We start from the raw sequence: 283,221 nt of genomic DNA, 5'->3' as shown, positions 1-283,221 counted from the left end.
TGTCCCCAGCCCGCCAACTCCCAAGACTGCTTGCTACCTTAAACCCCGAGCTTAACGGGGCATCCTTGCTTGGGAACCCCGGTACCGACTTCTTTCCACCCCTCGTCTGCCCTTCTGACCGAAGTCGGGTGGAAACCCGCAGGAGACCCGGAAGGTTTCGATCAGACTTTATGGCTCCGCAGGCCCGTGAAGCCTCTGCAAAGGCGCGCGCGGTAGATATACCCCGCTTTCGAGGAGGAGGAGGAGGAGGAGGAGGAGGAGGCCCCGGCCTGGGCGCCCTTGATCCTCTGAGATCCGGAGACCCTGCCAGGGGCGGCTTCCTGCCCAGCACAAGCCAGCAAATATACTAATGGGGTCCTGGCAGAGTCCCCTCTCCAGGGGTGCTTGGCAATGGGGACTCCTAAACCCTTGGGTCTAGGCAAGGTGCCGTGGAGATGTCATGCTGGAGGAGACACCGGGGCGGGTGGGAGCAACCCCCTGTTTGGCAAGACTCGCCCCTGGATCTGAGTGAGAGGCTGACTCCACCCCCCACCCCCCCAGGCATCTGGGGTGGCAGCGGGCCCCATGCTTTCTGGGCCTACTTGCAGACAGACGCCTGAGGGTCCCCTAGGGGTGGCTTCCTCCCACCCCAGTGGCCTCTAAAATAGGGGTTCCTCGCATTCCTCTTCCTGGGTTTTCATAGCAGACTCCCCCGCTGTCCCGAGCAGTCAGATGTCTAGTCCCAGTTCTAGATGGATGACAGTAGAGCCCAGACCCCTTTTTGTTCCAGTTCTCAGGGTGCCTCATAAGGGACCGGTTAAGGGAGAGAGAACACCAAGGTGGAGTTGGGGAGATGGAGCCCCTGACGAGCCAAGTTCTTGATCAGGCCCAGTGCACTTAGGAAGTTTTGCAGCAGCCAGACCTCGGAGGTTGGGGTGCAGCTGGCTCCTCCCTCTGGCACCTGTGGGCCTCATCCTACTTTTCCCCTCCCCTATTGAGTTCCCGAGCACCCTGGGGGGGGGATGTCACCGTCCCACCCACACCCCGAAAGGTCTCACTGATCAGGGCGCGTGACTCCAGCCATGCCAGAGGCAGCAGCACCCTGTCGTCCAGTTCTGGGTAAAGCGGGAGGGTGCAGCAGGCAGCCCCATGCCCAGGACAATACCCTGCCGGGTGTGGGAGCCGGGTCCTGCCTGCTTCTTCTGTGGTGGTGGGGGGTGCCCTCTGGTGGCTCTTTAGGAGATGGCACCTGAGAGCTTGGGGCGCAGGGGCACCGAGCTGCAAAAGATGGGCGGGCTTTGGGTGGGAGCTTTCTGGTGCCCCTCAGACCGCCCTCTGCGGGCTGTTGAACGTATTCAAGTCTGGATGCCTCTGAGGAGAAGGGCGCCTTTGTATTTGTGATCAGCCGCTGCCAGACAGCGCTGCACCCACGGCTGGGCCGGGAGGGGCCAACGCCTGTGAATAAAGCCGAGAAGAGGCCCCGGGCCCCCTGGAAGGACACCCGGGATGTGCCTCCTCACTGCCTAGTGGGCCTTGTCTTGTTATTCCGTTTCTTGAATGGTTAATGCCCCGTAGCAAAGTGTGCAACCCCAGGGAAGGTTCTGGAGAGTGGCAGCATCCTGATGGCCCTTCCCGTATCCAGCTGGGTAGCCATGGGGAAGTGGACAATTTTCACACAGCCAAGATCAGGCCCCAGTTCTCACACCCTGCGGCTTTCACTCACCACGTGCCTTGGAGAATGTTGCATCCACTGCCTGGCTCTGCAGGTTCTCACCCTCACGTCCCCCCTCCACCCATATTTCATTCACAAATAATTGTATCCCTCAGCCAGGCCTGGCACCATGGTGGATGCTGTGTGACTGTGTCTTGGGAGCACCAAGCAGTCGAGGTATCTGGTTGCCCATGGCTGCTTAGGAGTCTGCTTGAGAGCCCCCTTCATCCCGTTGCTGGCACCACACAGCAGGGCAGGTTGAGATTTTCATTGCAAATATGCCCACACCTGAAGGCTGGCATGCTGGGACCGAGGATGGCCATGGATAAGTAAAGACCTTGGGGAGCAAGGCCAAAGGTGACAGGTGGAAGCAGGGACATGGAGTGTAGGGTTTGCCTGTGTGCCCCCTTCTTGGAGCCTAAACCTCCCCCTGTCCTGACCTTAGCTCTCACGGGAACCTGCACTCTTTCTGGGCCCAGGAAGGAGTTATCCTTATGCCCATGACTGTACTCTGAACTGTAGCTTATTCACTGTGGACCCAAACCGAGGTGGCCAGGCAACGGTTAAACACAGACCATGCCAGACCTGCTGTTACAGGCATTCTCCTGCAGCAGGAGAATGGTATTAAGGCCAGCATGGACTATAGAGGGAGACTCTGTCTGAAAGTGCAAAGCTAGGGACGTAGCTTAGTTGCTTGCCTAGCATCCACAGAACACCGGCTTCCAGCCCCAGCACCACCAAATAAACCAGGCGTGTTAGCACACACCCGTAATTGCCCGTAATTGGAAGCACAGGGAAAAGGATACGGTGTTTAAGGTCATCTTTGGCTACATAGCAAGTTCAAGGCCAGCCTGAGCAACCTGAGAGTGTCTACAACAAAACAAAACAAACAACAACAACAAAGGACCAGTGCTGGGCATGGTGATGTGCGTGCCTTTAATGATGTAATCCTAGCACTCAGGAGGCAGAGGCAGATCTTAGAGTTCAAGACCAGCCTGGTCTACGTAGGGAGTTCCAGGCCATCCAGGGCTACCTAGTGAGACACTGTCTCAGGAAAATAAGAGGATGAAGCTGGGGTCAGTCTTGTACTGTTGTTATTACTTTTCTGTTTCTGTGAGAAGTCCCCATGACCAAGGCCACTTAGAAATGGAAGTATTGAATTGGGCACAGTTCCAGAGGGGTAGAGTTCATGATGGCAGGGGTGAAGCCGCACTTGTAGGAAGAGCTGAGAGCTCACATCTCAGGTAGCAAAGAACTCAAGCACACACACACACACACACACACACACACACACACACACACACGAGTAGGAAACAAGTCTCACTACTTGGTGTCCACTACTTGGTGCTTCGTTTCTGTTTGAGACAGGGTCTATGTAGCCATGGCTGGCCTGGAACTCACAGAGATCTGCTTGCCTCTGCCTCCTGAATGCTGGGATCAAGGTTGTGTGCCACCATACCTGGCCACATGGTGGATATCTAATGTGGGGACCTTTTATCTAGATCTGGGCTGGGTCCCAAGCTGCTGCTCACCTGCTCTGGGACCCAACAGATCATAGGGCCTCAGTTTTCTCTCTTGTCAAATGGGCCCATAGGAGCAGGCTGTACTTTTGGGGAAGCTAGAGCACTTCAGAAGGCTTGTGGGGCATTCTCCAGTGAGGACCCTGTTGGGGACTTCCCAGAGTGTGTCAGATGGTGCCAAATGCACTGTAAACACCAGGGCCGGCACATGAAGGGTCAGACATAGATGCTGGACACCAGGCTCGCAGCAAAGGTGGGTAGTTATGTGGTGGGCATACAGCCCAGCATCCCCTCTTAGCTCCAAGTCCTACTCTGTCCCTGTGCCCAGACCCGTCACCCCTCAGTGTCCATCTCCGTCCTGGGTACTAGTGCCTAGCCACTTCCTGCACCCAAGCCTTCGAGCCTGCTCTTCCCACAATGAATACACTCCCCGGGGCTCCTCACCTGGACAAGCCCGTGTCTACCCAGAACAACTTCCCCGAGTGTCCATCTGGCTGTGCCCTCTGTCACACCCCTCCCTTCCCTTACAGCAGTTACAGGATAACCCAGAAGCTAGACAGCTCCAGCCTCAGCTCTGCACTCGTGTGCTGTGTGTCTAGGGTTGGTGCCCCGACCTCTCTGTGCTTCTCTTCCCTTATTTGTAAAATGGGGTCACAGCGGAGCCCACTTCATCCTGCCGACTTGTGTGACTTACAGAGTGTGCCCACTGTGCTCAAAGGAAGTTGCAGAAGAAGAAAAACCAGTGCCTACCATCCTCCCCACATCCTGGGGGCTGTGTGGAGCTTTGCCAGTATTTACAAGCGTTCAGTGGCCCTTCGCTCAGGATCACTGGAACAGCTGCCATCAGGATGAAGGCGGCCTGAGGGGATATGTGCATGGTCTCCGTTCACCATCCCCTCCATACTTCTGCCCAGATCTGCCCCAGTCTACTTAGTACCCTTCACAGCCAGCCCTTGGCACAATCAGGAAGACCCGGGCATGGGATCACTCCAGCTACCTGCTGGGACCTCTCTTTATTAAAAGGGCCATGCAGGGGCCGGAGAGAGGTTCACTCAGTAAAGTGCTTGCCAAGCAAGCAGGAGGACCAGAGATCAGCCCCTAGAAGCCTCTAAAGAAAGCTGGTCATGGGGCTAGAGAGGTGGCCCAGAAGTTAAGAGCATGTATGTAAGACCCGAGTTTGATTCCCAATACCTACATCAGGTGGTTCACAACTGCCCTGAACTATAGCTCTGGGGGATCAGATGCCTTTGGCTTCCTTATGCTCCTGTACTCACATACAAGTACCCACACACAGATATATATATATAGCTTGGCTTGGAGGAACATACTTGGCTTTCTGTTTGGTGGTTTGGTTGGTTGATTGGTTGATTGATTTCTCAAGCCAGGGTTTCTCTGTGTAACCCTGGCTGTCCTAGAACTCACTCTTTAGACCACTGGCCTGAAGTTCACCAAAGAGGCAAGACTGTCTCTGGCTAGCATCTCCAAGAATCTCCTGTTTCTACCTCCCCAGTGCCAAGATTACGAGTATGTTCCATAGGCGGGCAGTGGTGGAACATGCTTTTAATCCCAGCACTTGGGAGGCAGAAGCGGGTGATCTTTGAGTTCGAGGCCAGTGAGAGACCCTGTTACACAGGAGCTGGACAGTGCTCCTGGAGGGTAATAAGCAAACTTGACCTCTGACTTCTACATACATACATACTCACTAATAAATGAGCCATGTATCCCACGTGCTGTGTAACTGTGCACAGCTTCCTCAACTCCTCTGGGGTCTTAGTTTCCTCTCCAGTCAGTCGGGGAAGAGGGGTCCCCACTGGTCTTGCCCTTACAAGGGCCTGAGGGGTCTTATATGGAAGGAAGATGGTAAGTGTGAGGAGTGAGTGGCCAAAGGTGGCACTGCCTATGGGTTACAGCTCCTACAGTTATCATATGTAATATGAATGAGGTCTATCATTATCATATATCAGGAGCTGGCCCTGCTCCTGACACTCACTGGAAGGACAAGAGTCTGGATTCGGCTTCTGGGCCTCAGTTTCCCTGCCCGTGAGATGGGGCTGGCCGCATCTGTTTGTCTCCAGCTGGTGGGTCCAATTACAAAGGGATGAGGGGTGGTCGGCAGCTTCATAATAGTCCAAGCTTTGCAGGCTCCTGGGGCCACCGTGGCAGCTGACCAAGGCTGTGGGCAGAGCTGCCCAGGTTCCGTGAGACGGTTGGGTAAGTCAGCACCCGGGTTGGGGTGGCGCCTGGACGCTCTATAAATTTGCCAAAATCATCTGAAGGATTGTAACGCTGTGCATATTATGCCTCGTTAAAGCTGTACAAGATACACATTGTGTCAAATGGTGATAAATGCAACAGTGAGATGGGAGAGGGGAGGGGGCCAGCGCTAACAGACTGCGTGTTTACATCTGTGCAGGAATCCCAGACTGCCCAGCCCGCCTGACTACTGGTCTGCAGTAACGGTCCAGTTCCCCGGACTGGGCTGGGAGGAGGGGGTGTCTGCCCTTGGGGGTGGGACTCCTCTTCTCCTGGCCCCGCCCCCCTCCCCAGTGGCCTTCTGGAAGGTTCACCCTGAGCCTCACAGCACCCGCCTGCTGCAGCCTCCGTTGCCCTGGAGACAGCGGTCTGTCTCCGTGGCGACAGTGGAAGGAGGACCAGGCAGGCGAGCAGGAAGCTGTCCGCCCAGGACAGGGTGTGTGGTCCCGGCTCTATCGGTATTAGGGGACAGGGGAGAGGAAGCCCGGAAGTCTTATCTCTAGCCACCCTGCTGCAGACATTGAGGTGGGGAGGGGCTTGTACACCTGCAGGGGTCAGAGCAGGTCAGGTCGGGTGATGAGGGCTGCCTCCAGGGTTCGCTAGCTTGCAAGGTACCAGTCAAGGCTGCCTTTCCTGCAGAAATCTTGTCCTCTAGGTGGCTTTTGTCAGCCTAGGCAGCCTCCAAGTCCCCTAGGCTAACTGCCATCTCAGTGGCCCGTTATCCTTATTTGACATTTATCAGCCACTAGTCCCAGACAATAAAGTGAAGCTCTTGAGTGTTTGGGGTTCACCCGCCTGGAGGTGGATGAGTTGGCTGCCTAAGGCTTCCACACACCCATACTCTGCTGACGTATGGATTTGGTCGGTTGGCTGCCTCTTGTGTGTGTCCACGTAAGGCCAGCGCTGACAGTCACCCACTTCCCCAAAGCCAAAGCCCACTGTTGTTAGCGCTGGACTCAGCGCTGTGGAGAAGGGTCTTGGTTGGATACCAGGAAGGGGCTACCAGCATGCTGAGGCTTGAGCTTTCTCTTGGTGGGGGCAGAGCATTTGAGATTGCAGGTGCAATGCTGCCAACCCCAATTATGTCCTGCTCTAGACAGGCAACAACTACCATCCCAGCATAGGGTCAAGGATGACACCCTCACAGAGGACCTCAAACTCCCCATTCCCCATTCATGTGCACACTCAGGAGAGGGACCCATTCTCCCTGAAGTGTTCCATGTACGGGCTGAGGAAGTTCCAGGGGACTTCCTGCAGGATGGAGAGGCAGCCACGGGGCCCTGTGTCTGAGCTATGAAAACGTGTGTGTGTGTGTGTGTGTGTGTGTGTGTGTGTGTGTGTGTGTGTGTTCTGACACTTGAAAACAACTAAAATGTTATAATAGGTTTGGAGAGGAGAGGTCAAAACAAGGTTTCACCAAGGTGTCCTCAGACAGAACCCCAAATGGGGGAGAAGACAGATCTGGGCCTGCACCAGGGGCATGACTCTCACTTCCCAGGATGCTTTGGGGATGTTGCCCTGTCCTTGAAGGTCCTGCTGTTCAGCCTTAGAAATGGGTCTCTGGCATCCACACACACACTAACAGGTTGCAGGGAGGTTTGGGGCGGGATGAATTTTAAACCAATAAAACCCCAGCAAGGATATGTGTTATCCAGAGAGGAGACCTGGCAGGCACACTGCAAATGTATGCAAATTACATCATCCAGGCTAGACCTCTTATCCTGGGTAGCTTACCCCTGATTGAGCCTGGGTGGCATCGTTGGGACCTGGAGGGCCAGGGAAGGACATGAATGGGGTAATATATTTTTTTAAGTGTCCATCAAAACAGAAGTAGGTTACTGAGCATGATGGCACACAACTTCAATGCCTGCCAGCCCTGGGGGAGCAAAGAAAGGCGTGTCTCTGTGAGTTCAGGGCCATCCTGGTCTACATAACAAATTCCAGGGGCACTAACTAAAAAGGGGGCGGACAAGCTGCTGGAGAGATGGCTCAGTGGTTAAGTGCCCTTGTTCCTATTGCAGAAGACCTGAGTTCAATTTCCAGGACCCACATGGGGGTTTGCAACCACCCATAGCTCCAGTCCTGGGGAGTCTGATGCCCTCTTCTGACCTCTGTGGGCAACAAACATGCGTGTGGCTACATATGTACATGCAGACGAAACACTGTCACACAAAATAAAACGTACAATTCAAATTTAGAATTAATTCTCTTTTAAAAAAATAATAAAAGAGTCGTCTTGCCCTAGATGGGCTCCCTGCACCCACATTGGGCAGCTCACAACTGCCTGGTAACTCCAGCTTCAAGAGGATCTAGTGGTTCTGGTATCTGAGGTCACCTGTATACATGTGCAGACACACAGGCACATAGTTTAACTTTTATGTTGTCTTTTTTTGGTCAGGGTCTCTCTGTGTCGCCCTGGCTGTCTTGGAACTCTGTGTAAACCAGGCTAGCCTCAGACTTTCAGAGATTTGTCTGCCTCTGCCTTCCAAGTGCTAGAATTAAAAGTGTGCAGTGCCACACATGGATAATTACACATAAAAAAAGAAAAGAAAAGAAAAAATATGTAAGGAGAGTGCTTGCCTAGAATACACAAAGCCCTGGGCTCAATCCTGAGCACCACACAAAATAGGCATGGTAGTACCTGCCTGTAATCCCAGCCCTTGGGCAGTGGAAGCAGGAGGATCAGAAGTTCAAGGTCATCTTTGGCTGCCAGGTGAGTCTGAAGCCAGACTGAACTACATGAGACCCCGTCTCAAAAGAGAGGTGTAGCTGGGTGTGGTGGCAGGTGCATTTAACCCCAGCGCTTGGAAGGCAGAAGCAGGCCGATCTCTGGGATTTTGAGACCAACCTGATCTATAGAGCCAGCCAAGACTATACAGTAAGACTCTATTTCAAAATGGGGTGTGTGTGTGTGTGTGTGTGTGTGTGTGTTGATGAGACAGAAGGAAACTAGTCTGCAGGTTTGGACACCTTGTTTGGGCCCTTTTTGAAAAAGAGGGTGGTTTTGGCTCGGAGCATCCTGCCCTCTAGGACCTCTGAATCAGCTGGAGCCAGCCAGCTGCATGCCTCAGGCAGGGTCATTGTCACAATTGGCATGTGGACTGCAGCACCATCTAGTGGTTGCTGGCGGACATTGGTCCTGCACATGCTCACCGGGTCTCCGGCTTTGCGTTTATTCACTGCTTATAACTCGATTTAAGGACAGGGATGGGGGGGGGGGTGGCTAAGAGGTGGCCAGGGCTCAAGAGGCATTTCCCCTGTAACAGTCATGAGCTTGGCCAGCTCCTCCTCAGGTGGGCTCTAACCACCAACCTCTCTGTTCTGTGTCCCCAGGAGTGGCTGAGCAGGTTTGGCTACCTGCCTCCTGCAGACCCAGCAACAGGACAGCTGCAGACCCAGGAGGAACTGTCCAAGGCTATTACTGCCATGCAGCAGTTTGGCGGCCTGGAGACCACCGGCATCCTCGGTCAGTTTTCCAGGGGGTACCAGGAGGCTCCTTGGTTCCATCAGGGCTGTGCTAGCCTGGCCATACCCATCCTAGCTACTCAGGGCCCTGCAATTAGCCACTGAGGACTCAGACTGGCCAGAGCCATGAACTTGAATGTTGCCTTAACCTGGTGGGGGCTAGGTGGGGCTTGAGCACATCTAGCCTGGAGGCCATTGGCCCTGAGGGGGACCTGGGGTCTTCTCTGGGGAGGTGGAAACAGGTCTACCTGCTCACCTGTGTCTACCTTGCAGATGAAGCTACTCTGGCCCTGATGAAGACCCCTCGCTGCTCTCTTCCGGACCTGCCCCCTGGGGCCCAAGCAAGAAGGAAGAGACAGACTCCACCACCAACCAAATGGAGCAAGAGGAACCTTTCTTGGAGGTATGTGGCTAGGGTGGGGCTCCCCAGGATAGTGTCTCTCTGTCCTTCTGCCATCCCTGGGGCCAGACCAGCTCAGAGAGGATCCCACCAGGGTGTAGACTGTGGATAGAGGGTGGAGCAAGCACTGAGATTCTGCCCGCCCATGCCATCTGCAAAGCTTGCATTTGCATATTACCCCTGGACTCATCTGCATTCAGCTCCTGGGGACCAGAAAAAGGCAGACAATAAGGGAACACTCCTGCCAAGGGGAGGCAACAGGTCACCCCAGAGGGAGGTCCAGAAAGGCCTCAGGGACCTCTGGCCTCCACTCTGACCCTGACCCTAGGGTCCGGACATTCCCGCGGGACTCACCCCTGGGCCGGGATACTGTGCGTGCACTCATGTACTACGCCCTCAAAGTCTGGAGTGACATCACACCCTTGAACTTCCACGAGGTAGCGGGCAACACTGCTGACATCCAGATCGACTTCTCCAAGGCCGACCACAATGACGGCTACCCCTTTGATGGCCCCGGTGGCACAGTGGCCCATGCATTCTTCCCCGGTGACCACCACGCGGCAGGGGACACCCACTTTGATGATGACGAGGCATGGACCTTCCGTTCCTCAGGTGTGTGTGTCGGGGGGCGGGGGAGACCTGGGCCTGGGCAGCCCCTGTGGGCCCTACAGACCCTACAATAACACCCTGAACCTATGAAAAATAGATACAGCTGTGGTCCCCAGAACGAGTCCCAGTGTCGGCATAAACAGTTCAGTCCTTCTGCACTCCTGAGGTAGCCACCAACTGTTGGGCCATCTTGTGATACTGATCCACCAAGTGTCTGCAGCCAGCTCGGCAAACCAGCTAGTCCCCTGCCCAGCTCACAGGAACCCAGACCTCTCATGTAGGTAGGGTCTTTGGCGGTTGACAACTACTGTAGTTGAACCTGGCAAATCCTGCCAATCCTGGGATGTCTCCACTCTGGACCAGCCTTAAAAGGGCTGACTTCCATCCCACGAAAGTGTAAGAGACCCCTGAGAAACCTTCCTGCCACACAGGGCCTCCATTGGAGCCCAGCATGGTCTCAGCAGACCTGCAGCACTCATGGGGCTAGTTGGGGCCCCCAACACAGCCAGGATGCAGTCACCCTCTGAGCACCGGCTCTCTATTCCAGCCCCATCCTTAGCGAGGGGGTCCTGTCCCGCCCTGCTCATGAAGCTCCTGTGTCTTTAGATGCCCATGGGATGGACCTCTTTGCAGTGGCTGTACATGAGTTCGGTCACGCCATTGGTCTGAGCCATGTTGCTGCCCCAAGCTCCATCATGCAGCCGTACTACCAGGGCCCCGTGGGTGACCCGCTACGCTATGGGCTTCCCTACGAGGACAGGGTGCGTGTCTGGCAGTTATACGGTGAGTGTCCCCAAAGCCCAGTATGGACCACACGGAGGGTGGGGCTAGGAACAGATACCCCAGGTAGTTTTAAGCTCTGCTCATGGCTGTGCCTTCTTAGTTTAGAACCCTGTGGGCATGATGTCTGCTGGGAAAGGAACAGTGGAGAGAGGGGATGAGCCCAGGGCGTGGGACACAGGCCTCCGTTTTCTAGGCTGATCCTCCTGGTGCTTAGAGCCCTGCTGATTTCACATCTGTCCCTCAAAGGTTTGAAGAGGCTTGGCAGCAAGCAGTAAAGGTGGCCTCAGGCCTACAAAGCACTGGGCATGTGCTAAATGAACCATCTAATCACATAACTCTAAAGGAGAAAGTATCCTCGAGTGCACCCAGGTCAGGCAGCTTGTCCTGGATAGCTCATAAAAATAAAAGAATAGCCGGGTGGTGGTGGTGCACGCCTTTAATCCCAGCACTCGGGAGGCAGAGGCAGGCAGATCTCTATTAGTTCAAGGCCAGCCTGGGCTACAGAGTAAGATCCAGGAAAGGTGCAAAGCTACACAGAAAAACCATGACAGGGAAAAGAAAAAAAAAAGAAAGAATCAAGAAGAAGCAGTTTGCCCAGGATAGCCCGTAAGAGTTATGAAGATATCTCTGTACGACTAAAAGTCAGGCACTTTGCCCAGAATAGCCCACAGCACCAAGAAGCAGGTAGCTTGCCAGGGTAGATCCACGAGCATGAGAGGCAGGTAGCCTGCCTAGCATAGCCCCACAGGAGTATAAACAGCCAAACCAGGAACAGAATCTGGTCCAGGACATATCAGGAAATAAATAGAGGCATCTGTGCCCTGTGTCCATCCAGGAGAGGATGCCTTGGGGGAGGTGATGTTTGGTACACAGAAACATTCTCCTCCCCCAGTAGAGCCTGCCTGCTCCCAGCCTGCTCCCAGCCTCCAGTTCACTTTGTACTTCCCCAGCCTGTTGCTCCGTGCCTCACCTCCCCACCCCTACCCCATCTGTGTGATGGTGGTGGTGGTGGTTTTATTTTTCAGATTTCCTCTGTGTATGTGTGTGTGTGTGTGTATGCACTATATGCACACGGGTGCCCACAATGGTCAGAGGAAGGCAATAGATCCTCTGGAACTAGAGTTCCAGGCAGTTTGCTGGGAACCAAACCTCGGTCCTTTGCAAGAGTAGCAAGCGCCCTTAACCACTGAGCTACCTCTCCAGCCCCATGTGTTACTCCTTTTCATGTGTGAGAACTTCTTGCCTGCCTGTATGTATGTGTACCACATGAGTGCCTGATGCCCATGGATGACAGAAGAGGGCTTTGGATCCCTTGGAACTAGAGTTAATGGACAGTCATGAGATGCTGTGTGTGAGTGCTGGGAACCGAACCCAGGTCCTCTGCAAGAGCAGCTGGTGCTCCTGTAGCTCCGCTGAGCCATCTCTCCAGCCCGAGTGCTATTTCTAATGCAGTAAAATCCCCCATCTCCAAAGGTGCACACGTGTTTGTCACAGCCAGAGTTGTACAGGGAATCACAACTCTCACTACCCTGAACTAACCCCCAAGGGGCTGTCTCTCTGAGGATTGCCCAAGGTGAGACATTTTGGAGGAAGGAGAGCCATACAGAGTGAGGCCTTCTGGGGTTAGCGGGTCTTTCCCCAAATACGGCTCTTCAAGCTTTCTCCCTCACAGGAGTCAGGCCTGGTTCCTTTCTATGGCTGAATGAGTCCAGCATTGAGCACTGGGTCGCTTCCCTGTCAGCTTCTTGCGACCAGCACTATGGACACTGGGGCAGAATTCTTGTGGATCACCTGGCTTCTGTGTTTCAGGGGTGTCCACCCAGAGCGTAGTTGTGAGGGACTGACGCACTGGACAAGCCCTTGGGCATAACATAGTTCACAGGCAAGCTGCAGTGGTCTGCCCCACCTGGACACCCCTCAACTGAATGAGTGAAGCCGGGGTCCTCCAGCTTCACAGCCCACGCTCCATGCTCAGGGCCCCAGGATAGGCTGGTATGACTAAGGTCCTGGGTTGAACACAGTCTCTCTATCTCCACAGGTGTGCGGGAGTCCGTGTCCCCTACTGCACAGCTGGATACTCCAGAGCCCGAGGAACCACCCCTCCTGCCGGAGCCCCCCAACAATCGATCTAGCACCCCGTAAGCCATGTCCCTTGTCACTAAACTTTGCCCAGCCTGTCCTAATCCAATGCTGTCTTTTCCAAGTAGCCCAGGATCCTGAGGAAGGTATTGCTGTACGTGCTGGCTGGGCCTGGGAGATACTTTCTTCTCTTAAACATCCCAGTAAGAAATAGAAAGAGGAAAGGACCCCTTACCTCACGGAGCTACAATGAATCTCAATTTCCTCTCCTATAGCCTGGTTTGCAAAGCCCAGGACCTTGGGGACTAAGAGATCTTGCAAACAGGTGGCTTGTTTGGGGTATGGAGGACTTGGCATCTTATTTTTGTGTCAGTCTCTCTGCAGAGCTGACTGAGAGCTGAGTTTATCCAGTTCCCAGGGCTTGGGCTCTCGGTACCACAGCAGGGTTCCTTAAAAAGGCACTGTGTTGAAAGTTACCACAGTGCACAACCTTCAGTTACTCAGCCTCCCTTTCTGTTCCCTGACCCCCACCCCCTGACCCCTTTGCTGTTCCCACGTACATTTGGGCTTCTGGTTTTTGTCTCTGTGGTGGAAGGTTCTACTCCTGGCTTAGCCTTGAACTGTAATTTTTCTGACTCAGCCTCCAAGTGCTGGGATTATAGGTGTGATAAGATCAACTCACCATTTTTTCCTATCTGTTGAGTGAGTGTGTGTGTGTGTGTGTTTCTTGTGTTGGAGATTGAACCCAGGGCCTTATGCCTGCAAGGCAAGTGTACTGAGCTATATCCCAAACCCTGTATTATTTTGTTGATACTTTTTGGTTTGGTTTTTGAGATAAGATCTCAAGATGGTTTCACACCCTCGGTGTAGCTAAGGATGAAGACAACCTTGAACCTCTCCTTCTCTGTTTTCCAAGTTCAGGGATTACAGGCATGTACCACCAGCCCAGATTTATGCAGTGCTGGGAATCAAATCTTGGACCTTAAGCATGCTAGGCAAATACTCTACCACCTGAGCTACATCCCCAGCCTGCATGTGTGTGTGTGCATACATGTGCATGCACGTGTACAAGCTCACATGCACACATACATACGTATGTATATTTGGTGTGAGCACAGTGTATGTGGAGGTCATAGGACAGCTTGTAGGAACAGGTTCTCTCCTTCCACCATAATGATTCAAGATTGATCTCTGGTAATCAGCCTTGACAGCAAGTACTTTTAAAGAACGGAGCCACCTCCTCACTGACCCCATGTTGATTCTTTTCAAATAGGGTCTTTCAATGTAACCCTGGCTGGCCTGGGACTTGCTATATAGCATAGGCCAGCCTCAAGCTCATGAATGTCCTGCCTCTGCCTCCCGAGTGCTGGTATTCAGGCATGGGCTGAAACAAAGCCACACGCTTGGCTTGGTTTTGTTGGTTTTTTTCCTTTTTTTTTTTTTTAAGAGATAATCAAACCCGGGACATTCTATAACTGAGCCACATCCCTGCAAGAATCATTTTTCTCCTACCAACCCCTCCCACCCTGTTCTCTAGGTCACATGTGTGTGACCCCCTGCCAGAGGCTTCCGCATAATGACAAAGGGTGAGTGTCCTCATGCATATGCACATTGGTGTGTGTATGGCCCCTGCAGGTGGTTTGCTGGGAAACTCACTGCAGCAGACCCCTTTCAGCAAATGTACCACACTGTCCCCAGGTCTCCATCACACTGTGCTGTCACTGACCGCTGGCTCTTACCCACAGCTCTGCTCTCAATCCCCTTTGTGTAGGGTAGTGCTCTGGGGTCCTGTGCTTGCACAGTTAGCACTGTGGTAGACAGGACCCACGTTTAGTCTCTAGAGTGTGATGCTGGCGAACACTCACACCCCAACTCCTACCTGTGGGGCTGTATATGCTGAGACCCTTATCTCCTTGAGAAGCCCAGAAGCTGTTTTTTTCCATTTATTTTCAAGATTTTTAAAAGTGATGTGTGTCTGTATGTATATGTGCATGGTCCTGGGGTGCCTATAGAGGCCAGAGTCATTGGATGACCCTGGAGCTGGAGTTACAAGCAGTTCTGAGCTACCTGATGTGAGTGCTAGGAACTGACCTGGGTCTTAACCACTGAGCTGTTTCTCCAGCTCCTTTCTAATTAAAGACAAGGTCTTCCTGTGGAGCTGCATCAGCCAACTCGAGAGTCTCCTCTCCCCCAGCAGTCTTAGGAACTTTAGGAAGGGGCCTGTGAATCTTGTAAGTTTCAGGACCTTCCTGAAACTTAGGAGTTGTGTTTCCCTTTTAAATCGTTAGGATTATCCCTCCTGGGAATGTTTTTCATTCCTAGGCAATTGAAACCCAACACTTAAGTTCACCAGAAAATGGTGATCCTCCTGAGTACAGGATTGTAAGCTGTGGTGTGGCCACAAACCTGACTCAAGCTCACTTTTTTTTTTGTCATTATTGGTTTGTTTTGGGGTGCTACAGTTGTCTGGTGTTTTAGGTTTGGGGGAGTTGGCTTTGGTGTTTTGAGCCAGTCTCAGAAAGCCTAGGCTAGCCTCAGATTCATGATGTAGCTTAGAGCCTTATTGGGCCCCCACTCTAACTGACCTTTCTTGCCTGGTGGGCTCTGCCTACCATGTGGACACAGGGTTGTTGTGGGTCCTTCCAGGTCCCAGAAGGACGTGCCTCACAGGTGCACTGCGCACTTTGATGCTGTGGCCCAGATCCGAGGTGAAGCGTTCTTCTTCAAAGGTAACTAACCCTGGGGCCCTGTGGAATGGAAGGACAGATCCCCATCGCCACCCCAGGCTCCAGCAGCCACCTTCCCTGTTATCACCCAGGCAAGTACTTCTGGCGACTGACCCGGGACCGGCACTTGGTGTCCCTGCAGCCCGCTCAAATGCATCGCTTCTGGCGGGGCCTGCCACTGCACCTGGACAGCGTGGACGCCGTGTATGAGCGTACCAGCGACCACAAGATTGTCTTCTTCAAAGGTGAGTGAACTTCGCCTGTGGGCCACAGCTTGCTCTGGCCTCCCTCTGTGCCGTTTGACCTGCCCACCAGTCTGAAAGAGCAGGGGTACTCTTTGGATGTGTATTGAGGCTCATCCTGTAGGGGGCGCTGTAGATACACACAGTAAGCAAAATAAGCGGGGGGGGGGGGGGGGGGGTGGGGTGGGATGTGAAAAGCTCCTACACAGAGGAAGGAGTATATTCAAAGAAGCATTCAAGGTGATGGGAGAGAACAGACCATGGTCCAGGCCAGGTTTGCAGCCAGTGTGAAGACCCCCAAGGCAGAAACAGCCCCTCTGAGTGCAGAAAACTAAGAGTCCCCGTGGCTGCTGGGGCCTCAGGCCATGAAATGCAAGGGAATATGAAGCCATAGTCCCTAGCAGCAGCCTCTGTCTAGGCCACCCTACCATGTCCCTAACTCTAAAGAAAGGCTCCTAGACCTTCACTGCTGGCCTTAGACGAGATATGTCTCTTGCATCCACATCTATCCCACAGGAAGAGAAAAGGGCCCCAGGCCAGGAAGTGCTATAATCTCAGCACTCAGGAAGCTGAGGCAGGAGGATTGCTGCAAACTCCCAGCCAGCCTGGGTTACATACTGAGGCTGTCTCCCAAAAATCAGGTGGCTGGGGGACCATGGATGTCATTTCACTGGCTAAATACTTGTTTCATGGGCACAAAGCCCTGGGTGTGTGCCCCAGCATTGCATGTTATCGGGTGTATTAATCCCAACACTTGGGGAGTTAGAGGCAGGAGGATTGTAAATTCAAGGTCATCCTTAGCCATGTAGCAAGTTGGAGGCCAGCCTAAGTTATGAAGGAGGAAGCTAGAGAGGGAAGGTGGGCATGTATGAAGTGTGAGCCTCCTGGGCCCACGCACAGGTCCGAGTGGAATGCTTCCTTTCTTAACTATGGGACAGAAACCTAGGATTAAGGTGAGCGAATGGCTGGCCCTCAGCTCGGAAGTGCCACCATCCTTAATTGGGTCACTCGCCCAGCTCAGGTCTCTATGAGGACACTGAGCCTCTGGCCTCAGGTATTAGTCACGTGGTACCCCTTAGTCAGGGAAGATGGGTGCTGGCACTCAGCTCACTTTCTATTTAGTGCGAGATCCCAGCCTCAGAGACCATGCTGCCCACATTCCAGGTGTGTCTTCCGACCTCAACCCAATCTAAAATATCCCTCAACGGCCTGCCTGGAGGCTTGATGCTATCCACGTGCAGTCCAGTTGACAATGTTAACCAGTGTGCCTTTTCTTTTTCCCTGGACAGGGTCTCGCTGTGTAGCTCTGGCTGGCCTAGAACTCACTATGTCCCCAGGGTGGTTTTTTATTCCCCCCCCTCTGGAACTTTCTCAATTGCTTCTAAGCACTGGCCCCTGAGCCAATGAGGCCACAGTGATGGTACCTTCATCTAGTCCATAGACACCCTCTTGCATCACCAGGGTCCCAGCCAGGCTCTCCCTTGCATGGTGGTGTCTTTGGTCCCCACCTGGGTCCCAGCCAGGATCTCCCTTGCACGGTGTCGTCTTTGGTCTCCAATCTAGAACATTCCCTCGGGCCTTCTCAGTATCTACCACCCCAGGTTTCACCCCTCGTGTGTCCTGTGTTTCCCATGGATCAGGTGTCCGACCCATCCCGTTTGGTGGTCTGGACATACCATCTCCTCACCCCACCCTGTAGTTACCAGGAAGCCCTGGTAACAGCCCAGAGTCACCTGAGCATCTTGCCCTGGGTTCACCCCACACACGAGTACCCCTGGATGGAGCCTCAGCTCCCAGCTGGCACATTTATCCTTGTTCCACTGGTTCTTCAGTGTCTTGGTTCATAAAGTCTCACAGAAAGACCTGCATCTCACTTGCAATTAGGCCTCAGACTGAATGCCCTTTTGCTGTTCCCTGCCATAAGGTGGCCATACCTGGCTTGGGGATGTGACTCAGTTGTTAAGGCACCTGATTAGTAGGTATGAAAGCCTGGGTTCAATCCCTAGGAATCCCTAAACAAGGCATGGTGGTACATGCCTTTAATCCTAGCATTCAGGTAACAGAGGCAGGAGGACCAGAAGTTAAAGGTCATCCCTTGGGCTACAGAGTGAGTTTGGGATCAGCCCAGGTCTCAAAAACGGGGAGGGGAGATGTTCCGACCACTCACACATAATAGTCACAGAGCAGGGTTCCATGCCTCTGAGTGACTGCCAGAATAGGATCTGAGTCTCAGACCCACACCAAGCATATAGTAGGTGCTCAGTAAATTCAGACAGGGCTCCTCCTCGACTTGTTGACATGGGATCACTACGTTGTACTGCCACTTGGGTGAAGATGGGGGGACCCTGGGAAAAGTCAAGACCGTGTGAGCCTTTGCCGCAGCCCATGGCTGTTTCTCTCACCACCAGGAGACAGATACTGGGTGTTTAAGGACAACAACGTAGAGGAAGGGTACCCGCGACCCGTCTCCGACTTCAGCCTGCCGCCTGGTGGCATCGACGCTGTCTTCTCCTGGGCTCACAATGACAGGACTTATTTCTTTAAGGACCAGCTGTACTGGCGTTATGATGACCACACACGGCGCATGGACCCGGGCTACCCTGCCCAGGGCCCCCTGTGGAGGGGTGTCCCCAGCATGCTGGATGACGCCATGCGATGGTCTGATGGTGAGTGCCAGGCAGGGGACAATGCTGTCCAGCATGTTTCCTGGACTGTAGATAAGGGTTGGTGATAGGACATGGGGGAGGGATTTCCTGCACCACCGTATACCCCACACTTAGCCTGTCTGTACCCCACTTGTGGCTCCCCCAACCCCAATACCAAAAGAGAGGCACAGAGAACTGATGTTGTGCAAGGGAGAGTGGAGGTTGAGGGTCCATTCCTGTGTCCCAGAGCCTCCTTCAGCTGCCTAAATTAGGCTCATGCTTCTGACAGGCATGGCCCAGACCTCTCTAAGATGTCCCACCCACCCACTTCCAGCTCTGTACTCAACCATTGTTCCATGTAGAGCCTCCCCGTGGTTGAGACACCAGCTCAGCCACCTTCCTCTTCCCTCTACAGGGGCATCCTATTTCTTCCGAGGTCAGGAGTACTGGAAGGTGCTGGATGGTGAGCTGGAGGCAGCACCTGGGTACCCACAGTCTACAGCCCGGGACTGGCTGGTATGTGATGAGCCGCTGGTGGACACAGAGGATGTAGGGCCCGGCCCCCAGGGCCGCAGCGGAGCCCAGGACAGCCTGGCAGTATGCTCCTGCACATCAGATGCACCCAAGTCTACACCATTGTCTCAACTGCTGTTGCCGCCGCTGCTGTGGGGCCTGTGGACCTCAGTCTCCGCCAGGGCATCCTGAGGGCAGTGCTGGCCTTGCGGATCAAGGAGCTGAGGAGGGCAGGGACACACTGGCCAGTAGTCAGCAGGACTTGTGTTCTTCCTTCCTTTCACCAACCCCAGGGGTGCTGTGGCCTCTGCCGGAGTGGCTTCCTACTGGGAAGGGATGTCCTGCCAGTGGCATCCACACACCCTTCCCACCCGGAGCAGCCATAGGCTGTGCCCCGTCCTCTTCTGTGCACCACGCTGCTTCATCACACCTTACTGGGCTGCTCAAGCCTGGCCGTCACAACCCCGGGGATGCCTTGTCTGCGCCTGAGCAGCTGTTATGACGTCTGCACGTGGGCCGGTGGGGACAGCGGGAGGGTCCTCAGAGTGTCCGTAGGGGGCCACTGTCCCCGTTTCACAAGTGAGAGAGTTAATGGCCCAATGGGGAACATGGCGGGGAAGGGGTGCCTACCCAGCAGTCCGATGCCACTGCCAATTGCAGCAGCTAGCACCGTGTCTGCTGGTACAGAGGACCAGTCACACTCAGGATCTACCCCACAGGTATACAGATGCTGGCCAGGAGCACTCGCCTCTCCTCAACTCAGACGAGCTATTCGGAAGTGGAGGCTATGTCCTGTTATGTCTCTGTGGCCAGGAGAGAATTGTGGGTCTCCCCGGGGCGATGTTGCTTGGAGGTGTACCTGTAAAGACATCTTTCATCTGTTAGCGCCCTTGCTTCAGCAAGATGTCCCTTACGGTTCTGGGCTGACCCCCTGCAGCTTAGGTTCATAGCTGCCTCATCCTCAGCTGTGGAGGGGCTTCTAACACCTGGAATAAAAGTGGGGGTTCAGTTAAGGGGTGGTTGACTTGTCCCAGGCCCTGAGTAGGGAAATGGTAATATTTGGGATGAAGAACCCAGGGTGACTGTAAAGGGGCAGCTGCAGGGATACTCAGCATGGCCTGGTTAATAGTAGCATCCTTTGGGGCCATGACGATGTCGCCTCCTGGCCCACCCTGGGCTTGGAGGAGCTATGGAAGAATTGCTGCTCTGAGTGGCAGACCTTTGTAGTCCAGAAAGAGCCTCTGAGCAAGGACCAAGGAGTGATCAGCTACCAGAGCTGAAGGTTCTGGGACTGGATGGGCCTGAGGGATAGAAAATACCCAAGGGCAGAGCTCCCCATGTAGGCTTGGATGTATAGTAGGCAGCTTCTGTCATTGGACATATGATCACACCCCCCTCCCCAACTGGTCCCATCTCAGGTAAGGCGGCTTCTGCACACCCCAGGTCACACACTTCACATACATGGCACTGGTGCCGCTCCCTCCCAACCCAGGTTCAAGCGTTGTCAGGATGAGGGAGCAGCCCAGGCCAGCACCCAGCCAGGCGCCCTGTCCCACACCCACCCGTTAAGCTACACAGGACAGAATAGAGGTCTGAGGTATCATGGGGGTCACCCCACTCTGCCCTATGTCAAAGCACGTTCCTATGATATCCGCCCACCTGCAGGATACAGCCGTCCCGTCCAGTAGCAAGGAGAGCCCTAAAGAGTCTTTGTTACAGCATCAAAAGCCCGGCCTGCAGGCTGGAGCTGTCTAGATGCTGGTGTCTCACTCACTTGAAAGACCCAAACTCTTAATAAAATTTTTCTACACTGGACAGGTGGACAGCTTGGTCGTGGAGCACAAGGCTTTGGGCTTGCTCTCCAGTACAAAAAAAGCAACTTGTTTATACCTCTGGTCTTGAGCGGAAACCATCAGTGGGCATGGAGTTTTCTGAACCACCCCTGCCTGCCTCCCTCCACTGCCTCAGCCAGGGGTCTCCCAGGGAGGTGCCAATGTACCAGCTCCTGTGCAGTGTGCGGCAGCTGGACCCCTGTGTTTTATGATTTGATGAACACCCCTATAAAGAGGCTGGGGGGGGGAATAAGAGTATCTACTCCACCCCCAGGCTGTTGGATATGATGCAGCCTCTAGACTCGCACTGTTCTTATAGAACATGATGACTCCTGAGGGCCATCAAACTTTTGAGACTCCCTCGCTGGTTCCATTGGTGCCAGTCACACTCACTCTGGGCAAGGAGCCAACCCAGTTTCCCAGTCAGTTGAATCCCAGCCAGGCACTGCTACCCAGTACCCAACCCTATATGTCTGGTCAACCTACATGAGCTTCCTCAGGCCACATCCAGCTCTTGTCCCGCAGCAACATTCAGTATGATACTACATGGCATCCTTTTCTAGACAAATCACTGTTAAACAAAAACCACACACTTCACTTGTAATTCTGATTTGTGTGGTCTGTGAGTCCTGGGCCAAACTGACCCTCTTCACTCAAGTGGATGGCCAGTCTGTGGCCATGTGACCCTGGAAGGTCTGAGGACTCTTACCATCCAATGAGGGCCCAGAACCCAACAAGGGTAGTCATGGGCTTTGGGGCCTTACGATCAAACATCTGCTCCGTGCATGGGAAGAAGTTCAAGGCACCCCCTGTATGACTTCAAGGGCCAGATCACAACCAATCCAACTCCCATTTTATAATCAAACAAGGTGTAAGCAACCATCTGCCCAGGCTGTTTCCTGTTGCTCCTACTTGGGAGCCCAGTCAGGGCCACCCCAGTGATACATCCACTCATGGCCAAAAGGAGACACAGTGAGCCCTTCAATGCACCACCCTGGGCTGGCAAGATGGTTCAGTGTGTAAAATGTCTGCCACCAAGGCTGAGGACTTGAGTTCAGAACCCACATGGTAGAAGGAGAGAACAAACTCCCCCCATGCTGACCTGGGGCCCTTCGTATGTGCCCCATGGCGCACATGGCCTGTACCCACACATAATGACATGTAATTTTTCTGTCAAAATGTACCATCCTGCAGGGCACAGTGGTGCACACCCAGCACTTAGAAACAGGCAGGTGGATTCTGGGCCAACATGGTCTACATAGTTCCAGGCCTGCTGAGTCTATAATGTAAGACCGTGTCTTTAAAAAACAAAACAAGGGCTGGAGAGATGGCTCAGAGGTTAAGAGCACTAGCTGTTCTTCCAGAGGTCCTGAGTTCAATTCCCAGCAACCACATGGTGGCTCACAACCATCAATAATGAGATCTAGTGCCCTCTTCTGGCCTGCAGGCATACATGCAGGCAGACCACTGTATACATAATAAATCAATCAATCTTTAAAAAAACAAAACAACAACCAAAAAACAAAACAAAAAATCCAGCACCACCCTGGGGCCATGTTTCACTAAATACTCCCGGAATTACCACCTTGGGTCAATATGCCAACCTGAATTTGGGAGGGCACAATTTAGTCCTTAAATTTCAGGAAGGTGGGCCATGGTGCCAAGCAAATGAATCAGAGGTAAGACCAGAGCCACATTTCCTGGGTCACCCTCCAAAACAGCCACAGTTACAGCTTACACACTTAGGCACTGTCCAGTCACACTCACCAGAATCCTGGAGCTACTTCCTATTCCAGATGAGAGAACTGGGAGGTAAGGAGTAGGAAGTTTGTAAGCCTGAGTGGACTGACAGTGGGTAACAGCGGGAAGCCTGACCTGCAGGCCAGGGTCACACTGACACTCACTCCCTGCTACCCAGGCCCCAGGCAGGTGAGATCTTGAGAAAAAACACTATGCTGGGCTCCCGAGGCCATGTTTGTACCAAATTACAGGCTTTCTGAAGGACAGGCAAGGAAGTGCTCGCCCTCAGGCCTGGGTGAAATTGTTCCAAGATCATCAGAGTTGAGCAAGTTCATCAGACTCATAGTGCTTCTTTCCAAGGCTGGTAAGGGCTGTCTGGAGCAGTCGTGACTGGAGCGAGTCTTCAGCTTCGGTTGTGGTGGCCCACAGCTGCTGCTCAGGTGTTTGCACAGTGGACCCAGTAGCCAAGAACAGCTGACTGAGGGCATGTGTGGTGACTGCCCATTAGGGACCTCTGCTAAACACCAGGACAGGGCTTGTTAGTGTCTATTGTGAGAATTTGCTAAGTTACAACTGCCCACACTCCTTTTAAGGTCCTAACAAACCCAAGTTTGTTCCTTCAAAGATCTCCCTTGGGAACCAGTAAGTCTATTGGGCTTATTTATAGAATGTGGGTAGGAGTATGAGTGACCCCAAAACAGCTCTCTGGAAGGTCCATGCCCAATGTGGATTTAACCCTCAGCTCCGACTCTTCTCTAGCCTATGCGCTCTAGCCCTTCCCTGAGACCCAGGAGCTACATGATGCAAATAGTTAGGAAGAATGGGTGGATACTCCAGCCAGGCTCTAGTGGCCTCCCACCCACTCTGTCTAGGAGGGCATATTCACAGTCCACATGGCCAGCTGTGATGGTCTTCTGCAAGCAGACCCAGGTGGTCTTAAGATGGAGGTTCTGTTCAGAGGTACAGTGCCCGCTCTGACAATTTGTTGGATTGAGGGGATAGGGTTCATGTCCTCTCTCTCTCTCTCTCTCTCTCTCTCTCTCTCTCTCTCTCTCTCACACACACACACACACACACACACACACACACACACACACACAATCATAATCACACCATTCTCTTTTAAAAAAAAGTAAAGAAAAACTGCCCCCCCCTGCCCAGACCAAGCAAGGCCATTGCTATGGGACGACAAAGCCTGGAGAGAACACATTTTCCTTCTGTCCAACACTGACCAAGAAGACTTTAAAACAACTTTTGCTAAGTCCCTTTTAGAATGATTAAAGACAGCTACTAAAAAGATTTTCATTGTCACCCAGATATTAGATATTAGAAAAAAGTTACAAAGGCTAAAAAAAATTAAAGGTATAAGTAGGTCCCAGTTGCCAGAGGTAGCTCAAAGGTGTTTAATAGAGAACTGATTGAGAGACAAGACCTTTTTCATAAACTGAAAGCTTCTCTGATGATGAGACACAGACTTAAGATACCCAGCAAAATTTTGCCCTCTGTCAGAAGAATATCTCTTAGCAGAAAATCCTGTCCCCAATCAAAAGATGCAGTTGGATTCTCTCTCAGGTTAACAACAAAGATTACTGGGGTTATAAGCTGAAACCAAGCCCCCAAGACTGGCCCAACCCCAAGTTACTATAGTTATTCAAACTCACCATTTCAGCTACCCCCATCCGGATTAAATGATACCCAATGACCCTGGAAAAAAAGGGAAATTACAGTCTAGATTGCCTGGCTTAGAGGCCCTGAAATACACCTCTCCTGTCTGTGAAGAAGCCTGGGACCTCTGAGTCTCATGAATCTGACAAACAGGTGTACACTGTCACTGATCTGAAAGATGTGTTCTTCAGTCTCCCACAAACAAATGTGAGTCAACCCATCTTTGCTTTTAAATGGATAGACCCAGAGGGAGGTTACAGTGGGCAATTTATACAGACCAGGTTGCCCCAAGGATTTAAAAATTCTCCAAACTGTTGGATGAGACACTAATTGCTGACCTCCTGCCCTTCCATTGGAAGTTTCCCAACACCACACTCTTCAAATATGTAAATAACCTCCTCCTAGCCTCTAAACCTAAAATAAATTATAAAGGGGCCACTTGGGGATTGCTACAAAAATTGCAGGCCTTGAGCTACATAATATTGGCTAAGAAAGCCCATCTTTGTACAGCGGAGGCTTACCTATCTTGGCTACCAGCTGAGTGGAGGTAAAAGGAGCCTTCCTCCGAGTAGGATTGCAGCCATCCTTCAGATCCCAACTCCAAAGACTGGGAGACAGGTTCAAGAGCTCCTAGATGTGCTGCCTCTGGATAGCAGAATTTGCAGAAATAGCAAGGCCCCTCTCTATACACTAGCACCCAAAGTCTGACAAAGGGGAGCACTGAGCCCCAAATCTGGACTGAGACTACACAAAAGACTTCTGCAAGTTTTAAAAACAGCTCTGACTTCAGCTCTAACCCTAGTATTTACAGACGTCTCAATACCTTCTCATCCATTTGTCCACGAAACAAAAGACATTACAAAAGGGGTTCTATCCAAACCGTTGGGGTCATGAAAACACCCCGTGACATACCTGTCCAAATGACTGGACCCCGTAGCCACAAAATGGCCTACCTGTCTACCTAAGAGCTGTGGCAGCTACTGCTAATAAAAAATAAACAAGGTAACTCTGGGTCAGGGTCTTATACTGTCAGCACCCCACACTGTTGAGACCCCCTCCTCAGGAACACCAAAGTACTGGCTGTCTAAAGCCTGTGTGACCCAGTACCAGGCCCTACTCCTTTACCACCCTTGAGTCCTGTTTGAGAACCCACCACCATCAATCCTGCTACCCTTTCACTTGATGATGGCCCACGGGTGCTCATCTATGACTGCTGTGAGATAAAAGCTAAAACCAGGTACGGGGGAGCTACAGTCGTTACTTTAACTGGAATGATTTGGGCCCAAGCCAGGGACCTCAGCCCAGACAGCAAAGATAATCAACGTGCCCCAGCTCTCAGATGGGGATAAGGAAAGTCGACCACCATATACATGAACAGTCACTGTCCTTTTATTACCATCCATGTCCATGGTTATGATTATAGAGAAAGAGGGCTTCTCATAACTGAGGAAAAGGATATTATTATCGTGGCCATCCACAAGGGATATGTGGGTTCCCCTATGACTTGCTCTCCTCCACTGCTGAGGACATCCAAAAGATGACTCCCCTGAGATAAGAAGTAAGGGGGCCACTGACCTCGCCTGCCTGATAAATGGCCCTCAGGCCAGTGAGTTCTACTGATACTCTGAGGACACACCCTGACCTGGTGCTGACCGAGACTCCATGGTACAGCCAAGAGGAAATAGAGGATATAAAAAGAAGGAACAGACAGCTTGAACCCACAGGTTAGTGAAGAACACCAGAAGGAAAGATCATCCTCTTAGAAATAACTGTCAGGACTCGGGTAACTGACCTTCACCAGGCTACTCATCTGGGGTCCACAAAACCTTCTGAGGTTCTCAGACCAAGTTATGTTGTCCCTGGACTGGACAGACTGGCATGGGATGTCTCAGCCAGTTGCTGGGTCTATGCTCAAGTAAATCCAAATAAAGAGCCCTTACCCAGGGATTCCAAATGAGAGACAACCCCCGGGCAAACTCTGGGAAAACCGATTTCACTGAGGTCTAGCCTGCCGGGGGAGGATAGAAGTACTTGACGTCTTTTATAGATACCTTTTCCAGGTGGGTAGAAACATTGCCCACCCAGACTGAAACTGCTCAAATAATAGCTTAGATGATCCTCCAGGATCTGGTCCCTTGATGTGGCCTCCCCTAGCAATGGGGTCTTGCAATGGCCCAGCTTTCATAACCAAAACCTCTCAATTAATGATAGAATCTTTAGGGATAGATTGGGAACTTCATTGTGCATATAGACTTCAGAGTTCTTAGCAGGCAAAAAACAAACACACACACACACAAACAAAACAAAACCGACATTAAAAGAAACCACAACAAAATCTCCCCAGGGTCCAGGGAAGGGTAGCTAGACCTCCTCCCTTTGCTTTGGGCCTGTTGCACCCCATACAGGGAGGATTTTTTTTTTTTTTTTTTTTTTTTTTTTTTTTTTTTGTGGAGCTGAGGATCGAACCCAGGGCCTTGCACTTGCTAGGCAAGCGCTCTACCACTGAGCTAAATCCCCAACCCATGGGAGGGATTTTTACCCTCTGCAAGATTATGTTCCAAAGACCTCCTCCACAGCTTCACCAGCTCAGAGACCCGCAGTTGGCAAAACTGTTTAACAATTTCTTTCATTTCAAGTCACTGCAGGCCCTACAGCCCTCCACAAAGGCTGTTTGTTCATCAGACTGTATGAGAGACCCAACTCACCGCCGAGTGTCCAAGTTCAGTGGTACTGTCTGGATCAAGCAGGTGGCCAAAGAGGCACTGACACCAACTTGGAAAGGACCCTATATGGTGATTACAGCTGTGAAGGCAGCTGGAATTATACCACAGATCCACTACACCCAGGTCAAGAAAGTGGAAGCCATGAATGGTAATGCCAACTGACTATCTCCAGACTATGGACCTATTAAGGTTTCCTCCGGCCCCAGGCCCTTCCACTCTCAGCCCCTCTACCTCCTCCTAAGTCTTCAGTTTGGGATGAATATAGTGTCATGGCCCAACCCTCACTACCCTCAGGTGTAGACCTGGGAATCAAGGAAGACTGACTCAGAGAAGCTAGTGTGGTTACAGACCTGTAACCCACACTCATCTTGACCTTTGCTCACTGATGCCCACTTTAAATATCTAGTTGGATTGGAGAAAGGAAAGCTGTGGGAGTTTATCTTTCCAGAGAGGAATACAGAGTTTACAATTCTATGCATACCCCATGACTTGGCCCCCTAAGTGGCCAAGAACAAAGGAGTTTCCATTGCAAAAACTGAGATTGTAAGACAGGCTTCCTGAAAACACACAGATAAATATAGAGAAAGCCCCCTCCCAAGAAATACAGAATAGGAAAATTAAAAATCTGGAAATTCACTAAGATTGATTCCAGTTTTTAGACAATAGGGAAAACCTGGGCTATCAGGGAGACCCCATGCCACAGGAAGGGACCCTGGGGATAGAGTTAACCATGCACAGCCAGAAATCAGCAAGGATTACTAGTTATGCTTAGACACCCCACCCCAACCCCCGCCATCGCTTCCTCCATACTACATAGGGATAGGAGCTAACCAGACTGTCAGCCCATTGACTGACAATACTCATTGTCATTGGGAGCAGCCCAGATTAACATTGGAGGACTTACTCAGGGGCCGGAACTTGCCTAATATCGAAAACCTTCATCCTAGGCACTTCCCCTTATTCTGATGCTCACTGTTTTGCCTTATGGGTTAATTCATCTGGATAACAGCAATATTACCAGAGCCCCTGAGACTCCGTGCAGGTAAATCCCTCCCTGTATGTAGTGGGCCTGTTCTAATGTTTTTAACTAAATGTGCCTCTTCCAATGCTCTCCAAACTAAGTAGACGGGTCAATCAGGACTTAGAGGTATTAAAAGTTTCAATTTCTGAATTAAAACAACAGAGCCTCTTGCAGAAGTGGTCTACAAAATTGGAGAGGCTTAGCCTTACTTCTCATGAGATAAAGGGAGTTATGTATGGCTTTAGGAAAAAAACTGTTGTTTCTGTGTGAATTGATCAGGAGTAATTAGAGAAAATCTTGTCATGGTTAGGGAAAACCTCAAAAAGAGACATAAATCAAAGAATTGATACCAGTCTCTGCCCCCCCACCTCCCCCCCACCCCCCACACACTATTGGCTAACTACTCTGCTATCAGCACTGACTGGATCTCCAATTCTCATTCTGATTGGAACAGCAGGGCCCTGCATCTTAAACTATATGGCCAGTTATGCATCAGCTCAGTAAAATTAATGGTCCTTAGGACCAACCACATATCTTTGGAGCAGGATGAGTCCTTGATTTGACTCATTCACTAAGACCAGTGGAGAATGGAACAGGGCCCCAGACCTTAGTAGGCTCCAGGACCTTAGCACAAGGGACTCCATGATGGAAGTACCATCCAGGTCATACAACTCAGCATGTGGACAGCACCACCTGCAAAAACAAAAACAAGACCTAATCCATCAAAGTCCATCGTTCAGGGACAGTCTCTAAATGACTAACCTTGCTTTTTGGTTTCTGTAGTTCCATTTCTGGCTAACTGTTCTTGTTGACTAAAGTATATCAGCCCAGGACATGTTTTTTGTTTGTTTGCGTGTTTGTGTGTGTGTGTGTGTGTGTGTGTGTGCGTGTGCGCGCGCGCACACTTAAAACTCACTCCGAGAAAGGCTCAATGCTATACTGGGATCCTAAATACTCAATGTAGTCACTGGTCAGCTAATCAAGACTTTCTATAGGCTTAAATCTGTGTCTGAACAGTCTTCTCTGGTAGATACCCCACAACATGGCCATCTGGTGTCTTCTCAGTGCCTTCTAATACAGACCCATAGGCTGTGTTCGAAAAGCACCCAATTCAACTGGCCCCATGTTCCCCAAATCCTAGCAAGCCAACATCATGCTGTTCCTGCTCCAGAGGTTGAATCCCTGCAGGGCTGGCTGAGGCTCTGCTATGTCCTTGTATTAGCAGTCAAAGGGCATGTGAACATCTGAACCCCATCCCACTAAGGTAGAGAAGAGCCTGAGAGGGGACCCCAGAAGCCAGAGCCTGGAAGCCATGGGTACTATTGCTCCTGACCACACGCAGCTCCAGCGATTGAACAGGCAGCGTCGGCCACACACACTCAGGTTGGAAAGCTAGGGAAGACTGTGGGTGTGCTCTATAGATGAGGAAAACATTTCAACAAGGAGAATAGTTGCTATTATTGTTGGACAGGAAGCAGGGGCTACTCTGGGTGACTCCCATGGAGGATGAAGGTCACAAAAGGTGACCAGGCCATGCCCAATGTCCTAATGCACACAAGTGTGGCTGATATGACTGCCCTGAGTGTTCTAAACATGATACAAGACAGGGGACTTTTGCTCTTGTCCCCAGAGACTGGAATCAGCGCCCCCACTTCCCCCAGACTCTTACAAATTCATAGCTTCCATCCCAGGCACAGTGCATCCCCGGGGAATTGTGTTTATGTTTTGTGTTGGTGTTTTAGAGGGGTCTCACTTTGTAGCCCAGGCTGGCCAGATGACCTTGATATCTCCCTATCTTCCTTCTTCTAACCCCTAACTCAGCAGTTCTCAACTCATGGGTTGCAACCCCCTCTTTGGAGTCAAATGACCCATCCACAGTGTTCACCTAAGACCATTGGAAAACAGATATCTACATTACACTTCGTAAGAGCAGCAAAATTATAGTTATGAAGTTGCAACGAAAATAATTTTATGGTTGGGGGGGTGGTCACCACAACATGAGGAACTGTATTAAAGGGTTGCAGCATTAGGAAGGTTGAGAACCGCTGGTCTAAGTAACAGGATCTCTGATGTACATTTCCATGCCCTGTTTATGCTGTGCTGGGTAGGAATGGAGCCCAGGGCTTCACGACTATTAGCAAGCACCATTCCAACTGAACTACACCCCCAGCATTTCAGAGTTATTTTCTACTGGAGGCAGGATCCAAATCACTGACTGATTACTGCTGGTAAAGAGTGAAGATGGGGGCCAGGAGAGCCTCATTGTGAGCCCAGGTGGGGACTTTGAGGGTTATCATTCTGATCTGGTCCTGAATTCTGGGAAGGTCAAGTCACCAACTGTCTCAGCCTGGTGACTCCTCTTTAATCTTATCATGTTCTGTACCGGAGCTTGGTGCAAGGCAGCAGCGGCCCCAGCCTTTTGTCGTGGGACAGTTTGGGGAATCGAAAGGACTCTGACTGCGGAGCTGTGGATGTGCTTTTTCCCACAGTGTGGTGACACATACCTATAATCCCAGTATTTGGGAGTTAGAGGCTGGAGGACCAATTGTTTAAGGACAGGGACTAGAGAGACGATTAAAGAGAACGTATTGCTCTTGCAGAGGACCAGAGTTCAGTTCCTAGCAGGCAGAAGTCGATCCACAGACACTCGCTGCCAATGCCGCATCCCATCAGCACCCGTTAAAGAAGAGAACTGAGACACAGTCTACTCTTTTGTTGTGGGCGGCTTTTACGGTGCTGGGGATTAAACACAAGGCCTGGCCTGTTAGATCAGGATTGATGTGGAAATAAAAGAGGAAACCGACCTCTAGAAGATCAGATGGTCCTTTAATCAGAACAATTGAAGGGTGCCATTCTCTCTGCAGGAACAGAGAAAGGAGAACCCGTGTGCCCAGGCACAGGGAGCTGGGGGCTTTACAGGGCGGGAGCGGGAGCTTCTCCAGGAGAGGAAGGTTTTCTCAGTAGATGTATTCTTTATAGTTTCAAGGACGAATGAGGTCAGCAGATGCCCTCACTCCTGTGTTGGCTTTCTTGAAAGGCAGGTGTTCTTATTAGGCTGAGTCAGGAGTTCCTCAGATCCTCTGAGGCTCCCTGTTTTAGGTCATTAACCCTTCATGGCCTGTGAAGGAAAGCCTTTCATTGCTGAGCTACATCCCAGCTAAACTACACTCCTGTTGCCTTGGAGATGGTTTTTTTGTTTGTTTGTTTGTTTGTTTGTTTGTTGTTAAGTTGGAGTCTCACTAAGTGGCCCCACTTAGTCTGGCATGCTCTATGTAGACCAGACTAGCCCGAGCAGGGTGCAGGCAGCCAAGCATGGTGGTTTAAACCTGTAATGCTAGCACTCAGGAGGCAGAGCAGGAGAAAGAACACAGTAGTGCTCAGGATAGCCTGGACTACATAGAGCATTCCAGGCCAAGTGCGGACACTTAGTGAGATTCCAGCTTTAGGGGGAAAAACAGCATCTCCAAGGCAGCCGGAGTATAGTTTACACCATGCCTGCAGGATGTGACTGTCCGTCCCATCAGCTGGAGATGGCTTGTACATATGTCAGGCTGAGTCCATCAGAAAGATCATAGGCCAGCGACACCTGTGACAGCAGCAGGCTCACGGGCCAGCTTCGGGCCCACCAAGGAGCTGCTGATGTCCATAGATGGCAGCCTCTTGGGGCCAGAAGATACAGGTAGTGCTGGGACCCCTTAAACCCTCTCCCAGTCTCCCTCCAGGCCACGGTATGCCACACTCTTGGGTGGGAAGCTGCTCACAGAGCACTCTCTTCCACTTGGCTGGTAGGAACTCCCATCCTGCTGGACTGCTGCCCAATGTAAGCTTTGCCAGAAGTCTCCTAAGTCCCTTCCCTAAGTCCCTTCCCTGTCTGAGTGTCGTGCTCTTTGATGGAGGTGAATTTAGGTGAGAGAAAGTAAGCGAGTCAGAACATAGCATATACTGGACCAACCACTCTCTCCAGTTCCCAAGCATCTCATTTCTCCCAGGAAACCCATGACCACTTCTCTGTCACCAACTAGTCGTAGATCACAGAGGCTGCCAATGTAGAGGGGATTGACCACACCTTATATTATATCCAGTACCTTTCTATAATCTGACAATCTAGCATGTGTCTGTCCCGAGACCAAGTAGGTCAATAAAATTAACTTCCAAAATTCTTGCCTTATATCCTGTGTAGTACCACTACTAATTGTGCTGGCTAGTTTTATGTGAACTTGACACAAGCTAGAGTCAATGGAGAGGAGGGAGCCTCAATTGAGAAACTGTCTCCATAGATCTGGCTGTAGGCAAGCCTAGAGGGCATTTTCTTTCTTTCTTTCTTTCTTTCTTCCTTTCTTTCTTTCTTTCTTTCTTTCTTTCTTTCTTTCTTTCTTTCTTTCTTTCAAGTTTTATTTATTTATTATGTATACAGAAGAGGGCACCAGATCTCATTACAGATGGTTGTGAGCCACCATGCGGGTGCTGGGAATTGAACTCAGGACCTCTGGAAGAGCAGTCAGTGCTCTTAACCTTTGAGCCATCTCTCCAGCCCAAGGGGGCATTTTCTTGATTGGTGATCAATGGGGGAGGACCCAACCCATTCTGGGTGGTGCCACTCCCTGGGCTGGTGGTCCTGGATGCTATAAGAAACAGGCTGAGGGCTTAGAGTCCCCTGCCTTCTAGGCCCAGACAACCTAACTAAACTCAGTTCTCAGATATCCCTCACTCTCTGAAGTCTCTAAATATAAGGGATTTCCTCTGTTCTGGCCACTGTTAGATCTCCTATCCAGCTTCACACACATACCCGCCAACCACCACTACTGTGAGCAGCTGTCATTATTAAAGGACCCGATTGCCCAAAATCCATCTCAATGCCTATCTACAGAACCTGGAACAAATCTTTGTTGTTTAAAATTGTCAGGTCCTTTTCTCTCTCTAGGAATCATGCATAAGATCCAACACCAGCCAAGCACTGTAAGAGGCACATTCTTGGCCAGAATACCAGAAGCAGGACATGGGCTCACAAAAACTCTTTGCTTGTGGTTTCGTTTTGAGGCAGGGTATCCTATCACTCTCTGCCTCATGTGTGCTGTTCAAGATGTGACTCTCAGCTGTTTCTGTTGACATGCCTGATGTTTGCTGCCATGCCGCCACTCCAGCATCACAGATTCTAACCGTCTGGAAATGTCAGTCCAGTGTAAGCTTGTTCTTGCATAAGCTGTCTCAGCCAGAGTGCTTTATATCACTGCAACAGAAGAGTAATTAATACGATGTGGAAATGTGACGTCATGATGCTCAGTTGTCACATCACAGTGCAGCCTTCTGCCACTGCCGTAGTATGTGTCCTCACAAAGATCCATTATGCCATCACAGTACTCCATTGTGACATCAGACTACTGTATTGTGATGTCACAGTACACACTTGTATCATTACAGTATGAGTTATGATATTACAGTGTCCGATTTTGACATCACAACATCCCATTCTGACAGCATAATTCTCCACTGTGACACTGCAAACACCTAAGATGACATCGAAGGGCCCCATTGTATCATTGACAGTCCTCCATTGTGACATAACCATGCTCTCTTGTGTGCGATGTCACAAAAGACAATTTTGATCAATCAATGCTCCATTATTGAATCACAATGCTCCAATGTGCCATCACGTTGATTTGTGATATATTACTCATGCCATCAGAACATGAATTATGACATTACAATTCTCCATTTTTATATCAATTGTGATATCACAGTGCTCCATGGTTACATCACAGTGCTCCATGGTTACATCACAGTGCTCCATGGTTACATCACAGTGCTCCATGGTTACATCACAGTGCTCCATTGGGTCATCACAACATATTTGTGACATCACAATGCATGACTGTGACATCACAATGCACCATTGTGACATCATAATACTTCATTATGCCAATACAATGTGGCATATTAAGAGATATTAAAATGCTCAAAATGTCTCTATTTTGTCATCTCATTGCCCACTGGAACATCACAATGATCAGTTCTGATATCAAAAAGATGAATGGTTGTCTCAGTCAGGGTTACTATTGCTGTGATGAAACACCATGACCCAAAGTAAGTTGATGAGGAAAGGGCTTATTTGCCTTACACTTCCAAATCACTGTTCACCATAAAAGAATGTCAGGACAGGAACTCAAACGTATCAATGGACTCAGTTCACCTATAAAAAGACACAGCTAACAGAATTGATATGAAAACAGGATCCATTCCTCTGCTGCATACAAGAAACTTCCCTTAACTTCAGACAGACATTACTTACTTCAGAATAAAAGGTTGGGAAAGATGGACCTAAGAAACAAGCTGGTGTAGCTATCCTAATATCTAACAAAACAAACATCAGGGGCTGGAGAGATGGCTCAGAGGTCCTGAGTTCAATTCCCAGCAACCACATGGTGGCTGACAACCATCTGTAATGAGATCTGGTGCCCTCTTCTGGCCTGTAGGGATATGTGCAGACAGAACACTGTATACATAATAATAAATAAATAAATCTTAAAAAAGACTTCAAGCTAAAATTAATCAAAAGAGATCGAGAAGGACATTTCATATTCATCACAGGAAAAATTCATCAAGATGAAGTCTCAATTCTCAACATTTATGCCCCAAATACAAGTCACCTACATTTGTAAAAGAAACATTACTATAGCTTAAATCACACATCAAACACCACACACTAATAGTAGGAGACTTCAACACCCCACTCTTACCAATGGACAGGTCTGCCATACAGAAACTTAACAGAGAACTAAGGGAACTAACAGATATTATGACTCAAATGGACTTAACAGACATCTACAGAACATTTCACCCAAACACAAAAGAATATATCTTCTTTTCAGCATCTCATAGAATCTTCTCTAGAATTGACCACAAAGCAAATCTTAACAGATACAAAAAAAATTGGAATAACCACCTGTATTTTATCAGATCACCATGGCTTAAAGTTAGAATTCAACACCAACACAAACCACAGAAAGCTTACAAACTCATGCAAACTGAACAACACTCAACTGAATCACCACTGGGTCAAGGAAGAAAGAAAGAAAGAAATTAAGGACTTCCTAGAATTCCATGAAAATGATGCACAACGTACCCAAACTTATGGGACACTATGAAAGCAGTGCTAAGAGCATAGCACTAAGTGCCCACATAAAGAAGTTTGAGAAATCTCACACTAGTGACCTAACATCACACCTGAAAGCTCTAGAACAAGAAGACGCAAACTCACCCAGGAGGAATAGATGCCAAGAAATAAACTGAGGGCTGAAATCAATAAAATAGAAACAAAGAACAATACAAAGAATCAATGAAACAAAGAGTTGGTTCTTCAAGAAAAAAATCAACAAGATAGACAAACACAGTTTGGGATACATAGAAAGACTTTGGGGTTTTATTTTTTTGGCAGGGGTTAGTCTCTAAAGGCATCCCATTGTTCTCTCCAGCCATCTGCTTTGGGATGGTGGGAAACAAGGTGAGAATAACGGGTTCTGTGACCATGCCAGTTGACGGTGCACACAAAACCATGTGTAAACCAAACCTCCCTCCCTCTCTTCCTCTGTCATCTGAGCTTGAAGAATTCACAAGCCCCACGGACTCTAGACCGACAGCTGGGGAGCCTGCATGGGACCGACCTAAGCTTTCTGCATGTGCATGACAGTTGCGTAGCTTGGTCTGTGTGTGGGGCCCCTAGCAGTGGGACCAGGATCTGTCTCTGGCACATGAGCTGGCTTTTTGGAACCTATTCCCTATGGTGGGATGCCTCGCTCAGCCTTGATAGAGGGGGAAGAGCTTGGTCCTGCCTCAACTTGATGTGCCATGCTTTGTTGACTCCATGGGAGGAGTAGATAAGAGGAGAGTAGAAAAGAGATGGGAGGAGAGGAGGAAGGGGAAACTGTGGTTGGTATGTTAAATAAATTTTTAAAATTTAATTAAAAAAAAAAGCCAGCCTCAGCCAGGCCTGGTAGCACATGCCTTTAATGCCAACACTCTGAATTTGATTGAGGCCAACCTGATCTGCAGAGCCATATGGGATCACAACCCACCACTTAAGACTGAGTGTCACTCACACAATCAGCATATCTCACCTGAGTGACAAAAAAAACAAAAACAAAACAAAAAAAAAAAACTGCCCTCAAAATGATCTTTCTCTAATTCCAGTTGCTTGAAAAGGGACGGGGGAGTGGCAGGATCCTAGGCTCAAAGTCAGCCTGAGAAACTTGGAGACACCTCGTCTAGCTTTTGGGGGGAGTGAGGGAAGGGGTTCAAGACAGGGCTTCTCTGTGTAGCCCTGGCTGTCCTGGAACTCGCTCTGTAGACCAGGCTGGCTTCAAACTCAGATCTGCCTGCCTCTGCCTTCTCGGTGCTGGGATTAAAGGCGTGCGCCACCGCTGCTGAGTGAGACCTTATCTTAACAACAACAAGCATGCCGTTTAACTGCAGCCTGAATATATCTTTCTGAGAGATAATGCTCCATGTTATTTCTGTCTTCAGAGGCATGGGCTTCTTCCCGTCGGTTCACAACACACATCTCATACATGTTATCTCCCTACAGGTGTCTTTCAGCAGCCCCTCCCCAATCTTCTCAGATTTCCCCACCTCTTCGCCAATTCCTGATCCGAGCTCTCCTCTTCCTGGGCCTGCTCCTGACTTCCTCCCATTTATCTTTCAGGTCTGAGTTTCTGGACAGCCAGCACTATACAGAGAAACCCTGTCTGGAAAAACCAGGGGGGGGGGGGGGGGAGCCAGTCTTTTAAAATTCAAAGTCTCTTAACTGTGGGCTCCTGTCAAATCAAAAATAAATACTTTCTTACTTCAAGAGGGAAGGGACCACGGCACAGTCATAATCAAAAGCAAACCCAGAAAGTGTAAATAACTTAATATTCAGTATCTGGGGTTCATTCACCATCTTCTGGATTCCTCCTCGGGGCTCGGGTCACTTCTCCAGGTCTGCCCTCTGCAGCACACACAGCTTGTCTTCTAGGCTCAGGCAGGCTCCATCCATACTGTTGCTGTTCTGAGTGGTCGTCCCATGGTACTGGCATCTCCAAGATGCTGAGGTCTCTGCTGCAACTGGGCTGCACTTTCACCCATAGCCTCTCCTGGGCTCTCTTCATGGGGCCAAGCCTCAACTTCACTGCACTGACCCCTTCAGTCCTGGGCCTTCAACTGCCACTGAGGCTGCACCTTCACCAATGGCCTCTCCTGACCTCTCACAGTGGCGAGCCTCAGCTGCTCTCCATGACCGCTGCATGCCTTCAAAACCAGCACCACCTGGGTGACTCTCACACATTACCAAGTTCAACTGCCCGAGTGAGGTACCCTTGGCCGCCTCTGGGACACAGCTTCTGTGTGCTCTCAGGAAACACTTTCCAGAAGATTTCACTTCAATGATACTCGGCTCTTTTTAATCACCACTAATTTCTCAGCCCCAGCTGACCAGCATCAATTACCCCAGCAAAACAAAGGTTTTACTTTAGTGGTTCTGGTCTCTTGTTTATCACAGCCGATTCTTCAGTTCCAGCTGACTAGACACCACAGATTCTTCACATAAATGGCTCAGTAGAACCTTTACTTCCCTCTGAAACTTCACAAGCCAGGTCTCCATCCTCTGCATTGTTCTCCACAGTCTTACCTTCCAATGTCCTACAGAACAGCTCACCATTGAACACTCAATGGCTTTTCTAGTCCAAAGTTCCAAAGTCCTCCCACAATCCCCCTGCCAAAACAACATGGTCAGGTCTGTCACAGCAATACCCCACTACCCTGGTGCCAATTTGTCACAGTTAGGGTTTCTATTTCTGTGATGAAACACCATGACCAAAAGCAAGTTGGGGAGGAAAGGGTTTATTGACTTACATTTTATATTGCTGTTCATCATCAAAGAAAGTCAGGACAGGAACTTAAGCAGAGCAGAAACCTGGAGGCAGGAGCTGATGCAGAGGCCACAGAGAGGTGCTGCCTACTGGCTTGCTTCTCACAGATTGCTCAGCCTGCTTTCTTATAGGACCTAGGACCACCAGCTTGTGATGGCACCACCCACAATGCACTAGCCCCTCCCCTATCAATCACTAATTAAGAAAATGCCCTGCAGGCCTGCCTATAGCCCAATCTTATTGAGGCATTTTCTCAAATAAGGCTCCCTCCTCTCCAGTGACTCTAGTTTGTGTCAAGTTGATATAAAACTAGGCAGCATAGTGGTCAGACATAAAATGCTACATTATTCTACCACAATACTCCATCATGCCATCACTATGCTCCATTATATCAATGCTCCATTATATCAACACACCATCATGGTAACACACTATTGCACTGTGTACTGGCTGGTTTTATGTCAATTGACACGTGCTAAAATCATCAGAGAGAAGGGAGCCTCAACTGAGAATCTGCCTCTGCTTCAGCTCCTGCCTCCTGGTTCCTGCTGTTCAAGTTGCTGTCCTGACTTCCTTTGATGATGACCTGTGATGTGGAAGCAGAAGCAGAATACACCCTTTCCTTCCTAAAGTCGCTTTGGTCATGGTGTTTCATCACAGCAATGGTAACCTTAACTAAGACACACCGCGACCCTCCAGGGACCAATTGTGCTACCCCAAGGCTCCATTTTGCCACCACAATGCTGTTTATGATGTCATGGTGATGGACTTTGACATCACTTAGCTGCAGTGTCCTTAATAATGTTCCATTAGGCCATGGCAGTATTCTTCGGCCATCACAATACTCCCTTGTGCCGTGGTAATGCTGAACTGTGACAGCCAAAGGCTTCATTATGTCATCTTAGTGCTAAGTGATTCCAGATCAATGCTCCTTTGTGCTCATAGTGACATGATACTGTTCCACTGTTCCATCACAGTGCTGAAGTTTGACGTGATAATCCTATATTATGTCTTCACAAACCTGAATTTGGGCATCTGAGCTGCAACCTATCACTGTCTCTGCCATATGTCATCACCAGGCTGTAACGTTAAGTTGTTCGAAGCTCCATTGTGACATCCAGGGCTGGATTTTGACACCGCAATAGTCAGTTGTGCTAACCTGATGCAGAATTGTGGCTTCACAATGCCACATTGTGCCATCATGGTGCTCTGCTGTGTCAGTTCACTGCTGAATTTCAATGACACAACGTTGAATTGTAAATGTCACGCTGCTGTATTTGATCACGATGCCTCGCTGTGCCATGGAAATGCCCTTTGTGCCATCATATAGGTAGCTCACTTGTGAGAGAACAAGAACACAACTTAGAGGCACCCCCACACCAGCCAGAATAGCACCCCATCTCCAGTAAACTCCATTGCAGCTTGAACACCACCCCCTTACTGTGGCTAACCATTTCAACGTCCCAAAGCTAATTTCCTTAAGTCAACACTGCTAATACCATCCCTGCACATCTTATTGAATTATTAACACTGCCTGCCTGAACTGGACCTCAACCCTTTTGACAATCTTCTCCCCAGCCCTGATAAAAACCCCAGCCTGAAAGAGAACCCTTCTCAGGCTTCCAAAGCAAACCTGTGTTCACAGTCCAGCGGCCTTTCCTCCTCCACTCTGTGCTATCACAATGCTGTTTTGTGATGTGATGGCGATGAAGTACTCCGCTGTGACGCACCTGCTGCCTCAGGGCAAGACATGACGATGTTGCACCATGACATCATCGTCCTGAATTGTGGCTTCACATTGCTCTATGTTATGAAAAACATTGGAATTTGACATCACAGTGTTGCTAGACTGTGACATTACACTATTCCCTTGTGCCATTACTAGAGTTTGTTTCCATAACAAAGCTGAATCATGTCATCACAATATTCAGCTTTTGTCATGACAAAGCTGAACTATAACCAAAGCTCTGAATTGTGACACCACAGTGATGCAGTGTGCCATTACAAAGACTCCTGTGACACTACAATGTTCCCCTGCGACATCACCATGTTGACTTACGACCTCACAGTGTTGCATTGTGGCAGGACAATTTTCCATTGTGATATCAAATTTTCCACTGTTACAATGTCCCACTGTCATATGCTGAGCTCTGGCATCACAATGCTCCATTGGTGGTGTGACATAATGCCAAATTTTAATATCACAATGCTCCTCTGTGGCATGACAAATTCTCTTTGTGATGTCACAGAACTGAAATGGGGAAACAATACTCTACCATGCGTGAGAAAGTTCCACTGTGTCATTACAACGCACCGATGTCGGATTGCCATGATCAGTTAGCGCCACATTGTTGCCATGAAGGTGCTGATTACAATTGCTTGTTTTCTGTCCTTGTTTGGTGTTGTCTTTATTTGTCTTGTTTTGTTTGAAGGAATGTGGGAGACCGGGGAACTTTGGATTAGAAAAGTAGATGAACACTGTATGAAGAACCTAATAACTGTTTTAGCAGGAGCCTGGGAGACAGAAGTACTGAGAATAATGCAAACAGTGGAGATCCAGCCTGTGACATTGCAGGGGGAACAAGGACTCTATTAACAGTTGGGCTGGTGGCCATTTATATGACATCTTGGCAAAGAATCTGACCACTCTGTCCAGGCCCTGGTAATCCACGAGGCCACATTAGAGAGGAATGGCCTAATTCCTTTTGCAGAGAAAATTTCAAGAGAACATGAGGAGGAGTCTGTGGTAGGGTCATTACTGATGACTCTTATGCAAATCTACAGTGAAAAAGAGCAAGGGGGGGCAAAGTAAACACAAAATGTGCAGCTTGCATAGGAAAGGGGCAGGAGGGAGCTTTAGAATACAGTGAAGCCATGTGACGCAAGAGGCAGCCATCATTAAGGAGATATAGTAGTTTGAATGAATATGGCCCCATTGGCTCATAGGGAGTGGCATTATCGAGATGTGTGGCCTTGTTGGAGGAAGTGTGTCACTGGGGGGTAGGCTTTGAGGTTTCAGATGCTCAAGCTAGGCCCAATAGCTCCCTGTCTCTTCCTGCTGCCTGTGGATCCAGATGCAGAACTCTCAGCTCCTTATCCAGCACTGTATCTGCCTGCATGCCACCATGCTTCCTGCCATGATGACAATGGACTAAACCTCTGAACTGTAAGCCAAACCCCCAATTAACTATTTCCCTTTATGAGTTGACATGGTCATGGTGTCTCTTCACAACAATAAAACACAAAGATGGGACATTAGGACCATTAGAGAGAAATGGCCTGCTCTGCAGCAGACAGATAGGAAGAGGGCCCTCCAGGATACCACCTAATCTGTGAAAGGGAAGGACCCAAGGAGTTTTCTGACCCTAGAAAGCATAGAAAAGCTGCTGCACTTGTAGTGAAAGTGGTGAAGAGTCCATCCCAAGCTAGTAAGTGGCTGAACTTGACAATGTCATCCATGTGGTACTGCTTTTGGAGACTGGCGAGGCAACATTCAGAAAATATCTCTTACATCCTTAAAGACTGGCACTTTTTCTGAACCTCACAGCCAGAGTTAATAATACACCTTGAAGTCACTCAAGACGGTGAGCCTTCTGTGCACTCCAACTGTTTGTTCAACCTGCCTTAAAGAGAAAAAAATGTAACAATCAGCCCTACCTGCCTTGGATTTCCCATATAATCAACTGTTACAATACAAGCTAAATGCATAGCTGTAATTTTAAGTGATGTACTCTTCAAAGCCCCGACACAGATGATGTGGGTGTGTCATTTGCCGAAAGCAGCAAACAGCAATAGAAAGCCACTTCCTAGAATCTACTAGAAAGGTTGAGAGCAATCATTTATGCAGATTCGTGGAACTCAATGAAGGCACTGATGCCAAGGCCATGGAGGGGAGCCACCTACTGGCTTACATCCCCCATGACTACTTGTTCAGCCTGCTTTCTTTTTTGGTTTTTGATATTGTTGTTGTTTTTCAAGACAAGGTTTCTCTGTGTAGCCCTGACTGTCCTGGAACTCTCTCTGTAGACCAGGCTGGCCTTGAACTCAACCTGCCTTCTTATAGCACCCAAGACCACCATCCCAAGGGTGGCGATGCCCAGTGTGCTAGCTCCTCCCATGTCAATCATCAATCAAGAAAACATACACAGGCCAATCTGGTTGGGGGCATTTTCTAAACTGAGGTTCCCTCTCCCGAGGTGACTCCAGCTTGCATCAAGTTGACACGGACTAGTCAATGCAACTCTAACCCTTCAACTGTTCTTAAAGCTTCTCCAGCCGGGCAGTGGTGGCACACGCCTTTAATCCCGGCACTAGGGAGGCAGAGCCAGGTGGATCTTTGTGAGTTCGAGGCCAACCTGGTCTACAGAGCGAGATCCAGGACAGGCACCAAAGCTACACAGAGAAACCCTGTCTCGAAACCCCCCCCCCAAAAAAAGCTCTATACCCCCAGGGAAGACCCCGCCCACCAAGCAAGTACCACTCCGTACCACCTTCAAGAAGACTGCCATCCTGGAATTTCCCCCACTGACAGCTACTGCCCTGGGTGTCTCACCTTAGTTACATGTCTCACCACCCTCAGCGATGTCCATCTCCTACCACTACCCCCACAAGCCCTGTAGAGGCAGACCACCATGTCAAAATTTTCTCTACACACACAAACACACACACACACACACACACACACACACACACACACACACACACACACTTCACTCTGGTTGTCTCACTCTTCCTATCAGGCATAACACATAACTCTTCTCCAAAGCATCCTTGGTTTTGTCTTATTCTGCCAGCTACACCAAGTGTTGCTAAAATTCCTTCCCAGAGGGAGGATGTAAACACCTATCTCATCTCATAAAGACCCAACAACGAGAGGTATCATTCCACCCAAAGTCACTCTGGAGAACCAGAGTTTATTGGGCTTACTTACAGAGAGAGCATAGTTAAGGGGTTACTTATGGTGTGGGTGTTTCTCCCGACCCAAAAGGCTGTGCCAGAAAGTCTTTACCCAGAAGTTACGATGACCTTCCCACAGCAACATAGATGAATCTCCTCCTCCATTCTTCCCTGGTCTATATGCCCAAGGCCTTCCCGAGGAATTATTGCAATTAGGGCAAAACTGCATACAACAGATGGTATGGAGTGCTGTAAAGTCAGATGAGGGTCCCATGAGCACCCTTCTCCTGTGAGGGAATCAGTCAACAAACCCAGCTGCGATGATCCTTTGCAAGCAGGCACAGCTGAACTCCTGAAGTTCTGGTTGTTGGCTCAGAGAACAGTCACAACCAACAAATGGTCACAGAAACAAAGTCATAAACTTCAATTTATGTGTCTTTTATGACTAAGAGAAGTAGAACCAGGAAGTAACTATTCTAAACAAAGAACCATGAAGTGTTTAAATAAGTTCCATTTAGATAAAATGGACTTTATTCTCACCCACCCACTCCCCAAAACACAAGGTTTCTACCTTGCCATAAATGATCAACTCCCTTAAAATTATTTTTGGTTTCTATAATTTCCTTTTATTCTTAATTATTATCCATGAACATATGGTATTTCTGTAGTCTTACTCCTAAAGTTTATCATTAGATTGTGATTTGTATGTTGTACTCAACACAAATGAATACCAACATTTCTATGTTCTTTGTATAACTAAGGGGTGATGTGTGGATAAAAAACATATGATAAAAAAATTATAAATAACTTAATATTCAGAAAGCTAGAACAATTTATTATACTTTCACATCCCTCATAATTTCTAGGTAAGTGCAAAAAGGATGGATTAAAATATCATATACAAAAAAAATCTTCAAATCTATACATCTATTTGAAGAATAAAGACACTGAGAATAAGAATTATCAGTCATACACCTTTCGCAGCCTTGGTGCAGGAAGGAGGGGCCTGAACCCGCCTCAACTGAATGCACCAGGCTCTGCTGACTCCCCATGGGAGACCTTGCCTTGGAGGAGGTGGGAGGGGAGGTGGGTTGGGAGACAAGGCTGGGGGAGGGCAGGAGGAGGGAGAAGAGGGGGATCTGTGGTTGGTATATAAAATGAATAGAAATTTTAATAAAATAAAATAAAAAAGAATTAGCAGTCATTCACTATTCCTCAACAAAATATTACTAAGAGCTGTTATGTTCGTAACAGTAAGGTCAATAAGATATTACTGTACATAAGAGTAGATCAGTATGGTGATCTACTCTCTGTAACAAAATAACATGTGAAGCAATACACATCAGAGACAACAAGAACCATCTACTACTCCATGTGTGTACTAAAATAAAGTTTATACAGAATATACAGTTTTTCAAAATCCATTATTTGCTCTCTGGAGAAAAGAGTTTAAAACTTCTCAGAAAGCAGTCTTACTCTTCTGCTAAGATGGCATGAGGCCGAGCCTTGCACAGATTTTATCAGTGAAGTTATTTAGTATATTTGAATGTATAACAAATTCCATCTTTTCGAAGATGAGTTCAAATAACTCTGACACATGTGATATATTTCTTTCCACTTCAATAATGATAAGCAGAAGTTCAAAATTTCACCACAATCTAGATATTCATAAGATTTCTCTTCTGTGCTAGTTCAAGATTTATTGAGGTATGGGCTGTCTTTTTAGATTTGAGGTATTAGTGAAAGCTTTGTTAAATTGGTTATTTTATGAGGGGATTTACAGTATAGTATTAGACTCTTCTGAGGGTGACACATAGGACAGTGCTCTTTCCAACATGAATTTGTTACTGTCCAATAAGGAAGAGCTGTGGTCAAGGGCCAGGCCACATTAGCACATCTGTAAGCTGCTCTCCACTGTGGATCGTTTAGTGTGGAATAACTGCTACACACCTGTTAAAGGTCTCCCCACACTCCTCACACTTGTCGTGTCTTCCTCATGTACGAGCCTTCTGGTGTAACATTTCAGCAGTTGTTAAAGTCTTGGACTGCATGTCTAGGGTTTTTCTCCTTTGTGAAATACCTAGTGACAAATATGTTGCTATTGAGGCTTTGCCAAATTCTACACACTGCTGGGTTTCACCAGCAAATGAGTTTCCTGGTGCCGCCTCAGGCTGGAAGAAGTAATGAAGGCTTTGCTGCACTCTTTACACCGATAGGGTTTCTCTCTGGTATGAATTCTCTGGTGCTGATTAAGCTGTGAGGAAAAGTAATAGGCTTTGCCACACTCTTTACATTTGTAAAACTTATCTCCAGTATGAATTCTCTGGTGTTTTTTAAGGTATGAAGGACAGTTAAATGCTTTGCCACACTCTTTACACACATAGGGTTTTTCTACAATATGGATTCTCTGATGCTTATTAAGATATGAAGAACAGTTGAAGGCTTTGCCGCATTCTTTACATATGTAGGGTTTCTCTCCGGTATGAATTCTCTGATGTCGGTTAAGCTGTGAAGAAAAGTAATAGGCTTTGCCACATTCTTTACATTTATAGAGTCTGTCTCCAAAATGAATTCTCTGATGTTTAGAAAGATAGGAAGAACAATTAAAGGCTTTGCCACACTCTTTACATACATAGGGTTTCTCTCCAGTATGGATTCTCTGATGCTTAGTAAGGTATGAAGTACAGTTGAAGGCTTTACCACATTCCTTACATATATAGGGTTTCTCTCCACTATGAATTCTCTGGTGTCGAATCAGCTGCGAAGAACACTTAAAGGGTTTACCACACTCTTTACATCTATAGGGCATCTCTTCAAAATGGATTTTCATATGCTGGATCAAATACGAGGAACAGTAAAAGGCTCGGCCACACTCATGGCATTTGTAGGGTCTCTCTCCTGTGTGAATGATCTGGTGTCGAGTGAGGGTTGAGCTACTGTTGAAGGCTTTGCCACACTCTTCACACTGGTAAGGCTTTGCTCCCGTATGGAGTATTTGGTGTCGAGTCAGGTTTGAGTGGTATTTGAAGGTTTTGCCACACTCTTTACATATGTAAGGTTCCTCTCCAGTGTGGATTCTCTGGTGTCGAATCAGCTGTGAGGAGAGTCTAAAGGGTTTACCACACTCTTTGCATCTATAGGGCATCTCTTCAAAATGGATTTTCATATGCTGGATCAAGAATGAGGAACAGTAAAAGGCTCGGCCACACTCATGACATTTGTAGGGTTTCTCCCCCGTGTGAATGATCTGGTGTCGAGTGAGGGTTGAGCTGTTGTTGAAGGCTTTGCCACACTCTTCACACTGGTAGGGCTTTGCCCCAGTGTGAACAACTTGGTGTCGAGTCAGGGTTGACTGATGTGTGAAGGCTTTCCCACACTCTTTACATTGATAGGGTTTCTCTCCGGTGTGAATTACTTGGTGTTGAGTAAGAGATGACTGTTTACTAAAGGCCTTGCCACACTCTTTACACTGGTATGGTTTCTCTCCTTTATGAATTATCTGGTGTTGACTCAAGGAGTGACTTCTCTTGAAGGCTTTACCACACTCCTGACATTTGTAGGGTTTTGCTTCAGTATGAATGACCTCATGCTGAGTCAGGGTGGAATTATATTTAAAGGCTTTCCCACAGTCTTTACATTTGTAGGGTTCCTCTCCAGTGTGAACTATTTGGTGTTGGGTAAGTACAGAATGTGTAGTAAAGGCTTTGCCACATTCTTTACACTTGTAGGGTTTCTCTCTCTTATGAGTCATCTGGTGTTGTGTGAGGTTTCTACTTCTCTTGAAGGCTTTCCCACACTCTTGACATTTATAGGGTCTTGCAGCAGTATGGATTATGTGGTGCTGGTGGAGGATTGAGCGGTATTTAAAGGCTTTCCCACAATCTTTACATCTGTAGGGCAAATCTCCTTTATGTACCCTGTGACACCCATCAGAAGCTGAATCATCAGTCAACGCTTTGTCACAGTCTTCCTGTTTGTATGGCTTCTCTTCAGTATGCACACACTGATGGATGTGTTTGGTGTGTTGATCAAAGGCCTTTGCAGAGTCATTACAGTCACAGAGATTTTCTGGGGAGAAAAGAAGACATACAATTTTAACCATGGCTGAAGCTATGAATTTCCTTACACCAACAACATTTTCTCTCCAATATGTTATTTCCCAGCCTCGTTAATGATCTTCCTATTTTCAATACACATATATTGGAGTCTCTAAGTACCTGTACCTGGATTTGGACGTGGAAAAGAATTGATGGGTGATTAACTGAGTGCAGGAGCTCACACCTGTAAACTCAGCATGTAGGAGAAAGATCATGGTAAGTTCAAAGTGAGCATGGGCTCCATACCAAGTGCCAGGATAGCCTGTGCTACACAGTGAAACCTTGTCTCAAAATAAACAAGCAACAACAACAATCTACCACCAACAACAAATTACTACATCCATGAAAGCTGTGTATTTTGGTGCAGAGAAAACAAATTTGCCAGGGACAAAATAATGAGTCCTTCGAAAAGACAATCACACTTTAAAAATGTGTTCTTCGTTCTTAAGTCTCTTTTCTAAAGGAATATTTGGTTCAAAGCTCAGGCCAGCTACATTTCAACTGTTCAGGTTCTTAATTAAAGCATGGGACAGATGTAATTTAAGAATCCCCTAAATTTCATTTAAAAGGAAAGTTGTTTCCAACCATGATATGGACATTTAATCATACAGTTTCTTAACAGTGATTTTTTTTTCCTAAGATGCTGTAGGTCATTGATCTCAGTCAGCAATGGGTTTTCTGTTGAGCGTAGTTGCCACATACTGACTGTAAAAGGCTTTCCAGCCTTCACATTCACTGATATTTGTAGAGCTCCTCGCCTTTGTGAACTCTCTGGTGTCAATTAAGAGTTGAACTATTATTGAAGCCTTTGCCACATTTTTGACATCTGGAGGGTTTTGCTCTAGTGTGAAAAATTTGGTGTCTGGTAGGGTTGGTTGATATTTGAAGGCTTGCTACATTCCTATCTTACTTTAATGCAAATTGTCAAGGTCATAATTTCTGCATCTTCTCCCTATCATATTTTGTAATAACTGGGGTTTTTTTCCTGCTCTTGTGAAGAGTCTAGGGTGTAATGGGAAGAAACACCCTGCAAGAAATCAAAATAACAGATCACCTCAGCAACTGCACTAAGGTGAATTATTTCTGAATCTAACCTCAATTCCAAGCCACACAGACATGTCCTCCAGACAGCAGAACAGCAAACAGAAAAAACTCTCCATCTCCCCACAGGTATGCACTGCACAGCCTGTTACCTTCCTCGTCAATCACAGCTCTTTTCTGAAAACAGCACTCTCCTGACACCCCAAAACAAAACAACTTCCCACATCATTCTGCTCTCTTGGAGAGAAAAAGAAGAGAAGAAGTGAATACATTTTTCAAGTGTCTGAAGGTTCCCTGATAGGTCATTTCAGCATATCCTGCTCCACAGTGCGGGAGATAACAGGTATACTTTGGACAGTATGTCAGGATGGGCGGACTTCACCTACCCGTGAATAATCATTACAGTATCCACAAGATGCTGTTACTTCAGACAGTCAACCAGAGAAGAGGAGACAATAGAATCTTTTTTTAAAAGATTTTGGGGGGGGGGGGGTTGGGGATTTAGCTCAGTGGTAGAGTGCTTGCCTAGCAAGCACAGGGCCCTGGGTTCGATCCTCAGAAAAAAAAAATTTTTTTTGTTTTTTTGTTTTTTCGAGACAGGGTTTCTCTGTGTAGCTTTGCGCCTGTCCTGGAACTCGATTTGGAGACGAGGCTGGCCTCAAACTCACAGAGATCCACCTGCCTCTGCCTCCTCAGTGCTGGGATTAAAGACGTGTGCCACCACCACCCGGCAAGATTTTTTCTTTTTTTTCTTTAATGTATGCATGTGTTTGTGTAGAGGTATGTGCAAATTGAGTGTAGTGCCCTGGATTATGGGAAGTTATGAGCCACCCAACGTGAAGATTGGGAACCAAATTTGGGTCCTCTGTAAAAGTAGGACTCACTCTCAACCAGACTTCCCTCCAGCCCAAGCCCAAGGAGTCCTAAGCAGAAATAAGAGCAAGTGTTTCTAACAGAAAAGATAAAAATGAAACCCTACAGAGAACATAAAACAAAAATCTATTTGAATGACTCTAATGGACTCTACATAGTTCAATGGGGTATTATCTGATGGTCCCAGTCCACAGAAATAGGAACAGCTGATAGGATTCACATTACCATTGTTTTAATTTGTTATTTGTACACTTAAAGGTTATGCATCTGGGGCTGGAGAGATGGCTCAACAGTTTCAAGCATGCATAGCTCTTCCAGAGGACCCGGGTTCAGTTCTCAGCACCCACGTGGCAGGCAGGTAGCTCACAACAATCTGTAAGTCCAGCTCCAGAGGCTCCTGAAAAATCATCTCCATTGAAACAGGGCTTCCCAATCCACATCTGAAAACATGGCTTCTTTCTGTGTCATTCCCGCCTACCTGGGTACATGGTTCCTGACTCTTGTCTCTTCACATTCCAAGGCGCCTTTCTCTGCTCCAGCAATGAGACCAGGTAAGGTTTCCATACAGCAAGACCTGTTTAATTACAAAATAGAAAACCATGTTCGATTAAGAGTCTTATAATAACATTTCTTGCTGAGAGAAAAGATATAAAAGGAGTTTTGAGGAAATTACTTCTCTGATTATCCCCTGTCATATATATACATTAGAGTATGTCTGCCAGGTGGTGGAGGTGTACACCTTTGATCCTAGCACTTGGGAGGCAAAGGCAGGCAAATCTCTGAGTTCAAGGCCAGCCTGGTCTACAGAGTGAGTTCCAGGATAGCCAGGGCTACACAGAAAAAAGAAAGAAAGAAAAAAGAAAAAAGAAAAAAGAAAAAAAGAATATGTGTGAGGGATTTTCAACTTGGAGATGCTAAGCTTCACTTGTACACATGACCAACTCAAAGCAAATGGACCCTAATATACAGCCACCATGCTTCATGCCAGCAAGTTTCCGATGTTACCACTGATCTATGGCACTGGTTCTCAACCTTCCTAATGCTGCGACCCTTTAATACAGTTCCTCATGTGGTGGTGACCCCTCCCCCACCATAAAACTATTTTGTTGCTACTTCCTACCTGTAATTTTGCTGCTGTTATGAATTGGAATGCAAATGTCTGCTATGCAGGGTGTCTGATCTGCGACCCCTGTTGCGGTGTGTGTGTGTGTGTGTGTGTGTGTGTGTGTGTGTGTGTGTGTCAAGACCCACAGGTTGAGAACCATTGATCTAGAGTGAAGACAAAACACTTCCTCGAGAAAGGAGATTCCAACATAAACACAATTAAAATGATTTTCTCTAGACCATCAAGCCCCTAAGTATTTCTCTTATGCGTAGGAATGTCAACTGCCTTCAATAAACCAGAAGCCCCTGAGACAAGCCTACAGAGAAGGGAAATCAGATGCCGAGGAGTTAAGAATTCTGTAGGGCCGGGCGGTGGTGGCACATGCCTTTAATCCCAGCACTTGGGAGGCAGAGGCAGGCGGATCTCTGTGAATTCGAGGCCAGCCTGGTCTACAAAGAGAGTTCCAGGACAGGTGCAAAGCTACACAGAGAAACCCTGCCTCGAAAAAAACAAAACAAAAAAACCCAAACAAAAAAACCCAAACAAACAAACAAAAAAAGAATTCTGTAGGGGAGAGATCTTCACCTAGGGAGACAAAATTCCTGTAATTCTCCAGCATCACATCCCTATACAAATTCCAGCAAGCAGGGTCTGGGTAGTCCCACTCCTCTGGGGAGAAATCAATGGACACATCCTCGAATGTCAACCGCTCCTGAAACACAAGTTGATAGCACAAAGGACTGAACAGAGAGATGACAAACGACCCCATCGCAAGATGGGCTAAGGAACTGAACAGACTTCTCCAAAGAGGAACTCCAAATGGCCAATAAATACTTTTAAAATGGTTCCATGTCCTTAGCCATGAAGGAGATGCAAATTTAATACTTTGAGACTCTGTCTCACCACAGAATGGGTATCATCAAGAAAACAGATGATAATGAGCACATGGAGAAAGGACCTAGTCACTGTCGGGGGGAGTGTAAACTGCTACAGCCACTATGGAAGTCAGTGTGGAGGTTTCTCAAACAGCTACAAACAGACCACCACATGTCCCAGTATAAACACAGAGGGCGCCATATTCTATTACGGAGATACTTACTTGCTCATCTATGGCCATGGCTCTCTATCCTAACAGCTAGGAAACGGAATCAGCCTAGATGTCCATCAACTGAAGAGTGGACAATGAAAATGGCATGCATATACACAGTGGTATTTCATTCAGCTGTAAGGAAAAATGAAATTTGCACGGAGATAGATGGAATGGGGACCAATTATACTGAGGTCCAGAAAGATAAATGCCACATGTGCTCTCTAGTATACTATCCTAGCTTTGAATTTTTAGATCTGTACACTTCGCTTGGGGTGCTTGTGGAGGTCAGAAAGCTAGACAGGGGCCACTGAAAGGGGTGAGGCCTTAAGAGAGAACATGTACAACACACGTGACATGAAAATGTACAGGGACAACTCCTTCCCCAGCAAACTGGGTCCTTCCACATCAATCATCAATCAAGAAAATGGCCCACATGCTCCCCTATGGGCCAATCTGATGGTGGCATTTTCTTAACTGAGGTTCCCTCTTCTCTGACGACCCTAGTTTGTGACACATGGACAAAACCAAAACCACAACCACCTAACCAGAGCACCATGTTCTGATTAACGAGTGATACTGTTAGAGCCAGAGAAAAAGCTCAGTGGTTAGTGCTCCCTACAGAGGGTAAAGGCACTTTTGGCCATGCTTAACAATTGGAGTTCCATCCTCTGGACCCGCAAGGAAGAAAGAGAGAACCAGCTCCCACAAGTGGTCCTCCGACCTCCATAAGCATGCTGAAGTACACACACACACAACCCCAGTGTACACACCAACGCGCACACACATGTGCACACACACACAAACAGATACAAATGAAAGGTAATTTAAAAACTTTAAACTTTAGGACAAAAGACTCTAAAATTTATATAGAAAAGCAAATACACAGAATAGTCAACACAATGCTGAAAAGTAAGATCACCAGATGGACACTGGGTAACTTTAGTGGATTCGGCAGAGGAGTGACGTTGAGTTCCAGGCTGTAGTAAAAAGGGATGAGTACACACACCCTGGGGCTGTCTCCATCAGAAGCCATGGATTGAGACAGGAGTGAACAAATCTGAGTATCCAGCAAATGCTGCTCATTCATTTTCAGTATTTTTTCTTGAGAGAAGTTCCCATACCTCACAACCACCCCAGAGAAACTTGGAGAAGGCCCAAGAGATGCCAGTAGAAATCATTTGGATCGCATCCTTTTTTTTTTTTTTTTTTTAAGATTTATTTATTATACATACAGTATTCTGCCTGCACATAACCCTGCAGGCCAGAAGAGGGCACCAGATCTCATTACAGATGGTTGTGAGCCACCATGTGGTTGCGGGGACTTGAACTCAGGACCTTTGGAAGAGCAGTCGGTGCTCTTAACCACTGAGCCATCTCTCCAGCCCTGGATCATATCTTAATAGCATTAAAAGCCATCTCTTCTTCCTGCCACCCACAATGACATATTGGCAGCTGCACACCGATTTGGGGCACACCTTCAGTGTTTACGCTCACCTGAAGTTGAGGCTACTGGTGACCCAAGCATAACATAGCTGACTCATTATACCTGATGAGAAAACCTTTACCCTGGGAAAACGCAAAAAGTGAAGCAATGAAAGCCCATTTTTAGTACACAGATGTCACCATAAGTCCTTGTTATAGAGCAATTTCCTTTTCTACCATAGTGTTGAGTAACCGCATAAACAGAATGCACTTAAATGTAAATTCCTAGGTCACATCACAGAAACTAGAGAACTCCGTGACAGCTGTAGTATTTACAGTTCAGAGCTAGCAATGGTTGTAAGAACAGAAACTGCGTGCTAAGAATTCATACAAGTCAAAACAGAGAACTTAAGGAAAGGAGATGGCTCAGTGGGTAAACACTTGCTGCAGAGCATGCATGGAATCTCCAGGTGGACCTAAGGGTCGCCTTTAATCCTAGCACTCGGGAGGCAGAACCAGGCGGATCTCTGTGAGTTCGAGATCCAGGACAAGGACCAAAACTACATGGAGAAATCCTGTCTCAAAAAAAACAAAGAAAAAAGAAAAAGAAAAAAAAAGAAACCCTGACTAAGACATCCCCCTTGAGGCTATATCAGGGTTAGGGAGAAATCCCAGGAATCCACAGGATGCCCAGCAATAGTGGAGAGGGTGCCTGAACTGGCCTTCTCCTGCAGTCAGATTGGTGACTACCCTAATTGTCATCAGAGAGCCTTTACCCAGTAACTGATGGAAGCAGATGCAGAGACCCACAGCCAAGCACTAGACCGAGATCTGGGAGTCCAGTTGAAGAGAGGGAGGAGGGATTGTATGTGACATGGAGGTCAAGGTCATGATAGGGGAACCCACAGAGACAATGATCTGAGCTCATGGGAGCACATGGACTCTGGACCAACAGTTAGGGAAGCTGCAAGGGACCGACTTAGGCCCTCTGCATATTTGTGACAGTTGTGTAGCTTGGTCTCTTTGTAAGCCTCTGAGTGATTATTTTATAAGCGTCTACAGGACCACGGGTTAGAGAGATTTGTCTGGATGGTGGGGAGGGGGGGCTGGGTGGGACTGGAGAAACTTACACCTACATGCTGGGTTCAAGAAAGAGCCTCTGTGTTAATGTGTAAGACGGAAAACCACTGAGGAAGACCTGAAGCCAGCATTTGGCCTCTACATACATGTGCTCATATGTGCATGCACACCCACACATGAACACAACCGTGCACTCACACACGTGAGTATGCATACACAGTGCATGCACACAAAAATAAAAAATAAAAATCAAAGAAGGAAATGAAGACTTCCGAGTGCATCCATTTCAAAACTTAAAACACAGATAAGAATCAGAAATTCCGTGTTTTTTAAGGATATGAAAAGTGAAAAGATGCTCAAATTCTATCAAAAGATGAGAAGCATAGCCTATGGCACGTGCCTGTGATGCCAGGGCTCAGGAGGGTCAAGAAAGAGGACTGTGACTTCGGGGCCAGCCTATGCTACAAAGCATAAATAGGCAGGACAGGATAATAAAACTCTACCTCGACACATCGAAAATGAATAAAACATGAGTTAAGTCTGCACTTCGATATTGTTTCCACTTCACAGAGTAACTTTGGGGCCAGGGATGTAGCTCAGTGAAAGAGCACCTGCCTCATATGCCCAAGGTTCAACCCCCACTACTACGGAAAACAATTTTTAGAAGTCCTCACTTTACAAGATGATAGTTTAAGAAGCAATGGGCAATCATAACCACACTAGAGTCCTCACCATCAAATTATAGATGGCTTTTTGTGTTTCACCTCTGCAGAGTCACCCAGTACAAGATGACAGGAAGTACTGTGGGAAAACATCTAGCTAAGCACACACTTTTCTTGTTATTATTCTATACCAGTGCAGAAAAACTAGTAGTTATGTAGTATTTCTATATAGCAAGTATTGTGAGAAATCTAAAAGTATACTGGAGGATTCTGTAGACTATCTGCAGATGGTGGGTACCAAAAGATTAGGTGAGTCTCTACCATTACTACTTCAACTATCAATTTGCTGACCAATGCAAATCACATTAGTTTAGCGGGTTCCCTGATTCTCAACTGCTCATGAGACAGTGTTTTTTAGGAAAATAAGCCAGAACATTAGAAGGACCACGAACTGTCCACTTAAGGACCTTAACACATTGTATTAGTTATGGTTCCCTAGAAGAACAGAACCAGTAGGGTGAATATTGAAAAGGGAATATCTATTCACAGGGGGGTACAGGACACTTCCAAACACGATAGGCTACTACTGGTGCCCTTGGTTCCCTGCTGCTGAAGACACTGTGTACTTCAGTGCTGTGGGCCACAAAAGATAGATGAAGCAGGAATTCAGCTGATTCTGACAAGGCTGTACCTGGAGGAGTTAAGCACTCTTCCAGAGGATGAGGCCAAGGCTCAAGGAGTCTTGGTGATACTAGCTTTTGATTATTAGCTGTTTCTTGCTAAATTTCTCGTGTGCTATTGTAGCTTTTCCATCATTCCTTGGGCACAATTTCCCCTATGCAATTAAAGTATTTGTATAACTTTCTCCAATTGGGCTAACAACAGGCACAGACAAAAATCCCTAATTTCTGGCCTTTCTGTAATTATTGTCATTAGCAGCATCCGGCCGGGACCATCCCCAGAAGGACGAAAGTATCTCATCTGAGATACCTCACAGACTCGCTAAGAACAGACTTAAACATCCAGACTACCTGTTTGAGAAGGCCTGGCGGATGTGCTAATTAACTTTAACTTTCTCCTTTCCAAAGTCTCATCTCTAGCTTTAGATCCACCCTTAACAATGAACTCCGAACTAAAGGGTTCCTACTGACAGGTGCTTCTACTGCGATAGAAGTTGCCTAAGTTGCCTAAGTTGCCTAGCAACCGAGCACGCGCACAAACACACACACACACACACACACACTCACACACTCACACTCACACACTCACACTCACACACACGCCACCAGAAACAGCGGCATGCAGAGATAGCTTGGAGAGATAAGGGCCAAAGGGATAAAAGGCAGTTTTATTTTCAGAGACGGGTTGGAGAAGAAAAAAGAGAATGGAAGAACTAGATGGGTAAGAACTGCAGGCGAGTGGACTGAGATGGGGAAGAACTAGATTGGAAGTGAACTGGATTACAGGAGAATTAGATTGGAGGGCTAGAAGAGAAGACTAGAGGAATGGGATGGAAGACGAGGAAGAGCCAGATGGGGCAACATTATATAAAGGAATTGAGATAGCACTCAGAGGGAACAGCAGAAAGAGACAAAGAGGATCAGGCAAGAAAGGAGCAATTTATGAGAGCAGAAAAGAGGCTGTGAAGAGAGGGAACTGACTCAGAAGAATAAAGTGAATGGACTAAAGAATTTCGTGTACGTAGATTTATTAGAGCATCCCTCACATTAATCCACTACTGGTAGCCTCACTTCTGGAACTCTGGGTGAAGGCTATTGAGGGGCTGAACCCCAATAAATTTCGATACTTCAGATACAGCACCCAGAGGATCAGACCCAAAAGATCCCACCCTGGGGACTAGCTTTTATGGTACCAGAAGAAGCCACACAAGTTTCCAAAGGAGAGAATCAACCAATAGTGCTATGATGCCTATGGACGATACCAACAACCAGGATAGCATAACACATGCAAGAATTGGAAGTAACTAACAACTCTCTTCACTGGATTTAATGTTTGCTAACCAAGAAGGAAATCATGCCTGGTACTGGAAACCTAGCCAACTCCCCAGAGCTAGTGAGATCACGGGTCTTGGAGGAGAACCTACGACTGTCACTTTACAAGGCCAGAATAGTTTCTAACCCCATTCTAAATACGCATTCCTATACTCACAGATAAATGTAGTTCTCACCGCTCATCAAAGAAAATTCTCTTTGCAACAGATGGAGACCATTAGAGAAAAGCACCCAACCGATCAAAATGCAGAAAACAACTAACCGTATCAGCTACAACTGATACACCTACAACACAACCCCTACACCTGAAGCTCAGTGAACATCCACGGGGTGGAGGGGTAAGTACCAGAGGGGCTGGATGTCTGGTGTCAGATTGTGTCTCCTAGAAATGTCAGGGAAGCTATGCCCAGGAAGCTTCAACAACACAGTTCCTAAACACAACCTGAACAAGGACCACACCAACAGACATACTAATGTGGAAAGGCAAAATCTCACGGGCCCCAACCCAAGACAAAGACCTACAGGCCAGTACAGATTGCTGAGAACTGGAGGGAACAGTCTTCCCCTAGGAAGAACCTATTTTATAGGGAATTTATTAGATTGGCTTATACAATGTATTAGTTAAGGTTACTATTGCTATGATGAAACACCATGACCAAAAGCAAGTTGGGAAGGAAAGGGTTTATTTGGCTTACACTTCCACATCACTGTTCATCATCAAAGGAAGTCAGGACATGAACTCAAACAGGGCAGGATCCTGGAGGCAGGAGCTGATGCAAAGGCCACAGAGGGGTGCTGCCTACCGGCTTGCTTCTAGTAGCTCACTCAGCCTGCTTTCTTTTAGCACCCAGGACCCACCAGCCCAGGGGTGGCCCCACTCACAATAGCCTGGGCTCTTCCATATCAATCACTAATTAAGAAAATGTTCTGCAGGCTTGGCTACAGCCAGATCTACTGGAGGCAGCTTCTCAAATGAAGTTCCCCCCACTCCAACAACTCTATCTTGTGTCAAGTTGACATAAAACTAGCCAGCACATGCAATACAATCTGGGTTAGTGTGACAATGGTTTTCTTCACACGGGAATGACTGACCAGTTTGCAAGGCTGGATACCTCTGTAGTCCTAACCTCATGCTGAAAGCCTAGAGGGTCCCTGGAGATCCACTGAACTTTAGTCCATGTCGGAAGTCCAAAATAGTATCAGCAAAAGAATGTAGCAGCAGCAGCAGTAACAGCAACAAAAGCAGCAACAGGATAGATGAATTTACCAGCAAGACTGTAAGAGCAAAGGCAAAGCTTTCCTCTAGGGCTTCCTTTTAATTGATCTGCCAATGGAAGGTAACACCCACATGAAGAGTCTTCCCACCTCAGACAACCTAACTAAGAAAATCCCTCACAACTATCAATCTTAATTGATTCTAGATCCAGTTAAATTCAGCCAAGGCTAAACATCACACATATGGACCATTTTCAAATCATGACAGCTGACAATTCCTGAATATCTATAGCATGAGAGGTTAAATTTCATGAAAAAAAAGAAAACATTGGTAAAGAGTAAAAAATATGTTTCTCTTCATGCTTAGGATAAAAGACCTGCCATGCAAAGGGTACCCAAAATAGAACTCAGAGTAATCAAATCTCAACTTCACACTGCACACAGAAATTGGCTGATGTATTTGTTGAAACATGGTCTTGCAAAGTAACTGAGGTGGCCTGGTTTTCCCTGTGCAGCCCAAGCTGGCCGTAAACTCAATCCCTCATGCAGCACCCCAACTGCCAGAAATACAGGCATGTACAACTACATGCAAATGTGACCAATTATTTCAAAGAACATGTGGCAGTATAATTTACCAGGGGATCAGTAAGTCAAGGAAGATAAATACTACAAAAAGAGGAAGTTTCGGGTCTTTTGGGTTTTCGTTGGAATAGGGCATTCTTAACCTTCATGGAATTATACTCAAGTAGGCACTTAAATGGGTACTAGCCTCATCCTAGATGTGAGGATGTTCAACATTACAGTTTTTCTGAAGTAGTCACAAAACATAATAGAGACCTAGTCTACAAATGGGCCCAGAGAAGGCAGTATATATTTTTGCAAAGAAGAGAATTCTGAAACTCACAACATGGGTGATATGTCTACAATGGGTGCCTACTGCCCTGATGTCAGACATGGAAAACACACACACACACACACACACACACACACACACACACACACACACACACAACCACTGAGTGTCCCAAATTTTCCATGCCTCGTTTAAGGGATTATATATGAACTTCCAAGCTTTGGGAACAAAGGAGGTAAAAAAAATCTCCCTAGACCTCAGGCAAGGAGTAACTGTAAATATATGTGTAAGCACATCCATGGAGTAGTCATAAAGTAGAAAAGGGGGTTTTAAAAAAAACAAATAAACGGGTCCCTGTACAGTCCTAGAAACCGTTTCTAGAATATGCTTCCAGGAGCTACATAAAAGCATGGATTCTAATTTATTTAAAACAGCAATTTAACACAGGGCTGGGCACAGCCTTTAGAAGGGCTGTCACCAAAAAGATAACCCAGCCCTCAAGTGACATCAGCAAAAACAAGGAAACTTCAAGGCCAGCCTGAACTACAAGAAGAGAAGTCTGTCACTAGAAAGAAAAAGGCAGGAAAGAAGAACATAAACACAGGGGGTGGGGTGTAAATGTAAACTATTGGAGATGACAAATTGACTATCAGAATCTTTTTTTTTAAATGTGAAAGCTTTTCAAAAAAAATTAAAATTGTTTTACTGTATGACCCAAAATACACAGACTAAGTATACCAGGATGAGGACACAGTTATAGTACAGTAGCCAATATGTGTAAACAAAATGCAGTGTCTTAATATAAAATATACCAAAGGCTCCCACCACAGGCCTTGGCATCCAGCTGTTCCTCTTAAAGGCTGCGTGCTCACAGATCCACCCTCGAACAGAATCCAGGGACTCCCCCTTTATTATAGAACTCCTATCCTGAGACGGGGCAGCTGGGAGCACCAAGTATCAGCACTTGATGCCAGGAAGCATTGAAATGCAGTGTTGTTGTTGTTGTTGTTGTTGTTGTTGTTGTTGTTTTTAAGTACATTTGGAGGATGAAACGAAGACACACCACCTCTGAAAGATACCATGATAAAGTGTCCGTGGGATGAGGGAAGTGTGACATGAAAAGTTTTACCAGGACTCTAATAACTATCCTGTGCTTTCAGCTCCGGCGCAACGTTCACGAACACAAAACAAGTCCTTTCAAATTTGCCACCTGATGTGCATGCGGGGAGGGGGGCCGGGGGGGAGAAAAAATAAATAAAAAGCACGGAGTCTGTTTGAAATCTGCACGGGGACAGTTTAATGTGAAGACAGGAAGCTGGCGTGGGAAAGTCTTAGGAACTGACTGTCCTGAATGGATGCTGCCCATACATTAGGATGCTCAGAACGGGGCTCGGGGACCCCAGCCCAGAGCTCCTGTCAGTCAGGACCCGCACACAGGGAGTCGGGTTGTCCCCCAAGATCCCGCCATCGGGCTGCCAAGCCTGTGCCCCCTCTGTGAGCCGACAGAGCCGCCCCAGAAGGAACCGACCAGCGACTCGTCGCTGACCCCGAACCGCTGCAGCTACTGCGCAGCCCTCGCTACTAGGAGGCCGGGCCCCGACTCACCGTGTCCGGATTCCGGAACGAATTGTTTCCGCGGTGTCCCGTTCCGGGGGAGTCCGGGTTCCCGGGTCTTCGGGTTCCGCAGTGTCCCGTTCCGGGGTCTCTGGGTTCCTGGTCTGGAGACACGTTCTGAGGTGTCTGGGAGTCCTCGTGTGACGTCCAAGTGATGAGGCCACAGGCTGGCCGGCGACAGCGAGACCGGAAGTGCAAATTAGAAATAGATCCCACCTTGGCAGCGCCCCACACAAAGCCCGCCAAGGCTGAAGCCCATCTCAGGGGCAGTTCTCAGCCTAGTGGCCCTGAATGGAGAATGCTTCCGGGCTCCCTGCATCCCTGATAGACAGTGCAAGTTACCACTTCCAGGCTGAGGAAGGACAAAAGGACAGGTTTTTGCTGCACAGATTTGTATTTTAAAGATTTATTTTATTTTTAAATATTTTGGGCACTTCTCTGAGAATTTCGTACAATGTGTTTTGACCAACTTCTGTATATTTTGCATTCCCTTATAGTTACTTCAAGTCCCTATTAAATATTTGCAAATTGTAATTTTCATTTCTGGCCTTGTGGTAAGCAACTGGCATGTCAATTTCCACTTTGTTCTGGAAAGAATACTCTGATGAATACAGAATCTTTTTTTTTTTTTTGAATACAGAATCTTATATTGACATTCTTTTTTTTCTGAATTTAAAAATGTAAGTTTTTTGTTGTTTGCTTGTTTATTTTTCAAAACAGGATTTCTCTGTGTATCACTAGATGTAAAACTCACTCTGTAGACTAGGCTGGTCTCGAACTCAGAGCCTGCCTCAACCTCCCCAGAGTGCTGGGATTTAAGGCATATGCCACCACACCCGGCTTCATTTTTTAATTTCTATTTTTGATTACATATTTCTGTAACTGAGATCATACTTTCCTATGTATGTATTAATTTTGCTTCTTAATTTTCAGTTAATCTTTGGATCTTACTAGTTTGACTATCATGTGTGTCTTAGAGTTATTATTGCTGTAATAAACATGATCAAAGCAACTTGGGAGTATATTTTGCTTAGGCTTCCATATCACTGTTCATCATGGAAAGAAGTCAGGACAGGAACTCAAACAGGACAGGAACCTGGAGGGAGGAAATGATGCAGAAGCTATGGAGAAGTGCTGCTTACTGGCTTGCTAAGCCTGGTTTCTTATAAGAATCCAGGACTGTTACCCAGAGTGGGCTGGGCCCTCCCCCATTAATCACTAATTAAGAAAATGTCCCAGGCTGGAGAGATGGCTCAATGGTTAGGAGTACCAACTGCTCTTCCAGAGGTCCTGAGTTCAATTCCCAGCAACCATATGGTGGCTCACAACCATCTGTAATGAAATCTGGTGCCCTTGTCTGGCAAACAGGGATACAAGCAGGCAGAACACTATATACATAATAAATAAATAATCTCAAAAAAAAAAAAAAGCCATTCCTTAATTGAAGTTCACACTTCCAAATTGACTGCAAATTGTGTCAAGTTGACAACATAAGCTAACTAGGACACTAATTGTCTATTGCTGTGATAAAACATCATGACCAAGGCATCTTATGGAAGTAAGAATTTATTTGGGACTTACAGTTACAGAAGGATAGAAATCCATCACTATCATGGCAGTGGTCATGGTAGGAGTCAGGCAGGCATGATGCAGGAGCAGCAGCTGAGAGCTCACATCCTAGTGCACAAACATGGAGCAGAAACACACCGGGAAATGGCCCAGTCCTTTTGAAACCTCAAAGCCTGTCACCCCAATGACACCTTCCTCAAACAAGACCACATTTCTGAAATCTTTCCCCAAACAGCCGCCAACTAGAGACCCAAGTATTCAAAAGCCAGAGACTGACGGAAGACATTTCATTCAAACCACCACAGTCATGGTGTTTTACCACAGCAACAGAAAGTAACAGACGGTGGGTGGTACCAGGAGTGGGGTGCTGCTGGGAAGAAACGGGCCGTGTTGTTTTGTGGAGGACTTGACATTTTGGAGTAGAAACGTGGATGAACACTGTAAGCAGAGCTTAATGGACCATCCCAGTAGGAGACAGGAAGGTAGTAGTGATGAGGCCTATGTGGACTGTAGAGGCTGGGGTCGAAAGGTTTCACGGGGGAATGAAGCAACTGAGCTTACAATCTTGCAAAGGATGTCGCTGTTTTCTGCCCTGGTCCTAAGGATTTGCTGAGTTCAATAAAAAAGCAATGGACCAATTTCTTTGGTGGAGATTTCAAGACAGTCTAATACAAGACAGTGTAATAATGATCCTTTTAAATAGTTATTGGTGATCACTCTTATGCAGGTCTATATTGAAAAATAGCAGCTGGGAGTTTTTAGATGAAATAAACACTTTCCTCCCCAAGTTCCTTCTAGTCATGGAGTTTTATGATATCAATAGACACCTAACTAAAAACTTTTTTGTTTTGTTTTGTTTTTTTGAGACAGGGTTTCTCTGTGTAGCTTTGCGCCTTTCCTGGAACTCACTCTGCAGACCAGGCTGGCCTCAAACTCACAGAGATCCACCTGGCTCTGCCTCCCAAGTGCTGGGATTAAAGGCGTGCGCCACCACCACCCAGCTAGAAAACTTTTATACCTAGGATCTGGGAGTCTAAGCTCAGGTCCTCGTACATGCAAACACAAGCCCTTTACCCACTGGGTCATCGTCACAGCCTCATGTCTCAGTCTTGATCAGAGCCAAGGGCTTGCCGTAGTTTCACTGGGGATGCTGGCACCACAGCAGGTACAGTGAAGATGGTCATGTTGGATTTCAAGATAAAAGCCAAAGTCAGGCCACACAAGGAAACACAGGTTAGAACATAAGAAACACCTCACATTAGTTATAAGTTTGAGTTTTAATTTCTATTTTTTATTAGCATATTGAAGGTGTACAATGTGTGTGCATGGCTGTCTATGCCAAGATGTGTGTGCATGCGTAGGTCAGATGACAACCTTCCAGGTGATTCTGTCCTTACACTTTTACATAGGTTCTGGAAATCAAACTCGGGTTACACCTCTAGCTCCTGAGCAAATGTGTTGTTCCTTGAACTTATTCTTGGTCTTTACATCTTTTACCAAGGTGAGACTTTTCCATAACCCTCACAGTCCCCTATGCAACCAGTGTAAAAGATTGCAGGCCAAAGGCCAAGAAGCCCTGGTGTCATGTCTTGAGTATTTCAGTTCAAAGGACTGTTTCCCAAAGTTCTTAAGGAAGAAATTACAGGGTACTAGTGCACTCCTAAAAGATCTTATTTCCTAGGCCATGGGTCACAAAAGCATAAATTATATGACCGCACTGGAGGAAAAAAATTAAGGTTGTTTTTGTTTTTATTTTTGGTGGTGTTATTTTACAGGTAGGCATTGTTCTTTCAGTATGTTATGCACATCTTTCATCTGAAAAAAAATATATACTAGGTGTGGAGGTTATTCACTCAACCCCGGGCCCTTTCCAGGTGTCGTCAATGAAAAGAGCTATGGGATTGGCTTAGCACCTGTCAGAGCAAGAGAGCCAGCTGTAGCAGCGTGTGTGGCAGGATGGAGGACAGCCCTGCTCCCCTCGCAGCTTGAGCCAAGGCAAGCTGCTGCTTGTGGAGAGACTGGCAGGTAGGAAGCTCTGTAGTGGCCCTGCAGTGGTGGCCACACTGTGGGGTGAGGCTGAATGGCTTGTGGAAAATGGCTGTGGATAGTGTAGGGCTAGATGAGGTAGGTCTCTGACACAGTCTACTGTACCTAGTGCTGAGAGGCGACAAAGGAGGCCGCTGGGGACTGACTTTGTGACTAATCTAGCCAATTGGTTAGCACTGGCTGGAGACCAATAGAGGAAGATACACTCAACCTTTGGCACCCACATACACATGCAGGAGTACACACACACACACCAAACACACACACACACACATGCAGGAATGCACACACACACACACACACACACACACACACACACACACACATATGCAGGAGTGCACACACTCACACACACACACCAAACACACCAAACACACACACACATGCGGGAGTGCACACACACACACACACACATGCAGGAGTGCACACACACACATGTGCAGGAGTGAACACACACACATATGCAGGAGTGCACACACACCAAACACACACACACACACACCAAACACACACACACACACACACACACACACACACACCAAACACACACACACACATGCAGGAGTACACACACACACACCAAACACACACACAAATTGGTGGTGTTGACCATTTTTTCATGTATATATTTTTTTATATTAGTTCTTTATGCATTTGTGTTTATGCATTGTGTGTGTGTCTACGAAGTGTGAGTATATATAGTGTGTTTGGTGTGTGTGTGTGTGTGTGTGTGTGTGTGTGTGTGTGTGTGTGTTTGGTGTGTGTGTGTGTGTGTGTGCCAGATACAGACACAGACAGACAGAGACAGGGACCATTGTTAGTATTTAGGCGCTAGAAACACATCCCGAACACGACAAGACCACGGGAGAGTTTTATTAAAGTGGATAGAGGTGACAGGCCTGGGTGAAACACACGTGGGTGGGGAGAGAAGGGGGAGGGAGGAGGAGGAGGAGAGAGACTGAGAGCCTGAGAGCGAGTCCTGCAAGGTGGCGCTGGCTTTTTAAAGGTTGGGCCGCGCATGCGTACAGGGACTCCTGTGTGTACTCCACGCATGCGCGTAGATTACATGTAATTATCTATCATTCCCGACTCTCATGTTTTAAAAAAGAAAAAAAATGTGGATAGATGGGTATGGGACGCCGTTTCTCTCAAAGACTGCTTCAGGCTGAATGATGGACGTTGATTGGTTTTGGGGGGAAGATGGGGAAGCCGTCTCCTGAAGTTCTGGGATGAAATCCTGTAGCTGTGTCCATCCTCCATGGTGTGGCTGATCCTAGGATGAGATCCTGCAGCTGTCCGTCCTCCATGGTGTGGCTGGGAACCTTTTATCTGACAAAACACTGGTGACATAAAAAGCTTACCGCCTGGATATTTTGACCGAGTCACGACACCAATGTTAGTATTTAGGCGCTAGAAACACGTCCTGAACACGACAAGACCACGGGAGAGTTTTATTAAAGTGGATAGAGGTGACAGGCCTGGGTGAAACACACGTGGGTGGGGAGAGAAGAGGGGGGGGGGGTTGGAGGAGAGAGACTGAGAGCCTGAGAGAGAGTCCTGCAAGGTGGCGCCAGCTTTTTAAAGGTTGGGCCGCGCATGCGTACAGGGACTCCTGTGTGTACTCCACGCATGCGCGTAGATTACATGTAATTATCTATCAACCATGTCTATACATAGCCCTTGGCATCTTGGAATGCCATGTAAACCAGGCCATCCTCCATCTCATAGAGATCTGCTGGTCTTTGCCCCTGGGGTGTTAGGGTTAAAGATATGACAACGTACCCAACACATTTTAAAAAATTATTCTTCACAAAATAGAAAGTAGAACAGCTGTTTCCTCGGTGAAGAGTGGAAGACAAGGGATTGATGGTCAGAGGGCTTGATAGTTACACTTAGAGAAGAAAAATACTTTCTCCTGCTCTCTTGCATCAGTGGTTCTCAACCTTCCTAATGCTGCAACCCTTTAATACAGTTCCTTATTGTCACGAGCCACAGCAGAAATACAAAGTAGGAATTCAGCTTATATGGCAAAGCTATACCTGGAAAAAAATCAAGGAATTCTTTCCAGAGGAGAAAGCCAAATCTCAGGGAGTATTTGGTGTTATTCGGCTTTTAATGTATCAGCGGTTTCCTGCTATCAATTTCATATGTGCTCATAACTTCCCCAAGAACTTTTAACAGTGTATTTATCTGAAATACTCCTCAAGCATCCTAGACCATAACAGCAAACAGTCTCCTGAATTAAGGTAAACACCCTTCCAGAGACACTGCCTGACCCTAAATGCATAGCTTTGTTTCTTGTGCAAATGAAGCTCAGACCCTCCATCCTCTCACAGGCCAAGAGGCATTCAAGAGCAACTGACTCAGAACAAAAGGGTTTTTGTATCTAGGTGCAGTGAAGCCTTTGAGGCAAGATTCAGAGCAGAGTTGCTTGGCTCAGGGAGAAAGCAGCATGGAGAGTTTTTCAGATTGTAGGTGGATGGAGTCAGAGCAGGAGAGCAGGAGAGAAAAAGGACCAAATGAATGGAGAATCAGAGGACGAAGATGAGGTCGAGAGCAAAAGAGTCTAGGACTAGGAGGAAGGAAAGGGACAGGGAGGAGCTGAACGGGAGAACAAAACTGGAGCTGTATAGATAGAATTTTGTCTTAGAGGAATAAAGTGGACCGGCATAAGAGCACCATGTACTTAGATTCTTTTCCCTCAGATTATACACACACACACACACACACACACACACACACACACACACACACACTGCTGTTCGTAGCATCTTCCCCAGGACTCTGGGAGAAATCTCCTCCGGGCAGGCCCCGAAGGAAATTTCGATACGTTATGTTTTGGTGACCCCCAACCATAAATTATTTCACTGCTACATCATAAATATAATTTTGCTAATGTTATGAATCGGATATGCAGCCTGATATGAATGTAATGTAAAAGTCTGATATGCAATCCCCAAAGGGGTCACAACCCACAGGATGAGAGCCTTTGTCTTAGATGACAGCACGACACAGGTAATGCTACCTTCCCGAACTAACTAGAAGACGTTCTCAATAGTCTTAGGATGAGAAATGAGAAAGGTTTATGCAAAACGTAGGGTAACTATACATTTGATTACAAGGTTTATACATTTTAAAACTTCAAGCCACACCTCATACATAACGATTATCGTGGGTCTGTAACAAATATTTTGAACGTAGAACTCCCAGAACCCCAAAATACAACTGTACCTAGAAACTCATAAGTGTGCATCAGGACAGGAAGTTCCTATGTGAGATGGAAACGGAAGAGGAAAAGTAAAAACCATCAAACTATGACAGAGAATTATACTGTGCATATGTAGCTCAAGGTGAAACCAAGAGTCTATGAGACAAGGTGAATAACTAAAAATAACTACCCACAGCACACAAACACCATAGACATACACATACAAATACCCCATATATACACACTTCATAGACACACACACCACACAATACATAAACAATAATGCATAAAGACCTAATATCAAAAAATACACATGAACAAAGGTCAACACCACCAATTATGAGGAAATCACAATAAAATAACACCCTACTGAGAATGGAATGGCTAATATAAAAATGCAAATACATAGCCAGGCAGTGGTGGCACATGCCTTTAATTCCAGCACTTGAGAGGCAGTGCTGGAATTTTCTAAAAAAGATTTTTATGTGCATTGGTGTTTATGTCTATATGTATCTTAGAGTGCCAGATCCCTAAGAACTGGAGTTACAGTTATGAGCTGCTATGTGGGTTCTGGAAATTGAATCCAAGTCCTTTGGAAGAACAGCCATGCTCTTAACCACTGAGCCATCTCTCCAGCCCTCCCACCAAAAACAAACAAACAAACAAAAAACTTTGGAGTGTCCACACTGAGGCCTTATACAGGCACACTCACTCCACATTACCATACATTCACTTTCAGCAGTACATGAAAAAGAACATACTTTCTGTTTTGTTTTTGAGGTAGTCTTATTCTACAGTGCAGAGCATACTTGAGCCTGCCTAGGCTGGCCCACCTCAGTTTCCAAAGTCTGGGATTAGGGTATAAAACACTACACCCAGCAACAAACTCACTGTAGTAAAGAGTATTGTGTACTGCTTCTGGGGCATCTGTTACACTCTATTACTGTTCTGTGTCCTTGATTGCTTCACATGAATGTCAGAACCCTGTAAGGATGTCTCACTAGCTGTCATCTGAGGAAACTGGGTCAGCACATTTCACGTCACTTATGTAATTGAAAGAAAGAATTATTATGTTATTGTTAAGGAAAAATGATGGCTGGTATGATGGTGCCACCAACCAGCCCCCAAATCATGACACAGAAACTTAGATTATTAGTTATGAATGCTCAGCCTTAGAATATGCTTGTTTCTGGCTAGCCTTTTCTCTTAAACTTTAATTAACCTGTTTCTCTTCATCTACATTTACCTTGAGGCTTTTTTTCATTCTTTCTGAATGTCCTACCCTGTGTCTGGCTGCTGGCTGCCTGGCTGGCCTCAGGCATCTCTCTTCTTCACTCTCAAACCCAGATTTCGCCTGCTACTTATTCTCTCTTCCTGCCAGCCCCGCCTAGCCCTCTACTGTCTAGCTATTGACTAATCAGCTTTTTATTAGAGCAATCAGGTGTCTTAGGCAGGCAAGGTGCAACAGCAACACATCTTTACATCATTAAATAAATGCAGCATATACAAAAGTAACACACCTTGATAGAATTAAACAAATGCAGCATAAAAAAATAGCAGACCTTTACACGGTTAAAGTAATATTCCACAGCATAAACAAATGTAACACATCTTTGCCTAGTTAAAATTATATTCCACAACATTTCCCTTTTTATCTAAACAAAAGAGTTTTAACTTTAACATAGTAAGACTATTTACAATAAGAACAGTTATCAAGTAAGAATTACATTTACAATATTCAGTCCATTCGCCGCACTTGGCAAATTCAGAGAAAATAAGCCATTATTAATCCTATCTTAGTGAGTCCAAAATTTTGTACCTAATTTACCTTCTAACATAACTAATGAAAACTATAACTATCTAGTCTTCAACTCCATCAAAGACTCCAGAGTAAACAGAAAGTGCAGTGCAAGCCACTTTCAAAACTACAGAAATTAGGTTGGTAGCGCACACCTTTAGTCCCAGCACTCGGGAGGCAGAGACAGGCGGATCTTTGTGAGTTCGAAGCCAGCCTGGTCTACAGACCAAGATCTAGAACAGGCACCAAAACTATACAGAGAAGCCTTGTCTAAAAAAAAAAAAAAAAAAAAAAAAAAAAAAAAAAAAAAAACCTACAGAAATAACAGACATCTGCCTGGACAGTCACCCAAGGTTCCTCTGCAATGTTGAGGCATCCATCTTTGGCCTAGAAGTCTAGAACATATGGCAGAATTTTAAGGACTGCCCCACCTAGTCTTGGCAAAGTTTGACAATTGTTTTCCCATGTGTCCTGCAGAACGTCTGGCAGGCTGTCTATGAAGTGGGAAATTTGAAGGACTCTTCTGTCTTATCCTAGCAAAGGCCAACAGTCTTTTTCCTTTGTGTCCTGCTTGACCAGTTTGTACAGTCAAGGCAAGAGCAGTTCCTTGCCCAAATGGCTAGCTTTGCCACATTGGAAGCAAACTCTATATGGAGGTTCTTTGATGCCCATCATCTTCTCTGAGGTAAATTGGTGCTGCCAGGAACAGATGTGTCTCACTGTCATAAAAAGCCTCAGATTATTAAACATCTTAATGTCATAGTCTATAGGTCTTTGAAGTGTTTGAAGACAGTCTATCTATCTAAAATACATCTCTGTAGTATCTTGAAAACATGTCTAGGGCTGGAGAGATGGCTCAGAGGTTAAGAGCGCCGACTGCTCTTCCAAAGGTCTTGAGTTCAATTCCCAGCACCCACATGGTGGCTCACAACCATTTGTAATGAGATCTGGCACCCTCTTCTGTATACATAATAAATAAATCTTTTAGAAAAAAAAAAGAAAAGAAAACATATCTAACATAACTACAAGTTTGAGTGTTATAGATGACTAACTACTAATCCTCATTCCTTTTTATTTTTTTATTTTTATTTTTATTTTTTGTCTTTTTCAAGACAGGGCTTCTCTGTATAGTTTTGGTGCCTGTCCTAGATCTTGGTCTGTAGACTAAGCTGGCCTGGAACTCAGAGATCTGCCTGGCTCTGCCTCCCGGAGTGCTGGGATTAAAGGCGTGCAGTATATCTGCAGCCAGTATTTTCAAGAGTTCTCCCCCAGTCAAACCTGATCTCTATCAACCTTGAATGAGTTCACAGCCTTTTGTTAACCACTGCCCCAAAGCAGTACATTATATGACTTCCATTTTAAAGTGAAGGCATTGCTAAAGTATTTGATCTGATTTAATTCAGCAGTCCCTGTTACAGTCCCGTGACTCTCAGCAGCTGTCATTCACTCATCTGCATTCAAAACATTCAAACACAACACAACACCATACAGGATCCAGACTCCCTGTGTAATTTTTTTTTTTTTTTTTTTTTTTTTGGAGCTGAGGATCGAACCCAGGGCCTGGCATTTGCTAGGCAAGTGCTCTACTGCTGAGCTAAATCCCCAACCCTGTATTTTTCGTCTTCACATGACATATCCTTTTTATATGACTTTACTCTTTCGTTAAAGACTTTATTACTTTTAAACTATTTTTTCTATGACTGTCTATATTTACTTTCTTAAGCCTATACACAATTTTAAAAACACTGTAACCTGTTTAGAGGTTTTTTTCCATCTGAATCTGCTTTACTGCATATCTCCATCCTTTTCTGACCACGCTGGGAATCTCTGCTGGCTGGCTCCACCATGCTCAGGTCGTGAAACCGAGTATTACACCCGTGGGCCTGGCTGAGAGCTGCATCTTTAGAACCAGGAACTTCATTCAATCACCCCAGCTCTAAGAATTGGATGCCCACACTGTGGCACGTGTTTTTACTTAGCTCACTCTTTCTAATTAGTGTGCTAGCTGCTCAAGGGCTCGGTGTATAGCAGAGCCTCTTAAAGGAGCTGTATTTGTTTCTCTCTCTCTCTCTTTTTCCCTCAGCATTCTCAGTTCCTACGTGGAACACCAAATACAGCAATCTTTTTCTCTTTTGGGCCGCCAACCAGCTCCTAAATCATGATACAGAGACTTAGATTATTAGTTATGAATGTTTGGCCTTAGCTTATGCTTGTTTCTGGCTAACAGTTTTCTTTACCTTAAATTAATCTGTTTCTTTTCATCTACTGTTAGGGACCAAGATTTCAGGAACCAAACATGAACCACAGAAAGTACTAGCTAGGCCAGAGAACAAGTCATAAGCCCACTGCCCTTCTCCAGAGCAGTAACACCTGGATACTAACCTGAGGCTCCCAAAGACAAGAACATTCCACAGTCAGGTGCCATGGCAACCGAATGTAAAGAGCATTCCATGGTCAGGTAGCCTAGCAACAGAACAAATGGCCCCTGACCAGTGACCTTAACAGACTTCTTGCAGTTACACAACCTGCACGTCTCCCACGTTCTGCACCTCTTCCACGTCCCTTCCCCTTCCCTCCTTCCTGCCCCCTCCCCTCTTATGCTATATAAGCCATGCGGAGAGAAATAAAGATTGGCAGTTTGAACAGAATCTTGTCTTGCTGTCCGTCTTTTGTGTCTTGCCTTGTGTTTTGCCTTGGTGCTTTTTAATCTTTCTTTCTGTATATCCTAATCTGTCTGCTAGCTGGCGGTTGCCTGGCTGACCCTAGGTGTCTCCTTCTCTTTCTACCTCATTGTCTCCTCTCTTCTTGTCTCTCAAGCCTAGATTTCTCCTCCTACTTATTCTCTCTGCCCACCAGCTCTACCTATCTCTCTCCTGCCTAGCTACTGGCTGGTCAGCTTTTTATTAGAGCAATCAGGTGCCTTAGACAGGCAAAGCAATACATCTTTACATAGTTAAACAAATACAGCATAAACAAATGTAACATACCTTTACATCATTAACAAAGGCAGCATAAACAAATGTAACACCTTTGCCTAGTTAAAATAATATTCTACAACATCTCTATGTATGTTCACTATGATATAGCATCTTAGATTAATTTCTAATATAAAATTTAATTAAGCCTTTTCAAATATAGTAAGAGTTATATAAACAAAGTCATAAACTTCATGAGACAAATCATACATTATGTCTTCTATGAGTAACAGGTAAATCAAGACTAATTAATAACAGGAAATTCTGAACCAAGAACTTTGTCATTTTGAAGAAATATGCTCAGTCAAAACAAAGTGAAAAATCTGCCCTCACACTATGTGAGAATTCTAGGTAGCTATAATTTATCAACTCCTTTAAAACTAACAATTTGTTAATTTTATGAAGAATTCTATAATTCTCTTCACAGTCATTATTCAAAGAGATCCATCTACACTTCTCCTAAAATTTACTGATAGATCTTAATAGTTGGATACCTGAGTCTGTATAAATGGATGGCAAATATTTATGTGTGCTTTGAGACCAAGAAGGTGATATGGGGTGGGGAGGGTCTGGTAAAATTTTATAAATAACAATTCAAGATTCAGAATACTATGACACATTATTATACTCTTATAACCCTCATAATTTCTGGATAATTATTAAAAGGAATGAATAAAAGTTATTCATATAAGAAAAGTCTCATGGCTGGAGAAATGGTTCAGTGGTTAAGAGCACTGACTGCTCTTCAAGAGGACCTGGGTTCAATTCCCAGTACCCACATGGCAGCTCACACCTGTCTGTAACTCCAGTTCCAGGGCTTCTAACACATAAACATACATGCAGGTAAAACAATGAATATAAAATAAAAATAAATTACATTTTGCCAAGTGGTGGTGGTGCACACCTTTAATCCCAGCACTTGGGAGGAAGAGGAAGGCAGATCTCTGTGAGTTCGAGCCCAGCCTGGTCTACTGAGTGACAGCCAAGGCTACAGAGAAACCCTGTCTCAAAAAAAGGGGGCTCTTCCAAATTCATTAATACATGATGGCACTGGGGAAATGGATTATGAGACATTCAATATTTCTCAACACTATATTAAGTAGGATCTGCCACCTGTACTCTTGAACACAGTGGTTCAATGACTATGACAGAATGACATGTCATTCAATATATACCAGTGATAAAACAGTAAGAATCTCTATCTGTTTACCAAAACAAACTTCACATACAATCTATACGACATCCCAAAATCCATTATGTGATCTATGAAGAAAACAGATCAATAATTCACAGGAAGCAGTTCGGTGATTTATTGGAAGGACCTGAGAGTTGGGTCTTGTGCAGTTTTAAACAGTGTGAGGCTATTTAGTAAATGAAAATTGGTAATATTTGCATCCACTCTTTACCTTGGTCAAGTTTCCCTCACGTGAGTCCTTTGGTGACGAGTGAAATTTGAGCAATTGTTAAAGGCTTTCCCGCACTGTTTGCATCTGTAGGGCTTTTCTCCGGTATGAATCCTCTGGTGTCGGCAAAGGGTTGAGCTGTCCTTAAAAGCTCTGTTGCACTCGGTACACTGGTAGGGTTTATCTCGAGTGTGAATCGCCTGGTGCCGATGGAGGTGTGAAGAACAAGAAAAGGCTTTGTCGCAGTCTCTGCACCGATAGGGTTTCTCTCCAGTATGAATCCTCTGGTGCTGAATAAGGTGCGAAGAGCAGCTACAAACCTTGCCACACTCCTGACATTTGTAGAGGCTGTCTCCGGCATGCATTCTCTGGTGCTGATTAAAGTATGAGGAACAGTGATAACCTTTGCCGCAGTCCTTGCATCTGTAGGGCTTCTCCACAGTGTGGCTTACCCGGTGTGCACTAAGCTGCGAAGCAGAGCTGAAGCCTACACCACATACCTTACACCTATAGGGTTTCTCTCCAATATGAACGCTCCGATGTTGGTTAAGGTGTGAAGAGCGGCTGAAAGCTTTGCCACACTCATGACATGTGTACAGCTTCTCTCTAGAGTGAATTCTCAGGTGCCGGTTAAGGTGTGAAATAAAGCTAAAGGTTCTGTCACATTCTGGACATCTGTATGCACTCCCTCCCGAATGCATTTTCTGGTGTCGGTTGAAGTAGGCCGAGCAGTGGAAGGTTTTCTCGCATACATTACATTTGTAGGGTTTCTCTTCTTTATGAATGATCTGGTGTCGGGTAAGGGTTGACCTATTATTAAAGGCTTTGCCACATTCATGACATTTGTAGGGTTTCTCTCCTGTATGAATGATCAGGTGTCGGGTAAGGGTTGAACGATAATAAAAACCTTTGCCACATTCGTGGCATTTGTAGGGTTTCTCTCCTGTATGAATGATCTGGTGTTGGTTAAAGTATGAAGAACAGTGAAAGGCTTTGCCGCATACTTTACATTTGTAGGGTTTCTCTTCAGCATGAATCATCTGGTGTCGGGTAAGGGTTGAAGTATTATTGAAGGCTCGGCCGCATTCTGGACAAGTGTAGGGTTTCTCTCCCGTGTGAATGATCTGGTGTCGAGTGAGGTTTGAACTGTTATTGAAGGCTTTGCCACATTCTGGACATTGGTAAAACTTTTCTCTTTTAGGAGTCCTCTGTCTTGGATTAGAAGTTATGTTATCAGTAACAGCTTTGTCACATTCTTGATAGTTGTGAGGTTTCTCTTGAGTGTGTAGACTTGGGTGGGTAGCACGTTCTGAGTGCTGAATGAAGCCTTTCCCAGACTGGTTATATTTGTAGAGGTTCTCTGGAAAAAAGAGTACACTGATGTTGACTAGGATTTGGACCATGATTCCAGTTGTGAATATTCTTGTACTAACAAGTTTTTCTCATCAATGCCTTGATAGTTACCTGGGATAGGACACTCCTGGATGACTTTCCTATTTTCATTTCACATGAACAAAACTTTCACAATGTCCTGATTTGCATTTTGGTTAGGGAAAAATGGAGGGTTAAACTGAGTGTGGTGGCCCACACCTATAATACTGGGGCTTCACGCCTTATTCAGCACCAGAGGCAAGAAAAATGAGTTCAAGGCTAGCCTGAAATACACAGACAATTCTGGAGCAGCCTAGTCTACAGAGTGAGACCCTATTTTAAAGGGGGGCTTCCTATAGTTATTCAGTGTGTACTTTCGGCACAAGGAAAGCTCATTTGCTAATGCAGAATAATGACTCTTTCAAAAGAATCCGATCACATTTAGAAATCTGTGAGTGTGTGTGTGTGTGTGTGTGTGTGTGTGTGTGTGTGTGTGAAAGAGAGAAAGAGAGACAGAGACAGAGATGTATGCCCTTACATGTGTACAGAAAAGCCAGAGAAAGACCTGGGAGACCTTCTCTTCACTCTCTGCCTTCTTGATTCAAGACTGTCTCTCCCACACTGGAGCTTACGGCTTGTGTCTAAGCTGGCATCCAGCAAGCCCCAGTGATCCTCCCATCTCTGCCCCTCTGAATGCTGCGATGACAGAGGCTTATGGGGAGGTGCCTGACTGTTCCATGACAGCTGAGATCCAGAGTCCATCACTCAGACTTGGGCAGCAAGTGCTCTTCACTGAACTGTCACTCCAGCCCCTCCTCTTCGTTTTTAAAAACGATTTATTTATCTTTATTTCGTGTGCATCCATGTTTTACCTGCATGTACATCTATGTGAAGGTGTCAAAGCCCCTGAAACCGGAAATACAAGCATCGATGAGCCACCATGTGGCTGCTGGGAATTGAACCCGGGTCCTCTGGAAGAGCAGTCCGTGCTCTCAACCACTGAGCCATCTCTCCAGCCGCCCAACTCATCGTTTTCAAATTTTCTTTTCTATAGAAATGTTTGAATAAATGTTTAATGCAGTACTATACTTAAAATTGCTGAAGGTATTAATTAAAGCCTGAAATAGGCTCCTTTTAACCAATTCCCAAATATTCTTGGAAAAATGTATTTCAGAGCATACATTTATTTACATAAGCCGATTGCTCCTTAATAATTGCCATAAACTGAGTTATTTTCTGGACTGCCCTGTGTAGTAAAGCTCTGTTGGCAGTGAAGTGGTTATTATGGACAGTTATCACACTTTTTTTTTAATTTATTTTATTATGTATACATTGTTCTGCCTACATGTATGCCTGTGGGTCAGAAGAGGGCGCCAGATCTCATTACAGATGCTTGTGAGCCACCATGTGGTTGCTGGGAATCAAACTCAGGACCCCTGGAAGAACAACCAGTGTTCTTAACCTCTGAGCCATCTCTCCAGCCCCTATCACACTGTTATTTCCAGTATACCAAGCTCTCTGATCTTCACATTCACCCACACATGCCCATTCTCTCCTTAATGTAAACTGTCAAGGTTACAATCTCCATACCTTCCCCTAATGACCTTTTGGAAGGAATAGTTTTTACCCTGCACTCAAGCTAGGAGAATAGTAAACAGAAGTCCACTCCTGTTCTTTTCCCACAGGGATATAAGACTAACCAAGAGACCATTACTTTGTAAATAATTATCCTTGTGATGATCATTGTAAAAACTCCGAAAACTATTTGGAATTTCAGGAAACCCCAAGTAAACTTACAAAGTTACAGACTTTTTTTTTTTTTTTTTTTTTTTTTTTGGTTTTTCGAGACAGGGTTTCTCTGTGTAGCTTTGCGCCTTTCCTGGAACTCACTCTTTAGACCAGGCTGGCCTCAAACTCACAGAGATCCACCTGACTCTGCCACAAACTTAACAAAACTTACAAGAAAGAAGGGAGGGAGAGAGGGAGGAAGGGACGGAGGGAGGGAGGGAGGAGGAAGAGGAGGAGGAGGAGGTTGAGGAACCAAAGATCATAATCTGAGCTCCTCCCCCAATCCAATACGATTTTCTGTGATAATGATAAGAATAATAATTTAAGAGATTTTAAATCTTCCAACATCATTCTTACTTCTTGGGAAAGAAAAAAAAAAAAAAAAAAGAACACATTGTCATAGTTCTGAAATTCTTTGGGGCTATCTGGGAACTGGTTTCGGTATGCGCTGCCACACCATATAGAGCATGACTAGAGGGGCCGGAGAGATGGCTCAGCAGTTAAGAGCACTGGCTACTCTTCCGGAGGACCTGAGTTCAATTCCCAGCAACCACAAGAAATTTAAAAAAGGAAGGAAGGAAGGAAGGAAGGAAGGAAGAAAGAAAGAAAGGAAGAAAGAGAGGGAGGGAGGGAGGGAGGGAGGAAGGAAGGAAGGAAGGAAGGAAGGAAGGAAGGAAGGAAGAAAGGAAGGAAGGAAGAAAGGAAGGAAGAAAGAAAGGAAGAAAGAGAGGGAGGGAGGGAGGAAGGAAGGAAGGAAGGAAGGAAGGAGGGAAGGAAGGAAGGAAGGAAGGAAGGAGGGAAGGAAGGAAGGAAGGAAGACAACTACATATTTCAGATCACATCTCAGCAAAGGCGACACAAAAGCTAAGTAAGCCGGGGGGTGGTGGTGGCGCATGCCTTTAATCGCAGCACTCGGGAGGCAGAGGCAGGTGGATCTCTGTGAGTTCAAGGCCAGCCTGGTCTACAGAGATCCAGGACAGGCTCCAGAACTACACAGAGAAACCCTGTCTGGAAAAACAAAACAAAACAAAAAACTAAATGATTATTACAATATCAAAGAGATGTCAGTAGCTTAGTCAACAGGAGTAGAAGAGCTTATAAAAATCTTAAGAAACATGTTCAAGGGGGCTGGAGAGATGGCTCAGCAGTTAAGAGCACTGGCTGCTCTTCCAGAGGACTCAGATATAATTCCCAGTACCCACATGGGAGCTCACAACTGTTTGTAACCTCCATTCCAGGGCATCTGACACCCTCACACAGACATACACACAGGCAAAACACTAATACACATAAAATAAAAATAAGCTTTAAAAAGAGAAACATGTTCAAACTTTTCCAACAGGGAAAATAAAAATCTAAGCCCATAGAAAGCATATAACAAAAGCATATCTGAGGGCTCAAATGAACCCTAGCAGAGATGATGGGTGTACACATTACCCAAATGATCCTAATCCACAGGATAGAGAAAGCATATAGATTTTAAATTTGAATTGTTATTTGTCGCTAAAATGAATGTACTTTACCATGTGCATCATGAGATTTTGAAATACGTGCCATCATTTGTGTACTTCACACACTTTATATATCTTCTGTTGGTATTTCACAAGAACACAGCATGTCAATTAGACCCAGCTTGCCGTCCATTAGCTCTTCTGCACTTGCTATGTTCAGACAAGTAAGATCTTGTTGTGTCCGGACAATGGTTTCCAACCCCTCTCCCAAAGTCAACACAACCCTTAGACACAATTGTGTTCTCTCTGTAGCTGAGATTAGATTTAGAGTCCCCAGATGAATGAGATTGTGGAGAAGTCGAATATCTGATTCTGGTTATTTTAGATATCATAAAACTCTGACTGTTAGCCGGGTGGTGGTGGTGGTGCACGGCTAATCCCAACACTGGGGAGGCAGAGGCAGGGGGATCTCTGTGAGTTGAAGGCCAGCCTGGGCTACACAGTGAGTTCCAGGACAGCCAGGACTACACAGAGAAATGCTGTTTGGAAAAATCCAATTAAAAAACAAACAAACAAAAAAACAACCCTCTGAATGTTTTCTCACATTGCACCAAATGACATTTTGTCTTTTGATGGCTATATGTGCTTCCACCTTCTGAAGGGAAACTTTGATTTGATCTGGATCATGACTTTGACAATGTCACCCTAAACATGGCAGTGAAAATTTCTCTTCAGTGTGTGATTTAATTTTCTTTGGCTATAAATCCTGTAGTAAGATAGTCAGATTAAATTCAGATTAAATGATAGTTCCATTTTTATTCACTTATTTATTTCATTTCCTGTAGTACTTGCTAATGTTAAGCAAGTGTAATCAAATAGAGCTATATCCTTAGCAAAGTCTCTCTCTCTCTCTCTCTCTCTCTCTCTCTCTCTCTCTCTCTCTCTCTCTCAGACTCAGACACACACACACACACACACACACACACACACACACTCACATTCTCACAAACAGAGAATATTTATGGAATTAAATAAAAGTTTATGCAGCCTTTTTGGAACTGTTGCAAGAATAGACTTTTGAATTTCATGTATTATTAACTTATGTTGTCCTTTTTTTGTTTTTTTGTTTTTAGAGACAGAGTTTCTCTGTGTAGTTTTGGTGCCTGTTCTGGATCTCGCTCTGTAGACCAGGCTAGTCTCAAACTCACAGAGATCCGCCTGGCTCTGCCTCCAATGTGCTGGGATTAAAGGCGTGCACCGCCACCGCCCAGCAACTTATGTTGTCCTAATGTATACAGTATTAAAAAACTGCCAGCCAATGATAATAAACAACTTAAAAACTAAATTTATTATCAGATAGTGTGAAAGAACTTATTCTAAAATAAAATAGAACCCAGACCACGGAATTAAAAAAACAAAATTTAAAAAAAACTATCTCATAAAATTCTTAGTAAAGAACAATGTACTATGAAAAATGCCCCCCAGATAAGTACAATTTCCAATCTTGACAATATGCCCATGAAGAATGTGTGTTCTAAAGACTGAAATTTAGGGTTTAAAAAAACTTCACATCTACAACCAAAACCAAACAAACAAACAAACAAAAGCACTAAAATCACATATACAAAGCTTTGGTAAAGCAATTGTAATGACTAAATATAGGAATGACATTTTAAAAAAACTTTTTAATTGATATGTCTGTGTGAGTGTATGCTGCCTATGTGAGTGTGCTCACGGAGGTCAGAAGAGGGCAGGCAGTTGTGAGCTGCCTGATGTAGCTGTCGGGAATCAAACTCAGATCATCTGGAAGGGACAGCAAGTGCCAGAAACTTCTGAGCTATCTCTCCAGACCCTAAAAACTGCTTTAGAAATGGGCATGATTTTCTGAGGCCCATAAAAAAGAAAAAAAAGAAAAGAAAAGAAAGAAAAATTGGGGGCTTATGCAGACTTTCAAAAGAAGAACTTTGCTGTTCCCATTAATCAGTTATGAGGTCACTAGAGAAGGAGACTCAGAACACTGAGCAGTGTGATAGACACAGGGCAGCTGTCTTTCTCTGTTAGCAAAAGAAGCAAATGGAGTCCCTTGCAAAATCATTTCCACTAACTCAGACTTCCAGTTGTCCATCTCAAGGCCCGTTTAACTCCCGGATCTTTGGACCGTTCACCCACTCTCCATCTCAAAGTCCTTCTAACTCCTGGATCTTTGGACCGCTCACCCACTCTCCATCTCAAAGTCAGTCTAACTCCTGGATCTTTGGACCGCCGCTCACCTGCATCCTCAGATTCTTTCATGCCAACCTACCTGTGCATATGGTTACTGATTCTTGTCTCTTCACATTCCAAGGCTCCTTTCTCTGCTCCAGAAATGTGACCAGGTCAGGTTTACACACAGCAAGATCTGTTCATTGAAAAACAGAAATGATGCTTGCTTGGGATTTTCCCAGCTCACACTGTGCACGGGAGGGGAGGGTGGTTGGGGGGGTGGGTATTGCACACAATAGGAGACTCTAGGAGGTTATTTCACCAATTGTTTCTAGCAGACACAGTAGAACACACAGGAAGAATTTTTCCGTTTGGAGTCAATCAAAGGGAACGTTTGGACTTTAAGTTACAGTCCATGATGCTTGATACCATCTAACTGCTCAAATTACCACCAATCTAGAGAGAAAGAAACATCCTCCCTCAAGAAAGGAGATTTTAAAAGGAAATACAATTAGAAGGATCTCTCTCTTTGTGAGAAATGGGAAGCTCCTGAGAGATATTCTACAATCGAAGGCCGTTCAGAATTCAGTAGTGGAGAGATCCTCACCTAGAAAGACAAGGTTCCTGTAATTCTCCAGCATCACATCCCTATACAGATTCCAGCGAGCAGGGTCTAGGCATTCCCGCTCCTCTGGGGAGAAATCAATGGATACATCCTCGAATGTCAACCGCTCCTGAAACAGAAAAGTGGACAGTACAATGACCGTGTGATCTCGAACACCAGAAATATATATATGCCAACTAGTAATTTACGAAAAATATAAAACACGGGTCTGTTTGAAACGGATGCCAGACAGTTGCAGGTGGGAGAGGAATCTTAAGAACTTACTACCCCCAAGAGGACCCCAGTTCAGTTCCCAGCCCAAACATCAGGAGGCTCACAACCATCTCCAAGTCCAGGTCCAGGGGAATCTGATGCACTCTTGTTGCCTTAGGGCACCTGCAATTACATCACATATCCTCACACCCATTTAATATACATACATATATACAAAAATTTTTTTCAAAGAAAAATTCACTGCTCCCACAGGCTGCGTGGACAGAGTCCTGCATGGATGATGCCCAGGAATTCGGATGCTCAGGTCGGGGCGGGGCGGGGACCCCAGCCCAGAGCTCCTCTCAGGCAGGACCTACCCACCGGGAGTCGGATCGTCCCCAAGATCCTGCCATCGCCGCAGAGCCGGGGTGCAAAGGTCACAGATGGGCAGCGGGCTACTCCAAAAGGAACCGGTACGCAGCCATCGCAACTCGGAGGCCGGGCCCCACTCACCATGCTGGGATTCCGGAACGGCTGGTTTCTGCGGGGTCCCTTTCTGGGAGGTCTCCGTGCCAAGGTCCTCCGGTCTCCGGGTTCCGACTGTCCCAGCATCCTCACGGAGACTCTTCCAGCCCCGAGCCTCGGAACCCCAGGGAGGAGACAAGCACCAGGCTCCGCGGTGACACCCACACAAAGCCTACTGAGATGCGCTCCTCTCACGCCTGATTGGACCAGGATTCGGGCCCTTAAGCCCTGAGTGACAGGCATGTTACCAATCTAAGACTGAGTCGGGACAAAAATGACAGATTCGAGCTACACTTTCTCTTAGCAGCCTCCTTGTTGGCTGGCAGCCACCCGAGACATATTTGCATTTATTAATGAATATCAGCAATCCGAGGAAGAGGAAAGAAAAAGGTCCTAGCCTGATTAAACTTTTGCCACCTCAAAACAAAGAATTCTAGCACAATTTAAAAAAAATCCAGTACAAAGAGCAAAATTTGCTAACAGTTACCTACCTAAAGACAATATACCTTTTATAGTAAGATATTTCAAGGGGTGGCTCACACCCTTAATCCCAGCACTCGGGAGGCAGAGGCTGAATCTCTCTGTGAGTTGGAGTCGAGGCTACTTACTCTACATAGCCAGTCCCAGACCAGCCAGGGCTACATAGCAAGATACTGTTTCATTTAATTAATTAATTGATTAATTAATTAATTGAGTGAATGAATGAATAAATAGAAGTAGTAGTAGTAGTAGTAGTAGTAGTAGTAGTAGAAGAAGAAGAAGAAGAAGAAGAAGAAGAAGAAGAAGAAGACATTTCAAATAAGAATGATAAGAATGTTAAAATGCAGTGAACCATGCTTAAGGTCTGTGTGTATGGCCTTGCCAATTCCCAGATAAAACTTTCTGGGAATTATACAAATAAGACTATGAATTCCATTTACAAAAGGAAAAAAAGAGTGTCTTAACCCTTTTGTTGTTGATTTGGGGGGGGTGTTTGTCTGCTTTGGGAGGGGGGAGTCGTTTTGAGGAACCTGCCTGATTCCATTTTGAAGGCAGGAGCCATTATGCTGTATTGTTAAAAAAATAATTTTCTATTTACTGTGAGAGCTGAGTTGCTCTGTTTCCTGGAATCTGACTTTCTCCAACCCATGACCTTGATTTGTTTTTGAGAATACCCTAACTCTCCCTAATCACATGATGGGTTACCACATGATTTTTTTTTTTTTTTTTTAGGTTTTTTTTAGGTTTGTTTGTTTGTTTTCTTCCTCATTGCTCCATTGTCTCCCTTCTGTAAAACTACTCATGATTTTCCTCCTTAAAAGGGGTCCAAGAGGTGGAGTTGAGGCTGCTCTTAGGAAACAGCCACTTTTGGGTGCACTCCAATAATAATCAAGCTTACTTCAAATTTGGCTCAAATTGTGACAGGGGTCTTATTCTCACCGTGGGGATTAAGTGTGTTGTTGGTGTTTGTTACACAGGGTCTCACTCTGAAGGGTCCAGGAGTATAGGAATAAGAGAAGAAGATAGAAATAAAAAGTTGTAAGCGGGGTTGGGGATTTAGCTCAGTGGTAGAGTGCTTGCCTAGCAAGCACAAGGCCTGGGTTCAGTCCTCAGCTCCAAAAACAAAAAACAACAACAACAACAACAACAACAAAGTTGTAAGCTTGAGAGATGGGAACTGACAGCCATCAGCTTTCCGGCAAATAGGGATTCATCTTTAACAGGGCCCTTCATTGTTTTATGATGGGTGGTGCTGGCAGCAACCCAAATACTCTTGTTTGTTTGTTTGTTTGTTTGTTTGTTTGTTTTTCTCAGCAGCCCCGGGGTTAGCTACTCTCAATAACCTCTACTACTCATAATCTCAACTGTCATAAACCTAAGCTAACTTTTAATGAGCTCTGCATGACAGCCTGCCTTGGATTGTTTTGTACCCTCCCTGCCGTGGGAACCCAGCTATGTCAGGAAAAGCTGCATTTTGGGGGCAAACATCAATGAGCTGTGTCAGGAAAGACTGCAGAGATATGCAGGTATCAATTAGGTGAAACCCTCTGAAACTTGGTTAATGAGAAATTGTAAATCCTAAAACACAGTTTGTCTCTAAAAGTTTAACTTCGGAATTGTAAACATTCTTTTGTCCATGCCTCATGCTTACCCCTTGCATACCCACACCCAAGCATGTACTCCCCTTTTCCTAAGTGCCTCCCTTCCTGTTTTAAGCCCTTGCTCACATCTATGTTCACTCTGTACTAAAATCTTATTAAACTCCAATTATGCTCACACTGTTGAGTTCTGGCAGTTTTTCCTGCAGAAGTCAAGAATTCCTGTTATGCCCAGATCACAGGGACCCTGAAAGACCACCATGGAGACAGAATCCCATATGTAAAACAAAGAGCCTTTATTTCAAGCTCAAGCTTGGACCCTCTCTATGTCCAACACAGAGGTGAGAGCAGAGAGTGCTGAACCCAGGCAGGGTAGGGTTTTTAATCATAATAGAAGTTGGGGATGAGGGGATTTTCAGGGCTCAGGATCCTGATTGGCTGACATTTGTCAAGGGGTGTCTTTACTAAAGGGGAATAGATGTGTGCTGGCCTCAGGCATCTGGTGAACTCATCTAATCTTATCTAATGGTTAGAATGTTTGGAATGTCAGGTAGTTCCCCTTAGATTCTGGCATTCCCTGGGTGGTGTTAGCATAAGGCTTTTCCTGGATCTGGTGTTGCCCGGCAGTAAACAGAAACTCAGGCCTACTTTTTAGCTGATTTTTATGGAGGCTGTCACGGAGCAGTGGAGCCAAGCTCCTGCTTGGGTCTCATATCCCAACTTTACCTAAGGCTGCTACAGGTAGCAGCATGATGCCATTCAACTTCAGAGAACATGATGGGCAATGAAGAAACTCCATGTGGAGTTTATTTTCTTTGTGGAAGAAGTTACCACTGGGCAAGAAACTGCCCTTTCCTCAGTTGCTGATAGAATGCTGTCCAAATTGGATAAGCAGGACACAAAAGAAAGTGACGGCTGAATTTTGCCAAGACAAGGTAGGACAGTCCTCCAGAATATCCTGCTTCACAGAAAAGTCTGTCAGATACTCTAGGCCTGTAGGCTGAAGATGGATGCCCCAGCATTACAGAGGAACCTTAGGTGATTGTCCAGGCAGACAGCTGTTTCTGTCATTTCTCACAATTTTTTTGGAATTTGCTTGCTTCCACTTTTGCTTAGTCAGGTAATATTATTTCCTTCTGGGATTTCTGATGGAGTTGAAGACTAGGTAGTTACGGTTAGTTTTCCTTGTTAACAAATTCAAAAAAGAAACTCACTAAAGAGGTGTAAAGTCTATAGGGCTGAGAGACATCAAAACATAGTTTTAGGTTGGTAATATAAATTAGGATAGAAGGTGAATTAGGTACAATTCTTTGGACTCACCAAGATAGGATAGATAATGGAGTATTTTCTCTGAATTTTTTCTCTTTTTTTTTCTCTTTTTTTCTTTCTTTTCTCTCTGAATTTTTTAAATGTTAATGGACTAGACATTGTTAATATAATTTTTGCTTGTATATATTTGTATATAGTTATTATACTTATTATATATAGTTTTTCTGATAACCTTTTTTTTATTTTAGACAAAAAGGGGAAAATGCAGTGATATTTTGTGCTCTAACAAACAAAGCTTGCCTGAAGATCAGAGGGTGGAGACAGCCACTACTTAACCATAGAGGTCTGTAGATCTGTACAGACAGGTTTTCCTTGTCTGTCCCTTGTTGATCTACATTCATTGGTCCAATGTCTGCCTTTGCTACACCTTCTGGATAATCCAGGAGGGAGGGGCTTTCTGTTGGGATTCTTCTTAGAAAAAATAGTTTCTAGGAATGCCCTATAAAAAATATTGTTTCTAGGAACGCCCTGTTTACAATTCCTTTTTAGGTGGCCTTGTTTAATGAAATTGAAACACTTGACATTTCAATTTTTCTTCAAACCTCTGGAAATCACCTCCCATATCTAAGCATCATCATGGTTATAAGATTCGATATTGATTGTATCTCAGATCCATTCCTCCAAGTGTGCTGACCTTGCCTTTAATGGCCTAATTTCCCTTTTGCATTGAGCATTAGCATTTTCAAAAGCCAGAGGTTCAATTATTATTACTAGCTTCTGAATTTGGTATCATTCTATTTACTGCTGAAGTCAGTCTTTGAAAGAAATCAGTGAAGGTTTCTTTTGGGCCCTGCATAACTTTATTATGTAAATGATTCCATTTTCTTTCCTACTTCTTCAGTTCTGTCCCAAGCATTCAAGGCTGCTGCATGGCATAAAGCCAGGGCGTGGTCATCACATAGAGATTGTCTTTCTATATTAGCATACTCTCTCTCCCCAAGAAGTTGGTCTTGGGAGATTTCCATACCTCTAGCCCTACCTCATTGTTCATTGGTCTTAGCCTCATCTTTCCACCAGGTCCTCTATTGTAATTGAGGCCCAGCCTACAAGACTGCTGTAAACAAATCTCTCCAGTCTTGAGGGATAATTCTATTACAAGTTGACGATGAGTTTAACATCTGCTTCACAAAAGGTAAATGCAGGCCATATGAGAGTATTACTTCCTTGAATCTCCTTAAATCTAACATTTGCACAGAAGTCTATTCACAGACTTGTGGCTATCTATCATTTGGCAATTTCTGTAAGGTTACTTCATAAACTGAGGTTAGCTGTTTGAAAGCTTTAGGCTGTTTCTCTGTAACCTTATAATACAATGCTGAGATTGGTTCTCCTTTAAATTCCTCTGTCTGGGTCTGAATATCTCTATGATCTGTTTTAATAAGTTTTTCTAAAACTTTTGTCTTGGCACTCATATTAACCAACTTTTTAAATGATAAAACAAAAACAATCAAATAGATAATATTTACAATTGACATTACATAAATCCCATCCAAATTAATTATGCTCTCATTTAATTGCCCCACTTTCAAACCATCCAGCATGTGATCATACAGAGACCTAACTCCCTCCATTGTAATAGTGTTTCCCATTGTTCAATGTGGAAAAAAAACTCCCTCTTTTAACTAATTCCTCCCTTTAAGAATTCCCAATTCTCTCACCAAATCTGCCGCCGACGACAATTCAGACGTGAGGCCGGCTGCTTCTGTGTAGAACAGTAGAAGCTCGAACTGGTTTCAAGGCAGCTACCCAGTGTGGCAGCAGCCCGAAGAGGAGGTCCAGAAAGAGCCCACAACCCACCGGGAGAGAAGCAGCCAAAGAGCCAGCCATCTGCATGGGTGAACTGAAAAAGCGGCTAACTCCTGCGGTTTTGGGAGCCCAAAAGCCTGTGGAGTTTGCTGAAGATAGGGTGCAACATAAACTTAGCCACCGGGGTAGTGACTCCGGCTGCACACAGGTGGCTGCAAGGCCACAGGTAAGCAACTTTTTAGTGAATTTGTGCCCTACAAGTTGGACGCCAAATTTATCACAAATTCTAATTGGTCTTAATAATAAAAACCTGGCTGGGCGGTGGTGGCACACGCCTGTAATCCCAGCACTCGGGAGGCAGAGGCAGGTGGATCTCTGTGAGTTCAAGGCCAGCCTGGTCTACAAAGCGAGTTCCAGGATGGGCTTCAAAGCTACAGAGAAACCCTGTCTCGAAAAACCAATAATAATAATAATAATAATAATAATAATAATAATAATAATAATAAAAATAAAACCTGGAGCCAGATATCAGAGTCAATACTGAAAGATCAGAGAAGCAGAGCAGCCAGCCACTAGAAAGACTTCTTACCTCTACAGAATCCTCCGCCTGAAAAGGCAGAGCTCCTGTCTCCACTCCACCCTATCACTTCCTCTCTCTGCCCAGCCATATCACTTCCTGTTTCCTCCTCCCGAGTGCTGGGACTAAAAGTGTATGCCATCACTGCCTGGCCTCTAGTGGCTAGCTCCACACTCTGATCTTCAGGCAAGATTTATTTGTTAAAGCTCAAATAAAATATCACCACACATAAATTTTTTTAAAAAAGGAATAACCTGGTAATTATTCACTGTACAATCTACCCAATTATAATACCAAACCAATAATCAGCCTAGATTGTTGCTTACCAATCTCTGTGTCCTGATGCAGGGACTTCCTATTCTCAAGCAATAGACCCCAGGTACCTGGGTGCTGGCCTCTTCAACCCAACTAGAGAAGAGATATTCATTAGAACCTCTCTCTGCTACTGTTGCTCCCAGCCTGGATGATGCTTTCAGGGTCCTAAAGCATTTGCATGCACATGTAAGCACATATAACCTTACATATGAATACATGCATGGAGAATGAGAACTCATAACCAACCACCTATACATATAACCTAGCATGTATACACATGCAACCATGCTAAAGCATGTGGATTGATATAAACACACACATCCATCTTTTGTGTACACGTTATCTTAATGAAGTCATGGGGATGTAGCAGAGTGATAATCTTTACACAGTGCTGTTGATTGAAAAGGCAATGTCCTCAACAGGTCATGTCTTGAATGATTGTTCTCTAGTTTGTGGTGCTATGTTGGGGCATGATGGAAACTTCAGGTGGTAGAGGCTAGCTGGAAGAAGCAGGTGACTAAGGAGGGAACCTCTGGAGGGTATTATCCCTGGCTTCTTCCTGCTTCCAGCCTTCCATGGCATGAGCTAGACTGCTTTACCATACTTTCCACATCATGAAAGACTGAATTATTAAAAACTGTTAGCCAAAATCTTTATCCTTGTAAGTTATCTGTATCAAGTTAAGTTGTCCACAGTGATGGAGAAGGGAGTGTGTACATATGTGTTCTGTAGTACAGTGGTTTGAATGATAAATGTCCCTGGTAGTCTCTGGCATTTGAGTGCTTGGTCCCCAGTCAGTGCTGCTTGGGGAAGTGTGGTTCGAGCTAGGAATGTGAGCTAGAAAGTGTGACCTTGCTGGAGGAAGTATACTATGTGTGCCATTTTGAGTCGGCACTCCCTGCTTCCTGTTTGCGGATAGATGTAAGCCCTTAGTGATCAGTTCCAGTTGCGATGCCTGATTGCTACTTCACTTCCCCACCCTGTTGATGATGAACGTTCATCCCTCTGGAACCATAAGCCCCAAATAAATTCTTCCTTCCTTCATCCCCTTACAATGGCATTTTCTCACAGCAATGTAACAGTAACCAAGACAAGGACCAATAAAGGAAATTGGTACCAGAAAAGTGTGGTTGTTGCAACTAAGCCTGACCATGAGGCTTTTAGGCCCTTTGAACTAGTTTGTAGAAGGCATTTGGAAGAATTTAAAACTGTGGTCTGGAATGCTTAATAGATGAAACCCTAGAATGTTTAATAGATGACTTTGCCAGGAGCTCAGAAGACCAATGTGGTGGTTTAAATACAAAACATCCCCCGTAGGCTGGAGCATTTGAATACTTGGTTCCCAGTTGGTGATACCATTTGGGGAAGGTGGTGCAGCTTTGCTGGAGGAAGTATGTCACCAGGGGGTGGGCTTTGAAGGTCATAGCCTGACACTGCTTCCAGTTCAATCTCTCTGCTTTAGGACTGAGGTTGAGGATGATTCCTCAGCTTCCTGCTCTGGCTGCCATATCTGCTTGCCACCAAGCTTCCTTACCTTGGTGGAATCTTATTCATCTGAAAATGTAAGTGCAAATAAACTCTTCCTTCTATAAATTGCCTTGCTTGTGGTATGTTATCACAGTAACAGAAAAGTAAATAATATAATCAGAATATCTGTAGTAAAGATTGCTCATGAGATTTCAGATGGGAAAAGAATTTCATCAGGAATTGGACCAAAGGCCATTTATCTTAACGACTGGGAAAGAGTTTGTACATATCTTGTTCACATTGTAAAACTTTGTGAGGGGCTGAGTTTAAAGATGTTGGACCAATTAAATTTGCCAGAGGAAATTTTAAGACAGGGTAACATACAAATATGGCATGATTAATGACAACCGCTTTTAGTCAGGTGGACAGTGAGAATTAGGAAGAAAAAACAGAGTATAATGATTTGCAAAACATGGTTCCTGGCCAGAAAAGGTTCAAATGAAAAGTCACAGACATGAAAATTTTATTGTTAAGGTAATTTGTACCTGTTGAAGAAGAGCCAAGTACTTTGCATGGGAAAATAGGAAACTGACCAGATTCCACCTACCTTAGGACCCAGGATCTCACAATGTAAATTCATTTGAAAGTCTTTTCTGTGAGAAGAGAGTGCCACTTGGGTACCCTGCTACCACAAGATCACCCAAAGAAGTCTTTTCCTGGGTTCAGGTTCCTACGCACTTAGAAGTTGCTATAACAATACCCCAAGAGTGAATCCTACTACTCCAGCTGGTGGTTGACAATGACATCCTTCATGTGGTGCTAGTTTTGCAGGTATGCAGGGCCACTACAACCCCCACTGGGATTTTTGAGAAAGGGCTTAGAACCCAGGCAATGCGCATCAAGGTCAAACTGACTACAGAAGAGGGCAGTGAATGACACTGCAAGAATGCAGCTAAACACCGAGCCTTGTGAGGAAAGCACTAATCCCGGCACTTGGGAGGCAGAGCCGGGTAGATGTCTGCACTTTTGAGACCAACCTGGTCTACATAGCAAGTTTCAGGCCATCTAGGGATACATCATGAGACCCTATCACAAGGAAAGCAAGGGTTAATGCTTCAAAACGTCAATGTTGAAGATGCTGGGATCAAGAAATGTTTTCTGGGGACCGGAGAGATGGCTCTAGAGGTGAAGAGCACTGACTGATCTTCCAGAGGTCCTGAGTTCAATTCCCAGCAACCACATGGTGGCTCACAACCATCTGTAACGAGATCTGGTACCCTCTTCTGGCCTACAGTCATACATGTTGTATACATAATAAATAAATAAATCTTTTTTTAAAAAAAGATTCATTAAAAAAAAAGAGAAATGTTTTCTGAGCAAAGGTACAGAATGCAGAATGAATGAAGCTAGTCTAAGAGAGAGGCCACAGGGATGAGGCTGCCCACATCCATTGGAGTGCAGATGACACCAACATGTGCCCTGATGCTCAACATGGAAATTGCCCTGCTGGGTTTCAGTCTTGGTTTGGCCCAGTCCCTCCTATCCATGTTCCCAACTCCTCTTTAAAGAGGTTTGATCTCTGGTATTTTATCTCAGATATACAAAATTTTGGGGTTTTTTTATTAATTTTATTTTACAAGGGATCACAGCTAGGAGTCTGTTTGCAGACACAGACACTTTGGACTTAGACTTGGGGAAAATGTGAGAACCGATACAGCTTGGGGACTTTTTATAAACGGGGTAAATCCATCTTGCATTATGAGATAGCCATACCATTTTGGTCCACTGACAGAATGTTGTGGCTTGAATCTGAAATTTTCCCTCTGTGCTCATGTTTTAAATGTTTGGGACTCGGTGATGTCATTTGGGGAGATTAAGGAGACTCGAGGAAATCTGAAACAACTAGAAAAGGTTGGTCACTGGAAATGTATCTTAGCCACTTTCTCTTTTGATCTCTATCCCAATCCACTGTGATATAAACTGAGCTATCCTGAATTCCTTCCCAACCACAATACATGGAACCATGAGCTCATATAGATTTCCCCTTTAAGTTACCTATATAAAGTGATTTTGTAAGAGGAAAAATAACACACAACATGAATTTTATTGATTTTATCTATTGTATAATGTTGTCAGTTCCAATTTTACAAATCCTGAATTAAGATTAAAGAATGGCAATATGAAAAGCATTTCAGCAATGTAATTCACAGCCCTGTTGAACAGCAGTAATACACTATATTATGTTTGAAAGTCAATTATCTAACTGGGCAGTGACGGTGTATGCCTTTAATTCCAGCACTGGGGAGTCAGAAGCATGTGAAATTCAAGGCCAGCCTGCTCTACAGAGTGAGTTCCAGGATAGCTAGGGATACACAGAGAAACCCCTTTCTCAAAAAAGGGTCAATTATCTAAATTAAACTATCCATGCATATAACACAGGTAACATACTACTACTGGAATTATTTATTCAACTAATAGTATCTACTGTGCATTAAAAATTGTCCTAAGCCTAGGAATAAACATATAAATTAGATAAATGATCAGAACAAAGATCTTTGTCCTTACATGGTTGCCACTACATTATAAGAAAGTATTAAATTTCTTTCTCACCCCATTTGTAAGATGACTTACCAACATAGATGAAACTAATTGTGGGTTTGTTTCTCTTTCTCATCCCTTTTCACACAAAACTTTTCTGTGAAGATAAACATAAACTATAAAGTATTTTTGAGTGATAGCCTTAAACGCTATCACTCAAACTGCATTTGAAATGGAGGCAATATTAAAATTCCATTAGAACTGTACTTTACTCAGGACTATCAAGAAAGAATTGATCTCAGTGTGGTTGAAGTACACAGAGGCAAAGTCCCTCAAAGGTTACATTGTAATAGAATGATTCACGGTGAAGATCAACCACATTCAAATAAGTAACTGGGGCTGGAGAGAGAGAGTTCCACCATTAAAGGCTAGGCTCACAACCAAAACACCAAATAAATAACTGATAAAAACAGTTTAAATTTAAAAAAGCCCTCAGTATATAAAATCAGAAGGGAGTTTTTTAAAACAGAAGAAAAAAAAGCAGATCCCATGCTGTACACTTTGATAACTTTTTAGCATATAGCCAAAACCTTTAAGGCTTACTGTTCACATAATAGTCTGTTGCTATCTAGATTTTTTAATCTTTCATTTTATCTTTCTTTATCTTCAACAAATCTGACACCAAAGCATAGGAGTTCTAATCAAAACATGATGCTTCATTGCAATTAAAGTTATCAAGGATTGCTAAAAAGAGAATTTGGGAATAACCAATTTATAACAATACTTTTATTATATAACCTTTTATAACAATACTTGATGACTATGCATCCTCAAGAAAAGTTCCATAGAGCTAGGCAGGGTGGTTTATGCTTACGATCCCAGCACTTGGGAGGCAGAAGCAGGAGGATCGCTATTCAAGGGCAGACTGATCAACACAAAGAGTTTCAGGACAGCTAGGGCTACATAGTGAGACCCTGTCTCAAAAACAAAACAAAACAAAACAAAACAAACAAACAACACACGCGCATACAAAGTAAAAACTCTCAAGAGACAGAAATTGTAAAAATCACTACTAGAGTCGAAGGCACATCTACGCTAAAGGAATGTCCTCTTCTCTGACCATACCTGTTTTATACTATGCCATGTGCTTCTTGGCTGTTGATTAATAAAATGTTTACTGGGTACTGTTGAGTGCTGGTCTGTGTTGCACCACCAAGATACACAAGGCATCTTCCTCCCAAGAATTTGACACTCCAGTGCAGAATGACATGCGCTAAATAATTTTTGAAATCATTAGACTTACAGTCAAAAAGTTCAAGTGCTATGAAGAGAAGCCCACAGGTATATGCACAGAGGATAATGGGGCTCTGAATCGGCCGGAATGGCAAGAAAAGATCATTTCTTACGATCTTTGTCCTTCTTTACATTGGTGCACGCCGGAGTCTGCGGCGGATCAGAGGCAGCCCTCATCCTATAAAAATCGATGATTTGCTCTTCTAACTTTCGTCTCTCTTCTTCCAGCTTCAGGATCTCCTCTTGTTGGATTCTCTTCAGGTGTTCAAATTTGTCCTGCAGCTATTTAAAAAAAAAAAAAAAAAAAAAAAAGCCACTCTGAGTCACAAAGATTCACGATATCCAAAAGGTAGAGTATGATCCAAGAAAAACTTATTTAAAATATTTGGGGGTCCAGCACCAGGGGGTGGTAGCACACGCCTATCAACCCAGCACTGGGGAAGCAGAGGCAGGTGAGCTCTGTGAGTTCTATGCCAGCCTGGTCTACAGAGCAAGTTCCAGGACAGCCAAGGCTACACAGAGAAACCCTGTCTAGAAACAAACAAACAAACAAAGGGTCAAGGGTACTGCTCCTGTACTCCTAAAGGTTTAGAAGTTAATATCAGTCACCTTTGGAGTAGCCCAAAACTGTCAAAAGATAAAATTACAAAACCTAAACTTCGTAGTATAATTGGCATCTATTTCTGTCTCTAGAGGTGGGCAGTGGACCATTCTAAGCCTATTGTATCTATATTTTTATGTGATTATATTAGATGAAATATGAGGGTGCCAGTGAGACAAGCAAAGATGGGGTTAAGGCAGAAGAAGGCCACAGACGGCAGAAATGGGAGCCAAATCCAGACCCAGGCTGGAAAGTTGCTTTTCTTAGCGGGTTTTCTTGTTTTTGTTTTTGTTTTGTGGAGCTGAGGATCGAACGCTGGGCCTTGTGCTTGCTAGGCAAGCACTCTACCACTGAGCTAAATCTCCAACCCCTTTCTCAGCAGTTTTAAGCGAAGTTTTACTGCATTAACTCAAGTTGACGATATTCTCTTGAGATTTTTGTCTGTGGTTCCTTCTCTCCTTTCCACCATGGAGGTTCCAGGATCTAACTCGGGTCTTCAGGCTGAGTGGCAAGCACCCTTACTTCCTGAGACACCTTGCTGGCCCCAAACTGGTCCGTTTTGAAGCTTCATTTAATTATACATCATTTAGCACGGGTGATTCCCTTCTGGTTTGGTCTGTCCATTAAAATCTAATGCAGGAAGTTAGTGCAAAACTAAATTCCCCTAATTTGTAAAATAAATAAATAAATAAATAATAAAGATACTTATTGATTTATTCCAGGTGGGTGGGGTAAAGGCACATGTGAGTGTGGAGGGGGGTGTACTTAATTGGTCACCATCGGATTGTCGGTAGAAACACGTACAGCAAAGAACTTGATGGTGAGGTCTCAAAACTGTAGGACAAGGTATTGGAAACTGAACAAAAGCCCATCCTCCTCACACCGTGGGAAGAAACTTAGATGAACTGTTTCTGGGGTCAAGGGCTTTAGTGAACACAAACTTTAGGGTTAAGGTAGGTGACAAAGAGATGGTTAATTAGCAGAGCACTCAAGGTGTGGTATGGCTTTTTATAAAACTGCATGTAGTAAAAAGAGAGAACAGAAACTAAAGATTGAAGCCAGGCGGGGGTGACACATGCTGCTGCGCCCAGCATTTGAGAGGCAGAGGCAGGCAGATCTCTGAGTTCGAGGCCAGCCTGGTCTATGGAGTGAGTCCCAGGACAGCCAGGGCTACACAAAGAAACCCTGTCTGGAAAAACAAAAACAAAACTCAAGGTCGAATTCATAACTAAGTGGAAATAACAAAACTATTGAAAACTGAAATTACAATGTAAGGAGGTTTTCAAAAGAATGTTCAAGATATGTCCAAACAACCCTTTGCTAAAGAGATTAATACAGTTAGGAATTAGTTTTATTCATGAATATAATGAAGAATGGCCGGGAGGGTGTTGGGAGGTCCTTCAGGCAAGCCATCTGGACAGGTGTCCTGGTGGCCTCAGGATTCACTGGTGTGAACTGCCACAGTACTCCTAGTCACCCCAGCCAATATCAAATGGGAGTGAGTATGGTTCCGTCTGATGCTCTAGAAGGTACAAATTCTAAGGCTTGGGTTCTACCACGTGATGCTAATTTTGTGGGCATGTACAAGGTAAGAGCTGTGAGGCCAAGATGTCTCCACATAGAGTTCAAAAGATACCATAGGTACCCTGGAGGCCCTGTCACAGGATCATAGCTACTTGAGAGGGACTCCACTTAGGACAACGTCTAGTGGAACTATGGAGATGGAGAAGCCCCCAGGATGCTCTGCAGGGCTCCCAGCACACAACTCCATGCTGGCAGAGCTGTAAGCAGAAGAGGCGCTGGGTGAACTGAGAGGGTAGTCCCTGCCCGATGAGGTCAGAGACACGGGGCATTTAAAAGACAAACTCTCAAAATGCTCTGGGGGAAAAATATAATTTCAACCTCTGATTTCATAAATGCTACCTTAAGATCCCGGGTATGGACTGGGTGGTGGTGGCGGCGGCGGCGGCGGCGGCGGCGGCGGCGCACGCCTTTAATCCCAGCACTTGGGAAGCAGAGCCAGGCCAGCCTGGTCCACAGAGCGAGATCCAGGACAGGCACCAAAACGACACAGAGAAACCTTGTCTTGAGGGGGGGAAAAGATCCTGTGTACGAATAGCTACTTTTCCTAGAGTTCATCCCCCGAAGACTAGGACACAGAGCCCGGATGTGAGGTTGGTCATACATGCCTCCTTTTCAGCATCCTTAAAGGTCAGCTCCTTCTCCTTGACCCGCTGCATAAACATGTGCTTCAGTTCCTCCTCCTCCCTCTGACACTGAGCCTGGAACTCTTGTCTCTTGGCTTCATACATCTCTTGGAAACTAAAAGCGAAAGTTCGTTATTCTTGTATATAAAAACGCTAACAAAGGACCAGTGAGCCGGGTCCTCCACAAGAGCGGCAAGCACTCCAAACTAACCACGGAGCCGTCTCTCTCGCGCCCCACAACCACGTCTTCACTCACCTCACTGGCTGATTGTTTCGGCCCGTGTCGTTGAAGCCAAGTTTCTGCAGTCTACTTCTCCTGTAACATTCATAATGTTGAACGTGGGTTTGGTCTTTCAGATCCTCCATGTTAGTAGACAGAAGCAAATCCCGGAGCTTCACAAAGTCACAGTGGCTTTCATTTTCCACTAGTCAAAATATATATATTATATATATATATAAATTCATTATGGAGGATTTCTGTTATTATTTTGCTGAATAAGCTTTCTACCATTTTGGTTGTTCTCGATCGAAATATTTTGGGTGTTTTTTGTTGTTTGTTTGTTTGTATGTTTGTTTTTTTAGCTCACCGATTATTTCTCCTACTAATTTAGCCTGTGTAATATCTGATCTTGGTTTCAACCTGACACACCGGGGAAGAGGGAACCTGAGTGGAGAGATTGCCTCCAATCAGACTGGTCTGTGGGCACATCGGCAGAGCATTTTCTCGATTGCTAACTGATGTAGAAGGGCCCCGCCCACTGTGGGCGGGGCCACGCTGGGCAGGTGGCTCTAGGTGGTAGGCACTAATCTTTTCTTGTAGGCACTAATATTTATTCTTCAGTTTTGCTCGAGTGCGTCCCAGGATTCTGGATGGCATATTTCAGGAAGACAGAGACCGTGTGCATGTGGCACACTCGTTAAACAAGGAGACTTTGTAGGTGTGGGTCTAAGTCAGTTTCTGGCAAATGCCTAGAGCAAGGTTCTCAATCTGTGAGTCGTGACCCCCTCGGGAGTCTCATGGTGGTTATCCTACATATCAGATATTTACATTATGATTCATAACAGTAGCAAAATTACGGTTCTGACATAACAAAATAATTTTATGGTTGGGGGTCACCATAGCGTGAGGAATTAAAGTGTCTCAGCCTTAGGAAAGTTGAGAACAACCGTCTTATAAGAAGGAATCATAAACTAGGCGATGGTGGCGCACGCCTTTAATCCCGGCACTCGGGAGGCAGAGGCAGGTGAATCTCTATGAGTTCCAGGCTAGCCTGGTCTACAGAGCGAGATCCAGGACAGGCACCAAAACTACACAGAGAAACTCTGTCTTGAAAAAAAAAGGGGGGGGATCATAATCACTCTAAGGGGAAACTTAAACGAAATGGAATCTGTGTCCCTCGTTAGCAACTACTAACTTACAAGTTAGCTGGAGTTATCAACCCTGGCTCAGATCAAAATGCTATTTGAGACTAGGGATGACCCAGTACATACTGGATTTAATCATCATGAAACACAATCTCATATTTACCTTGCAAAACTCCCCACGGGTAATGGCGGCCTCTGACCATCCTTTTTCCAACTTTCACCTCCTCCATACCTCCTACCACAGCGAAAGGTAACAGCCCCTAAACAGATAAAAATGGTACAAATTAAACTCTCTTCAAACACGATGGCTTGCTGTGTTGTTCTTTTTCTGTGCTAGAAGGGGCAATGGTGAGGCTAGTATAATACATTTAATTACACAAATAATCTATCATGTCAGACTTTTATACTTAGCAGAAAATATGTGCTAATTAGTTTGTTAAGCATTAATCTCAGGCTGACATATAATTAAAAACCTCCTACCTAATAGTACTACCTTTCCTAAGGCGTGCAGTACAAAGATAAAAAAGATTGTTAATTCACATAGTTTTTCTCACATTATCTTTACACTAAACACGAAGACAATATTGCTGAGTTGATATGGAAACTACTTTACTGATAGTATATAAGTTAACAGATGAAACTATTAAAAATCAAAATTAAGCTGGGCAGAGTGGTGCACGCCTTTAATCCCAGCACTCAAGAGGCAGAGGCATGTGGATCTCTGTGAGTTTGATGCCAGACTGGTCTACAGAGTGAGTTCTGGGGCTGCCAGGACTGGATAGTGAGATTCCCATCTCAAAAAATAATAACAAATAAATAAATAAATAAAATTATAGTTAGTTCATGGGTACACAGTATAAAATATGCTAATAAACAATATTATGTGTGTCCTCAGGAAGGCTAAGGTGATAGCATCTTCGATAAAGTGCCGGCTCTGTGAACACAAGGACCTGAATCTGATCCCTCATCAAAAACCATGCATGAGCCAGGTAGTGGTGGTGCAACCTTTAATACCAGCGATTAGGAGGCAGAGGCAGGTGGATCTTTGAGTTCCAGGCCAGCCTCTTCTACAAAGCTAGTTCTAGGACAGCCTGGGCTACACAGAGAAACCCTGTCTTTAAAAAAAGAAAAGAAAATTCAACTTCAGGCTGGGATGACACTGAGCTGTCAGTTGCTAACTTGCCTAGCATGTGTGAAACTCAGGGTTCAATCCACACTACTGAAAAAAAAAATCAACTTAAACGTATCATAGTGATTACTGGAGTCTGGGTGAGTTAGGAGCTATACAGACAGACTGGATAATGAATATATAAAGACAGATGGGTAGAATAATTTAGGCTACTCTGCAGCATAACAGAAAACAGAGTGAAATGGAAAAAGAGAATCCAAGGAACCTTTGTAACTTACAAGAAAAAGGCAAAAATGTCAATCAAAAATGAACAAAGAATCCAAATATATGTTTCTCCCCAGGAAGACATAAAAATATTAATAAACCTATGGAAAAATATTCCACATCTGTAATCACCCAAAGTGCCAATCAAAAACACAGTCAGATCCACTCATACTAAGTAATGTAGCCAGATTTTTTAACATTTATATAGTATGAATTAAGACAAAGAAATTAAGTCAAAACTCCTGGGGCAGGTGCTTTCAGAATCAATACAGCAGATCTTCAGATGATTGATGTAGTTGTCATATGATCTAAGAACTCTATTTCTAGACATACAAACCCAGGAGAAAATAGAGTATCTACCATCACAAACACTTGTACATAAATGGTTATAATAACATTCTTCATAATAGCCAAAATGTGGAATAAGCCCAAGTGTGATATATTCACACAGTGGTATCTAGGCAGGCACACACACACACACACACACACACACACACACACACACACACACAGTACAGATACTTGTACAATATTATAAATCTTGAAAGCATCATCCTAACTGAAGATAACTGATACAAAAGAGGATTTCATTCACATGAAATATCTAGAAACCACATAATAAAAACACATATAATATGACATAAATTGGTGCATAAATTTACACATCTAGGATACAAAGACCATCTAACAAAAAACTCAACACCAGACATAAGTAGCCCTCTTTTGCATTGTTGGTCAGGGTTGTCCAAGCAACTTCCAAAACATTACAGGCAATTGTTGTGGGCTTTGGATGTCCCTAAGAGGTGGAATAAAAGTCCTTGTTGCTGAAGACATCAGGTCCAGAGTCCCCTGAGCTGGAACTGACCTACAAGCCTCTTCCTGAAGACTAGCTCTTACGGTTGCAGAAGATGCCTTGCAAGCTTCCAAAGGAGGAAGGCAACCACCAGGTCTGGCCGGCTACAATGCCCATGAATCACAGTAATAACCAGCATGTTAAAAAGGAACCCTAAAAGCACAGCAGTAGCACACACACCTTGGCAGTGACCAACAGTTCTCTAATTGGACGTAAGATGCGATTACAAAGAGGGAAATCATGCCTGGTAACAGAAACCCAGCCAACTAGCCAGGGCCAGTGAAGTCATGGATCTTGGAGGAGACCCTATAACCACCACTTCCCTAAAAACCAGCACAATCTCCAACTGTTAGTATTTGGAGACCCACCCAGCATCCTGATGCCCCCTTACATTAAAGCCCTCTTAAGAGGAAACCCTCCATCCCCCTTCTCACCAGAGGTAGCCTGCACCTCTCTCTTTTTTCTCTTTCTTTCTTTCCTTTTTTTTTTTTCTTTTCAAGACAGAGTTTCTTTGTATAGCTTTGGGGCCTTTCCGGAACTTTGTAGACCAGGCTGGCCTTGAACTCACAGAGATCCGCCTACCTCTGCCTCCCGAGTGCCGAGATTAAAGACATGCGCCACCACCGGCCGGCCCTCTCTCTCTCTATCTCTCTCTCATCTCTTTTATCCTTCCCTCCATTCCCTGTCTCTTCCCCAAAAACCCCAAAATAAACTTGCCACATGGACTTCACGCCTGCTGTGTGAGTAACTTTCCACCGTTCACTGTGCCCACATGGCAAGTCTCACCCGATGCAGGGCACCTTGTTCCAAAATCCGACATGGCCTCCTGAGGGTCGTATCATTACACTGAACATGGTCTAAATATTTGCCCTTTTACCCACAGTTGTAAAAGCCACAGCATCAGGGAGTTTGCTATCAGACTGTGTCTCTTAGGGAATGTCAGAAACTACACCCATAAAGTCTCACCAACATGACTACCTGAACATGAGCTGAACAAGGACCACAGCAGACGTGCTAACCTGGGGTGGGGACCCCAGGAGGCCTCCATCCTACACAAAGAACTTCAGGCAACTACTGCAACCTGAGAGCAGGAGAAAGTCTTCCCCAGGGAAGAGCACACCAGTTGTTTATCTGCTACCAAATGGTCACACCCTGAAAACAAATTTACATTTATATATCTAAGAATATATACATATCTGTGTAGTTAGTGTTTTCCTGCCTGGCCCAGTCAGGACAAATCTCTCTCACCCACCAGTCCCACAGTCTCTCAGACCCAACCAAGAAAGCACACAGAAACTTACATTGTTTAGAAACTGTATGGCTGCAGGCTTCTTGCTATCTGCTTCTTCTATCTTAAATTAACCCATTTCTGTTAGTCTATACTTTGCCACATGGCTTGTGGTTTACCGGTGTCTTTACATGTTGCTTTTCATGGCGGCGGCTGGCAGTGTCTCTTTCCAGTCTTCTACTTCCCAGAATTCTCTTCTCTCTTGTCCCGCCTATACTTCCTGCCTGGCCACTGGCCAATCAGAACTTTATTTACACAGAGCGATATCCACAGCACTTCCCCTTTTTTTTTTTTCAAGGAAGGTTTTAACTTTTACATAGTACAATTACATATAACAAAATAATTATCAAGCAAGAATTACAATTACAATATTAAAGAAGATATCCTATCTATCTTATATTTGTGAGTTTAAAGTTTTATACCTAACTTATCTTTTATCATAACTGAGGAAATTATAACTATCTAGTCTTCAACCACATCAAAGACCTCAGAAGGATATAATATTACCTGAGAACCGGGAGAAGGATGCAAGCATTTTTTGGGAGTCTTGCAGGGTAGACAGAGACAGCTGGCAGCCTGGACAGTCACCTAATGTTCCTTTGTAAAGTTGGGGCATTTGTCTTCAGCCCACAGGGCTAGAGTCTCTTGGTCACTTCTCTCAGTGTCCTGTAGAACGTCTGGCAGTTTCCTCTGCAAAGCAGGAACCTGAAGGACCATTTTGTCAAGCAAAGTTTAGTGGTCACCTTTCTATGGGTCCTGCACGTACAGTCCATCAAGCAGTCCAGGCAAGAACAGTTTCTTGCCCAAATGGCTATTTTTGCCAAGGTGAAGATAAATTCCATATGAAGTGTCTTCAATGCCCATCTTCCTCTCTGAAGTAAATTGGTGCTGCCAGGAGCAGACATGTCTCACTGTCCAGAAAGTCTAAATTTTAAAAGTATTTTAAATGCCATATTCTGTAGGTCTTTGAAGTATTTGAAGATTACCTATCTATCTGAAATATCTCTATGTATATCTAGAAGACTTAACTAACATGGCTATGAGTATGATTATCATAGATGACTAATTATTAATCTATTTTTAACTATCCATTTCAATTTAAAATGAGCTATACAAACATAATACCTTAAACAGGAGTAGAAATATACACACAGTATAACAAAATTAACTTTAAATTTGTATCAATAGACTAAAATCTATACAAATGTAAAACATTTTAAACAAGTTGTTGCTCTTTGGAAGTAAGTTCCTTAATCTACCCTTTAATCCTGTTATATCTATATCATATCTGTATCTGTATATGACATGGATGTGGATGTGGGTGTATGAAAACAACAGTGAACGAAGGAAGAGACCATGACTAAAGAGGAAAGATGGTTTTGAAGGGAGGAAAGGAAAGGGGGAAATGATGTAATTATATTATAATCCCAAAGAATAAATACTTTTAAAAACAGATATAAGGGGTTGGGGATTTGGCTCAGTGGTAGAGCACTCGCCTAGCAAGTGCAAAGCCCTGGGGTTCAATCCTTAGCTAAAAAAAAAAAAAACAAAACAAAAAAAAACAAACAAACAAACAAAAAAACAGATATAAGATAGCAATTGGGGCCGGGTGGTGGTGGTGCACGCCTTTAATCCCGCATTCCGGAGGCAGAGCCAGGAGAATCTCTGTGAGTTTGAGGCCAGCCTGGGCTACCAAGTGAGTCCCAGGAAAAGGCGCAAAGCTAAGCTACACAGAGCAACCCTGTCTCGAAAAAGCAAAAAAAAAAAAAAAAAAAGATAGCAATTGTTCAGAACCTGAGAGGTAGGCAGATAGAGAGGTAAAGAAGGATATGAGACTTGGTTTTTTGAGACACAGTCTGAACTCACTATGGAGCTAAGGATGAACCTGAATTCCTGAACCATCTTGCAAATACTGCATTACAGATGAGTATCACCCTATAATCTGGCTAAGATACGTGTTTTGAAGAGATGAAATGATTGTACAACTGTCTACTAAGGTCATTGCATGTATCTGTGAACACATTAAAACTACTGAATTTAAATGATTAATTGTGTGGTGTTTGTGTCTTAGTCTAATGAATTAATACTAAAATCTAAATCTATTTGTTTGTTTTGTTTTGTTGACACAGAGTCTCACTATGCTCCCCTGGCTGGCCTCAAACTCAGAGATCCACCTGTCTCTGCCTCCCAAATGCTGGGATTAAAACTGTGTGCCACCATGCCCAGTTTAATTTTTTAAAAATTAAATCTTCATAAAGCTATTTAAAGAAAAGAATTTGTGCCAGGCACAGTGGCACACGCCTTTTATCCCAGCACTCAGGAGGCAGAGACAGGCAGATCTCTGTGAGTTCGAGGCCAGCCTGGTCTACAGAGTGAGATCCAGGACAGGCACCAAAACTACACAGAGAAACCCTGTCTCAAAAAACCAAAAAAAAAAAAAAAAAAAGGAAAGAAAAGAAAAGAAAAAAATTTGTATCTTAGTACTTAAGAAGGAACCAAACTGAAGACATTTTAAATAAAACTTCCATCTTGACTAGGGGTCAAGTAGAGTTTAATTTCCCAAGACCTTCCTTGGTAACTGACATCCTGGTTGGCAAGGTAAGACATGAATGGTGAACAACCCACCCCACCCTACTTGAGTGACCAACCAATAAGAATAAGATAAGTGTACTACAGAACAATGTTCCTATGGAAGTCTCTAATCTTTGAATCCTGATTGGTAAAAAAAAAAGTAACCATAACTTGGCACAGGTGTATGATTGACCCTGAGCGGTCAGTTTCTGCCCTGCTGCCCAATCCAATAAAATCTTGCTTTGTATAACCTCTTGCATCTGCTCGGATTGTTCTGGTGCCTCAGTCCCACAACAGTAAACAGGTCTCAAAATCAAGAAATTAAATAGTTGGGGAAATAGTTCTGTTGAGAGACTGCTTGCCTTCACGAACAAAGTACCGGGTTTGAATCCCAGCACTGTATAAAGCAAGCCTGCTGGCACCTACCTGTAATCCCAGCACTCAGGAGATGGGATTAGGCTGGTCAGCCTCATCTATGTAGTAAATTCAAGGCCAGCCTGGAAGACATGAAACCCTGCCAAGGAAGGATGGAAGGAGGGGACACGGGATGGGGGGAGGAAAGAAGGGAGAAAACATTTCCCCCAGGACATATTTTGAAGAAAAATGTATTGTTTATGTCTCTTGTCTGATACAAGTGACAATAAAGTACCCATCATATTAGCAACTGTCCTTCAGTCTCACATGTGAAGGGAGTTGGGGCCCAACAGACCTAGCTTACATTTACTGGGGTGCTTACTTGCGCCGAAGTTTCATCATCTACTGGGAACTGGTATATCTGGATGCCGTGGCTGGCCAGCTCCCTCATTATGTTACCCTTGAACCTCTGGAGGTCGCTTTTGGAAAGCGAGTCAGCTTTGGCAATCAGTGGTATGATGTTCACCTGGTAGGAAGGAAGGGTCAAATTTCACTATTTTTCAGCCTACACCTTAAACTTGGAAAAAAATGTACGAGTGGTTTGTTGTCGCCAGTGCTGGTGTTCAGGACAGGGTCTTCGCTAGCTTTCGGGGAAGAGGGCCGAGGTTACCCGCAGGTGTGCGCCATCGTGCTCAGCCACAGAGAACTCCTGGTTTGGGGGAGTGCTGAGGATTAAAACCTCAAGCCTTGAATGTTACAGATAAATATCATACCCCTGAGCTACAACCCTCATCTTTTATCAGAACTCAGGTTTAGAAGCCTTGACCTGGTTCCTTTTCTAAAAACCCCATGCCCCCAATGCCTCTGTAATCAGCATAATTTAAGCAGTAGGATTCAGTAGACCGATTTCTTATCAAACTGGCTGAAAATGTTGGGAGAGAGTTTTTCTCCCAGGCATGGTTTGTGGAATCGATTCTCCATAAATGCATATTAACCAAATGTTCCTCTTTCATTCACCCTTGCCCTACCCAATTCACACCTGTTTAAGCCTATAATATGATATGGATGAATAAATATCAGCTTTAAGTCAGTTGCTTTTAATTTAGAATTGTCAAATCACATTTTTTTCAAATCCTTGTACAAATCTCATGTTTTTGCAAACACTTATGCTGAGCTGGGGGGGATCTAATAAATGACTAGAAAATTTAATCAAATGAACAAAATTTAATCTAAACCTGTGATATATATTTATGTGAGATATATATATATATATATATATATAGAGAGAGAGAGAGAGAGAGAGAGAGAGAGACCTATTTAGTTGACCCTCTATGACAATACATGCTCATAAGTGAAAGCAGCGAGGAAATGTATAAGGTTAGAAATCAAAGTATTCTGGCAGGAGCTATGGTTTTGTTGTGTCAATAATATCAGTAAAAGGTTCATAGGATTATTTTATAGTACCATATAGTTAATTCAATTTTTTAAATATATACAAGTGGCTGTGATCTGATTAGAATTTTGTGTTATTTATTTGTTTGTTTGTTTGTTTGTTTAGGTTTTTCAAGACAGTGTTTCTCTGTGCAGGGGTAGCCTTGGCTATCCTGGAACTAACTCTGTAAACCAGGCTGACTCAAAATCATAAAGATCCACCTGCCTCTGCTGCGACCATAGGCATGCGACACCATGCCTGCCTCACCTGATTAGAATTTAATCACAGAAAAAAAGAATTCAAGTTTTAGCAAGGCAGTGGTGGCACCCACCTTTAATCCCAGCACTAGGGACACTGAGACAGGTGGGTCTCTGAGTTCAAGGCCAGCCTGGGCTACAGAGTGAGTTCCAGGACAGCCAGGGCTACACAGAGAAATCTTGTCTCAAAAAAATCAAAAAATAAAAATTGTTTTTTAAGTTTTATTTTAGGGTTTTTCCTGTATCTCCCTCTCCAGATTGGAAATTTTGGGGGAGTTGTTGAATTATTTTTGGTTATTGTTGCTGATTCTTTTTAAAGACATAGTCTCACTCTGCAATGCAGGCTGCCTGAAGACTCTGTATCCCAGGCTGGCCTCGAACTCACAGCTGTCCTCCTGTCTCATCCCTGTGAATCCTGAGACGATGGGTGCGCACCACCATACCAAGCTCCAATCAGTCATTGTTTTAATTAAATTTACCTGAAATGACAGCTAAAGATGAATTCCATCAAACGTTAAAATTTCCCTCCCCTAAATTTTATATGCTGGTGTCTTAACCCTCTATATCTCAGAGTGTATCAGTACTTGCAAATGGAAATTTTAAATTCAAGTTAGACTGCTGCAGCGGGGTCTCACCCAGTTTATTACCAGCCTTACAAGAAAGAGAAATGTGGCCTAGTGTAATGGTACAGATCTTTAATCCCAACTCTGCAAAAACTGAGGCAGGAAAATCAGGAGGTGAAGGCCAACCTCAGCTACAAGTTCGAGGCCAGCCTGGGCTTCATAAGACCCTGTCTAAAAAAAAAAAAAAAAAAAAAAAAAAAAAAAGCCACCAGACGTTGTCCATACAGACACCAGCAGATAGGCCATGTGAGATGTAAAGAGGCAACCATCTGCAAGCCAAGAAGACAAATGCATGCATTTTGATTTTCTAGCTTCCTGGACCATGTGAAAAATGATTTTTTAAAAAATTGTTTAAACCATCTACTCTCTGGCATTTTGTTAGGAACGCCCTGGGAAATTCATTCAAATGCTTCCAAGAGCAACAGAAAAAAAGAAAATTTAAATATATGCACATATTCTCAAATAGCAGAAGCTAGCTGCCTATGAATGCTTCAAGATAGGTTGGCATCTCCAAACATCCATGGAACCTTGAGAGTCTGGTGGGGTTATCAAACATACCCTTCTGTCGATGTTCTTCAGCGTCAGCAGGTCCAGGGACTTGAGGGAGTGTCCGGTGGGTGAGATGAAGTAAAAACACACATGGATGCGAGAATCCTGATAGTCCCCCAAGGAGCGCTTGATCTTCAGCTCCTCCTGGAGATACAGCTCAAACTGAGCATCCAAGTACTCAACGACTGGCTGGTAGCTGAAAAAAAATCATTATTTAAATATTTAGCACAACAGATCAATAAAATCTGAATCTGGCGTCTCACTATTTAATCAACATTGTATGCAATAAACAGTTTGTCACTTGATAAAATTGATGCATTTCGCTGGGTGGTGGTGGTGGCGGCGGCGGCGGCGGCGGCGGCGGCGGTGGCACACACCTTTAATCCCAGCACTTGGGAGGCAGAGGCAGGAGGATCTCTGTGAGTTTGAGGCCAGCCTGGTCTACAGAGCGAGATCCAGGACAGCCACCAAAACTACACAGAGAAACCCTGTCTTTAAAAAAAAAAAAAAAAAAAAAAGCCAGGCAGTGGTGGCTCACACCTTTAGTCCCAGCGCCTGGAGGCAGGCGGATCTCTGAGTTCTAGGCCAGCCTGGGCTACCAAGTGAGTTCCAGGAAAGGCGCAAAGCTACAAAGAGAAACTCTGTCTCGAAAAACAAAAAAACAAAAAAAAACAAAAAAACAAAAAAACAAAAAAACAAAAAAACAAAAAAAAACAAAAAAACAAAAAAACAAAAAAACAAAAAAACAAAAAAACAAACAAAAAAATGCATTTTATTAGCCATAAAATATTCCAAGTTAGGGGTGTGGCTTAGTGGTAGAATGTAAGACATCCAACTCCTAATCCATAAAGAACATGGTTTTATTTTAGGGGAAATAGGGTTATAAATGTAATTTTGAAATTTTGAAGCAGGTCATAGTGGCATATGTCTGGGGCAGGAGGATTGCTTTGAATTCAAAGCTACCCTAGGATACGTAGCAAAACCCAGTCTCAAGAGAGAGAAAAAATAGAAATTTGAAAAAAAGGTCATCGGGACCCTCTGTACACATCTTTCGTCCAGTGATAACTGTCCTTCAAGATATCATAAAGACCGAAGAGATTGCTGTGTGAAGGTGGAGGTACAGATGAGTGACAGCTGACACCGGAAGCTATAACAAAGAAAAAAGGGCTGCTTTCCTAAAGCCCTAGTCTGGGTGGACTCTAGAAGGCACCTTTTTGCTTGCTCTGTAGCTGTCCTGGTTGGGCTTTTGTCCAGTTGACACTGAGAGCGTCCAGGAGCCAGACCAGAGCCATGATAGGTTTCTAATAGCCCTGCTAGGGACCAGGCCTCAGTTTCAGTTTTCTGGAACTGGCTGGAGCTGAGCAAGCAGTTCCTGGAAAGACCACAACTCAGGGGGAACCAATCAGCAGGTGCCTCACAGCCTTCTGCTAGCTGAAGATAGCTTCTCCTACTCTACAGATAGAAGGCCCCTAACCACTAGCGCCTCCCACCAATCAGCCCCCAGACTAATCTTTCCTCCACCAATCAGCACCAGATTAATCCCTCCTTCCTGAAATTCCCCTAACTCAGCTTAAAAGGAGTTTGCGACCTCCCTTTGGGCTTGCAATTTGCTACCCAATCTGTGGGAAACAATAAACGCTCTTGCTAAATTGCACACGTGACTGTTGGTCTTTCTTGGGGGCTTCTCTCGGACCCTAACAACACAAGCTATACATATCTAGGAAGAACCTCAGCTGAGAAAATGCCTCCATCACACCGCCTGTGCGCAAGTCACTCTCTTCTGGGCTCCATGGACACCAGGCATGCCTGTTAGTGTGTAGACATACATACAGGAAAAAAACCCATTCACATAAAATAAAAATTTTAAATAAGACAACTACACTAGATATATAAAAGCATCAATTTCATAAAAATATTACTTAATGAGGAAAGAATTAAAAGCTAGAAGGAAAGACATCAATAACCATAGAAGAGGGGGTTGGGGATTTAGCTCAGTGGTAGAGTGCTTGCCTAGCAAGAACAAGGCCCTGGGTTCGATCCTCAGCTCCACATACAAAATAAATAAATAAATAACCATAGAAGAATATTATAATTTAGGGCTGAAGAAATGGTTCAGTGGTTTAGAGCACATACTGCTCTTCCGGAGGACCCGAATTTGGTTCCTGGCATCCATCTAATGGCTCAAAACCTTTTCTAACTGCAGCTGTAAGAGGATCCAATGCTCTAATATCTACAGGCACTTGGTATGTACACACGCTCACACACACACACACACACTTACACACATATACACATAATTCAAATGATGAAAGTAAAAATTTTAAGATAGTACAATTTAGTCTAGCAAAAAGAAGGCAATTTGTTGAAATGAGAAAGCTTTTAAATAAAATATTAAAACTCACTGCCTGATGGCACATGCTTTGAATCCAAGCACTTGAGAAACAGAGGTAAGCAACTGTGTGGGTTCAAGGTCACACTGATTCTACAGAGAGAGCTCCAGGCCAGTTGGAGCGACATAGTAAGACCCTGTCTCAAGAAAGAAAGAAAGAAAGAAAGAAAGAAAGAAAGAAAGAAAGAGTGATCTCTACTGTTTTTTAAAAAGAAGAAAACACATCATAATGAAACCCAGTACCTTTCGTGCTAACTTTCAAAATTAATTTAAAAACAGTAAGAAAACACTAACCTGGCTTCTTTGTTTATTTGATCCCCATACCCCACTGTTTTCACCACGGTCAATTTCAGTGGAATGTTTGTTTCCAGAAGTTCAAAGGTCTTCACTTTGAGTCCAACCTTTGAGTAGAAGTGGGAGGTCTTGTTCTCTTTCATATTAGTATTGAACAGTGTGTTGATCAGGGTTGATTTTCCAATTCCAGTTTCTCCTGTAATAAATATAAGCTCAGCTGGGCAGTGATGGCACATACCTTTAATGCTAGCACTCGGAAGGCAGAGGCAGGTGATCTCTGTGAGTTCGAGGCCAGCCTGGTCTACAGAGTGAGATCCAGGACAGGCACCAAAGCTACACAGAGAAACCCTGTCTCGAAAAAAAAAAATTTTGAGGCAAGATCCGACTACATAGCCTTAGCTGCTCTGAGATTTGCTATGTGGATCAGGCTGCCCTCAAGCTCACAGAGATCAACCTGTTCAGCCTCCCACATGCTGAGGTTAAAAACATATGTCACTGCCAGGAGGTGGTGGCCCACAGCTTTAATCCCAGCACTCAGGAGTCAGAGGCAGGTGTCAGCAGCCATGTCAGAGGAGCAGCAGTTAGCAGTTGATTTCAGGGTGTCAGCCCACCAGCAGATGAATCCCTGATGAGTGAAAATCGTATTAACAAGGCCCTGAGATCACGGACCTCTGCAAGGTGTCTTTTTGCTTCTGCTGTGCCTTCACACGTTTGCTGCTGCCATCTTTGGTATCTGGCATGGTGTGAATGGGTGTAGGGAGACCCCCACTGCCTATAATGCAGTGTGTTTATCTCATGGAAACATCCTGTCCTACTGGGATTTTTACCTGTGGGTAATTATGAAGATGATTTCTTCCTAAGCTATACTAATTGATAATAATAATAATGTTAGTTTAAATAGAGATTTGATGATAAAAATATATATATAAACAAGGAATTTTCTCACAGCTAAAACACATGAGTTTCTATTGAGGAGCCGTATAGACTGCAACTTAAGTTAATGATTAAGAAAAACACTTGAGACCCAGTAGCCCAGCTAGTTTAAATTCTTTTAACCTTAATGTTCACAAGTTTCAGAGTACATAACACCTGAAACAAAGCTTTGAAAATAAAGTTAGACTAAGATGTTTTGGGTTTGTTTGTTTGTTTTCTTTTTTGTTTTTTGTTTGTTTGTTTGTTTGTTTGTTTGTTTTTCAAGACAAGGTTTCTCAGTGTAGCTTTGGCACCTGTCCTGGAACTTGCTCTGTAACCCAGGCTGGCCTCAAACTCACAAAGATCCACCTGCCTCTGCCTCCTGAGTGCTGGTATTAAAGGCATGCACCACCACTGCCAGGCCAAGATATTTTTGTTAAAAGGCTTTGAGGTGAAAAACCCAAGAAGGTATCTAAAGTTCTGGAAAGGCACATAGTTGAATGAGAAACTTGTTAAGGTCAGGGAACAAGAACAAAGCAGCTCGATTATCATTAGCTGATGTGCCTTTCTTGCTAGGATTAGTTGATGACCAAAGGTGATGATTAATTCTTTATATTCATTTCTGCCTTCAATCTCCTGATATAAAAAACTATTGATGAGTGAGTATGCACCCTAAAGATTTAAAGTAGAGCTGAATGATTGTTTTTCATATATGGAAGTTTAGGTTTGTGATTCCTTTAAGATTCCTTATAAGATTACCTTTCAAGATAAGTAATAAAGTGATTGGCCCTTTCTTTATAACTGCAAAACACAGCCTGCTTGAGTAGGAATGTATTTAGGTTCTTAGGATAAATTGTTGTTCACCTATAATATGTAAAGTATTTAATCATGTAAGAGATATGGAAAACGTGCTGCTTTTTACTTGTATTCATTATAATCATTTACTTGAAAAACAGAATGCAACCATATTGTAATTTTTATATTGCTTGAAAGATTTTGCTGGGGTATATAAGCTGTAAGGGAAAGAATAGAGAGAGAGTTAAAGTGGGCTAGAAGGAAAACATCAAGAATGAGAGAAGGAAATCACCAGGAAAATAAAGAACAGAGAATGCAAAAGAAAAAGAAAAGACCTGAAGGAAACCATCAAGAGAGTGTGTCAGGGTCTTTTCCCTTACCCCCTTAGATAAAAAATGTCTAGTACATGCTGACTCAGTGGCTTCCCTCTGAGCCCTGAGCTGCTGGAGGCTGGTCCTCCTGGCCATGATAGGCAGGCAGATCTCTGTGAGTTCAAAGCCAGCTTGGTCTACAGAGTGAATTCCAGGACAGCCAGGGCTACACAGAGACCCTGCCTTGTAAAACAAGCAAACAAAAAACAAAAAACAAACAAACAAACAAAAAAATGTCCCCAGGCCAGGCTGAAAGCTTCTTAAATGTTTAAACAATGTAGCTAAGAAGAGGAAAAACAATTGAACTGTGAAGAAATGTTCCTGAATTAACATCAATAGAACACTCTTTTGGTATCAGTTTAAATGAGTGGGAGACAAACACAAGACTAATTTAAATGCCACGTTTGGCACTTACCCACACAGAGAATATTGAAAGAAAATCCTTTCCGGATGGATTTATTCACCATCTGAGTGGGGAAACATTCAAACCCAAAGTGGCTAAGGGTGGTCAAGCAACGGATGTCCTCCTTGTGCTGAGAGAAAACAAAAGGGTTTTCATTAGAATCAGAAACAACATCCTTTGAAAGGACAACACTGATTGTACAAAATCAAAACAAAACAAAACAAAACAGGACTGGTTATCCCTGTATTGTCTACTCAATGCAGATGTATGAAGTGATTTTTTTTTTATAAAAAGAACTCAAATATTGATGTTATTGTTATAAATAAATTGAATCAACCTCTGATTGCACTCTAAGAGGGTATGTTTCTAAATTTAGTAAGAAATGGAAGACAGTAAAGCATCATTAGAAGCCCCAGGGTAGCTGGTGGGTTGGTGGCGCACCCCTTTAAACCCAGCACTGGAGAGGCAGAGGCAAGGTGGACCTCTATGAGTTCGAGGACAGGCAGAGCTACACAGAGAAACCCTGTCTTGAAAAAAAAACAAAAAAAGAAAGAATAAAGAAAAAAAGAAGAAGAAAGGAAGAAACTCCGGGGTACTGATCTAAAATAGTAATGGCTTTGCTGTGTTAAAAGAAAATTTTCAGTTTACTTCAGCATGTATCTATATAAAGAAAACCTAAGGCAGGTCTAGTGGTATACAACTGTGATCCCAACACTCAGGAAGTCAAAACAGAAGGAGCAGGAGTTCAAAGCCAGCCTCTACTACCTAGTGATATAGAAGCCACCAAACTACAGGAGATCTTATCTAGAGAAAAAATTTGTTTTTGTTATTTTTTGTTTTTCTTTTTGTTGTTGTTGCTGCTGCTGTTGTTGCTTTGAGACAGGGTTTCTCTTTGTAGCCCTGGCTGTCCTGGAACTCACTCTGTAGAACAGGCTAGATCCATCTGCCTCTGCCTCCCAAGCTCTGGGATTAAAGGCATGCACCAAATTTTTTTGGACAGGTATGTTGGCGCACACCTTTAATCCCAGCACTCGGGAGGCAGAGGCAGAGGCAGATGGATCTCTGTGAGTTGGAGGCCAGCCTGGTCTACAGAGTGAGATCCAGGACAGGTACCAAAACTACACAAACCCTGTCTCAAGAAAAAAAAAAAAAACTAAGTCAATAGCCTGGCTGTGGTGGTGTACACCTTGGTCATACATGTTTGCTCTACACCCATTTCCCCGCCACTTCTTCCCATTTTCTGTTTTTAGGCTATTTAGTTTCTTCCCATGAGACAATATGTGATACATTTTTCTTCATGGCTAAATAATACTCTGTGCTGTGGGGTGTTGTTCTGTATGCTATGCATATGTGTTGCTCTGATTGGTTGATAAATAAAACGCTGATTGGCCACTAGCCAGGCAGGAAGTATAGGCGAAGTAAGCAGAAGAGGAGAATTCTGGGAAGAGGAAGGCTGAGTCAGGAGTTGCCGCCAGACACAGAGGAAGCAAGATGATAAGGCAGAACTGAGAAAAGGTACCAAGCCACATGGCTAAACATAGCTAAGAATTAGGGGTTAATTTAAGTGTAAGAGCTAGTCAGTAATAAGCCTGAGCTAATGGCCAAGCAGTTACAAATAATATTAAGCCTCTGAATGATTATTTTATAAAAGGCTGCAGGACTGTGGGTGAGAGATTTGTCCTGAACACGAGCCAGGTGGAACATAGGAAAACTTCCAACTATACTTCCCATTTTCTGTTTTCAGGCTATTTTAGTTTCTTCCCATGAGACAATATGTGATACAATTTTCTTCATGGCTGAATAATACTCTGAGACATGGCCCAGTGGGATGGACTCATATTTTGGGCTGCAAAACAGCTATCTGAGATGTGGTCCCTGGTGCATGCCTAAGACTGTAAAGGTCCTTGAAGGCATAAACCAGCTTAGAAACAGCCATGATAACCAAGAGGCTGTCTTCACCAATGGTGCCCAACCTCAGGTACCATACTGTAGGACAAAAGCCCATTTGCTGAAAGTGGAACAGGACCGGCCACTGTAGTACACATTTTAATCCCAACATCAGGAAGCAGAAGCAGGCGGATCTCTGTGGGTTTGAGGCCAGCCTGGTCTACAGAGTGAGTTCCCGGACATCCAGGGTTGTGTAGAGAAACCCTGGAGAGAGAGAGAGAGACAGAGAGACAGAGACAGAGAGAGAGACAGAGACGGAGACAGATTGTGTGTTGGTGGCCAGGTGGTGAGGGCAAACACCTTTAGGGAGGAAAAGGTAGGCAGATCTCTGAGTTCAAGGCCAGCCTGGTCAAACAAAGTGAGTTCCAAGACAGCCAGGACTGTTATACAGAGAAACTCTATCTCAAAAAAAAAAAAAAAAAAATTATATATATATATATTAGTAACCTGGCAATTTCAAAAGAACACAGTAACTCTCTAGCAACCGATACTAAAGAAAATGATATTGAAGAAATGTCTGACAAAGAACTTAAAAATGTTTTGGTTTCAAAAAAAAAAAAAAAATTAGCCGGCCGTTGGTGGTGCACGAATTTAATCCCAGCACTCGGGAGGCAGAGGCAGGCAGATCTCTGTGAGTTCAAGGCCAGCCTGGTCTCCAAAGTGAGTTCCAGGAAAGGCGCAAAGCTACACAGAGAAACCCTGTCTCGGAAAAAAATAAAAAAAAGTTTTGGTTTACTTATCTGGTATGTGTTTTAGCTAAACTAAGAAAAATACAGAGAAGACTTAAATCAACAAAATCGAAGATGAAAAGGGATGCATAACAACAGACCCCAAAGAAATGCAAAAGGACGTTTAGCTAGACCCAAGATAGCAGATTGGAGCACTCGGCCCTCCCTTGCCAGTTTCTCCTGCGGGTGAAACCAAAACAAGTGGAGAATGGCCAAAAAGTTCAGACAAGCTTGGGGAAACTCGGGAGACCTAACAGTGGAACATCGGGCTCCCCAGAACTGATTACTCAGCCACACAGCAGAGAACATGCTCAGAGATGAGAATGCGCCTGAGCGAACCCAGCACAGGAGCGGTGCTGTACTGAAATGAACTTCAGCAGACAGTGGTGGTGGGATCTCCACAGAAATCTGGCTCTGGGGAAGTCGTGTGTTCCCCAAAACCATACTTACAGTGACATGGGGAGCTATCTTGACGAGATCCTGAACTTGCTTCTCTAAGAGTCAACGACTCCTGATTTTCTTGTCACTGGGAACCCTCAGCAGTATTATACTGGCTCAGAAGGCATCAACCTTGAGACCCAGTTTGCCCTTGATGGAAAACATCTGATATGAACCCACTGAGAACATCTTGCAGTGAGAAATCGGGCAAGTGTCCCTTTAAGACCGGCAGCTCAGAAAGCCAGCTGGGAGAATCAGGAAAGAGAAGTTGCAAGTCCTTTCCTCCGACTTACAAATTAAGTCCCAGAATACCGGAGCTGTGAAAGACGGATTGATGGGTGGGGTTGCAATAAATCAGAAGCCTTCTGCACAGCAAAGGAAATGATTGACAATGAAGAAAGAATGGAGAGAAAATGTCTTCCTGCTGTTCCTGTGACAGGAGACTGATTGACTAGAATCCCCTGGTCTTAGGGACCCTGGGGCCACCATAGGTAGCTGTCAGGGAGGCAGATCCTGAACTTCTGTAACAGGGCCACCTACCCTTCCTTAGCTTTCCCATCTGGAGAGGAGGGGGACAGGGGCAGGGGGACAATACGAATAGTGGAGAACAGAGTGGATCTCTATACATCTTTCACGATGAAGTACCTTGCTACGGTGATACCAAACTAATAACACCTCCAGGGAGACTTTAAATTTTGATTTAGTCTCCTTTGCTTTTAAATGAGAATAATGTTTTTACACCAAAAAAAAAAAAAAAGATCAAGGAAGTCAAGAAACATGTTAACAATTGTTTAAACCATTGTTTACATTTAAATCTAATCAGTAGTAAGGTTCATGCATTTCCAAAGATTATAAGCCTCCTTTGCTGGCCAGACCTGAATCAACTTAGCATCAATATTTTGAAACTACTTATTGAAATATACAATGCATAGTTGTATTTGAAAAATATACTTAACTGTATCTTCATTGCTAGGTATTTCTGTCGACATGTTCATTGGTTTTTCTGCCATACCAGACCGAAAGGGCTGAAATAAAGAGAGAAAACTTGGTCAGTTCTGCCTACCATGGTTATATTCTTTAACCTAACTTAGATCGATACAGAATCCAATATAGAATCCCATTCACACTTCTGCCTCGTTTGAAGTTGTATCTTTCATCCTAAACAAGCTTGTGTGCGCTCAGTAACGAAGTCAATGTATAAAGTAACATCACTTGACAAACAATACACAAAGCAAAGAGAAAGATAAACTCGCTTCAAATCAAGATGTGACAGAGATCGTCTTTTTATGGACATTCCATCCATATGTTAACACTATACTCAGCCCTCCATTCCAACAGCTTTGAGCATGAGAAAAGGAAGGGACAGGTCAAGAAGAAAGACACTCAGAACGACTTCAGTTCCAAAAGTCCTTACCCAGAGTACAAGCACCCAGAGGCTGAAGGAGAATTCTAAAAGAGTGAAATTAGGACATTGATAAAAGAAAACAGGCTTTTAAAATCGACACGCATTCTTTAAGAACCAGTCCAAAGCCCAATTTTTCCTTTACGAAGCACCTTTATGCACCAAGCATTGTGCTGGATGTTTTACCTCCTGCAGTATTCAAAGGACATCTAAGATCGTCAGACTCAGAAATCTCAAGCGACTTACTTGCCCCAGGCTTCAGCTGCACGATGCACACAGTCTGAACTGACTCCGGGGCTGGTGTGCTCTCCCTTGCTGCCTGCAGATTTGGACCAAATTGATATGCACTATATTTGCAACACTTGAGAACAAGGGAGTTAAGAAGGTACAAAAGAGCGTGTTGTACTGATTTCCGAGCAGAACGGGCTGAGAAGGCCATGCTACCCCACTTTTGAGTACAGCACAAAGATGCTAAGACCATGCGACCTTTGAAAAGGATTTATGTGTTTTTGTTTTATGTATTTGAGTGTCTTGCCTGCGTGTGTATATGCATGCGCCATATGCAAGTCTGGTGCCCCAGACGTCAGAAGAGGACACTAGATGCCCTGGAACTGGAATTACAGACGCTTGTGAGCTACCATGAGTGCTGGGAAAGCCAGGTCCTCTGCAAAACTAGGAAAATGCTCTGAATTGTTGAGCCATCTCTCCACCCCACCCCCCCATAAGACATGTTTTTGAAAGAAATATGATGTGTGGGTGAAACAAAAAACGAAGAGTGGTGTTGTCTCATCTGACATACCTGGGGGTTACACACCACTAGTACACGTTTATCTCATATTTCCTTGATGTTAAACAAGTTCCTCTCTGTTCTACTGTACGATTGACTCTAGCACATGTGAAATTTCTGTGTGTATTTAGTAGAAACTTAATGTTGGCCGTTGTCGTGATTTTCAGTCCATCACTGAATCAATAGTTTCAAAAGCTACAAATGGGATTGCTCCATGACTTCTTATAATGTAAAGTTAAGTGCCAGATTTGGTGGCATATGTCTATAACCTCAACACTTGGTAGACAGAGGCAGGAAGATCAGGAGTTCAAGGTCATTTTCCAATATTAATCCATGTCACAGTTAGGGTTGCTCTTGCTGCAATGAAATACCATGACCCAAAAGCAAAGTGAGGCGAAAAGGGTTTATTGGCTTACACTTCATATTGCTGTTCATCGTCAAAGGAAGTCAGGACAGGAACTCAAACAAGGCAGGAACCTGAAAGCAGGAGCTGACGCAGAGGTCATGGAGGGGTGCTGCTGACTGACTTGCTCCTCATGACTTGTCCAGCCTGCTTTCTTATAGCACCCAGGACCACCAGCCCAGGGATGGCACCACCCACAATGAGCTGGGCCTTCCCCATCAATCACTAATTAAGAAAATGACTTACAGGCTGGCCTACAACTCTAGCTTATAAAAACATGTTCTTAATTGAGGTCCCCTCCTCTCAGATGACTTTAGCTTGTGTCAAGTTGACATAAAACTATCCAGCACAGTCAGTTCAAGTCCAACATGAGCTATCTGAGACCCTGTCTGAAAAAATAAATTTTTAAGTACGTAAGTACAAATTGAAGAGTGACTGCCTCTGCATAGCTGGTGACATTAGAGTAAGTCTGCTAAACTAGAAATGTAAGCTTGTAATTCCTAGTCATGTAACCACAACTCTCCTCTGAGAAGCCCACACCTTATGGTCTCTCGTGAGTCTTACTTTCTTCCCAATGGCTTCTCTTCTTCTTAACCCTTGTGCTTAAAACCTATGCTGAAATGTGTTTTAATAAACACCAACTTTCAACAGGCAGTGGTGACGCACGCCTGTAATCCCAGGTCTACAGAACGAGTTCCATGACAGGCTCCAAAGCTGCAGAGAAACCCTGTCTCAAAAAACAAACAATCCAATAAACACCAACTTTGTCTGGTAGCGCACGCCTGTAATCCCAGCACTCTGGAGGCAGAGGCTGGTGGATCTCTGTGAGTTCGAGGCCAGCCTGGTCTACAGAGCTAGTCTAGGACGGGCTCCAATGCTACAGAGAAACTCTGTCTCAAAAAACCAAACAAAAAAAAATTTATATATATATATTAGAGAGAGAGAGAGAGAGAGAGAGAGAGAGCAGAACTTCTCAAAATACGATCACTGTGCCCCTAGAAATTCCTAAGCTTCTTTTGGGGTACCCATGAGATCACTTGTTCCCCCTAACAATGCTAGGATAGGAGTTGCCTTTTCCACCGCGATGAAATTTACAACCGTGATTCAAAAGTGGTGGTGGATACATTTACAGTTATTTTCACGGTGCCTGCCAAATTGTGTTATTGATCATCTTGTTATTTACTATGTGGACTGGAAAGAAGAAAAGCAGAGTGAGTCATTATAAAGCATTTCTATCCTATACCTAGTATGATGGTGTCTGGAGGGCAACCATCATTGTGATGTGTTCTATTAGAACAAAAATAGAAACTATTCAGTGGGTCCATTTCAGGCTTTCCAGTTTTCATTGCAAGGGCAATTGACAGACACTTGATTATTTATTCGGTCTAGGGTACTTTGAAGACAGCTTCTTGGAAATTGAATGTTTTGTAACATCAAGGAAAGTAACCGCAGCAGGCTTTAGTGGCCCCCAGCAGTAAACCCAGTCAAGGCAAGAGAACTGAACGTTGGGAGCCAGTTTGAGATTCTTAATGAGTTTTAGTTGAGATACTTAGTGGGCTGCGGAACAAGACTCTGGGAAAAAATGGAGGAGGAGGAAGAGGAGGAAGGGAACGAGAGATGAGTATCTCAGACGGCAGAGCAGAGGCTCCATCATTCACCACCTCCTCCACCACCTCCTCCACCACCGTGAAGAACCAACTCTAGAGCCGCATTCTGGGGTCCATGATCCCCAACATCATGTGAGAGGACATCAACGTGAGAGGATGCTTGTGGGGTTCAGAAACACAACCACCGCCACATACAGAGAGAAACAGATTATCCTGGCATCTGCCTTTCTTGCTCCTTATCTGTAAAGGGAGGGGAGCCTGGCTCCCTTTGGTCCGGATAAGCTCAGAAGGGGAGTCTGGGAACACACTATCGGTACAGAAGCTGAGGATCCCGGCTCTGGGGGAGTTTCCAAAGCCTCATAGACTGGGGAGTTATCGAAATAGGTACAATGGCCTTACTCTGGGAAAAGATCTCCCAGCCAAGCTCCAGAGTGCTGAAGCCAGAGCCACCTGAAGAAGGAAGCCATTGTCTGACTCTGAACACCTGTCCCCCACTTTCCCCCTCTCGTAGATTACATCCCCGATCACAGTTATCCACCACACCCTCCATCCACTCTTCCTCCATTTCCCTTCAGGAAAGGGCAGGCCTCCCGGGGATATCAACCAAACATGACATATTAAGTTGTAATATGATTAGGCACCTACCCTCTTATTAAAACTGGATGAGGCTCAACCCAGAGGGAGGAAAGGGGTCCCAAAAGCTGGAAAAGGAGTCAGAGACAGCCCCTGCTCCCACCATTAGGAGTCCTACAAAAAGACCCAGCTACACAATAACATATACACAGAGGACCTAGGTCAGACCCAGGCAGACTCTCTGAATGTCAGTTTAGTCTCTGTGAGCCCCTATGGGCCCTGGTTGGTGGATTCTGTGGGTTTTCTTGCAGGGTCTTTGTCCCCTCTGGGTCCTACAAGCCTTCCCTCCCCTCCCACAGGATTCTCCAAGCTCCACCGCCTAATGATTAGCTCTGGGTCTCTGAATCTGTTTCCATCAGCTGTTGAAGGAAGCCTCTCTGCAGCTATTACACAGTGGCACACGCCTTTAACCTCAGCATTCAGGAGGCAGAGGTCTGCGTTCGAGGCTACCCTGGTCTACAGAGTGAGTTCCAGGACAGCCAGGGCTACAGAGAGAAACCCTGTCTCGAAAGAAAGAGAGAGAGAGAGAGAGAGAGAGAGAGAGAGAGAGAGAGAAAGAAAGGAAGGAAGAAGGAAGGAAGGAAGGAAGGAAGGAAGGAGAAAGAAAGTAAAAGAAAGGAAGGAAGAGAAAAGAAAGAAAGAAAGGAAGGAAGGAAGGAAGGAAGGAAGGAAGGAAGGAAGGAAGGAAAAAAGACCCCTTGTACTTGTATTAGTTATTTTATTTTCTCATCACTGGGAGAAAAAAACTAACAAAAGCAGCTTAAGGGTGGATTGTTGTTGTTTTAGACTAACAACCTGAGGATATAGTTCATCATGGTGGGTATAATGGTTTAAATTAATTGTCAACTCAACAGTTCTAGAACCACCTAAGAAATGAGCCAATGGTCATGCCTGTGAGTGGCTATCTAAATTAGATCAGCCTGTGTTGATGCCTGTACAGTATTATCTAGCTTGGCTTGACCTCTGAGCATTCCTGTAGAGGAGAGAAAACCAGGTAAAATTGGGCCATGCCATTCCCTAGCCTTAGGTCCTGCGATCCACAGAAAAGAGGAAGCCTTGGCTACACGATGCAAGGTGACCACGACCTCACACGGTGAGCCCAAATGAACACTTCCTCCCTTAAATTGCTGCTGATGCAGCAGGGTATAGTATCACAGCCACAGAGGCAGTAAGTAATGTGGAAGGTGGTGTGGGGAAATAGGACAGACAACTGCTGTAATAAAACTTGACCGTGTGTTCCTTAGGCCTTTGTGGGAAGAACGTGTTAGAGTTTGGAACTGGGGGCAGGAAAGTCCTTGACTACTGTAAGCAGAGCTTAATGAGTCATTCTGGTAGACAGGAATGCTGAGACAAAGGTAGACAGTGCAGGTCCATCCCATGAGGTTCGGGAGGGGAATAAGGACTCTAAGAGGAGCTGGGCCAGGGGCTGTAAGTGTGACATCTCTGTGGGCAAAGGTTTCCCCAGTGGAAATGTCACAGCTCTGAATGGAAAGGTATCCTGGCAGCCGGGAGCCAAGGAATACCACAAAATCACACAGCATGCCTCACACAAGAGATTCATATTGGGAAAAACACAAAAGGATGGCTGCCTCTGCCCAGGCAAGAAGCAGCTTAGTGCTGAGTGGGAGGCGGGCTTACACAGGGTCTCTTAGGGGTAGAGTTTTCCAGGATGGAGGTTTCCAGGGTGGGGATTGGTGGGATTTCAAGTCCTGATGATGCTAAGCCAGGGATTGGTGGGCTTTTGAGCTCAGGAATTGGTGGGTTTTCAAAACCTGGAAGTGAACTTGGGCTTTTGTGTGACGTTCTGGCCAAGAACCGGGCTGCATTCTACCAGTGTTCTGAGAATGTAATGAGGTTGAATTTTAAAGTATGGACTGTTGTTGGGTTGTCCTGAAAACAAACCCCTCCCCTATCAAAGGCATAGAGGGAGGGACAACCTTTGGCAGAGTGTTTGCTTTGCATATGGGAAGTCCTGGGCTTGATCCTCAGCACCACATAAGCAAGACATGATGGTGCATGCCTATAATCCCAGCACTCAGGAGGTGGAGGCAGGAGGACCAGACATTCAAAGTCATCCTTGACTAGTGAGTGAGTTCAAGACTATTGTAGGCTATATGAAACCATGCTTGTTTGTTTGTTACAGAAGGTTCTGGAGCAATGACCCAGTAAATAAGTGGATAACAGTGTTTGCTACATGTACATAAGGATCTGAGTTCAGATGCCTGCCATTGGAGTTTTCTTTGGGCCACCAACCCGCTCTCAGATAAAGGCATGGAGACTTATTATTAATTATGAATGCTCGGCCTTAGCTTAGGCTTGTTTCTAGCTAGTTTTTTTTTTTTTAACTTAAATTAACCCATTTATGCTAATCTATGTGCTACCCTGAGGCTGGTTTACCTCATGGGCATACTGTCCATCCTGCTTTCCTCCTTCCTCCATGCCTTGATGGCTGGCCCCCTTTTTTCTCTGCCCACTGCCCTGCCTATCCCTCCTCTGCCTAGCTATTAGACCCATCAGTTGCTTTAGACAGGCAAGGTGAAACAGCAACACATCTTTAAATAGTTAAACAAATGCAGCATAACCAAAAGAAACACATCTTTACATAGTCAAGCAAAAATTCTGTTCCACAACAGATCCCAGTACCCACCAAGAACCTGTAATTCCGGTGTTGCAGAATGGAGACGGGGATTGTTGGGATTTGATGACTAGCAGGCAGTTCTGGTTTTAGTGAGAGACCATATCTCAAGGGAGTAAGTGGAGAGAGAGAGAGAGGACACCCAACATCCTCCTTTATCCTCCACACACAGGCATACATTATACACACACACACACACACACACACACACACACACACACACACCTAAAATAGAGACCATTTCCAAGTTATTTTTTTGTTTTGAGCTGAGGATCGAACCCAGGGCCTTGCGCTCTACCACTGAGCTAAATCTCTACCCCCATTTCCAAGTTCTAAGCTCAATCTATATTCTTGTAGCATTTTCAGCCTTTTATTGTTAATCTCAATGGTAAGAATACGACCACTACCACAATTTAAGCCAAATTTGAAGCAAGCTTGATTTTTTTTTTTAATTGGAGTACACTCAAGAGCTGGCCAGTGACTGCCTCCTAAGTGGAGTTAAAGAGAGCAGCCCCGAATTCATCTCTTGGGCCCCTTTGAAGAAGTAAAATCATGAGTAGTTTTACAGAAGGGAAATAATGAGACAATAAGGAAATACAAGAAAATCCTAAAAAAATTAAAATAACATCATATGGTCACCATGTGATTAGAGAGGGTCAAGGTATTCTCAAAAAACAAATCAAGGTCATGGGTTGGAGAAAGTCATATTCCAGGAAACAGAGCAACTCAACTCTCACGATAAATAGAAACTTATTTTTAAAAATACAGCATAATGGTTCCTGCCTTTTAAATGGAGTTGGGCAGGTTCCTCACTGTGACAGTGAAAAGATATTATGGTATTTCAAATTCCATTTCTGTGCCTGATAAGCTCCCACCTAACCTTCAAGTGAATGTCATTAATCTGCATTAATGCGTGCTTAAAGGGCAAGCATCCACAGAAGAATATTACAGAGCTACATAAACGCAGTCCAAGCAAGTACTTTAACATACTCAAGTTAAACTGAATGCTTGTGGATCAGTATTTGACAGTTCCTCTCTGAAAAGCTTTTCAAAGATGAAATATGTAAAAACCTATTTATAATTAGCATTAATTGGCCAACCACTCTTTACATTGGATTCTAGTAATAAAAAGTGCTAAGTTCAGCATGGCCATGATGGTTCACACCTGCAATCCCAGCACATGGTAGGCTGAACAAGGGTGCCATGAATACCAAGCCAGCCTGGACTAGTCAAAACCTGTACAAATGGGAAAGCGGGAGGGGGCTGGTGTCGGGTAGAGAAAGAACGTTGACTCACTAACTAAATTCTAACTAAACAAGAATTCCTATGTAGCTGAGCTTGACCTGGTATGCAAGAGGCTGAAGCAGGATGGCAAGTTCAAGGCCTGTCTGGGTACCTTAGAGAGACCTGTCTCACAAGAGAAAAAAAAAAAAAAGAGGAAGGAAAAAAGAAAGAAAGAAGCATGGGGCTGGAAAGATGCTCAGTGGCTAAGAGTGCTTTTTGTCTGGGTAGTGGTGGTGCAGACCTTTAGTTCCGGCACTCAGGAGGCAGAGGCAGGCACATCTCTGTGACTTCAAGCCTACAGAGTTCCAGGACAGTCAAGGCTACACAGAGAGACCCTGTCTCAAAAAAACAAAACAACAAAAAGTGGGTTTTGCTCTTATGGGATCCATAACTCCAGTTTCAGGGGATAAGACATCTGATATCAGCAGGCACCAGGCCCATTGTGCACACGCATACAGGCAGGCAAAAAGATTCATACAAATAAATCTTTTAAAAATTAATAGAAAAAGGACAGGGGATATAACTCAGTAGAGAAGAGCTTGCCTAGGCCTGGGCTTAATTCTCAATGGTTCACGCACGAACACACCTGTACACACACACACACACACACACACACACACACACACTCAATGAATTCCATTCAGTCGACCCGAGGTTAGAGAATTCGTTTATTTAGTTTTTAATCTACGTAAAGGTGTCAGGAGGGGCGGGAGGTCCGGGACCGGCTCCAGGATGAGGTGAATTACATCTGAGTTGTCATCTTGGCAGTATTGACATCTGCAAGGTTTCTGATGGACAAGGGCTGTCAGACAGGTCCTGGGCTCACCCATTTGGGGCACTCAGAACAGGAGCTCCTCTGGAAGACTGAGGGAGAAGACGCCGGTGTCGGAGGTCCACAGACCCCTTAGGGAAAGGCAGACTTGTCTAGCTGAGCCTTCAGAAGCTGGGACAAGGTGGGAAGAGTATGGCCAGACATCCTGGCGCATGCGCGCTCAAGCTCCGAAGCCAGAAGCGCGGTAGCCTTTGCGCCCAGGCAGTGGGAAGGCCAGGGGCCGGCAGAGCTGGTCCAGCCCCAGGGGCCCAGTCACCTGATGACGACCCAACGTCAGGATCGTCAAGCACCGTCAGCACCTTCTCCCTCCCGGGTCCAGGCAGGCGGTGGCCACGGCGTCATGGGGCGGAGTCGCCCCTGGGCCCTTTGTCTTTGGAGACGGGTGAGTGCCGAGCGCCCCGGGAGAGGATGGAGCCGGTGGACTCCTTGCGCACTGTTCCGGGTGGCCCGCCAAGCCCCTCTCCAAGGCATTCCCACCCGGTGTCTCTCTGGGGACTTGGTTCCCTATCCCATTATTAGAAACTTTTTTTCCCATATTTTCTGGATGATGTTCCTAGAAGGGGTGTGGAATCGCGGCCGCGTCTCTCCACCACAGCTGACCCTGTGCCTTCTGTTTCTGGATCTGTCTTAAGTGACCTTGGTTGGTTTAACCTTTATTAAACAGATCTTTTGTTTGTTTGTGGTACTGGGGATTGAACCCAGAGCTTACAGCATGCAAGGCAGCTAGCTGCTTTACGACTAAGAGCTGTATCTCAGCTTCCCCCCCCCCCCACATTATATTTTAAATTTTGAAGTAAGATTTAAGTTGCTCAGGTTGGTCTTGAATTTTCAGTCTTCTTGAAACTTCTGAGTGATGGAATTAACCGGACTGCGCCACCACGTGGCTCAGGTCAACCCTAGCGAAGCGCGGTCCTAACTACCTAAGCAGTATCACTAACATGCTGCGCGGCATTTCTGTATCAGAAGACAGCTTGACCTGCATGAGGTCCTGCCTCAGAAAACAAAAATAACAAAAATAAATAAATAACATCTGTATACACCGTGTAGAAAACTGATGCCACTCTCTCTCTTTTTTTTTTTTTTTTTTTTTTTTTGCTGAAATACATTATATTGTGTTTGAGATAAGTCTAATATAAATCATAATAAAACTAGAGGTATAATAAACCCTTCCATCACTGGTAATTACATGTAGAACTGGAGCATTTGCTAGACCAAGTTAGTGGTTCACTGGTACATTGCCTCATGGAATTATAATTTATGTCAATGTCTTGCTGTTAGATACACAGCATATCTGGCATTTCTCTATCACTTTAGTCAGCCTAGGTTACATGAGATTCTGCCACAAATAAATAAATATTTTAGACAAATAAAAATATAAACACAGAAACTAAAACCCTTTTGTGTATTCATTTAGTGAATATTTATTGTCAGCCACTGGGCATTGAAACAGAACAGTGGCTGGGTGGTGGTGCGTTACCTTTAATCCCAGTGCTTGGGAGGCAGAGGCAGATGGATCTCTGTGAGTTCGAGGACAGCCTGGTCTACAAAGCTGGTCTCAGGATAGCCAGGGCTACACAAAGAAACCCTGTCACTAAAAACCAAAGGAGCAGGAGGAGGAGGAGGAGGAGAGGAGGAGGAGGAGGGAGAAAACAAAAGAAAGAAAACAGAACAGTGAATAAGCTGTAGTTCCTGCCATCATGAAACTTAACATCACACATCGGTGAGAAAGGAAGATGAGTCACTAGACAGAGGGAAGGGGGGAAAAAGTGCTTCCTGAACAAGGAAATGTAAATGAGGCGTCTCACCAGGTCTATGACGTCAAAATCTTTTCAGATTTACTCTCTAATAAGACCAGGATGGAGATACTTGGGCTGTTGAGATGACTCCAAGAAGAAAGTGCTTGCCTTAAATTCAATCCCTGGAACCCATGTAAATATGTAAGGAGAGCACCGACTCCAGTATACCATGGCATGCACGCGCACACGCACACACACACACACACACACACACACACACACACACACACACAAATAAATAAAATTTTTAACATAAAAATACCGTAAAATATTTTTCAAATTAAATGTATTTGGGAAACATTACATACAATATATATATCAGCATGCTCCCTACCTGATGGGTATTTTGCTGGATTTTATAATGTATATCACAATACAAAACCTTTGAAGAGATGTAACAAAGAAACTTACTTAGCCAGGCGTGGTGCACGCCTTTAATCCCAGTCTCTAGGAGACAAAGGACAAAGTTGGATCTCCATGAGTTTGAGGCCAGCCAGAGCTACCCAGTGAGCCCCCTGAATGTTACTCTTAAATTGTATGTATATGTGTATATCTATGTGGGGATATGCACAATGAGTGCAGGTGCCCTCAAAGGCCAGAAGAGGATGCTGGAGCTCAGGGAGCCAGAATTACACAGGTGATTGTGAGCAGCCCATTTTGGATACTAGAAACCAAAACCAAATCCAGGACTCTGAAAGAGCAGTAAGCGTTCCCAGCTGCTGTGCCATCTCTCCAGCCACAACAGTGTCAGTGGATGGGTACAGGATTTTACTAAATACCTCTGGCTGGCCTTGAGTTATACCCCATGGTGTGGGTGGCAAGACCTGAACCCAAGTCCTCTGCAAGAGCAGCCAGTGCTGTTAACCGATGAACCTTTTCTCCAACCTGGATGAATGTAGTTTTGGGTGTCACATTTGGCTTTGAGATCAGTGGGTTTGAAACGTAAGCACGTTTTCATTCATTTTCTTCAGGCTCTTTCTGATATCTTACATGCAGTAAAATAAGAGCCTTGTTCCTCAAGTTTTTTTTATGTTATTTATTTACTTTGTGGAGGGTGTGTGGAAATCAGAGGACAACTTATAGAAGTCAGGAATCAAACTCAAGGCCTCCACCTTGGGAGCACACTCCTTTACCCTGCTGATCTGGCCCATAAGGTATTTTTTTTGTGTGTGTGTGTGTGTGTGTGTGTGTGTGAGAGAGAGAGAGAGAGAGAGAGAGAGAGAGAGAGAGAGAGAGAGGGAGAGAGAGAGGGTTTCTCTGTGTAGCTTTGCACCTTTCCTGGAACTCACTCTGTAGCCCAGGCTGGCCTCGAACTCACAGAGATCTGCCTGGCTCTGATTCCTGAGTGCTAGGATTAAAGGCTTGCACCACCACCGCCCAGTTTAAAGTATTTCTTTTTTCAAAATCTCACTATGTAGCCCTGGCTGGCCTGAAACTTGTTTATGTAGACCAGATGGTTTTGAACTCATAGAGATCCACCTACCTCTGCCTCCTGGGAGTGCTGAAATTATAAATATGCATCACAATGCCCAGCTCCTAAAATGCTTTTCTATTAACCCAAAAAGGTCTGCCTCTTAGTAAATTGGCTGCAGAGTTTTAAGGTTGGTGTCATGTCTCGGGCAGAGAGTGAATGGCTTCCTTATCTAATGGGGCTATTCTATAGAAACAGCTAGTTTTGCCTCTTTACAAAGAAAAATGCTTTACAAAAATGCTTTCCTTGGGGGAAGAGTTTCATGAAAATGCCATAATGAAATCCATTATTGTTTATAATTAATATATGCTGATTAAAAAACTTTTTAATAAAAGAAATGGCATCCTCATCTCCATCACTAACTGTTTGAGAGCTATTTTTCAGGGTGTCTTTGTGAGCAGACAAAGACTGTTCTTTGATAATAATTAGCAAATCAGTACATTTCACTCTGCTGTTGAAATGCCTGTTCCCCCGCCCCTCTTCCTCCTCCTCCATTTTTGAGACACAGTCTTAGGTTTCCCAGGCTGGACTCCAATTCACCGTGTAACCACTGATGCCCTTACTCTCCTAATCCCCCTGCCTCCACCTCCTGAGTGCTAGAATTTATAGGTCTTTGCTACCAAGCCAGTTTATTGGGTGCTGTGGAATGATCTCAGAACTTCATGAATACTAGGTAAGTGCTCTACCAAGTGAACTACAGCCCCAGCCCTGGTTCCTCCCCGCCCCTTTCTAAGGAAAAAGAAAATCTAATCTTTCTAAAGACTTTCAGTTAATTAGGGCACTTTGTTCTCTGTTCTGGGAACAAGGAGTAAAAAGACTGAGAGACTAAGTTTCTCCCAGTTGATAACATTTATAGCCCTCTGGGGTTTTTGTTTGTTTCTTTTTTCTTTTAGGGGAACTGGCCTGTAGACCAGGCTGGCCTAGAGATCACTATAGGCTTGCCCCAAATTCATACATATCTGCTTGCCTGTGCTGGGATTAAAGGCATGCACCCTAACTAGGTCCAGCAACCTCTGTTTCTGTTTTGTTTTGCTTTTTTTAAAGATTTTTATTTATTTATTATACAGTGTTCTATCTGCACATATCCCCACAGGCCAGAAGAGGGTGCCAGATCTCATTACAGATGGTTGTGAGCCACCATGTGGTTGCTGGGAATTGAACTCAGGACCTTTGGAAGAGCAAGCAGCACTCTTAACCTCTGAGCCATCTCTCCAGCCCAACCTCTGGTTTTTAAAATATGTGAATCAAGTGGCACACGCCTTTAATCCCAGCACTCGGGAGGCAGAGGCAGGTGGATCTCTGAGTTCGAGGCCAGCCTGGGCTACCAAGTGAGTTCCAGGAAAGGCGCAAAGCTACACAGAGAAACACTGTCTCAAAAAAAACAAAAAACAAAAAAATGTGAATCAAACCTCTAAAAGCCTGAGAATGGCAGTTTCTCATCCCTGTCATTCCCATCCTAGGGAGTGCTGAGGCAGGAGGATAACCAAGAGTTCAAAGCCAGCCTACAGCCCTGTCTCATAAAAAGAGAGAGCTGGGAGAGAGGGGATAGAGATAAAGGACAATTTAAGGACTTTTATTTATTTTAAAGAATGTAAGCTGGGCAGTGGTGGTACATGCCTGCCTTTAATCCCAACATTTGGGAGGCAAAGACAGTGAATCTCTGAGTTTGAGGCCTATGAATTCCAGGACAGCTAGGGCTATATACAGAGAAACCCTTTTGTTTTGTCTTTTCAAGACAGGGTTTCTCTGTACAGTCCTGAAACTCATTCTGTAGACCAGGCTGACCTTGAACTCAGAAATCCACCTTCCCCTGCCTCCCAAGTGCTAGGACTGAAGGCATGGGCCACCACATCTGGCTTGCTGAGCACTGTCTTAATGAATAGTTTGTACTGTTCTTGGGGGACTCCATAGGTCAGTACTGATCAAAGCTTCTGAATTCCTTCTGCTTCCTCTGGTACAGAGGGGGCCCAATCTGAAACTGTATCTTCTTGGATCTCTGCCCAAAGACAATTTAGACTATCAAAAAAAAAAATGCCTACATAAGTGAAGGACGTCTTTAGATTCATGGGAAGTAATAGCCATCTTCAGAGGCCTATATATCTCCATCCTAAACATGCCAAGACTCTAAGAGTTCCTGGAAACAGAAATGGTTGCTGCGGTGAATGCCTGCTCTCATCACCTCTCGGTGTCTGATTTCTATGGTACCCCACCCGATGATGCAGCTTGCAAGGACTGCCAAGAACTGAAGTTTCTGGTGCTAGTGCGTTGATATGAGGGGCTGTGTTGGGAAACTCTGCTGACATTATAGCGTAGGAATCATAGGTGTAGTGGTTGTGGTGGGACACAATGTAGACACTCGAACAGGAAAGTGGGTGTTCTGAAAAGGGACAGGCATGCAGCCATCTGTATGGAATGGTCACAGAGTGGAGGAGGAACACATCACCAGAGTGCATACCTTTTGAGATGGAGTTAGCCTTTGTTAGGATAATGAATACAATTAAGAGACTTGGAATGTCATTTAATGATGGAGCCCTTGCATGGCGTATGCAAGGCCCAGTGTCTGACCTCCACCAGTGTCAGAAAGAAAAGAATTGGACACTATAAGTTGGGTAGCTGTGGCTTCTCATGTCTACTATCATCCCCACACTTGGGTGGTGGGGCTGAGGAAGGAGGATTGTTAGTTTAAGGCTGGCTTGTGTTGTGTAGTGAGACTTGGCCTCAAAAAAATGAAACTATCCAGGTGGTGGTGGTTCAGGCCTCTAATTCCAGCACTGGGGAGGCAGAGGCAGGTGGATCTCTCTGAGTTCCTGGATAGCCTGGTCTATAGAATAAGTTCCAGGACAGTCAGGATTGCAGAGAAATCCTGTCTCAAAAAAATTAAGCAACAAAAAAGGCCCTCAACTAGAGAGATGGCTCATTGGTTAAGAGCACTGACTACTCTTCCAGGAGTCCTGAGTTCAATTCCCAGCAACATGTGGTGGCTCAGAATCATCTGTAATGAGATCTGGTGCCCTCTTCTGGCCTGCAGGGACACATGCAGGCAGAACACTATACATGATAGATAGATAGATAGAGAGATAGATAGATAGATAGATAGATAGATAGATAGATAAGTTTTTAAAAATAATTTTACAATAAATTTTTAAAGGACCTTAACAATTCTGTCTGCTTCACACTGTCTCAGAAGTTCAAGTCTGTACTTAGAATCACTTGGAGACTTTAACAATTTAAAACACTGTTTCCCAGGCCCAGAGCACACCAATTAAGTAAAAATCACTGAAAGCAAAAGCTGAGTGAGTCTCGGTGTCCTTTCTAATTTCCCCAAGTGTATAAACAGGCTGAAAACCATTACACTTGCCAAATGATACAACACACACATTTGTAACACAGTGAAAACTCCTGCAGACAGTTACCCCATGTAATGGAAAAGCAAGGATGAGCCAGGCATGGATGATGACAGGAGAATCAGATCAAGGTTATCCTTGACTACACAGTAAGTTTGAAGCCAGGCTGTGCTACATAGGGACCCTGCCTCAAATCGACAGTAACAGAGGTAGAGAGGTGGCTTAGCAGTTAAGAACACTTGTTACTCTTGCAGAGGACCCGGGTTTGGTTCCCAGCATCCACATAGCAGATCACAATGATCTACAGCTACAAGTTTCAGTGGATGTAAGGTCACCAGGCACATATACAGTACACATCCATACAGGCAGGCAAAACACTCATATACATAAAATAAGTAATTTTTAAAGAAAAAAAACAATTAAAAAACACACATGTTACAGTTGTCTATCTTTTTGTTTTTGGTTTTTTGAGACAGGATTTCTCTGTGTAGTTTTGGTGCCTGTCGTAGATCTCGCTCTGTAGATCAGGCTGGCCTCGAACTCACAGAGATTCACCTGGCTCTGCCTCCCAAGTGATGGGATTAAAGGCGAGCGCCACCACTGCCCGGCTTAAGTTTGTATCTTTGAGGGCTTCTCTGTATATTGTCTACTGTAGCAGGATGTTCCAAGGTTTAAACTCAGCTTTGATGTCATATATTAACAATGGGTTCCTTTCTCTTTCTCCCCCATTATACTCTCCCAGAATGCTTTACTTGCCCAGGAGAAGATGAAGGAGAAAGAAATGAATGATGGATTCCAGATCAGAGGGTGCCGGGTAAATTCAGTTTCCTCTCTTCTAAAATGCTTTTATTGTAGGGGGAATTGCTCAGCCATTAGGAGTGATAAGTCTTTGCACCCTGAAGGCCTCTCTGCTGATGCAGCAATCCAAATTAAACCAAATCAGACCAAATCGAAAAGCCTAGGTTTAATGGGTACAGTATTCTGGGTGATTCCTGGCCTCTCTGTGAATTGGAGGCCAGCCTGGGCTACAGAGTGAGTTCCAAGAAAGGCTAAAGCTACATTGAGAAGTCCTGTCTCGAAAAACCAAAAGAAGAAGAAGGAAGAAAGAAGGAAGAAGAAGAAGAGGAGGAGGAGGAGGAGGAGGAGGAGGAGGAGGAGGAGGAGGAGGAAGAAGAAGAAGAAGAAGAAGAAGAAGAAGAAGAAGAAGAAGAAGAAGAAGAAAGAAGAAGAGAGGAGGGAGAAGAAGGAGAAGGAGGAGGAAGAGGAGGAGAAGGAGAAGGAGGAGAAGAAGATGATCCTTGGAGCTCACAGCAAGCCAATCTAGTCTACTAGGAAGTTCCAGGGCCAGTGAGGGACCCTGTCTCAAGAAGAAAAGGTGGGAGCTGGAGAGATGACTCAGTGGCTAAGAGCACTGGCTGCTCTTCCAAAGGACCAGGGTTCAATTCCCAGCACCCACACAGCAGCTGACAGCTGTCTGTCATTGAAGTTCCAGCGGATCTGACACCTTCCCACAGACATACACACAGGCAGAACACCGATGGACATAAAATAAAAATAAATGCCTGAGAAACAATATGAAGTTGTCCTCTGACCTTTATTATGTGACAGACTTCCTGGGGAGATGCCATACACACACACATATCTAAAAGAAAGCCATGGCAGCCCAAAGTAACAACTGTACTAATGTCCACCCTAGTGAACCAATGGGTTTTTATTGGGCTTGCTAATAGGAGTCTAGATGAGGGGTTACTTATAAGAAGTGGGGAGGACCTAAAAGCAGCTGTCACCAGAGAGCCCACCCCAGCGTGGGTGACAGCTCACAAAGGCTGCAGCTTGCAGGGAGCTCAAGCATCCAAGAACAACTTCTCTCTGCGCTTTGAGTGATTAGAGGCGCCCCGGGTTCCAACAGTTATTGACTCCTCTTTATAGCAGGGGAGGGGCCCTAGAGACAAACAAACAAACAAATTAGCAAAGCTACTCGGGAAACCTTGTCTGGGGAAAAAAACAAACAAACAAATGAGCGTATTGCCTTCGGTCATAGGAGGCGTGAAAACCTTTGTGAATACAGTTTAGGCAGAAGAATGCTGGCCAGTTTTGGAGGCAGACATTTGTCTGCTGTTCTTTTCTCGGGGTGCCGGGGGAGGGGGGGCCTCTGACTTCATTGAGATTGGATTTTTTTTTTCCCTTTTCCAAGACAAGGTCTCACTATATATCCCAGCCTAGCCTCAAACTCATGGCAACCTGTGTGCCTCAGCCACTCAGGAGTGCTGGGATAATGGGTATGAACGAGCCAGCATGCCTGATTTGGAAGAGGTCCCAGAAAATACTTTTATTCCCTATTAACGTGTAAGACCTACATTTTCCCCCACAGCCAGGGCAGCAGCTTTATAAGCCAGAAGTGATCACTCGGTTGGAACAAGAGGTGCGGTGGACACCAGAAAGCGGCAGCCAGCTGGATGCTTTTCCAGGTGAGAAGCAGGGCCAAGTGGGAAAAAACGGCTCCTTTTCGAGTATTCGGTAGAGTGCCGTTTTTATGGAATGGAAAGAATATTTAAAACATTCACCTTTCCACTCACATTGTATCTTTTATACAAAGTAGAAATGGCTGTCTTTTTTTTTTCCTTCCCCCCGATTGAACAGGAAATACACATTTATTATGAAAAATGATATCCTGGATGTGGAAGTTTGAACTTCTGTAAACACTGTTACAGATCGCCCCCTAGGGTTTTCTCTGTATTTTCTTTATATATCCTTTTAGTATTCTCCCGCCACCCCATCTTATGTGTACGGTGTTGGCGTGCATCTGTCTGTGCACCAAGCACATGCACTGCCGGAGGAGATCAGAAGAGAGCATCAGATCCCCCGGGACTGGAGTCACATAATGGTGTGTGAGCCTCTATGGGGGAGCTGGGAATTGAAGCTGGGTCCTCTGCGAGAGCAGCCAGTGCTCCCAACCATGGAGCGATCTTTCCCGCCCTTCCTTTCAGAATTCTTTCAGTCTTTCCTTTTCATATCAAAATTTCTCTATTTTACTTTCTTTTCATTTTTCTTGTCCCTCTCATTATCTAACTCTTTATATTTGGAGTTATAGCCCAGAGCCTCGTTCCTCAGCTCCTTGACTTCTCTTAGGGATTCGATTGCTTGCCTTTCCTGCGCTGCTCAAGTTACTAGAGTCTTACTAATGTCTTCCCCTCCCCACCCCCCCCCCCCACCCCGGCAAAGCCAGTGGCTGACTCAGTCGAGTGCTCTTGACAGTCTTGAAGTTGTCTTCCATTGGTCTTCTAGCTTGTCTTGGGGTCTCTGCTCCATCACAGACCCTTCCTGCTCATTTTCCTCTGAATTCGATGCTTCTTGGCTCTTTTAAGTGGCGCTTCCACTTCATCTTCCCGTTCCACTAGTTCGAGCCTCACGTTCTTCTTACAGATTCTTCCATTATATTTTTTGTCAATATCATGCTATCGCTTAATTAAATATTTCAAAACCTAAACTTAGTGACTTATGCACGCTTTTTTTTTTTTTTTTTTTTTTAGTTTTTTAAATAGAGTCCCTTGACCTTGAGTTCAGGTTAGCCTTGAACTCACTGTGCAAGTCAGGATAGCCTAAAACTCACACTCTCCCAACCCTCAGCCTCCCAAGCACTGGGGTTTACCAGTGTGTACCAGCATGTCTGGTTATGGTGTCTTCTCTGAAATGTCCTCTTAAATGTAAGATTTTTCTTTTTTTTTTTGGTTTTGTTTTTTTGTTTGTTTGTTTTTCGAGACAGGGTTTCTCTGTGTAGTTTTTGGTGCCTGTCCTGGATCTTGCTCTGTAGACCAGGCTGGCCTCGAACTCAGAGATTCACCTGCCTCCCGAGTGCTGGGATTAAAGGCATGCACCACCGATGCCTGACTAAAAGTGAGATTTCTTGATCAACCAGTTACAACAGTAACGTTGACTTTAGCTGCCTGTTGCTGGCATACCACCTATGGTGCTATGTGTTTATTTGAGCAAACATGCAACTACTGTTTGCCAGACACTGGGTTACATTTTTTTTAAAATAATTTTATTCTGGCCAGACATGATGGTGCACACCTTTAATTCTAACATTTAGGAGACAGAAGCAGGTGGATCTCTGTGAATTGGAGGGCAAACTGGTCTACATAGCAAGTTCCAGGCCAGCCAGAGCTACAAAATGAGATCTTTGTATCAAACCACCAAAGCAATAAAAAAAAAAAAAAAAGTCATTTTAGCTGGGTGGTGATGGTGCACGCCTTTAATCCCAGGGCTCTGGAGGCAGAGGCAGGTGGATCTCTCTGAGTTCTGGGCCAGCCTGGTCTACAAAGTGAGTTTCAGGACAGCCAAGGTTACATAGAGATATCCTAAAACCTCACTCCCCTGCAAAAAAAAAAATATATTATTTTATTCTGGGGCTGGAGAGATGGTTTAGCAGTTGCTCTTAGAGAGGACCCATGTTCTGTTCCTTAGGATGAGTCACAACCCTCTGTAACTCCAGTCCATTTGTCTTCATTTGACATCCGTGGACACCAGGCATGTCACATGGTGCACATACATACTTGCAGGCAAACACTCATCCACATGTAATAAATAAATTTTAAAAAGGGAACTAGAGGCAGCAAGAAGGATCCGTGGGTAAAAGTGATCACCGTGAAGCCTGAAAACCCACCTAGTAGACGGCGAGAATCATTCCTGATCTCCACACATGTGCAGTGGCCTGTGCCCCAATTATATTAAAAAAAAAAAAAAAGTCAAGGGGCTGGAGAGATAGCTTAGCAGTTATATGCTGCTCTTCCAGAGGTCCTGAGTTCAATTCTCAGCAACTACATGGTGGCTCACAACTATCTGTAATGAGATATGGTGCCCTCTTCTGGCCTGTAGTCATACATGCTGCATACATAATAAATAAATCTTTTTCTTTTTTCTTTCTTTTTGGTTTTTCAAGACAGGGTTTCTCTGTGTAGTTTTGGTGCCTGTCCTGGATCTCACTCTGTAGCCCAGGCTGACCTCGAACTCCTGCCTCTGCCTCCTGAGTGCTGGGACTAAAGGCGTGCACCACCGCTGCCTGGACATGCCGGCGTTTTAAATGTCCCCATGCTCACTGGTTCCTGCCTCCTTTCATTGTCTCCCTACTGTCCTATGTCCCCATTTTAAAATGTTCATTATATTATCACCAGGCTTCTCTGGTAATTCTGCATGTCAAGTTTTTCTTTTTAAAACTTAATGTTGGAAAGTGTTTAGAAAGGATTTGTACATTCTGAATTTCTTTTAGACAGGGTGGACAGACCGGAAATGAAAAAGACAACTCTCAAGCAGAACATGTCCAATGAAAACCAGTAAGGTCATAATGGAGAGACTAACAGGAGGCACCTTCTGGTACTCCCATCTTAGGAGGACTCTGGGGTTTTATCAGACTAACCACGGAAAGCAGCAGAAGCACTTGGAGCAAGTATCCTTCACCCACCAAAAAATTACACAGAGAAGCATGCGGTGTAATAAGTTTGAGAAAAACTATAATCTGAATTCTAACCTTATTATGCATCAGAGCATCCCTCCGGTTAAAAGCCTTTCTACTGTGACACACAAGGAAATAACATCAAACAGCACTCAGATTTAATTTATTATCGAGGAAATGACGTAAGAGAGGATGCCTATGGATATGATGAATGTGGGGAAATCTTCCGTCAGCATGCTTTTCTTACTGGCTGCATTCTTCCCAGAGAGAAACATGGTGAATGAGGAAAGACCTTCAACCAAACTTCCACTCATAACCAACCTCAGATAGCCCTTGTGGGAGAAAAACCCAGTAAGTGTGACGAATGCAGGAGAGGATTCAGCCAGAGGATACACCTCATTCAACATCGGAAGATCCACACAGGGAAAACCTTTCATTTGTAACGAATGTGGGAAAACCTTCATCCTTTACCCAGCACCTGAGAATCCACATGGGGGAGAAGCCCTGCAAATGTAGTCAGTGTGGCAAAACTTTCAGCCACATCACATCGCTCACTGAGCATCACAGACTTCACACTGGAGAGAGACCTTATGAGTGCCGTGTCTGTGGAAAAGCTTTCAGCCAGCAAATGCATTGAACGCACGAAAGGACACACACGGGAGAGAAGCCCTATCAGTGTAATGAATGTGAGAAAGCCTTCCGCCAGAGTGCTCACCTTAACCAGCACAGGAGAATCCACAGCCGTGAGAAGTTATGTGACTGTAAGTGTGAGAAAGCTTCCAAGTGAAGTCCTCCCCCTCAAAGCACATAACTCATGTTGGGGGGCAGGGGATGAACTCACAGATGTGGAAAATTTTTCAACTGCTTCTTTCCAGTCACTATCAAAGTATTCATGGGGGGGAAGAAAGCTTCCAAGTGAGCTTTTACTGCAGAGAAATCAAATTTGTAACTGAAGTTAGTACATTAAAACATTCCCAGGAGCTTTTATATATAGTGAATGTTATTAATTTTATAAACAAAAATATATTGGGCCATATTCTGAATCTAATGTAAAACCTAAATAAGGGAAGTGTGATGACATGCCTTCAATTCTAGCAAGACAGTTTGTTGTTATTATTGCTGTTTTCTTTGTAATCCTAGCATTTAGTGTGGCAGAAAGGATTAGGAATTCAAGGCTACCCTCCACTATGGATGGAGTTCAAGGCCAGTATGGGCTACTTGAGACCCTATTTTTAAAAATGAAATGGGAAAAAAATCCACAAAAATCTAATAATCTAATAAATCTAAAAAAATTCTAATGACCTACAATAACCTATAATTACTAACCTGTAGATATATTCTATAATACTGTTTAGTTATATGAATATTGATTAAACAAGGCAATGTTGTAATATAACCAGTTACATAAAATAGAATAAACAGAAAGAGTAATATTTCTCAAACTTTAGCCATTTTGTGCTTTATTTACAGTTTTTTCTTATTTTCTTTACAGTTTTTTCCTATAGTTAGTCTTCATAATTTTTTTTTTTTTTTTTTTTTTTTTTTTTTTTTTTTTTTTTGGTCAGAGCTGAGGACTGAACCAAGGCCTTGAGCTTGCTAGGCAAGCGCTCTACCACTGAGCTAAATCCCCAACTTCTTCATACTTTTTAAAGGACATAGGATTCTTAGCCTGGCCTAATAAATATTATCTGTGGAACGTAATAGTTTGCTATACTAATTAAAATTTGTTCTGCTTTTTTGAAAAATAAAAATATTTTTTAAGCCAGGCATGGTGGCACATGTCTTTAATTCTGGCACTGAGGGGACAGAGGCAGGCAGATCTCTGTGAGTTCGAGGCCAGCCTGTGCTACAGAACAATTTCCAGGACAGCCAGGGCTACACAGAGAAACCCTATCTCAAAAAAAAAAAAAAAGGAAAAAAAGGAAAAAGAAAAAGAAAGTAAAGAAAAAAGAAAAACAAAGAAACTAACAACAAACAAACATTTTAAGTGCTAGAGAGACGGCTCAGCAGTTAAGAGCACTGATTGCTCTTCCAGAGGATCCAGGTCCAATCCCGAGCACCCACATGGCAGCTCACAACTTTCTGTATCTCCACTTCCAGGGCTTCTGACACCCTCACACAGACAGACATGTAGGCAAAACACCAATGCACATAAAATACAAATAAATTATATAAAAGAATACATTTTAAATTTTACAATAACCAGCAATGCATGATAGCTCCTACCTGTAAGCCAGACACTCCAGAGGTGGAGACAATAAGATCCCTGTGAGTGTGAGGGCAGCTTAGGATACGTAATTAAACCTTGCCTCAGAAACACAATCACAAACGCACTCTACCTGCAAAATTGCTTGTATATTCAAAGGCTCCCCATCGTATAGAGGACAAGAAATGCCACCTCAGAGAGACCAGTCCCTGCATAGCTTTGGTTCTGGCCAAGTGCCTGATTCTTGTTCACCATTTTACACTCCATTGCCCCTCTACACAATCTCCTTCCTGCTTCAGATGTTCTCGCCACATCCCATGTCCCTCCATAGGGTCCTCTAGTTCCTCCTACTTTCTTCTATGTGCTGACACAAAAAGAAATCCTAGCATGCCTTGACGACCACCTCAGCTAGCATTGATGCTTTCCTAGTAATCTTGAATCTAAGCCATGACCTTGAACACTCCCAAGCACTAACAGAAGTGTTAGATTGTCCAAAACCGAAAGAAACTGACTCCCAATGTGAGCTGAAATTCCTTATGTAAGCTCCATACACATAACACCCTTAACTGCACAAAACTAAATAGAACACCCCCCTCTGCTCACAACGTTTGCACTGATGAGGTGGAAGTTCTCATAAGAACTTTGTACTCATTTGCCCTGTTCAGTTTGCTGCTGCCTTTTTCCACTCTGGCAAAGCAGCCACTCTCCTGGATTCCTCCCTCCCAATAAATCTCTTGAATGAAGTTTGGATGAGATCTTTCCCTGGAGCAGAGACGGAGCCTGGGCTGAACGAAGCAGAGTGGAGCAGAACTGTAACACTTTTCCCTGGGGAAACCTTCCCCTAGGGGAGCAGAGTTGCTACACTCCAGGGCACCTGGACAAAACTGTAACTACTTCACTGGGGAAACCCTCCCCTGCCAGGACAGTCTTATATTGGGGAAAACCTTTCCCTGGAGCAAGGCTGTAAGCTGCTACACTTACAGTGACTTTGTGGTATTCCTTGGCTCCCGACTGCTAGAATACTGTTCCATTAGACTGTGGCCCTTTTGTGGGTGAGGCTCCTCTTTTATTTGTCTTTTCCCTACAATGCCTAGCACAGATTCTGGGAATATGTGTTCCATAAATGTTTGCTAAGAAATAAATGGGTTGGACAGATTGATGCCTTGTTTCATTGTTGTTACTGTAATACTGGGGATTGTTTCCAGATCATGGTGCATGCTAGAAAAGCCCTCGGCCATTTAGCCACAATTCTAGCTCTATGTTTTGGATGGGTTTTTATTTTTCAAGTCTTCCAACACCAGGTGTAAAGATAGCTCAGTAGTCAAGAATGTCCCTCTTTGACCCGCAGATAGGCTTTTCCAATAGGCTGTTCCTCTTCACAATTTGCCTACTATATCCCTAGTCTTCTCTTTGAGAAAGCTTAACCTGCAAGAAATCATCTGACTCCTTTAGGAGTGGCATAAAAAGCATATTCTCACACCTGAATCTCTTTCATCTTCCAGATCTATTTATTTGTTTCTTTCTTTCTTTCTTTGTTTATGAAAAAGTCTGGCAGCTTAGGCTGGTTTCAAACTCACCATATAGCCAAGGATGATCTTGAACTCCTGGTCCTCCTGGCTTCACTTCTTAAGTGCTGAGATTGTATGCAACAGCACATGATGTTTATGTAGTGCTGGGATCCAAGGCAGGGCTTTCAGCAGGATAGGTAAATATTTTATCAACTGAACTGCATCCTCAGCACTGTGTATGCATATATGTTTGTGTGTATCTGACACCAACTGTCACTATGTAGCCCAGACTGGCCTCAAATTCACTGCTGTCCATATTGGACTTTGAATGCTGAGATTACAGACATGTGCCACCATGCCCACTTTTTAATATTAACTTGAAAATCTTGACATGCACATTATACTTATTTAAGAGATACAGATGACGCATACAGTTATATCAGGGTAATTACATATCCATCCATCCATTTACCACATCATCGCCTTAAAAACATTCAAAATCACCTATATCTGCTACTTTGATCTATGCAAATGTTACACTGTGCAGCAGAACATTAGAAATTATTTTGGGCCAGGCAGTGGTGGTGCATGCCTTTAATTCCAACACTTGGGATGCAGAGGCAGGAGAATCCCTTGAATTCAAGGCCAGCCTGGTCTACAGAGTGAGTTCCAGGACAGCCAGGGCTACACAGTGAAACCCTGTCTCGGAAAGAAGAAGAAGAAGAAGAAGAAGAAGAAGAAGAAGAAGAAGAAGAAGAAGAAGAGGAGGAGGAGGAGGAGGAGGAGGAGGAGGAGGAGGAGGAGGAGGAGGAGGAGGAGGAGGAGGAGGAGGAGGAGGAGGAGGAGGAGGAGGTGGAGGAGGAGAAGGAGAAGGAGAAGGAGAAGGAGAAGGAGAAGGAGAAGGAGAAGGAGAAGAAGAAGAAGAAGAAGAAGAAGAAGAAGAAGAAGAAGAAGAAGAAGAAGAAGAAGAAGAAGAAGAAGAAGAATTAGAAGAAGAAGGAACTATTGTAGATAATGCCTGTAATTCCAACACTGGAAAGGTGGAGGCTAGCCAGGTGTGCAGTGTGAGATTGTTTAAAAAAAAGAGAGAGAGAGAAAGAAGAAGAAGAAAAGTTGTCTGTCTGACGAATGCAAGGTCCTTTGATTTGACGTGTCCAATCGATTCCTAGGAAATCAAAAGAGCAGCAAATAAAACGGACTAAGAAAAGGCAGGAACCTCTTGCACACCCGTCGCAACGCCTGTAGGGACAGTATAAGCGGGACACTCCTAACACGGAAGACTTCCGCCCGAGATGCTGATTCAAATAGACTGGGCGGGGTCTCTTACCCTTAGCCCCGCCCAAGGCTTATAGGACTGGCGGGGAGTGAAAGGGGCGGGGCGAAGCTAGCACACCGTGTGACGGCATCACGCTGCGCCCCATGCTTCGCCCGCCTGGGTCCAAGTAGTAGAATCCGGAGGTGAGCGAGGGTTCCAGGTCTGGGTTTGCAGGGTCAGCAGTGCTGCGTCTCCTGTTAGTCTTCTCGAGGCGCGGTGGTTTCGGTAGCAACTGATTCCTAGAGTAGCTTCGAGTCAAAGTCTCTTTGTCCCTGTCCAGGAAGCTGGCTGCCCGGCCGAGGTCTTACAGGGCTTAGCCGGGCTGCGAGCCCTTGTGTGTATGGTAGCAGGCTGTAATAAAGACAGGCAGCGAGCTGCAATGGGTGCTGTGACCTCGAGATCGTACCCCTTTAACGACAAGGAATAAATCCCGCAGACTCGGGAGTTGAGCGCTTCAAACAACACCGTTTATTAGAAAGAGAAACTCCCTAAGCAGGGACCGGTTCCAAGAAAGGACACCATTCAAGTGGCAAGGACGTGGTGTTTGTAAATGGTTACAGAACATAGAAGGCAGTCGTGAGTAAAGGGTAAATAAGGTGACTTATCTTCTGGTGATCTATGAGGCACCTGTAAGTAGAGTCGCTTTGTTCTGTAGAGAATCTGTGAGCGGCAGCAGCGGAGTTTCCCAGATGATTGGCTTGGAGACTCACTGGGGCTGTTGCCTGAATTACTGATTTACTCTCTGTCTCCTGACCCATTTGGAGAGAGGGACTCCAATGTGGCCAGTTTATTTGTGTGATTGCACACTCTCATAGTTCCTCAAAATACTTGTGAGTAAGCCATGTTTTTCCTCACTTTCCGAATAGGGAATTGAAGAGTTAGTGAGATTCATTTACTGCTTTGTAAACGCTTTACAGATAAGAAAGGTAGCAAAAATGATTTCTGAACATGGGCACTGCTCCTGACAAAAGTCACCTGATTTGCCAGGTGGTGGTGGCACAAGCCTTTAATCCTAGGACTTGGAAGGCAGAGGCAAGTGGATCTCTATGAGTTGGAGGCCAGCCCAGTCTACAAAGCCAGTTCCAGAACAGCCAGAGCTACACAAAACAAACAAACACTTGGTAAGTGCTTGCCATCAGAATATTAAAAGTTTAGCATGGAGTGGTATGGCACCAGCCTGTGTGTAATTTCAGAAGATCCCCTGAACTGGTGCTACAAAGGTTTGAGCCACCACATGGGTGCTGGGAACTAAACACAGGTCCTCTGAAAGAGCAGCTAGTGTTTAGCTGCTTGGCCATCTCTCCAGCCCAACTCAGGGGAAGCTAATGTAGGAGGCTTTCCCAGTTCAAGGTTAGCCTGGGCTACATTGGAGAAAGGTAGTCTTCAGGGAGAAGAGGCAGAGCCATTGGTTTGTTAGATGGATGATGAGGAAGAGGCAAGACTGTCCTAACAATGTTAAGCTTTGAATTTTTTAAATTTAATTTTAGGTGCTCAGAGACCCATAATGTCAATAGTCCGCTCATCCGTCCATGCCAAATGGGTCGTGGGGAAGGTGATTGGGACAGCAATGGTAAAAACTGCTAAAGTAAGAGCCACCAGGCTTGTTTTGGATCCCTACTTGCTAAAGGTAAGGCTCAACACCTGCTTTAGAGTGGCATTGATCAGTTATGTCTTCTAGAGTCAGAGCAGAAAAGCATTTCCCTGTTGATAAAGGATACATTGGACCTCTGCGGTGATCTAGACACTGCTGGGCTGTGGCTATGATCTGGTTCATAAGAGGGTTTCAGGAACACACAGTTTATTTAGGTTCATTCTGTAGTCATTTGCTGGGCAAAACAGTATGGGAACAGAGAACAAGACACTTCACTCTTTCCTCCCAGATTGCCGTAAGAGAACATCTCAGTAAAGAGACATTTGAGCTGACCCTCCAGTAAGATTTTATTCCTAGACCAGATGACAAGAAGTCATTCCAACTATGATGAATAGTTTGTGGTAGTAGTTTTGTTTTGTTTTTTTTTTTTGGGGGGGGGGGGCGCTTTTCAAGACAAGGTTTCTCTGTGTAGCCCTGGCTGTCCTGGAACTAGCTTTGTAGACTAGGCTGGCCTCGAACTCACAGATATCTGCCTGCCTCTCTCCCCCCAGGGACTAAAGGCATGCACCATACCACCCGGTTTGTGGTACTTTTTGCTGTGATAGGGCATGGCCTTATACAGAAAAAGCAAGTGGTTCCACAAGTTGGGGCCAGGGGGTGGTATCCTAGTTTAATGACTTCAAGGACTATTGAGGATCGGTGTGGTTTGTCATTCTGTTTCATTTGAGAAAGGGTCTCTCTATGTATCCCTGGCTCTCTTACAATTCTTATGTAGACCAGTCTGGCTTTGAACCTACAGAGAGCCACCTGCCTTACCGGAAGTGTGCACTGCTGTACCCAGCAAGCCACTGTGTTTTGATTTGATCCTTTAAATAAAGGGGATACTGAGACAAAGATAGAGATAAGGACCAGAGTAAGGGAATGGGTAAGGGAATTTTTTTTTTCCTGGCAAAAGTTCAGTGTAGAAACAATAAGGACCTGAACTAAATGGGCAGCAGCGGGAATGGAATGGGGAGAGGTAGGCTTCAGGGGCAGGTGCCAAGGGTTGTTTCTGTGTTCAGGTTTGACTTCTAGGCAGTTAGGAATGCTGTTCATTATCTACGGTCAAAAACAGGCGGGCAAGATGGCTCATTGGTAAAAAGCGCTTGCCACCAAGCCTGACAACCTGATTTTGAGCAGGACCCACATTGCAGGAGAGAACTGACTCCTGTTGTTGTCCTCTGACCTCCACACCTGTACTGTGATACAAAACAAGGGCACTAAAAACGGCAAAATGAAAAATCAAGAACAGTAGCACAGGTGGCACAGGGCTGTCAGCTCAGCCGCTCAAGCAGAAACAGGATTGGGCAACCCTTTTTGGTTTTGTTTGTTTGTTTGTTTTTGGTTGTTTTTGTTGTTGTTGTTTTATTATTGTTTTTGAGACAGGGTTTCTCTGTGTATCCCTGGCTGTCTTAGAATTTACTCTGTAGACCAGGCTGGCCTCGAACTCACAGAGATCCTCCAGCCTCTGCCTCCTGAGTGCTGGGATTACAGGCCTGTACCGCCGCCGCCGCCACCACCATGCAATCTCATTATAATGTTTAATTGTCTTAATAACTTTAGAGCCTCCTTTTGTGGTGGAAAAAATTGAGCTTGGAGTGGTTCCGTGACTCCCACAGCTAGTGGAGAGAGCTGTGGGTTTATAGGCTGGAGTGAAGTCCTCAGTGGAAGGGTCAATATAGAGACAGATAATCATTGATTTAGGGCCAGGGTAAAGTTAAACCTTAACTTAAAGGTTTAAAGGAGTGACTTCCATAGCTCAGAAATGTCTCTGGGAAAGTCATTGCTGATTTCCAAAAATTAAGCAGCTAATCATTCGTTGTACCAGAAACTTCCAAACGTATTTCTCCTTCCGTTGCCAAGCTGGCTGGTTTCCTGTGCATCGTTTCTCCGTGTTCTTTTTGCACCTCCAGCTCACAGATGGGAGTTACCGATTTGTCCCCCTCCTTCTCTCAACAGTACTTCAACAAACGGAAGACCTACTTTGCTCACGACGCCCTTCAGCAGTGCAGCGTGGGGGACATCGTGCTCCTCAGAGCTTTGCCCGTCGCGCGATCCAAGCACGTGAAACATGAACTGGCTGAGATCATTTTCAAAGTCGGCCAAGTTATCGACCCAATCACAGGGAAGCCCTGTGCAGGAACCACCTACCTAGAGAGTCCACTCAATTCAGAACCCACTAACCTAAGCAAGACTCTGGAAGAACTCAAGGTCTCTTCCACCTAGGGAAGAAGGAGCCCAAGGGATTTCTGTCTGTGTGGCCCCTCTATGACTTCCATTACTCACTGTCCAGTTTTTCTTGTGACATTAACAAAATAGTCAAAGTAAATGGAGCAAAGTACTGACAGTGTTCCAGAGGTTGGTGTTGTGTTTCAGATTCTCGGCACTGAACATACTTTCAGATTACGTTGTACACCACATTGTTTTGTTCCAAAACAATATGTTCCAAGCTCGCTGGCCTATGCTTTGTTTTGTTTGTTTTGCTGTGGTTTTTGTTCGCAGAAATCTTAGACTTGGTACCTTTATTTTGAAAGAAGAAAACCTTTTGATAAGAACACATAAGGTGCCCAACCATGGTGGCACACGCCTTTAGTCCCAGCACCCGGGAGGCAGAGGCAGGCAGATCTCTGTGAGTTTGAGGCCAGCCTGGTCTATAGCATGAGTTCCAGGACAGCCAAGGTGACACCAGAGAAACCCTGTCTCGGAAAAAACAAAACTAGCAAACAAAAAGAATACATAAGGCTACACTCCATACTTTTAATAGTGTTTTTTTTTTAATTTATTGTATGTGTGTCCATGGTGTGTGCATGTGAGTACACATGTACCACAGCACACCGGGCAGAGGACAACTTTGTAGAATCAGTTCTCTCCTTCCACTTTTAGTTTTTCGAGACAGGGTTTCTCTGTGTAGTTTTGCACCTTTCCTGGAGCTCACTTGGTAGCCCAGGCTGGCCTCGAACTCAAAGAGATCCGCCTGGCTCTGCCTCCCGAGTGCTGGGATTAAAGGCGTGTGCCACCACCGCCGGCTCTCTCCTTCCACTTTTACATGGTTTCCAGGGATCACACTCAAATTGTCAGGTTTGCATGGCTAGTTAGTACCTTTACCCAGAGCCGCCATCCTGCTGGCACCAAGTTCTTTTGTTTGTTTTTTGTTTTGTTTTGTTTTGTTTGTATTTTTTTGTATGTATGTGGAGCTGAGGGTCGAACCCAGGGCCTTGGCAAGCTCTCTACCACTGAGCTAAATCCCCAACCCCTGGCACCAAGTTTTAACAGCTTATATTCAAAGTGAACTTAATTTTTTTCCTCTGATTTCACCAGTTCCCAAGTGGGGAACTTTGTCCAGTTGAGCTGTGTTTATAAGAATAGCATTAACATGTAGAAAATAAAATTTATAAGATTCAGAGTCATTTACATCCTAGGCTACATGAGGTCTTAAGATCTGATAAACAGTTGTAGCACTCATTGTTTGGGGAGTTGTTTTGCTTGACACGGGGTCTCACATTTCAATCCAGGCTGGCCTCAAACTCACAGCAATCCTCCTTGTCGGTTTCCTGAGTGCTGGGATTACAGGTGTGAGCCACCGTGCCCAGGAAGTTGTAGAATTATATGCATTTGAGGTGGAAGTTTCTGGGTTGACCTTCGTTAGTGTGAAAACTGGCAATCACGCGCGCTCGCGCGCGCACACATACACGCACACGCATTAAGTGCTATAACTTAGTTTTGTTTTATTGCAGAAACTTTGGCCTATGAATTTCAGTTTTTTCTAACTCCTAAAAAGAAACTTAGGGTATATTTCAATTTCAGCTGATGTGTATGATTTATGTGTGTTTCTTTGGTTTTTGTTTGTTTTGTTGTTTGGAGATAGTGTCTCAGTTTATAGCCCAGATGTGCCTGAAATTTACAGTCATCCTACCTCAAGCTCCTGGGTCCCTGGGATGAACAGAGGTATGCCGCCAGGCATAGCTTACTAGAAGGTATCAGTGATGAGCACAGTGATGGGTCATCAGGCTCACAGTGGGGAGGGATGCATAGGTGCCCTTAGGACAAATAAGGCCCATGGGGGGTAAATGGCGAGAGACCAGTTAACTTACTGGGAGAAATGAGAACAGTGCTAGACCTAAATTTTGAAGTCGGCAGCCCAGTCAATAAGGGGTATGAAGAGGACATTTCAAACAGAGGAAGAAGTGTAAAGACCAGTGTGGCTGGAGAGATGGTTCAGTGGTTAGAAACGCTGGCTGCTTTTGAAAAACTGTTAGGTCCAATTCCCGAGGATCTGGCGCCCTCTTCTGGCCTCCATGAGCACTGCATGCATGTGGTGCACAGGCATATATGCAAACAAACTTTTTAACATAACCAGGAGTTCTTAAAGCAGAAGAGAATTGCTGGTACATTTTGAACAGAGGTAGACTTCAGAGAATAGGACAATAGATTGTTTAAAGTTTTTCAAGGAAAATGATGTTATTTGATTGCAAACGTAAATAGCATTGGTGTAGAGAACAGGGTAGAATAAAATGAAGGGCTAGGAAACTGACTTTAAAAGACTAAACCTATGCCAGGCGGTGGTGGCGCATGCCTTTCATCCCAGCACTTGGGAGGCAGAGGCAGGAGGATCCCTGTGAGTTCGAGGCCAGCCTGGTCTCCAAAGCGAGTTCCAGGAAAGGCACAAAGCTACACAGAGAAACCCTGTCTCAAAACAAAAAGACTAATCCTACCGAGCAGTGGTGGCGCATACCTTCAATCCAGAGGCAGAGGAAGGTGGATCTCTGTGAGTTCCAGGACAGCCTGGGCTACACAGAGAGACCGTGTGTGTGTGTGTGTGGGGGGGGGGGGTGTCAGGGAAGACTGATCTTAAAACCTAAACCTTGTACAGAAAGGTGGGATGGTTTTTTAAGGAAAACTCTTGGTTGGTGCCAGGATTGGGACGGAAGGGAAAATTCTTTCGGAACACTGATTCCTAATGCTGCAACCCTCTAATACAATTCCGGGTACCTGTATGTGGGCAGACCCGCCTGGAGAGGATAGAGAATCGGCGTCTCACTTCCTAAGACTCCCCTATGGGGCCGGGACCCACAAGTTGAGAACTGCGGTTTTAGGCTGTTTGGCTCTGGTGGAGCTGTGTGGTCTTCTCGGCACATGACTGGCACCTCTCAGACCAGTCGGGTCTCCAGCTCCAAGCATCTGCAAAATACTTGAGAAGTGGATATGCACACTGGTGTATGGTTTGTATTAGTTTCTTGGGCTTGAGGTGTAGCTCGCTGGTGGAGTACTGACCTGGCTAGCTCAAGGTTGCAGGGACGAACTTCCTGATGGTGCACACCTACACTCTAGCCCCCTTCCCACCAAGCCTGACAACCCGAGTTCCATTCCTGGGACCCACATGGTGAACGGAAAGAGCAGAGGTTTTTCCTCCAGCCTTCACATGCTTGACATGGTCCAGGTGCCCGCACACATGCACGAACACATAAGTGTAACTTATAAGTTGAATTTAAAATTTTTAATGAGGCTTCCGGAGGACTCTTGTGATGAGGAATGTGGGCCTGAAAGTGCACAAAGGCCAGCCAAGTGGTCTACATCGTTGAGTTGCAGGCCAGCCAAGGCTACACATCGAGAACCTGTCTCAGGAAAAGAAAATTACCCGCTAACAGTGTTTCTCAACCTTCCTAATACTGCAGCCTTTAATACAGTTTCTGGAATTCATTCGTGCGGACTCGTCTGGAGATGGATAGAGGAGCCGCGTCTCAGTTCCTAAGCCCATTGGAAATAGGTGCCCGCTGGTGGTCTTGGGGTCATGATCCACATGTGGAGAACCACTAGGGCCCAGAGCCACAGGTGGTGGGAGACACCTGTAATCCAGCACTCAGGAGGCTGAAGCAGAGAATGGCAAGATCAAGACAAGCCTAGGCAATTTAGTAGACCCTCCTTCAAAACTGGATACAGCCAGGCGGTGGTGGCGCTCGCCTTTAGTTCCAGCACTCGGGAGGCAGAGCCAGGTGGATCTCTGTGAGTTCGAGGCCAGCCTGGGCTACCAAGTGAGTTCCAGGAAAGGCACAAAGCTACACAGAAACCCTGTCTGGGGCGGGGGGGGGGGGGGGGACACCTGATACAGCTCAGTGGTAGAGCACTTGCCTAGAACAATCACCAGTATTGGGGGGTTGGGGTGGAGAAGAGCACTGGACTAAAGAACTGATGAAACTCCACAACAAAATGGCAGAGAAGGGACAAATACACAGTCTAAATGGTCTAATGCTAAGTAAATGAAAAGCAGAGCCAGAAAAGAAACGCATAAATACCACGGCTGCATTACCACAGAGATCCAGGGGGAAGCAGGGGGTTGAGAGTTTGAAAGCAGCCTGAACTGCATAGTGAGGCCCGGTTTAGATAAATATGTAAGTACACTGGGTCTGGTGACTGACGCACATAACCCTCAGGCAAGAGCATTACTGTTGGAACACAGCCTGGGAATGAGTCGTTCCAGGGGAATTCCATTGCTCCAAGAAAACAAAGAGTCTTGGGACCTCAGTTCCTTCAAGACATGAAATTGTTCTTGGAATGGGATCTGTGCCCCTGCCAGGTGGAGGGGATAAGAGTTGACTCCAAATTAGACTCTATTGCTTGCTGCTGTTATTATATCCCTCGACGAAAGACCCTGGTTTTGCCACGTGTGTCTTGTCCCTGTGATTGTACACTCAGATGATTCTTCTCAGCCTTCAGAGAATAAACTGCCTGATGCTCTGAGTAAAGTTGGCTAGTGAGTGAGACTTCAGTCTGCCTCATGTTTCAGGCTCTGTTCTCCCAAGTTCAACCACCTTAAGAGCTGAAAACAAATGACCCCAAATCTGAGGCCAGACTGGGCTACCCAGCAAGATCCCGGCTCAGAGAAGTTAAGAAATCAAGGCTGTGTGCAAGAAACACAGGGCCCACCCGCTCTTAAGGAGGCCCTGCCCCAACAAGACTCATGTCTGCCTGCCTGCCTCAGTTGGGTCTACCGTTGTATGGGATTCCCTCAGCCTTCTTCTTCCCACTCAAAGGAACAAGATGCTCCTTTTACTATATTAACATGCTCAAATTCTGCTTGTTAGAAAACTGCATCCATCGGGCTGCAGCCAGAAATGGCTCCGTGGTTAAGAGCACCAGCTGCTCTTCCAGAGGACTGGGGTTCAATTCCCAGCACCCACATGGCAGCTCACAACTGTCTGCAGCTCTAGTTCCAGGGGTCTAACACAGACATAAATGCAGGTGAAACACCAATGTACATTTAAAAAAAGAAAATGAACACTGCATCCTTTGAGCATCAACAGTACAAGCTGTAGAGAGGCAGCTCCCCGCCTCCTCTTACCCAGAACCACTGGACAGGGTCTTCCTTTTTTTTTTTTTTTTTTTTTTTTTTTTTTGAGCTGAGGACCGAACCCAGAGCCTTGTGCTTGCTAGGCAAGTGTTCTACCACTGAGCTAAATCCCCAACCCCGATGTCTATAGTCCCAGCGCTCAGGAAGTGGAGGCAGGGAGCTAAAACCTTCAAGGTCCTCCTCCTCTACACCATGACTCTGAAGCCAGCCTGAGCTACAAGATACCCCGTCTAAAACAAGACACACACACACACACACTAAAATATAATAATAATAATAATAATAATAATAATAATAATAATAATAATCAGGCACAAGAGCTCAAGCCTGCAATTCCTACATGAGGGCGGCTGCAAGGAGGGATTGCCATGAGTTTGAGGATAGCCTGGACTACATACAGTGAGAGGCCCTGTCACAAATACGCACAAAGTGTGTGTGTGTGTGTGTGTGTGTGTGTGTGTGTGTGTGTGTGTGAGTGAAAGAGACAGAGGGAGAGAAGGAGAGAGAGAAACTATTTTGGGGGAAGTGACATTTACATGATTATGGGGCATTTACCCACCAACCCCACAACTCCCCAGAGTTTTGAGTGTGAGCAGCAGCAAACATTAGATAGAAGGATTTATAGTGCGAAGATAAACAGATAAAAAAAAAATACAGGACAACTTCGAGAGGGCCTGGAACCTATTCCAACGGTCCCCGACTGTCTCTGCCCCAGGGTATTTATAGAGACGCCAAGAGGTGGAGCAAAAGACCTCCTCCCCCAGCACAGCCAAGTGCAGACCATCTCAGACACCTGCACTCAGGCCCGTGGCCCTAATCATCCTCTATGCGGACCTGCTGGGTAAAGCCACGAGGAACCGAAAACGGACTCCCAAAGCCCCCCCCCCTTTTTTTTGAGCTGAGGATCGAACTCAGGGTCTTGTGCCTGCTAGGCAAGTGCTCTACCACTGAGCTAAATCCCCAAACCCCCCCCCCTTTCTTAATATATAAAAAAAAACTCATTAATAGCTTACAGCAATCTCCATAGCTGTTATACCTCCCAGTATGGGAGTAGAGGATGATATAGATGGCATTTCGTTTTTGAATTAGGTCCAAGGTGACCTCAGCAGTCTTAGCTGCCTCAAGCCTTTCTAAACCAAAACTTAATGCAATCGCAAACTTAAAGAATCCCTTCATCATTAGCATTAACAGGTTAACAAAGATTGCTATACATAGTCACAATTCCCCCAATGTTACAACTCAAACTCTTTACAGAACCATTTGAATTCACATAAATGGTGCTATATATAGTTAACAATTTTCTCAGTCTCACAACTTTAAGTCCTAATCATTTGAATTTTCTTGCTAACAGAACATAGGAAAAACTGATGTATTCACATCAAACTTAAATATTTCCTTAACTCCACAAAACCAGAGTGCATTAATATCAATAGGTTAAACATAATTTCTGCAAACATACATTCAACCTTCATTCACTCATAACTCCTCCTTTTCTTTATAATTTTTAAAAAACAATCTCAAACCTAGAAGAAAACCCAAACTCATACAATTCCTACAAACCCATATTGAAAAGCAATATTTTTTTAAAGATTTATTTATTTATGATGTATACATATGTGTTCCATTTGCATGTATCCCTGCAGGCCAGAAGAGGGAGCCAGATCTGCATTACAGATGGTTGTGAGCCGCCATGTGGTTGCTGGGAACTGAACTCAGGACCTCTGGTAGAGCAGCCAGTGTTCTTAACCTCTGAGCCATCTCTCCAGCCCCAGAAAAGCAATATTTTCAATCTAACCATTAACACTTTGAAAATTTTTAGCAAAACATCCAAAAGCAATTTCTTAATAAAACTCTTTACACTTTAAAAGTAGTCTCTTAATATACCCCATTTGCATTTCTTACTAACATGACATTAATCCACTCAATATATTTTAAATTAAGTAGACACTAAGGAATATTATTTTCCATCTTCTTTACAAATTTTTTTAATAAAATCTCACCTAGTTAGAAAACCCAAACTTTTCCATTTAAACAGTTCCATTTGTAACACAAAATCAGTTCCATAAAGTAATTCAATTTTACATAAACAGTTCCATAAAACAATTCATGAATCACCATTTAATAAAGCATATATGCATACACAAAATTGCATCTTTAGTCTGGGTAGAAACAATAAATTTCTTCATTTAAACAGTTCCACTTTCAACACAAATTCCAGAAAACAGTTCCCAGGTTATTACTATAAGTAAATTTAAAATTATCCTATTGCAATGAAATCACTATTGTTCATTTCATTTCTTAAGTCCCAAAATTCAAATGATAAATTCTGGTACTTGCCTTCCAAATATGAAGAAATCCATAACCAAAATCTTTTTGTAGTTTTATCTCATTATTTCAATTCAAAAAGTTAAAAAAAAAAAAGTAAATTCTGGTATCAGGCTTTCACTTCCAAATATGAAGAGACGTTTTACAACCAAAACTTTTTGCAGTTAACAATTTAGTTCAAACACACACGTGTCTTATACTTCTTATATTCATTCCATCTTCTTATTTCTTATTTATACTTACATTTACAACTAGCATTTTTACTTCTTACAAGCTAATTACTACATGTTTTAAGACTACCTTAGATACTTCTTGTGCTTGCTTGGATTCTTAAAGGAACTCTATAGATCTATTTAACAAACTTATATAGGACTACCATTAGCATATATTTAACTTAGCAAACGCCTGAAGATTTCTTAACAGAGATCTAACAAAACAGAATAATTTCTACAAACTCACATTTTATTTTCATCTTTTTCTACTTCTTACTCTTAATTATTATCACTATCTCTATTAGAAAGATTCTCTTAACTAGACAGGAAGTACATACATCATTTCTAAAGTTTAGAGTTTATAGTCAGCTTTGCTATACAACACTGGGATTTAGGGAGTGTCGTTATAGAATTGTGATACTAGTTGCTAGGGGACTGTAACATTCTCAGGACGAAGCCGCACCCCAAAGTTGCGTTCCTGAACCAGTAGAGTTGCACTGTCACTGGTAAACAGTTTTTAACTAGAGGCTGTCCCTTCGCCCAGATTCATAATAGCTCCCCTAAGTGCTTCAATTCAGACAAACATTTCTACTGCAGCAGTACTTTTGGTTTGTTCTACCAAAAAACTTCACTTCACCCTGAGGGTGAAATTACCGTATTTAGCTGCTGTAAAGCTCTTTGCAAAATACTGCACAGCTATTAGGTGATATAAAGTAGTTTTCTAAAGGACCTAGTAAAGCCAAAAGCAGCACAGCTCCGAACTCTATTTCCAGTGACAAAACCTCAGAAACACTAATAGAGCCACTTCCATTCTGGTTCTTTATAGGAACGTCATTGGAGCGGAACTTCCTTAGTTCCACGCTCCTTACCAGACGCTCCAGTAACCACCGAACTTCATTCTCCTCTTGTGAAAAAACACAAACATGTCCTCGACCCCATATTAAAACAGGATCCGGCCGGACGGTGGTGGCACATGCCTTTAATCCCAGCAGAGCCAGGCGGATCTCTGAGTTCGAGCCCAGCCTGAGCTACCAAGTGAGTTCCAGGAAAGGCGCAAAGCTACACAGAGAAACCCTGTCTCGAAAAACAAAACAAAACAAAAAAACAAGATTGTGACCCTTCCATAATCCCAAACAGGGATCTTTCCATTTCACTTGGGCAAAAGTCGCTTGAGTGCCACTGTGCCAAAATCTATCTGCGGCAGACTGCTCACGGACATCTACATTTTAAAAGTTCAGAACAAAAAGAGCATGATTTAGTGCATTATGTGGCGGTTGAGGGTAAATTTCTTCCTTTTCTCTTTTTATTTTTTGAAGTTGTATTTTAAGACTGCTATGAGCCCTTTCCACAATACCTTGTCCCTGAGGATTAAAGGAATGCCTGTTTTATGTACGATTTCCCATTGGGTACAAAATTGTTGAAATGCCTTACTACTATATTCAGAACCATTATCACTTTTAATAACTTTTGGTATACCCATATTCGAAAAACACTTCAAGCAGTGCACAATTACATGTTTTGTAGCTTCCTCAGGTTGTGCACTAGCCATTAAAAATCCTGAACAGCCAAGCGGTGGTGGCGTGCTGTGGATATCGCAATTCTGGGAAGTAGAAAGCTAAGGAGACACCGCCAGCCGCCGCCATGAGAAGCAACATGTAAAGACACTGGTAAGCCACAAGCCATGTGGCAAAGTATAGACTAACAGAAATGGGTTAATTTAAGATAGAAGAAGTAGATAACAAGAGCCTGCCACAGCCATACAGTTTGTAAACAATGTAAGTCTCTGTGTGCTTTCTTGGTTGGGTCTGAGCGACTGTGGGACTGGCGGGTAAGAGAGATTTGTCCTGACTGGGCCAGGCAGAAAAACTCCAACTACAAATGGCGTCCAACGTGTTGGCAAGAATTTCCACCTAAAACTTGAAAAAAAAGATTCTAAAATGGAGCTAAAAACAGCTTCCTAATTGTCTCTCTCAAGTTAGCGGCAGCCTGCCCGGTTTGAGCTACTATGGCGGGTTCCTGGCGGGTTCCTGGCGTGTGCGTCTGACCTACAGTATGGCGGGAATGAGGAGTCTACAAGCAGCACTTTACTCTGCTGCGTGGTGGATTTAGCCTTTGCTAGTTTAAAAAAAGAAAAAAAGTTTCTGGGCTATGCACTGCTTTGATAGAACTGCTTCTGACAGTTGATGGTACACATGGCTCCAGACCCAGAGCTGGCGGTAAACTGTACCACCGCCATGTTGGGAAGCTGAGGTGGGCGGAGCCAGCAGCCACAGCGGCGCTTCAGTCTTACAAAGATGGATATTACACAGAGAATCTGGTTTATGTTGTCTTTGGGATTTTTAACTGCAGAAAAAGATTTGATCATAAAAGCTGTTGAGTTAAACAAAAATGCAAATTTTAAAGGTACCTTGACTTTGAAATTTGGATATAAGGATATGTTGCTTTGGAAAGGAGTCTCTGCTTCTGTTTCCACAGAAAGCCAGAGGCTATGGATTTGTTCCAGATTAAGATACATCAGGTTTGATCAGCCAAGACCACCTGAAAGGTCTCCAATGACACCATGGCCCAGATGATCCGACATCCAGAATGGTTTCAAGGCAACTGGCTCATAGGTTCACCCTAATGGACTACTCCATAATCCTAAAATTTTCTTTGTGTCCCCATAAGATACAGCGCCCCCCTCCAGCAGGAAGTAGTAAGAGAAACTACGCCCAAATTCCCAGCTGGCTTTGGAGATGGAATTGGCTCACTCCTTCTCTAAACCCAGATATATTGCTAAAAGAAAAGGTTGAGATTTTTGTGTCCCAAATCAGAAGAGCCCTCTGGTGTGGGACAGAAAAAAACCAATATTTTTATTTAAAGCAGGTTGATTATAAATGTGATCTCTTTCTAAAGAAGAAAAGGGGATATGATACAGATATAATAGGATGAAAGGGTAGATTAAGGGACTTACTTCTAAAGAGCAACAACTCATTTAAAATATTTTACATTGGTATAGATTTTAGTCTATTGATACAAACTTAAAGTTAATTTTGTTATATTGTGTATATATTTCTACTCATGTTTAATGTATTATGTTTATATAGCTCATTTTAAATTGTAACAGATAATTAAAAATAGATTAATAATTAGTCATCTATGATAATCATACTCATAGCCATGTTAGTTAAGTCTTCTAGATATGCATAGACATATTTCAGATAGATAGGTAATCTTCAAATACTTCAAAGACCTACAGAATATGGCATTTAAAATATTTTTAAAATTTAGACTTTCTGGACAGTGAGACATGTCTGCTCCTGGCAGCACCGTTTTACTTCAGAGAGGAGGATAGGCATTGAAGACACTTCATATGGAATTTATCTTCACCTTGGCAAAAATAGCCATTTGGACAAGAAACTGTTCTTGCTTGGACTGCTTGATCAACTGGACATGCAGGACCCATAGAAAGGTGACCACTAAACTTTGCTTGACAAAATGGTCCTTCAGGTTCCTGCTTCACAGAGAAAACTGCCAGACATTCTACAGGACACTGAGAGAAGTGACCAAGAGACTCTAGCCCTATGGGCTGAAGACAAATGCCCCAACTCTACAAGGGAACATTAGGTGACTGTCCAGGCTGCCAGCTGTCTCTGTCTACTCTTATAAGGCTCCTGAAAAATGCTTACATCCTTCTCCTGGTTCTCAGGTAATATTATATCCTTCTGAGGTCTTTGATGTGGTTGAAGACTAGATAGTTATAATTTTGCTCAGTTATGATACAAGATAAGTTAGATATAAAACCTTAGACTCACCAATATAAGATAGTATATCTTCTTTAATAATGTAACTATAATTCTTGCTTGATAATTGTTTTGTTGTATATAATTGCACTATGTAAAAGTTAAAACCTTCCTTAAAAAAAAGAAAAGGGGAAGTGCTGTGGATATCGCTCTGTGTAAATAAAGTTCTGATTGACCAGTGGCCAGGCAGGAAGAATAGGCGGGACAAGAGAGAAGAGAATTCTGGGAAGTAGAAGGCTGAGGAGAGACCGCCAGCCGCCGCTATGAGAAGCAACATGTAAAGACACTGGTAAGCCACAAGCCATGTGGCAAAGTATAGACTAACAGAAATGGGTTAATTTAAGATAGAAGAAGTAGATAACAAGAAGCCTGCCACGGCCATACAGTTTCTAAACAATGTAAGTCTCTGTGTGCTTTCTTGGTTGGGTCTGAGCAATTGTGGGACTGGCGGGTAAGAGAGATTTGTCCTGACTGGGCCAGGCAGGAAAACTCTAACTACAGTGGCGCACACCTTTAATCCCAGCACTTGGGAGGCAGAGGCAGGCGGATCTTTGTGAGTTCAAGGCCAGCCTGGGTTACCAAGTGAGTTCCAGGAAAGGTGCAAAGCTACACAGAGAAACCCTGTCTTGGGAAAAAAAAAAAATCCTGAATAATGTGTCAATGGTCACATGTACATATTTTAATTTGCCAAATTCTGCAATATGCATAACATCCATTTGTCATAGATGATTAGGAAGAAGACCTCGAGGGTTTACCCCTAAGTGAGACAGAAAAATATTTTGGACATACCCCACATCATTTGACGAGCTGCTTCTTTGGTAAGACTGAATTGCTATTTTGATGATGAAGAGCATGTGACTGTTGAGTCATTCCCACTTGGGATAATGCTACTATCTTTGTTAACTTATCAGTCATTGCATTACCCTCAGCTAAAAGACCAGGAAAATTGGAGTGAGCTCTAATATGGCCCACAAAGCATGGCAGCTTTCTTTTGTGAATAACATCTTGAATTTGTTGAAACATTTTGACTTAATTGTTGTTAGTTCCAATATTTTCACCAAGACTGTTACTATTTAAAGGAGTCAAGAATAGATGTTCTTTCATGAAATTTATCTTTCATTAGCTTACTTTGAGAAAAAGCATTTTCAGGATTTAGTATTTTCACTTCATTAGCTTTAACTCCTGATATTATTAGCGCTGGGATATTTAGCATTGATTTCTTATAAGGAACTTTCAGGTGAAGCAACTATTTTGTAAGACAGATTTTCTGGAGTTTTTTTTCCCAGTCTATAAAGCAGTTATTTCTTTTTGAATGCCTGTTTCCTTGTCTCCCTTATTGGATTTGCAAAGGAATCACTCATTGCAGGCTGTTTGTTCAAGAGGTAAAAAACTTTAAGTTTCACTAAATTACTTCATATCTAAGACAACGTTCAGTGTATAAACTGCTTTCCCTTGTTTTAAGGATTTTAAAGTGGCTTGTTTGCTCTTATGGGTAGCTTTTTTCTGATCTGAGTTCTCAAGAGGTAAGATTAAACTTTCTAAGCATTGCTTTGAGAAGAAACTTCATTCTGAGCTGAAAAGTTTTTGACAGTATCTTCATTTTAGCTGAAAAACTACATTTCCCAGAATGCATTTCTCTTCATCAGCTCACTGTTAAGAGCTAGTTTATGGATTCCATTTCCCATACCTTCTTTTTGGGTCTGAGAGTCAACGGGTTCTCTTTTACCAGACTTGCTTACAAATTTTTGCCCGGGAGGTTTGAACAAAGTTTTTTGCTTTTGCAACAAGAGATTTGAACCAAGCGTTTCAGTTTTCAATTATGGGACATCAGAAGATTTCTGATCTGAGCTGGCTTCAACAGGTGTCTCTCCTTCATTTGACACTGGCTCCCAATCAGAACTGCACCTGCCTCCTTAGTGCCCACTGAGGTGGGCAATTCCTGATAGCAACATTTCTCGGGGCTTGTGTTTGCCTTAGCCAGTCAGTGAAAAACAAACTTTTACAACAGAGCTTTTCCATAGCTCCTTCAGAGAGATTTTCTCCCACTGATTTTATTCTCATTTTGCTTGTTCCTTTCCCCCCAGATGCAGAGCTTCAGGGATCTGTCTGCTGCTCTGTACCTCTGCTAGCTGCCTTTGCAGGTAGGGGCTTTTTTCTCCCCTGAATCGGCCTGAAATTCTAGCAGCTTTTTCATGTCATGCATTTTTCTGAGGAGGATTATGTCCCTTCTCTGTTTCTTCAGAGTCTTTCTCCCAGACAGTTCCCAGTTTGGTCTCAATTTATCCCCTCTACCCCAGAAACATTTCCCAAGGCCACAGTGACAGCTTTTCTGCTTCTGAAGGTAGGGGCTTCAGTCCGTTTCTGTTTTGGGGGTCTGTGTGGTTTGTGTACAGACTGAAAAACTAACAAGAGAGGTTTTTGCCATTTCTAAACTCCCATTAGGACCGGTGTTTTGCCTCATCAGGCCTTCACCGGGCCCAGTACCATAGTGGGTTGTGTTTGTTTGTCCTTGCTCAAGGACAGAGCTTAGGCTGGAGGCAATCACCCCTTAGGGTTACACTCCCTCATCTCATGGGAGTCCGTTGAAACAAAGCTTTTCTCAAAGAGATGCTTTCCCTGACAGAGAAGAAAGCTTTACTCCTGGATAGTTCTGCTCTGCCCTGGCTGGGCTCTTTCCCCAGACAGCGTTCTGACTCAGCAACACAACTGCTTCAGACACAGTGCAGCTTTACTGCTTTCCCAGAAAGGTCTTTTCTCTGATAGGTCCACAGCTGCAAAAAGAAATCTGAGAAAAGCTTTCCTACCAACCCGGGACTTGGAGGCAAGCGGACAACTGTGCCGTCCCTGCCGCTTTAGCTGTGTTTGTTCATTAACAATCTTCCCCTGGGTCCTGCACCTTCCTGCCTCAGCTGTGCGCTCCAGGAAGTTTACAGCTGCAGGAACCCTAGTATCCCCGAAATGCTTTCCATCTCGTGGATAACAAGCTACCAGAGTGTGTATCACTTCAGGGGATCTTTGCATTAAGGACGATCAGGAGCACCTTTGCGTTCTGAAATGCTCTAACAAAACCCTTGATGCCTGAGCTCGGCTGTAACTGAAAAGCTTGGCTTTTTTGCTTTTTTTTCAGGTACGGTTTCCTGCCTTTGGGGGCTCTCTGTAGCTCTTCATCCTTACTCTTCCCAAGTGTTTCCTTCAGGGGACTTTGACCCGCTGTCTTTTACTAGCTTGAAGAGACAGAACTTAGTAGAGGTTTTCAGGAACTTGTCCCTGCCTCCTGCATTGCAGGGAAGATTTTTAAAGCTTGAAAGAGAACTTAGAGGGGTTTTGCTGTCTTAAGTCTGTTGTTTTCCCTTAGAACTAATCACAGGTGGTTCTCATACTAACATCTTCAGGCGATTCTAATTTGTCCTTTTGAGAAAGTTAAAGGCTCTAGTTTAACAGATTTTGAGAAAGATTAAGGCTTTTTAGAGAGATTTTTCCCCCAAATCTTTCAAAGAAAAGCTTTTTAGTTTAAGAAAAAGATATTTTTTTTTTTCCTCCAGAAGAGAAAGACCAACTTTTCCCAAAGCTTCCCAGCTTTAAACTTCTTGGCTTTTTACACCCGCATTTTTGCCTCTGGGAGAAATCACTTTCTCTTGCCACTTGGATTTAGCATTTCAACTGTCCCCAGGTCAAAAGCTTCCATAGGAAACTTTTTCTTCCCCGTAAGCTCAAAGAGCTTTTATACTACCAGTAAAGCCCAAAGAAAGATTTTTTCCCCCAGTTTGTGTTCATAGCCCCCCAAAGTTAGAAAATTGGAGTTTTTCTGTCTAGTTGCCTTTTTTTTTTCTACACAGTCTTACACTTCTAAGTTTTTCCTACACTATTACTCTGCTATACCTTATACTTATTTACAGATAGAAATTGAGAACGGGATAGAAGATAGAAAATTTTGACAGAAGAGAATTTTGCGCTTCAGCATTGGACATCCTTCCAATCAGTTTTCCTTTTCTCTCAAGGATAAAATCCCTGCCCCTCAATAATATATATATTCCATAACACTGGCATGCATATTTCCACTGGCAGGGCTGACTCACACTTTCTCCAAAAAACTCTAATAAAACTATTTTCCTTTTTCTTTAGTCCTATTTGTCTTTAGTCCCTGGTTTTTTTTGTTGTTGTTTTTGTTGTGTGTTTGGTGTGTGGTGTATGTGTGTGTATGGTGTGTGGTGTGTGGTTGGTGTGTGGTTGGTGTGTGGTGTGTGTGTGGTGTGTGGTTGGTGTGTGTATGGTGTGTGTTTGGTCTTTAGTCCCCCATTTTTTTCTTTCCCCTTTTTTTTCTTTAGTCCCTGTTCATGGCGCCATTCTGTGGGGTGTTTATCCACCAACCCCACAACTCCCCAGAGTTTTCTTGAGTGTGATCAGCAGCAAATATTAGAAGGATTTATAGTGCTAAGATAAAAAAAAATTTAAAAAAAAAAAAAAGGATAGCCTCGAGAGGACCTGGAACCTTTCCCAACAGGCCCACACTGTCTCTGCCTCAGAGTATTTATAGAGACGCCAACGGGTGGAGCAAAAGACCTCCTCCCCCAGCACAGCCAAGTGCAGACCATCTCAGACACCTGCACTCAGGCCGGTGGTCCAATCATCCTCTATGGGGACCTGCTGGGTAAAGCCACGAGGAACCCAAAATCGGGCTCCCACACATGATTAAAATCTTCAAAAGTAATTTGTAAAGAGTGGGCCCCTCCCATACTGTCCGGATTCTCCTATCCACAAACCTACTCCTATTTTGTGGCTCTCCCCGTGTCCACTCCAGCGCTGGCCAGGTTCCTTTCGCTTGTCCCCTTCTGGGCTCCGAGTTCCCCTGTAGCTGTCTTCAGCCGCTGGTTGGCGCGCCCCCTGGCGGCAGCACCACGCACCGCCGCCGCCGCCGCCGCCGTGCGCTGCTCCCCCTGGCGGCCGCGCCCCTACACTACAGCGGCCTAGCGCCCTGCCCCGCCCTAGCCTGAGCGGCCTGGCCGGGGGAGGGGTCGCGGCGGCGGCGGCAGCGGCGGCGCCGTCAGCCGCACCCCGGCGCTAGGGAGCTTCAGGCTCCGGAGCAAGATGGCGGCACGAGTGCTGCTCGCGCGAGGAGGCCTGTTGCGGCCAGCCGCCCCTGGCAGCTTCCTGCCCGGGCTCCGGTGAGCAGCGCCGCCCTTTCCGGGGCCCGGCCGGGGAGGGGCCGCTATGGGGCGAAGGGTGCAGGGTCCCCCGGGGCGGACTGTGGGTCACCGGGGGAGGGGGAGGGGGACGGCCGAAGGGCTGGCGTGGCTGCAGCGCCTTCCGGGGCCCCCTGTGGGGCTCAAGGTCACGGTCCTGTCGGCGCCGCCCCGGGCTCGGGCTCCAGCTCGGGATCGCGGGCCACGTCTGCCCCGCAGCCTCCGTGCACTGCGCTCTCCGCAGTCGCCCCTGGGTTGTGCAGAAGTGGAAGGATGGCAGGTCCCCTCCACCCCACCCCAACCCCCTTCACCCTCCCCGGGAAGCTCTGCACCGAGGTCCCGACTCGGGAGCAAGTCTTTGGACTTAAATTGGAAAGCGGAGTGGATCGGGAAAGTCATCGACAGTGGCCAGCGGTCGTAGATGGCGGAGTTCACGTTCAAACTTTTTTTTTCCCCCTTTGCCTAACCTCAGTGGATTCCGTGTGCAGTTAATCTGTCTCCTTGACATTTGAACAAAATAGCCAAAGGCCATCCTAATGTACCGATGGATTGGTTTTCCCTTCCTTCCCTTGTATGATTATTTTTTTAAATGGTTTTTAGGGTTTGTTTTTATTTTATGTGTGTAAGTGTTTGCCTGCGCGTATGTGTAGCGCGTATGTGTACCACGTATGTGCCCGGGTGCCAGTGGCAGCCAGAAGAAGGTTTGGATTCCCCAGAACTGTGGAGTTAGAGAGGGTTGTGAGCCGCCATGGGGGGGCTGGGAGTTCAATCTGGGTCCTCTACCAGAGCAGCAAGTGCTCTTCACTGCTGAGCCATGGCTCCAGACCCTGGCTACTTTTTGAGACAAGGTCTTGATACATGTATCTCTGGCCGGCCTGAACTTTCAGCAGACCCGTGCTGCAATTACAGGTGTGCACTACAAAGCCCAGCCTTCGCTAATTGAAATGTTGCCTTTTTAAAAATTAGTAGATTTATCCAGTGCGCGCTTGCCCACACGAGTGTGTAATTGGTTTTCTTCCACCATGTGGGTCTGGGAAATTGAACTTGGTTCCTCAGACTTAGCAGCTAGTGCCATTTAAGTTATCTCACCTGCCCTGAAACTTTTTCTTCTTTAAGATTCCGTGTGTGTGTGTGTGTGTGTGTGTGTGTGTGTGTGTGTGTGTGTGTGGATTTTTACCTGCAAATGTATATTGCACAATGCTCATGTCTGGTGCCTACAGGGGTTAGAAGAAAGCATCCAATCCTCTGTAACTTTAGTTACAGAGGTGGTTGTGAGCCACCACATAGGTACTGAGAATGGAACTCTGGTCCTCTGGGAAAGGAACAAGTGGTCTTCACTGAGCCACGTCTCCCCAGCCCTGTGTGAGCGTTATATAATATGGCTTGTTTAATTTAGTAGCAATCTTAAGTATGGGGTGTGCATTTCAGAAGACGGAGCCTCACAGAGACTAGGGAAAGTGTGAACTCAGTGTGTCAGGCCCGTTGCCTTTTCTGGACAGATGCAACTTGTAGATGCAAATTATTTAAGTCACGTGTAACGTGTTTCCAAGTAGAATGGGCAAACAACTTAGACACCCGTGGCTACTAAACAAGCAATCCGAGCCTCTGAAGTGTGTATTTTGTTCCTTGGAAAACAGGTTTCAGGCAGCTGAAACCCAAGGCATTCAGCTGAAACCCAAGGCGTTCATTCAAGACCTAATGTAAAGTTGTAAAGCTGGTAAATTAGAGATTAGGGCCTACCAGGAACCCCTACTTCCTGCTGGAGCCAAATGCCCTGTGCTTCCTTAGAGACGCACTCACCCTCCCCTCTCCCTTTCTGCCAGTCCTTTCTAGGAGCAATTCAGAGAAGGAGGAAGGATCCAGGGTCCAGGGCAGTTTAGAACCTTGTAAAGTTTGAGATGCAGGCTGTTCAAATGGAGAAACCAAGTGTCTGGGCTCCAAGCAGCTGGTGAGAATTGTCAGGATCTAGGAATGTTGATAGATACCTGGGTTTCATTATGCTGTTTGTGTTTTTACTGAGGTCCCCCCCCCCAAGATTGATTTATTGATGATTTATTTATTTATTTATTCATTTTATGTATATGACTGCTCTACTGCATTACAACTTTATGCCAGAAGAGAAATCAGATCCCACCTTAGATGGTTGCTTTTTGCTTGTTTGTTTTTCGAGACAGGGTTTCTCTGTGTAGCTTTGGAGCCTGTCCTGGAACTCCTCGCTTTGTAGACCAGAGATTCTCCTGGCTCTGCCTTCCGAGTGCTGGGATTAAAGGCGTGGGCTCTTTAATGTTTGTGAGCCACTATGTGGTTGCTGGGAATTGAACTCAGGACCTCTGGAAGAACAGCAGGTGCTCCTAACCGCTGAGCCATCTCTCCAGCCCCTGGTTGGTTTGTTTTTAAGCTGCCATGATAATGGGAGTGTTTTAAAAAGACTCTGGCTACTGGAGAAGCCGAGAGGCAAGCCCTAGTATGTGCCCACCTTTACAGACTGATTGAGTAGAGGAGATTGAGCCAGTAAGGCAGGCAGGGAAAGAGCAGCCAGCGCCATCATTGTGTGACAGCTGTTAGGGAGGATATTTATTGGACTGCTCAGCTGTGCCTCATACTGGCTAACAGGTTAAGTAAGATGACATTTGGAAAAAAAACAAAACAGATTTGCCTACAGGAGTATTGGGGTGACCTTGCACCATGCGTCTCAGAAAGGAATCTGGTCTTTGTGGGAATCCCAGGCTTGTGTACTCTCTAGTTCATCGTCTTTAGCTTTGGTTTGTATTAGGCCCAGAATTCTCAGCTGTTTACTAGAACAATTGCACTAATGCCCGGAAGCTCTGGCAAGGATTTAAGATACCAGGATTTAATTCACGTTCCTCCCAGTAATGGAATTGTCCAGGCCAGAAACCAGGCCTTCCCCAAGCCTGTGCTCCCTCCCTCCCTGCCTTCTCATTGGCTGTCAGATCTGTCGTTTCTGCTTCCAAATGTCTAGGCTCCACCTTCTCTCTTCCCTTTACCCTTAACCAGCAGCAACACTTGTCCTATGAAGAATGTGAACTTGATCCCGTCATTGAAGGGGACAGATAAAAAATTCTAAAGGACATTTTTCCCATTATAAAAAAAAAAACCCCAGTAGGCAGGCTGTAGTGACTGGAGAGATGGCTCAGTGGTTAAGAGCATGTACTATTGCAGAGGACCTGAGTTCAGATCCTGTCACCCACATCAAGCCATTCATAAGCACCTGTAACTCTAGCTTCAGGGGACCCTGACCCCTTTAGGAACCTGCACTCTCATGCCCATGCTCCCCTCTCCCATACATATACACACAATTAAAAATAAAAATAAATCTTTAAAAAAAAACCTGGCTACAGTCAGTACTTAGGAAAGTGAAGAAAGAGGATTGTGAGTTGGAAGCCAGGCTGGACCACATGATGAGACCCTGTCTCACCACCTCCTGCCTCCCCCTCCACACACACACAAAAAAGATCTCTTATGTAAACCTTGACTGGATCCTAATCCCTCCCATCCTTCCCTAACACCCCTCCTAAGAAAAGTAATAAAAGCCATTGGAAAGACAGTGGAAACATTTAATAGAGAATGGGTGTAGATTTTATGTTCCTTTTTGTTTGTTTGTTTGGTTTGGTTTGTTTGTTTGTTTGTTTTGGCTTTGGTTTTTGGTTTTTCAAGACAGGGTTTCTCTGTGTAGCTTTGGCACCTTTCCTGGAACTCACTCTATAGCCCAGGCTGGCCTCGAACTCACAAGAGATCCACCTGCCCCTGCCTCCTGACTGCTGGGATTAAAGGTGTGTGCCTCCAAGCCTGGCATATGCTGAAGTATTAAGCTTGTATTAAGTCTATACAATTTTCAAATCTATAAAAGTTAAAAAGAAAACATTTTAAAAAATAACCACATGAATTTTTTGATCCACATGGAGTGCATAAGTTCTCTTATTTCAACTTATCTGTGTTTGAAGTTTTTCTAAGTGAAAAAAAACGGGAATTGAGGGTTTGGAGATTTGGCTCAGTGGTAGAGCGCTTGCCTAGCAAGCACAAGGCCCTGGGTTCGGTCCTCAGCTCTGGCACAAAAACAAAAACAAAACAACAACAAAAAACGGGGAATTGGGTCTCCATAGCAGAGCGAGAGTTAGGTTTAGGGGAGTATTGCTTTAATATGAGACTTCTTAAAATAGATCTGCCTTCTCCTTTGCCCCTGCCTATCCTTCCTCACTGCAATATTTTCTCTTGGCCTTGGCCATTACCAGCTCTGAGAATGTGCTTTCTCCCATCGCTATCCACCTGGCAAATGTCATCTCCTCCTCTGCATCTTTAGCTCACCGGGTACTTCTTCAGGTGCCCCATCTCCAGGCCAACTGAGACCCTGCCCCCCCCCCCCCCCCACCTCTGCCTCCATCCCAGAGCTCAGTCACACTGGTTGTGATCATGTTTCCCAGCTCTCACTGCAGACTCAGCTCGGGGAGGTCAGGGCTAGTGGAGGTTCAGTGGGGTGCATTCTTCCACACTGGCCCAACACATGTGCCGTGAGTGAATACTTGAGTCAGGCCCATTGTGCTGCTGCCCAGGCCTGAACCTTAAATGTATTTCCTTTCTTCATTTGCTCTGACGAAGGGCTAGTGCTGCCCTCTTACCTGGTAGGACCCTTTCCACGTCAGGGTCTTTGGGGTTTGTTTTTGTGGGAAGGTTTTGTTTTGCTTTGAGGCAGGATTTCACAGTCTAGCCCTGGCAGGCCAGGATCTTGATAACATGGATCAGACCAGCCTCAAACTCAGACAGAGATCTGCCCATCTCTGACTCTGCCCCTCCCAAGTGCTGAGATTCACAGGATTTTGGCAGGATTTTTTTTTTTCTCTAGCGCTGGGAATGGACCCCAGGACCTCACTAAGTGAGCACTCTGCATTAAGCTACACCCCCAGCCCCAGAGGTTTCTTTTGAAAACATTCTTTCCCTTCATCTCTCTATCCACAGCCTAAGCAGTGGGCTGTCCTTTGTCCCACCCACTGAGTATTTAGTGAATACTTCTTGGGGAAAAGGTTCTGCTGGGTAGAGTCCAGGAACTGCGCTCCCTGCCCTCAGCTGCTTCCAGGCTGCTTTTCATGCTTGTTTTGAAAACCTGCTAGCCTCACACCATACCGTGTCCAGGTGTAATGGGCAGAAACCTAGCCACCCTGCCCGCGTTGGTCTCTATTACGGCCGCTCTTCCTTTCCACTCTCTGCTCTCGTGCCTTACGGAGCTCTTTGCTGTCCCAGAAGTCTGCCGTCCATTTCCATGACTCTTTGTCCTTGGACATGTAGTTCTCTCCGACTGGAATTATCACCTGCCTTGTCCATCTGTCCTGCTTGGCCTCCAGGCCCGAGCTGCGGTAGCTCTACTGGAGTCCCCTTCATGCCGCCTCTGATTCCAAGCTGATGATTCATTCCCTTGAGTTCTGGCACTGTGTGGCCGCTCTGGTATCTGTTGTGCTTATTCTGGCAGTTTTCCCCAGGAGATTGGATGGGCATCTGGTTGAACTTGGTAGCAACAGAGCCTAGTGCACAAAGTTTATTCATAGTGTTTGATGGCGGCGGGGGGGGGGGGGGGGGGGCACGACTACCCTCCAACGTGTGTGTGTGTGTGTGTGTGTGTCTGTCTGTCTGTCTGTCTGTCTGTCTGTCTGTGGTTGTCAGTAAGACCCCAGGCCTTGCCTGGATCTTACCACTCCGGCAGCTCTTGGCATAGCTCTTTCCAAATTTGGCTTATACAATGAGATAGCCTGGACCATGTATCACACAGCCTGTGTCCAGGACTAAGCATTATCATATCAGCTTTAGTCAGCTGATACCTGACACCAAAAAAAAATATTTCAAAATTGGACACTCAAAGCCAGGCTCACACCGAAGGTCAGCAGCAGAGACGTCTATCTGGGAGACGTCCTCGATTAGTGAAAACATTTTGAATGTCGTTTGTCCTTAGCTCATTATTTGTCTCTCTGAGCCAGTCTTTTGTAAGACATAACCTTGCTAGTTGTTTTGACGCTGTAATGAGATGCCATAGGCGAATGACATCAACCAGTCCGTGGAAAGAAATGTGTGTTTATTAGCTTTCAATACCCTTGAGCCCTAAGGAAAAAGAAAAATGTGTCACTGAGTTTTTCCACTCCACATTTAGCCTGCAAATAATTCCTTATTAGATTCGCATATATAAAGTATTAGATGCAATAAAAATTAAATAGTCATGTGTGTGTATGCAAGCTTGTGTGCATTTCTGAAGGACACATTAAAAACAATTAGAGTTGGACATGGCGGCACATGCCTGTAATCTAAGCACTTAGGAGGCAGAGACAGAAAAATCAATAGTGAATTTCGGGTCAATCTGGGCTACGTGAGACTCAATCTAAGAATAGAAAACCAAATACACTCCTAAGTGCCAAATAAATATTGATGATGGGGGAGAAAATAAGTTCATAGTAATTGCTTTGGTCTTAGGTGAAATTCGTAGTGCAATATATTTTTTTTTTTTAACATTTTCATTGTTCTTTTGTGGTGGTAGTGGTGGTGGTGGTGGTTGAGACAAGAGTCTCTACTAACTAGTAGGCTGGTTTGATGTGGACCTCACTGTGTAGACCAGGCTGGTTTTATACTTGAGACAGTTTTCCTGGCTCAGCCTCAACTAGGCACTAGATAAGATACTCTTTTCTTAATAGGTCATAATTTTTAATACGAATCTGTTACAACTTATTTAAACAACAACAAAAAAAACCCCACAATTTTAACTTTTTGAAATTCACTTTTATGTATATGGATGTTTTGTCTGCATGTATGTCTGTGTACCATGTGTGTGCCTGGTGCCCTTAGAGGTCAGAAGATGGTGTTGGGTCCCCTGGAACTAGAGTTACAGACAGTTGTGAGCTGCCATGTGGTTGCTGGGAATCTCACACTGTATACAGAGTGTTTGGATAGTGTCCACCCTTCCCACTCTTCCCAGGCCCTGCTGTCACGTCCTCCTCCCAACCTCATGTCACCTTTTCTGTTCTCCAGTTACTGCTTCCTGTATGCACGTGGTTGTGGGCCATCCACTAAAGCAACGGTCCTCAGCCTTCTTGATGCTGCGACCCTTGAATACAGTTCCTCATGTTGTGGTGACCCCCAACCATACAATTATTTCCGCTGCTACTTCATAACTGTAATTTTGCCACTGTGATGAATCATAAATGTCTGAGTTTTCCGATGGTCTTAGGCGCCCCCTGTCAAAGAGTTGTTCGCGCCCCCCCCCCACGGGGGTCGAGACCCACAGGTTGAGCATGGCTGCACCAAAGCATTGAACAACTTTACCAGGAGCCATGCTGGTGAAGAGAACGGACTGGAGAGACGGCTCAGCGGTGAAAACCACTTGCTGCTCTTGCAGAGGACCCAGGATTGGTCCCCAGCACCCACATGGTGCTCACAACCATCTCTAACTCCAGCTCCTGGGATCTTAGGCCCTCTTTTGAACCCTTTCAGGCACAAGGAACACACATGGTACACAGACATATATATAGGCAAAAATTTATACACAGAAAATATTTTTTAATCTTTTTTTTTTTTCTTTTTGATTTTTTGGAGACAGGGTTTCTCTGTGTAACAGCCCTGACTGTCCTGAAACTCTCTTTGTAGACCAGGCTGGTCTTGAACTCACAGAGGCAGTCCTTAAGAAAGAATTTTGAAAAATTCTCCTCTGGAAAGTTTGCAGTATTCCGCCTCCACCTCCTTTTGCTGGTGCTTCTTTCTGCTCTGAATGGGCTGTTTCACCCGTATCCCTAAATCTTTCTGCTTTTAGTTTCTCCCTGAGCCCTCTGCCCTGCGCTCATCCTTATGTCGGATACTCGATGAAAGCACTCTTGGGTGGGACCTCTGGCACCCACAGCTGGCTTAATGACCATCCATCCTCCCTCGAGCACAGAACCCATGATTCGTACTTATGCCACTGCTGAAGTCCAGACAGGCCTGCTCAGTACCAGTAGCTATTTTCACAGCCTTTACTTAAAAGAAACCAGACTGCCTAGCTGGCGGTGGTGGCGCACGCCTTTAATCCCAGCTCTCGGGAGGTAGAGGCAGGCGGATCTCTGTGAGTTCGAGGCTAGCCTGGTCTACAGAGCGAGATCCAGGACAGGTACCAAAACTACACAGAGAAACCCTGTCTTGGGGGGGAAAAAAGTTGCTTTGCCTGCGTGTCTGTGTACCACGTGCATGCCTGGTACCCATGAAGGCCAAAAGAAGGAAAGCTTCAGGGGAGGAGTTACAGATAGTTGTAAGCTGGCCTGTAGGTGCTAGAAATTGGATGCTAGTCCTCTGGAAGGGCAGCCGGTGCTCTTTCCTGCTGAACCATCTCTTGTCCAACTCCTAAAAAAAATTTAATATATATTTAAAACATTTAAATGAAAGCCAGACATGGTGGCAAACACCTTTAATCCTAGCCCTCAAGAGGCAGAGGCAGGTGGATGTCTGAGAATTTGAGGGCAGCTTGGTCTGCATAGCAAGTTCCAGGCCACACCCAGAGCAACATAGAGAGACCCTGTCCCAAATAACAATGAAAACCAAGCTGGGTGAAGGGGTACACAGCTGTATTCAGAAGACCGAAGCAGGGGGATTGCCACAAATTTGAAGCCAGCCTGGATATATAGGGAGGTCCAGGTCAGCCAAAGATGTATAACAAGACTTTCTTTTTTAAAAAATAAATTAGCATGTTACATTTTTATTGCAATAAAATGTGGTTTGATTCATTTACAGAGTCTTCAAAATAAGTTGTTTTTTTTTTTTAATAGTCAAAGAATGGATTGATGACAGAAACAAACACTGTATGATGTCAAAGGAAAAGAATCTCTACGTAGCCCAGGCTGGCCTCAAGCTCACCATCTCCCTGCCTTAGTCTTTGGCGGGTTGAGATTGTTAAGATTTTGTTGTTCACCATTTTTAGTTTGTGTGTGTGTGTGTACGTGTGTGTACATGTGAGTGCAGTGCCTACAGAGGTCAGAGCTATGGGACCCCCTGGAGTTACAGAGGGTTGAGAGCTGCCTAATGTGAATGCTGGGAATTGAACTCAGGTCCTCTGCAAGAGCAGCAGTACATACGTTCTCTAAACTGTGGAGCGGTCTCTCCAGACCCCAGAAGCAATTTTTTAAGCCCTTTCTGTATATCAGATGCTATTCTTAGAACTTTAAGTGTGTGACCTAGAAGCATATACATTTTTGCACTTAAAAATACACAAAAATGGGGACCAGCAAAATGGCTCTGTGGGTAGAAGTGCTTGCTACACAGTCCTGATGACCTGAGTTCAGTCCCCAAAACTCACCTTTAAAAGCCAGCTGCAGGGACTGGAGAGATGGCTCAGAGAGCATTGGCTGCTCTTCCAGAGGTCCTGAGTTCAATTCCCAGCAACCGTGTGGTTGCTCACAACCATCCGTAATGAGATCTGGCGCCCTCTTCTGGTTCGCAGGCAGAATACCGTATAGATTAATAATAAATCTCCCCCCCCCCCCAAAAAAAAAGGCAACTGCAGCGTTACACATCTGTAATCCAGCGCACCTGTATTGAGGTGGGAGGTGGAGACAGGAGACGTTTGGGGGCCAGTTAGCCAGGAGGATGCAGGGTATCAGACAGGGGAGGAATGACTCCCGTCGCTCTGGCCTCCTCATGCTTGCTGTGGCACACACACACCTACAGACACAGTATAATCAGTTTTTAAAAATTGAAAATACAACAGGTTAAGGGCCAACCTGGCTTATCTGAGCCCCTTTCTTGAAAGAAAAAATGGACAGAAAGATGGCTAAAAATAAATAAATAAAATAAAAACCTTGCTCACACCGTGAACTGAGAGAATTGACTCCCAGATTTGTTTTTTTATGCTTTTTAAAAAAATATTCTTTTTTAAAGATGTTTTATTTATTATGTATACAGTATTCCAGTATTCTGCCTGCATGTACACCTTCAGGCCAGAAGAGGGCACCAGATCCCATTACAGGAAGCTGTGAGCCACCATGTGGGTGCTGGGAATTGAACTCAGGACCTCTCTCTGGAAGAGCAGTCAGTGCTCTTAACCGCTGAGCCATCTCTCTACCCCAGGTTTGTTCTTCTAAACTCTGCACAGCTGCCCTTGCTCACACAGGAGACAGGAGGATTGCCCTGAGTTTCCTGTTAGCCTGGGCTGCAGAATGATAGCCAGTCTCAAAGTTAAATAAATTATGGGGAACTGGATCTGTGGCTAAAGAATGTAATTGAAAGCCTCGGGTCACCCTTTTACAAAGCGGGGGGCTGGGGGCTCCCCACCTGTAAGTCAAGCTTCAGAGGCTGAGTCTGGGTCCTCAAAGCAAGCTGGCTAGCTAGACTAGTCATGTATCAAGCTCTAGGTTTGCCTGAGTGACCCTGCCTCATTGAAAAAGGGGAAAGGGCAGGGTGGGAGGGCGTGGCAGTGTGGCCCACTCCTTTCATCCCAGCACTCGGGAGGCAGAGCCAGGCGGATCTCTGTGAGTTCGAGGCCAGCCTGGACTACAGAGTGAGATCCAGGACAGGCTCCAAAGCTACACAGAGAAACCTGTGGGGGGGGGAGGGCAGGGAAGAGCAGTCAGGAACAATTCCCACATGAGCCTCAGCTCCAGGCCACAGGCATACATGAAAATGGAAGGGTTGGGAAATCTTGCTTTAGATTATAAAAAGTGTGTGTGTGTGTGTGTGTGTGTGTGTGTGTGTGTATGTGTGTGTGTGTGTATGTGTGTGTGTATGTGTGTGTGTGTGTGTGTGTGTACACACACATAGGTATGTTTAATTGGCTGTGGAGTTGGCTCAGTTAGTAAAGTCCTCTACAAGGACTTGAGTGTGACATCCATTATCCACTCTTCTCCCCTCTCCTTCCCCTCCCCTCTCCCCCTTCCATCCTCTAGCTGTCTGTCTGTCTGTCTGGCACTCGCTCGCTCTCTCTCTCTCTCTCTCACTCACTCTCTCTTTCTGTTTTTCAAGTCAGGATTTCTCTGTAGAGTTCTGACTGCCCTCTCTCTATAGACCAGGCTGGCCTCAAACTCACAGACATATGCCTGCCTCTGCCTCCTGAGTGCCACTGCCCCCCCAAGCACTGTGACTAAAGGTGTGTGCCACCACCACCTCCATCAATTGCCACATTTTAAAACTTTTAAATTTCTTTTGGTTTTTGAGATGTGGTCTCTTTTTTTTTTTTATAGTTTTTCAAGACAGAGTTTCTCTGTGTAGCTTTGGAGCCTTTCCTGGAACTCACTCTGTAGCCCAGGCTGGCCTTGAACTCACAGAGATCCACCTGCCTCTGCCTCTCCGGTGCTGGGATTAAAAGTGTTCGCCACTACTGCCCAGCTTGAGATCTTGTAGCCCAAATCCAACCTTGAACGTGATAGACACCAAGGCTAGCCTCACACTCCTGATCCCCCTGCCTCTACCTCCAAGGTGCTGTGATTACAGGTGTTCTGCTGCCACTTGGTAGAATTGAACTCAGGTCACCAGGCCAGACCTGTGGCTGGCACATCTACCTGCTGAGCCAGAGACCCCAGAACTATTTTCTAATCAGTTTTTTAATTGTGTATAAAGTGAGTTTCATTTTTCAATTTTTTTCCTAATAATAGGTTTCATATATTTGCACATCTTGCCACCCCCACCCCAGGGGTGGGGAGTATGGGAAACGGCATGCTTCCGGAAGTGTGACAACTTAAGAACACTAAGGTCTTCACACTTGTGAGTACATTCAGGAGGCTCTTTTCACTCTTCCCTAGGACAGTGACATCCTCAAGTCCCAGAGCGCGGGAAGACAGCTGGCTCAAGTCCTTATTTGTCAGAAAGGTAGATCCCAGAAAAGACGCGCACTCCAACCTCCTGGCCAAGAAGGAGACGAGCAGTCTGTACAAGTTACAGTGTGAGTAGTGGCTCGGCTGGCCTCGTGTGCATGCGCGGCTCTGTCCGTCCCTCCATCCATTGTTCAGAAGCTCATCCTTGCATTTTCTTTCTGTTTCAGTTCACAACGTGAAGCCGGAATGCCTAGACGCATACAACAAAATTTGGTGTGTATCCCAAGCTGTCATTTCCCTGGGGTGGGTGGGGAGTGCGTGTAATGATTTTCATATGTGCTGGTTCAGCTAACACTCCATAGCAGAGGAGAGATCTTTGATCTCCCTAAAGCTGAATGTCCAGAGGTTGGCCTGAGTTCCAGGAGGGACTGCCAGCGGTGTCTTGGTCCTAAGCACTCACACAGCTCCCTCATCAGGACCCAGGAAGACCCTCCCATCCATCTGTGACTCTGGCCTTGAGTCTGTTCAGGCCCTCCTGGCTGCCTGTGGGTGAAAAACTCCCCTCTCTGGACAGCTTGGAGTGTGAGCAATTCCAAATACGACCTCCATTGTTTTTCCCTAAGAAGTCCCGTGTGAGGAACTGGGGTGTCTAGGTCTGTCTTGCGAGCACTTGGAAGGTGAAGACACAAAGATTAGTAGTTCAAAGTCATTCTTGACTACGTAGTGAGTTCCAGGCTGGAGGGCAGCTTGGGCTGCAATGTGAAACTCTTCCTAAAACTTTGAAAAATCAGCTAGCTGTGGTGGTGCATGCCTTTAATGCCAGCACTCAGGAGCCCAAGGGAGGTGGAGCTCTGTGAATTCAAGGCCAGGTTGGTCTACAATAGTGAGTTCCAGGCCAACTAGTGCTACGTAGTGACACCCTATCTGGCTTTTTTTTTTTTTCCAATAAACTAAAAATAAAGGATCGGGAAGGATGGCTCAGTGGTTAAGAGCAACTGTTGCTCTTGCAGAGGGACCTGGGTTCAGTTCCCGGCACTCACATGATGACTCATAAGTTAGTTACTCTTCTGTTGCTGGGCTGTGATGCCGTGACCAAGGCAACTTACAGAAGAAACATTTTATTGGGAGCTTACCATTGCAGAGGGTGAGTCTGTGGCCATCATGGTTGGGAGCATGGCAGGCAGGCAGGCAGGCAGGCAGGAGGTAGCTGGTAGAGCAGTGGCCCTTAGCTTACATCCTGATCCACAAACATGAGGCAAAGAGAGAGGGCTAACTGGGAATGGCACGGACCTCAAAGTCTGCCCGCTACCCCATGACACACCTCCTCCAACAAGGCCACACCTCCTAATCCTTCTCAGAGTTTCACCAACTGGGGACCAAGCATTCAAATATATGAACCTCTGAGGTCCATTCTCCTTTACACCACCAGTTCCAAGGGATATAGCGCCCTCTTGTGACCTCCACAGTCACTGCATGCACATGGTGCACAACACACATGCAGGCAAAACTACCTACCTATACACATAAAATAAAAATAAATATTGGCCACAAGTGGTGGCACAATACATGGCTTTAGTCCCAGCACTTAGGAAACAGAGACAGGCGGATCTCTTTCGTTTGAGGCAAGCTTGGTCTACAGAGAGAGTACCAGGGTACCCAAGGATATGTAGAAAAACCCTGTCTCATAATCATCATCATCATAATAATAATAATAATAATAAACCTTTCAGTAATAAATATAACCAAAACCAAACATGTTTATCTCTTGGTTTTTCCCTCAAAAAATGATCATTTTATCTGTGTTCATGCTTCCCTGGGTCATCTTTCTAGCCTGTCTTAGATTCCTGGCGATGTGTCTTATATGTGTCTGGACAGCTTACACTCACTTCAAACTCAACACCCCAAATCACCTCCTCTCCTTCTGTCCCCGCCATGTCCTGTTTAACCCTTTCTTGGATTCTGGGAGATCCGTCACTGGCATTCTTCACCTGCCTTGTCACTGGTCTCCCCCTACTTTCCTCCTCCCTCTCCCTCTCGGCCTACCAAGCCCTGTTCCCAAGTTGCCTTCTCTTCTGGCTGCCCTCCTGACTGGGGCGACATGTCCCTTAGCAACCCGTTACCCCAGAGTCTGTCCGGTTGATCTGCCTGAGTTCTGTTTTCTTCCCTCATCCTGGTTTATTTTTTTGTTGTCTGTGTTTCCCTTTTCTTTAAAACTCCCAGCAGCACCTGATCCCATAACCTAACTGCTGTCAGGCCCTTAGGGGCCCCTGTCAAGAGACTCCGCCCAAACCCACCCAGTTCTCAGTACAAGTACCACCTGTCTCCCAGCCTCCGCTTAGATAAGGCCTGGGCTTGTAAGAGCAAGTCTGGCCCCCCCACACACACAAAGAACTGACTGATTCCATCTGTGGGTCTGTGTAGATGAGAAGCCTAGGGCCCACTGTCACCCCCTCTCCCTGCCCCTCCCCCGGACCTTTCTGGGCCCCACCCTGATTGTCCATACTGTCACTCCTCTGCAGTAGCTCCACTGCACAGTTGGTTTACTTCCTGCTCACATCAGGGCACAGAAGGAAATTCATCCTGAACTTATACCCTCACCCCCACCCCCACCCCAGATCTGCATTATTTCTGAACAGTCCTGGGTTATCTGTCAGGCACATTTAAAGACATATTTTAAGTGAAGAAAATCAATGTACACAAAGAAGTAAATGTCACCTCTCAAGAAGTAGACATGGCGCTGGGCAGTAGTGGCGCACGCCTTTAATCCCAGCACTCGGGAGGCAGAGCCAGGTGAGTTCGAGTCCAGCCTGGGCTACCAAGTAAGTTCCAGGAAAGGTGCAAAACTACACAGAGAAACCCTGTCTCGAAAAACCAAAAGAAGGAGGAGGAGGAGGAGGAGAAGAAGTAGTAGTAGTAGTAGTAGTAGTAGTAGTAGTAGTAGTAGTAGACATGAGCTATCCTTGGCTGTGCACGCCTATGATTCCAGACTTCCAGAATCTGAGGCAGGATTGTGAGTTCAAAGCCAGCCACAAATATGTAGTAACAAGACCTTATCTCAAAAGCAACAACAAAATTTAGATGCATGTAACTCTAATCAGACATAGGTCCACTGGAGGGTAGGGGGCAGAGGCAGGAGGTCGATGCAAGTTTGAAGCCTGTAGAATTTGCATAGCAAGTTCCAGGCTGGCCAGGGCTACGCAGCAAATCCTGTGTCCAAAAAAAAAAAAAAAAAAAAAAAAAGTAGGCAGTGGTGGCGCACGCCTTTAATCCCAGCACTTGGGAGGCAGAGGCAGGTGGATCTCTGTGAGTTTGAGACCAGCCTGGGCTACAGAGCGAGATCCAGGATAGACAAAGCCACCCAGAGAAACCCTGTCTCAAAAAAAAAAAAAAAAAAAAAAACGACTAAACAAACAACATGTAGTACTTGTCACCAGCCTACTATTATGGTCTGTTGTCAGCAGATAAATGGAACCAGTAACATTTCTTTTTCTTTCAGTTTTTTGAGGCAGGGTCTACTATTAGTTTTCTGTATAGCCAGGCATGGTGGCATATGCCTATAATGCAAGTACCTAGAAAAAAAACATCAGTCCCAAGTGTAAGGTCCTTATCAGCTACATGAGACCCTGTCTATACCACAGGAAGGTTTCTGTGGAGTTAAGCTTGGATAGAACACCCATGAAAAGCCATGACTTGTGGGGGCTCAGGCACCCAACCTGCTCTTGGCGGTCCTGGACTGGCTGGCGTCTTCACTGTGATGCTTCTGAGATCCCTGTAGCTGGCTGAATTGAGTGGCACCAATTGTTGCTTGAGTGTATGCTTGATTTTGACTCTTCTACATTGTTACACCACGCTGGTGGCCTTGGGGGCTACGGAGGCCGGCTTGCTTCATCCACTCTGTCTGGTGGTTGTCTTTGTTCTGAGGCCTGCTCCCACTGCCTTGCTCCGCTGAGCTAGCTGCCCATCCTTCACCCCTGTCTTGAGGCTTCCCCCCCCCCACTTCTGATTTCTTCCATGATCTTGTATCCAGTTCCCATCTTTCTTTCTTTATGGGAACCAGCAGAACTTAACTTTCGTAAACGTCACATCCCTAAATAGCGTTTTTTCTTCTTTCTCCTGAAGTAGCAAATAATAGAAGCCATAGCCCCTGGACTCTGGGACCTTTGGTCCTTTGTAAACACCTTTATCACATTCCAGGAGTTGCTTGTAACTCTTGTAAATACCCTGGAGTTAAAGCCTAAGCTGTTGATAAGTGGGTGCTGACAGACAACAGAATTTGGCTAACACTTCGGTTCTGGACATCATCTTACAAATCGGCCGTGGGGGCTGGAGAGATGGCTCAGTGGTTTAGAGGCCTGGTTACTCTAGCAGAAGACTCAGGTTTGACTCCCAGCACCCACACGGTGGCTTACAACCATCTGTGCCTCTAGTTCCAGGGGATCCGATGCTCTCTTCTAGCCTCTCTGGGCCTCAGGCACACACATGGTACACAGACATACATGCAGACAAAACACTCAGACCCATAAAATAAATAAATCTGAAATAAAATAAAACACATAACGCTGTGGGGTCAGTTGCTAGACCACATGGTAAGTGGTTGTATCCAGTTGATGCTGTCCACGGGGAAATCTCTCCCCTGTTTAAGCGGCTCTGCTGTTTTGTCTCTTTAAGTCAAGAAGTGTTACCAAAGATTCATGAAGGCAAGCAGTACCCTTGTACCTTGGTGGGAACATGGAACACGTGGTATGGCGAGCAGGATCAAGCCGGTAAGAAGCAGAAGTCTTTGGGATAAATTTCTTTGTGCTACTTTGCAGTCATTCAAATTATTTTGTAATATAATGCTTGTTTTAACAGTCCTTTTCAGCCCATCAGGTTTCATGGATCAAGTGGTTTCTTCAGTAACTCGCTGTAAAAACTACTTGGTTTTTTTAATGTTCAAATCTGTTATGGAAACTTTGTAATATGACCCAAGGGTAGATACAAGGCACACTACAATGTTGTAACATGTTCATATGGTAGTTACAAGGTATACTACCGTGTTGTACTATGTTCATGTGGTGTATATAAAATGCACCTCAATGTTGTACTATGTTCACCAGGTGGATACAAGGTACACTACAATGTTATACAGTGTTCATGAGATGGATATAAGATACAGTACCATGTGTTGGATATGAGGCACACTACAATATTGTACTGTGTTCACATGGTGGATACCAGGCACACTACAGTGTGTACTGTGTTCATGTGGCATGCATCTATATTGTCTAGGTAAGAGTGCCTTGAGACTAAACGTGTGCTGTCCTTTAAAATGCATTTCAGTCCACCTCTGGAGGTATGAAGGAGGCTATCCAGCCCTCACGGAGGTCATGAATAAACTCAAAGAAAACCAGGTAACAATTTTGGAAAAAAATTTATTTATAGATAATAGATATGCTTGAGTAGTCTAATGATACAGGGTGTATTCACAGAACTTCATGAAGACACAGTTATCAGCTGTTGTTAGTAAACCATTTAGTTTTCATAGTAGAAATTTCATCATATCAGCTCTTAAATTTGTATGTAAGCATGAAATTACCAGGTTTAATACTATCAAAATCACAGTTCCTCCATGAGTACTGAAATTGACAAGATAAGACCCTAACACTGGCCAAACTGCATGGTAGACACAGGCCTAGATTACAATCAGAAACTGTCAGCCACATACATAGTTTGTTTTCTTTTTGAATTTTTGTTTTGTTTGTTTGAGAAGGTCTCATATAGGTCAGGCCAGCCTCAAACTCTTTATGTACCCAGGGATGGCCTTAAGTTCCTGATTCTCCTGCCTTCCCAAACTCCAGTATCATAAGTGTGTGCCACTGTCCCTGGTCTATGTGCTGCTGTGGATCAAACTCCAGCTCAATAGTTTAGAGGGCTTGCTGCTCTTGTGGAAGACTGAGGTTTGATTCCAACACCCACATGGTGGCTCACAACCATCTGTAACTCCAGTTCTAGGGGATCTGATACCCTCTTCTGACCTCCATGGGTGCCAGGGATATGCATGGTGTACATATATTCACGCAAACAAACATTCATACACATGAAATAAAGTAAATTCTTGAAAAAAAAAAACAAAAAAAAATTCTGGATACATTAGGAAATGAAAAAGAATGCTGTATTCATTATTTTAGTGCAGTAGATAAAAACTAAGATGGTCTTACTTATAACTGTATCCTGTGGAACTGAGTTGTTACTAAAGGATATTTATATATGTAAGTATCCGAAGATTTCATGAGCATATTTTTTTTCACCCAAAGGAATTTGTAAATTTCCGTAAAGCCAGAAGTGACATGCTTCTCTCCAGGAAGAATCAGCTGCTGTTGGAGTTCAGTTTCTGGAATGAGCCAGTGCCGAGATCAGGACCCAATATATACGAACTCAGGTCCTACCAACTCCGAGTAAGTAGCTTATATAGGCAGTGTCTCTGATGCAGACAGTAAAACAGAAGTGAGCGTTTTGTTACGTGTGTTTAGCGTATTACATGTGTTTTTCAAGGGTGATGGCAGTGATTGGAAACAGGGGCTGACCTTGGCTGTTTAGCCCAGGCTGGCCTTGAACTTGAGCTCCTGTGGTAGGTAGTCTCTTGAGTGCTGGGATTATAGACATCCAGCACCACATCTGCCTTATATTTTGATTAGACTTGTTTTCTCCCAATCTAGTTTTTTGGGTTTTTTTTGGTTTTTTGTTTGTTTTGTTTCTTGTTTTTGTTTTTAAACTTTTTTCCTCTCTCTTTCTCATCCTTTTTCTCCTAAGTTCTTTTGTATTTATGGCATTATGTGTAATGTTTGTTACTTGATTTTTTTTTTCCAAGTAATTTTTTTGAGGCTGGCTTCAAACTTGGGATGTAGCCAGGGTTAGCCCTGAACTCCCGAGCACTGGGATCACAGGTGTGCACCACCACATCTGGTGTATACAGTGCTGAGGACCAAACCCAGAGCTCTGGCCGGCGGCGTTGGCATACACCTTTAATCCCAGCGCTTGGGAGGCAGAGGCAGGTGGATCTCTGTGAGTTCAAGGCCAGCCTGGTCTACAAATCGAGATCCAGAACAGGCACCAATACTACACAGGGAAACCCTGTCTCAAAAAAAAAAAAAAGAAAAGAAAAAAAAAAACAAAAAAAACAAACAAAAAAAAACAAACCAGAGCTCTGTACAAGCCAGGCAAACACTCTGTCAACTGAACCACGTTACATTCCCTCCCAATAACATTTTGTTTGAGGAAACACCCTGAGTGCAGAACCAGGCACAATGTACAGAAACTACACTTGCTGAACCAAGAGTGCCTAATAAACACTGAATGTTGCACAAATTATACAGCACTGTCTGTGTGAGAAGGAGAGTGAGCCAGGCCTGGTGGCAGGCAAGTCTCTGAGTTCAAAGCCACCCTGGTCTATATAGCAAGTTCCAGGCTAGCCATGGCTACATAGAGAAATCTTATCTCAAAAAAAACAACAAAAACAACTGAATAAAAAGTGGGAATGCTTTTTTTTTTTTTTTTACAACTTTCTTAATGTGTCCCTTGTGTGTACTAAAAAAAATGACCTAGATATAGCCCCATTTTTATTGATTGTACATACAATAGGAAACATGGCTAATTACATCCATTAACCATCTTCTTTGTATACACATCCTTCGCCCTTGCCAGCCTCCAGTGGCAGCAGCATTACAAAGTGTCCATCTCTGTGATCTAAGGATCTCCTCTGTGCTGGGGAGGTGGAGAGAGGTCCTACAGTGTATCAGAGGATGGCCTGACAATGGTTTCCTCACCACCTGTGGGTGACTTACTGTTAGAGTGTGTATGGGTTGTTTTCTCATATGATCCCGTAAGATGCTACAGTGATGGCATAGGAACACTGCAGATGATCACAGGTTTGGTCCTATTCTATACATTTTCATACCACTAACCAAACTCTAAATTCCCTTTCAGCCAGGGACAATGATCGAATGGGGCAATTACTGGTAAGTATGTTATTATGTTGAGTTTGTCAATCTCATGAATTATTTTTGTTTTGACTTTTTGAGACAATCTCATATCCCAGCCTACCTTCAAACTCACTGTGTAACCAAGACAGGCCTTGAACTCCTGATCCTTGTGCCTCCACCTCCCAAGTTCTTGGGCTTCCAGGTGTGTGTCACCACATCTGGCTCATACTGTAAATCCTTAAAAGTTAAGGGGTTGGGGATTTAGCTCAGTGGTAGAGCACTTGCCTAGCAAGCGCAAGGCCCTGGGTTCAGTCCTCAGCTCTGGAAAGAAAAAAAAAAATCCTTAAGTTTAAAAAAAAAAAAAAAAAACCAGCCTGGCAGTGGTGGCACACACCTTTAATCCCAGCACTCAGGAGGCAGAGGCAGGCAGATCTCTGTGAGTTCCAGGCCAGCCTGGACTACAAATCGAGATCCAGAACAGGCACCAAAACTACACAGAGAAACCCTGTCTCGAAAAACAAACAAACAAACAAACACCTTAAATGCCTTGAATTCTGCATTTTTCAGAGTCTCTCGCTACCTTGCCAGGATAGTCTTGAATGCCTGGGCTCTGATGCACCTCCTCTCTCCTCCAAAGAAACTGGATGTGCAGACATACATCACCATCCTTTTTTTTTTTTACCCTAGAGCTGAGGACTGAACCCAGGGCCTTGCGCTTGCTAGGCAAGTGCTTTATCAATGAACTAAATCCCCAACCCCGCCTTTTTTCTTGAGGGGAGGAGGTTTTTGGGGAGATTTGTTTTCGTTTTCAAGACAAGAGTTTCTCTGTGTAGCTTTGAGCTTTTCCTGGAACTCAGTCTGCAGCCCAGGCTGGCCTCAAACTCACAGAGATCTGCCTGCCTCTGCCTCCCAAGTGCTGGGATTAAAGGTGTGTGCCACCACCAGCCAGTATCACCATCCTTTTTTTGGGGGGGGGGATCTGAGGACCGAACCTAGGGCCTTGCGCTTGCTAGGCAAGTGCTCCACCACTGAGCTAAATCCCCAACCCCAAGATTGATTTTTCTTTTGTGTGTCTGGGCATCTTGTCTGCATGTACGTCTGTGCACTGCATGCATGCAGTACCCACAGAGTCCAACTGGAACTGGAGTTACAGGTGTTTGTTACCCACCATGCGAGTGTTGGGAACCAAACTTGGTCCTCTAGAAGATGGGCAAGCGCTCTTAACTCCAGAGCTGTCTCTCTAACCTCTGCCTGATTAGTCTTCTGTAATTGTCTTTTTCCTACGTTTTGGTTTGTTGTTGGTAGAGCATGGTGCCTGCGGAAGCCAGAGGACAGCTTCCTGGAGTTGCCTCTTTCCTTCTGCCATATGAACCCCAAGGATGAAACTCAGGTCGTCAGGTGTGGCTGCAAGTGCCTTTAACTCTTGAGTCATCTTGCTGGCCCCTGGTTTAGATGGCTTTGTTTTGTTTTTGTGAAAAAATTCAAACATGTACAAAACTAGACAGAACAATATAACGGATCCCCCATCTATACTTATTTCTAAGCATCCATAATAATTTTTAAAGTAATTTTTATTTTCATTTCATGTTCCTTCATGTTTTGCCTGCATATATGTCTGTGTGAAGGCGTTGGATGCCCTAAAACTGGAGTTACAGGCACTTTATGAGCTGCCATGTTGGTGCTGGGAATCGAACTCAGATCCTCTAGAAGAGCAGCCAGTGTTCTTAACCAATGAGCCAGCTCTCCAGCCCTGCTTCCATAATTATTAACACAAGTCAAATATCACATATAATCCCACCACTTAGTGGGCTAACATGGGACAGTCACAAGACATAGGAAGACAAAAAACAAAACCAACAAACAAAAAAATACATACACAAAAATAAATCACTAACACATGACCAGTCATGTTTAGGTCTACCTCTTCCAGTTAAGACTCTTAGGAATTACCAAGAGCACATGCTGATTAATCCATAACCATCTCAGCATACATCTTTTCAAAGGGGCTTGCAAACAAAGTCCCAGTACTGTGTGACACAATTCTGTACACTTCTTGAGGGGTATCTCCTCAGGGGTATCTCTTCAGGGATCTGGGGTTTGTTTACTACCAGAACAGCTGGGGTTGATGATGCAGCCCTTTTTCTTTCCGTAGTTTGAGTAGCAAAGTACCAGTGCAAGCTCAAACAGACCAACTAGGAAGACTGACGGTTCTCTCCGAAAACTGGTACCTTAAGCCTTATGTTGTGTGCCTTATGCCTGTAATCCTTCTCAGGGAGGTCGAAGCAGGAAGATTGCCACAGGTTAGATGCCAGCCTGAGAGACAATGGAAGATGTTGTCTTTAAAAAGTATAGTCTTGCAGAGCGGTGGTGGCACACACCCTTGATCCCAACACTCGGGAGGCAGAGGCAGGTGGATCTCTGTGAGTTCGAGGCCAGCCTGAGCTACAGAGTGAGTTCCAGGACAGGCACCAAAGCTATACAAGCTACACAAAGAAACCCTGTCTTGAAAAACCAAAAAAAAAAAAAAAAAAGCAAAACAACAACAACAAAAAGTATGGTCTTGGTACATGGATAAGCCTATAGACCAGTGGTACAGAACCGAAGGACTAGAAATTAACATTTGATGGCACTTATGAACAGGTTCTTTTTGACAGATATGCCGAGGTAAATCTTCCTACAGTGAGGGAAGATAATTATTTAACCAAAGGGTGTCAGGAAAACTGGGTATATGAGAAAAAAGTTTACACGCCTGGCTTACATTGTGTAAAAAATATGAACCAACTCAAGAGGCTGGAGAGATGGCTCAGCAGTTAAAAGCATTAGTAGCTGCTCGTTTAGAGTAGGGTTGAGTTTTGTTTTGTTTTGTTTTGTTTTGTTTTCCCCGAGACAGGGTTTCTCTGTGTAGCCCTGGCTGTCCTGGAAATCACTTTGTAGACCAGGCTAGCCTTGAACTCAAAAGATCCACCTGCCTCTGCCTTCTGAATCCTGGGATTAAAGGCATGCACCACCAACTCAGCATCAGGTTGCATTTTTAACAACCATGGAAGTTCATAACCATTTGTTAACTCCAGTTTCAGGGGAGGCTGATGCCCTCTACTGGTCTCAAGGGTACTGCATACACACAGTGCACATACATACATGCAGGTAGACACTCATAAACATAAAATAAAAATAAACATTTCTTTAAATGTAAGAACTGAAACATGAAAAAAGCCCAGGGAAAAATCTTTGTTAGTCTGAACTAGCAAAAGTTCTTATGTTCAGTACAAAAGCCTAATCTAGCTAGGTGTTATAGGACACACACCGTGCTCCCAGCACTGGGGAAGTAGAGGCAGGAAGATCAGGAGATCAAGGCTATCACCAGCTACATAGCAAGTTTGAAACCAGCCTGGGCTACTGGTACCCTGCCTCAAACAAACAAACAAACAAAATTATATATATATGATTATATGCTATGATAGGTATCATTTTATCAAGGGGTTTTTGTTCATGTTTCTGAGCTGTTTGTGTTAGTTTATAGCAGTTTAGATGTTCATACAACTAGGATGTTACTAATGAATATTTTTTCACAGTGAATCCACAGGATATGTTGAGGTTACTCAGTTATTTTCAACTCTTTCTATAGCCAGTTCAGCATTTGATTTGTATTTTGGCATGTAGGTAACTATTAAGATGATGGTCTCCTCCGCAGCACACATTTCTGATTATTACCAGGCTACGGCAAGTATATTTCCTTTGCCTTCCATAACTGAATTAGAAAACTTCAGAATGAAATTAATAATCCAGAATACTTTATCACTTTGTCAATGAAAACCTCTTTTTTTCCTCCTGAGTGTTTATAGCACACAGCTCAGTTGATTTCCTTAATTCGAGATAATTGATCACATTTGTAATTTTTATGACCATGTCTGTATAATTGGTGGGTAACCCATGGTGGATTCACAACAGAGGAACTCGAGGCCTTGGTGGGGTCACACTTGGGTTACTCAGTGCACATGAATGAGCATGGAGGTGTACAAAGTGGTCTTCAGCAGGCTGGCCTCATGACTAACCAGACAGGTTGCTCCTCTCTTTCTGAGCCCTGTTAAGGTGTTAGAATTCCATCTGTGAAGTTTCCCTACAGAAGAGAACACATTGGTCAGGCCAGCTGGAGAATCTTACTCCTTACTGGGCATCGTGGTGCATACCTGTGGTCCTAGCATTTGGCAAGCTGAGGCAAGATCATGATTTCAAGGCCAGCCTGGGCTAACATTGTAGTCCCTATCTCAAAAAATGTAAAGCATCCTGTCCCATAAGGGTTATTTTTTCTCACTGTAAGATGTTCATAGCTTATTTTTCAGGTTCTGGTCATTTAAATAAATGAGGGTGAATCTATCTCCCCAAATTTCATCGGCACTAAGCCCTTCGTGTGCCTGAGACCAGGCCAGAGCTTGGGAAGTAGTAACACGGATTTCCTGGGTAATCCATAGTGAAGATACCCTTGGTACACCTCAGCTTTGCTCTCCTGGTGAGATGGGAGCCCTACATCATTTTCATATGGGATGATAGAAAATTAATTTTGGGAAATTTCATTTTTAAACATTTTCAAGATTTCAGGTGCTCTCACTGAATGTGAAAACAGAGACCCTGGTGCCAGTAGAAGATGTTTAAGGTAGAAGATGTTTAAGGGTTTGGTTTTTTTTTTTTTTTTTTTGGTTTTTTTTTTTTTGTTGTTGTTGTTTTAAGACAGGGTTTCTCTGTGTAACAGCTCTGGCAGTCCTGGAACTCCATTTGTAGACCAGGCTGACCTTGAACTCACTGAGATCTGCCTGCTTCTGCCTCCCGAGTGCTGGGATTAATGGCGTGTGCCACCACTACCCGGCCATTTTTTGTTATTTTTCAAAGCAGAGTTTCTCTGTGTAGCCCTGGCTGTCCTGGAACTCACTCTGTGAACCAGGCTGGCCTTGAACTCACAGAGATCCCCCCTGCCTCTGCCTCTCAAGTGCTGGGATCAAAGGTGTGTGCCACCACTGCCAGGCCTGTTTTTATCGATTTTAAGTGTGTGTGTGTGTATGTGTGTGTGTGTGTGTGTGTGTGTGTATGTGTGTGTATGTATGCATGCACACACACATGCATGCATCTGTGGAGATCAGCAGTCCTCAGAGTCCTGGAAGTTGTGGTTACAGATGGTCACGAGCTGTCTGGGGAGTTGAACCTGGGTCCTCTAGAAGACCAGCAAATGCTCTCAACACTGAGCTGTCTCTCCAGAACCAGACCCATTTTAAACTACTTCAATCCTGACTCCATGCTGTGTGTGTAGCAATAGCACACATGTCTGCACACCCTCCACACATAGCACCACCACCACCACCACCTCTGGCTTTCCCAGTCTTCCAATAGATCCCTGAGTTTTGGAGGCCTGAACACTCCAAAGTCCCTTATTCTCTGCATGCGGACCAGTTGTGGGTCTCTGTGTTAACTGCATCTACAAGAAAAGCTCGGATGAGGATTGGGCGATGTACTACTGATCTGTGGGTCTGGCAATTAGTCATTTTATTACTAGGTCCATATAACAGAATAATGGTAGCACGTTGTCCCCTAGGGCCTATAATGTATTTATTCTCAGATCTTGGCCTCATTCATGGTGTCAGATATGGATTCCACCTCATAGAGTAGGCCTTAAATCCAACCCAAAACTAGTTGGTTTCCCCAATAACATTAGTGCCGCCATTGCCACGGGTGGGCATATCTTGTGAGGAAAGTTACTGTAGATTGCAACGTTCACAGAGGTTCCTTTTAAGTTTACAGCTCTCCTCCCCTTCCAGTTTATATCAAGAATCAGAAGTGTGTATTTCAATTTAATAATAAGCAGAAGTGCCACCATATATCTTTATGTTGCTGTTTTTATTTTGAAAAGTCATAATGAAATATCTACTTCTCACAAAAATAATTAGGAGGCTGAGGCAAGAAAATCACGAGTCTGGCATCATCTGGCCTACATAGTAAATTCTAAGCTAAGCCTGGGGTACAGAATGAAATCCTAACCTCCCCCAAAAATAAATAAAATAAAAACTTGATCGTATTTAATGAGTTGATACCTGTTAAAAGAAAACAGTCTTCATTCCCACCAGCTGGCTCCGAGTGGAGGAAATACAGTCTGAGTCTTTGCTTTGATGAGAAAAGGGTCTCTTTCCATAGCTTGGGCTGGCCTGGACTCGCTGTGCAGCCCAGGCTGGTCTCTGACTTCCTGCAGATCCTCCTCCCTCATCTTTGCCTTCCAAGTGCTCGGATCACAGGTTGTGCATCAGCATCCCCGAGCGCCGGCTGACTCTGCTTAACCATCAGAACACTGCTTTTCTCTCATAGGGCCCGAGCCATTCGCTTTAGACAGGACAGTAATGAGGCAGTTGGGGGATTCTTCTCTCAAATTGGGCAGCTATATATGGTGCATCATCTTTGGGGTATGTGTATTTTCCCTTCTTTTGTGACTTACTGGGATTGAATTCATTACTAACGAAGTTGTAATACACACAGCGGGGTAAATCCAGACTCAGTAACCTTAAACCCTATAGCAAACGCAAATGTCACAGGTGGATGGTAAATGCTGGGCTTTCTAGAACAAAAAAAAAGACCAACAGCAAGAGGCCAGTGGATCGCTGGCTTATAAACTGGCAACAAGTCAGCCTCAAGTCAGATGTGTGGGCACAGCTGTAATCCCAGCACTCAGGAGGCTGAGGTGGAGACTTGAGAGTTCCCTACCAGCAAGAGCTGCATGGAAGGTTCCAGACCAGCCTTGAGCTATAGCAAGCCAGGGTCAAAAGGTGGGGGGAGGCCTGTTGGGGAGGCTAAGGAGCATTGGGAGGGGGACATGGGAGGATGGTTATAGTTATATTTCATTGCATGCATGTATGTAAATACAAATTAAAACTGGAAAACCGACACCCAGAGTCTAGAGAGACGGCATGGTAATTTTCAGAACTCACTATTCTTCCAGAGAAGCCAGGTTCAGTACCTCCGGCTCTAGGGGATCTGCTGCTCTCCTGGCCTCTGCAGACACCTGCCCTCATATGGCATACATCACATTAACATACATACCTACACTTAAATAAATAAAAAATAAACAAGGGTATAGCTGGGTGGTAGGACTTAATACCCATGTGCAAGGCCCTAGATTCAATCTTTATCAAGAAAAAAAAAAATCCACAAATAATGCAGACTAGTTACATAGTAGCAGAGCTGTGGGGAAGCCAAGCTTCAGTGGTTACATTGAGGCAAAAAAGATAACTTCTCAGTGTAGTCTGCATCCCTCTGCTCCCACCATCACTCCCAGAAACCCTTGCGGCGGCCAGGGCTCTTCTGCTCTATTGAACTTACCTGTAGCATCTAAGAAACGGAAAGCCTGCACTAATGATAGATGGTAGCAAAAACCTTTCCTCTTCATAGCGCCTCTGGTCAGCCATGTCCTCAACAGTGCATTGCCTGGTGAGCTGAGGTTTGACTCCACCAAGCATCAGCGTTTTCGAATGTATAAAGTTGACAGACAAATGTCAAAAAATAAACAACAAAAGGTGTGTTCTCCTGGTGAAAGGACTCACTGGTTAACAGCACTGACTGCTCTTGCAGAGGACCCCGTTCATTTCCCAGCACGCACACAGTGACTTAGGATCACCTGTAACCCCAGTTGGAGAGGATCTGTGGCTCTCTTCTGGCCTCCATATCATGCACAGAGTACACACATATAATACATGCATTCATGCCCGCATATATATGTATATATTACATATAGGCAAAACACATAAGATTTAAATTACATCATTTTTTTTTAAATCAAAACAAAAACACGTGTTCTGCCCTATCACGTTGCATATGCCTATAATCCCAGCGCTTGGGAGACAGAGGCAGGAGGATTGTGAATCTAAGGCCGTTGTTCGTCTGATCTGAAGGTTCCTGATCATAGATGGAGTATGCTATTGAAGCTTTCTTTCTTAAAGACATCATGTGCTTACCGGATTATAAAACCCTGAGAGCAGGCAGCTCCCCTCCTCCCAGAAGCCCTCACGTTGACTTCTCTCAGTCCATGCTTGCTACTTTCCAAGTCAGTTCCTGAGTGACCAAAGTAGTGTCAGGGAACAAGTCAGTTCCTGAGTGACTGTACTCCTGGAGTGTGGGACTGTGTCTGATGCGGGCCTCTTTCCCTGTGCTCATGTTTAAGCTTATAAAGATCTCCAGACCAGGGAAGACATACGGAGCGCAGCGTGGCAGAAGCATGGCTGGGAGGAACTGGTGTACTACACAGGTGAGCTGCTCATGACCCCTTACAGCGTCCTGCTTTGAGTCTGCGTTGGGAAAAACGCAGACGTGAAGTATAGAATGGGAAGATAAGGCTAACAAGGCATGAGGCAGACCGATTTTTTTTCCTCTTTAAATACTAACTTGACTTTGTTTCAAATTAAGAATCTTGATTCTACCCGGCAGTGGTGGCAAATACCTTTAATCCCAGCACTCAGGAGGCAGAGGCAGGTGGATCTCGGAGTTCAAGGCAAGCCTGGTCTATAGAGCAAGTTCCAGGACAGGCTCCAAAATTACACAGAGAAACCCTGTTTCAAAAAGCCAAAAGAAAAAAAATTTTTTTTTGATTCTTTAACTTGGCATGGTGACTCATGACTATATTCTAGCTCTTTGGAAGGTTGATGTAGGGGGATCAAAAGTGTAGGGCCAGGCTAGACTACAGAGTTAGACCCTGTCTTATAAATAAATAAATAAATAAATAAATAAATAAATAAATAAATAAATAAAAGCAAAAAAACAGGGGCTGGATAGATGGCCAGAATAAGAGCACTGGCTGCTCATCCAGAAAACCTTAGCCTGATTCCTAGCACCTTCATGGTGGCTCACAACCACCTGTAGTTCCAGGTTTAGGGAATCCAGTGCTTTTTGCTGGCCTCCCTGGGCATAATGCATATAGACATGTATGCAGATAAAACACCCAAACACATACTAATAAATTAAATTATTTTTTAAAGCAGAAGACAGATAAAATAAGAAGATTGATTCTTGCTGGGCAGTGGTGGTGAGTTCTGGGACAGCCAGGAGTACGCACAGAGAAATCCTATCTGGAAAAACAAAAGAAAAATCACTATTACAGCATCTAGTAGAGTTTTCACATGTGGATAGCTTAATTTTTTTAATTTAATTATTTTATTCCCTTGCTGACCTAGAACTCACTCTGTAGAACAGACTGGTTTCGAACTCACAGAGATCCACCTGCCTCTGCTTCCTAAGTGCTGGGATCAAAGGCATGTACCACCATGCTGGACTAGCTTAATTTTTTAAAATATTACTTTTTTTTTTTGTTGTTTCTTCATTGTCTAAAACTTAACTTTTTTTTCTAAACGTTTTTTTCATTAAAACCATCACTTCCCAAAAATAATTTAATACATCAATTAAAAAGAATATATTTGCAAATAGGTATGGTGGCACACACATTTGGCAGGCTAAGACTAAAAGAATGTTCCAATATGGACTGGACTACAGAGTAACAAAGAGCAATAATAATAATAATGATAATAAATTTAGGGCTGAGGATATGGCTTTGATCCACAGCACTAAAAGTCAAGAGTAATTATAAAGTTAATTTTTGTTTAGTTGGTGGTTTTCCCAGACAGGGTTTCCACTATGTAGCCCTGGCTGTCCTGGAACTCACAGTGTAGACCAGGCTAGCCTCAAACTCATAGAGATTGGCATAAAGTTCAATTTGATGGGTATTTAGCTGCATACTAAGAGGATGAGAGAGCAATCTAAGAAGTAGAAATAGCTTGTCTTTTAGTAAAAAAAAAAAAAAATCACACAATTGAGCCAGGCCTGTGCCAGGAAGGGCAGGTAGAAAGGTCCCAGTTAATCTTCCTTGGCTACATAGAGAGTGGAAGCCAGTCACAAAAGAAACAAAATTCTGTAATTGTATGTAATTCCATGTTTTATTCTTCTGTTATTTTGATACAGTCTCTCTCTCTCTATCAAACTTGGTCACAGACTTGTGGGGAAGGGTCCTTCCTGCCTTAGCTTCCCACACACTGGGTTTACAGATGTGAGCCACCATGCCTGCTTATAATTTCCTCATAAACTTCTCATCAGTTTCCAGAATGTGTCTTAGTCCACAGAAGTGGTCGGGGTTTGTTTGGTTTTTTTTTAACTTTTTTTTTCTTTTTTTCTTAAGATTTATTTTATTATGTATACAGTGTTCTGTCTGTACACCAGAAGAGGGCACCAGATCTCATTACAGATGGTTGTGAGCCACCATGTGGTTGCTGGGAATTGAACTCAGGACCTCTGGAAGAGCAGCCAGGGCTCTTAACCTCTGAGCCATCTCTCCAGCCCCATTTTTTTTTTTTCCAACACAGGTTTCTCAGTGTAGCCCTGTCTGTCCTGGAACACACTCTGTAGCCCAGGCTGGCCTCAAACTCACAGAGTCTGCCTGCCTCTGCCTCCCGAGTGCTGGGATTAAAGTTGTGTGCCACCACGACCCGTCAATTTTTTACAAATTTTTTAAATGAAATTTTTTTTTCATTTATTTCCATTCATGCTGTTGCTATGTTGGGGGTCAGGGGCCACCACAAAGAGCACATGTGGATGTCAGTGGGCAGTTTGTGGGAGACAGTTCTCCCGTTCTCCCACATAACCTCCAGGGATTGAACTCAGGTCATCAGGCTTGGTGACAGATGCCTTTACCCCTGAGCCCTCTCACTTTCTTTTCTATGGAATATATTTAGATCCAGTATTGTTTGGATTTTTATTTGTTTGCTTGCTTTAGTTTAAAGGACCTTTTGAGAAAGCGCTATTTTTCACAGCTAAGACTTTGCTAATTTCCCATCAAGCAGCTCTCCAGTTTCAGTGACACCTTAGTGGGTGCTGTCACCGATTTCTGCCTGGGTACCCAATTCCTTTCCTCACACTCCCCTGCAGTCTAGCAGCATGTGTTTATGGTCTGCGCAGGCGCCTTGTTAATGTGTCCTTACCCCAGTGCCTTCGGAAAGGCCCGCAAAGTAACCTGCACCTTGTTTTCAGTCCCGCTCATTCAGGAAATGGAGTCCAGAATCATGATCCCGCTCAAGACCTCACCCCTCCAGTGAAGCTTCCACGTGCCTACACAGATTTCCAGGATGAATACATGTCATGAATTCGTTTCAGCCATTCATCAAGTGAAAAAAAAGAAACTGAGGTGTAAACTGCTGTACATAGCCTGTAAGATCTCTTTTCTTTAAAATTTGCATAATCACAAAGGGAAATCGGGAATCAGACTAGGGGAGCATCACTCTGACACATCTCTGCTTACCAAACCTAAGCTCTAGCCCTTCAGGAAAACATGATCATTTGAAGCTGGGGGTGGTAGCTTGCACTCAGGGAGCTGAGGCAGGAGAATTATAAGTCCTAGGTCAATCTGGGCTACACAGAGTTTCAGGCAAGCTTGGACCCCTGGGCTTCCACAGTGAGACCCTGTCTCAAAAACCAAATTTAAAATTCGAATCATCTCTGAGGAAAATTCTAGCTCTGAAAAAGAATCAGCTATTGCTTTCTATTTTTTAAAAAAAAAAAAATCTGTTTTATGTTTACAGATTTCTACAAATTTCTTTCCTTCAGGAAGAAATACAAATTATGTCGTTTCCCGAGCAGTTTTTCTGAGTCTCAAACTAGGAATAAATTATGAGTGTACCCAGTGGCTGAAAAGGTTCTGATTTTGTGACTTTTGGTCAGTCAAGCAGTGTACCACCCTGAACTGGAAGGGTGGTCACGGGCACCTGCCCAATAATTCCGGCTCCACCAGGCACTGTGTCCTGAGGGGTTGACATGAACCAGTGCACCACATGCGATTTGGTAATAAACACCTCAGATAGCTCTAATTTTATTTGTGATATTTTTCTATAAAACAAGTAGCTCTTGGAAAAGAGGTTTTATTTTGTAAGCCACCATCTGTGACCTCTGACCTCTGGTTCTATTTTGGTAAGCGCACAGCAGACACTTCTAAGATCTTGTATGAAGGGCAGTGCATGTTGGGTCTAAGTTGACATAAAGCTTCGTATTCTGTCTGTCTCCGTTTGGTTTTGTTTTTTAATGTAGTGTGCCAACTTTGTGACTGTAATCCTGTGAAAGTCCCATTGAACTGAAGAATTATGTCTGCCCTACAAATTGATATGTGTAAAATAAAGTATGACTAAATCTCCTATCAGATGCCTAATTTTTACATGCGAATGGTCTTCTCCAAGAACATAAAAAAGTAAATAAAATCCTCTTAATTTTCACATTTTGCATGACGAAAACCTTTTTTGGTTTGTTTTGTTTTGCTTTTGTTGTTTGGAGACAGGGTTTCTATGTGTAACAGCCCTGGCCTTCCTGGAACTCACTCTGTAGACCAGGCTAGTCTTGAACTCACAGAGATCCGCCTGTCTCTGCTTCCTGAGTGCTGGGACTAAAGGCGTGCGCCACTACACCCCCCTGTTTGTCTCCTTGTTGGTTTGGTTTTTTTGAAACAGTCTCACTGTATAGCCCATGCTGGCCCAGTTCAGAATCCTCTGGCCTTTTCCCCCAAAGTGCTGGAATTATGTACATGAGCCACCACACCCTGAAAGAAAAACAAAACAAAACAAAACAAAAACAACTCATTTTTGTACCAGCGATCCATCCCTCTCATCCTCAGGGTGAGGACAATCTGCTGTCTTCTTCTTCTTTGAGTTTTGGGGAAAATTACAATTTTTAAATTTTTTTGTAACTCTTACTGTAATTACATTGTGTGTGTGTGTGTGTGTGTGTGTGTGTGAGAGAGAGAGAGAGAGAGAGAGAGTGTGTTCATGGGTGCACAGCCTGTGGAGGTCAGAGGACAACTTTTGGAGTTGGTCCCCTCCTTCCACCATGGTGGGTCCCAGAGATTAAATTCAGGTCACAATGTATGGCAGGCAGTGCTTGCCTTTTCCCACTGAGCCATCTCACGGGTCTGGTTGTTTTGAGACAGGGTCTTGCTGTACGTCAGGTTGGCTGTAAACCACAGCAATCCTCCTACCCTACACTCCTGAGTACTGGGATCACAGGTAAGAAAATGAAGATGCCAGACAGTGGTGGCGCACATCTTTAATCCCAGCACTCAGGAGGCAGAAGCAGGCCAATCTCTGAGTTTGAGGCCAGCCTGGTCTACAAAGTGAGTTCCAAGACGGCCAGGGCTACACACAGAAACTAGAAACCCTGTCTTTGGAGAAAAAAAAAAAAAATCCAGGGCTGAGGTGCAGCTCACTTTATAGAGTGCTTATACACAAGCTTTCCCAGGTTCAATCGATCCCCAGAGCTTAAACACTGGGCATGCTGGCACATGCTGGAATCCCAGCATTTGTGAGGTGGAAGCAGGGGTCATCCCCAGCTATATCATAGTTTGAAGCCATCTTGAGCTACATGAAACCTTGTCTCCCAAAAAGACAAAATGAAAGAGCATGACATTACTCCTACCCGGCTCCACTTGGACCCATTTTCTGGATAAACTGCTATTTTAATGAATCTGTATATTCTCCTCCCCAGGCAAGTACGTCTCCAAGAAAGGGAAAGAGACCCCCCCCAGAGCAGCAGTAAGAGAGATTCCAGAGATACTCTGCCTTAGTGATGGCAGAGATAGGAGGCCTTTTGTCTCTAGAGCCTTCAGATTCTTTTGTTTGCTTGTGGGTTTTGTTGTTTTGGTTTGGTTTTCTTCCCCAAGACAGGGTTTCTCTATGTAGCCCCGGCTGTCCTGAAACTCACTCTGTAGACCAGGCTGCCCTCAAATTCACAGAGATATGCCTGCCACTGCCTCTGGAGTGCTGGGATTAAAGGGGTGTGCACCACCGCAGCCTGGCAGCTGTCAGAATCTTTTTTTTTTTTTTTTCCAGAGCTGAGGATCGAACCCAGGGCCTTGTGCTTACTAGGCAAGCGCTCTACCACTGAGCTAAATCCCCAACCCCAGTCAGAATCTTAATGGTCAGTTTCATCCGGATGAGTGAGTGACCTGTCCACAGGTCACATGAGTTCTGTTCACATCCTCCAAAGTGTTTTCCCATCTCTCCTCATGCAGTTCCCCCAACCCTGAGGTCAGCAGGACAAGAACCGCTGCCTTCAACAGAGAGAGATGCTCACTCCCCGGGCCACACTCAGAGCTGAAACCATTTCCCCAGCATTACTAAAGTTAACAATTTACCGAAACCAGCCGTTTCCACCCTGACCTAATACTTATTAACACTGGCCGCAGCACTAACGTATTAATACAACAGATGAAATCTTACTCCCTAAGGTTCTAAGACCTCCTTTGTGAAAAACAGTGCTAGTATAACAGGCCTGTGCAACCACACTGGTGTTCTGTGGTGCTGGGGATGGACCCCTAGGGCTTCCTGCATGGTAGACAAGCACTCTACCAACTGCGTTCCTCCAACTCTTCACCCTTTAAAAAAAAAGGTGCACGCCTTTAATTCTAGCACTTGGGAGGCAGAGCCAGGCGGATCTCTGTGAGTTCAAGGCCAGCCTAGGCTACCAAGTGAGTTCCAGGAAAGGCACAAAGCTACAGAGAAACCTTGTCTCGAAGGAAAAAAAAATGTATCTGTGTGAGTCTATGAGCGCACTTGCCGTGACATGCCTAAGGAGACCGGAGAACAACTTGCAAGAGTCTATTCTCTGCCCCATGTGGGTCATGGAGGCAAACTCTGGTTGTCAGGTCATCAGGGTTGACAGCCAGAGCCCCTTTGCTTGCTGGGCCATCACACCTCACCACCCTTTCCTCATTTTTTTTGTTTTTTTGTTTTTCTATGTATCTCTGGCTGTCCTGAAACTCACTCTGTAGACCAGGCTGACCTCGAACTCAGAGATCCGCCTGGCTCTGCCTCCTGAGTGCTGGGATTAAAGGAGTTCACCACCACCACCACCAGGCTTATTCCTTCTTTTTAATATTTTATGTGTATGTGTGCCTGAGTATATAGGTATGTGCACTATGTATATATGGGTGCCATCAGAGGCCAGAAGATAGCATAGGATCCCCTGGAACTGGAGTTACAGGGAAAAGCCACCCTATGTGGATGCTAGGAACCAGGTCATCTTTAAGAGCAGTAAATACTCTTAACTAAACCATCTCATAACCTCCGCACCCCAATGTTTATTAGGGGTGTGTGTGTGTGTGTGTGTGTGTGTGTGTGTGTGTGTGTGTGATGTATCATGGAGTGTCATGAAGTGGGGGAGGCTGTGAAGACAATCTCGTGGAGTGGGTTCTCTCCACCTTTATGTGGATTCTGGGGATCGAACCAGGCTTGCATGGGAGACACCTTGACCCACTGAGAAATCTCGCTGGCCCTGTTGTTTAGACACAGGGTCTCATGCAGTCCAGGCAGGCTGGTGTCAGTCTCACTCTGTACCCAGGGTGGGCCCTGAAATCCTGATCTTCCCACTTTGCTGGGGTCACAGGCATGCACCTCTCCGCCCACTTGTTCCTGTTTTTCCGTATAGTATCTTGCTGTGAAGTCCATTTTTGCGTGGATCCTCCTGCCTCAGACCCCAGAGTGCCAGGATCACAAGTCAATGCCACCATACCTAGCTACGAGGGCTTATATTGCTTCAATCAGGACAAACTTCAACCCCTTAACTTTCTCTGGTGATACAAACAGTTTTCATGGATTGAAAAGTGGCACCCCCCAAACAGGAGCTTGTATCATGCTGCTACCACTCGGCGAACCCAACCCTACTGTATCTACCCGTGGATGTCGCCTGTGGGAGAAGTGACCTCTGGCTGCTTCCAGCCAGTCTACAATTGGAAAAGCATGAAAGAGTTCAGCACGGTTCTTGCCTCATTCATATTCACCCCTGACACAACAAAGAGGAGATTGTACCAGTTGTCCATGTGGGGAGCTCAGAGCCGGTGGCCTATGGCCCACAGCACTAATGGGAGAATTGCGAACTTCTCTATCAGAGTCTCAATCTGCACCCTTATCAGATTCCTCTGGGGCAAAATTGGCATCGCACCTGTTCAGATGTCCGGTCAGAAGCAAGCTTTTGTAACCAAGCCGGGTGGTGGCCTCCTCCTCCTCCTCCTCCTCTGCTTGGGCTTGTGTGCCCTAGGTGGTAATGAAAACGGAGACCTTTTGTAGCAGCACTCTGCTGAGATCCAGCATGCCTGGCCCTGCCCATTTTGCTCTGCTGAAAAGTGCAAACCCACAAAGTGACATCTAGGAGAACTGCCAGGAAGCATTTACAACCGGGACAACGGCCTTGTTGTTTGGGAGCCCGTGGGAGCGCAGCCAAACCTACTCCTCCGTGCCTCTCCTCCAAAACCTGAGCTGTTTGCTTTGTTTTATCATTTTTCATTTTGTTTTGTTTTCTGTTTGGTTTGGGTTTTTGTTTTTTCTTCTGTTTTTCTCTTCTTTCTTTTTTTCTTTCTGGTTTTTCGAGACAGGGTCTCCCTTTGTAGCTCTGGCTGTCCTGGATCTCACTCTATACCCCAGGCAGGCCTGAAACTCCCAGAGATCCACCTGCCTCTGCCTTCCGAGTGCTGGGATTAAAGGTGTGTGCCACCATCGCCTGGCTTTTCTTTGGTTTTTCAAGACAGAGTTTCTCTGTGTGTAGTCCTGGTCATCTTGGAACTCGGTCTGTAGACCAGGCTGGCTGAGAACTCACAGACACCAGCCTGCTTCTGCCTCCTAAATCGTGCTGGGATTAAAAGGCTTTTAATCCCACACTTGGCTGCTTCAGCCTCTTGAGTGCTGAAGATTTCACCCTCAACTGATTTTGAAATTGGACACATTTGATCAATTTGGCTAAGTTATAAATGTTTTATATAATTCACACTGGTCAAACATTGGGCAGAAGGGGCTAGGGCTGGGGTGGAGGGCTTGCCTACCATGCGTGAAGCCTCACATTCAGTCCTCAGCACTGAATAACCCAGGCATGATGGTGCACACATGGGACCCCAACACTCAGGAAGTGGATGCCAGACAAACAGGAGTTCAAGGTCATCCTCACATACATAGCTGAGATGTATGAGAACCTATCATTAAGAATAAAATTTTGGGCCTGGAGAGATGGCTCAGAGGTTAAGAACACTGACTGCTCTTCCAGAGGTCCTGAGTTCAATTCCCAGCAACCACATGGTGGCTCAGAACCACCTGTAATGAGATCTGGTGCCCTCTTCTGGCTTGCAGTCATACATGCTGTATACATAATAATAAATAATTTTTAAAAAATAAATAAATAAAATTTAAATCCCTGGGGTCGAAAGAGTACTTACCTCAAATGTGCAAATCCCTAGGCTCCATCCCTAGCACTACTCAAAAATAAAACACACACAATAAAACCAAAAAAACTATATGCCTTCCCTACTTAATGACCTAATAGTGGATACTACATGTGTCTTCCTAAAGCACGCCCTTCCCCCTCGGACAATACTTTAGTCAAGGAGGATAAACAATCTCATCCTTTAAAGCATTTTCTGAACTTTCCCACTTTTTTTTTTTTTTTTTTTTTTTTTGAGACAGGGTTTCTCTGTGTAGCTTTGCACCTTTCCTGGAACTCACTTGGTAGCCCAGGCTGGCCTCGAACTCACAGAGATCCGCCTGGCTCTGCCTCCCAAGTGCTGGGATTACAGGCGTGTGCCACCACCACCCAGCTACTTTCCCACTCTTGATAGTGCCTCAAACATAAACTTTCAGGTCTTTCCTCCCAAGTCATCTGTGAAAAAGAACCTGCATGTGTGTGTGTGGTGTGTGTGGGAGGGGGGAGGTTTGGGCACCAGGTGCACACATGCCACAGCACACATGTAGAGGTTAGAAGACAGCTTTTGAGAGAGTTGTCTCCTCTGTGGTGAGTTCCAGGAATTAAACTCGCATGGCCAGGCTTTTGCAGCAAGGACTTTTACCCAGTGAGCCATCTCTCAGGCCCAAGAACTGTGCTAATATTAGGAAAATGTTCCTTTCCCTTCGTGATTTGTAAACCTCATCTGTAACTTCAACGTAACTTACAAAAATAAATGTTTTATTTTCCTCTATCTTTTCAGACAGGGTATAGACAGGTTTGGTTTGATGACTCTGGGTATAGAACTGAGGCACCGAGTTGGCCCCAAAATGTGGCAATGATCCCCCTGCCTCTGCTTCCTGAGTGCTGGGATTATAGATAGTGGCTACAACTTCAGGGCCAAGAACAACTTTTTTTTTTTTAAGCCAGTATTTTTATTTACATTCCATTGTTACTTTTTAAAATGTCTGTTTTTACTATTTTCAATTGTGTGGATGTGTTTTCTGCATGTGGGTAGGTGCACATGTGTGCCTCAGGAGGCCAGAGACGCCAGATCCCCCTGACGCTGGAGTTACAGAGAGTTATAAACCACTGGTTGTGGGTGCTGGGAACTGAACTCGTGTCTTTTATAAGAATGGCAAGAGCTCTTACCCACAATCATCTCTCCGGCTCTGTTAAGCTCTTTGTTTTAAGATTTATATTTTTAGTTTACCCATGTGTTTTGCCTGCATGTAAGTGTGCCACGTGCACGTCTGGTAACGTGGAGGCCAGAAGCAGGCTCTGGATACCCTGAAACTGTAGTTACAGCTCACCATAGGCCGCCATAGGCTGGGAACCAAACCCAGCTCCTCCTTGAGAATGGCAAGTACTCTTTATAAAAGCTTTTGTGAGCCAAGCGGTGGTGGCACACACTTTTAATTCCAGCACTCAGGAGGCAGAGGCAGGTGGATTTCTGTGAGTTCTAGCCCAGCCTAGTCTACAGAGTAAGTTCCAGGAAAAGCACAAAGCTACACAGAGAAACCCTGTCTGGAAAAACCAAAAGCCTTGTGACATTTAAAATACAACACATCTTTTCTTTTTTCCTTTCTCTAGAGACAGGCTCTCACTATGGCTGACCTGGGACTTTGCATCTTCCTGCCTCGGCATTTCAAGTGCTACGATTATATTATACATATGCACCACCATACCCAGACACAAAAAACAAAGTCAGGTGAAAAAAAAGGATTTCCACTCCTCTGTGCCAGCGTTTCCTGTCGTGAGGTGGGCACAGGGTCTCTGCACTCAGTGTTATGAATGGAGAAACCTCAACCCTCTTCTTGGGCATGGGGGTTGTTCGTACTTCCATACTCACAGTCACTGAAACACTAGACAAAGAATTCCTAAGAGGCAGAATTGAAAACTGAACACATCAGCTGGTGGTGGTGGTGCACGCCTTTAATCCCAGCACTTGGGAGGAAGAGGCAGGTGGATCTCTGAGTTCGAGGCCAGCCTGGTCTACAGAGTGAGTTCCAGGACAGCCAGGGCTACACAGAGAAACTTTGTCTCAAAACAAACAAAACAAAAAAGGAAAAAAGAAATTTGAACAGGCCTGTTCTGATATACAAACATTCTTTTTATACCAAAGAGAAACCCAATATTCACTTAAGGCTACTGAATCCATGTCGCAAGAGTAAAAGCATTTAGTTTACTATGCACCTCAGAAAGCTCCAGGTAAAATATAGGTAGGAATATTCACAAAGGATTCAGAATATAAAACTCTCCAGGTAATTAGTAGTCATATTAATATTGGAACTACAGTAGAAAAGGCTAGTTATCCCTGGCCTGCACCAGGGGCCTCGCTGTTGTAGCTTTGAGAAACGAGTTGTTCTGAGTGAGTGACAAGCTGAGATCATTCTTCTAGTTCTCCCAACAGCTCAACGAAGTCGGTGATGTACCACTTGGCATTGTTCTTTACTTGCTGCCTGGTCACATTTCCCCCAAATCCAATGAAGGCATCCTGGGAGGGAGAGGGAGAAGGGGATTAATGTCATTGAAAACGGCACACCCAGAAACACATCCCAATAAATCTGAAATAATTTTTAAAGACTTATTTATTTATTATGTATACAGTGTCTGGCCTGCATGCCAGAAGAGGGCACTAGATCTATCTCATTACAGATGGTTATTAGCCACCACGTGGTTGCTGGGAATTGAACTCAGGACCTCTGGAAGAGCAGCCATTGCTTTTAACCTCTGAGCCATCTCTCCAGTGCCCTATAAAATACTTCTAAGGGAAAAACTGCCTATATACTTAAAAAAACATGTACATATATGTGTGTGTGTGTATATAGCTATATATACACACACGTATATATGTATATATGCCCAGCCTCACTCTCTGCTTCCAACTTGCTGATAAGATGTGAGCTCTACGGTTGGGGATTTAGCTCAGTGGTAGAGCGCTTGCCTAGCAAGCTCAAGGCCCTGAGTTCAATCTTCAGCTCAAAAAAAAAAAAAAAAGATGTGAGCTCTAAGCTACTGCTCCGGCACCATGCCTGCCTGCCTGCCACCACGCTCCCCGACATGATGACAGGCTAACCCTCTGAAACTCTAAGCACCAATGAAATGTATTTTGGTGTTTTGTTTCTTTTTTATGAGTTGCTTTGGTCATGGTGTCTCTTCACAGCAATAGAACAGTAACTCAGACACTTATTCACACGCGTTCCTGGTTGGACATCTTTTAGTGGCTTTGTGTTCTTATCTTATTTAGCTGTTCTTGTTTAAGTTCTGTGGTTAACTTCCTATGGTTTTCAGCCAAACCTAGGAAACAAAATTACCACCTGGAGAAAAAACAACAACAAAAAACCCCAGCACCCTTGGATACGTACAGCAGGGGGGCAGGCTTCCATGTCCGTAGCTCCATCTCCAATCATGATTATTTTCTTAAAGTGGTATTTTTCCTTTAAAAATCGAATAACCTTTCCTTTCCCACCAGACTCGGCTGTTGGCTGCATCTCATCGAAACCTGCATATTCCCCTTAAGAGGACAGAGAGGAAATATGAGGTTCACAGAAGCATTTGGCTCCGGACCAGCTTGTTTATACTGATGATACCCGAACTTAACTATCACAGCAAGGGACATGACCCATATTCCTTAGGAGGTGGCGCTGGTGGGTCACCTGGAGTTGAATTACCTGCATCTTCTAAGCTTCCAATGTAGACATTTTAAACTTTGTTCAGATATCAGAGCACCATAATATAGCAATACATTAATTTATCACATTAATATATAAACAATACCTAGGGGAAATAACCAATTTATTCTTACTTTTTTTTTTTAAGATAGGATCTCACGTAGAGCAAGCTTTCCTTGAATTTACTATGAATCCTAGGATGACCTTGAATGTCTGATTCTCGGGCTTCCACATCTGGAGCACTGTGATTACAGGTGTACGTGCGCCCCCATGCCTGGTGTATGCATTGCTGGGGATGGAACCCGGGGCTTCCTACACATTAGGGAAGTGCTCTACCAATGGAATCCCATCCTCAACTCTGAATTTATTTCTATTATTGCAGAAACGAACACACTCACTAGTGGGGTATGGGACTGGTGTGGTGTGTTTCAGATTGTCTCTGTGGCTCAGGCTGGTATAGAACTTGAAGCAATAATCTCACCTCAGCCTCCCAATGTTAAGAGTGAGTCCCCAGGCCTGGTCACTCAATTGTTTGTTTGTTCATTTGTTTTGTTTTGTTGTTTTGTTTGTTGGCTTAGTTTGGTTTGTTTGTTTGTTTAGGTTTTTCTGTGTTTCTCTGTGTAGTTTTGGTGCCTGTCGTGGATCTTGCACTGTAGACCAGGCTGGCATCGAACCCACAGAGATCCACCCATCTCTGCCTGGGATCAAGGCATGCGCCACTAGCCTTGTTCTTTTGTTTTGTTTTGTTTTGTTTTATTTTTGTTTTTTTGAGACAGGGTTTCTCTGTGTAGCTTTGTGCCTTTCCTGGAACTCACTTTGGAGACCAGGCTGGCCTCAAACTCACAGAGATCCACCTGCCTCTGCGTCCCAAGTGCTGGGATTAAAGGCATGCGCCACCACCGCCTGGCTTGTTCTTACTTTTTAAGATGGAGTCTAATTAGCCAAAAATGGCCTTTAATTACTAATTCCTAATCCCTGCCTCTGCTCTCCAAATGCTGGGATTACATAGGCATTCCCTGTTATGGGAGTTCATGCAGAATTCTGCAGCTGGCTTGATTCCGGAGTGTTAGTACCTGGGTTGATCTGCCTTTTGTGACTGCTACCTTTTGAAACTCTCTTATCCGAGAGTTTCCTAACAGTTCAAAGCTGATGCAAAACTTGGTTACAAGAGGACTCAGCAAACTGAGATGTCCCATGGCTAGGAATTGCTTTGGCATTTGTCTCTTTGGGAGCTTCAGATAAGATGTTTGGGTATATGGAAACTGACTTGCTCAAGGGTGTAAAATTGCATAATAAAAGAGCCCTTGGCTAAGCTATAGGAGTCAGTTCATCAGAAGCTGACTGTCCTGCGGCCACAGAAGGCTACAATTCATCCTGGAGTGCCTCGGTTTCTTCTTTCCACGGACCTGTCCCTGACACAATTCCCTTCCCATTTTTTTTTTTTTCAAGACAGGCTTTCTGTGTATCCCTGGCTGTCCTGGAACTTGCTCTGTAGACCAGGCTAGTCTCAAAGAGTCACCTGCCTCTGCCTCCTGGGATGAAAGGCGTGAGCCACCACAGCCCGGCTATCTCGATACCTTTCTAAATCAGCGGGATGGGGACGTGCAAGCTACAGCACCCGTGTGAAGGTCAGCAGACAACTCTGTGGAGTTGGTTCTCTCCTTCCAACTTTATGTGGGTTCCAGGAATTAAATTCAAGTCAGGCTTCTTTGGTAAGCACCTTTACCTGCTGAGCCATCTCTCTGGCCCTCACTTGGTTTTAAGACTACCAGCTACCCCATGACATAACTAGAGTGCACTTTGGTTTTTGGAAACAGGGTCTCAAACAGCCCAGGCTATCCTAGAACTTACTGTGTATCGTAAGATGACCCTGAACTCCTGATCTTCCTGCTTCCACCTGGGGTATAGGTGGGAACCAACCTGCCTGGTTTAAGTGCCAACCCGGTGCTTTAGGCAGGCTGTGCAAACACTTGACCAAAGGACGGAGCCCAGCCCAAGAGCACTCTGTTTGCTGTTTATTTTGTTTTTTATTATTTATTTATTATGATTTATTTTTAGTGTGTGTGTGTGTGTGTGTGTGTGTGTGTGTGTGTGTGTGTGTAAGGGGGGTGGACATGTGGGTGCAGGTGTGTGGAATCCAGACCACTGTGAGCTGCCAACCAATACCGTACTGGGAATAAACTCCGGTCCTCCAAATGAACTGCCTGTACTCTTAACCAATGGGCCATCCATCTATCACCCTGTTTTCAGTCTGTAGTTTTTGTTCTGTAGCCCACATTAGACTCAAACTTGAAACACTCCTGCCTCAGCACCTCAAGAGTCTAGCCTAACTGGAGCCCTCTTGAGACTGTGTAAATGTAGCTGTGACCCTGGGGGTCCCAAGAACAATGGTAATGAGCAACTCATAAACCAGACTCCTTCTCGGGTCTAAACTGCTCCAGATACAGTAAAACAAACAAACAAACAAAACCCTCAACAGTAATACGACAAAATAAGCCAGCAGGCTAACATTTTAGTTTATATGTAGATAGGTGAGCATATGAATATGCAAAGTCAAGCCAGGACAGATGACAACCTCAGCCTGTTTTGCAGAGAAAAGAACACCAAAGTGCAGAGGGTATCAGTCACAAGAGCCATTCAAATGGGGCTGGAGAGAAGGCTCAGCAGTTCACAGTGTAAACACACACACACACACACACACACACACACACACACACACACACACATATAATTTGTTTATTTGTTCTTTCAAGACAAGGTTTCTCTGTGTAGTTTTGGTGCCTGTTCTGGATCTCGCTCTGTAGACCAGGCTGGCCTCATACTCACAGAGATCCTCCTGCCTCTGCCTCGAGAGTGCTGGGATTACAGGTGCGCGCCACCACCGCCCGGCTGTAAAATTTTTTAAAAGATTTATTTATTTTTTTTTTATGTGTGGCTGTTTGGCCTGCATGTTTGTCTGTGCACTACCTGAGTATCTGGTGCCTTCAGAGGCCAGAAGAGGGAGTTGGATACCCTGGAACTGGACTTTACGTAGCTGTGGGTTGTCCAATGTGGATGCTAGGGATTGAACTCAGGTCCTCTGGAAGAGTGGCCAGTGCTTTTAACCCATTAGCCACCTCTCCAGGCCCCATAAAAGATATTATTAAAAGAATAATTCATGTAACTCTCAGCCCCAGAACCACCATTCTTTAAATTACATTCCAACAGACGCTATCCAGAATATTAAATAACGGAACAGACAAGAAAGGGAATATATAGGGTTGGTAATTTAGCTCAGTGGTAGGGTGCTTGCCTAGCAAGTGCAAGGCCCTGGGTTCGATCCTTAGCTCCACAAAAGGAATATACTACCATCAAAATCTTACCATTGGCCGGGGTGGTGGTGGCGGCGCACGCCTGTAATCCCAGCACTCGGGAGGCAGAGGCAGGTGGATCTCTGTGAGTTCGAGGCCAGCCTGGTCTACAAAGTGAGTTCCAGGACAGCCTCCAAAGCTACAGAGAAACCCTGTCTTGAAAAACAAAAACAAAAACAAAAAACCACAAAACAAAACAAAAAAATCTTCCCATTAGCCAAGGTGGTTAAAAATGGTTAAAAAAAAAATCTTACCATTAAAGTAGAATTTCAGCCTATTGGCAAATACATTAGTTGTTGGAATATTGAGCTTTGCAGCCACATGCTCCACGATACTCCTAAAGCCACCAGATATGAGGAACACCTGGACATTTCGCTCCTGTAGGCGACTTACCAGCTCCCTACAAAAATAAACACAAGATACAAAACGTCAAATACAAACAGGAAACAGGTGCTTTTTTTTTTTTTTTTTAATTTCCTCTTGGATCTAACGCTGGAGGTCCATCTATAAGGGTTTTGTATAATATTTTGTATGTTTTTACTTTTTGGTTGTTGTTTTTTTTTTTTTTCTGAGGGGGTGTCAGTGGTGCTGGTGAGGTATTGTTCACCTGGGGTTTGTGTGTTTAAATAAAATCACTTTATTGATCTTCTGTCCGGTCACAGCGGCTGTTCTGAAGCCAGGTCTCTCTGCTCAGGGTCCACGCTTTCACCACCAACGACATTTTTATTCCTCCGTCCACCTCTGTGCTCGTCTGCTGTGAGGTTATTGTCATTTTTGTCCTTTGCATTGTTCCTAAGTTGTTTGTTTGTTTTTCCCTGGAACTGAGGACCGAACCCAGGGCCTTGTGCTTGCTAGGCAAGCGCTCTACCACTGAGCTAAATCCCCAACCCCTGTTTGTGGTTGTTTTTGAGACAAACTCTTGCTCTGTAGCCAGCCTGACTTTGAACTCACAGCAGCAATCCTGCCTTGGCCATGAGACAACACCTGGTCGTGGCTTTTGTGTTTGTCTGTTTTGCTGGCTGATTTTGATATAGGATCTCATGTGTCTGGGGATGACTTTGAACTTCTGACCACCTGCCCCAACCTCCCATGTGCTAGGATAGACAAGGGTATGCTACACACATCCCCGGCTTGTGAGTGTGTGTGTGTGTGTGTGTGTGTGTGTGTGTGTGTGTGTGTGTGTGTTCTAAGACAACATCTCACTATGTAGCCCAGGTTGGCCTTGAACTCCATGAGCCTCCAGCCTTAGGTCCCTGAGTACTAGAATTACAAAATGTGCACCACTGTTCCCAGCATCATATGTGTTTTTTTTTCAGATGTACTTAGAAATTAATGGGTGGACCTTTTCTGCTTCGGGAAACCAGGCTGAGCAAACATGTAAGCAAACCATGCTTGCACCACTGCTAAGATAAAGAACCCCTAGAGAGCCTTGTGGAAGCATGAGGACAGACATGAGCGAGACAAGAGAGTAAGATGGGAGCACATTTAAGTACCGAGAGAGAGCCGCACAGTAACAGATCCTCCCAGGAGCAGAGAGTGTCACAAATCCCCAAGCCGATAGGACGGCAGTGTGCCAAAGGTCCAGGCTGTTCTTACCTTATGCCAGGGGTCAGGTGTGGAGGGTGCTCAGCTAGGAGCCTTTGCACCTGCTCCCTGGAGGGCTGGATTAATGCCAGGCGTTCAGTGAGCGCGTCTTTGAAAGGCAAGGCCCCTCCCATGGCTCTCCGTGTCCTAGAGGAAGATTCAATGACCAGGCTGTCAGCATAGCTAATCTTGAGGTCAACATGCCTTCCTATGCCAGGACTTCATGATAACCACCAGGAAGAAGGTTAGTGCTAGGAGACCAACTCTCCAACAGGCACGCTGCTGGCTGCGTACGGGAAGGCTGCTCGGGAATCACACTGAGACTCTGACACTATGTACTATGCATCCACCAGCGGGTCAGAAACCCACACACCCCACACACAGGCACCTTGTTTGCAAGCCATAAACCCAGAATGAAACCAAAGGCTGCTTGGAGGTGGTAGCGCACGCCTTTAAACCCAGCACATGGAAGGCAGAGGCATAGGGATCTCTGTGAGTTTGAGGCCAGCCTGGTCTACAGAGTGAGTTCCAGGACAGCCAGGACTATACGGAGAAACCGTGTCTTGGAAAACCAAAGCAAACAAACAAACAACCAGAAACCAAAGGCTGAAAGCTCCTGTGTCAAATGCAGCTGAGCAGGTGACAGCCGTAGCTCAGGAAGGTGTCACTGCCGCAAAATGGGAAGGGGAAAGGGAAGGGACAGAAGGTCCTGGCCTGGGATCTCTCTCCACCGAGGCAGAAGGGCTGCACTCTCAACCATGACAGGAGGCATCGGATGTTTAGAGCCCCGGGCTTATCTTCTTGAATTAATCATTTTCCCAGCCTGTCTAAGAATGCGTCTCATCTGCAGAGACAGTCATGTTTTGCTGCCTTTGTTTTTGCTGGAATATTTGCAGATGGATAAATGAAGACCTCATGCTACCACATCCAGTTCTAGGCAACTGGAGGAGATACCTAGTGCTTTGTCTTAGCACTGGGCCAGAAATCAAACCTAGGAGACCCCAGCCTTTCATCCAGTCTTTTTTTGTTGTTGTTGGTGGTGGTGTTTTTGTTTTTTGAACAGACTTTCCTGGAACTCACTCTGTAGACCAGGCTGGCCTTGAACTCAGAGATCTGCCTGCCTCTGCCTCTTGAGTGCTGGGACAAAAGGTCATGCCCAGAAGGTCATTCTTTTTTTTTTTTTTCTTTCAGACATGGTGACATCTTTACCATCTCATAAAGGGAATAAAGACAGCTCCTACATTTCAGACACGGCAGCCTCCACACCACAGAATTTGGCCAGCTCGTCAATCCCTTCTTCTTGGATGACGGTGCTGTCAACGTCAAAGCATACTGCGTCCGCTGAACAGACAAGTTCCCTCAGCTCTGAGTGGGAGACCATCCTGCGAAGAACTTTCCTCCTGGAGGAGAGAGGAATGTGCAGATATAATCAGAAGGGGCTAGGGATGGGGCTCAGTAGTACAGTGTTTGTCCAGCACTCATGAAGCCCTGAGTTTCAGCTGCCCAGCACCACCTAAGTCAGGTGTAGTGATGTATGCCTGTGATCCCAGCTCTTCGGACGTGGAAGCGGGAGGATCAAGAGTTAGGGCTGAAGAGATGGATCAGTAGTAAAGAGTGCCTGTTGCAACTTCAAAGGACCCAAGTTCAGTTCCCAGGACCCTCATCAGGCACCTCACAATTGCCTGTAACTCCAGCTCCAGGAGACCCATCACCTCTCTGGCACATGCATGTGCACACACACACACACACACACACACACACACACACGTACACAGCTAAATAAAAATAACAATAATAATTTTTTAAAAAGACAGAGTTGTGGGGGGATGGTGGCCCACGCCTTTAATCCCAGCACTTGGGAGGCAGAGGCAGGTGGATCTCTGTGAGTTCGAGGCCAGCCTGGGCTACAGAGTGAGTTCCAGGATAGGCTCCAAAGGCTACAGAGAAACCCTGTCTCAAAAAACCAAAAGACAGAAAGAGAGTGAGAGAGAGGACTGGTTTAAGTTCATCCTCAGCTACATAGCAAGTTTGAGGCCAGTCTGCGCTACAGAAGACCCTGTTTCAAATAAAATGGCAGGTAGGGGACAGTTCAATAGGTAAAGATGCCTGCTGCCAAACCTCAACCCTGGAAGCCACATGGTAGAAGAGAGGAGTCATGAAAGTTGACCTCTGACCTCCATGCTCACACTGTGCTACACATGCATCCCCACTCACACACAACAACAGTTTCTTAAGAAAAAGAAATAAAGCTTGTTCCATTCACGCGATTCAACTGGGCGGGACAGCGAGACACAGGTGGAGGGAAAGCTAGCCAGGAAGGCAAATTATGTAAGAGCTACAATGAGATCGTGGCTGAGGATAACTGACAGGTACCCAGAGCCTCAAAACTAGCCAAGACGACAAATCTGGGTCAGGCACCTGACGTGGGACCTGAAGGTAAACAAAACAATGTCCTTAGGAGGCTCCCAGTCTTTCAGAGACGCTGGGCATGGTGATGCGTGTGTGTGCGCGCGCGCGCTTGCAATCTCAGCACTAGGGAGGGGAGGGGAGGGGAGAGGGAGTGGGGGGAGGAGGGCCAGGGGTTAAAGGTCATCCTTGGGTATATACTGAGTTTGAGTAATAAGGTCAAGGGCACACCTGGGCTAGAGATCCTACCTCTAAATAAATATATAAGTGGGTATGGGTGGTGATGTACACCCGAGTTCCCAGCACTAAGGAGGCTGAGGCAGGAAGATCATGAGCGCAAAGCTAGGCTGGTGCTACATTGAGATGAGACTCAGAAAAAAAAATACCTTGGCTATAGGGGAACACTAAGTTCAGCTGCTTCAAAGTAAATTGTGCACATTAGACTTTCACAGCGAGAAAGAAAAATCACTGCTGGGAATGGACTCTGGAACCTTCACATCTGGCTTTTGGGGGAAGGGAAGCCCACAGAGGAGCAGTGGAGAGACTGCTGGAGGAAAGGTCTGCGTTCAAACACAGGCCCAGGCCACTTACTGCCTTCCGTGGTTCAGACTGAGACTTCAGCTTGGCAGTGGGTCCACCTGACTGTAGTTTTGAAAAATTGTGCTGACAAGCCCTTCTTCCCCGGAGCTCCAAAGTAAAAACAAGGGTTTTTCCTTCCTGGCTGGATTTAGGAGGCCCGAATTGGGGTAAAAAAAAAAAAAAAAAAAAAAAATCTCCTCGCTCAAACAGATCGAAGCTTTTCCATCTAGTATCTTGCAAGAGGCACCTAAGATTACCTTACCTCTTATCTTCTGAGCTGCATTAAAAACAGATAAAAGCAGGTGTGGTGGGACTGTCTATCTTGCCAGCACATGAGGTGGAAACAGAAGGATTAGCAGTTCAGGGCCTATGAGGCTGCAGGAAACCCTGCCTCCAAATACAGGACAGTTAAGGTCAGCACAGGGAGGCTGGAGAGGTGGCTCAGTGGTTAGAGAATTTGCTACTTGTACAGAGGACCGGCCCAGCTCCCAGCACCCACATGGCAGCTCTCCAACCGCCTAGTAACTCTGGTCCCAGGCGATCCAATGCTTCCCTCTGACTAGCACATGTGCCGTACACATACATCAAATAAAAATAGATACATTTTTCAAGCGGCCACACAGAAGAGGACATCAGATCCTCCGGACCCACAAGTCTGCTATATAGCCAAGGATAACCTTGAACTCCTGATTGTCCCATTCTCACCTCCAGAGTGTTGAGATGCCAGGCATGAACACTGCACCTACTTTGTACAGTGGAACCCAGGGCTTTGAGCACGATAAGCATGTGCTCTACCCACTAAGCCACACCCTCAAACCAACAGCTGCTACTTTCCACTAGAGGAGGTTAGCTCATCGGCAAACCTAACGACCAAATGCATGGAGATGTCAGGTACTCACGATTCTCCAGAGCTGGATTCCTGGATGACAGTGTCTTTCTCTTTCCCTTACTTAGTTGGTTAAAAATGCACCGTAAACCTCAGGTTAGAGTAGTGTTTTCTTTAAGAACTATCTGTGGGGTTTTGGCAAGAGCCTAAAAAAAGAAAAATGAGAAAATGAACAACCAGGAACAGACTTGTGGCAAAGGAGGAGGTAGAGGGGCTGGGGATTGTGGGACAGTTGGTAAAGCACTTGCCTGGCAGGCAGCAAGCCTGGGGTTCTACCCTCTGCAGTACATAAACCAGGGTTGATGACCTCCACCTGTAACCTCAGCTCTCAAGGGGCAGAATCCGTCCAAAGGATCAGAAGTTCAATGTTATCTTAGGCTACACAGGGAGTTAGCAGTTTAAGGCAAGCTTGGATTAGATGAGACCCAGTCACAAAGAAAAATTTCAGGGGTGTGGGGGGGAGGAAAACTAAGACCTCTTAGTAAGATTGTTCCACACTTGGTCTTTGGTGGGACTGTTTGCAGAGGCTGAGGTGGTGTGGCCTTGCTGCAGGAGGTACATCACTGGGAGTATGAGGGTTCTGTGTCCCCATTCCACGGTCAGTTCACTCCCTTTGCTTTGTGCTTATATCTGAAGATGTGGGTTCTCAGCTTCGTGTTCCAGCTGCCATGCCTGACACTTGCTGCTATGTCTCCTGCCATGATGGGCTTTTTATTTCTCTGGAACTGCAAACCAAAATAAATCCCTTCTTTTTTTTTAAGATTTATTTATTTATTATGTATAGAGAAGAGAGCATCAGATCTCATTACAGATGGTTGTGAGCCACCAGGTGGGTGCTGGGAATTGAACTCAGGACCTCTGGAAAAACAACCAGTGCTCTTAACCACTAAGCCATCTCTCCAGCCCCAATCCCTTCATATATATATATATATATATATATATATATATATATATATATATATCAAAGATTGTTCCAACAACGGTTCAAACCAGTTTCCTAAAACTGTTTCCCTGGGAGATGCTGGAGCAGAGCAGAGAAGTAGCTACAGCCTGGGCTGTGGCTTCCACTCGGCCACTTCCGGGAAGTTAATGTACCTGATGGACACAATGTGGGGACTGGGGAAATGGCTCACACAGTATGTCTAACCTAAGTTTAATCACTAGAACAGTGTTTTTAAAAATGCCAGGGGATGGTCAAATGGCTTGGTGGGTAAAAGCCCTTGCCATGCAACTTGATGACCTGAGTCCAATTCCCAGAAACCAGAACAGCCCAAAAAAAAGCGAACTGACTCCAAAAAGCTGTCTTCTGACCCCCACACTCACACAACAAACACTCACGAAAGTTTTATCCAGCATGCACTCAGGTACACAAACACTCACGAAAGTTTTATCCAGCATATACTCAGGTACACACACTCACACTCAATAAACATTTTTTTAAAGCCAAGCATAATGCATAGGCTGACAATAAGAAGAAAAGCAGATTGCTGAGCTCAGCTAGTCAGGCCTAATTGGCAAGCTCCAGGACAGTGAGCAACCCTGGCTTAAAAAATAAAAGGCTGGGCGGTGGTGGCACACGCCTTTAATGACAGTGCTCAGGAGGCAGAGGCAGGCGGATCTCTGAGTTTGAGGCCAGCCTGGTCTACAGAGTGAGATCCAGGACAGGCTCCAAAGTTACACAGAGAAACCCTGTCTCAAAAAAAAAAAAAAAGAAAGAAAGAAATTTGCTTAAATCTCACCCCCTCTTCACCCCTCGCCCAGCAGCATATGAGAGTTCTCATTACTTTTATCTTCACAGAAACCCTGTCTTGAAAAAAAAAAGAAAAAAAAGAAAATGGACACACCTGAGGAATAACACCTACGTTCCCAGATTTGTCCTCTGTCCTCCACACAATGGTGTGCGTGCACACTGTGAATACAAGTTTAGTAGATGAAGGTGCTAAGTCTCAAAAGAAAAAGAATAGTTCAGAAACAGAGCCAAAAGTCAGGCCTGCAGGTGCTGGCCATAATCCCAGCACTGGGGAGTCAAGGCAGGAGGGCCGCTGCACGTTCACACTCGCCTGGTTACCCAAAGAATTGTCAAGTTACATATGTATGTATTTAACTACACCATTCAAAAAGGAAGCTATGTAAATAAACTTGTAAAAAGAATGAGGAAAGTGTCTGAGAAGATAAAAGTACTGAGAACTCTCATATACCGCTGGGGGGGGGGGGATGAGGAGGAGGTGAGATTTAAGCAAATTTCTTTCTTTTTTTGTTTGTTTGTTGTTTTTGTTTGTTTGTTTTTGTTCTTTTGTTTTTGGTTTTTCAAGACACGGTTTCTCTTGTGTAGCTTTGGAGCCTGTCCTGGAACTCACAGAGATCCGCCTAGTTCTGTCCCCCATGTGTTGGAATCAAAGGAGTACACCACCGCCCCGGCATTAAACAAAATTCTTGTAGTTTGAAGACAGATTTACAAACCCCAGTAGCTGTGCTCTTAGAGATTCCTACAAAAAGGAAAGGTCCATGGGAGAAAAACATTTTCACGGTTTATTTGTGGATGATTGTCCAAATGTCCACCAACAGATAAGCTTTAAGCACTGGGAAATGGAAGCATGAGGATCAGGAGTTCAAGGCCAGCCTGTGCTAACACACATACACACACACACACACACACACACACACACACACACACAGGAGAGTAACTATAATATCCAAGACTCATCTATAGAAAATAAAACCAGAGCTGGAGAGATTGCTCAATGGTTAAGAGTGCTTGTTCCTTCAAAAAATAGAAGTTTGGTTTCCAGCACCCACATGGGTCACAGAGGTCGATTCACAACCTTCTGTAACTCCAGTTCCTGGGGATCTGACACCTTTGGCCTCTGAAGGTACAGAGAGAGAGAGAGAGAGAGAGAGAGAGAGAGAGAGAGAGAGAGAGAGAGAGAGAGAGAGAGAGGTTGAGAGAGAGAGAACAAGCAAATTTAATGAATGAAAGATTTAACATCCAAATTAAAGCTATTCCTTTATAACTGTATATGTTTAGTGTGTGTGTGTGTGTGTGTGTGTGTTTATTTCAAATTATATTTCTAATGGAAACTATGGCAAAGTCAAGACACTTCAGTTCCCCGTTTGGAGAATTTTCATATATTCTACAGATGATTCTCCTGTGCCAGATTGCATCATTCATTCATGCTGTTTGTCTTGGAGAATGATAAAAGTGAAGCTCTCTAAAATATGAACTAGCGAAAGGAAAGCCTTGGAGTCCCAAGAGATAATCTACCTGTCCAGCAAAGAATCAGAGAGGCCCCAGCGGTGGGAAGGCGAGAGGACCGGTGCATCAGAGAGCTGGGCACTGTGCAAGACTGGCGCGGGCGGGGAACTCACCGCGGTTCCTGGGCCGCGCTGGTCTTCTCGGTTCCTGTGCCTGTAACTTTCCGGTAGCAGCAGGGTCTGGAGCTGCCGTGACGTGCGAGCGCTGCGACCTAAGGGTGGTGACCCGTGCAGGAGGAGATCATAGCCCTCACCCAAGGCTGGTCTGGGATCGGCTGATGCGTCCGGTGGCTTCAGAACAGTTTTCGCATGTGCGTTACCAACTGGAGACTGCACATCTCAGCTCTGCAAAACCCGGTTGGAAGGCCGCCTTGGTCCAGCCCCCAGGGGAGGGGCTTCCCGGTCCCGCCCCCCACCCCTTCCCTTCCTAGGGGCTCCGCGCCTACCGAGCCTCCGTGAGATCTCTGCGATCTCTAGTTTGTTGAGATGGCTGGAAAGAGCTCCCCGACTTTCAGAAGCAGTGCCCCAACGCAGGGTCCCTGCAATCGAGAGGAGCGAGGGACCTCTGCACTGGTTTCGAAATGCACGAAACCCCTTGTGAGCCCTTTCTGAAATCCCGCATTTCCTACGCTGTCCCTGGCAGGTGCCAGGAGAATTACAAAATTTACAGAGTCGCTGGCAAAGTAACTCAGTTGGCAGAGTGTTTGCCTGGCGTGCAAGAATTGAGTTCCCTCCCCAGCACCACATAAACCCCACAGTGGTACAAGCCTGTAATTTTAGCACTCAGGAGGAGACAGGAGGATCAGAAGGTCAAAGTCATCCTGACTACATAATGAATTTGAGACAAGCCTGAACAATAGGAGAGACCCTGTCTAAACATAAAAATACTTTGTTCACACTTAAAGTGAAAAAGGGAAAAAAAAAAGCCACAAATCTTTGCTGGGCTGGAGAAAGGCCCAGAATTTAATGGTACTTACTGCTACTGCAGAGGATCCAAGTTTGGGGCCCAGCACCTCCATCAGCGGACTCACAACCACCTGTAGCTCCAGTTCCAGGAGATCCAAAGCCTGCTGGCCTCTGAGGGTACCAGCACACATGCAGGCACATACACACACATGATTAAAAATAATTTTTTTATTTTAAAATTTTTATTTATTTAGTATGGATGGATGTTTCTTTTGTCTGCATGTAAGTCTGGCACTTTGTGGTACTTACTGAGGCCAGAAGGGGGCATCTGATCCTCTGGAGCTGGAGTTGAAGTTGTGAGCCACACCATGTGGGTGCTGGGAATCAAACCCGGGTCCTCTGGAAGAGCAGCCACTGCTCTTAACCACTCAGCCATCTCTCCAGCCCCTATCTTTTCTTAATCTTTGCAGTTTTTCCTTCATGTGTATACTTGTGTGGTGTGCCTGCATGTTTTCTTGTGTGTGATGCGTGCACATGGAGACCCAAAGGCAGTAGCAGGTGTCTTCCTCAATTGCTTTCCGCCTAAGGTAGGATCTCTCCACTGAACTCAGGAGTCCATGCACAGGACTATTTAACCAGGGACGGTTGAGAGCACCAGCTGAGAGCCAGGAGTCCTGAGTTCAATTCCCAGTACCCACACAGTGGTTCACAACCATCTATAATAGGATCTGAAGCCCTCTTAGGTATACATGCATAGCACTCATACATAAAATAAAATAAACTATTCTACCTACTTTGAGGATCACATTTCTGCCTTCCCAGTGCTGGAATTTCAGACAGGCCTCTATTCCCACCCCACATTTATGCGAGGCCATGAATCTAAACTCCCAATTCTGGGCTTGCATGGCAAGCACTTTAACCACTGAGCCAACTTCTTAACCTGTATACCTGTTTGTTTTAGCTGTCCATTTGGTTGGCTTGAGGGTTTTGTTTCTTGGGAGTGTGTGTGTGTGTGTGTGTACTTGGAATTGTGAACCTAGGGGTTGTTTTTTTTTTTGTTTTTTGTTTGTTTGGTTGGGTTTTGTTTTTTGTCTGGGTTTTTTGTTTTTTGTTTTTGTTTGTTTGTTTTTCGAGACAGGGTTTCTCTGTGTAGTTTTGGTTCCTATCCTGGATCTCGCTCTGTAGACCAGGCTGGCCTCGAACTCACAAAGATCTGCCTGGCTCTGCCTCCCGAGTGCTGGGATCAAAGGCGTGCGCCAACACCGCCTGGCAAACCTAGGATTTTACACGTACTAGCCGGACGGTCTACTATTCAGCATTTATAGCCCCACTTAGCCCTCTTTTTCATTCATACTTTGAAAATGAGTCCAAATTGCCCACGTTGACCTTCAACTTACTCTATATCCCTGTCAGCCCTTGAACTTGTGATCCTTCGGCCTCAGTCTCTAGATGGCTGGAATGACAGGCCCGAATCACCAGGTCCAGCTGTGTTCTGTCCTGCCTGCCCCTTCCAGATGTCCCTTGTCCAGCTATCATTGTAACATAACCAGTAAGGAATGTTGTTTCCAAATATTTACATTGCAGGAAGCTGGCTGCAATTAGGCAATGAAGTCTAACATAAGACAACTTGAAGCCTCTAGCGCTGACCATCTGCTTCGCCAAGCAGTGAGGGTGCTAGGCTAAGGCAGGTCTCTAGCCACAACAACCATGTCCTTAGCCAGAGAAGCTCTCAGAATACAAGCTGCAGGAAAGTGGTACAAGTCTTTAATCCCAGCACTCAAGAGGGAGGCAGAGGCAAATGAATCTCTGGGAGTTCGAGGCCAGCCAGGTCCACATTGTGAGTTCCAGGCCAACCTACAGCTAATGTAGTGAGACCCTGTCTCAAAAGAAACAAAGAAAAAAATTATACAATTCAATCCATGTCAGGGCCTAGTGTAGGGGTCCAGCCTCGACCTATCAAAGGGTCTCTTGAAAGGGGCGGGTGAGGAATTGAGAAATCCTAGATAGGAAATATAGACATAGATGTAGGGAAAGTCAGAAACTCAGGATAGCTTCAGGAGGGTCAATACCCAGCAGTGTCAAGTTTATTTCTAATGAGCTTTTTAAACACTAGCAAGGGGAGAGACAAAAGACCTCCTCCTTTCAAGATCAACAATGTACAGCCAAGTGTAGACCCTTCAAAACACCTGGTAACCACAACCCATGGCAAAGCATATTGTGATTAGGCCTTGAAGTACAAGACATCTTGGGGCTGGGGAGATAGCTCAGTACTTAAGAACACTGGCTGCTCTTCTAGAGGACCCAGGTTCATTTCCCAGCAACCACATGACAGCTCACAATTGTCTGTAACTCCAGTTCCAGGGGATCTGACACCCTCACACAGACATACATGCAGGCAAAACACCAATGCACATAAAATAAAAAATAAATAAGATTTTTTTAAAAAAGACATCTGGTAATCATGCCTTTGCACCCTGTTATGCAGCCTTGGAGAGCAACATAAACTCTGACTCTCTGACCTTGAGTCAAACCACAGCTGGAATCTGTTGGGGCAGCCACACATCCAGTAACAAAAGCCCCCATGCTCTTTGATCGGACATGACTTTGAGGTTCACTATTCCCAGAATTCACTTGTTGAAAAATGGCTGTAAAGCGGGACAAACTTAGTTTTCCTATGTCCACCGAAGATGGGTTTTTTTTTTGTTTTTTGTTTTTTGTTTTTGTTTTTGTTTTGTTTTTAATCACACTGATTTAATTACTGTGGGGCAAGTTCCATGATGTGCATGTGGAACTCAGCGACATCTTCATGGTGTCAGGTTTCTCCTTCCACTATGGCCGTACTGGAGATGAGATTCATGTCATTAGGTTTATGGCAAATGCCTTTACCAGCTGAGCCATCTAGCCAGCCTCAGAGATGGTTTTTAATGAGGTAGAGTGCTTGCCTACGTAATCTCCAAAACCAGATGAAAAAATAGGTGAATTAAGAGTTTTGAAATAACAATCTAGTCAATAACATGTATTTATTTGGTAGTAACTTAAAAGTATAATAAAATATGCTAGATGTTAAACACTAAACATGTGTGTTTAATTATAGGTAGCAATGGGGATTTGTATTTGAAAAGGAAAGCTTAACTACTATAAATATGAATGACTACAAGAGTTCATGCGTGCTATTACTATTCCTATTTTACATAATTTAAATTTCAGATATTTAAATAAAATCTATCAGCTGTTCATGGTCCTTTTAGCCACCTCGTCTCACTCCTGTACAATGTTTGGGCACAAGATGGCAGTGTTGATGTTCAGCCAGAGTAGACACATCTGAAAAATGAGTCAGGGGCTGGAGAGAGACGGCTCAGTGGTGAAGAGCACGTACTGAGTTTAATTGCCTGCACCCACACCAGGCAACTCCTAACTGCCTGACACTTCAGCTCCAGGGGATCTGATACGCCAGGCCTTGTCAGGCACCTGCACTCACATACACAGACAAACATAAAACTAAAAGAAAAAATGTTCATGTGTCAGGAAGCCCGGCATAGTGGCTCACACCTTTAATCCCAACACTTGGGAAACAGAGGCAGGTGATATTTTTGAGTTGGAAGCCAAACAGGACCACACAGTAAGACATAGTGAGGCTGTCTCAATAGACAACAAACAAACATACACAAATAAGTGTCATAAAAACAGCAACAACGCTGGGAGGTGGCCTTTAATCCCAGCACTCTGGAGGCAGAGGCAGGCAGATCTCTGAGTTCAAGGCCAGCCTGGTCTACAGATTGAGTTCCAGGACAGCCAGGACTACCCAGAGAGAGCCTATCTTGAAAGACCAAAATCAAATAAACAAGCAGCAACAACAACAAAACCATTGACACATGCTAAAAGTAGTGTGTGGCATGGTGAAAAAGAGAATACTTATAGAATTCCTCAGGAGATGCTGACTGAACACAGAGCAAATCTAGTTTTAAAGATTTGTTTCTATTATTGTCTGGTTATGTACAGACTATGTATCTGCATGTAGGTATGTGCCCACGAGTGCAGGCCAGAGGTGTCAGATTTCCCTGCAGCTGGAGTTACAGAGAGTTGTTAGCTGCCTGATGTGTGGGTGCTGGGAATCCAATTCAGGTCTTCTAGAAGAGCCGGTAGCAAGTGCTCTTAACTGCTGACCCAGCTGTCCTGTAGCCCCAAAGAGAAAAGTTACGACTTTATAGATATCTGGCAACTTTCAAATAAATGGTCAAAGTTAACAGCACCAACAATGAGATAAACTGGAATCACATGCCTCTTCTTAGGCCACCGCAGGGACACGTCATTTCTGTAGTATTTCTCGCCAGAAATGAATTTAGGCATCAGGAAACAGCTAACTACATAAAATAAGTCTATAATATAATTGTTACATTGATGTTGGTTGTTTTTGCTTTTTTGGCTCTTTTGGGGGACTCCACCAGCCAGCTTCCAAATACAAACACACACACACACACACACACACACACACACACACACACACACACACACGGAGGCTTATTCTTAATTATAAATGCTCAGCCTCAGCTTGGCTTGTTGCTAGCCAGCTTTTCTTAACTTTTACTATCCCTGTCTACCTTTTGCCTTTGGGCTTTTACTTTACTCTTACTCCTGTAAATCTGACTTTTACTCTTACTCCATGGCTGGCTGTGTGGCTGAGTGGCTGTTCCCTGATGTCCTCCTCTCCCTGTTCTCTTGCTCTTTCTTGTTTTCCTTCCAGATTTCTCCTTCTATTTATTCTCTCTGACTGCCAGCCCTGCCTATCCTTTCTCCTGCCTCGATATAGGATGTTCAGCTCTTTATTAGACCATCAGGTGTTTTACACAGGCACAGTAACACAGCTTCACAGAGTTAAACAAATGTAACATAAAAGAATGCAACACATCTTTGCATCATTAAACACATGTTCCACAGCATTAACAAATGTAACACATCTTAAAATAATATTCTACCACACAGGATACTCAAAACTGCCAAGATCAAGCCAGGGGGAGTGGTACAGGTCTGTTAATCCCAGCAATCTAGATTATGGAGTGTGAGGATTGCCAGTTTGAGGCCAGCCTGGGCTACACAACAAGTTTCAGGTCATCTTGGGCTACGTAGAAAGCCTGTCTCAGATCCAGACTAGGTATGGTGGTACAATTCTACACTTACAGCACTCTGGAAACTGAGGCAGAAGAATCAGTTCAAGGTTACCCTGAGTTCATACTAAGTTTGAGGCCAGCCTGAGCTACAGGAGAACCTGTTAGTTTTTTGTTTTGTTTTAAAATATAAATTAATTAAATAAGGAGAGAACCAACTCCTTTTTTCCAGTTTGTATTGTTTTTTGAGACAGAGTTTTTCGGTGTGGTTTTGGAGCCTTTTCTGAAACTCACTAGCCCAGGCTAGCCTCGAACTCATAGAGATACCATCATGCTTCTACCTCTGTAGTGCTGGGATTAAAGGCATGCCCACCAGCAACCAGCTGAGAACCAACACTTAAAAGTTGTTCTATCATAGGGCAGTGGTGGTGTGTGCCTTTAATCCCAGCACTTGGGAGACAAAGGCAAGTGGATCTCTGTGAATTTGAGGCCAGCCTGGTTTACAGAGTGAGTTCCAGAACAGCCTGGGCTATTACATGGAGAAACCCTGTCTCAAAAAAACAAAAAACTGGGCTGGAGAGGTGGCTCAGAGGTTAAGAGCACTGACTGCTCTTCCAGGGGTACTGAGTTCAATTCCCAGTACCCACATGATGGCTCACAACCATCTGTAATGAGATCTGGCACCCTCTTCTGTATATATAGTAAATTAATTAATTAAAAAAACAAAATAACAGCAAAAAACAAACAAACAAAAACCGACGGGCGGTGGTGACGAATGCCTTTAATCCCAGCACTCAGGAGACAGAGACAGGCAGATCTCTGTGAGTCTGAGGCCAGCCTGGTCTACAAAGTGAGTTCTAGGACACACACTAAAGCTACAGAGAAACCCTGTCTCGAAAAACAAAAACAAAAACAAACAAACAAAGTTGCCCTTCTGATCTTTGTACATATACTCTGGCACAGATGAAAGGTGCAAACGCCTGTACACATACATGTGCACACACACACACACACACAAGTGTGTTGAAACCTTTTTCAGACACTGTCTTAAACAACAACAAAACTCTTTTTAAACGACTGGAAACCAGAAGTGTCATTAAATGCTGTTGTGGGAGCAGGCCAAAGTATGTGACAATCTTAAATGCATCTTACAGGTATCCTAGCATGAATGTGAGATGTCATAGAGATTTTTAGTAACGAAATAGCAGAATAAATTTGGCCCAATGGGAGGTTGGTGAAATAAATTGGGATGCAGTCATTCAATGAATTATGTTAAAAACAAACAAACAAGGGCTGGAGAGATGGCTCAGAGGTTAAGAGCACCAGCTGCTCTTCCAGAGCTCCTGAGTTTAATTCCCAGCAACCACATGGTGGCTCACAACCATCTGTAATGAGATCTGGCGTCCTCTTCTGTATACATAATAAATAAATAAATCTTAAAAAAACAAAAACAAAAAACTTAGCAGGTTGGGGTGATGCTGTGTGATACTCATTGTGAGAACAACGAAATGGCTGGGGATATAGTTCAGAGGTAAAGCACTTGCCTACCATATGTGAACCAGGTGTGGTGGTGCAAGCCCATAATGCCGGCACTTAAGAGGCAGATAAACGTGGCTGGAGAGATGGCTCAGTGGCTAAGAGCACTGGCTGCTCTTCTGGAGGTCCTGGGTTCGACTCCCAGCAGCCACAAAGGGATCTGGTTACCTCTTTTGGTGTGCAGATACACATGCAGGCAAAATACCCATAAAAATAAATAAATAAAGAGGAGGTAGGTAGAGGCAAGAGGATCAGAAGTTCAAGGCCAGCCTTATCTGCATAGTGAGACCCTGTCTCGAAAATAAAATGAACCGCAAACAAAAAAGAAAAAAATTCTTCTCTAACGGTTTAAAGAATATTATATTAAGTATTACCAGTGTCGGCGCTGAGTTTTCCTGGACAGTCTTTAATTTTCCAACTCACTCCACATCTGCCTTTCCCTTTCTCTGCCTTGTAAGCAGACACATGATCTCAGAGTCACCCTTTGCATCATTTTACCAACAATTACAATGAATCTGCATGTTCACCAAGAGGTTGATGTAAGTCAACGTGAGTTTTCCCCGTGCCACTTATCATATCCACGATTTTTGTGATTTTTCAAATCTACAGACCTACTTAAAAACATCACACCAGGGCTGGAGAGATGGCTCAGTGGCTAAGAGCACTGGCTGCTCTTCTGGAGGTCCTGGGTTCGACTCCCAGCAACCACATGGTGGCTCACAACCATCTGTAATGAGATCTGGTGTAGTGCCTTCTTCTGGCCTGCAGTGATACATGTAAACAGAACACTGTATACATAATAAATAAATAAATCAAAAAAAATCACACCAGCATAATTACTGCAGCCAGAATAGCCAAGGTTTGGGAATAACTAAAGCTCAGGCAAGTGAGTGGTTAATTTTATCTTTCCTTTCTTTAATTTTCTGTGTTGTGATCACATCCAGGGCCTCTGCACCTGCTAGGCCAGTGCTCAACCACCGAGCTATACTCCTCATATTTCAAAACAATTATAGTTCTTTCTTTCCTTTTTTTTGGGGGGGGGCAGGGGTTGAGACAGGGGTTCTGTGTGTAGCCTTGGCTGTCCTGGAACTCAAACTCACTAAGATCCACCTGTCTCTGCCTCCCAAGCCCTGGGGTTGAAAGTACGCACCATCACCACCCCGCTTTGTTCTTTTTTGAGACAGGGTCTCACTATGTAGCCATGGTTGGCCTGGACCTTGCTATGTAGATCAGGTTTGCTTTGAACTCACATTGATCTGCCTGCCTGCCTGCCTAGTGCTGGGATGAAAGATGTGTGCCATGATGCCTGGCTTTGTTTCATTCTGGCAACAAGTATCAGACAAATGTTGAGGAGAATGAGAATTTATTTCAATCAAAATGGCAAAACCTCCAGAACAGACCAGTATAATATATCCAACGGTATTATGAATTGTCATCTGTGTGGAGAAGTGATTGCTATTGAGATGCCTATTTATAAATTGAGGTAACAGCTTAAAAATTAGGCACATATCTATACTTAAGTGCTCAGACATACAGGCAGGGAAAACACCCATACACATAACATTATTTTAAAAAATAAAATAAAAAAAGCTAAAGGGGGGCTGGAGAGATGGCTCAGCGTTTAAAAGTACTGGCTGTTCTTCAGAGGACCTAGGTCCATTCTCAGCAACCACATGGTGGCTCACAACCATCTGTAATGAGATCTGGCGCCCTCTTCTGTATACTAAAAACAAAAATAAATAAACAAAAATAAAAAAAAGTTAAACAAATAACTTTTTTAAAAAGTTAAAGGAGTCCATTCAAAGGACTGTCCAACTAAGTTTGAGTTATTAGCACGCACAGTTAGCTCACACTATTTTGCAGGTTGAAGCAGGAGGATTGCTATGAGTTAGTCCAGGCTACACAATGAGTAGTTTAGGGGGAGCCAGAGCGAGACCTTGTTTCACACACAAAGAAGGGGGTAAAAAAGCATGGTGGTGGTGGCGCACGCCTTTAATCCCAGCACTCTCGAGCCGGAGGCAGGAGGATCTCTGTGAGTTCGAGGCCAGCTTGGTCTACAGAGCAAGACCAGGGCAGGCAAGGCTACACAGAAAAAACCAAAAACCAACCAACCAACCAACCCAAGTCTTCAAATCTGCCTCACTGACCTGGGCCCTAAGAATGGACTGACTCTGGAGTCTCCTCAACGCCCAATGCACCAATCTCGTCGCTCCTAAAGCCATCTAGGAATTTCTACCTAGCATTATACTTTTCTTCCCCGGTTCTGAACCACCAGGGTCCTGGGGAAGCGTCCACTTTCTGTGTTCCCACATTTATGGGTAAAACAAGGAAGAAAAACCGAATCTGGGAAACCTCGCCAGAGGGTGAGGGGCACATCCTGGAACCCAGAGTCCAGTAGCTACGGACATCCCGCAAAGCGAAGCCGATGCCTCTGCTTCCTGTCACGCCTAGAAGAGTGCTGAGGCCGAAGCATCCCTCACACACAACCTATAGGACTTTCCTGCACCGCAGGCTACACAACCGCCCACGCTTCAGTCCTTAAGTCGCGGATCCGCAACCATGTGCTGCGACCACGACGGAACCTTAAGACTCGGAGTGTCCATTGCCAGGGAACAAGTTTCTCGGCTGCGCAATGACGCCGCAACTGGGCGTGGTGGGCGGAGCCTCGAGAGACTAGCGTCCGACTGAGCCAATCAGAGGGCACCGGCAGAGCCGCAGCCCAATGGAGGTGCCCTGCGAGCACGCTGGAGGCGGGCCAGGTGCGTAAGACTTTTCGAGAAGACCCGCATAGAGCACGTTGTTCTCGGCCTCTCCCTGAGCTAGGCCAGCCATGGCGGCGGTGAAGACCCTAAATCCCAAAGCCGAGGTGGCCCGGGCGCAGGCGGCGCTGGCGGTGAACATCAGCGCGGCACGGGGCCTGCAGGATGTTCTGAGGACCAACTTGGGGCCTAAGGGCACCATGAAGATGTAAGGCCGGGAGGGCGGGAGGGCCGGCCTGGCGGGCCGGTGGCCGCAAAGTCGAGCCGCCGCCTGCAGGCCTTCGCTTTGGCATTTTCTACAGTGTCTGTGCGGCCTCCCGTCCAGACCGCCCAGTTGGCGCCTTTCGGGATTGCCAGTCGCACCCACTTCCTTTGGAGGAAGAGGGTGGCGTGTGCACCCTTCCGCTACCCAGCCCTGTGGCCCCGAGCTTTCTGGGATGTAGGAGCAGGGTCCACATTTCATGGGGCTTAGTTTTGTGACCCTACCGTTGGCGGATTAATGAAGTTGGCTGGGACGTAGTGCTTTATTTTACTTTGCTCTTACTCCCCCCTGTATTGTACCTGCTTGCCCGTCCTATATTCTGCTGACTCCTTTGTGGGACTTGTCGTTAATGTATTTATTTGGGGTCTGATTGAACTGCTCTGACTGGCCTCAAACTCCCAGAGATTCCCTTGTCTCAAAAAGGGAAAAAGAAATACACATCACCTCCCCATGGCTTCTTTATGGAATTTTTAGTTGGGTTTCCATTGAAAGAAGTCACAATTTGCTCATCGGTTTTTTTTTTTACCCTTTTGACAGGCTTGTTTCTGGTGCTGGCGACATCAAGCTTACTAAAGATGGCAATGTGCTGCTTCATGAAATGGTAAGAGGGTCCCATGGTAGGTTAAAAAAAAAAAAAAGATCTTAACCTCCTGTAGTGTTACCTTGTTCCCTTGTTCGCAGGTGGCTCCTATCTTTCAAACAGAAATGTAGAAAATGGTATACTGGGTGAAGAACTTTAGAGTCTGACACTAAGATCCCTGCTTTTTTTGGGGGGGAGGGGGCTATTTTTTTATTCTGGACTAAAAGATTGTTTAAAAAAAGGCCTGGTGAGCCAGGCGGTGGTGGCGCAGGCCTGTAATCCCAGCACTCGGGAGGCAGAGGCAGGTGGATCTCTGTGAGTTCGAGGCCAGCCTGGTCTACAGAGCTAGTCCAGGACAGGCTCCAAAGCTACAGAGAAACCCTGTCTCAAAAAAACAACAACAACAAAGGCCTGGTGGCAATGGTCCACACCTGTAGTCCCAGCACCCAGACAGAAGGATCTCTTGCGTTCAAGGACACCCTGGTCTACAGACCAATTTCCAGGACAGCCACGGCTACACAGAGAAACCCTGTCTCAAAAAACCAAAAATCAAAGCCAGGCAAGGCTACATAGTGAGACCCTGTCTCAAAAACAGGGTGACTGAGAAAGAACAACCAAAATGAATCCTCATCCTTTCTTTCCACTACAGGAGAAATGAAAATTTCCTTACTTTGATTTTTTTTTTTGTATAAGACAAGATCTCAGTGTAGCCCTGACTGGCCTCGAACTCACAGAGAGAACCTGCTTCTGCCTCCTGAATGCTGGGGCTAAAGCTGTACTCCTTCATACCTGGATAGTTATATTTTACTATAGTTACTTTTTTTTTCCCAAGGATCAAATGAAATTGGTCCAAGCACCTATTTGCTCACCCGAACTTTCAGGGCCAACAGTTCAAATCCCAGAAAAGAAAATGACTTGAAAATCCAGGCAAAATGTAGCTCGGCCAGACAGTTTAAACAGATGGCTTTCAAAGGACCTTAGTAATGTTTTAAGTCATTTAAATCGCTTTTTTTCTGCTTTCAGCAAATTCAACACCCAACAGCCTCTCTAATAGCAAAAGTAGCTACAGCCCAGGATGACATCACTGGCGATGGCACCACCTCCAATGTCCTTATCATCGGGGAGCTGCTGAAACAGGCTGACCTCTACATTTCTGAGGTACACGTGATTCTTGTTTCTGTGGGATGGTGTTTGGTGGGATACTACCTGAGAGCACACCATGGAATGTAAGGTCAGGCTGCTTAAGTCTGGGAGCCTGTGTGTGTTTTTATCTCTGTCCAACATGAATGAAAGAAGAAAAAGTCAACTGTATATTGTTGTAGAATATTTTAAGGCGTATTACTTTTGTTTATGTTGCATTTAACTCTGTGAAGCTGTGTTACTACTGTGCCTGTGTAAAACACCTGATGGTCTAATGAAGAACGGCCAATAGCGAGGCAGGAAGGAGAAAGGAGAGGCAGGCAGAGAGAATATATAGTAGTAGCCGGAGGAGGGCACAAGGGGCCAGCCAGCCACCCAGTTACTCAGCAAGCCACGGTAAGAAATAATAAAGGATATACATAGATAGAGAAAGGTAAAGGCCCAAAGGCAACCAACAACAATATATAAGTGATTAACATTTATATTAAATGGGCTAACCTCAAACTCACAGAGCTCTGGCTACTTTTGTCCCACATCTGGCCTAGAGTCTGTTTTTTGTTTGTTTGTTTTTTCATAACATTTCAAACTAATGTGACTTAGTTGAAATTACCTGCAGACAGCTAGACATTTACTGGCAACAGGATTTTAGGAGCCAGTTTTGGCTTTGGTATTCTGGTTTGCACAGTGAACACCCAAGTGTGCTATTTCTGTGGTTCCCTTGGCCTTGACTCTGTGCTACAGTAAAGTCTGTTCTTTTCCTCTGCATTGAAAGGAGTACTGTGGCCTTTTAAATGTATTCAGAAAAGCAGCACACCATGTTGCCTTAAGTATGAATGACCCAGTGTCCCTTCAAATATTGCTGAACTTAGTGGATTGTCATGTATCTAATTGAAGATTCCAGTGTTGGCAGTGGGTTTGTAACTGTTTTGATTATAGGGTCTTCACCCCAGGATAATAACTGAAGGTTTTGAAGCTGCCAAGGAAAAGGCACTCCAGTTTTTGGAACAAGTCAAAGTAAGCAGAGAGATGGACAGAGAGACCCTGATCGATGTGGCCAGAACATCTCTGCGAACTAAAGTTCATGCTGAACTTGCAGATGTCTTAACAGAGGTGTGTGATTAATGTGGCTGTTGTGCATGAGGTGCAGTGGACAGAGATCTTCAGAAATACTGTTCTTAGTGTTGCACACATAGGGTCTGCACAACAATGCTGTGTGGAGTAAGGGGTTCGGCGTTTTCCCTCAGCGGTGATAAACTAATCTGTCTTCAAAGTGGGAAGATCCCATTGTTACCAGGCCGGGTTTGGGAGGAATAATTGAAACTTTAACAGAAGGATTAGAGAGTTAGTTTTTAGAAACAGGTGGTCCTCCCCCAACCCCCTACGTTTATGGGACTGGTGGTTTGGTATGTGTCCTGGTCTGCTCAGCAATTCTACCACTTTGTTTTGGGGACTTTCAGAGTTGTCTGTCTGTTCTCAGTAAACTGTTATAAGATGTGGTTGTGCTTGTTTGGGGATAGAGTGAATTTGAAATAGATTCTATCTAATCTTAACCCCAGTCCTTACTGTGCCCAATGAGTTACCCATGTTTGCAATACAATAATAGTGTTGGTAATTCTTCAGACAATTGCAAATTGAGGTTTTAGGGACATAAATTGCTTCAACCTTTACACTTGTCTAAACATCAGCTAAAGTGTGTCATCCTCTACAAATTGAATTTATTTAATGGTTATCTCATAGGCTGTGGTGGACTCCATTTTGGCCATTAAGAAAAAAGATGAACCCATTGACCTCTTCATGGTTGAGATCATGGAGATGAAACATAAATCTGAAACTGATACAAGGTAGGTGACAGAATGCTTTGGACTGCTTTCTACTGCCCAACTGTTTCCCAGCCCTGAGACAGTTTCATATTGGATAAGTTACTGGGGATGATATTTATTGTAAGTAGCATGCACTGATGAAATGAGGGAGTACTGTGCTGTGTTGTGTGGCTTGTCTTGTATCCTAGAGCATTGCTTTTTCATGCCTAGCCTTAAGTTTAACTGCAAAGTTTGCAGACTGTTTTAGAAATCCGTGGACTTGTATGAAAATTATCACTGTAGCAATTAATTGTTATTATTTTATTAGTGTGTGTCACTCTCCTGTCTGGTATATATATAAATAGGAGTGGTATAAATTTTCCTGTTTTATAGCTTAATCAGAGGGCTTGTTTTGGATCATGGAGCACGGCATCCTGATATGAAGAAAAGAGTAGAAAATGCCTACATCCTCACATGCAACGTGTCCTTAGAATATGAGAAAACGTGAGTGTATGTAGCATAACCCTTGAGGGTAGGAGGAGCTTGACATTTTCCCCACTGTAAGGACAGTAAAGCAAACATGGAGACTTGGTGGCTCAGTGGTGGAGCACTTGACCAGAATGTGTCCAACCTAATGCAGCTTCCTCAGTCCCCTTAAAACTAAGGTAAAATGGAAATCTTTTTTCCTTGTAGAGAAGTGAATTCTGGGTTTTTTTACAAGAGTGCGGAAGAGAGAGAGAAACTAGTAAAGGCTGAAAGGAAATTCATTGAAGATAGAGTTAAAAAGATAATAGAGCTGAAAAAGAAAGTCTGTGGTGATTCAGATAAAGGATTTGTCGTTATCAATCAAAAGGTAAGAATTTGAAATTTTGAGTTAGTTTGTTTGTTTTTAAGATGAAAGCTATTGAGACTGTTCTGTTTTATTCAGGGGATTGACCCCTTCTCCTTAGATGCCCTTGCAAAAGAAGGCATCGTGGCTCTGCGCAGGGCCAAGAGGAGAAACATGGAGAGGTAAGTGGAGCCAGCCTCACACTTTGCTAGGGACTTAGATTATTCCTTTTGCACTTCTACGTTTTTGCATCTTACTAGCATGTATCAATTGAACAAGATCATTGATTTCATTATACCAGCAAGTGATGTGCTTTGGTTGTTCTCACACACTCCCCCAGTACTGTAGTTCCTTCCATCCCTGTAACTGATTGCTCCTCTTTCCAAATACTCTATTTTTGTGTGCCTTCAAAAGAAAATTGGGGGAAAGGGGCTAGATAACTTTTTTTTTTTTTTCTTGCTTGCTTGCTTTTTTTGGGGGGTGGGGGGACATGAGTTCCAGGCCAGCCTGGTCTACAAAGCAAGTTCCAGCATAGCCAGGACTATTACACAGAGAAACCCTGTCTTGAAAAAAAACAAAACACTTTGATCATGTCATTCTGAAAATGGCCTTCCTAAAGATTGTTGTCTTCTTGAACATAACTGACATGGCTTACTATATTTTCAATTAATATGCTTCCCTGTTCCCAGGCTGACGCTTGCTTGTGGTGGGGTAGCTCTGAATTCCTTTGATGACCTGAATTCTGACTGTTTGGGCTATGCCGGTCTGGTCTATGAGTATACATTGGTAAGTGTTTTCTTCCTAAAGACAATAGTATTTTGTTTTGTCAGTGGTTGGATAAAAAATTTCAAACTCACAATTAGATTTTTTTTAGTTTGTTTGTTTGTTTGTTTATTGAGACTAGAGTTTGTAACAGCCCTGGCTGTCCTGGGACTCTCTATGTAGACCAAGATGGCCTCGAACTCATACCGATTCACCTGCCTCTGCCTCCCAGTGCTGGGATTAAAGGCATGCGCCACAGTACACAGCTTGTATAGGGCTCTTATACTGAGTTTATTCCAGGTTGCTTGTGTGAGGGTTATTTACTGGACCTGGGCAACTTGACAGTGGTTACATCCTTTTTTAAAAGTGACTTCCTCATATATCTTAGTAGTTTATGTGTAATATAAGTTGACTTTAAAATTTTAATTTCTTTTGTATCTGTGAATATTCTCCCTCCCCCTTCAAATTTTCTTTAACAGGATGGTGATTGTTTCTTATTACACTGTTTACTCTTCCATACACCCTTTCCTGTACTCTGCATGATACTCTGTTTTTACTTTTTATATGTGTTAGGGATTTTGCTGGGGTTTTTTGTTGTTGTTGTTGTTGTTTGTTTTTTGTTTTTCGAGACAAGGTTTCTCTGTAGCTTTGATGCCTTTCCTGGAACTCACTTTGTAGACCAGGCTGGCCTCGAACTCATAGAGATCCACCTGCCTCTGCCTCCTGAGTGCTGGGATTACAGGCATGCGCCACTACCGCCTGGTGGGATTTTGCTGTTTTAAGACAAGGTTTTACTATATATCCTTGGGTGTCCTTGAAGTCACAGAGACCTGTCTACTTCTGCCTTTCAAGTGTTGGGATTAAGGGTGTGCACCACCATGCTCAGGGGTAACCTGTTCTGACAGTGATTTCTTTTCTCCCAGGGTGAAGAGAAGTTCACCTTCATTGAGAAATGTAACAATCCCCGTTCTGTCACATTACTGATTAAAGGACCAAATAAGCACACACTGACTCAAATCAAGGATGCAATAAGAGATGGCCTGAGGGCTGTCAAAAATGCCATCGATGATGGTAAGAACCACACTGGATTTGAGTTGTGTTCTTGTTCCTAGTTGAAAAGGCATGGCTGAATACTGTGTTCTTTAGTCAGTAATTTACACAGCCAGACACCATGCAAAAGTAAAGTCTTCCTTTAAAATGATTGGTATGCTGTTTTTTATGGTATATCATTATTAAAAGTGAGTACAAATAAGTGATTAGAACTGGTGCCTCTTGAGCTACCACTTACTAAGCTGTGGTTAGGTTGGACCATTTTCCTGTGGGTTGTGGTTGCTCATATTGTGGCTCAGGAGGTAGGTCTGTGCTGGTGCTGCCTGTTGGTACTGTACCTACCTAGCATACTTGAGACCCACATTTCCATCTCTAGCACTACAAAAGCAGATGAACTGCATATGTCAGTCACAGCGTGAATTTGTAAGAAGTTAGACGCTTCATGTGCGTGTCTTCCTTATAGTACGTTCCCCACCTTTATTTTGTGTTTCCTGTTTTTGTCTCTCTCTAACTTAGCATTTCTCCTTCCCTTGTCCACCAGGCTGTGTTGTCCCGGGCGCTGGGGCAGTAGAAGTGGCCATGGCAGAGGCTCTGATTAAGTACAAGCCCAGCGTGAAGGGCAGGGCGCAGCTTGGAGTACAGGCCTTTGCAGACGCCTTGCTCATTATCCCCAAGGTTTGCAGGTTTCTTGACATCTTCCTTCTCTTTTCTGAGGGCCTTTGGGCTACAGTCTGCTGTAAATGTTAGTTTCCCGAACTGTCAAGCTAGGCGGGGTGGCTCCTGCCTTTATAATCCTTGCACTTGTGAGGCCGGGCAGGCCAGCCGTGTTTTTATCAAGATAGTCTTCCTCGCCTCTGGGTGGGGAGAGTTTAGAAGAACACCACCCTACCACATCCTGGGATAGGCAAGCTATAAGTCTCTGCAGCTTCACGGAAGAATGGAGAACAGAAAGGGGGGGGGGGGTCGGTCAAAGTGAGGACTAGTGGCTGCCACATAGCAGGGAGCGGGGCTAAGTGGGCGATACCAGCTGCTGCTGCAGCCCAGTAAGCCATTGCCCGTTTGGGTTGTTAAGGATAAGCTTGCTTTCTTTGTTTGTATAAAACTAACGGCATGAGTCCCTGTTGGGCCCTCAGTAAGGTGAGGGTTTATGAGCAGTGCTTTGTTTTGATGGGTTTGGAGTCTATTAGAGTCAGTCAGCACCACCTACCTGTTCTCTTGGGGAGCAGGAATAATGTTCTGTCTCACTCGGTGCATGCCGACCAGCACCCCATTCACTTCCTTGGTGGGGGCAAGAAGGGGGCGTGCTATAGCACGTATATGGAGGTCAGAAGACTGCTTCCAGGGAATTTTTTTAAATTAGAAATGCTGTTGGTTTATTATAGGCTTAACATTCAATTCTCAGTTTGTCTTCTCAAGAATTAAATTTGTTCACTAGGTTCTTGCGCAGAACTCTGGTTTTGACCTTCAGGAAACATTAGTTAAAGTTCAAGCTGAGCATTCGGAATCGGGTCAGCTTGTAGGTGTGGACTTGAACACAGGTGAGAATGGACCTTTTTGTGGGGTGGAACTAGATGGGGCAAGTGGAAACGTCTGAAGGGTCTTGGTGTGCTGCTCTGGTTTGGTACCCGTGCTATCCTTGTGAGTTGATGTGACAGGTACTGGACTGACGAGATGGCAGATTCAGACATAGAGTGGGCATTGTAATTGGGGTAAAGCTAGTGGTATAGTTGTCCCTGCTTTTAGCCCTGTGACACAGATGTACACATCTAAAGCAGAAGGCCTGTTGTCCATACCGTCACTAACTTAATAGAAGAGATTGAGGATGAGTAGAGTGTGTCCAGAACAGAGGGATGTCCAAACCTTTGCTAAGCAATGAATACTTTATGACTCTTAAGTCACTGCTAAAAAGAGATCAGCTACACATCAAAGCCAGTTTGGAGAGGATAGTGATTGGAGGACTCAGCGGTTACTAATGGATGAGTAGTCAGTGATAAGCAGTGCTGTTAGTTTATATTTGAAAGATCCTGATGTTGACATGATGCAGTCTGTAACCCTGGAACTGAAGCAGCGGGAACGAAGCCTGGAAGGTGTCTTTGGCTGCCTAGCAAAACCTTGTCTAAAAAAAGTCTAAATTGTTCCTTGTTTTCTCTTCTGGAATTGGCAGGGTTTGTTCATAAAATAGACTGGTTTCTTGAAAAGAAAAATGCATTTGATGGAGGCTGGAGAGAGCTGGATTAGTGGTTAAATGCACTGACTCCTTCCAGAAGACCCGGGTTCAATTCCCAACACCTACATGGCAGCTCTCAACTGCCTGTAACTCCAATTCCAGGGGATCTGATACTCTCAAACAGACATACATGAAAGCGAAACACCAATGCATATAAAATAAAAATCATTTTTTAAAAAATTAAAAAGAAAGGGGCATCTGATACCACATGATTTCAGGGTGTGGTCTTTTGCAGGTGAGCCAATGGTGGCAGCAGAGATGGGTGTGTGGGATAACTACTGTGTGAAGAAACAGCTGCTGCACTCCTGGTGAGTTCTGAAACTGAGCTAGCTCTTGCGCCATTGAGCTGGACAAGTTGAACGTGTCTGAGCTGTCTCTTTTCCCTTTCAGTACTGTGATTGCCACCAACATTCTCCTGGTTGATGAGATCATGAGAGCTGGAATGTCTTCTCTGAAAGGTTGAAGAAGTCTACCTTGTAACTGAATCTGTAATACTACAGAATGACGTGGGAAAATGGCCACTTTTGTCCAAGATTCTAATGATTTGGAAAGGAATTTTCTCTTCCCGTTTGAAGAAAATGAACAGGACATTTGGCACCTATTCAAGTTTCAATACTGTAAAAAAAGTTGGGTTTTTTTTTTTTTTTTTTTTTGCATAAAGTGCATTGTACTTTATGGTACGCTCATAAAGTGGACCCTTTTTAACCCACTGAACAAGATGTTTTTGAGACAGTGACACAAAATTACATATTAAGATAAGCGTGTTGTCCACCTTGTTCCTTAAATGTTATCTGAAAAGTTGTAGAGGTTTCTCCTAAACAAGGCCTAGCACTTGGGAGGAAGTTCTGCTCCAACTCAGGCCCCCAGCTCAGAAGAATCATTTTCTTTTCCTTATTGGATGTACTTTAAATTAGCCAACTAACCCTGTTAAACGTGTAAGATTCTTGCCAGTGTGAAACACATCTGGGTAATTTATGGTTTTCATAGTATCTCTAATAAATACTTAAAGGTACTGGATTGTTCACACTTGAAATAACTGCTGAACATGCTTCCCTGAGAAGCATGGAGTTTCTCCAAGTTTTCACATGGAGGCTTGTAGTTGGAGTTTTCCTGCCTGGCCCAGTCAGGACAAATCTCTCTTACCTGCCAGTCCCACAGTCGCTCAGACCCAACCAAGAAAGCACACAGAAACTTACATTGTTTAGAAACTGTATGGTCGTGGCAGGCTTCTTGTTATCTACTTTTTCTATCTTAAATTAACCCATTTCTGCTTATCTATACTTTGCCACATGGCTTGTGGCTTACCAATATCTTTACATGTTGCTTCTCATGGCGGCAGCGGCTGATGGTGTCTCTCCCCAGCCTTCTACTTCCCAGAATTCTCTTCACTCTTGTCCCGCCTATACTTCCTGCCTGGCCACTGGCCAATCAGAACTTTATTTACACAGAGCGATATCCACAGCAGAGGCTGGGGCAGGAGCATCACAGTTTGGAAGCCTCCCAACAGCATGAGAACACAAGAGGTAGAAACAGTCCCAAGTATAACAGCCAAAAGAAAGTTGGTTGAGGAGGGGTTGGGGATTAGCTCAGCTAGAGCACTCACCTAGCAAGTGCAAGGCCCTGGGTTCGATCCTCAGCTCAAAAAAAAGAAACGTGGTTGAAGAATAAGGGCGTGGGTGAAATATATCATTTTTAGGCTATTTCCGAACTTTTAAAATTTATGATTTTGCATCATGCCTGTTACAAGCATTCTCATATTTTCTCACCGAAATACTCTGGGTTTACAAGTATTGTTTTATTTATTCGTCTTTTGGTTTTTCGAGACAGGATTTCTCTATGCAGTTTTAGTGCCCTTCCTGGATCTCACTCTGTAGAACAGGCTGGAGATCCACCTGGCTCTGCCTCCGGAGTGCTGGGATTAAAAGTGTGCGCCACCACTGCTCGGCCCTGTATTTCCTGTGTTTGATACACATGCAATCTTCCCAAGCGGAGTGTTGTAGGGGGGTTGCTCTCAGTATTCTACAGTGAGTGAAATAAAAGGTTGAAACCTGGGGTCATGTGATACACAGTGTAACTGAATAAAGGGTGGCATCTGGATGCTTAGGTAGCTATTTAGAAGTGTTTACTGTATGTGCAGAAAGATCAGTTCCCAGCAGCCACTCTGGGCTGCTCCTAACCAGCTGCAGCTTCGCCACTGTGGGTACATACGCGCTCTTTAACATGTACACAAGAAATTTCAGAATAGATTAATCCAACCCGAGTGTGATAAGATGGGGTGGCACCCAGTTTCATTCAGTTCACTCATGGGCGGTCCCTGTACGCGAGCTCCCAAGGAGCGCCACCTGGCTCGCCCAACAGCCCTGCCATTGGTCAAAAAGTCAGGGTGCTTAGCATCAAGCAAGTGCGCAGGCGCGAGGAGGTCAGCCAGGCGACCGGCTCGGAGCAGGCGCATGCGTGTTGAGTCGGCTCTTCAGCATGGTTTCCTCGCTCCCTCTCTTGTCTCTGCTGTGGCTCCTGTCCAGTCCCAGGCTTCAGCTAGGTCAGTGTGTTGCTCTGTGCCTGTCTCCCCTATCCCTGAGCACCCGAAAGGGACTGCAGCCAGCCTTTCAGATGCTGCCCCGCTGCTCGGAGGGTTTTTTGCGGGATCGCGGGCTGCTTGCTGGGGCTGGGCACTCCGGTTTTTAAGGAAGGGTCTCATCTGGTACGCAGACCTGCCTGGGCCCCCGAGTGCCGAGTGCAGCATGCTGGTTTTTCCTCATCTCCGTCTCCCACTTCCCCATCCAGCTGGTGCACTCGTGTGATACAAAGCTTTTATTTGTAGGAAGTCAGCTTTGAAAGCTCAAGACCACGAAGTCAAACCCAAAACTCCGATGTCACCCCTTACAACTAGGAGTACTCTATCTGTTTAAATGCACCAATTTTTTTTTTTCTTTTTAAAGGTTTATGTATTTATTATATGTGTAGTGTTCTGCCTGCACGCCAGAAGAGGGCACCAGATCGAATTATAGATGGTTGTGAGCCACCATGTCGTTGCTGGGAATTGAACTCAGGACCTCTGGAAGAGCAGCCAGTGCTCTTAACCTCTGAGCCATCCCTCCAGCGCCGCCCCCCATATGTCTTTTTTTTTTTTTTTTTTTCTTTTGAGATCGATCTCACTCTGTATCCCTGGCTGACCTGGGACTCACTGTGTAGAACAGGCTGGTCTCTAGCTGTCTCTAACCCAAGTGCTGGGATTAGAGGTGTACACCACCACAAATGGACTTTAGCAAACGTGGGGGAGTCCTTTTATTTGTCCTTTATGTGTATGTGTGCCGATATTGGCAAAGGATAGAAAATGTAGCCTGGTCCCTAAAGGTATTTTTTAAAACTTTGTTTGTTTATATTGTAATGTTTGATATTTAATTACTCTGAGATTTTCCTACTTCCTCATTTCCCCCCTTGTAATTATGCTTAAAATGGACAGAATTGTGTCAGAGTCAGAAGAGAGCTAATACAGTACCCTGAAAGGATGGGTATGATCACTCATGCCTTTAATCCCAGCTCTGGAAAGGCAAAGGTAAGCAGATCTCTCTGAGTTTCAGGTCAGCCTAGGGTGAGAGAGAAGGGGGATGACCTTGTCCTCAAAAACTAAGATAAGAAAAAAAAATTAATTTAAAGTGAGGGGTTGAGGTGTAACTCAGGTTGACGTCACCTGGCATGTGTGAGACCCTGGTTTCACACACACACACACACACACACACACACACACACACACACACAGAGAGTTCTTAAACTGGGACACAGCGGCATATGCCTGTGGTATTAGCATTTGTGAGGCTAAGGAGGGAGGGTCCCTTGAGTGAAGGAGCTGGAAAACAATGTTCTTTTTTTCCCTCAGAGCTGAGGACTGAACCCAGAGCCTTGCGCTTGCTAGGCAAGCGCTCTACCACTGAGCTAAATCCCCAACCCCTTGTTTTGTTTTTCATCAGAAAAACCCCTAACATACATAGGCACACAAATTGTGGGGCTGGCTCAGTTGCTTAGCATGCAACCTGGGTTCCATCCCCAACATCTTATAAACTGGGCAAAGCAGTACACACCTGTTACCCTAACACTCAAAAGTTGAGGCAGGGGAGTAAGGAGTTCAGCGTCATCCTCAGATACATAGTTCCAGGCTAGCCTAGGTTACATGAGACCCTGTCTCAAAAAGAAAGAAGAAAAAAAGTAAGTGTTCAACTGTACAAAGGGAGAGGTAAAGAAACAACATGAACAGAGTGTGGGTGAAGCCAGGCATGGTGGCACACACCTTTAATCTCAGCACTTGGAGGCAGAGGCAGGCAGATCTCTGTGAGTTCAAGGCCAGCCTGGTCTACATAATGAGTTCCAGGACAGACAGAGCTATGTAGTGAGAGACCCTGTCTTCTAAGGAGTTGGGGGGGGGGGGAATGGGGGGGGAATAGAGTGGAGGGGGTGAGTGAAAATGTAAATATATTGGAGGTTACAGTTTTAAATTTTACCTAGCTGAGGCAAGAGAGTTATATAAATCATAAAATATGGTCTGGAAACATGACTCAGCAGTTAAGAGCACTTGCTATTCTTGTAGAGGACCCAGGCTTGGTTGCCAGCACCCACATGGCACCTTGGAACTACTCAGTTCCAGAGGACCCAGTGCTCTCCTCTCACCTCTGTGGTACCAGGCACACACACAGTACACTTATAAGCATTGCAGATAAACACTCACAGAAATAAAAATAGTCTTAAAAAGCTGAGTGTGACGGTGTACACCTTTAGTCTGAGCACTCAGGAAACAGGAGCAAGTGGAAGTCTGTGAGTTCGAGGTCAGCCCAGTCTACATAGTGATTTCCAGGTGAGCCACACCTGCATAGTGAGGCCCTGTCTCCATGACAACAATAAAAGTTTTGAAAAGAAATAATGAGGATGGGGGCTGGAGAGATGGCTCAGAGGTTAAGAGTAACTGACTGCTCTTCCAGAGGTCCTGAGTTCAATTCCCAGCAACCACATGGTGGCTCACAACCATCTGTAATGAGATCTGGTGCCCTCTTCTGGACATATATGCTGTATACATAATAAGATAAATAAATCTTTAAAAAGGAAAAGAGAAAGAATGAGGTAAGTGAAATTTCATCTACATGTATTTGCACCCATTGCCCCTTACCTGTCCTGTTCTGCAGGAAGTACCGAGGCTCCCACCATGGTCCAGCTGCCGGGTGGGAGGTTTCTGATGGGCACAGATGCACCAGATGGCAGAGATGGTGAAGGGCCTGCCCGGGAAGTGACGGTAAAACCCTTTGCCATTGACGTATTTCCAGTCACCAATAAAGATTTCAGGTATTTCAAGGGTTTGGGGGGGCTGGCTGGGTGGGTGGGTGGGTGAGTAAGGGTTCTTTCAAATCTTGTCTAATTCTAATCTTCATTCCCAATATTTCTATCTCAAAAATAAACTAATACAAGAGCCAAGTGAAAGATGTTAAATAGAGGCCAGGCGGTGTGGTGGCGCATGCTTTTAATCCTAGCCAGGCAGATCTCTGAGTCCAAGGCCAGCCTGGGCTACAGAGTGAGTTCCAGGACAGCCGGGCTGCACAACACAGTGAAACCCTGTCTCCAAAAACCAATAAAGAAAGAAAAGATGTTAAGTAGACAAGTGTCTTATAAGCCACAAAAGATATTATCTCAGTTTTTATTTTTTAAATTCTATGTATGAGTGTTTTGTTTATGTGTTAGTATGTGCACCCACATTTATGTCTGCTGCCCTCAAAGGTGAGAAGAGGGTGTCGGATTCCCTAGAACTGGTTGTGAGCTGCCAGGTGGGTGTTGGGAATCCAGCCTGGCTCCTCCTCGTTAAGTACAATAAATACAGCTGGGCATGGTGGCGCATGCCTTTAATCCCAGCACTCAGGAGGCAGAGGCAGGCGGATCTCTGTGTCTACAGATCAAGTTCCAGGATAGGCTCCAAAGCTACCCAGAGAAACCCTGTCTCAGATAGATAGATAGATAGATAGATAGATAGATAGATAGATAAAAAGCTCACAAAACTAAAAGTTGAGGATCCAGGCTTGGTGTTGTACACCTTTAATCCCAACAGGGACAGGAGGAGGATTTCTGTGAGTTACAGTCTACATACCAAGTTCCAGGATAACCAGGATTACATAGAAAGACCTAAAAAGTCTACATAGAAAGACTCAATAACAGCAACAATAAAAGTGGCTGGAGAGGTAGCTCAATGGTTAAGAGCACTGGCTGCTCTTCCAGAGGACCTGAGTTCAATTCCCAACAACCACATGGTAGCTCACAACCATCTGTAATGAGATCTGGTGCCCTTTTCTGGCCTGCAGTCAAACATGCTGTATACATAATAAATAAATAAATCTTAAAAAAAAAAGAAGAAGAAGAAAGAAAGAAAGAAAAGAAAGGAAGTACCTTCTTTATTTAAAAAAAAAAAAGTTAAAAAAAAAATAATAGAACACAGGTGTAGAGAGATGGCTCAGGAGTTAGTATTCCAGAGCCAAGTTCACTTCCCAGCACCCAGATCAGGTAACTCCCTGTAACTTCATCTCCAGGGACTCTCAAGCCCTCTTCTGGCCTTCATCGGCACTGCATGTATATGGTGCATGTACTGCCACTCCACATACATATAAATGATGAGATCAAATTTTTTTTTTTAAACTTTAAAAAAAAAAAAGCTCACAGAACTAAGCCAGGCATCGTGGCACATGACCTAATCCCAGCACTGGGGTTGGATGCAGGGAGGAAGGTAGACCTCTGTGAGCTCAAGCCTAGCCTGCTCTACATAATGAGTTCTAGTCTACCCAGCAATACAAAATGAGACCCTGTCTAAAAAAAAGAAACTCACAGAACTAGAGTTGGTTGTAGTATTATACCCCTGTAATCACAACACTCAGTAGGCTAAGGCAAGAGGGTTGATAGGAGTTTGGACAATATAAGGAAATCCTGGGGGTTTTGTTGTTGCTGGTCTCAGGTTTTTTTGTTTTGTTTTGTTTCATTCATTCATTCATTTATTTATTTATTTTAATTACGCCCATGATATTCATTAATTACACTCATGATATTAATTCCATTTGTGGTATTCATTGATTACACTTGCAGTATTCATTCCCTAATTATATTTATGATATTCATTAATTACATTAGTTGTACTGATTTATTACATTCATGATATTATGTCCTGATACTACTGTCCATTTGTGGGGCTTTTCCATCACACAAAACTTAGGAAATCATTGCCCTATATTCCTTTCTTCTCTGTCTTGAGATAACGTCTAATCTTTCTGTCTCTATGAATTTGTATATTCTGTATATTTCATGTAATACAATTCTATAATATTTGTACCTTTTTTTGAATGTAAAAACATTTTATGGTGCTTGCTTCGGCAGCACATATACTAAAATTGGAACAATACAGAGAAGATTAGCATGACCCCTGCGCAAAGATGACACGCAAATTCGTGAAGCATTCCATATTTAAAAAAAAAAAAATTTATGTACAACTGCAGGAGAAACAATACACAGATAGCTTGAACATAAAAACAGGTTATAATTTTAAAAATCCAGGGTTATTTTAAACAGTAAAATAGGAAATCCTGTTTTTAAATGAACACACAGATGGAACCTCCAGAAGGGATGGCACACATTTAAAATCCCAGCATTCTAGAGGCTGAGAGACAAGAAGATGGAGAATTCAATGCTATCCTGGTCAGCCTGATACTCTTAGCTTAAAAAAAAAAAAAAAAGAAAAAAGAAAAGTAAAGAAGAGGAAGAAAGAAAAAAGAAAAAGAAAAAGAAGCTAGGTGTGGTGACACATACTTTTAACTCCAGCACTGGGAAGGCAGAGGCAGGAGGATGTCTGTGAATTGGAGGCCAGCTTAGTTTACACAGCAAGTTCCAGGCCAGAAAGACTATTCAGCAGTGGTTCTCAGCCTGTGGGTTGTGACCCCCTTGGCGTTGAGTGACCCTTTCACAGGGGTCACCTAAGACCGTGGGAAAACACCGATATTTACACGACAGTTCATAACAGCAAAATTACTGCTATGAAGTAGCATGAAGACAATTTTATGGCTAGGGGTCACCATAGCATGAGGAACTGTATTGAAGGGTCGCAGCATCAAGAGGGTCGAGAACCACTGCTCTACAGTGAATCCCTGTCGGAACAAAACAAAACCAAAAAACCCACAGAACTATATACTCAAAAGAGGGATTTCTACTACTGCATGTTCTAATTTCACAGAAAGTCCGGTCAGGTGTGTTAGACTCGAAGCATATTCCTGGTGTCGCACAAACCCACCAATCGAAAGTAGCGTGGCAAGGTAATTCTTTTTGAAGGAAGGGCGCACAAGCCCCAAACCAGACTGGCAAGCACACTCGACTAAGATGGTTTTCTGTCTTGTGTGTGACGGTCATCTCATCCGCTTTGTAGGAGCCGGTCTTCACAACCTTATTCAGGAATTGAGTCCTTGAAGGCACAATTATTTTAATGGGAAAAGAGGAAAAGAAAAGAAAAGAAAAGAAAAAAAACCTGACTACTTTCGATAGGAAAAAAAACAAAAAACAAAAATAAAACTACCTTTCATAAACAAAAGGAAAAATAACTTTCTCCCGGGTGTCAGGTCAATTTCTTGCAGCTTGCGAAAACTCTTGCAGGATGAGGACACAGGCCTCTCTGGGGCAGAGGATGGAGAGGACAGTCGGGATGGGCATGGAATCCTAGCCACTGTACCAAGGGGACTCTCTCTTCCCAGGGAATTTGTCCGGGAGAAAAAGTACCAGACTGAGGCTGAGGCCTTTGGGTGGAGCTTCGTCTTTGAGGATTTTGTCTCCCCCGAGCTTAGAGATCAAGGAAATCAGATGCCGGTGAGAGAGCCTGCTTGGTCACAGGGTAGGGGGTGGGGGGCTGGGAAGGATGAAGGTGCCGGGAACACGGGGAGGAGGGGTGGAAGGGGGGGTGGAGGTGGGACCTGAGCAGGAGAGGGGAGGGGTCACCAGGGTGCCATTGTGGAGGTTCAGACTTGGGGGCCCAGTGGAAGCCAGAGAGTATACCCACAGCTCAGTTAACAGGAACAACCAGGGTGGTAACAGCCAAGCCTGGTAATGAATGCCTGGAGGCCCAGTTACTTGGGAGGCTGGGGCAGGATAGCAAGGTCAAGGCCAGCCTGAGCAGTTCAGGGAGACCCTATCTCAATCTGGAATTGTTAAAAGGCTTAGAGGGAGCTCAGTGGCAGAGGGCTGCCTACTAGCATGTGCAAAGCCGTGGGTCCTGATCCCAGTACTCAGGGGGGAAGAGAGAGGATGAAGGTCAGAAGGAAAAAGCTATCCCCCTACTTTGCTTTGGGGTTTTTTTGGGGGGGGGTATTTTTTTATTTTTGTTTGTTTGTTTTTGAGACAGGGTTTCACTATATAGACCCTAGAGCTCATGATGTAGACCAGGTTAACCTTGAACTCACGGAGATCCTCATGCCTCTGCCTCCTAAGTGCTGAGAGTATAGGTGTGCACCACTGTACAGGGTTGACGCAGTGCTGGTGACCGAACCCAGGGCTTCATGCATGGTAGGCAAGCACTCTGCCGACTGACCTACATGCCCGATCCCAGAATATCATTTTTTTTTTTAAAGATTTATTTATTATGTATACATTGCAGAACACCAGAAGAGGGCGCCAGATCTCATTACAGATGGTTGTGAGCCACCATGTGGTGGCTGGGAATTGAACTCAGGACCTCTGGAAGAGCAGCCAGTGCTCTTAACCTCTGAGCCATCTTGCCAGCCCCACAATATCATTTTTAAAAGATTCCATTCCAGGGCTGGAGAGATGGCTCAGTGGTTAACAGCACCCACTACTCTTTCAGAGGTCCTGAGTTCAATTCCCAGCAACCACTTGTAATGAGATCTGGTGCCCTCTTCTGGCCTGCAGGGACACATGCAGACATACTGTATACAGAGTAAATAAATAAATCTTTTTTTAAAAAAAGAGCGGGGCGGTGGTGGCGCACGCCTGTAATCCCAGCACTCGGAAGGCAGAGAGAGGCAGGTGGATCTCTGTGAGTTTGCAGCCAGCCTGGAGTATACATTCAATTCTAGACTCAAGAGTCTCTGAGTTTGTAGCCAGCCTGGTCTGCATAGTGAGTACCAGTTCAGGGCCATCTAAGTCTACATTGTGAAATCTGTCTCAAAACAAAAGATTCCAAACTCCCATAGTCTGCGTTCACCTTCCAATAGCAAGTCAAGAAGGGTCCTTGGCTGGGTCAGATTGTCTGGCCCTCATGGGGTTTCTTTCTTTGCAGTCTGTCCTCTGGTGGCTACCAGTGCAAAAGGCATTTTGGAGGCAGGTGAGTATTGGTTCCTTTGCCTCATTTTCTACTACTGCTGAGTTTTCATTCTGGAAATTTGTTTTTCCTAACCCCCTAGTCCCTAAAAACACCAGGTATACCGAGATCATTTTATCTGTTTTGCTTTTGAGACAGGGTCTCACTGTGTAGCCCTGACTGGCCTGGAACAGTTCGTGTAGATCAGGCTGGCCTCGAACTCAGAGATCTGCCTGCCTCTTCCTGAGTGCTGGGAGTAAAGGTGTGTGTGTGTCACAACGCCTGACCGGGAATGCTGTTTTAAGGAGTGGCTAGGACATTCCACGAATAACCCTGTTTCTTCTGCTCTAATTCTTTTCCATGGTTCCTACTGCATTCTTTACTGAAGAATCCTTTTGTCTCCCTTCTCCCTCATGGCATCTCACTATGTAGCCCAGGGTCCTCCTTCCTCAACCTTCTGAGTCCTGGAATGACAGGTGTGTGTAACCACGGTTCCCTGTCGTCTCTTCTATGTTTCTCACTCACCAATCCATCGTTCCCGACTTCCTTCCTCTACCTAGTGGTTAAAAGCTGAACTGAGTCACCCCAAGCCAAGCCTTTTTCAGCCTCTCCCTGGATTCCCAGATCTCACTTCCCCTGGCTGTCAGCCTGCAGGTCCCGGCTCTGGCATCCGAGAGAAACTGGAACTTCCGGTGGTACATGTGAGCTGGAACGATGCTGGCGCTTACTGCGCATGGCGGGGAAAGCGGTTACCCACAGAAGAGGAGTGGGAGTTTGCGGCCAGAGGGGGCTTGAAGGGTATGTGTGTAAGCACTGCAGCTAGGAAGGAAAGGGATCCTGGCAGGCAGGAGCCAAGGAGTACCGGGAAGTCACCATAAGCACAGCCGCTTGCAGCCCGGCTCTAGGGAAAGGTTTTCCCATTGGAACAACTCTGCTCCAGCAGGGGAGGGTTTCCCTGACGAAGTTGTTACACAGCTTTAGCTTTTTGCTCGGGTCCCCTGGAGTGTAACAAAACTCTGCTCCGCTAGGGTTTCCCCAGCAAGAATGTTTCTGCTCCAGCTCTGCTCTGCTCCATTCCTGCAAAAGGTCTCACCCAAACCACGTTCAAGAGATTTATTAGGAGTGAGGAATCCAGGAGGGCGGCTGCCTCTGCCAAGGAGGAAAAAGGCAGCGGCAAACTGAATGGGCACAGAGTTTATATAGGGCTTCTTAAGGGTGGAGTTTTTCCAGGATGGGAGTTGGTCGGATTTCAATCCCTGAGCTTGGACAAGCTCGGACATTGGCTGGATTTTGTGCTCAGGGATTGGCTGGTTTCATGCTCAGGGTGGTTTTCCTACTCAGGGATTGGTTGATTTTTGTACTGAGTTGGTCAGGGATAGAGTGTGTTTCTTTGGCTCTGGTTGCAGGGCCAAAGTGTGTTTCTTTCACTGGCTCTGGGTTCGGGGCCAGGGTGTGTTTCTTAGGGTAACTACAATGTGGATGCCAAGGCCATTCTCTTACTCACCTTCTGCCCTTCCCTGCACTGGGGGTTGAACGGGTTGGGAGGGTCCGAGTCATCTACAGTAGTGATTTTTAACATGGGCAAGGGGCCAATTGCTGTTCTGTGGTTTCATCTCTGATCCAGTGTAGACCAGTCAGTTACAACGTGACATAACAAGTTACAGATGTTTGTGAGCTGCCAGATGTGTATATTGGGAACTGAACTCACATTCTCTGGAAAAGCAGCAGGATGCTTATCTGCTCAGCCATCTTGAAGCCCTAAAAAATGTTATTAGAAAGCTGGGCATAATGGGACACACCTTAAATCCCAGAACTGGGGAGGCAGAAGCAGGAAAATCTTTGTGAGTTCAAGGCCTGGCCCTGGTCTACAGAGTGAGTTCCAAGACAACAACCAGAGCTACATAGTGGGACCCTGTCTCAAAAAAAAAAATGTATACAGAGAAAGAGAAGGTGTGTGTGTTTGCATACACCTTTAATCCCAGCACTTGGAAGACAGACCCACATTAAGCACTTCTATACTCTTCATGAACACAAGGTTATATCAATAATCAGTTTTATTTTATTTTACTTTTTGCTTTTTTGAGACATGGTTTCTCTGTGTAAACAGCCCTGGCTGTCCTGGAACTTGCTTTGTGGACCAGGCTGGCCTCGAACTCACAGAGATCCGCTTGGCTCTGCCTCCTGAGTGCTGGGATTAAAGGCGTGCGCCACAATTCTGGCAAATGAGGCTGCTTCCTGCCTATTCGTGATGGGCACTTGAAGTCCCACTAACAAGTCCCTTGCGCCTTCCCTCCATGTCTGTGTGTACCTCTGCCACACTCAGAATGACAGGGCCGTGGTGTCCAGCGTGCAATGCAAATCTATCTGTTGTTTCCCAGGTTGGGGGAGGTTTATGATGGGATGAAAGGAAGTGATGTCAGTGGCCCCTTCTCACTGTCTCCTGCCTCCCTGCTGGTTCTCTCACTTTCTACTTCTCACCCAGGTCTTTTTTGTCTCTTTGCCGTCCTGCAGGCCAGGTTTATCCATGGGGGAACCAGTTCCAGCCAAACCGCACCAACCTGTGGCAGGTAAGACCCCCAACCCCTCCTCCTTCTCCAAGCCTTGATTGAGCCCTGCAGAGGTACTGTTTCAGTCCCTGGTGGGACTCAGTGCTGTATGGAACACTGCTTAGGCCATAGACAAGGATGACAATGCCTAGCAGGGCCTGGGGAGACAAGGTTGTCCTCCCAGGACAAATCACAAGCTCAGTGTCTTCCTAAGCAGCTGACTCAAAAATGGAACACAGGGCGGTGGTGGCGCACGCCTTTAATCCCAACACTCAGGAGGTGGAGGCAGGCCGATCTCTGAGTTCAAGGCCAGCCTGGTCTACAGAACAAATTCCAGGACATGGATGCTGGGAACGGAACTCAGATTCTCTTGGGTCCTTTGCGAGCACAGTGACCCAGTGCGTGCCGTTTTTTAAAAATATTTATTTTTATACGCATTTGTGTTTTGTCTGCATGTACGTCTGTGTGAGGGTGCCAGATCCCCTGGAACTGGAGTTACAGACAGTTGTGAACTGCCATATGGGTGCTGGGAATTGAACCCCGGTCCTCTGGAAAAGCAGCCAGTGCTCTTAACTGCTGAGCCATCTCTCCCGCCCTTAGTACATGCTCTTAACTGCAGAACCATCTCTCCAGCCACTCCATAGTATTTTTGAGACAGGACTTCTCAGTGGGAGATGGAGCTCACCATTTCAGCTAGACTGCCTAGCCAACCAGTCCCCAGGATCTGCCTGTCTCAGCCTCCCCCAGAACCGGAGTTACAGATGCATGCCACTATGCCCAGCTTAGTGGGTTCTCAGGATATGAACTCCGGTTCTCATGCTTACATAGCAAATGCACACCCATTGAGCCATCTCCCCAGCTCCTGAACCCCATTTTGATGAGAAGAATAATGAAATTGAACAAATGATATCAATAAACATAGGTGGTGTATTTAAGTAAAAGCAGGAGACTTGGGTTTATATGGGATCCAATGCTTCTATCCCGGGCAGAAGATGTAGAACATAGATGGGTGGAGACCGCGCTCTTTCCAAAGTACCATGTAAGAGAAGCTGGGGTCACTGTCCTTCCCCCATGAAGCAGCAGAATGGAGTGACCTGGTGGACAGGAGCACCTGGCTTGGGACAGGCTGATAAGTCTTTCACTTCCATTGTTCTCATCAGGGAAAGTTCCCCAAGGGCGACAGAGCTGAAGACGGTTTTCATGGACTGTCACCAGTGAATGCTTTCCCCCCACAGAACAACTATGGTAAGACCTCCTGTTGTACAGTGTCTGACAAAGTGGCGGAGTAAAACTCTCCCCTGGCCACTCCAGGACATTTGGTGGAGGGAGAGAGTCCCCTACCTCCCCATCTAATGACCTACTGCTATGCTGAAGGACTATATGACCTCATGGGCAATGTGTGGGAATGGACGGCATCCACGTACCAGTCTGCTGGCCAGGACATGCGTGTCCTCCGGGGGGCATCATGGATCGACACAGCAGACGGCTCGGCCAATCACCGGGCTCGGGTCACCACCAGGTAAGGGTCTCAGGTCAGGGACCACAAGCCTCGGTAGCCATGCCCAAGGGTGTAGATGCTGGCCTTCTGCACCCAGCCCTTTTTTTCCTCTCCAGTCCCTTCCTGGTCCATCTCTTTCGGTATCTAGTTCACACTCCTCACCCTTCTTGCATAGCCTGCCCCCACTGAAAGTTGTAAGAGAAGCAAGCCAGCCCCCCACTGACCATGGGAAGTAAACATAGATCCCCGGGAGAGACTCAGCAGCAGTCAGGGAACTGCCCAGCAACCTCATGCTCTAGGCTCCCTTCTCACACAGAGCAGGCAGAGGGAAGGAGATGGAATTGTACTTTGGTGGGTCACAGCCAGGAGACATGATTTATACTACTCCTCAAGCTGCTGGATGCACACACACACACACACACACACACACACACACACACAACACTGCTTAAAGTCATTTTGTTAGGGAGGTGCTGAGACTGTTCCTCATATAGTGATCAGCGGTGGCTCCCCACCATAGAATTCCAGTCTTCAGGACTTTTCCTTCACTCACCGTAGATTTGATTTCTCTGGCCTCAGCCAGGACTCCTCAAGCTTTGTTATAGCTAAGAGCTTTACATCCTGATCCCTAGGCAGCAGGCAGAGAGAGCGAGCCTGGGCCAGGTGTGGGCTTTTGAAACTTCAAAGCCAACCCCTAGCAACACACTCCCTCCAAGAAGGCCACACCTACTACAGCATGGCCACACCCCCCCAATCCTTCTCGAATAGTTCCACTCCCCTGGTGACCACGCATTCAAATACATGAGCCTGGGGGGCCACTTTTATTCACACCACCACACCAACTGCCTTCTCAGCGGAACCCATCCCAATAGTGTGCACGTTTCCTCCCTGCTCCACTACAGGATGGGCAACACTCCAGATTCCGCCTCAGACAACCTGGGCTTCCGCTGCGCCTCCAGCACAGGCCGACTGAAGGAGGATCTGTGAGCCTCCAGGGCGGCATGGAGAGAGCCCCACTGAGTACTGTGTGCATCCCTGATCATGTTCCAGAGGCATCCAGATACCGAGCTCTTCCTCAGCCTGTGGGTGGCTTCTCTATAAGCCCCTTCTCTCTGGCAGACGTCTCTTAAGGGCAGAACACTCAACCCAAGAGGTGACTACCTTAGCCTGAAAGAGGAGGGCCAAGCCGACCACGGCTGGGAATTGGGTGTTTCTTGGAAGTGCAGTATTAGGGACAAAGGAACCAATATCTGGAGTCGTTTTCCAAAAGGCAGCAATTGAAAAATCTCCCCCGTTCAGCCAGATGGTGGTGGCACACTCCTTTCATTTTAGCGCCTGGGAGGCAGAGGCAGACAGGTCTCTGGGTTCGAGGCCAGCCTGGCCTACAGAGTGAGTTCCAGGACAGTCAAGGCTACACAGAGAAACAAAATGAAACAAAAGTCTCTTCCTTTTGCTTTCTTCCTGTCTTATTCAGCTTTCACTTCTCCTGGGAAAGCCTGTAGAAGGAAAGTTCTTCCTTGTGTGATGGTGCCTAAGGCCCCTCTGAGGGGACCCCTGGCCTCCCTGTCGGTTGTTTGAAACAGCGTGCTCACCATGTGACAAGGCTGTCTGGAATTCTCAGTCCTCTGACCTCAGCTTCCTGAGTGCCGGGTTTATACACAGTGCCCAAATATTAAAACGCTCTGGTAGAGCAAACAATTTACCAGGTGATGCTGTGCATTGTGGGAGTAACAAGACCCGTGCTCCTCTAGGAAGACAAATGTCAGAGACTTCTCCTCTGAGTGTTAACCATGGGAGGGCATCCTCTGCAAAGATGTCCCGGGAGAGACTGGATCCTGTGGTGTCATTGGATCTCAAGAGGTCAATAAACTCTGTATTTATATATATCATGAGGTCCACTTTTTTAAAATTGTTGTTTGAGACAGGGTCTCATGTAGTTCAGGCTAGCCTCAAACTCCTTGTATAGCTAAGAATGACCTTGAACTCCTGATCACCCTGCTTCCACTTCCTCCATTATCAATAAGCCCATAAAGAAACAGACGGGCTGGAGAGATGGCTCAGCGGTTAAGAGCACTTGTGTTGGGTTCTTACCACCCACATGGTGGTCTCCAACTCTCCGCAACTCGTTTCAGGGCATCAGACGCCCTCTTCTGACCACTACAGGTACTGCATGCATGTGGTGCTCATAAAAAACACACATGAAATACATCAATCTAAAAAAGGTGGCGCACGCCTTTAATTCCAGCACTTGGGAGGCAGGGGCAGGCGGATCTTTGTGAGTTCGAGGCCAGCCTGGTCTACAGAGCGAGATCCAGAAAGGGCGCAAAGCTACACAGAGAAACCCTGTCTCGAAAAACCATAGATAGATAGATAGATAGATAGTAGATAGACAGATAGATGATCAATAGATAGATAGATAGATAGATAGTAGATAGATAGATAGATGATAGATAGATAGATAGATAGATAGATAGAAGAATAATTTTGAAAATAAATAAATACATAAAGGAGAAAGGCCAAGTGGTGGTGGTGGCGGCGGCGGCGGCGGCGGCGGCATCGCACACCTTTAATCCCAGAACTCGGGAAGGCAGAGCCAAACAGATCTCTGTGAGTTCGAGGCCAGCCTGGTCTACAAAGCAAGATCCAGGACAGGCACCAAAACTACACAGAGAAACCCTGTCTCGAAGAAAAAAGAAAAAAAAGAAAAAAAAAAAACAGAACAAAACAAAAGACAAAGAACCCAAGACCAAGACCGTGAGAAAGGTGCACAGCAGAGAAGCCAGACGGCTGGTAGCTCCTAGTGCACACGTGCTCTTGTCCTTCCATTCCTGCCTGACACGGCCTCAGCTGTGCTGGATTGATTGATTTGTTTGTTTACTTATTTATTTATTATTTATTTGTTTGTCATGCCGTAGATTGAACTCGGGGCCTTACACTCACCGCGGAGTTACATCCCCAGCCCTGTTTTTAATTTGAAACATTCATCACTAAGCTGCCCAGGCTGGCCCGGAACCTGGGGTCAGTCAACAGGCGTGCGCCGTCGCCCCCAGCCCCCTGTAATTACTGCTGTTTAATGGGAACGCCCTGCGCTTCTAGTGGGGAGCACAGGGTAGGGCCACCTGCTCCCACACAGAGGCCTATTTGGGGACGCCCCACAGTTCTGGGGGTGTCCGCTCTCTGCCTCCCCCCCCCCCCGCCCTGCTACCCCCTCAGAAGTCGTCCTCCTCGGCCAAGGAGAGGAGCACTGCCTTGGGTGTGTTCTCGAAGAGGGCAGCCCGATTCTGCTGCTGACCTTTCTTCACCCAGTGGCCGTATATTCGGAAAGCGTAGGCGTCGATGAGCCTCCGCAGGGGCCTCAGGGCATAGGGGTCCCGGATGACGATCTCCCTGGTTACCGGCTTCACCCGACGGTACTGGTAGTAGATCTTTACCGAGGCCAGCACGGTTAGACAGATCACCTGCAGGAGGGAGCACTGAGAACCCGCAGGCCAGCTTGTCCGAAAACCCGCGATGGCTTTGGGGACGCCCTTCAGGATGCCCCCTATATCCACACCTATCTACGAGATTTAGGCTAACAAGGTCAGTGGGCTGACGTTCCGTGCAACCAGAAATTGAATTGGAACAGTGGGTACAAAAGGAGGGGCAATTTGCCAAATGGTGGTGGCACACGTCTTTAATCCCAGCATTTGGGAGGCAGAGGCATGAGGATCTCTGAGTTCGAGGCCAGCCTGGTCTACAGAGTGCGTTCCGGGACAGCCAGAACTATACAGAGAAACCCTGTCTCGTGAAACAAAACAAACCAAAATTAAAAAAGCAAAGAAGAAAGAGAGAGAGGAAGGAAGGAAAGATAGGAAGGAAGGAAAAGAGAGAGAGAGAGAAAGAAAGAAGGAAAGAAAGAAAGAAGAAAGAAAGAAAAGAAAGGGAGCAATTCCAGAATCCTCCATGGTTTAAGGCTCCCGGAGCCTGGTGTCAGCAGGTGTAGGAGCCAACAGCAACCCCCCCCAAGACCCCGGGGCCAAGGTAAGTTTCAGTACCTTGAACTTCCCCCGGGGACTGAAGTGTCGCACTTCCTCCACCACGTACTGCTGGAAGAAAGGATGCGCCAGGGCCTCTTCTGCTGAGCAGCGGTCCTGGGGTTTCACCACCAAGAAGCGAGACACCTGTGAGAACAGAAGGGAGCTGAGGATACCCGGGCAGCGTTTTGGAAGACTCGGGGTGTGATGGTCAACCCTTATTGCCAACTTGATAGCATTTAGAAGCACTATGAAAACAGATCTCCGGACCTGTCAGTGAGGGATTGGTTAGAGGGGTGGAGGTGGGAAGCTCCACCCTAAATATGGGTGGCTCCATTTCCATGGGCTGGGGTCCTGGACTGAATAACAAGGAGAAAGTGAGCTGAGCACCAGCATCCGTCTCTCTGCTTCCCGACTGGATGCCACGTGATCAGTCTCCTCACACATCTGGAGCCATAAAGCACGAGCCAGAATTAAACCTTCCTTCCTTTAGCAGCTTCTTTTTTTTTTTTTTTTTTAATTTATTGATTTAGCTGGGCAGTGATGGCGCACGCTTTTAATCCCAGCACTTGGGTGGCAGAGGCAGGCGGATCTCTGAGTTCAAGGCCAGCCTGGTCTATAGAGTGAGTTCCAAGACAGCTAGGACTGTTTCACAGAGAAACACAGTCTCAAACAACCAAGAAAAAAATTATTTATTATGTATACACTGTTCTGCCTGCATGTATGCCTGCAGGCCAGAAGAGGGCACCAGATCTCATTACAGATGGTTGTGAACCACCATGTGGTTGCTGGGAATTGAACTCAGGACCTCTAGAAAAGCAACCAGTGCTCTTAGCCTCTGAGCCATCCCTCCAGCTTCTTAAATAGCTTTTGCTAGGTCTTTTGTAGCAGCAATGAGGCAAACTTCAGAGGGGTCCCTCCCGGAGATTCCTCCACTCTGGGGTATATGCTCCCCTAGTAGGGTGTTAGCCTCTCCCTTGACATCCGGGGAGCTGATGGGCGTGGCCTCTCACCAAGTCTTTCACTGTGTCTGAGTAGTCATCCCATTCTGGCGAGCCAAACTGGTATTTGCCATCCACGATCATCCTTAACATCAGCATCTGCTTCCGGTGCCAGAAGGGTGGGGAGCCAGCCAGCAGCGTGTACATGATGACCCCAGTGCTCCACCTGTGGGGTGGCAGGGTCTCACGTCACACTTAACCCCATGGGTAGGGGAGGCATGCCCACCTCCCACATCAACCCAGATCACTCACATGTCCACCTCCTTCCCGTAGCCAGGATGGCTGTCGTCCATGGAACACTGGATGATTTCGGGGGCCAGATAACTGGGGGTCCCACAGACCTCTGCAGGAACAGTCGTTATCAGGACAGGTTGACAGGAGCCCTCGGGGGAAGTCACCCAAGAAAGCCAAGAGATGGGACAGGAAGAGCGCTTGACAGGACTCTCCTATGCCACACTTGAGGGTGGCATCAGGGTACAGAGGCTCACAGAGCCACCTGTGGATTCCTAGGCCCATTCAGGCACCCGGCATGGCACTCAAGCTGTGGGAACCTCGGTCAATGGAGTCGTAGGGAGAGGACTTGAGTCAAGAGACATCTAGCCTCTGAAGTAGGATATTTTTTGGATTAATTTTTATTTTAAATTGTGTATGCATCTGTATGTGGATATGTACACATAGACAAAAATGCCCAACGAACTGAAGAGAGTCTGATCTAGAACTGGAGTGAGAGGTGGCTTTGAAAGTCTCCCTATGGCCGGGCGGTGGTGGCACATGCCTGTAATCCCAGCACTCGGGAGGCAGAGGTAGGCGGATCTCTGAGTCTACAGAGTGAGTTTTCAGAAAAGGTGCAAAGCTGCACAGAGAAACCCTGTCTCGAAAAACCAAAGGAAAAAAAAAAAAAGTCTCCTTATGTGTGTGCTGGGAACTGAAACTTGGGTTTTCTACATAAGGAATACATGCTCTTTTAAAAAAAAAATTCGCTGAGCGGTGGTGGCACACGCCTGTAATCCCAGCACTCGGGAGGCAGAGGCAGGTGGGTCTCTGTGAGTTCGAGGCCAGCCTGGTTTACAGAGCTAGTCCAGGACAGGCTCCAAAGCTACAGAGAAACCCTGTTTCAAAAAACAAAACAAAACAAAAAATAATTGATATGGGTGTCTTGGCTGCACTCATATCTGTGTATCCTATGTGTCTGGTGCCCAAGGAAGCCAGAACAGGGTATGGGATCCCCTGGAATTGGGAGAGTTGTGATCAGCAATGTGGATGCTGGGACTCTAACCTAGGTCCTCTGGAAGAGCAGCCTGTGCACTTAACTGCTGAGTCAGTTCTGGGAATTTTTTAAAAGTGTGTGTGTGTGTGTGTGGTGTGAAAGCTAGAAGTTAATGCCAGGTGCCTTCTTTGATTGCTCTTCCTCTTGTTTTTGAGGCAGGGTCTCTCACTGGCCTGGCACTGGCTGATTCAGGTAGACTGTCTGGCCAGCAATCCCCAAGGATCCTCCTAGCTGCCTGTCCAGTGCTGGAGACACATGGGCTCTGGGGATTCAAACTCATGTCCTCATGCTTCTGGACCCTGTTTTACCCACCAGGCCACCTCCTCAGCCACTGAAGGGGTAGAGTTTTTATTCTGGGGAGACATTCAGGCCACTTCCATCCCTGAGGACCCTCTGTGGGCCAAGGCCATGGTACCAGACCTCGGAGCCTCTCTCCCGGCTGCAGCTGGCAGGAAAACCCGAAGTCTGTGAGCTTGATGTTCATGTCATCATCTAGAAGGATGTTCTCCGGCTTCAGGTCCCGATGGACAATGTTGAGTTTGTGCAGGGTGCTGATCACCTCCAGCAGGGCCCGCATGATCTTTCTGAGGAGGCACATATGTGGCAATGGTTTATTTTTATTTATTTTATTGTTGTTGTTGTTTTTCGAGACAGGGTTTCTCTGTGTAGTTCTGGCTACCCTGAAACTCACTCTGTGGACCAGGCTGGCCTTGAACTCAGAGATCTGCCTGCCTCTGCCTCCCGAGTGCTGGGACTAAGGGTATGTGCCACCATGGCCAGTTTATGATTCCTGCTTGCTAGGTAAACACTTTAGCTGCTGAACTATGGCCTAACCCTATTTTTACTTTTCAAAACAAGGTGTCACATGCAACTCATGTAGGCCTTGAACTCATGATCCTCCTGCCTCAGCCTCCCTATAGTTGAAATTACAGACATTCATTACCAGTCAGTTTTAGTTTTTTGTTTTGTATTTTACCCCAGGTACTAGGGATGGAAGTCAGGGTTTTAAACATGCTGGGTTAGCACTGTACTACTGGGACACATACACATCCAGCCCATTGACTTTCTTTTCTTTTTGTTTGTTTATTTGTTGTTGTTTTTACAAGACAGAGTTTCTCACACAATAATCTTTCTTCCTTCCTTCCTTCCTTCTTTCCTTCCTTCCTTCATTTATGGTTCCTGTCCTGGATATCTCTCTGTAGACCAGGCTGGCCTTGAACTCAGAGCTCTGCCCCCTGAGTGCTGGGGTTAAAGGCATGTGCACTACCATCACCTGGTCTGTTTTCTGTTTTTTTGGTTTTCTGGGTTTTTTTTAGATTTATTTATTATTATGTATACAGTGTTCTGCCTGCATATATGCCTGCAGGCCAGAAGAGGGCACCAGATCTCATTACAGATGGTTGTGAGCCACCATGTGTTTGCTGGGAATTGAATTCAGGACCTCTGGAAGAACAGCCAGTGCTCTTAACTGCTGAGCCATCTGTCCAGCTGTTGTTGTTGTTGTTGTTTTAAATATATTGTATTTATTTATTTAATGTGTGTGTGTATGCCTGCGTGTACACCACATTCATATAGTGATCAGGTAGTCAGAAGACATCAGATTCTCTAGAAGTACAGTCACAGACATTTGTGAGCCACTGATAGGGGTCCTGGGAACCGAACCTGGGTCCTCTGAAAGAATAGCAAGTGTGCCAGGCGTGGAAGTGCAAGTTTTTAATGCCAACACTCTACAGGCAGAGAGGCAGCAGATCTCTGTGAGTTCAAGGCCAGCCTGGTCTTCATATCAAGTTCCAGGTCAGGCAGGGCTACATAGTGAGACCCCATCTCAAAAAAACCTATACAAGAGTAACATGTGCTCTTAACTGCTGAGCCATGTCTCCAGGCACACTGGCTTCATTTTTGGTTCTAGAATTGGGCAGAACTTCTACCATACAACGGAATTACGTGTTTCCCTACACATTACTCTTCCACTCACTGGGAAGAAGAGGCCAGGAGGCCAAAGCCCACATACCACCCTCACTACGGGCAATGGAGGATCGAGGATAGGCTGGGACAGTCTAGATTATCTAGACTGTAGACGAGCCAAGGAGCTGGGAGGTCACAGAAGCCAGCATGACCGCCCTGAAGCATGCACACCAGGCCTCCCACCAGACCACTGTGGTGCTGGCGCTACTACTTGGAGAAGGGATGGAGATGGCACATGCTCCTTACCTGGTTTCCTTCTCAGTCAAGGTGACTTTCTCAGTGAGGTAGTCAAAGAGTTCCCCTCTCTTCATCCTGTGGGAACAAAGTGTTCCTTACCTGCCCCCAGAACAGTGTGCCCACCCTGATGCCCTCAAAGACAAGGTGGGCTGTTCCTCTGAGGGAAGGAACCCCGGGGGAGGGAGTGGAGGAGTTGTCTGGGAAGAATTGAAAGAAAATCAAGAGGCTGAGAAAATGCAATGTCCCTGCCAGTGGAAATGCATGGCACGCTGGGATCTGTCAGCCCTGGGAGTGGGAGACAGGCATCGAAGTGTCTGGCCCAGGACCCCAGATCAAGAGGACCTGGGAATTTCTGTCAGGAAGTAAACAGAAAGCGTCAACAGTGTAAGTGTTGGGGAAGCCACGTTTGCCCGGTACATGAGAAAAGCCACCCGTGGCGGTGGCATAAACCTGTTATCCTAGTACTTGGTAAAGGACAGCCTGAGAATCAGAAATTCAAGGCCTGCCTCAGCTACATAATGAGTTGGAGACCAGCCTGGACTACATGGAACCCTGTCTCAAAAAATAGAAATGGGGATTGGAGAGATGGCTCAGCAGTTAAGAGCACTCGCTGTTCTTCTGGAGGACCTGGGTTTGGTTCCCAGCACCCAGGTCAAGCCATTCCTTACTGTCTCTAACTCGAGCTCCAGGGGATTCAAGATGGCCTCTGGCCTCCACAGGCACCTGCACTCGCTTGCACACACCCACATGCAGATACACACACACACACCTACATATAACTGAAGATAACAAAAATAAATGGTTTAAATAATGAAGGGACAGGCCAGTCCTGGTGGCGAAGGCCTTTAACCCCAGCACTTGAAAATGCCCTATAGGCTTACCTGCGGCTGGATTTTAGGGAGGCATTTTTCTCAATTGAGGCTCCCTCCTCTCCAGTGGCTCTAGCTTATGTCAAGTTGACATACAACTAGCCAACACAGAATGACTTTACTCCTCAGTAAGTCACAGTTAATTTAAGGACAGGATTTACTTGAGAAAATGATGTTTGTACTGTTGCAACATTTCCTATTGTGGTTGGTGAGCCCTTCAATATTTTCTGTTTCCTCTCTTCTCCTTATTACTTATATAAGAAAAATTGGAACCTGCCTGGGCTACCAAGTGAGTTCCAGGAAAGGCACAAAGCTACACAGGGAAACCCTGTCTCAAAAAAACAAAAAAGAAACAGAAAAAAAAAAAAAAATTGAGATTGGGTCTCACACTGCTGCCCAAGCTAGCCTCAAAGCCATAGCAATAATCCTCCTGCCTCACCCTCCTGAGTGCTTGGATTATAGGACTATGCCACTGTGCCCAGTTTTATCTTTTCCTATTTAACCACAAGATGGGCTCCTAGGCTCCCTCCCCGACCCAGCTGCGGGCATCCCTGCTGTATTCACAGGGTTCTGTCCTGCATGACCTTTTGGGGGCAGCTCAAATGTCTTTAACCTTTAGAGTGGTGATTTGGAGAAGCTATTTTTACTGGTGTCCCGAGGAGCCCTACAAGGTAAAACTAGATGGCTCTAGCAGCAACCACGTTCTAGATCAGAAAGCTAAAAAGACTGAACTGAGTATTTTGGGGTTTTTGTTTTCTGAGACAAGGTGTGACTATGTAGCACAAACCGGCTTCAAACTTTGGCCTCCCAAGTGCTGGCATTGCAGATATGTGCCACCACCAAACCCAGCTTTGAAGAGCAATTTCCTCTCCTTCCTCCCCTCTACCCTCCTGTTCTCCCTCCCCTCCCACACACCCCCTTCCTTGGTTTGTTTGTTGTTTTTGTTTTGGAGATAGGGTCTCTGTATGTACTCTGACTGGCCTGGAATTCACTGTTGGCCAGACAGGCCCCAAGATTCACCATCTTCTGCCTTCCAAGTGTTGGGATTAAAGGCCTGCAACCACCATGCCTAGAGGAAATTTTTTATTTTCTTTCTTTTTCCTTTCTTTCTTCTTTCCTTCCTTCCTTCCTTCCTTCCTTCCTTCCTTCCTATCTTTCTTTCTTTCTTTCTTTTTCTCTCTCCCTTCCTTCTTTCCTTCATCAGCATCATAATTATTATTATTATTTTTTTTTTTTTTTTGAGATAGGGTTTCTGTTCTGGAACTCACTATATAGTCCAGGCTGGCCTCGAACTCAGAGAACTACCTGCCAATGCCTCTCAAAGGCATGTATCACCTCTGCCCATTTTTTTTTTCCAAACAGAAACTGATCACAAGTCTCCAGTGCGCAGTTCACATGCAGTTTGTATAGTTATCATTGCTCGTTCCATTTTGTTCTTTTGAGACAGTCTTGTTGTGTAGCCCAGGGTGGGCTGATACGCCTTGGCTGGCCATGAACTTGAAGTCACTCTCCTGTCTCTGTTTCTGAGAGCTGAGACAACAAGAGTGTGCTGCTATGCCAGGTTTTGTGTGGCTCATATTTGATGCTTAGTGGCAAGGACCTCCTGTCCCTCATCCTGTTGGTGTGAACACAGTGATGATACTGGTCTTGGAACATCAGAATGTCATCTCACCACTGGTTTCTCCCTTCCATACTCCCTGCGTCCTCTTCCCACTCTCTCCTCCCTCAACTCATCCCCAGAGACCAACTAGTACCAGGGCTGGAGGTCATGCCTGTAATTTCAGCACTCTAGAGGCTGAAGCAGGAGGATCATGAGTTCAAGGTCAGCCTGGGCTAAGAGCAAGTACCAGAGCAGACTGGCCTTCATAAAGAGATGTTGCCTCCCAAGAAAAGAAAGGAAGAAATGGCCAAGCAGTGGTGAACACCTTTGATCCCAGCACTCTGGAGGCAGAAGCAGGCAGATCTCTGTCAGTTTGAGGCCAGCCTGGGCTACAGAGTTCCAGGAAAGCCAGAGCTACACAGAGAAACTCTGTCTTGAAAAACCAAACAAACAAACAAACAAAAAAAAAAACATATAATCTAAGAAAAAAAACCATAATCAAATTGAAACCAGGCATGGTGGCAAACCCCTTAACCCCAGCATTTGGGAGTCAGATGCAGGTGAATTTAAGGCTAACCCGGTCTACATAGCAAGTCCAGAGCTACCCAAAAGTACCCTGTCTAAAAGACATTTTTTTTTAGCTGAGAATCGAACCCAGGGCCTTGTGCTTGCTAGGCAAGTGCTCTACCACTGAGCTAAATCCCCAACCCCTAAAAGAAATTTTTTAAATTAAGAAAATAAGCTGGGCAGTGGTAGCACTTGGGAGGCAGAGGCAGGTGGATCTGTGTGAGTTCCAGGCCAGCCTAGTCTACAGAGTGAGTTCCAGGAAGGTCACCAAAGCTACACAGAGAAACCCTGTCTCAAAAAAGCAAAAACAAAAACAAAAACTACACACACACACACACACACACACACACACACACACACACACACCATCCATAAATGGTATTCTAGGTTTCAACCCTGGCAGAGTGGCCCTGAGTCAGCTGTTGATTTTGGCTGGTATTTCATCATGGGGGTTGGGGAACTGATGCTGCCCCCATAAAAACCTGGCAGGGACCCATGGAGGGCTTCCTAAGCCCCAGGGTAGTGGTGGCTCCAGGGTTGGGTACTTACAGGTCAAATACCAAGAAGAAGAAAGTGTTGGTCTCGTAAGTGTCCTTCAGCTGTACTGAAATGGAAAAGGCTAGCTGGTCTCAAGGAGCAGGGGGGCCTTGGCAGGGGCCACAGGGCACAGGGACCAGACAGGCTGGCTTCAAAGTCAGGAGTGGGAATGTGATGGGGTTCCAGGGCAATCACTGAGGTGTGGGAAGTATCCTTTCCTCATCTGCACCCACTCCCAACCTGTCTATACCCACCCTGTCTGAGTAGCGAGGGTGGCACCTATGATCTCCAGCTGCGACAATGGGCTGGCAGAACCACCGAGGACAAGGTGAAGGTGCATGAGTATAGCTGGTCACGAGATGGTGCCTATGCCCTGACTTGGGTCGTTAGGGCAGAATCGCTACGAAGCACACAGCCATGGCTTGTGCCAGGGGTAGTGGGGCTGGGAGGATCCACTCACTGATGTTGGGGTGTCCCGAGACCTTCTGCAGGATGTCCACCTCCTTCAGTGTGGCTTCCCGGAGCTCCTGCACCTCCTCCGAGCTGAAGCTGCCTCCGCCTGTGATGTCGATGATTTTCACTGCATATTCCTGGCATGTAGGTTTGTGGATACAGCGCCTGACCACGCTGCTGACCCCCCTGTGGGCAGAGGATAGAGAGATGGTCTCGGGACCCCACACTTCAGAGGAGTCCCTTACCAAAGGCAGGACAGGGACTAGAGAGAAAGCTCTGCAATGAAGAACACTTGGGCTGGGCCGTGGTGGTGGCGCACGCCTTTAATCCCAGCACTCGGGAGGCAGAGGCAGACGGATCTCTGTGAGTTCAAGGCCAGCCTGGGCTACAGAGTGAGTTCCAGGACAGGCTCCAAAGCTACACAGAGAAACCCTGTCTTGAAAAAACAAAAAACAAACAAACAAAAAAAGAGAACACTTGTTGCTCTTTCAGAGGACCAGGGTTCAGTTCCCAGCACCCACATAGCTACTAACAACCGTCTGAAATTCCAGGGGATCCAACACCCACTTCTGACCTGTAAGAACACCAGACAAGCATGTGGTGTACAACATAAGGGCAGAACCCTTATACTCATAAAATAACAAAATCAACCAGCAAATCAAAGGCACAGATGTTCTGCCCTGTGTTATAGGGCATACTTCCCCTCTCACCCAAAAGGGACAGAAATGGGGCCAGTGCTGAGGGTGGTGACAATCTTTCTGATCACAGAGCTGAGGTCAGGATCTCTGCAGGAGGGCCGGGTCTTACCTGCCCAAGATCTCCTTGGGTTCATAGTGCTCATAGAAGCTCTGTGCAGAATGGGAGTCAGGGAGGGCCTCATCCCGGGTCATGCTCAAGTGGGTCTCAGGGGGATTCCCAGGGCCTCTGAAAAGGTACAGAAAGCAGTCAGCTCCCCACCCCTCCACCTCTTTTTCTTTCTTTCTTTTCTTTCTTTCTTTCTTTTTTTTTTTTTTTTTTTTTTTGAGACTTGGTTTCTCTGTGTAGCCCAGGCTGTCCTGGAACTCACTTTGTAGACCAAGCTGGCCTTGAACTCAGAGACTCACCTACCTCTGCCTCCCAAGTGCTGAGATTAAAGGCATGAGCCACCAGGGCCTGTCTCTTTTTCTTTTTTAAGATTTTTTTTTTTAAAGAAAGCATATAGGGCTGGGCAGCAATGGCCCCACGCCTTTAATCCCAGCACTCAGGAGGCAGAGGCAGGCGGATCTCTGTGAGTTTGAGGCCAGCCTGGGCTACAGAGTGAGTTCTAAGACAACTAGGGCTACACAGAGAAACCCGGTGTTGAAAATAAAACAAAATACACACACTGAAAAAAGTAAACAAGCAAAGGCTAAGTGCCCAACTTGGTCTACCTAGCAAGTTCTAGGCCAGCCAGGGATACATGAGACCTTGTATCAATAAAAAAAATTAAAAAAAAAAAAATGGGAAGGGAATACTGGAAAGAAAGCTCAGTAACTAAAAGCACAGGCTGCTCTTTCATCAGAGGATCCTGGTTCGAATCCCAATGCCCACGTGGCAGCTTGCCACCATCTGTAATTCTATTTGCTGGGGATGTGACATCTTCTTCTGGCCTCCATGGGGACCAGCCATACAAGAAGTATACAGACAAAACATCCATACACATAAAATCAAAATAATCTTACAAAAGAAAGCCAGGCACTGTATCAGAGCTGGGTGAGGGATTGTGGGTCTCAGCCTCTGGCATCAATCCCATTAGACCGATGACTAGGCCTTCCTGCCCCCTGCCCAGCCAGCACAGGTGTGTGGTAATTGCCGAGTATAATTCAATTGACAGGTGATCCATTGGCACAGGCCTTCACAGATGGAATGCCCTAGATCCTACTTAACAATGGCCAGGAAGCCCTGGGTAGTCCTGGAGCAGTAGTGTGGACAATACAGTAGATTCATTTTTTTTTTTTTCTTTTGGAGACAGGGTCTCACCACACAGTCCTGGCTGGCCTAAAACTCAGAGATTCACATGCCTCTTCCTCCCAAGTGCTGGCATTAAAGGCATGTGCCTCCACCCCTGGCATGAGTCAGTAACTATTATTATTATTATTATTATTATTATTATTATTATTATTATTATCCACCCCTGGCATGAGTCAGTAACTATTATTATTATTATTTTATTATTATTAACTTTTGGTTTTTGAGACAGGGTTTCTCTGAGTAGCCGTGGCTGTCCTGGAACTCACTCTGTAGATCAGGCTGGCCTTGAACTCATAGAGATCTGCCTGCCCCTGCCTCCCTAGTGCTGGGATTAAAGCTGTGCACCATCACTTCCCTGCTCTCTTTTTTTTTTTATTTTTTGGTGCTGGGGATAGAACCCAGAGCCTTGCACACGGTAGGCAAGCACTCAACCACTGAGCTACATACACCCTCAGCCCAGAGTCAGGGTGGTCAAGCTTGGACGTGGAGAAGATAACAGGGTCCATTGTGTCACAGGAACATAGAAGCTCCTCCTACCAGGAAACTGAACTCCTGCTTCAGACCCAGGGTTTGAGAAAGGCAGAAAATCCCCCAGCAACAGGAAGAGGCAAGCAGGCAACAAGCACATGCTTCTGGTCCACTTCTGTGAGCCCCAAAAGGCCTGGTCTCCCAATCTGCTGACCAGCCAAGTAGCATTCCTGGCAGCCTCAAGCTGGCTCTTGTAGGAAGCATGGTGTCCCAGCTACTGGGTGCCTGGTTACCAGAAGAAGGTTTAGAATAACAATCGTCTCCTTTGCCAATAGCAGGAACCTGGCCTGTGCACATCAACAGCCAACAGAACCCGAAGGTGTTAGTGTCCCTTAACAAGCCTGTTTGCTGAAAAGGTCACTCTAAAACCCCCAAAATGGGCATCCGTGCCCCTCACTTATTATGAGGGCCACACCAGATCCCTTGCATGGGTACAGAGCCATTCTGGGTCCATACCAGGATGCCATCCCGAACCAGGCTGGCCAAATTCTGGCTGCACTCACTTTTTCTGATAATGTGTGTGTCCATCCCCCCCTGCCACCCGCCCAAGCTCTTAAGGATTGGCCGGAGCCAAGGATGGGTCTCTATTGACTATTCTACTAACTCATTACACTTGTGCCAAGATTCCCTGCGGGGAGAGGGGGCGTGTCCTAAATAAGAGGAGGTGGTCCCATGTTTTGGAACCTGCTCTCCCTCCCAGCTAGCTAGTCAAACAGCTTAACCAGCCACATGATCTGTAGGCAACTGCCTGACAGACAGGTGTTCTGAGAACCCGCGCTCTCCCAGGTCCGAGGAGAAATGTGCCAGATTTGAGGCTTTCCGTCTTTGCCTCAAAACCCCAACTGCCGCCTCGCTACTCACCGTTATGTCCTTGTAGGGTCTTGAATGAAAGTAACGAGTCCCGAGGTCCCGGAGCCCTCGGGAGACGGGACCACGAAGGACTGAAGCTGTGTCCTGAGCAGACACTTGTGGTTGGAGTTGCTATCTTTCTCCTCTCCTGGGACTTGGTACTTGGTGATGGAAGGCTGGCCTGCCAAAAATAAACCACAACTGCAAACCCGGGATGTAGGCCAAGGTCCAGTAGGGCTAGGCCTGGGGCAGAACTGCATCAAGGGTGCCACCTTGTGGAGGCTGGGGAAGGCGCAAGTGGCTTGGGAGCAGGCTAAGCCTGTTTTTTGCTTTTAAAAAAGATCTATTTATTTATTATTAATACAGAAGAGGGTGCCAGATCTCATTACAGATGGTTGTGAGCCACAATGGGGCTGCTGGGAATTGAACTCAGGACTTCGGGAAGAACAGTCAGTGCTCTTAACCTCTGAGCCATCTCTCCAGCCCTGTTTTTTTGTTTTTTGTTTTTGGGGACAGGGTTTCTCTGTGTAGCTTTGCGCCTTTCCTGGAACTCACTCTGTAGATCAGGCTGGTCTCAAACTCACAGAGATCCGCCTGCCTCTGCCTCCTGAGTGCTGGGATTAAAAGCGTGAGCCACCACTGCCCAGCTTTTTGTTTTAATTATGTGTATGTGTGCACATGAGTGCAGATGCCTGGAGAGGCAAGGTGTTGGATTCCCCTGGAGCTGGAGTTTTAGATGGTTTTAGCTACCTGATGTTGGTGCTGGAAACAAACTCTGGAAAAACAGTATATGACCTTACTGGATGAGCCAGTTCTCAAGCTGTTTTGTTGTTTAAAATTTATGTGTATGGATCTTTTGCTGGCAATATGTATGTGTACCACAGGAATGCCTTATACCCTCATAAGTCAGAAGGCATTGGATCCCCTGGAACTGGAGTTATAGACTGTTGTGTGCCAGTGTATGAGTCTGGAAACAGAACCCAGAACCTCTGAAAGAGCAGCAAGTGCATCCATCTCTAGGGCCTGGCAACACCGGCTTTGAAAGGAACGTACTGGTGTTTTTAGAGTCTTGCTTGCTACACAGCTCTGACAACTCTCAAATTTGCCCTCCTGCATTTGCCTGTGTGCCAGAATTACAGGTGTGCACCACCAGGCATGACAGTGACCTTGTATTTCTCCTCTGATTCAGCACATTTGACTCACCCACACAGAGACATGGCTCAAATTTGTGGCAATCCTCTTGCCTGCTTCCCAAGTACTGGGATTACGTGTACCACCATGCCCAGTTCGGTTTAAATCTGGAGCAATCCCTGAGAACAGGGCTAGAGTTTGAAGCACTGTGACAAAGCTTTCCTGAGGTGCTGGGTTCAATACCAAGCACAGAAGGGTGTGAGTTTAGCCTAGTGTTGCAAGAATTAGGAATATCCAAACTACAGAGGAAATACCTTTATGGATTATGGTTTTAAACTGTGGATGGTAGCATCAGTCTCTAATGTCAGCATTGGGAGGCTGATGTAGGATAACCAGTTAGGCCAATTTGGACTACCTAAAGAAACCCTATCTCAAAGGAAACAAAAGGCTTCAGCCAACTTAGAGCAGTGACACACAGTAATGGTGTGGCCACAGGAGGCCCATCCCAAATGTCTTATTTCCCCACTTGATCTGCAGGCATGGCTGAGGATAGTCCCCAGAGCCTGCTGAATGCTAGGCAAGCATGCTGCCACATAGGCTCACACCTGTTCCCTAACACATCATTAAGCATGTGGTAAAAGTAAACAAAAATCTACAAAGTCTTTTCCATTAGATGGTTAAATAAGACTCCACATAGCAGGGTAATGTGAGGCAGGCCTTTAGTCCCAAGAGGAAGAGGTAGGCAGATGTGTGAGTTCCAGGACAGCAGCTAAGGCCATTACTTAGAGAAACTGCCTTAAAAAAAAAAAAGACCCCATATGAAAATGTAGAGGCTAGAGATATGGTTCGGTGATTAGGAACACTGTCTCTTAAAGAACTCAGGTTGTTTTTAGCACCCACATGGATACTCTCAACTGTTTGCCAACTCCAGTTCCAGGGGAGCTAGTTTTCTGGCCTCTGAGAGAACTACACCCACGGTACACTTATATACACCCAGGCAAAATACTCACACATGAAACAAAAAACTTGTAAATAAGCCTTCAGACAGAAATGAAAAAATGTGCTCAAAGTTGTAGCCTGCTCTCAAAAGTTGTACTCTGTGCCAACTGCTTGACTGTGAGGCCATGCTCTGACCACAGTGAGGCACAGGACCCCTTTGCCATCGGACTAAAAACAAAGAGGGATCTTTGGTGGGTATGCTTGCCTGTAGGATTACACATTGCTATGCAACCTTCTAGTAGAAGTAAAACTTTTTTTTTTTTAAAAGAGATTTTATTTATTATGTATACAGAAGAGGGCGCCAGATCTCATTACAGATGGTTGTGAACCACCATGTGGTTGCTGGGAATTGAACTCAGGACCTCTGGAAGAGCAGTCGGTGCTCTTAACCTCTGAGCCATCTCTCCAGCCCAGAAGTAAAACTTTTATGGGACCCTGGACCTGCAGCAGCTAAAACCATTTCAATGAGCAGCATGACTGATGAGCTTTATGAAGTAGCAATGGAATAATTTTATGTTAGGGGTCACGAGGACACAAGGAAGTGTATTAAAGGGTCCGGCATTAGGAAGGCTGAGAACTACTGGACTAGATAAACCTAGAGGCATGCTGTGCTCTTGTACAAACTCCATTATGTTGAACAGACACTGGTAACTTATGACCGTAGTACAATAAGGACACTACCACACCTCAGAAGAGAACAACTTTATTTTCATTACCTCACAAAAAAACACAGTTGGTTCAAGGAGGCCATCACTTGCCCAGTCCCAACACTACTACAGGCCTCAGTGAATATCTACACAATTAGAACTCTTTAATAGCTATTCTCAAGCAATGGAGCTATTAGAAAGGTTTAGTCAGGGTCCACACTTGCACTGTCAATTATGTAGAGCCCATTTCAATTTCTTCAGTTCCAATCAACTTCTTGATTAGATCAAACCTGTTAAAAGAAAAGGTTAAGGTTAGAAGATAACCAACCATGCCCAGAGATATTGTTTTCTTTTCCAAGACATTTAAGTCTTTCCTTCAACCAAACCAATTCCACCCTTGCCACAACTAAGACATGGTGCATGCGTTTCTAGAGACGAAGGTCTGAAACAGAAATTTAGCCAACAAAGAGTTCTAACCATTTTGGACAAGATCCCCTTCCCCACACTCGCCCACCAGGATGAAAAACCGAACACAAGCATTGTAATAATGGACAGTAAACTGTTGAAAGGTTCAGGACTGTCCCTCTGAGCAGACAGACAGGTCACCTACCATTTGCAATTCTGCACTGCCGCAACACCTCGTTGAAGCCTTCGCAGAGCTTGACGTCACTCTGGTTCTGGGCACATTCCAGAAACTGTTTGATCTCAAGAGAGCAAGGCCCAAAAGACTGCTGGTTCACCAGCTGGGTTCCCTGGGGCTCCTGCCAAGGCACAATATTAGGTACTCCTGAGAAGTTTGCTCAGACAACACAAGGCTCTGGACTTGACCCCAACATTGTAATCACAAAGTAAAAAATTAAAAAATGGAAAAAAAAATAAAAACAGCCAGGCTGTGGTAGTAGTGCACGCCTATAATCCCAGAACTCAGAGGTAGCAGTTGATGGATCTCCGTGTGCTCAGGGCCAGCCTGGCATAGAGAACTAGTTCCAGGACAAACAAGGCTACACAAAAACCCCCTATATCAAAACAAACAACTTGGCTAGGGATTCAATATAAGACTGTGTACTTGGCCCTGGGTTTGATCCTCAGCACTACAAACATATTTACAAGATAGTGAACCATTCTTAAGGAAAAATAGGACTATTATGGGAAAGGGATGGGTGAAAACTTCAGATACACCAGATTTCAAGAAATTACATGCTCCTTAGATGGGAAAATCTACATGGGGGTGGGGGGGGAGCGCAAAAAATATCAGGTAAGGGGTCATAGACTATGAAAGGGACTTGTGATTATGTAACCGAGACAGAACTCAAAGCCAGGCCTCGTAGCTGTAACTCCAACACCTGAGAAGTCAACCCGGAAGACTGCTGCAAGCTTGAAGCCAGCCTGGTCCAACACTTTGTCTCCAAGTGAACCAACAGGAATCCAGAATAAGTGTAGCCAAGAAAAACCTTTAGCAGTCAAGGCAGGAGGATTGCCATTGAGTTCAAGGCTAGCTAGCTTGAGTGAGGTCCTCTCCAAAACAAAAATCATCTAAAGGGGAAAATGGCCATCCTATAGTAGGTTGGGCTGGACTGTTGTAATTCCACAATCTGTTCTACTTGCTGATGCTCGCCTAAGGGTCTAACTCAATCCACACCATGTGGCTTTTGTGTGTGATGCTCCCATGTGAGTGGGAGGGTGGGTGTGCCCACAGAAGGCCAACCAAGACCTGAGGTGCCTTCCGTCTGCCGCTCTCCACCCTATTGCCTTGAGACAGGGCTTCTCACTGAAACGGTCGTTTCATCTGCCAGCCAGGCTGTGGGAGCTGCTTGTCTCCCCTCCATGATGCAGAACTTACAGATATGGATGGCTAGGCTATGCCTGACTTTTTGTGGGGTCATGGGATTTGAACTCAGGTCCCCACAGCTTCAGAATAAGTGCTTATTCACTGAGCCATACCCCCTGCAACCTCCACTTAAAAAAAGCTGGGGAGGGCACAAAACTCTGTACTTCAAGTATTGTGGGTCCTAAAATCAAACACATGGGCCTACATCAAAGATGCTTACCAGCTGACAAGAAGTTTTCTCAGAAAAGAAAAACACAGAAAGGAAAAGCTGCCCCAAACCTTACCTGGTAAGTGATGTCAGGCCTTGCAGGCTCAGCATTACCACCTCCACTGAAGCCCCCAGTGATGGCATGACCCAGGGTGTGCCCCACTGCAGAGCCTACAGCCACACCAGCTGCAGTGGTGGCCATCTGGGCCATCAGGCCTGGCTGCCTGGGTGCAGCAGCAGGTGAGCCAACTGCAGATGGGGCAGCTGCTGCTGGAGGATGAGCTGCAGGTGCTTGTCTGGGAGCAGCCCTCATCTGAGGGGCCCGGCTAGGGAAGAGAAGAACAAAACCCATCAGTTCCCACTTCCAGATGGCTTTGCAATTTACTGAAGAAATGCAAGCAGCCAGGTTCGGTGGCCTCACCTGTAATGCCAGCACTGGGCTGTTAGAGACAGGAAGAACCAACAGGCCAAAGTCATCTCAGCTACACACTGATTTCTTCCTCTTCTATAGTATTAGTTTTCCAGAATGTAATAATCACAACATGTCTCCCCTCCCTTTCCTCCCTCCACACCCCCTCCCATATGTATACCCCTCTTGATGATTTCAAATAACCGGCCCCAGTCTGTAGGTTCCTTGTATGTGTATGTTTTCAGGGCTGACCTCTTGGTACTGGGTGACTAATGGGTGTGCTCTCGCTGGGGAACTCTATTTCTCCTGCTCTCAGCATTCCTTAGGTGCTTCTAGTTCCTCATGCAGGTTGAGGCCTTGTGGACCTTTCACCGTACACTCTGGAGTATCTACTGCCATCCTTGTTCTAACTGTGATTAAGGCCAGCCTGAGAAAGGATACCCTCCTCTCAAAAACCAAAACCAACCAACCAAACACCAGCCAAAACAACAGTAGCTCTGACCCCGTGACTCCTCCTACATCAGCCTCACCCAGTGGGGGGATTACAAGCATTTGTCACCCTGCCTGGCCTCAGTTTAAATCTATCTAAATTTATTGTTATATTTTATGTGGATGATTGTTTACATGTATGTCTGTGTTCTACTTGAATGTCAGAAGAGGGCTTTGCATCACCTGGACCTGGACTTATAGATGGTTTTGAGGGGCCATGTGGGTGCTGGGAATCAAACCTGTATCCTCTGGAAGAGTGATGGATGCTCTTAACTATAAAGCTAACTTTTCAGCCTCATCTTAAATCTGTCTGCTTGATTTTGGAGACAGTTTTTTCTGTGTGGCCCTGTCTCCCAAGTACTGGAGTTAAAGGCGTGTGCCACAACTGCCTGGTATCATTTTAAACCTTCAAATATCCATACCACCCACATTCAAGAGAACAGCCAGGGCTACACAAGGAGACCCCATCCCAGAAAAATAAGCAAATAATTAGAGGTTGGGAAGCTGGATGAAAGGCCTCACTGGGGAAAGGTGCTTGCTGCCAAACCTGACAACTTGAGTTTGATCCCTGGAATCCACAAAGAAGTTAACAACCAACTACCACAAGTTGCCCTGTGACCTTCACACAGGTACACAAACACAGTCAGCTGGGTATTGTATGCTGGCCCACCCTTGAATTCCAGCATTCAGAATGCAGAGGCAGGTGGATCTCTGAGTTCCAGGACGGCCAGGGCCACAGTGAAACCCTGTCTCAAAGAAACAAAATAAACCACCAACCCAAACCAAAAAGAAAAAAATCGGGGAATGTGGTCTGTCTGAACTGCAACTTTTATTAATTAATTTTATCTTTCCGTTTTTAGAGCCAGGGTCTCTCCATAGATAGTTCCGCTAGGCTTGAACTGGTGGCAACTCTTGCCTTTGGGGAGAGACAGAGGCATGGGAGGTGTGGGGGGGGAGACTATCTTGGTGGTAGATGGGACATTCCCCTACCATTTACACAGCACTCTGGTTCCCTCCCAGTATGGCCACAATGTTAAACTTTCTACTATCTTCCCCCTCTAAGTGGGACATCTGGAATCTGGATGCTGTAACAATTTGCTACTTATGTTCACGTGGCAGCTATCTCAACAGACCGTTTGCCATTGTTAGATCTTCTGGACCAAAGTGGTGGAAGGAGAGAACTCTAAACTCTGGGCTCGCCACACCAGGGCCCGTACACAAATGTTTAAAAAAAAAAAAAAACATTCTAAAGACCTTTAGAGCCTGTAAGCCCATCCGTGGGGAAGCGGAGTCGGGGAAAGCAAAGAAGGCCAGCCAGGCCGATAATACGAAGTTCAAGGCTAGCCCCAGGGCCTCAACAACACAGCGAGACAAACCACCCCAAGAGCTTCTTCACCTCCGCCGTTCTTCCCCCGCCGCCTCGTAGACGATGTCCTCTAAGGCCCTTCCCCCAAGCAGTCTAGGAAAAAGGTCACGCTTTGGGGCCGTTCTCGCCGATCCCCTCCCGATCGCTCGCACCGTCTCGCCACCCGCCGCTCTCCGGCTGTGGAAGCTCGCCCCGGCCGCCTGCGCTCAACCCGCCCCCCGTCCCCCGGCTCCAGGAGGGTCTCACCTGGCCGGAGGGGCCACCCGGGAAGAGCGGCTTCGGCTTCCACGCGGCATCGTAGGTGCTCACACTCTCGGAGCTCAGGAAACGACTAACTGCGAAACGCCCACGGGTGTCCGGCAACTTCTACCAAGGAGAGCGGAAGGCGGGAGGCGGGGGCCTCAGAGCGCGGCCAATCAGCACCCAGAGGAGCACGAGCGCTGAAGGTCATTGGAAGAGCAAGACGTCCGTCGCGGGGAACGCCGTGGTGCGGCGTGATGCTACGTACGGAAGTCAAGAGCTTGGCGGCCAAGCCCTGTAGCTAACCGGAAGTTTATCGTGTTGCCCTCGCAAATCTTGTCCCCGGAGTCTCTGCTGGATGGCTACGTTTTTGCTTCCGATGGACGAGTGGCTTTCCCCACGAGTCAGGCTGCCCTTGATTTTAAGATCGTCCTGCTTCAGCCTCTCAAGTAAACTGGACTGAGGGAATTAACAGGCATATGACGCCATGCCTACTCTATTAACAAGGTTAAATGCAATCTTGGCTGAGTCATCTCTGCCTTGTCTACCAGAGGGCCTTGGACTGTTTACTCAACCCTTATCATATTGTTTTGTTTTGCGACAAGGCCTCACATAACGGAAGCTGGCCTGGAACTCGCTGTTCTCATGACTCAGTCTCCTAGTGCTGGAGACTCATAGTAATGCAGGAGAAACTCACAGTTAAATTGATGTTGTAAAGGATTTACTAATAAACTTGCTTGGAAATAATTAAGTTACATAAAGTAGAATTTAGCTAAAGGAGCCTCTAGTATGACTAGAAGATAGTGTACTAGCCAGGCTTGTTAGAAACTGTGAGAAAGAAAATTCTGTACCTTAACTGAAGTTCGGGGTGACCAAAAAAGTTTCTGCAGGGGTTGGGGATTTAGCTTAGTGGTAGAGCGCTTGCCTAGCAAGCGCAAGGCCCTGGGTTCGATCCTCAGCTCAAAAGAAAAAAAAAAGAAAGAAAGAAAGAAAGAACTCATCCCAAATACCCATATAGGTTAGCCGGGCGGTGGTGGCACATGCCTGTAATCCCAGCACTCGGGAGGCAGAGGCAGGTGAATCTCTGTGAGTTCAAGGCCAGCCTGGTCTACAGACCTAGTCCAGGACAGGCTCCAAAGCTACAGAGGAACCCTGTCTCGAAAAACAACAACAAAAGATTTCTGCTAATGTTTATTCACCAAGGTTGACCTCCAATTAGGTGCCATTCCCATAATAAAAGGAGGCCATCTTGACTTATCCCCATATCAAAGAACATAGCTCAAAAGAAATGTTTCTTACTAGGAGGTGGTGGCACATGCCTTTAATCCCAACACTCGGGAGGCAGAGGCAGGCGATCTCGGTGATTTCAAGGCCAGCCTGGTCTACAGAGTGAGTTCCACGACAGGCTCCAAAGCTACACAGAGAAACCCTGTCTCGAAAAACCAAAAAAGAAAAGAAATGGTTCTCAACCTGTGAGTGTCAAGCCACAACCTCTATCTTTCTCCGTGCAGCCCAGCCCACATACAGATATGCCCACATTTGTACCCGGAACTGTATTAAAGGATCACAGCTTCAAGAAGGTTGAGAACCTCTGGATCTAGACCTTCAGCCACGACCACTTTTGTGGTCCTCTGACCTAAGACCCTTACCTGGTGGTGACCCGAGCCCGGTGATTGGCCAAGCTGTCTGCTGTGTCAATCCATGATGCCCCCCCCCCCGGAGGACACGCAAGTCCTGGCCAGCAGACTGGTACGTGGATGCCGTCCACTCCCACACATTGCCCATGAGGTCATATAGTCCTTCAGCATAGCAGTAGATCATTAGATGGGGAGGTAGGGGACTCTCTCCCTCCACCAAATGTCCTGGAGTGGCCAGGGCAGAGTTTTACTCCGCCACCTTGTCAGACACTGTACAACAGGTGGTCTTACCATAGTTGTTCTGTGGGGGGAAAGCATTCACTGGTGACAGTCCATGAAAACCGTCTACAGCTCTGTCGCCCTTGGGGAACTTTCCCTGATGAGAACAATGGAAGTGAAAGACTTATCAGCCTGTCCCAAGCCAGGTGCTCCTGTCCACCAGGTCACTCCACTCTGCTGCTTCATGGGGGAAGGGCAGTGACCCCAGCTTCCCTTACATGGTGCTTTGGAAAGAGTGCTGTCTCCACCCATCTATGTTCTACATCCCCTGCCCAGGATAGAAGCATTGGATCCCATACAATCCCATGTCTCCTGCTTTTACTTAAATACACCACCTATATTTATTGATATCATTTGTTCAATTTCATTATTCTTCTCATCAAAATGGGGTTCAGGAGCTGGGGAGATGGCTCAATGGGTGTGCATTTGCTATGTAAGCATGAGAACCAGAGTTCATATCCTGAGAACCCACTAAGCTGGGCATAGTGGCATGCATCTGTAACTCCGGTTCTGGGGGAGGCTGAGACAGGCAGATCCTGGGGACTGGTTGGCTAGGCAGTCTAGCTGAAATGGTGAGCTCCATCTCCCACTGAGAAGTCCTGTCTCAAAAATACTATGGAGTGGCTGGAGAGATGGTTCTGCAGTTAAGAGCATGTACTAAGGGCGGGAGAGATGGCTCAGCAGTTAAGAGCATGTACTGTGCTTGCACAGGACCCGAGAGTCCCTGAGTTTCATTCCTAGCACTGATGCCAGGTGGCTAAAAGTTATGACTCCAGCTCCAGGGAGATTCAATACCTCTATCACTCATGTACACACAAACACACATAACATACACAATTTAAATTATTTTAAAACAGGGGTTTTCTGTGTAGCCCTGGCTGTCCTGGAACTTGTTGACTCAGCTGGTCTCAAAATTACAAAGATCCATCTGCCTGTGCTTCTTGAGTGCTAGGAATAAAGGCATAAGTCACCATACCCAGCTTCATAATTTAAAAATTGGGGGGGGGGGGTTGAGACAAGGTTTCTCTGTGTAACAGTCTTTGCTGACCTGGAATTTACTTTGTATACTAGGCTGGACTTGAACTCACAGAGATCTACCTGCCTCTGCTTTCCCAGTGGATTAAAGGTGTGTGCCACCACTGCCTGGCTTTTCAATTTTTTTTTTTTTTTTTTTTTTTTTTTTTTTGAGGCAGAGTTTCTCTGTGTAGCTTTGCGCCTTTCCTGGATCTCGTTCTGTAGATAAGGATGGCCTCGAACTCACAAAGATCCGCCTGCCTCTGCCTCCCGAGTGTTGGGATTAAAGGCGTGTGCCACCTATGCCTGGCTCAATTTTTTTTTAATCCTAAAAAATATAAAGTGGAGGGGGCTGGAGAGATGGCTCAGGGATTAAGAGCAATGGCTGCTCTACCAGAGGTCCTGAGTTCAATTCCCAGCAACCACATGGTGGTTCACAACCATCTACAATGAAATCTGGTTCCCTCTTCTGGCCTGCAGGCATACAGGCAGGCAGAACATTGTATACATTATATATATAAAGTGGAGAAGCAACTGAGGAAGACACCATACACGAACATACCTGCACACACGTGTATGCATCACACATATGCCTAATTAACAAATTGCAGTTCCGTTGCCAGTAGACTATGCTGTCATTTGCTCAACAGTCTGGGTTTCTCTGTGTAGCTTTTGGTGCCTGTCCTGGAACTCACTCTGTAGACCAGGCTGGCCTGGAATTCACAGAAATCCACCTGCCTCTGCCTCTGCCTCCCGAGTGCAGGGACTAAAGGCATGTGCCACCACTGTCCGGCTGCATTATTTCTTTAATAACAATGTTGTAAGGGTATTTGTTGGTAAGACAGCAGTGTTTGCTGCCAAGGCTGAGGACCTGAGCTAGATTCCCTGACAGGCATGGGAGGAGAGAATCCACTCACATAAGCTGTGCTCTGACTTCCACAAGAAAAAGGAAAGGAAAAGAGGCGGACTGTGACTGAACATGTCTCACTAAAAGTTAAGATTTCTAATATTATGATTGTTCCTACTTTTTTACAGGTGCCTTTCACTGTGGCTCTGATTGCTCTCTATTTACAGTTGTACTCTGATTTGCCCTAGGATCATGAGCCTGTCTTTTAACTGAGGGAGTAGAAGGTGCACTTGTTACAGTAAACACCTTAATATTACTTCATAAGGCTATGTCCCCACCCAAAAGGTCCCATTGTTTGGCTGAAGGAAAGAAGACAAATCATTTTTACCCCAATGGAAGGAGGGTGACTGGGATGGACTAAATTGACTGACCAGTCCCAATGTAACAATACAGATTTGAGCATCATTAAATATTCTTTAACGAAATCTGATAGTGGAAGTTACAAATGTATTAAGATGAAAAATGGAAAACAGACTCCACAGTTACTTCCATCGAAATGAACCTACCTAAATACTGCCATTGTCTATAGCTAGTAGATTGGATGCCAATTTTCAGCTGCACTGTAGGAGTCACATATAAACATTGTAACATTATACCAGCTTAATGGTACACAATGGAACATGCCCCTGCAGAGCGTTCCCAAGGTTATAGCGCCTTTCTCATAAATAATGCCTTTTTCCATCACTGCCTATGTTTTGATTGTACTGATGTTCCTCCCCACTGGAGGACCACTTGACAATACTATTTCCAAGGTTATGCCTTGGGATGCACTTTTTCTTTCAGTGAGAATAACACTTATTCTGCCCTCCCAGAGGGTTATGAGGGCATATGTGGGCAAAGACAAATCACACCTATTTTATACAGTAGTCCCTACAATCTGCTGTTAGGATTATGGAATCAGGGAACTGAAAACTCTGTGGACTCCCTACATCCACTAGACTCCACCTCAAAAGCAGTCACAGCTGCATTTGTATTACCTGGGCCTGGATTGGTTGTGGGGATGTAAAAGGAGATTTCTAATATAGCCTGTTTAATAGCTAAAACTCCTAGTACTACAGCAAAGATATTGGCAAAAATTAATCACGAAATAGAAGAGTTAAGAATGACAGTCTTGCCGGGCGGTGGTGGCGAACACTTTAATCCCAGCAGAGGCAGGTGGATCTCTGTGAGTTCTAGGCCAGGCTGGTCTACAGAGAGAGTTTCAGGACAGCCAGGGTTACATTGAGAAACCCTGTCTCGAAAAGACAAAACAAGCTTTGCGGTGGTGGCACACACCTTTAATCCCAGCACTCGGCAGGCAGAGGCAGGCGGATCTCTGTGAGTTCGAGGCCAGCCTGTGCTACAGAGTGAGTTCCAGGACAGCCAGTGCTACACAGAAAAACTACCTTGAAAACAAACAAACAACCCTACACTCTTACAAAGTAAAGCTACCATAGAGTTTCTATTGCTCAAACATAATCTTGGATGTCAACAATTCCCTGCAATGTTTTGTTTCCTTGTATCAGATTTCTCCCACACCATTGATAACCAAACCAAGGACTTACAGATAGGAATAAAATTGGCCCCTCCTGGCTAAGATGGTTCTCTCCTTTCATTGGCCCCTGATCATTCTCTCATTAATCATAATATTTGGGCCCTGGGTATTTCAATGTATTACTAGCCTTATCACGCCCAAGATATTCAATGCCAGAATCATGTTGGATAAGTAAAAATCCCCTGGTAGTGAGTAACTCCTCTGAAGTAATAAGTGACATCAGGCCAAATTAATAAATCCATATTTAATCTGAGCAGAGCATTCCTGGGTGTGTGTGTGGTGGCGGGTCACAACACGACCAGGAGGGGGCAGTCTATGGGTCAGACCCTTAAACACCCTGGGAGCGGGGTGGAGCTGCTGCTTGGAGGGCTTTCTCAGGCCATGGTCCAGGGAGAGAGGCAGGGGTGGAGCCACCTAAACACCGTTTACCCAACAATAGCATCAAGTAATACTGCTCCCTTGTCAAAGGTTTGGAAGGGTTACACAGGCCAAGGGGGGAATGTGAGACTAAACAGGAGCAACGTACTTTGCAAATCAAGGAACCCGTTATGTTAAGCCCCCATACTTTACAGAAATAGGTTACTATTAAGGACCAAGTTTGTTTCTTAAATCTGATGTGTGACCCTATTAAAAAGATGTATATCCTTGTCTTCCCATTTCATTGTATTTTCTAAACACTCTCTAACAGCCAGTTCTCTAGCCTCTGTAAACACATAGCTGTTTTCTATTAATCTTTTTTGATTTGGCCTCAAACTCACAGAGCTCCGCCTGCCTCTGCCTCCAGAGTGCTGGCACTAAAGGCGTGCGCCACCACCGCCCCAGCCTCGATTAATCTTTTATCTCTCCCCCATGAAGGGACTTCAAAAATCCAAGGGGTTGCTTTTTAAATGCCGACTTAGGGTGAGACAGCTGGCTGGCTAGTCCGGGGTGTACCTCTAAACTAAGGCTTGCTTTGTGTAGACAATCATGGATTTAGTCTTTCTCTTCGTAATTTTCAGGTTTAACGCTTGTTAACACAGTGGGCATGGCGGCACATGCCTGAAACGCCCTAGTCCAGTTTACTTGAGAGGCTGAGGCAGGACGATCTCGAAATCAAGGACAGCCTGGGCTGTGGAGGAAGTCAGTTGTCCATTGGAAGCAAAAACCTAACCATCACAGACTCTAAGGACAAGCTTTGACAGAGCCATCCCAAGAACTTCCGGTTAGCTACAGCGCCCCGTCGCCAAGCAACTTCCCGGCGTGGGACGCAGCCACCGCCGGTTACTGACGCCTCGCTCTTCCAATGACCTTCAGCGACCGTGCTTCTCCTGGGCGCTGATTGGCTATGCCCTGAGGCCCCGCCTCCCACCTTCCTCTCTTTGCTGGATGCTCGTGGGCGTTTCAAAGTTTGTTGTGTCTGGACGCTGAAATTACTAGCACCTAGGATGCCGCGTGGAAGCGGAAGCGGCCCTTCCCGGGGGGCCCCTCCGGCCAGGTGAGACCCTCCTGGGAGCTGGTGGGGGAAGAGGCTTAGAGGACGGAGTCTAGAGAGGCGGGGCAAGAATGGTTTATGCGACGGTCTTGAGGTGGGTTTGTCTTACTGTGTTTTTGAGGCCCTCGGGCTAGCCTTGAACTTCACATAGGCTTGGCCGGCCTTCCTTGATTTTCCTGACTCGGCTTTCCCACGGCTGGGATTACAGACTTTAAAGGTCTTTAGAAAAAAAAAATATATTTTAAATTTATCTGTGTGCGGATGGACCTCTGTGTGGAGAGCAGAGAATTTAGAGTTCTCTCTGCCCAGCACTTCAGTCCAGGAAACCTCATATTAAGTGGTAAATGCCCTGTTGCAGTGATTTCCCAACCTTCCTAATGCTGTGACACCTTAATACAGTTCACCATGTTGTGGTGACCACCAATAATAAAATTATTTTTGTTGCTACTTCATAACTGTAATTTTGCTACTGTTATGAATCGTAATGTAAATATCTGATGTGCAGGATGGTCTTAGGCTACCCCTGTGAAAGAGACCCGCAAAGGGGAAGCGACCATGCTGGCCCACGGGAAGATAAATAGCAAATTGTTGACAGCATCCAGATTCCGGATGTTCAACTTTTGGGGAATAAAATTGTAGGAAGTTAAACATTATGGTCGTACTGGGGAGGAACCAGAGTACTGTGTATATATATATGGTAGGGAATGTCCCATCTACCACCAAGATAGTCGCCCCCACCCATGCCTTTGTCTCCCCAAAGGCAACAGTAGCCACCAGTTCAAGCCTAGCGGAACTATCTATGGAGAGACCCTGGCTCTAAAAACGGAAAGAGAAATAAAATTAATAAAAGTTGCAGTTCAGACAGATCACTTTCCCCAATTTTTTCTTTTTGGTTTGGGTTGGTGGTTTATTTTGTTTCTTTGAGACAGGGTTTCACTGTGGCCCTGGCTGTCCTGGAACTCAGAGATCCACCTGCCTCTGCCCTCTGAATGCTGGGATTAAAGGTGTGGGCCAGCATACCATACCCACCCGACTTAAACTTTTCTAATTGGTGAAATGAAGGTCTTAGTCTACATTCTGAATATTAGCTACCTCGTGGCTGTCTTGGATTTTGTTGACTTTTGACTGTCTTTCTCCATTGTCCAAGCTGGTCCCAAAGCCATGTGCTGAATGATCTTATCCCCCTCACTGAATAGCTGGAACTATGTGTGTATTTTGCCAAGCCAATGCCTTCTGTACATTTTCTCTTTCTGGTTTAGTCAACCCAGGGTCTCATGCCTGCTAGGAAAATGTTTTGTTAACCTAAGCTCTAAATATTTTCATGTCTATTTGTGTGTGTGCGAGTGAGTGGTGGGAGGGAGCAAGGAGTGTACCTTGGTGCCTCTGTGAAGGTCAAGGGCATCTTGTGGAAAATGGTTGTCTCCTTCCACCTTGTAGGTTCCAGGGATTGAACTAAGGTTGTCAGGCTTGGCAGCAAGTACCTTTCTCCAGTGAGACATTTCATCAGTCACACACACACACACACACACACACACACACACCTCCCACTATCACCCCCCTTTGCCCCCCTCTACACCCCCCCACCCCCACCCCCCACAAAAATCTAAATCTTTATTCAGGTGTTAACTAGGTTAGGGAGACTCCTTGATTGGCCTAAAAAATTTTTTCTTGTTTGTTTGTTTTTGTTTTTTTGTTTTTCGAGACAGGGTTTCCCTGTGTAGCTTTGCACCTTTTCCTGGAACTCACTTGGTAGCCCAGGCTGGCCTCGAACTCACAGAGATCAGCCTGCCTCTGCCTCCCGAGTGCTGGGATTACAGGCGTGCGCCACCACCGCCGTTTGGCCTAAAATTTCAATACACCTTGGCGGCCATTCCCAAGCCCTTCTCATTCTCTGTGGGTCAGAACACCCAATGGCCAACCTTTGTCTGCAAATATATATACATTACAATTCGTAACAGCAGCGAAGTTACAGTTATGAAGTAGCAACAAAAGTTATTTCATGGGTGGGTGGGGTCACCACAATGTGAGAACTGTATTAGAAGGTCTTCGCCTTAGGGAGGATGAGATGCGATGGATGCCATGGCTCTCTGATATTCCCGCTTTAATACGATGACAATTAATTTGAAACTGAAAAAGTAACATAGTGAAAGCTGTTTGTTCGTCTGTAGTTCTTGCTGTCCTCAAACTCACTCTGTAGACTGGAATGGCCTTGAACTTGCAGAGAGCCGCCTGCCTCTGCCTCCCCGAGGACTATGATTAAAGACGCAGGCCGCCACCACCTAGCCAGAAGTACTGTTGTACAAGTAGTAGCTGTTTAATATTAGAATAATCTTTCAGGCTGTTATTGTCTGTGAGTGCGAACGTGCAAATAAAGTGGGGATGTGAGCCGTGGAAGGCCAGAGGTGTCAGATGGCCTGTAGCTGAGTTTCACCACGATTAAGAGCTACTGAGAACTGACGTGGGCCCTGTGGAAGAGCAGAATGCAATCTTCACTGTTTTTTTTTTTTTTCCTCCTGTTTTTCAAGACAGGGTTTCTCTGACTGTCCTGGAACTCGACCTGTAGACCAGGCTGGCCTTGAACTCAGAGATCCTCCCTCCTCTGCCTCCAAAGTGCTGGGATCAAAGGTGTGCATCACCATTGCCCAGCCCTTTCTAACTCTTTTTTTTTTTTTTTGAGCTGGGGATCGAACCCAGGGCCTTGCACTTGCTAGGTGAGCACTCTACCACTGAGCTAAATTCCCAACTCTAACTCTTAATAGTCTATGATTTTATGAAATATAGGAATAAGTGGTTTGTTTGTTTTTTTTTAAGATACTGTGAGCCATGTGGATATATGAAAATAGTTGCAAAAAAAAAAGGACAAAATAGTTTATGCTTGGTTGTTAAAACCTTAACAAAAGATTAAATAGGTACAGCATTATATAGAAGCAGAAATTGGAAGCAGTTTCTGTAATATTTTTGCATGGATCTGGTATGGGTGTTTAAAGATATAAAATGAACTGGAAAGTTAGCTTTATAATTAAGAGCATCCACTGCTCTTCCAGAGGATACAGGTTGATTCCCAGCACCCACAAAACCATCTATAAGTCCAGGTCCAGGTGAGGCAAAGCCCTCTTCTGACATTCAGGTAGAACACAGACATACATGTAAACAATAATCTACATAAAATATAACAATAAATTTAGATAGATTTAAACTGAGGCCAGGCAGGGTGACAAATGCTTGTAATCCCCCCACTGGGTGAGGCTGATGTAGGAGGAGTCACAGGGTCAGAGCTACTGTTGTTTTGGCTGGTGTTTGGTTGGTTGGTTTTGGTTTTTGAGAGGAGGGTATCCTTTCTCAGGCTGGCCTTAATCACAGTTAGAACAAGGATGGCAGTAGATACTCCAGAGTGTACGGTGAAAGGTCCATAAGGCCTCGACCTACATGAGGAACTAGAAGCACCTAAGGAATGCTGAGAGCAGGAGAAAGAGAGTTCCCCGGCGAGAGCACACCCATTAGTCACCCAGTACCAAGAGGTCAGCCCTGAAAACATACACATACAAGGAACCTACAGACTGGGGCCGGTTATTTGAAATCATCAAGAGGGGTATACATATGGGAGGGGGTGTGGAGGGAGGAAAGGGAGGGGAGACATGTTGTGATTATTACACTCTGGAAAACTAATACTATAGAAGAGGAAGAAATCAGTGTGTAGCTGAGATGACTTTGGCCTGTTGATTCTTCCTGTCTCTAACAGCCCAGTGCTGGCATTACAGGTGAGGCCACCGAACCTGGCTGCTTGCATTTCTTCAGTAAATTGCAAAGCCATCTGGAAGTGGGAACTGATGGGTTTTGTTCTTCTCTTCCCTAGCCGGGCCCCTCAGATGAGGGCTGCTCCCAGACAAGCACCTGCAGCTCATCCTCCAGCAGCAGCTGCCCCATCTGCAGTTGGCTCACCTGCTGCTGCACCCAGGCAGCCAGGCCTGATGGCCCAGATGGCCACCACTGCAGCTGGTGTGGCTGTGGGCTCTGCAGTGGGGCACACCCTGGGTCATGCCATCACTGGGGGCTTCAGTGGAGGTGGTAATGCTGAGCCTGCAAGGCCTGACATCACTTACCAGGTAAGATTTGGGGCAGCTTTTCCTTTCTGTGTTTTTCTTTTCTGAGAAAACTTCTTGTCAGCTGGTAAGCATCTTTGATGTAGGCCCATGTGTTTGATTTTAGGACCCACAATACTTGAAGTACAGAGTTTTGTGCCCTCCCCAGCTTTTTTTAAGTGGAGGTTGCTGGGGGTATGGCTCAGTGAATAAGCACTTATTCTGAAGCTGTGGGGACCTGAGTTCAAAAAGGTCCCCCCCACAAAAAGTCAGGCATAGCCTAGCCATCCATATCTGTAAGTCCTGCATCGTGGAGGGGAGACTGTGGTGGATAGCCATCCCAGCATTGGCCTGGAAGTTCCAACTCCCTTTGAGGCTTCGGTAATGGTCACGCCCACAAGGCGGGGCGGAGGAGGAAGCAGAAGACGAGGATGGAGAGGAGGTCTCTCTTGGTTCTGGGACCCTGGACCCTGGAGGTAGACCAAGCAGAGTTCTCAAGAGAACACCGCCAGACTTCTCCATACCTTTGCCAGACCCTACAGCCTATCCCTTCATTTGTAAGTTACCCCACAAAATAAACCTCCCTTTTAACTACGTGGAGTGGCCTTAATAATTACACCAATAGGAGACAAGCAGCTCCCACAGCCTGACTCGCAGATGAAACGACCATTTCAGTGAGAAGCCCTGTCTCAAGGCAATAGGGTGGAGAGTGGCAGACGGAAGGCACCCCAGGTCTTGGTTGGCCTCCGGTGGGCACACCCACCCACCCACTCACATGGGAGCATCACACACAAAAGCCACATGGTGTGGTTTGAGTTAGACCCTTAGGCGAGCATCAGCAAGTAGAACAGATTGTGGAATTACAACAGTCCAGCCTAACCTACTATAGGATGGCCATTTTCCCCTTTAGATGATTTTTGTTTTGGAGAGGACCTCACTCAAGCTAGCTAGCCTTGAACTCACGGCAATCCTCCTGCCTTGACTGTTAAAGGTTTTTCTTGGCTACACTTATTCTGGATTCCTGATGGTTCACTTGGAGACAGTGTCTTCAGTGTTGGACCAGGCTGGCTTCAAGCTTGCAGCAGTCTTCCGGGTTGGCTTCTCAGGTGTTGGAGTTACAGCCACGAGGCCTGGCTTTGAGTTCAGTCTCGGTTACATAATCACAAGCCCCTTTCATAGTCAATGACCCCTTACCTGATATTTTTCGCCTCCTCTCTCTCTGGGATATGTAGATTTTCCCTTCTAAGGAGCATGTAATTTCTTGAAATCTGGTGTATCTGAAGTTTTCACCCATCCCTTTCCCATAATAGTCCTATTTTTCCTTAAGAATGGTTCGCTTTCTTGTAAATATGTTTGTAGTGCTGAGGATCAAACCCAGGGCCAAATACACAGTCTTATACTGAATCCCTAGCCAGGTTTGTTGTGTTTTCTGGGTTTTTTGTATTTTGTTTTTTGTTATTGTTGTTTTCCTGAGATAGGGTTTCTCTGTGTAGCCCTGGGTGTTCTGATACTCATTCTGTAGACCAGGATGGCCCCAAACTCAGAGACCTGCCTGCCTCTACTTTCCGAGGCTGGGATTAAAAGTGTGCACCACCATCACTGGCCAGATTTTAATGTTTTGATTTTATATTTACAGTGTTTGGATCCAGCCCAAAGCCTGTGTATACTGAGCAAACACGTCACAAAACCACCTTCCCATTCAGACTCTGGATGACCTTTGTTTGCTCTTTGGTTTTGAGTTGGAGGGTCTATCTTTCTTTTCTTGTTTTTTGAGACAGGGTTTCTCTGTGTAGCTTTGTGCCTTTTCCTGGAACTCGCTTTGGAGACCAGGCTGGCCTTGAACTCACAAAGATCCGCCTGCCTGTATCTTCTTAAACCTTAAAGTTTGTTTTGCTTCTCTCTTTAAATGGTTTTCACTACCGTGT

General features: G+C 45.4%; 13 protein-coding genes and 3 non-coding genes across 23 annotated transcripts in view; 10 read left to right on the top strand and 6 right to left on the bottom strand.

Annotated features, from left to right (window-relative positions):
• Mmp17 (matrix metallopeptidase 17) overlaps positions 1 to 20,740 on the top strand; it is a 21,552-nt gene extending 812 nt beyond the window's left edge. Inside the window, exons 2-10 of the mRNA XM_036172612.1 lie at positions 8,797 to 8,929; positions 9,202 to 9,331; positions 9,657 to 9,940; positions 10,544 to 10,720; positions 12,759 to 12,858; positions 15,446 to 15,528; positions 15,618 to 15,770; positions 18,176 to 18,433; positions 18,828 to 20,740. Of these exons, the coding sequence (XP_036028505.1) occupies positions 8,797 to 8,929; positions 9,202 to 9,331; positions 9,657 to 9,940; positions 10,544 to 10,720; positions 12,759 to 12,858; positions 15,446 to 15,528; positions 15,618 to 15,770; positions 18,176 to 18,433; positions 18,828 to 19,117 (1,608 nt within the window). The 3' untranslated portion in view covers positions 19,118 to 20,740. The remainder of the gene's footprint in view (positions 1 to 8,796; positions 8,930 to 9,201; positions 9,332 to 9,656; positions 9,941 to 10,543; positions 10,721 to 12,758; positions 12,859 to 15,445; positions 15,529 to 15,617; positions 15,771 to 18,175; positions 18,434 to 18,827) is intronic.
• Positions 20,741 to 43,851: 23,111 nt separating this feature from the next.
• Positions 43,852 to 60,036, bottom strand: LOC118572399 (zinc finger protein 11). Its single transcript, XM_036171998.1, has 3 exons — positions 59,757 to 60,036; positions 49,191 to 49,286; positions 43,852 to 46,769 (listed from the first exon to the last, which is right to left on the bottom strand). Exons 2-3 carry the CDS (start codon positions 49,198 to 49,200, stop codon positions 44,821 to 44,823), a joined length of 1,959 nt encoding a protein of 652 aa, XP_036027891.1. The 5' UTR covers positions 49,201 to 49,286; positions 59,757 to 60,036; the 3' UTR covers positions 43,852 to 44,820.
• Positions 60,037 to 72,332: 12,296 nt separating this feature from the next.
• Znf479 (zinc finger protein 479) lies at positions 72,333 to 81,078 on the bottom strand. Of its 2 annotated transcripts, none has more exons than XM_036172151.1 (4): positions 80,907 to 81,078; positions 80,184 to 80,310; positions 79,677 to 79,772; positions 72,333 to 74,124 (listed from the first exon to the last, which is right to left on the bottom strand). In XM_036172151.1, exons 1-4 carry the CDS (start codon positions 81,003 to 81,005, stop codon positions 72,773 to 72,775), a joined length of 1,674 nt encoding a protein of 557 aa, XP_036028044.1. In that variant the 5' UTR covers positions 81,006 to 81,078; the 3' UTR covers positions 72,333 to 72,772. The 2 variants fall into 2 exon arrangements, with proteins under 2 accessions (XP_036028044.1, XP_036028045.1); XM_036172152.1 differs by lacking the exon at positions 80,907 to 81,078 and adding an exon at positions 80,771 to 80,823.
• Positions 81,079 to 91,967: 10,889 nt separating this feature from the next.
• On the bottom strand, positions 91,968 to 115,041 carry Septin14 (septin 14). 3 transcript variants are annotated; one of them, XM_036172127.1, is made up of 9 exons: positions 114,988 to 115,041; positions 110,931 to 111,048; positions 108,438 to 108,633; positions 105,764 to 105,950; positions 103,258 to 103,419; positions 96,598 to 96,694; positions 95,326 to 95,494; positions 95,052 to 95,184; positions 91,968 to 92,543 (listed from the first exon to the last, which is right to left on the bottom strand). In XM_036172127.1, the coding sequence occupies exons 1-9, from the start codon at positions 115,039 to 115,041 to the stop codon at positions 92,364 to 92,366; spliced, it is 1,296 nt and encodes a 431-aa protein (XP_036028020.1). In that variant the 3' UTR covers positions 91,968 to 92,363. The 3 variants fall into 3 exon arrangements, with proteins under 3 accessions (XP_036028020.1, XP_036028021.1, XP_036028022.1); XM_036172128.1 differs by having other exon boundaries at positions 103,264 to 103,419; XM_036172129.1 differs by lacking the exons at positions 108,438 to 108,633; positions 110,931 to 111,048; positions 114,988 to 115,041 and adding an exon at positions 106,018 to 106,031.
• An 8,740-nt stretch (positions 115,042 to 123,781) lies between these two features.
• On the top strand, positions 123,782 to 136,821 carry Znf713 (zinc finger protein 713). The gene is made up of 4 exons (XM_036172367.1): positions 123,782 to 123,996; positions 130,968 to 131,039; positions 132,597 to 132,693; positions 135,492 to 136,821. Exons 1-4 carry the CDS (start codon positions 123,874 to 123,876, stop codon positions 135,557 to 135,559), a joined length of 360 nt encoding a protein of 119 aa, XP_036028260.1. The 5' UTR covers positions 123,782 to 123,873; the 3' UTR covers positions 135,560 to 136,821.
• Positions 136,822 to 140,778: 3,957 nt separating this feature from the next.
• Positions 140,779 to 144,786, top strand: Mrps17 (mitochondrial ribosomal protein S17). 2 transcript variants are annotated; one of them, XM_036172211.1, is made up of 3 exons: positions 140,779 to 140,846; positions 142,191 to 142,330; positions 144,293 to 144,786. In XM_036172211.1, the coding sequence occupies exons 2-3, from the start codon at positions 142,208 to 142,210 to the stop codon at positions 144,557 to 144,559; spliced, it is 390 nt and encodes a 129-aa protein (XP_036028104.1). In that variant the 5' UTR covers positions 140,779 to 140,846; positions 142,191 to 142,207; the 3' UTR covers positions 144,560 to 144,786. The 2 variants fall into 2 exon arrangements, with proteins under 2 accessions (XP_036028104.1, XP_036028103.1); XM_036172210.1 differs by lacking the exon at positions 140,779 to 140,846 and adding an exon at positions 141,800 to 141,824.
• Positions 144,787 to 160,962: 16,176 nt separating this feature from the next.
• Positions 160,963 to 193,090, top strand: Nipsnap2 (nipsnap homolog 2). The gene is made up of 10 exons (XM_036172016.1): positions 160,963 to 161,159; positions 172,925 to 173,064; positions 173,164 to 173,209; positions 177,605 to 177,699; positions 178,256 to 178,326; positions 179,230 to 179,370; positions 180,899 to 180,930; positions 187,240 to 187,334; positions 189,086 to 189,169; positions 191,935 to 193,090. Exons 1-10 carry the CDS (start codon positions 161,083 to 161,085, stop codon positions 191,997 to 191,999), a joined length of 846 nt encoding a protein of 281 aa, XP_036027909.1. The 5' UTR covers positions 160,963 to 161,082; the 3' UTR covers positions 192,000 to 193,090.
• Positions 193,091 to 200,239: 7,149 nt separating this feature from the next.
• Positions 200,240 to 214,237, bottom strand: Psph (phosphoserine phosphatase). The gene is made up of 7 exons (XM_036172045.1): positions 213,990 to 214,237; positions 210,637 to 210,769; positions 207,994 to 208,152; positions 206,765 to 206,899; positions 205,423 to 205,568; positions 201,513 to 201,661; positions 200,240 to 200,641 (listed from the first exon to the last, which is right to left on the bottom strand). The coding sequence occupies exons 3-7, from the start codon at positions 208,131 to 208,133 to the stop codon at positions 200,534 to 200,536; spliced, it is 678 nt and encodes a 225-aa protein (XP_036027938.1). The 5' UTR covers positions 208,134 to 208,152; positions 210,637 to 210,769; positions 213,990 to 214,237; the 3' UTR covers positions 200,240 to 200,533.
• Positions 214,238 to 224,169: 9,932 nt separating this feature from the next.
• On the top strand, positions 224,170 to 233,839 carry Cct6a (chaperonin containing TCP1 subunit 6A). Its single transcript, XM_036172516.1, has 14 exons — positions 224,170 to 224,386; positions 224,978 to 225,041; positions 226,044 to 226,178; positions 227,097 to 227,270; positions 227,898 to 228,001; positions 228,353 to 228,463; positions 228,653 to 228,812; positions 228,888 to 228,970; positions 229,478 to 229,574; positions 230,474 to 230,621; positions 231,142 to 231,275; positions 232,036 to 232,138; positions 233,063 to 233,135; positions 233,218 to 233,839. Exons 1-14 carry the CDS (start codon positions 224,250 to 224,252, stop codon positions 233,288 to 233,290), a joined length of 1,596 nt encoding a protein of 531 aa, XP_036028409.1. The 5' UTR covers positions 224,170 to 224,249; the 3' UTR covers positions 233,291 to 233,839.
• LOC118572859 lies at positions 226,838 to 226,976 on the top strand. Its single transcript, XR_004943554.1, has one exon. It is a non-coding gene; the product is annotated as a small nucleolar RNA SNORA22 (small nucleolar RNA).
• Positions 230,671 to 230,800, top strand: LOC118572857. The gene has a single exon (XR_004943552.1). It is a non-coding gene; the product is annotated as a small nucleolar RNA SNORA15 (small nucleolar RNA).
• Positions 233,840 to 235,264: 1,425 nt separating the features above from the next.
• Sumf2 (sulfatase modifying factor 2) lies at positions 235,265 to 249,069 on the top strand. Of its 3 annotated transcripts, XR_004943514.1 has the most exons (10): positions 235,265 to 235,366; positions 237,999 to 238,155; positions 241,581 to 241,692; positions 243,119 to 243,163; positions 243,787 to 243,937; positions 245,651 to 245,706; positions 246,846 to 246,930; positions 247,060 to 247,204; positions 248,086 to 248,336; positions 248,658 to 249,069. XR_004943514.1 is itself a non-coding variant. In XM_036172578.1 (9 exons), exons 1-9 carry the CDS (start codon positions 235,303 to 235,305, stop codon positions 248,168 to 248,170), a joined length of 900 nt encoding a protein of 299 aa, XP_036028471.1. In that variant the 5' UTR covers positions 235,265 to 235,302; the 3' UTR covers positions 248,171 to 248,531. The 3 variants fall into 3 exon arrangements, 2 of the variants coding, with proteins under 2 accessions (XP_036028471.1, XP_036028473.1); XM_036172578.1 differs by lacking the exon at positions 248,658 to 249,069 and having other exon boundaries at positions 248,086 to 248,531; XM_036172580.1 differs by lacking the exons at positions 247,060 to 247,204; positions 248,658 to 249,069 and having other exon boundaries at positions 248,086 to 248,531.
• On the top strand, positions 240,204 to 240,310 carry LOC118572832. Its single transcript, XR_004943532.1, has one exon. It is a non-coding gene; the product is annotated as a U6 spliceosomal RNA (small nuclear RNA).
• An 826-nt stretch (positions 249,070 to 249,895) lies between the features above and the next one.
• Positions 249,896 to 263,249, bottom strand: Phkg1 (phosphorylase kinase catalytic subunit gamma 1). 2 transcript variants are annotated; one of them, XM_036171493.1, is made up of 10 exons: positions 263,071 to 263,249; positions 260,500 to 260,616; positions 259,700 to 259,878; positions 259,252 to 259,306; positions 255,676 to 255,741; positions 253,885 to 254,048; positions 252,450 to 252,540; positions 252,210 to 252,363; positions 251,218 to 251,343; positions 249,896 to 250,641 (listed from the first exon to the last, which is right to left on the bottom strand). In XM_036171493.1, exons 2-10 carry the CDS (start codon positions 260,580 to 260,582, stop codon positions 250,393 to 250,395), a joined length of 1,167 nt encoding a protein of 388 aa, XP_036027386.1. In that variant the 5' UTR covers positions 260,583 to 260,616; positions 263,071 to 263,249; the 3' UTR covers positions 249,896 to 250,392. The 2 variants fall into 2 exon arrangements, with proteins under 2 accessions (XP_036027386.1, XP_036027387.1); XM_036171494.1 differs by lacking the exons at positions 259,252 to 259,306; positions 263,071 to 263,249 and having other exon boundaries at positions 260,500 to 260,562.
• A 2,626-nt stretch (positions 263,250 to 265,875) lies between these two features.
• On the bottom strand, positions 265,876 to 270,523 carry LOC118572811 (coiled-coil-helix-coiled-coil-helix domain-containing protein 2). Its single transcript, XM_036172691.1, has 4 exons — positions 270,382 to 270,523; positions 267,948 to 268,197; positions 266,446 to 266,596; positions 265,876 to 266,125 (listed from the first exon to the last, which is right to left on the bottom strand). The coding sequence occupies exons 1-4, from the start codon at positions 270,429 to 270,431 to the stop codon at positions 266,115 to 266,117; spliced, it is 462 nt and encodes a 153-aa protein (XP_036028584.1). The 5' UTR covers positions 270,432 to 270,523; the 3' UTR covers positions 265,876 to 266,114.
• A 6,597-nt stretch (positions 270,524 to 277,120) lies between these two features.
• LOC118572414 (protein ZBED8-like) overlaps positions 277,121 to 283,221 on the top strand; it is a 9,201-nt gene continuing 3,100 nt past the window's right edge. The window contains exons 1-2 of the mRNA XM_036172022.1: positions 277,121 to 277,220; positions 281,071 to 281,320. Of these exons, the coding sequence (XP_036027915.1) occupies positions 277,171 to 277,220; positions 281,071 to 281,320 (300 nt within the window). The 5' untranslated portion in view covers positions 277,121 to 277,170. The remainder of the gene's footprint in view (positions 277,221 to 281,070; positions 281,321 to 283,221) is intronic.

The sequence above is a fragment of the Onychomys torridus genome, chromosome 22 (genome assembly GCF_903995425.1).
Source record: "Onychomys torridus chromosome 22, mOncTor1.1, whole genome shotgun sequence".
NCBI lineage: Eukaryota > Metazoa > Chordata > Mammalia > Rodentia > Cricetidae > Onychomys > Onychomys torridus.
This window is presented reverse-complemented; position numbering and strand designations above follow the sequence as displayed.

Bases quoted from the DNA above. Each gene is read 5' to 3' on its own strand.
- Septin14 (XM_036172127.1), bottom strand. From the start codon at position 115,041: ATGGCAGAAAAACCAATGAACATGTCGACAGAAATACCTAGCAATGAA. The intron at 95,185-95,325 runs GTGAGTGAAGAC...TTTCGCTTTTAG, and splicing joins CGAAACAATCAGCCAGTGAG to TTTCCAAGAGATGTATGAAG. The intron at 92,544-95,051 runs GCATGTATGACC...TTTTTTAAATAG, and splicing joins TTAAGGATGCTGAAAAGGAG to CTGCAGGACAAATTTGAACA.
- Sumf2 (XM_036172578.1), top strand. From the start codon at position 235,303: ATGGTTTCCTCGCTCCCTCTCTTGTCTCTGCTGTGGCTCCTGTCCAGT. The intron at 238,156-241,580 runs GTATTTCAAGGG...CTCTCTTCCCAG, and splicing joins GTCACCAATAAAGATTTCAG to GGAATTTGTCCGGGAGAAAA. The intron at 245,707-246,845 runs GTAAGACCCCCA...TGTTCTCATCAG, and splicing joins ACCGCACCAACCTGTGGCAG to GGAAAGTTCCCCAAGGGCGA.
- Znf479 (XM_036172151.1), bottom strand. From the start codon at position 81,005: ATGCTGGGACAGTCGGAACCCGGAGACCGGAGGACCTTGGCACGGAGA. The intron at 80,311-80,906 runs GTGAGTGGGGCC...TTTCTGTTTCAG, and splicing joins CGTTCCGGAATCCCAGCATG to GAGCGGTTGACATTCGAGGA. The intron at 74,125-79,676 runs GTAGGTTGGCAT...TCTTTTTTCCAG, and splicing joins ATCAGTAACCATATGCACAG to AGAACCTCTACAAATATAAC.
- Mrps17 (XM_036172211.1), top strand. From the start codon at position 142,208: ATGTCAATAGTCCGCTCATCCGTCCATGCCAAATGGGTCGTGGGGAAG. The intron at 142,331-144,292 runs GTAAGGCTCAAC...TTCTCTCAACAG, and splicing joins TGGATCCCTACTTGCTAAAG to TACTTCAACAAACGGAAGAC.
- Znf713 (XM_036172367.1), top strand. From the start codon at position 123,874: ATGACGACCCAACGTCAGGATCGTCAAGCACCGTCAGCACCTTCTCCC. The intron at 123,997-130,967 runs GTGAGTGCCGAG...ATACTCTCCCAG, and splicing joins CCCTTTGTCTTTGGAGACGG to AATGCTTTACTTGCCCAGGA. The intron at 131,040-132,596 runs GTAAATTCAGTT...TTTCCCCCACAG, and splicing joins TCCAGATCAGAGGGTGCCGG to CCAGGGCAGCAGCTTTATAA.
- Psph (XM_036172045.1), bottom strand. From the start codon at position 208,133: ATGGTCTCCCACTCAGAGCTGAGGGAACTTGTCTGTTCAGCGGACGCA. The intron at 205,569-206,764 runs GTAAGAACAGCC...TTATTTTTGTAG, and splicing joins CACCTGACCCCTGGCATAAG to GGAGCTGGTAAGTCGCCTAC. The intron at 200,642-201,512 runs GTACGTATCCAA...TCTCCCTCCCAG, and splicing joins TGGAAGCCTGCCCCCCTGCT to GATGCCTTCATTGGATTTGG.
- Nipsnap2 (XM_036172016.1), top strand. From the start codon at position 161,083: ATGGCGGCACGAGTGCTGCTCGCGCGAGGAGGCCTGTTGCGGCCAGCC. The intron at 173,065-173,163 runs GTGAGTAGTGGC...TTTCTGTTTCAG, and splicing joins CAGTCTGTACAAGTTACAGT to TTCACAACGTGAAGCCGGAA. The intron at 173,210-177,604 runs GTGTGTATCCCA...TGTCTCTTTAAG, and splicing joins GACGCATACAACAAAATTTG to TCAAGAAGTGTTACCAAAGA.
- LOC118572811 (XM_036172691.1), bottom strand. From the start codon at position 270,431: ATGCCGCGTGGAAGCCGAAGCCGCTCTTCCCGGGTGGCCCCTCCGGCC. The intron at 268,198-270,381 runs GTGAGACCCTCC...TCTCTTCCCTAG, and splicing joins CGGGTGGCCCCTCCGGCCAG to CCGGGCCCCTCAGATGAGGG. The intron at 266,597-267,947 runs GTAAGGTTTGGG...GTGCCTTGGCAG, and splicing joins GGCCTGACATCACTTACCAG to GAGCCCCAGGGAACCCAGCT.
- Cct6a (XM_036172516.1), top strand. From the start codon at position 224,250: ATGGCGGCGGTGAAGACCCTAAATCCCAAAGCCGAGGTGGCCCGGGCG. The intron at 230,622-231,141 runs GTAAGAACCACA...CTTGTCCACCAG, and splicing joins CAAAAATGCCATCGATGATG to GCTGTGTTGTCCCGGGCGCT. The intron at 232,139-233,062 runs GTGAGAATGGAC...GGTCTTTTGCAG, and splicing joins AGGTGTGGACTTGAACACAG to GTGAGCCAATGGTGGCAGCA.
- Phkg1 (XM_036171493.1), bottom strand. From the start codon at position 260,582: ATGACCCGGGATGAGGCCCTCCCTGACTCCCATTCTGCACAGAGCTTC. The intron at 251,344-252,209 runs GTGAGAGGCCAC...CTGTTCTCACAG, and splicing joins CAGACACAGTGAAAGACTTG to GTGTCTCGCTTCTTGGTGGT. The intron at 250,642-251,217 runs GTACTGAAACTT...TCCCTCCTGCAG, and splicing joins GTCCCCGGGGGAAGTTCAAG to GTGATCTGTCTAACCGTGCT.